Source organism: Scyliorhinus canicula, chromosome 13, assembly GCF_902713615.1.
Source record: "Scyliorhinus canicula chromosome 13, sScyCan1.1, whole genome shotgun sequence".
NCBI lineage: Eukaryota > Metazoa > Chordata > Chondrichthyes > Carcharhiniformes > Scyliorhinidae > Scyliorhinus > Scyliorhinus canicula.
Window position 1 is genome coordinate 95,071,943 of NC_052158.1, and position 273,673 is coordinate 95,345,615.

Consider the following 273,673-nt stretch of genomic DNA (forward strand, 5'->3'; position numbering starts at 1 on the left):
GAAAAATGCCGGCTTGGCACTTAGCGTTGGCACCCTGGCAGTGCCCCTGCCAGCTGGCAGTGCCACCTGGGTACCTTGGCTCACCTCCTGCCTTCTGTCTTTCCCCGCTTAACGTATTATGGCGGCAAAGGTGGAATGAGGGCTATACCACAATGAGTAATCATGTTTCTTGCTGTTCTGACCAATATTTATCCCTTAACCAAATGCAAAATATCTTTTGTCTCACTGATATTCTGAGTGGGTTTGCAAATTAATTGTCATGTTTTCTTACAAGGACTGCCATGCATGCGCTTTAAGAAGTGAGTCATTGGTTGGGAAATGCTTTGGGGTTATATTCTGTTTCGCGAATGCTTTTTTGCTAGATTAATCCTATACATTTTATAATTTGTAGCGCTAAATATTATTGTAGTGCCTTTGAAATTTGTTAATTTGTAGCTATTAATTATTTATCCGGCCCTTCAAAAACGAAGCTGCAACTAATTGAATTAATCTGTGGTTGAATACATTTGCGTTAATGTTTTCCTCAGCTCAGGTAAATACCACTTAACACTGTTAATTACGTTCTAAAAATATACCAGATTGCATTAAAATCATATTTTTATACTACTTTATAAAACCACAGTATTTTACAAGAAGATAGGATAGTTCCAAATGCTACACGTTATTTCCTTTTTAGGCCTGCTCTACAAATAACAGATCTGGTTCAAATTTCTCAAACGTGATGAACACCTTGAAGGTGGCTTGGTAAAATGGTTTAGAAAGCATATGGGTTACTTGATATATAGAGGAATAGAATGTGAAAAAAACAAAGAGATCATACTAGAGCTTTATGAATCACGAGTTAGGTCGCACCTGAAGTATTGTGGAAAATATTTCACAGCTACCTTCAGAAAAGACTTTAGAAAGGGATATGAAAAGCCCTGAGCAGAGTAAACACGGCCGCAACATGCGCCAGGCTCAGCCTGATCCAGTTCAAGGTCGTGCACCGGGCCCACATGATGGTGGCCTGGATGAGCAGATTCTTCGGGCTGGAGGACAAGTGTGCTGGATGCGCCGGAGGGCCGGCTAAACATGTACACATGTTCTGGTTGTGCCCTCAGGGGGTATTGGCAGGGATTTGCAGATGTCATGTCCCGGGTATTGAAAACAGGGGTGGTAATGAGCCCGGAGGTGGCAATCATTGGGGTTTCGGAGGACCCGGGAGTCCAGGAAGACAGAGAGGCCGACGTTCTGGCCTTTGCTTCCCTGGTAGCCCGGCGACGAATACTGTTAGCATGGAGGGACTCAAAGCACCCGAGGGCTGAGGTATGGCTATCGGACATGGCGAGCTTTCTTGGCCTAGAGAAAGTCAAGTTCATCTTGAGAGGTTCACTACTAGTGTTCGCCTGAAGGTGGCAGCCATTTATCGACTTCTGCGCAGAGGAGTAAGCGTCAGCTTACTGGGGAGGGGGGGGGGGCAGGGGGGAGTAGAGTAGGGGGATATTGAGGCAGGTCCGTGTGTGAACAGAGCCGTGGTTTGCACTAGGTTTAATTTGTAATTTGTGCCTTGACTTCTTATTTTTGTACTGTAAAATGTCACTTTTTATATATGCCTAAAATACCTCAATAAAATTGTTTGGTAAAAAAACAGAAAGGGATACAAAAATCTTAGAAGAGATTTACCAGCTGTGGCACTAACAATTGTACACAAAGACCCGAGTGCAGTACAAGAGAGGCTTTATTACAGTGAGATGCTATTCCTCCGGCGGCAGCTGTAGAATGGCATCTCAGTGAAACTTACAAATATTTATACTGCTCCCTGTGGGCGGAGCTAGCCGGAGTAACCTGTAATACAGGTATGGCCATACATCCCCCTACTGCAAGCACACATATATACAGTGGTTAGATCACCACATTCACCCCCTGTAAAAATGAGTCCGGCGGGGGTGACGTGGAACTATAATACATAAAGCAATCTATTTACAAAAGGGCAAAACAAAAGAAAACCAAGAGTCCATCAGGAAATCCGGTCACAGGTTGAGTCGGATCGGTGGTCGAACGTTCCGTTGCGAGCGACGTAGCTGTGGTGGCGACGTCTGCACAGGCGGCGTTGGTGATGTTGGTGCAGGTGCTGGCGGTGTTGGTGCTGGCCAGTGGCGGGATGACTCCGGGAGCGAGCCGGAATCTGCCATGTCCTCCAGTGTGGGCAGGGGAACGAGGGATGGACCTGGTGGGGACGAATACGGGGGCGCCGGGGAAAAGGAGGGTGGCGCAGGTGGGGGAAGGGCGTGGGCGTGGTATCGGCACCCGAGGGAGCCAGGTCCCAGACCGAGACTGTGTCCTGGCGGCCATCGTGAAACTCTACGTAGGCATACTGGGGGTTCGCGTGGAGCAGGTGTACCTTGTCCACCAGGGGTTCCGCCTTCTGGTGCCTGACATGCCTACGAAGAAGGACTGGGCCTGGTGCCGTGAGCCAAGTCGGGAGCGACACCCTGGATGTAGACTTGCTAGGGAAGGCAGAAACACGTTCATGGGGTGTGTTGTCAGTCGCGGTGCACAGCAGTGACCGAATGGAATGGAGCGCGTCAGGGAGGACCTGCTGCCAGCGAGCGGCTGGGAGGTTCCTGGACCGTAGGGCCAGCTGGACGGCCCTCCATACCGTCCCGTTCTCCCTCTCTACCTGCCCGTTTCCCCGGGGGTTGTAGCTGGTCGTCCTGCTGAAGGCGATACCCCTGCTGAGCAGGAACTGACGCAGCTCATCACTTATGAATGAGGATCCCCTGTCACTGTGGATATAGTCGGGGAAACCGAACAGAGCGAATATGGAATCAAGGGCCTTGATGACAGTGGCAGACGTCATATCCGGGTATGGGATGGCAAATGGGAACCTAGAGAATTCATCGACCACACTGAGGAAGTACGTGTTCCAGTCGGTGGAGGGGAGGGGCCCTTTGAAATCCACGCTGAGGCGTTCAAAGGGGCAGGACGCTTTCACCAGGCACGCGCGATCTGGCCGGTAGAAGTGCGACTTGCTCTCCGCACAGACCTGGCAGTCTCTGGTGACTGTCCGTACTTCCTCAACGGAGTAGGGCAGATTGCGGGCTTTGACTAGGTGGTACAACCGAGTGACCCCCGGATGGCAAAGGCTCTCATGCAAGGCGTGGAGCTGGTTCACTTGGGCGCTGGCACATGTACCTCGGGAGAGGGCGTCTGGGGGCTCGTTGAGCTTGCCGGAGCGATACAAGATCTCGTAATTGTAGGTGGAGAGCTCGTTTCTCCACCGCAAGATTTTATCGTTTTTGATCTTGCCCCACTGCTACCGACATGAAGGCTACCGACCGTTGGTCAGTGAGGAGAGTGAATCTCCTGCCGACCAGGTAATGCCTCCAGTGCCGCACAGCTTCAACGATTGCCTAGGCCTCCTTTTCAACAGAGGACTGTCGGATTTCGGAGGCATGGAGGGTCAGGGAGTAGAATGCCACGGGTTTTGCCGGCCTGGTTTAGAGTGGCGGCAAGGGCGACATCTGAAGCGTCGCTCTCTACTTGGAAGGTCAGTGACTCGTCTATTGCGTGCATCCCGGCCTTGGCTATGTCTGAGTGGATACGATCGAAGGCTTGTCGTGCCTCGGCCCTGAGGGGAAATTGTGTGGAGTGGATCAGTGGGCGGGCCTTGTCCGCGTATTGTGGGACCCACTGGGTGTAGTAAGAAAAGAACCCCAGGCATTGTCTGAGAGCCTTGGGGCAGTGGGGGAAGGGGAAGCTCCATGAGGGGGCGCATGCGGTCGGGATCGGGCCCCAGTAGTCCGTTTTGGAAGTGCGTTTTTAGCACAGACCGCTTGGCCACCCTCGGCTGCCGAGGGTGGCCAAGCGGTCTGTGCTAAAAACGCACTTCCCCTTGTTATAGGTGAGGTTGAGGAGCGATGCGGTGTGGAGAAATTTGGCAAGGTTGAAGATGGCGGCGCCCATGGTGCGCACATGGCGGGGGCAGCGCCCACTGATTGCACGTGGGGTCGGGGGCAGTGGACGGCAGGGCCCATTGTGCGATCGGCTGAGGTGAGGGGGGAGGTTTCGGGCGCGATAGCGGCAACCGTTCAGGACTGGCACAGCGCTGCAAAGTGGCCTTTCTTGCCACAAGCTTTGCAGGTCGCGGTGCGGGTCGGGCAGCGCTAGTGGGGGTGCTTCTGCTGACCGCAGAAGTAGCAGCGGGGACCCCCAGGGTGCGCGGTGCGGCGAGCAGCACAGGCGTAGTGCGCGGGGGCTGCTGTCGGGGGGGGGGCGGTTGCAGGGTCCACGAGGGGTAGGACGGGTGGGCCAAGTGGCTAGTGGGGTAGGATCGCGCATTACGGGAAGTGGCTGTCATTGATAGCGCGAGAGTCTTTGTAGCCGCGAGATCGAGAGCGGCCCCTTCCAGCAGTCGTTGCCGGATGGGGTCCGATGCAATACCCGTAACAAATGCATCCCGCATGAGTAAATCAGAGTGTTCTGTGGCCGAGACGGCCTGGCAGTCGCAGTCTCGTACTAGAGGTATAAGGGCCCTCCAAAAGTCCTCAATCGACTCACCCGGTTGTTGGATGCGAGTAGAGAGTAGATGTCTCGCAAACAGGGTGTTCGCCGACTGTGCGTAGTTCTCTTTGAGCAGTTCCATGGCCCAGGCGTAGTTAGGCGCATCTTGAATGAGCGGAAACTCACTGGAGCGGAGTCTTGAGTAAAGAAGCTGTCGTTTCTGAGCCTCCGAAGGTGGATGGTCCGCTGAAGAGATGCAGCCCTCGAAAACTGCAAGCCAGTGAATGAAGTCTTTCCTGGCATGGGGCGACTGCGGATCCAGCTGCAGGCGGTCAGGTTTAATCCTGATGTCCATGGTGTAAGGAAAATCTCACTGTAATAAATTGTGGCGCTAACAATTGTACACAAAGACTCGAGTGCAGTACAAGAGAGAGACTTTATTACAGTGAGATGCTATTCCTCCGGCGGCAGCTGTAGAATGGCATCTCAGTGAAACTTACAAATATTTATACTGCTCCCTGTGGGCGGAGCTAGCCGCCAGGGGCTTACCGGAGAAACCTGTAATACAGGTACGGCCATACATCCCCCTACTGCAAGCACACATATATACAGTGGTTAGATCACCACACCAGCATGACAATGACCAAGGATAAGGGACTTCAGTTATGAGAATAGGTTGGGAAATTTAGGACTGTTCTCCTTGGAACAGAGAAGGTTAAGAGGTGATCTAATTGTGGTTTTAAAAATGTGAGGCTTTGATTGAGTAGATAAACAAAACAAGAATCTCTCTGTGATGTGGTGTGGTCTGTTATAGAACTAGAGATCATGGTTTAAACATTTTTGGTAAAAAAATCTGGAAGGGACATAATGAGAAATGTTTTCAGACAGTTGTTGAGTTCTGGAACATTCCACCTGAAAGGTAGGTGAAAGCAGTTGGCATAAATAATTTTAAAAGTGAGTCATAGAGGTACTTGAGGATAATGAACTTACATGGCTTTGGACAAAAACGCAGTGATGTGGGACTAAGAACAACTGTGATTTCTCAGTGCCAGCACAATAGGCCAAATGGCTTCCTTCTGTGCTGTAAGCTTCTGTAGGCCATATTTTAATGTAGATGACAGGAGTCTCGCACAGTGTGGCTGATGTGGGTAATGTACTTACCCAAGGATCCAGATTGCGGAGGGACCCAGAAAACAGGTGAATAATCAAGGGCTGGGGGCTCCTTGAATGGGGGAGGGTGAGTCACTGTAAGGGCAGGGGGGAGTGACTCTCAGTGGGTTACCTCCTTTCCAGATGCCAGTGTGATGATGTGCATAAGGCAAGTTTGTACATAATGCCATGCAAGACCTCCGACCATCAGATGGCAGTGCAAACCCATCACGTGACCCTACGGTTTGGGAGTTGGGAGTTGGTTGTGCTGGAGGATAGATGTATTTTGCAGTAGTTACACAATAGTTGATGAGTGTTAGTAGTTTATTATTGTATTTATCCTTGTTATCTTATCACGCAGTTATTAAACTAAATGTTCTGAAATTCATCATTCACTTCAGCCAGTCTACAGAACATGACAGCCAGGTCCCTCAATTAGATACTGAGTGCCTTTGAATGAAGGACCCCCCATGGACACTCGAAAACAGTGCCCTGTCAGGTTTTGTTTTTCAGGCTTCCCACATGGTGAGACCCTGGCTCACCATTGGCCGAATGCTATTGGTGGCAGGATGGACATTAATTGTTTACTTAAAGGGTCTCAATTGGCAACAGGATGGGATGGCCATCCATGGTCCTTCCCGCCACGGACTTAATCGGAGCAGAGGCTGAATGTCAGCAGGGTCCACTCTTCCACCATCATCAAATTTGCCACACGGAGGGCACCAAATTCTGCCCTATGATTCTAAACCCTATCAGTATATGTTATTTTACAAAATAAATTTATGTTTAGAATGGCAAATAAAGCTAAAGAACAACAGACAAAGTTATATATTTTGTCCCTTTTCAAATGAACAATTTGGCTGGTATTTCCTGAGGGTCATATCCGATCCCACACCTACTGCCACAAGAGAAGAGCTTGTGTGCTTTTAACATAGAGAAAGTTAATAGCATCAAATGAGACATGGATTGCCTCCAGCTGTCTGTCCATCTGGTCTTCAAGCTGTTGAAGCTCAATGGCCAAGAAGCCATCAAGCTACCATTCATTATTAATATATGGTTGATCACAGTGATGGTGCTCCTTGGGCAGGGGTGGGAACAGCAGAATAAAATGTATAAACTGTTTTAATATTCATATACTGATTTTAGGTGGGGAATAGTATACGGACGCACGGGTGAACTGTGTTTTATTCTGCTCTACTTGGGAATCAATATGTTTATTACAACTTGCGAATGTATTTCTTGATGTACATGATCCCGTTTTGCACCATAAGTGACCAGAGGAGATGAGAGCATGGATTGAAGAATTGGGCCCAAAGTTCAGCATATCTGATTCAGGTCACCTATTTTTCTTGTGATTAGTTTGAATAACCAAAAATGTTGGAAACCAGGTGTGCTGTCCAGTTCTCTAATAAATGCCAAGAATCTCACCTCAAAAACCTTAAGTTCCTCGTAAAGCTCCAATAAATGAATTTTAAACAAATTACAGTGTTCTGATTTACGGCTTTATTCAGAAAGCCTTTCACAAGTATACCAAAAGGGTTTCTTTAATTTCAATCTTTCTTGAGTTCCCAATTTGCAGAAGCTTTCCACACGGAAAGTATAGTAAACCTCACTTTTTTGTGGTGCCTTTAAACTTTTCTGAATACAGTGGTTAATCATAGAATCCCTATAGTACAGAAGGAATCGTTCGGCCCATCAAGTCTGCACTAGCCCCCTGAAAATGCGCCCTACCTATGCCCAGTCCCCCACCCTATCCCCGTAACTCCACCTAAGCTGCACTGAGGGGTACTTTTAGCATGGCCAATCTACCTAACTTTGGACTGTGGGAGGAAGCCAGAGGAAACCCACACAGACATGGGGGGAAAATGCAAATGTCGCACAGTCAAGGCCGGAATTGAACCTGGGTCCCTGGCGCTGTGAGGCAGCTGTGCTAACCATTGTGCTGGTTGATTATATGATCCAGTGTATTGGTAGCACTGGCAATGTGTCATTTGATGGGTGTATTATCGAGCAAGTTAGCTGTATGTCTGTTTCTCACCTGATGTGCACAGTGTGCCATTCTATGGGAAAGCCATGATATAAAACCTGGGGACATTTTCACTTTCCCCTCGCTGATGCTTTTCATTCAGACTTTTCTAAAATTATGTTAATCAACTTAAAGTACTTTTGGAACATAGAAATTGCTAAACAATGCAAAACCAAGGTCCATATAATTCACATATTATCATCCTGAAAGTCACATGATACAACAATAATGGAGATGTTGACTAAGAATATAAATCAATCTACAACAGACCCGGTCATGAGGTGGGTAGCTTTGGGAACCAGTGGTTAAATGTTACCAATTCCTTCCAAACATGTTACAACTACCATATCTCATGTCTCAAGTTCCGCAGAGCGGAGAATTGGCACCATCAGTGCCGGCGTGGTTGGCATGGCACAGATTGGGGGCCACTGTACGCAGCCGGCCCGCCGATTCTCGGGCCGGGATGGGAAGAGCGGCCGTCGTGAAAGCGTTGAGTCCCGCCGGCGGGACCTCGGCGTGGAAGGGTCGGGGGGGGGGGGGGGGGGGGGGGCCTGTGGGGGGGGGGGTGGGTCTGACCCCGGGGTGGGCCTCCGATGTGACCTGGCCCGCGATCGGGACCCACCAATCGGCGGGCCGGCCTCTCTGGATGGGGCCTCCTTTCCTATGCGCCAGCCCCTGTAGTCCTGTGCCATGTGCATCGGGGTTGGCGCGTGGAAGGAAGCCAGTGCACATGAGCGTGTTGGTGCCGGCGCCACTGCGCATGCGCTGGTCCCGCGGCACCCAGTTCGTGCCGGGATCAGCAGCTGGAGTGGCGTGAACCGCTCCATTGTCATGGTGGCCCCATGTAGGGACCAGAATTAGTCATCGGGTCGGCCTGTTTACGCCGTCGTAAAACGCGACAGCGTTTACGATGGCGTGGACACTCTGCCACGGGATTAGAGAATACCGCCCCTTCTATCCCAAAGTATTATTTTCTGAAAGTAATCTATCTAATCTTCATTGGAATGGATTAAAATCTGCTTCTACTAACTTCCACTGTTCTATAGATTGAGCAGTCATTTGCAGAGATTATGGGAGAAATTTTAATCGTAAATTGCACATAGGCTTGAACTTTATCAGGGTTGTTAAAATTAAAGCTGTCAATGCGTCTGGAAGTGAGGTCAATGCATTAACTCAGGTTGGACCTGGGATGAGGAGCATAATGACTATCAGGAGCAGTAGAAGAGAACAGTATATATTGTGTAGCCCCATTATGTATTCTCATGTACTTTCTTGAATTCTGTTCAATTCCCTTTCTTCCAATGTACTGAATGATCTGTTGAGCTGCTTGCAGAAAAATACTTTTCACTGTACCTCGGTACACGTGACAATAAACAAATCCAAATCCAAATCCAAATCCAACAGCAGAGAGCAGAGTACCAGACGGGCGAAACTCAGAGTTGGCATTACTCAAGTATAGAGACAAAGGCCCAAATTCCTTAACAATTCTTCCAAGGAAAAAGGTGCTGAACACATCATCTTTGGACAAATCCAATGAAGAGGAGGAGTAAGCGGAGGGTAAAGATTGTAATCCCGGGACTTTAGTGGGAGCATGTGAGGAGAGGCCACTCACTGGGTAGCTCCAAACAGGATCCATGTTTTTATGGCCTTATCTTCCCGATTGTCCGGGAGATTTTTTGCAGGAAAGCATTCTGGATCAATATTACAGGGTTCCCACATTAAACACATGCCAAAAGGAAAAGGAAACAAAAAATTCACAGAAGGATTTGGAGACTTTGTGCCGTTCGTCAGCAGAGAAAATGGCGACGGCAACATTGTCGATGCATGCCGCCCTGAAAACAGGGGTCATGCTCTTGAGTGTGCTCGCTAAGGAGTTTGACACGCACTTAGACAAACAATGGAAGTTGGTGTTAGAGAGTCTATGAAAGTTGATTGAGGAAGCATTGGGCCCTATCTGGGTGAAACTTGATAAGAGTGCCAAGGCAGTACAGAAGCATGGCGAGGTGCTAGAGGGTGTGGAGAAGGCATTGACAAGGCAAAGTGAGCAGCTTGCATTGTTAGAAGCCGAAATGGCAGTGGTGGCCAATGAGAATAAGAAATGAAGGCTAAGGCTGATGATTTTGAAAGTCAGTAAAGAAGGCAGAACCTCACAGTTGTGACATTGCCAGAGCGGGTGGGGAGCCCGAATCCGATGGACTATCTATCGCAGATGTTTGGGAAGGTGATGGGAGGGGGTAGCCTCGCACCCCTCCATAGCTGGTCAGGGCCCAATGGACAAGTCGACAGAAGCCTTGACTAACTGAGCCACCTCGAGCGATCATTATTCTACTTCACAACTTCAGGGAGAAGGAGAGTGTCTTGAAGTGGGCCACAGAATACCGTGACTTGAAGTGGGAAAGAAACCTTGTGAAGATTTACCAGGGCGTGGGGGCGGAGTTTAATAAGGTTAAGGCCGTTTCGTATAAGAAAGCAGTTCGGTTCGGGATGGTGTACCCGGCAAGGTTGAGGGTCACATATGAGTCTAAGGTCTACTACTTTGAGGCACTGGAGGAAGTGAGCCCCTTCATTAAAAATAATGGACTTGGGTGTAGTTTAATGTGTTGTATGAGATCTTTAATAGATATGGGTTGGGAAGGGTTGGGATATCCTGCATATAGTTGTTATTTGATGATAAATTTGTTTTTCTGTTTGTGGGGTTGATGGGGGATTTTTATGATGGGAACTGTACTATGAGGAATGTTTTATCCCCAAGGTGGGCAATGTCATTATCGTTTTCTTTGTCCGGCGGGGGGGGAAGTGTGGAGTGGGGGACTGCCCGACTGCCCCACTATCAATAAACAGGGCAAGCGAACCAGTGAGATGGGGGGTGAGGATGTGCAGCCATTGAACTGGTTTGGTCAGGATCGGCAGGCTAGTCTCTGTGTTGGGGCTTGAGGGGAGGGGTTTTGGATCTTGGGTTTGGTTTTAGTTTGTGTATTTGGGTGGGGTGTTGTGTAGAAATGGGGGGAGGGGTAGCATAAGTAGCCGAGAGAGGGTTTTGTGATTTTGTGTATCCACCATCGATGAACTATTAGGTTTAATAGGAATGACTCGGACTCTTCTTCCACACAGCGGGAGGCCCTTAAGCCAGTTGTAAAAGGGGAGGTAATCTCCTATAATGCTAATTCAGATAGGACCATGAGAGAGGAACAGCAGCGACTGTCAAGACATGCCAAGGACAGATTGACTGTGCTGGGATGTGCTAATGTAACAGGCACACACATGTGTAAATTTACTGTGATAGACAAGAGCATGCATCCTCGCTGTTTTAAAGGAGTGAATACCTTACTAGTCCATTATTAAGCAAACATGAGGGCATGGGTCACTCGGGACATCTTTTCTGATTGGTTTCGCAAACATTTTGTACCAGCAACTCGCGCCCACTGCAGGGAAGCTGGACTGGATGACGACGGCAAGATTTTGTTATTCCTTGACAACTGTTCTGCACATTCCCCAGCTGAATTTCTCGTCAGGAACAATGTTGATGCCATCTACTTTTCCCAAAATGTGACTTCATTAATTCAGCCATGTGACCAAGGTATCCTTAAATCAATGAAGAATAAATATAAAGACTTATTTTTCTTGAACAGAATGTTGGCAGCAGTGAACAGAGGCGTGGGTGTGGAAGGTTTCCAAAAGGAGTTTAACATGAAGGATGCCATCTGTGCCACTGCTAATGCATGGAACACCACAGATAAAGACACCCTTGTGCATGCCTGGCACAACCTGTGGCCTACGACTATGTTCAATGATGATGATGAATAAAGTGATGAGTTTCACGGGTTCCGTATGACAGGTGAGAAAAGGATGATATTGGACCTCCTTACATATGCAAAAGGATCACCCTCAGAAGCCATCAATAAGCTGGAGGAAATGGACATTGAAGAGGTTCTCAACTGATGAGACCATTAATTCACAAGACACGTGATTGGAAGTGAATAGTGGTTTTAATAGTCTTACAACTGAACCTGCCTGCGACGAGATGAACTGGCAGCAGGCTCACAACCGCAGATCTTTATACTTCCGGTTAGTGGGAGGAGCCATGGGCGGAGCCATGGGCGGAACCCAGCACAAACTCCTCATCTCCCCCTATGGGCAGAGCCGCGCAACGGCTCGTATACAGAGCCCACAAGGACACAATACATATGATACAACACAGTGTGAATTACTAGGTTTATAATTCACCACATAAAAATTGATAATGAGGCTCCAGTTGATCATTCAATGACTGATGGGTGAAATAGCTGAAATGGTTCTGAATCAAGGTGATCATGATGATAGCAGTGAAGATGAAGATGACATTGTTAACACAGTGGAAAAAATGCCCATGGATGTCAGGGTGAAAATGTGTAATGGACTTATTGAAGGACTAGAACAGCGTGCATTCATAATGGAATAAAAAATCATGTCAGTTTATAGAATCAAAGAGAGACTGCTACGACAAAAAATATTGTTAAAGATGCAGACAGCACTAGGAAAGACTTCTTCGACAAAAAGCATTGTTTTTTGGTGCGTACAAAACATGTGTTTCACATTGGTGTCTTCTAATCAGAAAGAAAGATTTGCATTTATAATGCATTTTGTACTATCCCAGGATCTTCCAAAGTGTTTACAACTAACCAAATAATTTTTACAGTGTTTTCACCGTTGTCATGTTGGAAAGCATCAGCAAGATGATTTGTGTGATTGTGTGGCCCCTTTAAGAGGGCGGGTCTTGTGGCCGATGGGGCCCATGTGCCTGGCTTGGGGTCAGTTTATAAATTTTTGCGTTTCATTTTAAGAGGCTTTTATGAATGTGTCAGAATGGAACATAAAGATGGCATTGATTATTGTCTGGAACAAGAAATTAGCTTTCATAAGAACAGGAACAGGCCGTTTTGCCCCCTCGAAAATAATATTCCAAAATCCGACACACGACACACACTCGGCCCCAAGCGTTTTGGATAAAGAATGCTCAACCTGTACATTTCATGTGATTCTACTGAACAACAGAAATGAACAATGTAATATTTTGTCCAATGCCCCCCCCCCCCCCCCCCCCCCCGTGAAAACATTCATTGAACTACTTCTGCTCTTCATATTCCCACCTCTCTTACATGCAACCCTCACGGCTTCAGCAAGGATAGAACCAGGTAGCTTACATCTTTGCTCTGACTGTAGAGGTGCTCTTGGCCATTGTCTTCTGGGTTTTGGAACCTGTGAGGACATGCCTGCCTGCAAATGTGCAGGTGGAAATTCTTTTTTTTAAAAATCTTTTTATTCGCATTTTCTAAATTTATTAACAGTTGTGTACATTGTTGGCCGTGTTTATTTACTGTCTTTTCTTTCCCTTAATTTCCCCTATTTACATTCTGCCAGCCTCTGGCTCGCTGTGAGGTCCCTCCTGCACCCCCGCCCCTCCCCCCAGCCCGCCCCTCCTTTCCCCCTCCCCCCACCCTCCCTTGTGTCCCCTCCTTGGTTTCAGGAGGGATTGATTCCCGCCCGTTCCCCCCTTTCTTTTCTTCCTCCCATCAACTTATGCTGTGGTTCCCCTGTGCTTGCCGGGGGGGGGGGGGGGGGGGGGGGGGGGAAGGTTGCCCCCTCCCTCCCAAGTTGTCTCTTTTGTGTCCCTCCAGCCATTTCTCCTCTTACCCCTCTCCATCCTCCCCCTGGATGCGCGTTCCTGTGGTTCCCCCACTGTCTTTATTTTTCTTTTTCCTCTCCCTTTTCTTTCTAACTTTCTCATTTCTCCTTATTTGTTGTTGTTGGCCTTGAACAGGTTCTGGAACAGGCCAGCAAACTGCCCCATGCATTTAGGAAGCCTTCCTCCAACCCTCGGATGGCATACTTAACCTTCTCCAGGTGGAGAAATTCCGAAAGGTCATGTGTTATGCTTCTTCATGTAGCATAAGCTGCTTCCTTGATGTATGCTCTGACAAAGGAAGGTTCAGACTTGGAGATAGGTTTAACACATTTATTGAACAGTTAACAATTCTCCTACTTGAGCTCGACTCTCCTGCTAATCTTACTATAGTACCTCAATCTAACTAACCAGTTTGCTCGAAACCACGCGGTTGTTGTGATGCTTCTGATCTGCCCCTGTCCTCTCTAAGTGTCGCCTGTGGAAAGAAAAAGAGTATGTGTGCCCTGTCCTTTTATATGGGTTGCCCCCTTATGGTAGTGTCACCTCTGGGTGTCTTGACTGCCCATTGGTCGTGTCCTAGTCTATGTGTTCAATAGCTGTATGTCTGCATGTCATGATGTCTCTGGTGCTCCCTCTAGTGTTTACTTAGTTGTAGTGTATTTACATTAACCCTTTGTGTATTTACAGTGATGCATATCACCACAGGTCAGCGAGCCAGTCTGCAGCTGTGGGTGGTGTTGCTGATTGCCAGCCGAGCAGGATTCTCCGGCGTGCGATTAGGGAAGCAAAAGCCAGGCCGTTGGCCCCCTTCCCCATGTGTAATTCTGACTGCTCCAATATCCGAAGATTGCCACAATCGGGCATGGCTTCACCCTCACTCCCACAAACTTGGACATTGCCTCGGAGAAGGCTGTCCAGAGCCCAGCAAGTTTGGGACAAGCCCAGAACATGTGGGTGTGGTTGGCCGGGCCCCTCTGGCACCGTTCACATTTGTCCTTCACCTCCGGGAAGATCCTGCTCATTCAGGTTCTGGTCAGGTGCGCTCTGTGCACCACTTTGAGCTGCATGAGGCTGAGCCTTGCGTAAGAGGAGGTGGAGTTGGCCCTGCTCAGTGCTTCGCTCCAGAGTCCCCACCCCACTTCTGTCCCCAGTTTGTCCTCCCATTTCCATCTGGCTTCGTCCAGTGTTGCTCGGGCCCTGTCCAGTAGCTGTCCATACATTTTCCCACAGAGTTTTTTATTGTCTGTGTTTATCAGGTCCTCTAATAGTGTGGTCTCTGGGGCCCTGGGGTACCCTACTGTCTCTTTGCAGAGGAAGTGCTTTATTTGCAGGTGTCTCATTTCCTGTCCAGTCGGCAGTTCCCATTCCTCCGTCATTCCTCGGCAAGTGTTGCCAGTCTGTGCCCTACGTAAAAGTCCCTAACTGTCCGTGAGCCCCCGTCCCATCTCCATTTCCTGAAGATGGTATCTAGCATGGCTGGGGGGAATTTGTGATCGCCGCAGTTGGGAGCCACGGGGGACATCCCCCCCCCCACCCCCCCCCCCCCCCCCCCCCATGTCAGCCCGAAGTGCTGCCTTAATTGGACCCACGTTTTCAATGTGGCTGCTACCACTGGGCTTGATGTGTATTTTGCAGAGGGGGATGGGAGTGCTACTGTAGCCAAGGTCGTCTCCTTGCAGGAGGCCTCCTCCATCTGCATCCACTGAGTTGGGTTCGTATACCCATCCCCTCTTTTCGCCGTTGCTGCCCAGTGTTAGCACTGCAGGTTTGGTAATGCCAAGCCACATTTGATTTCCCTCCTTTACAGTGTCAGGTTCTCTCAGGTTCTCTCCCCCCCCCCCCCCCCCCCCCCCCCCCCCCCCCCCCAAACACACACACACACAAGCGGCATGATTAAGCTATCTACGTTTTGGAAAAGGGCTTCGGGGATGAAGATCGATATGGATCTAAAGAGGAAGAGGAACCTCGGCAGCACGTTCACCTTTTAAAAAATAAATTTAGAGTACCCAATTAATTTTCTCCAATTTAGCGTGGCCGATCCACCTACCCTGCACGTCTTTGAGTTGTGGGGGTGAAACCCACGCACACACGGGGAGGATGTGCAAACTCCACACGGACAGTGACCCAGGGCCAGGATCGAACCTGGGACCTCGGCGTCGTGAGGCAGCAGTGCTCCTCACTGCGCCACCGGGCAACACGTTCATCTTGATCATCCGCACTCTCTCTACTAGGGAGAGTGGGAGTGCGCCCCATCTCTGTCGGTCCTTTTTAACTTCCTCCACCAGGCTGGTCAGGTTCCACTTGTGGACCTGTGGTGCAGGGGGAAATACTACCATCAGGACACAAGGTAGCCTGTCAGATACTGAGGGATGGGAAATTGGTGTGAATTTGTAGCACTTTGATTAGAGCTCCCACTTCCATGACTGTTTTCACCATCCTTCCACTCATCAGCCAACCAGGCTTCACTCTTACCTCCCTGCTGGAGTGAAGCTTGTATCAGATCAATGATCTGGTGTAAGGCCTAGGTTAGTAGGTTGTCTGTAACTCTATTTAAGGTGTCAGACATGTTGGAATACAGAGTGTGCAAACTTGATAGTCATGATGGATGTTCCACAGAGTAATCCAATCTATCTGTGGAAGAAACCACCCTTACAATGTCCCGCAACATCAATATATTTATGCTGGAGCTGGACTCCTCCATTCTTTCTGCAATTGTAATCATGTACATGGAAGATCTGCAAGTACATCACAGATTTGCTGCTGCCCCGCAATGGTACATCCTTTTCATCATTGGCCCTCGAGATACAACATCTGTATCCGGCTGAGTAGGGCTTGGACAGTGCTACACGCTCTGACACTTCACATCTACCCCTATCACTTGTCTCGTGAACATTAAATTCCAACTAACTAGGCCCATCCAAGTGCGAGCATCGGCACTGGTTCTTGGTAAACATGACTCCTATGACAGTGCACGCTCAGTGGGAATCAGCTCCTTTGCTGGTTCATTGCCTGGGATGTCCATTGCTGTATGTGTGAGGACCTCGACAGACAGAAAACAAGCAAATTTGCACTGACATAATAAGAATGTTACGGTTCAGCATATTTAATTTGCTGCTGAAAACAAGTCAACATGACTTGAGTGTTGTAAGGCAGGTGGGTTGTTGATATTTAAAGTCTGTCACTGGGTATCTGCAAAGCCCCAACCTATCTATACTCGATGGTCAGAGATGCTGTGACACCATTAATCTCCAGCATTTTGTCCTCTGCAGCTGTCAACTGCGCAATCTGTGCCAGCAGACGCCTAGTCCTCTGCCTCTCCCTTGTGTTTTTGCGTCCTCTTCTCTCGCAATTGGAAAAAGCAAACCTATGGGTAACTGCAATGGCATATGTTCATCCAATTGTGAGGGTGAATATCAGGAAGAATTGCATTAGGATCAAATTGCACATAAAGAGAAGAATGAGTGTGCTTGCAAGGTAGGTGGATTTGAGGAGTGGGATGGAGTAGACGTTACAAGACAGAGAGTTGGGGAGGGGGTGCAGCTGACGTGTGCAATAGGATGTAGGTGAATATACAACTATACTCGCCTTCCTGAGCTGGTTTGATCAGTAAAGGTCTTCTTGCTTCCTCCTGACCTCCTCAGTCACTTCATGCCTACACGCAGCAGCATGCTCATTGTTAGCGAGGATTTTCACTCTTGCCTACTCTTCGATGCACACGTCATGGTATCAAGGGATGCATCATTAAACTTTGATGCACCCATTGCTATCTGGAATCCATTGCATAACTTTTCTGCGACTCCTAACTCCTCCAGACTTGGATTAGCCCTTTAAATATTACCTCACTGGGTCTGCACCATGTCCACTGCACATTATAAACCTGAATGTAATATTATACTGAGTTGACCCTGTTGAAATGCCACTGACTGACACATTAACATTCCTGAACTTCTTGTTCAATAACGAGCTCTCCCACAGTTAATCTGCCTCTGAGTTATTATCAGGGCCAATATTTCTGCAGATCAGTTTTGAATTTGCCCTCTTTAAGCTTAGGCTGAGTTTTTTGATTCTGCAGTTGACAAGGTGAAACAAGGTGATATATATTATCAAATCCTTTTAAAATCCGTCGAACAGCAACCATGTCACATTTTGTTCCATTGAGAGCAAGCTGAATTTAAATGTACTCACCTCATAATCCCCTTGATCTTCTCAATCTTTCAGGCTGCTCGCTTCTGTATCCTTTCAATAGCTGCAATATTCTTTTTGCACTGTGGGGAGCAAAACTACACAATATTCTAAGTGTGGTTGCACAGATAATTTATGAAGTGACAGGTTGACCTTACTATTTTGGCTCAATATTGACCTTTTAACATATCATATCAGGTGATTTACTTCAGTCATTGCCACAAAACATTGTTGCAATAGCTTCAACACATTGCCCAGATCATTTTAATTTCCTCTGCACAATATGAAGAAAGAATAACGGGCGGGATTCTCTGATCCTGAGGCAAAGCGTTGACACCGTCGCGTTTCCCGACGGCGTCAACATGGCCTCAGGATCAGCAATTCTGGCCCCTACAGGGGGCCAGCACGGCACTGGAGCGACCGACGCCGCTCCAGCTACTGATCCCGGCGTCAACTGGGCGCCGGGGGGTCCGTGCATGCGCAGTGGTACCAGCGCCAACGTGCGCATGTGCAGTGGCTCCCTTCTCCGCGCCAGCCCCGACGCAACATGGCGTCGGGCTCCAGGGGCCGGCGCGGAAGAAAGGAGCCCCCCCAGCCCGAGAGGCCAGCCCGCCGTTCGGTGGACCAGACCCAGTCCCCACAGGCCGCCCCCGGAGCCTTCCATGCCGAGGTCCTGCCAGCTAAGAGCAGGTTAGAATGGCGCCGGCGGGTCTCGGGTTTTTTGTTACGGCCGCTCAACCCCCGACCATCGCTGCGTCGATCGCGCCGGCGCCAATGGCACCGATGCTCCGCTCTGTGGAGAGTTGCGTCCCGGCATCGGGACGGCGTGGCGCGTTTCGCGCCGGTCGTGGTGATTCTCCAGCCCGGCCCGGCCCCGGGCTGAGAGAATCCCACCCAAGATGCTTAATGATTACCCTGGGACAGTTTTACAATAAATGAGAAGGTTTATTTATTGGCCTGTAATTCCCAAGCTACTAGGGGGCAGAGCAGGTTCGCGGGTGACACCAAGGTTGCTGGAGTGGCAGATAGTGTTGAGGATTGTCAGAGGATACGGCAGGATATAGATAGGTTGGAGACTTGGAAATGGGAAGTGGAGTTGGGAGGGGAGATCAATTGGGGAGTATGGAGTGAGGCATGGAGTAGGGTAAATGGGACCGCTTGTGCAAGGATGAGCCTGATACAGTTTAAGATGCTGCACAGGCTGCATGTGACCCGGGCAAGAATGAGTGGGTTCTTTCAGGGGGTAGCAGATGAGTGTGAGAGGTGTGCGGGTCCAGCGATATTTGGGGTTTCAGAGAAGCCGGAGCTTATGGAGAGGAGGAAGGCCAATGTCTTGTCCTTCTCCTCTCTGATTGCACGGTGAAAGATTTTGCAGGAGTGGCGGTCGGCATCGCCACCAGAGATAGCGGCTTGGTTGGTTGACCTGTATGACTTCCTGCGATTAGAGAAGATGAAGTAGGAGTTAAGGGGCTCTTCAGGGGGTTTGAGGAAAGGTGGGGGAAAGGAGGGGCAGCAGGGTAGCATGGTGGTTAGCATAAATGCTTCACAGCTCCAGGGTCCCAGGTTCGATTCCCGGCTGGGTCACTGTCTGTGTGGAGTCTGCACGTCCTCCCCCTGTGTGCGTGGGTTTCCTCCGGGTGCTCCGGTTTCCTCCCACAGTCCAAAGATGTGCGGGTTAGGTGGATTGGCCAGGCTAAATTGCCCGTAGTGTCCTAATAAAAGTAAGGTTAAGGGGGGGGGTACAGGGTGGATACGTGGGTTTGAGTAGGGTGATCATGGCTCGGCACAACATTGAGGGCCGAAGGGCCTGTTCTGTGCTGTACTGTTCTATGTTCTATGTTCTATGTTTGTGACCATGTTTGGGGGGATGTTTGTGACCGTGTTTGAGGGGCTGTTCGTCACGCGGGAGTGGGGGGGATGAAAAAGGGGAAAAATCTGAGCAGACTGTATAGTGGATTGTTGCGAAGTATAAATCCAGGGTTGTTTAATCGCTGTAATCGCTTTTTGATAGGTCTAACATAGAAGGGAAATATACAGTCAATGGTAAAACTCTTGGGAATACAGAAAGCCAGAGAGATCTGGGCATGCAGGTCCACAGATCGTTGAACATGGGGTCAGTTTCAGGGGCCAGCCACGCCAGGAAGTAGGTCCCGGGAGGGGGAGGGGGGGGGGGGGGGGGGGGGGGGGGGGGGGAGAGGCCGGCCCGCTGATCGGTGGGCCCCGATCACAGGCCAGACACCATCAGAGGCCCCCCCGGTGAAGGAGCCCCCCCCCCCACAGGATGCCCCCGACCGTTACCGCAGAGTTCCCGCTGGCAGCGACCAGTGGTGAACGGCGCTGGCGGGACTCTGTCATGTCGGAGCGGCCGCTCGGCCCATTCGGGCCGAAGAATCGGCGGCTCTGCTGATTCCAGTGGCCTGCGGCCGGCGCGCGCCAAATGCGCCGGCGCAAATGGCACCGATTCTCCGCACCTCGGAGAATCGCGCGCCGGGGTCAGGCGTCGTGGCGCGGTTGTGGCGATTCTCCAGCCCGGCACGGGGCTCGGAGAATCACCCCCAAAATCCAACAGTGGGTGTCCGAGGGTTGGGGAGCCCCTTATTCAAAGGCACTCATTGGCTGATCAAGATACATAAGAACTAGGAGCAGGAGTAGTCAATTCAGCCCCTCAAGCCCACTCCGCCATTCAATACGATCATGGTTGATCTATCTGGGCCGCAACTCCATTTTCTGCCCATTCTCCATATTCCTTCAACCCATTACCAATTAAAATTCTTGGGCGGCATGGTAGTGCAATGGTTAGCACTGCTGCCTCACGGTGCCGAGGTCCCAGGTTCGATCCCGGCCTGGGTCACTGCCCTTGTGAGGGAAGCTTGGAACCTGCCTCCGGACAAAGATTGTACCTGCAGGTACCGAAGTCCGTTCCCATCCGGTAACTCAAGCACTTCCTCTAATCCCGCCAGGCTCGGAAAACTCTCTTCAATGAAGAGATCACCAAATCTCTTAATCCTTGCCCACTGCCACCTCCTAAAACCCCGGTCCAGCCATCCCGGAACAAAACGGTGGTTGTCACAGATTGGTGACCACACCGACACCCCCTCCAGTCTCATGTGCTGCCTCCATTGCCCCCACACCCTCAGGGCTGCCACTACCACTGGGCTTGTGGAGTACCGAGCCGGCAAGAACGACAGCCTCCAAACTTGTACCCTTGCAGGATGCTGCCTCCACTCGCTCCCATACCGACTCCCTCCTACCCAATTCCTAACCATTGATAGGTTGGCCGCCCAGTAATAATTGATAAAATTCGGAAGGGCCAAGCCCCCCATCCCGTGCCACTGTTCCAAAAGGACCTTCCTCACCCTCGGGGCCTTACCACCCCATACAAAACCCAAGATCACCGTGTTCATCTTCCTGAAAAATGCCTCAGGGATAAAAATTGGATAAAGATATTGAAACACAAATAGCAATCTCGGGAGGACTGTCATTTTCACAGTCTGTATCCTCCCTGCCAATGACAGCGGGAGCGTGTCCCACCTATGGAAGGCCCCTTTCATTTGCTCAACTGCTCTGCCTAAATTTAACTTATAGAGCTGACCCCAATCCCTTGCCACCTGAATCCCCAGGTACCGAAAACTCCCTGTCACCAACTTAAACGGTAACTCCCTCGGTCTCCTCTTCTGCCCCCGTGCCTGAATGGCGGACACCTCACTCTTACCCATGTTTAAATTGTAGCCCGTGAAATGACCAAATTCCTCCAATATCTCCATGATCCCAGCAACCCCCACCCCCACACACAACGGATCTGTTATGTAAAGGAGCAAGTCGTACGCGTAGAGTGAAGCTCTGTGCTCCCCCCCCCCCCCCCTCACTATCCCTTGATGTTCGATGACCTAAGCGCTATTGCCAAGGGCTCTATGGCCAGGGCAAATACTAGTGGGGAGAGTGGACACCCCTGTCTTCTCCCCCAACACAGACTAAAATATTCTGACCAGACCTGATTGGTCCTTACATTTGCCACCGGTGCGTGATATAACAGCCGGACCCAGTCAAGAAATCCCTGCCCGAACCCAAACCTTCCCAGGACATCCCACAGTCACTTCCACTCTACCCGATCAAAGGCCTTTACTGCGTGCATGGCTACCACGACCTCGACCTCGCGCCCCTCCGTTGGCATCATTATCACATTTATGAGCCGTCTAATGTTGGACGTCAGGCGACATCCCTTCACAAACCCCGTCTGGTCCTCCCCTAGCACCTCGGGGCACAATCCTCCATGTGCATGGCCAAGATCTTTGCCAGTAATTTCACATACATTTAAAAGGGAGATCGGCCTATACGATTCACAGTTCTCCGGATCCTTACCCGCTTCAGAATAATGGAAATCGATGCCTGCGATAACGTTTGGGGGGGGGGGGGGGGGGGCACTCCCAGCTCCATCGACTTATTAAAAGCCTTTACCAGGAGCGGCCCTAGCAGCTCCGAAAAGTTTTTGTAGAACTCAACCAGGTATCGATCAGGTCCCGGAGCCTTGCTCGATTGCATCGCCCCTGAACCGTCTATAATCTCCCCAAGCCTAATTGGGCCTCCCAAGCCTTCCACCAACTCCTCTCCTATCCTCGGGAACTCCAGCTCCCCCCAAGAATCACATGATGCCCTCCTCCTCGGCTCGGGATTCGGATTTGCATAGTCTACTATAAAATTCCCAAAACACATCATTCACCCCTGCCGGATCCACAACCACCTTCCGCCCTGTATCCTTTACTTCCCAATTTCTCTATTGAGATGAGTTCTCCCCTGATAACCGCTTTCAGTGCCTCCCACACTACCCCTGCCGAGATCTCACCCACGTCATTGATCCTTATGTATCCCCGAATGGCCTCCCTCACCCGCTCACACACCTCATCCTCCACTAGCAGCCCTACATCTGACCTCTATTGTGGCTGCTGGGCCTTTCCTTTGCTCACGCAGTTCTACCCAGTGTGGGGCCTGTTCTGACAGCACAATTGCTGAATATTCAGTATCCACCACCTCAGCCAGCAGCCTTTTGTTCAACACAAAGAAAGCTATCCAGGAATACACCTTATGCACGTGGGAGTAGAATGAAAACTCCTTATTCCCTGGCCTCCCAAATCTCCACGGGTCCACCCCTCCCATGTACTCCATACACCCGTAGCTCTTTTGCCATAGCTGAGACCCTTCCGGACCTGGGACTCGACCGGTCCAGTCTCGGATCCAGGACCGTGTTAAAGTCTCCCCCATAATCAGTTGATGTGAATCCAGGTCCAGGATCGTTCCTTGCACCCTCCTAACGAACTCGGCATCGCCCCAGTTTGGGGCGTATATATTCACCAATACCACAACCATTCCCTCCAGCTTCCCAGTAATCATGATGAATCCATCCCCCAGATCCACCTCTATCCTCCCCACCTCAAATGCCACCCTTTTATTGACCAGGATTGAAGTTTGCACATTCTCCCCGTGTCTGCGTGGGTCTCACCCCCACAACCCAAAGATGTGCAGGGTTGGTGGATTGGCCATGTTAAGTTGTCCCTTAATTGAAAAAAAAGAGTTGGGCACTCTAAGTTTTAAAAAAATGTCTATCTCCTTAAATTTACTCAATGTCCTGGCATCCACCGCACTCTGGGGCAGTGAATCCCACAGATTCACGACTGTTTGAGAGGAGTAATTTCTCTTCATCACTGTTTTAAATCTGTTGCCCCTATACTAAAACTATGACCTCTCCATTTAGATTGTCCCACAAGAGTTAGCATCCGTTCCATGTTTATTGATACCTTGTATCATCTTATACACCTCAATTAGATCTCCTGTCATTATTCTAAACCCATATAGGCCTAAACTGCTCAATCTCTCTTCATAGGACAGACCCTTCATCTCTGGAATCAATCTGCTAAACCTCTGAACTGCCTCTAATGCCACTACACCCTCCTTAAATAAGGGGACCAAAACTGTAGACAGTACTCCAGGTGCAGTCTCACCAATATCATGTATAGTTGCAGCAACACTTCCCTACTTTTATATTCTATTCCTTTAGCTACAAATGTCAAAATTTGATTTGCCTTCCTTATTACCCGCTGCACCTATATACTCTGCGAATCAGCTCACCCAGCTCCCTCTGCACTGAAGCATTCTGAAGTTTCTCTCCATTCGGATAATAAGTTGTCTTTCCATTTTTCCAAGCAAAGTGGGTAACCTCACACTCATCCACGTTAAACTCCATCTGCCAAATTTTGGCCACTCACCTAATATATCTATTTGTAAATTTCTTATTTCTTACTTCCTCATTGCAACTTACTAGCCCACCTATTTTAGTGTCATCTGGCACTGTCATTGAGAAAGGGGGAGGGGGGGGGAGGGGAGGTCTCCTAAGGGCCATCTCCCTGCCCTTTCTTCTGACACCCCGTGTCTAGGCAGAGTCCCCCTCCCCATGACCCTCAGAACGCCCTCAATCATTTTTGACCTTTGACCCTTGACGATCCCAGGCCTCCCCCGGTGTACATTACTGGTAGCAGCCCCCCACCCCCTACCTGGTGGTGCTGATGGGCAATGGAGTGCTGCCAGTAGGAGCGTGTTTTTCTGCCCCTGGGGTCCTAAATCCCCAGGAAGTCCTGACTCTGGCCAGTTAAATGCCTGATGGACACTTTATTCCAGTGGGCTTACTCCAATGGGGGTGACGTGGAATCCTGCTAGTTTTGAAGTTGGTGGGTGAGACCCTCATCATGAACAAATAGTCGGAGACCAATAGAGAGAAAGAATAAAGAATGGCAAACAAGCAGAGAAACATTTACAGGAAGACAAAGACTAATTGTCAAAAAACACAACCATTTAGAAAGAAAAGCACATTTCTGTGATGGCTCAGTGAATGTATCCAATGAGTAGCTGTAATAAAACCACAAAAATCTCAGTAACAATTTATTGGTTACGCACCGTTAGCTAATGTTAGTGAGCTAAAATTAACCTGAAAATCTTCAGACAAACAAAGGGAAATTGACTAAGGTTCCAGCTCCTAATTACTATTCAGTCAGTACGTCTGTGCATATATATGCATGTGTGCATCATGCAAAGACATCTTTGAGATCCCCACAGGGTTCTCCTGATATGTTGCCTTAACTTTATGCCTTAACCTTGCCTTAACAGATAGGTTAAAAACCCTAGAGAAGCAGCATTAATTGCCTTTTTCGGCCATTTAAGCTGTTTATCAGGAATTCCACTGATATTTCACCAGATGACTCCAAGATTCCAGCCATCATTGTCAAAGCTCACAAACAAATATTAGCTGCTCGGTGTGGTGTCAAAAGGTGTCCTCTTGGAAATCTGAGAGCCAGTACAGTCAGTAGGATATAGAAGTGAAAAGTTCGATTAGAATGCATCCCCCTCCAAACCACACCCCATAGTCCCACAAGGCAGCATCTAAACCAGGCCATGTAGAAACAAAGATCAAATGAGATCAATTCACTTTGACAATTCGCTTTGAGAAGCAGTGGGAAATTATATGATAACAAACATAACTAACTGAAGATATGTTTACATGACAGTTACTGATAGCTGTAGTTTGAATTGACAGCAGAATCATGTTGAGCATGTTTACTTGTCCCGTTTGAGAACGTATGTGCAGAGCAAATACGTGCCTATGAAAAACTCTCTCCAGGCATTCAGACTTGTAAATGTTTAGAGAGCTGAGATGTGAAGTTTGTCACTGTTCTAGGTAGTTAATTGAGATAAAATAGGCTGGACAGCACCCAGAAAATCCAACCAATCCCCTTAACATATATATGCCAGACTTGACAATATGCTAAATTTACACTCCATCCAGTGACAAACCAAAGCAATCTGATTGATACTCTGTGGTCTGGATTTTTCTCACCGTCTTTTGACTGGTAGCCGCTGAATAAAGAAATATTATTGGAAATTCTGCTCATCCTAAATAATGCCACGTTTGCTTCTTTTTTTATTTTCTGGTGGACTGGACCAGTGTCAGTGGAAGTGCTTGCCTTAAATTGGTGGACAATTCATTTGACTATTGATTGGTGAGGTGTAGATACAAATTTATACTTGGAGCAAACAATGCTTGGTTTAAATGGGTCTCCAGGGTTACTCGGCAACGGTAAGCATCCTGACAACATTCCACATAAAAGTAAGTTTATTTTAAACGTTTTTAAAAATATTTTCTATTTCAATTAGAAGCTCTTCTTTCTTATGTCCGGGGGAAGAGGAGAACTTTTGGAGGGATGTTAGGCAAGTCAAAATGCATAAGGTAACTAAGCCCTCTGCACTAGCTAGTTGTCACACAATAGCAACAACTGACAAGGGTAAAAAGAAGTTACGCTTGCAGATATGTAAGGCCAGATTTTGCCTTCCAGACAAAAGGCAAATCTATGATGGATAGCTGAAAATACAAACAGAAGGACCATAAATTTAAATTTTCTAGCAAATTGTGTAGAAAAGCTGGTGGGTGGTGACCCAACATGTGCTGAAAGTTGTAGTGATCCTCGCTTGAGTATGTACATAAGGGGCTGATGGGAAATGGAAGCACCACCAGGGGAAGCACCACCAGGGGGCAGCACGGGGACATATAAGAGTGACACCGAAGGCCCGCTCCCTTCACTTGGTGGAGAGACGGTGAGGAGGACAGGGACGGAACTAAAGCTCAGGGCTGTTAGTGTGGTCTCTTTCACGATCTCTATTTTCACGTCTATCTCTTTCTGTGTGACCCCGCCTATCAAAGGAAGCATCTCTGTTTTGGTCTCGTTCGTATCGATCTCTTGCTGTCGCTCCTGGAGTCAATCCTGCTGTCATTCCTGGAGTCAGAAGTAACGGAAAAGGGGAGCCGTGGAACAACAAGAAGCACTCAATTTGATACGCACAGCACGAGCAACAGTTACCATGAAAGCTGGGATACAAGAAGTGGATACACAGATAGAGATCGATACGAACCATATGGAGGTGGAGATGCTGAAGGATCAGCAGAAGACGCTGTTAGAAAAAGTGGAAGAACAGTGCGCCGACAGAATCTGAGAATGGTCGGTCTCCCCGAAGGGGCTGAGGGGCTGATGCGGACGCTTTTGTGGTAAATATTTTCCAGAAGCTTCTGGGGAGGGGGCATTCCCTGGCCGCTGGAGGTGGACAGGGCGTACAGGGCGATGGCGAAGAAGCCACGGCCAGGGGACCCCCCAAGGGCGATGGTGGTTCGGTTCCACAGATTTCTGGATAAAGAGTGTGTCCTCCAGTGGGCCAAACGTACCAGGAGCTGCAAGTGGGACAATAGTATACTGCGTGTCTATCAGTACCTGAGTGTGGAGGTGGCCAGAAGGAGGGTAGACTTCAGGCAAGTGAAGGAGATCGTGTTTAAGAGGAAAGTGAAATTTGGGCTCCTCTACCTGGTGTGCCTCTGGGTCACCCATGAGGACCAGCACCACTACTTTGAATCGTCTGAAGAGGCGATGGACTTTGCCAAGAAGAAGGGTCTGGCGCAGAACTGAGGACTTTTTCGGACTTAAGCGGCAGCGTCTTTCTTTTTTTTTCTTTTTTGAACGATATATATATGGTTTGATTGTTGTCCTTTCTTTTTTGTTTGTCTTTGAAGTTTGGATGAAGACGGGGGAGTAAAAGATATTCGGTCGTTGTTGGGCTTTTTTGGTGTTTTGATGGGGGTAGTTGGTGGGGGCTTTCAATGTTTCATTTCTTATTACTTTAATTTGTACTGTTGAGGGGTGTGCTGTGGGGGTCTCTGTCTGTCTTGGGCTGTCTCCTATGGTAATTAGGAGATTATTCGGTCTTGGTTTGATGAGGGAAGTGGTTTCGATGGGCGGGGGGGGGGGGGGGGGAGTACAGAACAATAGGTGGGGGACTGTGGCACCGGTGGCGAGTGTCACCAGGCTAGCCCATGGAAGCACAATGGGGGGGGGTGTATACTGGTTCAATACAGGGCAGAGGTTGGGCTATAGAGTGATGTTGCTGGGGGGGAGCTATTCTGCTGACGAGGGAGGCACTTGGGTCTGGGGATGGAGAGGAGGTCGGGGGTGGGGGCTGCTGGAGGCAGGCAGTTGGCGGCGTGACGCGTGGGCAGGGAGCAGGACCAGAAAGGGGGATGGCTGATCGGCGGTGGGGGGGTGGGGTGGGGGGGGGGGGGGGGGGGCGCAGTGCCCCCCAACCAGGCTGATCATCTGGAATGTTAGAGGGCTGAATGGGCCTGTCAAGAGGGCCCGTGTGTTCACGCATCTGAGGGCTCTGAAAGCGGACGTGGTGATGTTGCAAGAGACGAACCTGAAAGTGGTGGATCAAGTTAGGCTGAGGAAGGGTTGGGTCAGTCAGGTCTTCCATTCTGGGGGGGGGGGGGGGGGCCTTTATGCCATGGTGACCGGTAAGCTGGAAGAGAGGAAGGTGGTATTGGTTAATGTCTATGTGCCAAACTGGGACGATGTTGATTTCATTAGGAGGGTACTGGGGAAGGTACTGGATCTGGACTTGCACAAACTGGTGATGGGAGGGTATTTTAATACGGTTATTGACCCCGGCCTAGACCGGTCGTGCTTGAGAACGGGGAAGGTGCCAGCAATGGCAAAGGAGTTGATGGGGTTCATGGAACAGATGGAGGGATGGACCCATGGAGGTTTAGACAGCTGACGACGAAGGGGTTTTCTTTCTACTCACATGTACACAGAGTGTATTCCCAGATCGACTTTTTCATTTCGAGTAGGGATCTGCTGGCGGGGGTGGTGGACACGGGGTACTCGGCCATCATTATTTGGGCCATGCCCCACCCCTATCCTAGTGGGTGGTGGGGACGGGGGTGGCTTGGGAGCGGATGGAAGCGGCCTCATGCAGGGGCACCAGCTTAGGGGCGCTGATAACGGCACCACTGCAGTTCCCGCCAGCGGGATATTCCTCCAGTCCCGTGGTGGTGGCGGCCCTGAGAATCTGGGGTCAGTGGAGGAGATTTGTTGGTGCAGTGAGGGCGTCGGTTTGATCCCTAATTTGTAACAATCATCGGTTCACTCCGGGGAGTTTAGATGGGGTTTTCGGGAATGGCAAAGTCTGGGGATTGAGAAGATGGGGGACCTGTTTCTGGAAGGGAGCTTTCTAGCTTAAGGGCGCTGGAGAAGTTCAGGCTGACAGCAGAGAATGATTTTAGATATCTATAGGTGCGGGACTTTCTGCGTAGGCAGGAACTATCTTTCCCACTCCTGCCACGAAGAGGGATTCAAGATAGGGTAGTGTCTAGGGGATGGGTGGGGGAGGGGAGCATCTCGGACATCTACGAAGAATTAATGGGGACGGAGGAGACGCATACAGAGGAGCTGAAGCGTAAGTAGGAGGTGGAACTGGGGGGTGAGATGGAGGACGGCCTATGGGCGGAGGCGCTGAGCAGGGTCAACGCGACTGTTACATGCGCAAGGCTCAGCTTGATCCAGGTTAAGGTGGTGCACTGGGCGCACATGACAGCAACCTGGATGAGTAGATTTTTTTGGGGTGGAAGACAAGTGTGTCAGATGTGCGGGTGGACCAGCAAACCATATCCATATGTTCTGGGCATGCCCAAAACTTAGGGGATATTGGCAGATGTTAGCGGACGTCATGTCCAGGGTATTGATGACAGGGGTGGAAATGAGTCCAGGGGTAGCGATCTTTGGGGTGTTGGAGGACCCGGGTGTTCAGGAAGAGGGAGAGGCAGATGTTCTGGCCTTTTCCTCCTTGGTAGCCCGGAGACGGATACTACTGGCTTGGTGGGAGTCTAGGCCTCCGAAGTCAGAGGCCTGGTTAACCGACATGGCGAGCTTTCTCGGCCTGGGAAAGATCAAGTTCTCCTTGAGAGGGTCGGTGTCAGTGTTCACCCGGAGGTGGCAACTATTAATCGACTTCTTTCCGGGGAATTCATCATCAGCAGTGGGGGGGGGGGGGGGGGGGGGGGGCCTAGGGTAGTATAGAGTAGGTGGTTAAATAGGCGGGCTTTGGAGGGATGGATGTTGGCGGCCGTTCTTTGATTACTGTTCTTTGTACTCTATTGTTTTTTGTACTGTGGTTGTTTGTTATGCCAGAAATACCTAATTAAAAATTGTTTGTTAAAAAAAAGTGGGGACAGGGGGCAGCCCTGTCTTGTTCCTCCCTGTAGCTGGAAGTATTCAGAGCTGGTGGTGTTAGTTCGGACGTTCATTTTGAGAGCGTTGTACAGGCGCCTCACCCAGACGGTGAACCCCGCTCCGAGCCCAAACCGTTCCAGTACCTCGAGGAGGTATTTCCATTCCACTCTGTCGCCAGCCTTTTCTGCGTCCAGGGAGATGATCACCTCTGGTATTCTCTCCCTGGAGGCGGTCATTATTATGTTCAGCAGCCACCTGATGTTCTCTGTGAGCTGCCTACCCTTGACAAAGCCCGTTTGGTCCTCTGCGACCACCTCTGGTACGCAGCCCTCCAGCCTTTTGGCCAGGACCTTTGTGAGTATTTACGCATCCACGTTCAGCAGTGAAATGGGTCTGTATGATCCACATTCCGTGAGGTCTTTATCTTTTTGGGTATCAGTGAGATTGTGGCCTGCGCTGGCGTGGGGGCAGGGTGCCCCCTGCCAGTGAGTCCGCGAACATGTCCCTTAAGTCTGGGGCCAGGACTGGTGCAAACTTTCTGTAGAAGCCCCGCCGGGAACCCGTCGGGTCCCGGTGCCTTCCCCGCCTGCATGGAGCTGATGCTCTCCATGATTTCTCCCAGGTCTATTGGTGCGTCCAGCTCCCCCCATCTGTCTTCCCCCACCACTGGTAGTTCCAGTCTGTCTGGGAACTGTTTCATTTCCGCATCCCCATTGGGGGGCTCGGAGGTGGACAGTCTCCGGTAGAAGGTCTCAAATGCCCGATTGACTTCCATTGGTTCTGTTACCAGTCTGTCTCTGCTAACCTGCGCTATTTCCCGCCTGGCTGCCTGCTTTCTCAGCTGGTGAGCCAATAGGCGACCAGCCTTGTCTCCGTGTTCGTAGAAGGTCCCTCGTGTCTGTCGGAGTTGGTTCACTGCTTTCCTGGTGGATAGCAGGTTAAAGTCCATTTGCAGCTTTTTCCTCTCCGCCAGCAGCTCTACAGTCGGGGCCTCGGAGTATTTTCTATCGACTTCCAGGATGGAGTGCACTAGCTGTTGCCTGGCCACCCTCTCTTCCCTATCTCTGCTAGCCTTGTAGGCTGTGAAATCTCCTCTAATCACGGCCTTCAGTGCCTCCCAAAACGTGGAGGGTGAGCCCACTCCATTTTGGTTGTTACTAACGTATTCGCCTATGGCCTGCGATTTATTTGGCAGAATGCCTTGTTGGCCAGGAGGTCTGTGTCCAGCCTCCACGTGGAGTGCTGGGCCCAACCTGTCTCCAACCTCACATTCATATAGTATGGAGCGTGGTTGTGGTAGTCACCACTGTTGTATATATATCGCATATGAGGTGTATTACGGTAAGGCTCCTGTACTACAGGTACAGGGGTAGATACCTGCCTGCCCAGTGGGTGGAGTATAAATGTGTGGGCTCTCCGAGCTGCAGCCATTTCGGCAGCAGCTACGGGAGGCTACACATCTCTGCTTAATAAAGCCTCAATTAGGGCAGCACGGTAGCACAGTGGGTTAGCCCTGCTGCCTCACGGCGCCGAGGTCCCAGGTTCGATCCCGGCTCTGGGTCACTGTCCGTGTGGAGTTTGCACATTCTCCTCGTGTTTGCGTGGGTTTCGCCCCCACAACCCAAAAATGTGCAGGCTAGGTGGATTGGCCATGCTAAATTTCCCCTTAATTGGAAAAAATGAATTGGGTACTCTGAAATAAAATAAAGCCTCAATTACACTCTAATCTCGTCTCGCCATAATTGATAGTGCATCAATTTATTACACAGACATTTTACAATGATGGATCTCCGCATCAGGCATGATCGCCTGCAGCTGCAGCCTCAAGCAGACAACGCCAAGTCGGCCTTTGCACATTGGCTAGCTTGCTTTGAAGCATAAATCGGATCTGCGACAGAACCACACTCAGAGGCACAGAAGCTCCAGATCCTGTATATGCGGCTGAGCTCCGATATCTTTCCCCTCATCTGGGACGCGCCTACCTACGCTGAGGCCATGGCGCTACTGAAGGAGAACTACACTCAGCAAACCAATAAAATCTACGCCAGGCACCTCCTGTCCACGCGGCATCAACTCCCCCGTGAGTCTGTGGAAGATTTCTGGCGTGCCCTGCATGCCCTGGCGAGGGACTGCGATTGCCAGGCCGTTTCTGGCGTTGAACATTCTGAACTCCTAATTAGGGATGCTTTCGTTACGGGCATAGGGACGGCGTACATCTGCCAGCGCCTCTGAGAAGGGGCTACCCTCGACTTTCGCAATTTCATTCACAGTCGCTTCCCGCAATGTACAGGCGTACGCCCCCCCCGACCGCAAGGCCCCCCTCCTCCTGGACATCATGGACCCCACCAGCGAACACCCCATCATGGACCCCACCAGCGACCGCCCCCAGCCAACCCCATGCCTGCGCCGCACGGCAGCCAACCAACCCTGGGGGACCCAAGTGCTACTTCTACGGACAAACACCCAAGGCAGCGCTGCCCGCATTGAGCACGCTCTGCAAGGCCTGCGGGAAGACAGGACATTTTGTTGCTGTGTGCCAGGCCCTCTCGATCTCCGCTGTAACCAGACCCATTGTCCCTGCACCCACCACGTGCGACCCGTGGGCGCCGCCATCTTCCTCGCCTCAGACCTCGTGCAGCCCGTGGGCGCCGCCATCATGCTCGCCTCAGACCTCATGCAGCTCGTGGGTGCCGCCATCTTTCTTGCCTCAGGACACGTGCGGCCCGTGGGCGCCGCCATCTTTGTAATAATGGTTTACTTCCTGCCCGGCGGGGAATTGAACCCCGGTCTCCCGCGTGACAGGCGGGGATACTGACCACTATACTACTGAGGAAGTGGCTGGGCGCCGCCATCTTTAATGCCGCCCGCCACGTGCGCCCCATGGCCCCGCCATCTTCCCCGTCTCAGGACCCCTGCTCTTCGGGCACCTCATCGGGCCGCTCATCGCCTGCAACCGCCGTCGACCAGCCAGGGGCCTTCCAACACCAGCTGCGTCTCGCCTCCATCACGATCGACCAGTCCCGACCGCACAACCTCACGACCGGGTCGACGACAGTGAAGCTCGATGGACACAGGACATCATACCTTCTGGACTCCGGGAGCACTGAGAGCTTCATCCACCCCGATGCAGTGAGGCGCTGCTCCTCACGGTACACCCCATTAACCAGAAAATCTCACTGGCCTCCAGATCCCACTCCGTGGCAATCCAGGGGTACTGCACCGCCACCCTCACCATCCAGGGCGTAGAGTTCAGTGGCTTCCGGCTGTACGTCCTCCCCAATCTCTGCGCTGCCCTGCTACTCGGCCTGGACTTCCAGTGCAACCTCCAGAGTCTAACCCTGAAATTAGGCGGCCCCTACCACCCCTTACTGTCTGCAGTCTCACGACCCTTAAGGTCGACCTGCCTTCTCTGTTTGCAAACTTCACCCCGTATTGCAAACCCGTCACCACCAGGAGCAGATGGTACAGCGCCCAGGACAGGACCTTCATCAGGTCTGAGGTCCAGCAGCTGCTACGGGAAGGTATTATCGAGGCCAGCAACAGCCCCTGGAGAGCCCAAGTGGTAGTTGTGAAAACTGGGGAGAAAAACTGGATGGTCATTGACTGCAGTCAGACCATCAATTGGTACACGCAGCTCGACGCATACCCCCTCCCACGCTTATCTGATATGGTCAATCAGATTGCACAATACCGGGTCTTCTCGACAGTAGACCTGAAATCTGCCTACCTCCAGCTCCCCATTCGCAAGGCGGACCGCCACTACACCGCGTTTGAAGCGGACGGCCGCCTTTACCACTTCCTTAGGATTCCCTTCGGCGTCACTAACGGGGTCTCGGTCTTCCAACGGGAGATGGACCGAATGTTTTTTAAAAAATAAATTTAGAGTGCCCAATTCATTTTTTCCAATTAAGGGGCAATTTAGCGTGGCCAATCCACCTATCCTGCACATCTTTGGGTTGTGGGGGCGAAACCCACGTAAACACGGGGAGAATGTGCAAACTCCACACGGACAGTGACCCAGGGCCGAAATTCGAACCCAGGTCCTCAGCGCCGTAGGCAGCAATGCTAGATGGACCGAATGGTTGACCGGCACAGACTGCGGGCCACCTTCCCGTACCTGGATAGCGTCACCATCTGCGGGCACGACCCTAATCTTTCCAAATTCCTCCACACCGCCAAACTCCTCAACCTAACATACAACAAGGAGAAGTGCGTGTTCAGCACCAACCGCTTAGCCATCCTCGGCTATGTGGTTCAAAATGGAGTTCGAGGGCCCGACCCCGATCGCATGCGTCCCCTCACGTAACTCCCCCTTCCCTACTGCCCCAAGGCCCTCAAACGATGCCTGGGGTTCTCGCACTACGCCCAGTGGGTCCCTAACTATGCGGACAAGGCCCGCCCACTTATTCACTCCACCGTTTTCCCACTGATGGCTCAGGCTCACCAGGCCTTCAACCGTATCAAGGCCGACATCGCCAAGGCTGCGATGCATGCGGTCGACGAGACGCTCCCCTTCCAAGTCGAGAGCGATGCATCAGACGTTGCTCTGGCCGCCACCCTCAACCAGGCAGGCAGGCCCGTGGCATTCTTTTCACGCACCCTCCATGCCTCTGAAATTCAGCACTCCTCTGTTGAGAAGGGGCCAAGCCATCGTTGAAGCTGTGCGGCATTTGTAGGCATTACCTGGCCGGCAGGAGATTCACTCTCCTCACTGGCCAATGGTCGGTTGCCTTCATGTTCAACAACACGCAGCGGGGCAAGATCAAAAATGATAAGATCTTGAGGTGGAGGATCGAGCTCTCCACCTACAATTACGAGATTTTGTATTGCCCCGGTAAGCTCAACGAGCCCTCTGATGCACTATCCCGAGGTACATGTGCCAGCGCGCAAGTGGACCGACTCCGGACCCTGCACGACGATCTCTGTCACCCAGGAGTCACCCGGTTTTTTCACTTCATAAAGGCCTGCAATCTGCCCTACTCCATCGAGGAGGTCTGGGCTCTCACCAGCGACTGCCAGGTCTGCGCGGAGTGTAAACCGCACTTCTACCAGCCAGACCGAGCGCACCTGGTGAAGGCCCCTTTGAATGCCTCAGCTTGGATTTCAAAGGGCCCCTCCCCTCAATCGACCAAAACATGTACTTTCTTAACGTGGTCGACAAATACTCCAGATTCCCCTTCGTCGTCCCATGCCCCGATATGACGTCTGCCACCGTCATCAAAGCCCTCAACACCATCTTCGCTCTGTTCGGTTTCCCCACCTACATCCACAGCGACCGGGGATCCTCATTCATGAATGATGGGCTGCGCCAGTCCCTGCTCAACAGGGGCATTGCCTCAAACAGGACGACCGGCTACAAACCCCGGGGAAACGGGCAGGTGGAGCGGGAGAATGGGACGGTCTGCAAGGCCATCCAGCTGGCCCTACGGTCCAGGAATCTCTCAGCCTCCCACTGGCAGGAGGTCCTCCCTGACACCCTTCACTCCATTCAGTCGCTCCTGAGTACTGCAACTAACAAACTCCCCATTTATGTCTCCTTGCCTTCCCCAGGAATTCCACCTCCGGGGTTTCGCTCCCAACGTGGCTGGCAGCTCCAGGACCCGTTCTCCACCGCAAGCATGTGCGTCTCCACAAGGCAGACCCGTTGGTCGAGAGGGTACAGTTGCTCCATGCAAACCCGCAGTACGCCTACATGCCTTACCCCAACGGCTATGAAGACACAATCTTCCTCAGGGACCTGGCGCCAGCCAAGTCCCCGTTCCCCCCCCCGGCACCACCCTTCCTCCCTCCAGCGCACCTCACCACTGCTCCCGCTCCAGGATGATCCGTCCTCCTCTTGGTCCCACCCGGGGATGAAGATGAGGTTGACACACTCCCGGAGTCACCGGCGACTGAACCGCTACCGGGACTGCGGCGCTCGCAACGAAGGATCAAGGTGTCCGATCGTCTGAATTTGTAAACTTTTCCTAATGTGTTAACATATGCATTTAAATAGTCTTCCACCACCCCCACTGGACATTTTTTTTAACAGGGGGTGAATGTGGTAGTCACCACTGTTGTATATATCACATATGTGGTGTATTAAAGTAAGGCTCCTGTACTACAGGTACGTGGGTAGATCCCTGCCTGCTGGCTCCGCCCAGTAGGTGGAGTATAAATGTGTGGGCTCTCCGAGCTGCAGCCATTTCAGCAGCAGCTGCGGGAGGCTACACATCTCTGCTTAATAAAGCCTCGATTACTCTCTACTCTCATCTCACCACTGCTCCCGCTCCAGGATGATAGTACATCAGTGGTCGGAGGTAACGATCGCGGAGTATTCCGTTCCCATGATCCCTGGAAGCATCGATTGCCCCATTGCAAAGAAGTCAATACGGGTGTTTACCTTGTGCACCTGCGAAAAGAACAAGAACTCCTTTTCTCCCGGGTGCAGGAACCTCCATGGGCCTATTGCCCCCCCATCTGTTCCATGAAGGCTCCTAGCTCCCTCGCCATGCCAGACTTCTTCCCCGTTCTGGGGTTTGATCGGTCGGTCAATGGGTCCAGCATGCACTTAAAGTCACCCTCCATAATCAGTCGGTGTCTGTCAAGGTCAGGGGTTTCTGCCATGGTCTTCTTTATGAATTCTGTGTCGTCCCAGTTGGGAGTGTACACATTTACCAGTACGACCGGTGCCCCTTCCAGGACACCGCTGACCATGTTGTACCGTCACCCTGGGGCCGTAACTGTCTTGGTTTCCGTAAACCTCATCCTTTTGCTAATTAATATTGCTACCTCCCTAGCCCCCAGAGCATGAGTGATATGTTTGTCCCACCCACCCCTTACTTACCAGCAGTCGGTCCTTCTCCCTCAGGTGCGTCTCTTGTAGGTAGATTATGTCGGCTTTTAGGCTTCTTATGTGGGCAAAGACTCTGGACCTTTTCACTGGGCCGTTGAATCCCCTTACATTCCAGGTAACAATCCTGGTGGGGCGGGGTTTTCTGAACCCCTGGTCCTGCGGGATCACCCATACTTACCCAGTGGACACGCCCCTGCACTTCGGGGTTTCCCTTTGTTAGGGGGCCATCCAAAATGGTCAGGGTCGCCGCTCTCACCATCGGGTCTGGTCCCAGCGCTCCGGGGTTTCCCTTTGTCCAGGGGGAACCCACCATGGCCGGCAGCTGTGTGTACGCCACGGAGGTATGCCCCTGCCTCTGGGGTCTCCCTTCGCCCTGATGCCATCCAGAGTGGCTGCTTGCAGTGCCATCTTGGTTCCTCGCCCTGCTCCGTGCCCGCCGATGTCTGTGCCTGTACTGCTTCTCTATCTCACCCTTCTCTTTGATTCTCTTTGTTCTGCGCTCTCCCCCTGATTCCTTCCCCCCCCCAGACCCCGTCCCGCTGTTCCCCCCCCGTGTTCTCTCCCCCTTCTATCCTCCCCCACCTCCTTGTGCCAGGTGCTCCCTCTCCCCTGAGAGGCGTGCCATGGCCCTTCTTCCTTCCTGCCCTCCCGTGCTGGCCCTCCTTGCTCGTATGGTGGCTCTACTCCCATTATTCGCCCAGCTCTGGCCTTATTTAACCTTCCTCCTGCAGTCCCTTGTCTCGCTCCCCTGTCCACTTTTCTCACCCTCATTTCCCTTGCTTGCCCCACTCCTTCCCCCATCGCATTGAAAGAGGAGACAAGCCCGGGAACGAGGCAGCACAGTCCCGCACAAAACACAAAACACAGTTCATGATCTTCATGATTTTCCCTTCCTTTTCCACCCCCGTGGCTTTCATAGCGGTCGCGGCTGCTCCCCCCCCCAGTTTGTTCGCTCTAACGAACTCGTCAGCCTCCCCCAGGGTGTTGAAATAGAGCTTTCCCCATTAATCTTACCCAGAGTTTGGCCGGGAATAATATTCCAAATTTCATCTTGATTTTGCCTTGTTGTACTCAGCCCTTCTTTTGGCTAGTTCCACCCCAATGTCCTGATACACCCTTATGTTCTTCCTTTTCCTCGTGCTCAATCTCGTTTGCCGGGCACACTTTACAATTTTCTCCAGGTCTTGGAACCGGTGCAGCCTTCCGATAATCGCTCTGGGCTGCTCCCTGGCATTGGGCCTGGGTTGGAGTGACCTGTGCGCCCTTTCTATTTCTGGGGGGGTTTGGAAATCCTTCCCTTCCCACTAGCTTGCCCAGCATTTTGGAGATGTAGCCTGTTGGAGCTCTGCCCTCTATCCCCTCTGGCAGGCCCACTGGTCTAACGTTCTGCCATCTGGACCTGTTTTCCTGGTCCTCCACTTTCTCTCTTGGGCTCCCTGGGACGTTACCGACCTTTTCACCTCAGTTTCCAGAGCTATCATCCTGTCGCTCTGGTCCGAGGCAGCCCTCTCCAACTCCTGAATTGGTTTCTCCTGCACATCCACCTTCCTTACCAGGCCTTCGATGGTTTGCTGCATTTTATCCGTTGTCTCCACCAGCATCTCCTTCATCATTGTGCGGAGCTCTGTACTGATTGCCTCCTTTATGGCGTTTAGCTCCATTTTCAGTACCCTTCTCCATTCCTCCCCCTGTGCGGGGTGGGGGGGGGAGCGTGGGTGGTCACCGTGTCCTGTTTCTGTTCCGCTGTTTGGCTCGCCAGCTTATTAGCTTCCTGGTTCGCCTGAACCTCGGCCCCTACTTGTGGGGTTGTCTGCCTGCGCAGCCTCAGCTCCTGCCCTTTCCCTTCACCTTCACTGCTGATCCTTCTTACATCTCGCTGTCCCCCCGATTTTGTATTATTTGCAGCCATATTTCTGTTATGTGCCTTTCTACTTTTGCTGGATTTTGGTGGGAAGATTGTTTTTTTAAATGTTTTTAAAAAAATAAACAAATCAAAGATCTTTTTTTTAAAAAACATTTATTTTCCCCAAATTTTCATGAGAGGAGAGCAAAAAAAATGTTTTATCCTCTCTGTGGTCTTTGAGTCCTCCGACCTTCAGGCTGTTTCTTGGGGAACAAAGTCGCGATCCCTACTCCTCCTCCACGTGCAGCCTCTCTGCTGAACCCACCGGGACCAGTCTCTCCTCTCTTGTCCTTTTAACTCTTCGGCTCCGTGGAACGGAGATTCAGCGCTTGGGCAGGGCCGACTTCAGGAACGTTTAATGTAAAAAAAAACCCCCGGGGAACCGACCGATAAAGACCGCGATTGCGTGGACCAGCGGGAGCCTCTTTAGTGCGGCTGCTCCGCTCGCAAATGTCACCGGAAGTCGCAAATTGCTAAAATTAAAGCAAAATGCTGTAGTTGTTTGAAATCTGAAATGAAAACAGTGTGGTGAATGAGATTCACACGGTATTATAGTTACCAATGTCACTCTGTTCCAAGTATATATATCAATATTGTAAGTGCCCTACCTGACCACCAGGGGGAGTAGCTCTGGGAGTACTCGAGAGTTTGTACTGGGCTCCCCCCTTGGCTTCGCCCAGAACTCCTCCCCCGGCGCTGCTGTATAAAGATCCGTGCCACAGAGTCAGCCAGCCAGTTCACCGAAAGTTCAACGGCTAACAGGCTGGCTCTGTTGTAAGTATATTAAAACCGCTATTCTAATCCGACAAGCACGTGTCCGTAGAATTGATGGTTCCATCAATTTAATATTCTTACAAAACAGTCGAAGTAAATCATGGAGCAGCCCTCAAGCCCGGACGCCTAGAACTCGACCCGCAGGATGCAGAGGCTAAGGAAATTTTTTCCCACTGGCTGAGCTGTTTTAAGGCATACCTGGCAGAAGCCAGCACCGCCGGAACAACGGTGGAACAAAAACTCAGCCTACTGCACGCGAGGGTAAGCCACAGAATCTCCACACAGCTAAACCCGGCCAGTTCTTACACCGCAGCACTGGCGATATTGGACAAAATGTACGTTAGGCCCATTAACGAGGTTTATGCACACCACGTATTTACGACTCGCCGTCAGCGGCCTACAGAAACGCTAGCCGAGTTTGTAAGGGAATTGAACAATCTTTCCAATGACTGTAATTATCAAGCCGTTACCGCGGCTGAACATAGGGAGCTTGCTGTGCGGGACGCTTTCGTAGCGGGCCTTAGGTCTAACTATGTGCGCCAAAGACTGCTAGAAAAGGGGGCCCAGGACTTAGATACTACTGTGGAGGCTGCTACCACTATGGAAGTCTCCTTCCGCAGCCTCACCTCGTTTCCCGCGGACCCCGCGACCTCATCGTGGACCCCCGACCAACAATCCCACCAGGCCTGTGCTGCACAGCCCCAGCTACCGCGCTGCCAAAGCCAGTTCCTCTGCTGCCCCAGCCAGCTACTCAGCTGCTCCAGCCAGCTACTCAGCTGCCCCAGCCTGCCATTTCTGTGGCCAAAGCCAGCACCCGCGGCAGCACTGCCCAGCCCGATCCGCGACCTGCAGCAGCTGTGGGAAGAAAGGCCACTATGCCAGAGTGTGCCTCGCGAAAAGGGCCCCAGTTTCTAACTCCCCAGTAGAGAGAACAAATCGCTCCCAACACCAGCGGGCCCGGAAACTCTGCGGCCTACGCCCCGACTCCGCCCCCTCCCGCCACGTGCGATCCATGGGGGCCGCCATCTTGGCAAACCCCCCACCATGCGGCCAGCCACGTGCGACTCATGGGAGCCGCCATCTTGGACGCCATCTTCCTCGCCGCTCACCACGTGCGATCCACGGGCCCCATCTGCATCTCCATGCTCAGATAGCTCATCAGAAGACTACGACTTCCCCGGGCACTCATCACGCGGCCCGCAACTCAGCGCAGCGATCCTGCATCAAGCTCGCCAGAACGTACCGGCATCTACTCGACCGGAAGCCCACTCGGAAGACTACGACTTTCCCGGGCACTCATCATGCGGCCCGCTACTCAACGCGGTCACCCTAGATCAATCCCGCCCCAAGCACCTATGAAGTTCGATGGCGGAGGTCCAGATCAACGGGTACAGCACGCCATGCCTCTTTGACTCCGGGAACACCGAGAGCTTCATACACCCAGAGCTGGTAAGATGCTGTTCGCTTCCTATTTTTCCTGTGAGCCAAACTATCGCCCTCGCTTCGGGCTCCCACTCAGTCCAAATCCAAGGACGCACCGTCGCTACGCTCACAATTCGAAGCGCTAATTATTCAAAATTTAAACTTTATGTCCTGCCCGACCTCTGCGCGTCACTCTTATTCGGCCTGGATTTCCAGTGCAACCTCAAGAGCCTCACCCTCAGGTTCGGCGGGCCCCTGCCCCCACTCACTATCTGCAGCCTAGCTATGCTGCGCATCCCCCCCCCCCCCCCCTCCTCTCTTCGCCAATCTCACTCCAGATTGCAAACCAGTAGCTACTCGCAGCAGGCGATACAGCCTACAGGATAGGGTCTTTATCCAATCGGAGGTCCGAAGGCTGCTCAGTGAGGGGATCATAGAGGCCAGTAATAGTCCTGGAGAGCTCAGGTGGTGGTCGTCAAGACCGGGGAAATATTTTGCATAGTCGTCCATTATAGCCAGACCATAAATCGCTTTATGCTCCTAGACGCGTATCCCCTCCCCAGAATTGCAGACATGGTTAACTAGATCGCCCAATATCGGCTATTTTCCACGGTGGATCTGAAGTCTGCATACCACCAGCTCCCAATCCGCCCGGAGGGCTGCCACTACACGGCATTCGAGGCTGATGGCCGCCTCTTCCATTTCCTCCGGGTTCCCTTCGGCGTCACTAACGGGGCTTCGGTGTTCCAATGAGCAATGGACCGAATGGTAGACCAATACGGGCTGCAGGCCACGTTTCCGTATCTGGACAATGTTACCATCTGCGGCTATGACCAGCAGGACCACAACGCCAACCTCCACCGTTTTCTCCAAACAGCACAGAAATTAAACCTCATTTATAACAAGGAGAAATGCGTTTTCCGCACAAACAGACTGGCCATCCTCGGCTACGTCATGGAGAACGGAGTCCTGGGCCCAGACCCGGACCGCATGCGCCCCCTCTTAGAACTCCCCCTCCCTCATTGCTCCAAGGCCCTCAAACGGTGCTTGGGGTTCTTTTCATACCACGCCCAGTGGGTCCCTCAATATGCGGACAAAGCCCGCCCACTCTTTAAGGCCACACGATTTCCCCTGTCTGCTGAGGCGCGCCAGGCCTTCAGCTGCATCAAGGAGGACATCGCCAAAGCAGCCATGCGGGCGGTGGATGAATCCATTCCCTTTCAGGTTGAGAGCGACGCCTCAGAGGTAGCTCTAGCAGCCACTTTAAATCAGGCAGGGAGGCCCGTTGCATTTTTCTCCCGTACCCTCTCCGCTTCAGAACTCCGACACTCCTCTGTCGAGAATGAAGCACAAGCCATCGTGGAGGATGTTCGTCACTGGAGGCACTACCTCGCAGGTAGGAGGTTCACCCTCATCACCGACCAACGATCGTTTGCCTTTATGTTTGACAACTCGCAAAGGGGCAAAATAAAAAATTATAAAATCCTTTGGTGGAGGATCGAACTCTCCACCTATAGTTACGATATTAAATATCGACCGGGAAAGCTCAACGAGCCCTCAGATGCCCTATCCCGCGGGACATGCGCCAGCGCGCAGATCAGCCGTCTGAAAGCCATCCACGTTGACCACTGCCATCCAGGGGTCACCCGGCTCGCCCACTACATCAGAGCCCGAAACCTGCCTTTCTCCAACGAGGAGGTAAAAGCCGTCACCAGGGACTGCCCGATCTGTGCAGAGTGCAAACCGCACTTCTACAGACCAGACAGGGCCCACCTGGTCAAGGCTTCTAGGCCCTTTGAACGCCTTGCGATCGATTTCAAAGGGCCACTCCCCTCCACTAACAAGAACACTTATTTCCTCAACATCATCGATGAGTTCTCCCGATTCCCTTTTGCCATTCCGTGCCCCGACATGACCTCCCACACAGTCATTAGGGCCCTGCATAGTGTCTTCACCCTGTTCGGTTTCCCCAGCTACGTGCACAGCGACCGGGGTTCGTCCTTTATGAGCGACGAGTTGCGTCAGTACCTGCTCGACAAGGGCATTGCCTCGAGCAGGACTACCAGCTACAACCCCAGGGGGAGCGGGCAGGTGGAGAGGGAGAACGCGACGGTCTGAAAGACCGTCCTACTGACCCTCCGGCCTTGAAAACTCCAAGTCTCCCAATGGCAACAAGTCCTCCCAGACGCGCTCCACACAATTAGATCCCTCCTCTGTACAGCGACAAATCCATCCCCTCACAAGCAGCTCTTCATTTTTTCTAGGGGCACTACCACGGGGGTCTCACTAACGGCGTGGCTGAGGACACCAGGCCCGGTCCTCCTGAGGAAGCACGTCAGGGGGCACAAAACTGACCCCCTTGTTGAAAAGGTGCGCCTCCTCCATTCCAACCCCAGTACGCATTTGTGGAGTTCCCGGACGGTCACCAGGACACAGTATCCCTTCAGGACCTGGCACCTGCTGGATCCAGCCTCCCCCACCCCCACTGAGGAACACCCCTTACCCCGTTCCCTATGCTGCCGCCCCCTTGCGCCCCCGATTCCGTAAGCTCGCCCCACCGGTTCCACGCGCCAGCACCAGCCCGCCCCCAGTCTCCGGTCGAGCCAGAGGTGTATGAAGTTTGGACGAGACCCGCCCCGGAGTCTGCCATCGTACCACAGCTCTCAACACCCACCCATCCACCGCAAGAGGCTGCAACCCCGGTGCTCCGCAGATCGAAACGAACAATTCGTCCACCGGACAGACTAACTCTGTGAGCCACCACCCCCGCCGGACTCGATTTTTTTCACAGGGGGTGAATGTGGTGAATGAGATTCACACGGTATTATAGTTCCCAATGTCACTCTGTTCCAAGTATATATATGTATCAATATTGTAAGTGCAGTTGCACTACCTGAGTACTCGTGAGTTTGTACTGGGCTCCCCCCTTGGCTCCGCCCAGAACTCCTCCCCCTGGAGCTACTGTATAAAGATCCGTGCCACAGCCAGTTCACCGAAAGTTCAACGGCTAACAGGCTGGCTCTGTGTAAGTATATTAAAACTGCTATTCTAATCCTACAAGCACATGTCCGTAGAATTGATGGTTCCATCAAACAGCAAGTTCCAGAAAAGGTCAGCAGGTCTGGCAGCATCTGTGAAGAGAGAAAAACACAGTCCATACGTCCTCTTCAGAGTTGAAGAGAGTTGGACATGTGATAGGTTTTTATACTATTGAAGAGAGGGGGTGGATCAAAATAAGTCAGGGATAAATGGGTGCGCAGGAACGATTTGACAAAGTCCAAAACTCGCATTCACAGCAAACTTCCTCCTTCCTCAGCAACTGTCACCGTCTCTGACTTAGCTCACATGGATTCCAACCAAAGTTCCATCCCTCCATTCCAAAGTTGTATCCACCCAGGATTGAAGCTATCTTTGGGACATAGAATATTCCTCGGACTGCAGTTCATTGGCCGCATCCTGAATTTTACACTCAGTGCCAAGCGCCCCCAACATAATCTCTCTCCCCACAGCAGCAGCGACCCAGCCTATCTCAAAGCTGTCCTTGTCCCCAGTTCCAGTTGTCTCTTCTGACCCCTGACCAGGAAACATTTTTCTCTTTCTTTCAGGAGTTAAGGAACACAAGCTCCAATAACATATTGATATCAATGCCCATCCAGGTCCTTCCACCCCTTCCTGTCCCACTGATCCCATCTCTCTTTTGATCCCAGCTCTTGCCATGTATTCACTATACCCTCTGACCTCCTGCTCTCTGATGCTGAACATTCTGTACTCAGGAAAGGACTCAGTCGCCTCCCCTTATGCAGTCACCTCAAAGAGTTTTGAGCTTGGCATGATGTTGGACTCTTCTGTCGCCTTTGTTTCCTTGTCTACTTCTTTCAGAGCTTGGGTACAATGGGAAATATTTGACGAATTTTCCCCAGCTATCACCCTAAATATCTCGATAAGTATCCCACATAAAGCTGCAGGCTTCTAAATCAACAGAGAACTTGACTTAACTGGAAATGTGAATCAAAAAAAATTAATAAATATTCAACATTTTAAAAAAGTTATGAAAAAGTATTTTAAGGGGCTTGTTCATTTTTATGGCTGTACGGTTTGTGACCAACAGTTAAACAGGATCACCCAGATGTGATTTAAGAAGATGGCAGATGACTTCACCGGAGCAATGTAAATTAACCTTCTATTGCACTTAAAAGAAATGTTTCAATCTTTATTCAGTTTGCTTTCCAATTGATTGGATAAAGAGCTGGAGAAAAAAATCTTCAAGGCAATGGGGAAAGCATGGGGGAGCTGGATTAGCTGAATTGCTGACAGCCAACATGGACTTGAGGGGCCAAATGGCCTCTCATCTGCTCAGTAGTCATTCTATTACTGTCAGTCATCATAAATCAAATTTGATGTTATACAAAACTTTTGGGAGACACTCGAGCCAACGTGTTTGACCGCAGCTTGTTCTTGATTCAGGCAGTGCATTGTATGAATGAAGCTTCAAGAGTTTGTCATCTGACCACAACCCAGATGAGAATAGTTTGTGCTGAAGATAAAATTTAAATGTAAGCCGTAGCCCCTTGAAAGCTAATGTTTGTTTAAACTACTTTGCTTTATCCCTATTTGCACATGTAAGGAGTTTCGGATTAGTTACCACTGACATGAACAGCATAGCTTTCTCTTTCTTATTTGTTTGTATATTTTCTGGTGATTGACTGATTGACACTGACCAATGTCAACAATGTATTCTCCTGAAAAATTGAATAAACATAGAACCCTTTGACATTTGACTTAGCAAACCATTGTGCTGCCTGCAGACACAAGGGGAAATATAAATTGAGAACCATTTCACAACAAGAAGCAACCCTTATGAATTCTCAAGTCTTTTAGGTGCTCAGATAAATTTGGTGGGACCGTGTCATACAGCCCAGTGAGGGTCTCACAAAAGAATATACCCTGCTGCATTCTAAATAATATTGCAATAAAAGAAGGCTTGCTCCTTCCGGCGATTTTGATGTTATTATCATCTGGCAGATGTGGGCTGTTGCGGTTGGGGTGGGGTGGGGGGTGCCTGGAGACGAAAGTAGGCTGTTATTGAGGCAGCCGGGTTAAAAGGCTCCCCTCCCTTTGCTGAAACATCAGCCCAGTTCTGGAGGTGAATATGAGGCTCCCTTTACCCTGACCCCCTCTAAAAGTCAAAATGTAGTGGACAGAACATAAGAATTTCACCAGCATTTTTCTGAGCAAGGACCAGGTGATGTGTATGACATATTAGCTCTGCCCCTGAAGGTGAGCAGAGGTAATGCTTCCACAAGTTAGTGGCCGGAATTCTCCGACCATTCACTGATTCTCTGGTCCTGCCAGCAGCACACCACCACCTGCTGGAGTATGCAATGGCTTCAATGGGAAATCCCATTGACAATGTTGGGAGCAGAGAATCCTGTCGCCAGTGAACTGTAATCCACCTCCTGCCACTGAGAACATGTGGCTGGGAGACTAGAGAATCCCGTGTGTTTGTCTGTGAATGCACAGATTTTAATGAAACAGCTTCACAGATAGGTGTGGCTCAAGGAAGAAGAGATTAGTGTTTGCCAAAGATCCAGATCCTGAAATTTTAAAAAGGATCTGTTAGCATTGGGAGACTTGCAAGGCAAAATTATGTTTTTATTTCAGCAATTTATTGTAAACAATGATACCAAATACACGTTTGCATGAGCAAATTTGGACATCTTAATGGTAAATGTCCCCGATTTGGATCATTTTCTGGATTTCTCTTGTGATTTTTATAAATTTATTAATTTAAAGGGCCCAATTCTTTTATTTTTACAATTAAGGGGCAATTTAGCGTGGCCATCTTTGGGTTGTGGGGGTGAGACCCATGCAGACAAGGGGAGAATGTCAACCTCTACACGGACAGTGACCCGGGACCGGGATCAAACCCGAGTCCTCGGCGCCATGAGACAGCAGTCATTTTCTGGATCCTAAGATTATTTATATATAGTTAATAATGTTTATTTTACATAGTATGGCAGAAGTATGCACTCTGCCCTCTTGTGAAATATTGATTTAGCAATTAAATGAGCAATATGTGATTATTCAGACACTGATTCAATGGAAAATGGGTCAATCTGTGCATCTGGACACCAGGGGCTGGATTCTCCCCTACCCGGTGAGGCGGGGGGTCCCGGCGGGATGGAGTGGCGTGAACCACTCCGGCACGGGCGCCCCAAAGGTGCGGAATCCTCGGCACTTTTAGGGGCCAAGCCCTCACCTTGTGGGCCTAGACCCGTGCCGGAGTGGTTGCTGTCCCATCCTGCCGGCTGGCGGGAAAGGCCTTTGGCGCCATGCCAGCCGGGGCTGAAGGGACTTCGCCGGCCGGCGGATGTCCGCGCATGCGCGGGAGCGTCAGCGACTGCTGATGTCATCCCTGCGCATGCGTAGGGGAGGGGATCACTCCCGCATCGGCCATCACGGAGGCTATGGCCGACGCGGAAGGAAAAGAGTGCCCCCACGGCACAGGCCCGCCCGTGGAACGGTGGGCCCCAATCGCGGGCCAGGCCACCATGGGGGCACCCCCTGGGGCCAGATTACCCCACTCCCCCGGACCCACCAGGACCCTGGAGCCCGCCCGCACCGCCTGGTCCCGCCGGTAAGGGAGGTGGTTTGATTCACGCCGGCGGGACCGGCATTACAGCAGCGGGACTTTGGCCCATTGCAGGCCGGGAGAATCGCTGGCGGGCGCAATTCCCACCCTCGCTGAATCTCCAGTGCCAGAGAATTTGGCGGCCAGCGGGGGCGGGATTACCGCCGCCCCCTGGCGATTCTATGACCCGGCCCGGGGGGCGGGGGGGTGGGGGGGGGGGGGGGGGGGGGGGGGGGGAGGAGAGAGGGGGTTGGAGAATCCAGCCCCATATTCTAGCTAAACTGAATTTGTTTGGTGGGAATAGTACTCTTGCATCCAAGCTCACACTCCCAAGATCTAAACTAAAGTATATGTTGCAGCCTAGGAATACAATCCTAGATTGCCTCAGCTATATGGCCTTTCTGATGAGGTAGAGTTTGTGGTTCATTCTTAGACACTACAAAGATGCGATCCAACTGACTATTGATCATTTGCTAGCTGCAGGCAAAGGGACAGGTAAACACATGGGAAACATGCTTTGTGTTTTACAATGGACCGATTACAATTATATCAAGTTCAACAGAACTAAAATAAAAGCTGTTGTGTTACAGAGCAATATCTTGGGCCAACGTTTTCAATTGTTCAATGAACCTAGACACTCAACCAGATCCCAGACTTACATGGTAGCACCTACATCAAACAGCAAACCAGGGACACGATTGTGAGTGTGCTAATCCATTAGGAGGGCCCTTGAGAAAATACATGATGTACCAGCATGCACAGAAATTGATTCTTTCAAAGCTGTAAATTTATAAAAAAGGCATGACTGTGGGTTAATGTTATCCAGAAGATTTTCTATATTTATCTCCATTGCTCCCAATACTATGGACACCAGTCGGCAGTGGGGCCCACTCCAATTTTAAAGGCTCTTTTTTTCTGGTAATAAGCTGCCTCAGGGTAACTGGTCTGTTTGGAAACAGCTGACTTTTTTCAAAGCTTTTTCATGGAGCAACTGGTATTCCAATGTTGTGGTATTATTTCACCGCACATGGTGGTGTAATCCAGTAAACCTAGGCTTTGGAGACGTGTGCTCAAATCCCACCACCACAGGAGCTGGTGAAATTTAAATTCCATTAATTAATAATCGGGGATTTAAATTCTAGACCAGGAAGCTATGCTGGATTGATGTAAAATCCCAGCTGGTTTAGCTCACAAGGCTAAATCGCTGGCTTATAAAGCAGACCAAGCAGGCCAGCAGCACGGTTCAATTCCCGTACCAGCCTCCCCGGACAGGCGCCGGAATGTGGCGACTAGGGGCTTTTCACAGTAACTTCGTTGAAGCCTACTCGTGACAATAAGCGATTTTCATTTTTCATTTTCATGTCCTTTAGGGCATTTGTTAGCCTTCCTTTTGGCTCGACACAGCAATGAGGTTGATTCTTTACTGCCCTCTGAAATGCAACCACTCAGTTGAACCAAACGGCACACCAGATGGGCCACAGTGGTTCACCACGATTAGAGATGGGCAACAAATGCCAGCCTTGCTGGCTGTGCCACATCCCATGAAAGACTGAAAAAAAACCCCACACCAAGCAGACATCTCAATGAAATGTCCCTCATCCCAGGAAGCAGGATGGGAAAAGAGGCTGGAAATTCTGCTCTGCCACTGTTAGAGCAGCAGATCTGGATACACATGGAGAAGTGAAGGATGAAAAGGGTGCAGAACAAGAATGAAGGAGTGAGAGGAAAGAGAGAGCGAGAGAGATACTTGAACAAACTCCATGATTGTCCTGCAGTCACTAGGAATCAAAGATTTATCTTCTAGACGCTGTTGCAAGCAAGCCAGGAGAAAAATGATCGGGCCATGAAAAGTTATGCGTTTCTGTTTTCTTTGGCCTCTTATACCTATTAGTTTGAAAAGTACTTCCGATAAATTAAAAAGGGGCAGAATGGTGGCGCAGTGGTAGTACTGCAGCCTTTTGGCGCTGAGGTCCCAGGTTAGATCCTGGTTCTGAGTCATTGACCATGTGCAGTTTGCACATTCTCCCCGTATTTGCGTGGGTTTCGCCCCCACAACCCAAAAAGATGTGCAGGGTAGGTGGACTGGCCATGCTAAATTGCCCCTTAATTGGAAAAAATAAATTGGGTACTCTAAATTTGTTTTAAAAAATAAATAAACAAAATAAATGTGGACCTCAGAATTTATAATGATGTTGCACGCAATACAAGATAGATTTAAAAAGGCTGAGTCAAAAATCGATCAATTGTGGAACAAAGCGCGTGGTCCCTTTCCAATTGGTGAGGGAGGGTAATGCACCATGAGGATAGATCAGCAATCGTGTTCCACAGAAAGAAAACATGAGGAAAGAGGACCAATAAATCCACCTTTGGTCAGTAATTCAGGGAAGCACGAATTTCAGGTACTTTGTGCAAAGTGATGCGAGGAATTGTTGCGGTTGACATTTGGTGCCATCTTCAATTACTCTTTAACTCCTCAAATAGTCTCTGCCACATGAAGGATTCATTCAACTCAGAAATACAAATCAATATTTGTATTTTATTGTTTGCACAACACAGCTGCTTGCCCACATTTTCAGTAGTTTGACACTTTCAGATGTCCATCATCACAGTGATTTACATATAGTTAGTATTTATACATAATCGTTTCACCAGTTCTATCTAGCCACTAACTTTAGTAATGTAATTAATGTCCTGGAATCATGTACTGTACAATCTAGGCATACAAAGAATGATACTTTGTCGCTCAGAACGTAACTAAGACAGTATGGTTTATTTACATCCAAAACACCCTGTCAGGTTCATTACTTGCAGTCTGTACTGTCTCCTAGAGACAAATAAAGAGCCATGCCGGTCTTCAGAACCTAAAACAAGAAATGATTGTATATTTTAACCATGTTTATCCGAGACTCCATGTTCAGATTCATTAAACAAAAGTAAGTATTAAACAATAAATAAAATAGGATTTAAAATAAGGCAACAATAGAAACAAAACTGGAACCAGTAGTTAAAAATACACAAAGACCTAAACCGTTCTCATGTTCAGAAAGTTTTAGGATTTGGATATTATAGTTTCAGACTTGGAAATACACGAATACACTTGATGATGTTAAACTTATTCTCTGTGTATATTTTCTTCCCCAAATTCGATTAATGTATAATGTTCTAAATCTGAGTGTTTTGAATTAAGACAGAATTTTAAAAATTGGTCTGCTGGTAACACATTTCACAGTGGCAATAAACAGGGAAAATAACAATGCATTGTTACAATTTTGAATCTGTCCTATTTGCGTGCCCTTTATATTCATACTATATGGCACAAGTTTGTGTGAAGCCCAAATCCCATCTTATCATAGAGATGCGTGAAGTACTGATGGGTGTTCAATATGAGTTGGTATGTATTTATCCTCTGTTGGCCAGGAAGCAGTTTAAAAAGACATAGGGAAAACTTTGATTTTTACTGCCTAAGCATTATTTGGATGAAGCGCAGAAAAAAAGAGCAGGACAGGTGGGCTGGGGGGGGGGGGGGGGGGGGGGAAGAGGGTTTGCTGGAATGCATGCCCATAACACAACACCCCAGTTCTCTTTAAAAGAATGAAAAACCTCACAACCTCTGTTACGTTCATGCAACCCTTTTTTCCTCATCCCTACACTCTGTCCAAGTAATGCTCATTGCACAGGTGGTGAAGACAAATCTCCATGCCATATATTGTGTGACAAGGTCTGATTGCAATAAAGAATTCGGCACATACTAGTCAGAAAGAAATGGCAGAAAACATTTATTTTTTCAAGTTGATTCAATCTGATTTATGAAATTGTGGAAAGGTTTGAGTCTGTGCAGGCTGAAATATAAAAATGAACGCATAAGTACCCTATTAATCAGATACTGTACCACTCATATGATACATTGTGAACATGTCCATAGGTTCTGCGTTCAAACATGTAATAATGTGAATACAATGCACTATGCAAATAGTGAAATTGGTTATATATTAATTAAGTACCATTTGCTATCTTCACGGATTAAGGAAAATCACTCAGACATTACTCATATCCAAGTATTATCATACAGACTTGTGCACCAACAGTCACAGTCTACACTTGAAGTAGGGAGTAGCACAAATACACATAATTCAGAAGATGTTGACACTAATGAGGATGCCAAAAGACAGGGGACTGTCAGCGGGATCCTCCATTTTGCCGGCAGCGCACTCACACCAGCAGATTGCCTGACAGCATGGGGGTGCCCACAATGGGAAGCCCCATTGGCCAGTTGCCGGGATGGAGAATCCTGCCCAGGGTAAAGGTATTGCCACTCAGGAGGAGGTAAACAGCAACTCAACGAACAAAGGACAATCAAAGGTACAGCACAGGAACAGGCCCATCAGCCCTCCAAGCCTACGCCAACCATGCCGCCAGTCTAACTTAGTATTGGCAGTGATACTGAGGTCCCAACTGATTTTCGGCCTAGCATGTTGTCGTTTCTACTGAGGTTTCTTGAGACTAAGTCGAAAGTGGGTCTGCTTTCATCTGGAGCAGCAGAAATATTGGGTGTGATTTTAACTCAGTCAAACCCACCCACTCACAAAGTTAAAATTGGGCTCAAAGAGTCAATTTTACGTGGGGACACAGGTTTAAGGTACAAAGTTTAGAGGAGATGTGTGAGGGAAGTTTTTTCCACATAAGGTAGTCGCTGTCTGGAACTTACTGCCAGAGGAGGTGGTGGAAGCAGGTACAATAGTGACATTTAAGGAGCGTCTTGACAAATACATGAATAACATGGGAATAGAGGAATACGGACCCTGGAAGTGTAGGCAGTTTTAGGTTAGACTGGCGGCATGGTTGACATAGGCTTGGAGGGCTGAAGGGCCTGTTCCTGTGCTGTACCTTTGATTGTCCTTTGATTGTTGAGTTGCTGTTTACCTCCTTCTGAGTGGCAATAGAATGTGGTTTGGTAGTGGGAGCAGAATGACCAATATATGGATTTTCAACAGTAACTCTCATGAGTGAGGTCATGGATCAATAGTTGCTTGTACTGCAACCTGCCTCCTGAGGAACTCCTGCAGCGATAACTTGGGACAATGATTGTCTTTCAACAACCACAATCATCTTCTTTTGTGCTTTGTGTGACTCCAACCAGTGGAGGTTTTCCTCCTGATTTCCATTGATTTCAGTTTTGCTCAGGCTCCTTAATGCCACAGTCCCATGCCTTGATGTCAAGGGCAGTCAGTCTCACCATACATTTTGAGTTCAGACCAAGGCTGTAATGAGGTCAGGAGCTGAGTTGTTCTGATGGAACCCAAACTGAGCTTCAGCAGGTTATTGTTGTGTAAGTGCTGCTTGATAGCACTGACAACGACACCTTGAATGATAATCGAGAGTCGACTGATGGGGCAGTAATTGGCAGGGTTGGATTTGTCCTGCTTTATTTTGGACAGGACATACCTGGGAAATTTTCCACATTGTTGTGTATTTGCGTGTTGTATTGGAATAGCTTGGCTCGGGGCTCAATTAATTTTGCAGCACTATTGCCAGAATGTTGTCAGGGCCCAAAGCTTTTGCAGTATCCAATGTCTTCAGCCCAGCCCCAGAATTTAGGAATTTGGAAAGGACAGTTTGGGGTTCTGCTCTATTCTGTACTTAGATCGGAGTGGTGCCTCAGGAGTTTCCAGACATTCTTGTTCATAACCATCATTTACATCAGATCTGATTAAAGGTAAAATAATAAACTTTAAAATAGTCTTTGTAGGCACAGAACATTGCTCATTTGTTACCTTTATGGGGCGACACGGTGGCACAGTGGTGATCACTACTCTACCTCACAGTGCCAGGGACCCGGGTTCAATTCTGGCCTTGGGTCATTATCTGCGTGGGGTTTGCACCTTTTTCCTGTGTCTGCGTGGGCTTCCTCCGTGTGCTCTGGTTTCCTCTCACAGTCCAAGGATGTGCGGGTGAGGTGGATTGGCCATGATAAATTGTCCCATAGGGTCCAGGGATGTGCAGATTAGGTTACGGGGTAGGGCGGCATGAATTTAGGAGTGGACATGAGTAGACTGCTCATTCTGGGTGCAGACTCGATGGGCCAAATGGCTTCCTTCTGCACTGTGGGGATTCTATGTCTACTTTTCACACCTGTCCCTGAACAAAGGTATGTCAGACACAAAGGTTTCTTAATTAACAACACCACACTTTTAGAAGGCTTCCAATATCGTATGTTGGAACTCCTGCATTCATCTAAGAATTATGGACAGATTTAAAATTGACTTTTTTCAGGAAATGTCAGAAATCACTCATGCGATTGGATCTAATCCAGGCAAAACGTTTTGCAATAGTGTACCATGGACAACATATCGTTAATTTTATTTTGTTAATCTGAGTGAATGAGTCAGTGGGCAAAGTTGACAAGTCTAGTAGTCATACAGCTGGTATCGGTGGGGCCCTGGTAGAGAAATCATTTTACTTTAAATAATGGCTTTCAAATGTTATACATTCTCCAAGCTGATAAATTAAGCTAATGTTGCACCTGTTTTGTTGATGTAAATTTAACAATTACTATATATATTCACTTTGGGTCTTGCAGTGTGTCAACAGACTAAGGTGTATATTTTTGATGAAAAAGTAGTAAAGAACATAAAGCAATTGTTCCATATTCATGTCTACCTTTTCGCTAAAATCAGGAGATGAAGGAAAATGTTGTCCTACCATTTCTATTTGTCTTAGTGGTATAAAGATATTTCATTTAATTGGGTTCTAAACATAATCCTATTAAGACTGGAAAATTGCTACTGTTGATAGCAGAACAGTATTCTGTGTTCAATCATACAATCTTAGCACAATTTCTGTTCAGCCTGAACTTTTAAAAAATAGTTTTGAACACATTAAATTCACACTGAGATGATTTTTATGGCAAAACAATAGCTGACTGGATCACCATGTAATTTAATACAATATTTGTATTCATTTTTTGCAATGTTTGATGCTTTCCGTAAGATACAAGACATTAAGCACTCAGAGGGCACTTGTTTACCCTTTCTCTTCTCCCTTTACTATGAGTATACACCCACATACCGTCCCATTCAAAATGTGACTACCGTATTACTTTAACAGGACAATTCATGTTCTTATGAGGTAGCAGAAAACTGAGCAGTTCCCTCTTGTTATAAACCGGTATAGTAATTAGACTTTTAAATTTGTACTGTATCTTTATTCACTCTGAATTAGATGCCCCAGTTCTAGATTTATGTTTGCTTTTTCTTTATTGAATGTATACGATTGTGATGTAATGATCAATCAACTATATATGATAAAGAAATATTTTTAAAATTGGGATATGTACTCTATGAACCAGTGAGAAATGAAAAGAATGTCAACTAAATTGTTCTCTATTCTTGATGCATTGAACTGTTATATCATTAACTTTGAAATTTTCATGCTCTAAAGTTATCATTAACTCAGCATGCCAAGTTTGATATTTGTTCAGTGTCTGTTAGGTTGTTTTTTTTAGCACTGTATTTGATTCATGTGGAATATAAATCCTTTACGGGGAATTGGCTCCCTGAAGTTGCTGAGCAAATCCTTAGGCACAACACGGACTGCCTAGATGTGACATTGAACCAGAGATTTGATGCATAATAGAGGTCCCATTAACCCCAGCAGTAAAAACAAAATCCTGGCCTGTTTTTTCATTGACTGGTTAACCAGTTCTATCTGGGTTGTTAAATGGAGTGCTCCATAAAACCTTGTTGCCACCAGGAAGAGAGGAAGAGAATTCTATCACAAAAGCCCATGAACACAATGCCATAAACTCTTCCTGGAAGACCTACATAATAGCTCAGAAAATTTGGAAAGCAGCCGATTTGATTACTTGCTTCATCCTGCTTTTCATAACAATCTTGTTAGCATTGCCATATTGAAAAGACTCCTGAAAATCTTGCCACGTTGTCAAACCTGCCAATCAAAAGCAGAGTTATGATTGACTGACAATGATCTTGAGAGTTATCCTGAGAAACAGATCTCTATATTAAAATATGGGGGGTAGTATGACAGATCAAGCATACTTTATTAATGCCATTTCAAAATATCTGTTGTGTCAATATAACCAGAGCACATGTGTGGGAGTAACTTTATTTTGGGTGATAGTGCAGAAAGGGCAATGGCGGGTCTGCCGCAAGTTATGCATCTCTCCCAATTTAATTTGTATTGGCACTACAGTCAAAATGGACTCGAGAACATAGCTTGAATTTGGTGGACTATATAATTACGGGATTCGTTGGAAGAATTTCTACAGGCTGTCTTACAAGCCGTCGTTGACCTCTGTCAGCTGATCACAGAGCAGCAATGATGAAGGCCACAGAGAAATTATTAAGTTATACCACCCTGTTATCCTATCTAAAGAAAGAAATCTGGGGGTTATGGTGTGTGTGGCATGGAAGAGCTAAAAAGAAGAGCAAATCTTAAACCACTAAATATGTGTCACATGTCAACTGCCCATGTGTTATGTGCCTAAGAATTTATGCTACAAACTATGGAGATACATCTATTCTCCTTTATCATGCAGTTTGTTAAAAGAAGTGCCCTTTTGTCAGGGTTAGTTAGATTTATTCAGCTTTTTTAATTCACAGTTACTCAATGAATGGCTGCTCAGTAGCTGTTCTACTGATTATATAAACCACTGAATCAGCATCAGTGTTCCTGAATGTTAATTCGTTTTTGCTTTATTGCTTAAATTGGCTATTCTCTATAAAACTGAAGATCACAATTAGTTTAGCATTGTAGCATAAGATTTGCACTGTGCATTGTATTATATATAATAGAAATATTATAAGAAGAGACTTGAAAATGATTATAGATAAAAAGAGTGATTTTTAACCGTAGCCTGTTAAAATGAATATGCGGCTACTTGGTTTGTTCAATTCTACAAGCCGTCTAGCACTGACCATTTGGATGTGAATATTATGACCTTTACTATTATTATCACACACATTGCTAAAATTTGCACAGCATTACTTAAAGAACCTTGCCCTCATGTGCTCAATGCCATTCACTGGTCTTCAGTCTTACTGTTGTTTCTGAATTTTACCACCATTACAGTTATGTTATCAGGACATCCTCTGTAAAAAGATTGCAGAACAATGCTCTTTGCACCAAAGTGTGGCTCATCAAGACGTTCTTTGATGAATCTCACTGCTTCTTCATTGCTGAAAGCATCCCACAGACCATCTGAAGCCAGGATCATGAACTGCGGCTGTAGTTTATCCAGGTCAAAAGACAGGATATCAGGGTCAGAAATGACGACATTGAGGTTTTTGAGAGGGTAATCTCCTAGCGAACGAGACATTGCCAGAATTCCTTGGACCCTCCATGAACCATTGAAACTTATGAAACCACCTATAAGACAAAAAGCATCTATATACTTAAAACGTAAGTGTTTATATTATTATAAGGTGTTCCATTGCAGTAATAGAAACTAATTTGTAAATTTTCTGATTGTATTATGGTTTCTTGTGATCAGTATGGATCCAAATCTAATATTGGTCCATGGGAGCTATGTAATATCATGACCCAAACAAGTTTCAGGATACAATTAAGCTCTTTTATTTCAAATGTAGTTATACTTTATAAATGATTACAGAGTACCCAATTCTTTTTTTTTCCAATTAAGGGGCAATTTAGCGTGGCCAATCCACCTACCCTGCACATCTTTTTGGGTTGTGGGGGTGAGACCCACGCAGACACGGAGAGAATGTGCAAACTCCACACGGACAGTGACCTGGGGCCTGGATCGAACCCCGGGTCCTCGGCGCCGTGAGGCAGCAGTGCTAACCACAATGTCGCCCGTAATTGATTACTGTTATTTAATTACATATTAGGTATTTGTGGAGAGCTGTAATAGTTGTCATCTGTGTTTAGGAACATAGGAACAGGTGGAGGTCATTTAGCCCTTCACGCCTGTTCGGCCGTTCAATGACCACTGGCTGACTTGTGAACTAACTCTATTTATCCACCTTTGCCTCATATCTCTTAATATCTTTGGTTAACAAAAATCTGTCAATCTCAGAACTAAAATTAACAACTAATCTAGCATCAATTACCATTTGAAGAATTGAATTCCAAACTTCTACAAAACTTTCTATGTAGAAGCATTCTCTAATTTCACTCCTGAGATGCACCTTTGCCCCTATCTGGGCAACCAGTGGAAATAGTTTCTCTCTATTAGTTCCCCTTAATGTCTTGAAAACTTTGATCAAATCACTCCTTATCCTTATAAATTCCAAGGAATGGTCCAGAATATGATATTGATTGATGAGACCCTGTTAAAAATCAAACCAATTAGAAGAATGTATCTATGATGAAGGGCATTTTGTGGTCATTTAGTTTCCACACAGCAGCAGTTCACCACAAAGGGCCGTCAATTCACTCATTTCTCATAAAATAATGATGGATAAAGTATTGAACACACAAGCCAAATTTATATAGAATGTATATTTTCTTACAGGCAACAAGTGCAGAACTCATTGAGACAAAAATGCATAACCAGCCATGTTGGTTAAGGTAGAAAAATCACCATGCAATGCCCACGTTTCAAACAGGCATAGGCTAATTGCACATCCGAAAGACATGGGTTTATCACTTGTTTGAGGCCCTCCCTGCAAAATTTGTTTGCTCAGGTCTGCCTGCAGCCTATGAGCTGGTCCTTAAAGGGACAGTAAAGGGAGTGTCTGTTCGATTGCAATTGTAGAAAAAAAATACAGCCTCGAAACAGGCCTTTAAGCCCATCATGCTCTTTGAAAGAACTGTCTCACTAGTCCAACTCACCTCTCTCCTCCCCATTGCCCCTTTCAATTTTGGGTTCTGGTCACCACACTATAGGAAAGATGTGATTGCACAAGAGGATGCAGAGGAGATTCACCTGGATGTTATTTGGGACGGAGTATTTTAGCTATGAAGAGAGGCTGGATAAGCTTGGGTTGTTTTCTTTGGAGCAGAGAAGGCTGAGAGGGAACCTGACTGAGCTGAATAAGATTATATGAGGCATGGACAGTGGTTAGCGCTGCTGCCTCACAGCACCAAGGACACGGGTTCAATTCTGGCCTTGTCTGTGTGGAGTTCGCCCTTTCTCCTCCCATGTCTGTGTGAGTTTACTTCGGGCGCTCCGGTTTCCTCCCACAGTCCAAAGATATGCAGATTAGGTGGATTGGCCACGATAAATTGCCCTTAGTGTCCAAAGATGTGCAGTTTGGGTGGGGTTATGGGAATAGGGCGGGGGAGTGGAGCCTGAGTGAAGTGCCCTTTTAGAGGGTCAATGCAAACTCAACGGGCAGAATGGTCTCCTTCTGCACTGTAGGGATTATATATATATATATTTATCCAATTGTCGTTTGGAAGTTATTGTTGCATCAGTTTCTTTCAGTAGTTCAGGCAGTGTATTTCAATTCATAACAACAGACTGTTTAAAAGAATGTCTCCTCATCATGTCTCTGCTTCCTTTACATTATTAAATTTTTGTCCTCTGGATTTCGGCCCTTCTGCCACCCTTTATGGTCTTGAATATCTCTATTACATCTTCCTTTAAAGGACAGGAACCTAAGCTTCTCTAGTCTCTCCATGTAACTGAAGTCCCACATCTGTGGTACCATCCTGGTTAATCCATACATTCCCCCAAGAATGTTCCTGCTTTTGTACTTATTCTCTGTTTATGTTTATTACTAGACTCCTCAACTTGACATGCCATATTGAATAACAGTAATATTTTAAGATATAATGACCTAAATTTATGCCCCCCCCCCCCCCCCCCCCCCCCTGCCCCCCTCATGGCCCTCCTATTGACACTATTAACTTCCCCCTTGATTGTCACGGGCAGCACGGTAGCACAAGTGGATAGCACTGTGGCTTCACAGCGCCAGGGTCCCAGGTTCGATTACCCGCTGGGTCACTGTCTGTGCGGAGTCTGCACGTTCTCCGTGTCTGCGAGGGTTTCCTCCGGGTGCTCCGGTTTCCTCCCACAGTCCAAAGACGTGCAGGTTAGGTGGATTGGCCGTGATAAATTGCCCTTAGTGACCAAAAAGGTTAGGAGGGGTTATTGGGTTACGGGGATCGGGTGGAACTGAGGGCTTCAGTGGGTCGGTGCAGACTCGATGGGCCTAATGGCCTCCTTCTGCACTGTATGTTCTATGTTCAATGTCATAGTAACCTCTCCCTCCGTCACTATCTCCTCCCTTGGCTTTGATTGTTCCCCTTCCTGATCTCTCTCCTTCACTTTTTAAAAAAAAAGAATTTAAATAAACTTAGAGTACCCAATTCATTTTTTCCAATTAAGGGGCAATTTAGCGTGGCCAATCCACCTAGCCTGCACACCTTTTGGGTTGTGGGGGCGAAACCCACGCAAACACGGGGAGAATGTGCAAACTCCACACAGACAGTGACCCAGAGCCGGGATTGAACCTGGGACCTCGGCGCTGTGAGGCTGCAGAGCTAACCCACTGCGCCACCGTGCTGCCCCTCTCTCCTTCACTTGACTGAGGGTCATTTCAGACATCAGAGTAGCCCAATCTTCAATTGCACTTGTGGTGAATTGTCTGTTACTGTTTATAACTTGCCACTCAATGGCCAATATCAGTTGTGACAACGTCTCACCATTCAGGAGCAGGAACTGAATTAAGGCACATCAAACGGCCAACAGGACTGATACACAAATGTCCAAATCAACGGCATCAGGGATAATGATAAAATTACATCCTATGGTATTTGATACTGATTTTAGCTTTTTCAGAAATACAAGACTTATAAGATTCTTTTTCACATTACCTGCTCGTTTTATCCTTTTTCTTTCCTTCAACTGATAGGGTTTGTGATCATGTGAAAGGGGAACTGCATTTCCCTCTTTGTCACACAGTACACCACGAGAATCTCCAACATTTGCAACTGTTAACTCTTTGTCTGACAGTAGTGCAATTAGACAAGTTGTGCCTGTAAACAAAATACAGATATTATTGTCAGAAGTAAAGAAATGAAGCAAACCGAGCAGTTTTGATATTACAGATTTCTGCATGGGGGTTTACTACCAGCAGTAATAATGTTAGCTGCATCACCAGCCAATTCTCTAGTGAGGAATATAAAACATTTAAACAATTTTGAAATACTTTCCAATGATTGTGTGACCTTAACAATCCATTACAGCATGGTGGCGCAGTGGTTGGCACTGCTGCCTCACAGCGACAGGAACCCGGGTTTGATTCCGAGTTCGGGTGACTGAGGGGAGTTTGTACATTCTCCCCGGGTCTACATGCGTTTCCTCTGGATGCCCCAGTTTCCTCCCTCAGTCAAAAGATGTACAGGTTAGGTGGACTGGCCATTCTAAATTGCCCCTTGGTGTTCAAAAATTAGGTGGAGTTATGGGATAGAGCAGGGGATTGGGCCTAGGGAGGGGGCCCTTTTGGAGGGTTGGTGCAGACTTGATGGGCCACACGGCCTCTTGCTCCACTGTATGACTCTAAGCTGTGAACGGTGCTTGTTGTATGTTATGCCACTGAGTCAGGGAACATTGTGCATCAAATACACAATTCTCTTATGGAGGTGCTGCTTCTCATACCCAACAGAACACTTCAGGCTATGCTATAATTATAGGAAGGAATTGATGTAACCTTTACTCGGGGAATTTGATTTATGTATTCTGTACTGTAGCATAAACTATACAAAGTACTCCCGAAGGCTTAAATTTAATTAATACTAACATATGCTTGACTGCTTAATTTCAGTCTTTATGAAACAACACTTTGATGAACAAATATCAATTAGCAACATTTTTTCCACGACGGACAGCCTCTCCGACGGGGCACAAATAGTGGAACTGTCTGGAAATCTAAGACCCTCCCCCAAACATGATACTCCCATTTCTTAATGGGCGGGGTGCATTTCATACATGCACATTTTACAGAGACAGCTGGCAATTTAAATCATCAGCTGCCTCCACTCTGGTCAGATTTTGGTAGCCCAGGAGTGTGGAACCCAGTGTGTGCAAAGCAGACCTGGTGAGAGCAAGTCTGAACTTGGCATATTTCTTTGGTCAGGTACTTTGAATAGATTGGATACCCCTGACCCCTGTTGAATTTGCTTTGACATTTTGTTCTCAGCTCCAGAGTGGCACAAAACAAATTCCAACTTTCTTGCCTTAACCCAAGGGAACAGGAGGGTGGGGATCCTGGTGTACACGGCAATCATTTTTGCCACAACTGACTCATGCATACAGGTGCTAGGAATAACTTTTTGATGTAGAAGGGGCATAGTACTTTGTGTGAAGGAACACAGAAGATGGACATAGCACCCTTGAATTTACAAGCCATAGAAGTTAATCACCATGAACAACTAGAGGCGAGAAGTTCAGGAGGAAGAGGCTGCTGCCCTCGCACCAGGAACGAGGAGAAGCCAGGCAATCAGGTAATAATCTGTGGGAAGGGTGCTTACGACATCCTACCTCAACCTGATGGAAAACCAGTGTCAAAGGCAACAGAGGTTAAGCTGTGAAATGATGACAAATGTATGAACTAAGAGCAGGTGTAGGGAATTCAGCCCCTCAAACCAGCTCCACCATTCAATATGATCATGGCTGATCTCATCCCAACCTCATCTCCACCTTACTGCCCACTCTCAATAATCCTTCATCCCACTACTAATTAAAAACCTATCTCTTAAATTTATTTAGTGTTCCAGCGTCCACTGCACTCTGCGGTAGAGAATTCCACAGATTCACGACCCTTTGAGTGAAGTGGGGGGGGGGGGGGGGGGGGGGGTGGGGGCATCCACTTTACGCCTACCCTGTCAATCCCCTTTAGAATCTTATACACCTCAATTAGATCTCTCATTCTTCTAAATTCCAGCGAGTAGAGGACTAAACTGCTCAAGCTCTTTTCATAAGATGAGCTCTTTATCCCTGGAATCGATCTAGTGAACCTTCTCTGTACTGCCTCTAATGCATTTACATCCTTCCAGAAGGGGACAAAAATGTGCACAGTCCCTCAGATGTGGTCTCATCAATGCCCTACCCAGTTGCAACAGCACCTCCCGATTTTTATACTCTACTCCATTAGCAATGAATGCCAAAATTCCATTTGCCTTCCTCATTACCTGCTGCACCTGCGTACTAATTTTCTGTGATCCATGCATGAGAACACTCAGATCCTTCTGCACCAAAGAATTTAGAAGTTTCTCCCCATTTAGATAATAAGTTGCCTTCTTATTCCTCTGACCAAAATGGATAACCTCATACTTATCCAAGTTAAATTCCACCTCCCAAATTTTGGCCCACTCACCTAATCTTTCGAGATCCATTTGTAAATTTCTTATTTCCTCAGTGCAACTTCCTTTCTCACCTATTTTGATATCCTCTGCAAATTTGGCTGCATCACTGCATCCAAGTCATTAATATAGATGGTAAACAGTTGGGACTGGCGGACCAAACCATGTGGGATATCTCATTTCCAGCTTTTCAACCAAGAAAAGACCTACTTAACCCCACTCTCTGCTTTCTGTTGGTCAGCCAATCCTCCACCCAAGCTAATATATTACCCCCAACACTGTGGAATCTTACCTTGCGTGCTAACCTTTTGTCCGGCACCTTATCAAATACTCCGGATACAATTCATTTACAGGACCCCGACTATCCACAATGAATATTACATCTTCAAAGATCTCCAACAAACTATTCAAACACGATTTATTCTTCATAAAACCATGTTGACTCTCATAGTTGCGTTTTGTCTTTCCAAATGTCCCATTATTACTTCCTTAATAATGGATTCCAACAGTTTCCCAATGATAGATGTTAAACTAACTGCTCTGTAGTTTCTTACGTTCTGCCTTTCTCTCTTTTTGAACAGGGGTATTATAGCAGCTTTTTTCAAACCCCTTGAAACCTTTCCAGAATCCAGGGAGTTTTGGAATATTATAACCAATGCCTCCACTATCTCTGCTGCCACTTACTTTAAGACCTTAGGATGTAGGCTATCAGACGGTGGGGACTTGTCTGCCTTTAATCCCAAGAGTTTGCTCAGTACTTTTTCCCTAGTGATGGTGGTTGTTTTAAGCTCCTCCTTTTCAATAACCTCTGTATTTCCTGTTATTATTGGGATGATTTTAATGTTCTCTACCATGAAAGCCAATGCAAAATATTGATTGAATGTCTCTGCCATTTCTGTGTTCCCCATTATTAACTGCCCAGTCTCGTTCAAGGGACCAAAGTTGACGTTAACCACTTTCTTCCCTTTATAGAATCTTTTTGCTATCATATTTTCATATTTTGCATTATATTTCTTTCTTAGTTTACCTTTTCGTTTTTTATTACTTTTTTAGTAATCTTCTGTTGGTCTTTAAAAGTTTCCCAATCCGGTAGCCTGCCGCTGACCTTTGCGTTATGCATGGCTTAGTTTTTGCCTTTATGTTATCTTCAACTTCCTTGCTAAGATATGGATGCATTTTTCCCTCTTAAAATATTTCTTCCTCTCCGGAATATATTTTAGTTGGGAGGAATTGAATATCTCCTTAAATATCCGCCACTGTTCATCAACTGTCCTACATTTTAGTCTTTCTGCCCAGTCCACTCGGGTCAAATCTCATGCCTATGTAATTACCATGGTTTAGCATCAGAACACTGGTGTGGGAATAAAGTTTATTGCCCGCAAACTGAGTTTGAAATTAAAGCATGCAATGATCACTCCTCCCTAGTACACAATATTACATCCAAAACAGCCTCTTCCCTGGTTGGTTTGGCAATATATTGTTCCAACAAACAATCTCTAATATACTCTATAAACTCTCCCTCAAGGCTACCCTTGCTAGTTTGATTAATCTAATCTATATACATATTCAAATCATCCATGATTATTGCCATACCTTTCATTCAATCCCGCAGTATTTCCTGGTTTATACTGTGGAGCTATTATTAGGGGATCTATAGATTACTCGCACCATGGACTTCTTTCCCTTACTATTTCTTATTTATACCCAGACCGATTCTACATCTTGATCTTCAGTGCCAATATCATTGCTCCCTCCAGCACAGATCCCTTCTTTTACCACCAAAAATACACCACTTCCTTTTCCTTTCTGCCCATCCTTCCAAAACAGTCAGTACCCTTGAATTTTCAACTCCTAGACTTGGTGTCCTTGTAACCATGTCTCCACAATCGCCACCAAATCAAACCTGGTTGTCTCTATTAGCATGTTAACTCAACTAATTTTATTCTCAATGCTACGTGCATCCAGATACATCAGGGTTGGATTCTCCGATTTCCGACTAAGTGTTTTTAAAAATAAATTTAGAGTACCTAATTAACTTTTTCCAATTAAGGGGCAATTTAGTGTGGCCAATTCACCTACCCTGCACATCTTTGAGTTGCGGGGGCGAAACCCATCCAAACACGGGGAGAATGTGCAAACTCCACACGGACAGTGACCCAGAGCCAGGATCGAACCTGGGACCTCGGCGCTGTGAGACAACAGTGCTGCCCCTCCAGACTAGGTGCTGACGCCAGCATGGGAACAGTGGTGTTTTACGGCAGAATAAATGGTGCAACAGCTGCACCGATTCCGGGACCGTTGGGGGGCTAGCAGCTGCGCCGGGTAAAGCTCCCGGCTCCCACACCAAAAACGGCTGGAGAATGGCCGGGTCCGTGGCCGCACATGCGCATGGCGACGGCTGTGCCGTGCAACATGGCACCGGCTGGGCGCGGAACCGGCCTGCCGAACAATGACCCCCAGTAGCCCCCCTCGCCATCCCCGGACCACCCCACACCAGTCCCCCCAACCCTTGCTGAAGCCCCCTGGCCACCGGCAGCCCCCCCCCCCCCCCCCCCCCCGATTGTGGCAGTGCTGAACACATTTGCAACCGCATGCGGGGTCGACGGAAAAAAATAGCAAAGTGTCATGTGAGAGTACCTTTAAGAAATGGATGTTTTTATAGACTAACTGTAGTGGGTGTAACTTTAAGAAATGGGTGTTTATTACTGCATTGATGTCAGAGAGTGGGTGGAGCTGGGCTGTCTGTCAGTTTTTTACTTTTGCTTTAGGCTTTTTGCCACAGGGTGGGTTTGGTTTCATTTTAATTTTGGAGAAGCTGCAATCACAGCGGGATGTGTGTGAATCTCTGCAAGCTTATGAGTGTCCATTTGCTGATTTCAACGTGGTAACTGTTCTCAACAGTGAAGTTAAGCCTGATGTCTTTTTGTAAAAAGGTGTTTTTAAGTCTTATGGATGTTAAAAGAAAAGCTTAAAGGATGACTTAGTATTGTAGTCTTTGGGGGTTGTATTTGAATTAATGGTTGCTAAGATGTTCACTGTATGTATTAAAAAGGTTAATGTGAGTTCATAGAATAAACATTGTTTTGCTTTAAAAAATACTTTTCCATTTCTGCTGTACCACACCTGTAGAGTGGGCTATGTGCTCCCCATACCACAATCTATTAAAAGTTGTGGGTCAGGTGAACTCGATGATACACTTTGGGATTCTCTAAACCCTGGCCCATAACAAATGTGTTCTGCCCCGTCAAGAACTCAGCCCATCGGGGGCGGAGCATCGAGAGATGCGGCAACGCCTTTCCAACGGCATGTGGCGCGCAACGTGATGATGCCATTTCGGAGGGGGCGGAAACTCAAAAACCAGCATTGGAAGGGATTCTCCGCCCGATCGCCGATTACGATATCGGCGTCGGTGAATGGAGAATCCTGCCCAAAGCCTTTAATCGTGTCCTATCATTAATTTTCCTTACTCTTGTACGTCTCCCTGGTGTCATATGATATTCACATGCTCTGGCCCCATCTTTCTTGATCTGGTAACAATTAGCCTCATCATTAACCTGTAATCCTACCTTCTCCTTACACTTCGATTTTTAAAATTTCCATACAATCTAACCCACCCCCCACTTTTTAAAGCCATATCTACAACCTTACTTATTCAATTTGCAGAGGAATCACAGAGTAATACAGTGTAGAAGAGGCCCGTCGGCCCATCGACTCTTCGCCGATGTATGAAAGACATCTGACCTGCCTACCTAATGTCATTTGCAAGAACTTGCCCCATAGCCTTGAATGTGATAATGTGCCAAGTACTCATCCAAGTACATTTTAAAGGATGTGAGGCAACCTGCCTCTACCTCCCTACCAGGCAGTGCATTCCAGACCATCGCCATCCTCTGGGTCAAAAACCTTTTCTCAAGGGCGGCACACGGCACAGTGGTTAGCACTGCTGCCTACGGCGTCCCGGGTTCGAATCCCGGTTCTGGGTTACTAATCTTGTGGAGTTTGCACATTCTCCTTGTGTCTGGGTGGGTTTCACCCCCACAAACCAAGGATGTGCAGGTTAGGTGGATTGGCCACGCTAAATTGCCCCTTAATTGTAAAAATAAATAATTGGGTACTATTATGGGCCGGGGTTTAGAGAACACCAAAGTATATCATGGAGTTCACCTGACCCACAATCTTTAATAGATTTTGGATATGGGGAGCACAATTTACAGGTGTGATGCAACAGAAATCTAAAGTATTTTTAAACAAAACAATGTTTATTCTATGAATCCAGTTAACATTTTATAAACACACAGTAAACATCTTATCAACTACCAACACTGATACCCCCTGGAAAGATACAATACAGTATAGGCAACCCTCAGTAGCTTTCCTAACAACATCCACAAGTCAAAGACCCTTTTTAACAAGGACAGTAGGTTTGCATTCCTTAGAAACAGGTATTACTTTGAAATCATCACCTGATCTGGAGACATTCTTTAGCATGCAGAGAGAGGCCAATGTACACCTCCCTGGTTTGAATGCAGCTCTCCAACTGAGAACGAAACTAAAACTCAGAGCCAAAAACAGCTTCCAGCTCAACACGAAAGTAAAAAGCAGAGCCAGTGCCAAGCTCCACCGACATAATGACATCACTGCAGCCACTTCAGAAGACAAACATTTCTTAAAGTGACATTCCCATGACAGGTACTCTAAATTTAAACAAAAAGTTTTTGCTCAAATCCTTCATAAATCTGCTGTCCCTTACCTTGAACTTGTGTCCCCTCGTAACTGACCCTTCAACTAAGGTCAACAGCTGCACCGTATCCATATCCCTCATAACCTTGTACACCTCGATCAGGTCGCCTCTCAGTTTTCTCTGCCCCAGCAAAAATAACCCAAGCCTGTTCCATCCCCAGGCAACATTCTGGTGAATCGTCTCTGCACCCCCTCCAGCGCAATCACCTCCTTCTATAATGTGGCGACTGTTGTGTTATGTAATTTGGAATAACACAAGCTGCCATTTGATGCAGTTTTGAGTAAAAGATGCTCCAGACTTTGAAGTGAGTTCAATGTGTTTTACTGAACTATTAGCGCAGTTTTCAATGAGTTTGATTCTCTGCTAATCTAAATGTAGTAACTCAGTCTAACTGAACCAGCCTTGCTCTAAGCCACGTGCTGGGATGCTATGCTGAGGATACACCCTGTCTCACTCTGTAGATGTTGGTCTGTGGAAATAGGCGGGGTGTGAGGGCCTCATCCCTTTTATAGTGAGATACCACCCCTGAGTGTCCTGATTTATTTGTTCCACAAGCCAGAACTCTGTGAACTGTTTGTCAAAACAAAAGTCTTACACCGTATTGGTGATTCACTGCAAAATGACGCCAAACGTGTACAGCATAGTGAGTAATTAAATATTTGACTGATGAGCAACATATTTGTCAAATGTTAATTTGGTTATATATTGCAGCTTCAAAATTCTGGCAATGGTTCATGGCACATTATCACTCTACTTAATCAAATTTCTGTATTGTATTCCTTTTGATCTATCTCCATAATTGGTGCCTGTCTGATCTGAATGTTGTTTGGTAGTGGTAATGCTATTTATACCAGCAGTCCTCCTTTAAGTCCTAAAGCTGTGATCTTGGAAAGAAAAAGGTTTTGCATTTACATAGCACCTTTCATGACCTCAGGAAGCGCCAAAGTGCTTTACTAATGAAGCACTTTGACGCGTAGTCACTGTTGTGGGAAATGCAGCAGGAATTTGTGTCATTGTAGTCTTCATGAGAACAATGTGACAGTGACCAGTGCCCCATGTCAGGTGCACTTGTGACAACATTTAAAAAAATATATTTATTTACACACACTTCTCTCAACTGTTGTTTTAAACTATTGGTACTGTACGTTATTTCAAAAATGCACAAAGATGTTCTTTGAAACACTGGCAATCATAATCTGTTGGAAAGATTGATGATGGCAGGGAGATTAATCATGAGAGAAATGATTAAAGCTGGACTGTAATGAAGAAATGGGATTGTGATGCATGTAGGCACAGCCTTAAGTTATTCTGTAGAAAGCAACCATGAGAAATGGTTTGATGGGTTTGGTGCATCATCTGGTCTGAGTGAGGGAAACATTGCCAGTACAACATATGTGACAATATCGTTGTTAAAATATCATCGGCCCTATTTCAGGATTCTTGATTTAAAGGCATGTTAGGCAAGTTTCCAGTGAAGATCAAATGAGTTTACTGCTGAGTTGATTATCTCTCGTCTTTGACTTCACGAGAGATATTGCTGATGGTCACGTCTACCGTTCAGAATTTGCAACTCTCTCAAAACTGCCACTTGTGCTATGTCTTGCTCCCAATTATTCGTTTTTGTGTCAACTATTATTGGCTCCTCATCCCATAATGGATCAATTTCAAATTCTCTGTCATGCTTGGAGACCCCTCCATTACCACAGCCCATACTATCTCAGAAACCTCCTTTAGCACTCTGTTTCAGCATGGATCCTTCAGTGATCATCGGCTTCTGGTGGATGCATTACTGGCAGTTGTCATCACTCCTGGTGGTGCTATCAGTAATGGACAGTTGTTGGCCACCAGCGGGGGGGGAGGGGGGGGATTCTTGGAGTACATTCTGGGGAAGGACTGCCATTGGCCACTTAAGTGTCTGAACTACTGGTGGCCTTCCCCAATGGGGGCTCTTAAGAGCTCTCTGGTGATATATCTGGCGCCTAGAATAAATTGCGCCGTGTGTAGAACCTCTCTGAAAGTGCAGATCTTTTACATAGAAGTGAAATGTTGAGGTATAACTGCAGCAACTTTAATATTCAGAGAATGTATACAGAGGCATTGTTTAATCTTGGTGATGCTCTCCATGGCCTTATAGGAGATTGGCAACCGAACCAGCTCCCTTTCGTGTTGTTGATAGTAAGTTCAAGGACTACATGAACACTGCAATGAATTTACTGTGAAAATCCCCAAGTCGCCACATTCCGGCGCCTGTTTGGGTACAGAGGGAAAATTCAGAATGTCCAATTCACCTAACAAGCACGTCTTTCAGAACTTGTGGGAGGGAACCGGAACACCCGGCGGAAACCCATGCAGACACGGGGAGAACGTGCAGACTCCGCACAGACAGTTACTCAAGCGGGAATCGAACCTGGGACCCTGGCGGCGTGAAGCTAACCACTGTGCTGCCGTGCTGTGGTAGACCTTCTCCACTCTGTCCACCAGTGATCTGGCCAACATTTATTCCTCAATCAACACCACCAAAACAGATTAACTCAACAGTGAAGGAATGGCCCTCATTTTACAATGCTGACAACTGCCCACAGGGTTTTTGCAGTCTTGTCAGCTGAGATTTCCTCTAATCTGGTGTCTATTTCATCGTGACACTCTACTGGGCTATGAGGCGTCCCTTAGGAGAGGAAAAAGTAACAAGGCTCTTCAACCAATCAAATTAAAGAATTCTCACTGACAAGTGCTAAGGGTCCAGTCTAAGCCAGGAGATATAAATTAAATTTATACGATGTACAGAAAACAGGATTAAGGAAGAGCTTTTGAAAAGCTTGGGTGGGATTCTCCAATCCCGGGGCGCCCTGAATGCATTCCCCAGCCCCGATCGGAATGCCATGCTCCCATCCCGCCCCCCCACTGGCAGCGTGAACGAAGTCCACGATGCATACTGGCAGGGGAGGATGTGAATAAATGCAAATGGGTCTTGATAACCCATTTACATCTATCTAGTGGGCCTGGAACCCCATGCTTCAGCCTCCTGCGATTCTCTAGTCCCCACGGCCGGGTGTCATGTGGGCTCAGCTCACTTGTTACATGGAACATACAGTGCAAAAGGAGGCCATTCGGCCCATCGAGTCTGCACCGACCCACCCAAGCCCTCACTTCCACCCTATCGCCGCAACTCAGCAACTCCTCCCAACCTTTTTTGGTCACTAAGGGCAATTTATCATGGCCAATCCACCTAACCTGCACGTCTTTGGACTGTGGGAGGAAACCGGAGCACCCGGAGAAAACCCACGCAGACACGGGGAGAACGTGCAGACTCCACACAGACAGTGACCCAGCAGGGAATCGAACCTGGGACCCTGGCACTGTGAAGCCACAGTGCTAATCACTTGTGCTACCGTGCTGCCCACACTTGTGGTCTTGTGAGACTTTTGGTCTCAGCACTTATGAACATGACATTGTGGACCTAGTGGTGGGCCAAGGAGCCCATGTAATAGGGGGACCCCCCACAGGGACCCCTGCCTAAAGGAACCCTCTCCATTGAGCATCCATACACAGACACCCCCCTCACCCACAAACACAGACCCCCCTCCCCACAGAAAAGGGACCCCTGTCTGGAAGCTAGAGCCATCCAGACAGGGGCATTGGGAAGCGCTATAGTTGTAATACGTACCTTGCTACGCCACGTGTCCATTCCTCGAAGTAAAGCAGCTGTGCCTGCCTCTAGTTCTCACAGATCCATTAGCTGCAAGCTATTCATAGCTTTCAATAGTGGTCTGTGATTGACAGCGTGTAAAAACCACCTGCAGCTTTGATCCATTCCTATCCTTTCACACTCCAGTGGCCTAAGTGGTGAAACCCCAATGTTTGTAAACATTGACCACATCAAAGGGAGGTAAGTACAGTGAAATCACATGCTTGAGTGATTAGAATGTAATCATAGAACCCTGACAGTACAGAAACAGGCTATTCGGCCCATCAACCCTTTGAAAAATCACCCCACTCTCGTCCTATCCCCTACCTAGTAACCTCATCCTGACAGGCAGTTTAGCTTGTCCAATCTAACTAACCTGCATATCTTTGGACTGTGGGAGGAAACAGCACCTGGAGGAAACCGAAGCAGACACGGGGAGAAAGTGCAAACTCCACACAGTCACCCAAGGTCGGAATTGAACCCGGGTCCTTGGTGCTGTGAGGCAGAAGTGCTAACCACTGTGCCATATTTAGTGCTTGGAATGCGTTTAAACTGGCATGGCATGGAATACAGATTTGCATCCTGTTTTACCACCACAAGAGGATGGTAAAACTGATGCAATGAGCTCCGGCAGGAGAACACAGGGTGGGGTCCTCCATTACCCGACGCACCGCCGGTTTGACGCTGGTTTTCGAGTGTCCGCCCCCTCAGAAATGGCACCATGGCATTGCGCACTGCATGCCACAGAAATGGGGTTGGTGCGTCATCGGAAGGCCCCCCGCGATGCTCCGCCCCTGAAGGGCCGAGCTCCCGAACGCACGTTGACGTGCGGTTCGAGCGGTCGGGAACCCGACGTGGTGGCTGTGGACTGCGCAGAGCCGCCACACTCGGCCGGGAGCCGTGCTGCTGGTCGCGGGGAGGGGGGGGGGGGGGCTTCTGTGAGGGCCGGGAGGACTGGTGGCCGGGGGTTCCCTGTGGGGTTGCATTTGGCAGGGCGGGTCCACGTGCGGCCGGCGCCATGTTGTATGGTGCGGCTACTGCAGCCATGAACCTGGCCATTCTCCGGCCATTTTTGGCATCGGGAACTTCACCTGGCACTGCTGCTAGCTCCTCACCGGTCCAGGAATTGATGAGGGTTCAGCACCAATTTTGGCGTCGTAAAACGGCACGTAGCCAAATGGAGAATCACGAACCTTAATTCCAATGTATTTTTAATTTACTGCTGAGATAAATAAGATGCCACATTTGAAAATTAACTACTTCAGGACCAGAGAGGTTGTTCATAAGTAATTATTACTAATTGTGTTGGCCGCATTTCCCACATTACAGCAATTACCACAGTCCCAGAGTTCTTCATTAGCTATGAATTCTTTTTGGGACATCCTGGGTGATGAAAAGAGCTATATAAATGTAAAATCTAGAATTTATTTTAGATCCAGCATTAGCAAACATTCCTTGCCCTGCTTCCAATGCTACTCCTCCAATCATAAGGAGATACCTCACTATAATTAATTTTGCTTGAACTTGCACATTCAAGACTTGCTGTTATCCATTAAATACTTGTCCTCTTGCATCTTCCTTTCACCATGTGCACTATGTGTTGATTGACTGATCAGCATTAAACTTGATTGCGCACAAGTTTCTTCTGCATCAAAATTGAGTAAATTAGGTGAAGGTTGACAATTAAGCAACGTCTCCCAGGTGATATTGGAAAACTGATATAAGAAATCTGGTGGCATAGTCCTGTTTATTTCTGTTTTGCATGCCAGTAAGTACTATTAGGCAAGATGGCAGTACATTCTGCAAGATCCTGACATTAGGGCAGCACGGTAGCATAGTGGTTAGCACAATTGCTTCACAGCTCCAGGGTCACAGGTTCGATTCCGGCTTGGGTCACTGTCTGTGCGGAGTCTGCACATCCTCCCCGTGTGTGCGTGGGTTTCCTCCGGGTGCTCCGGTTTCCTCCCACAGTCCAAAGATGTGCAGGTTAGTGGATTGGCCATGCTAAATTTCCCTTAGTGTTCAAAATTGCCCTTGTGTTGGGTGGGGTTACTGGGTAATGGGGATAGGGTGGAGGTGTTGATCTTGGGTAGGGTGCTCTTTCCAAGAGCCGGTGCAGACTCGATGGGCTGAATGGCCTCCTTCTGCACTGTAAATTCTATGATCTATAATAGGAGCTGGTTTAGCAAAGTGGGCTAAACAGCTGGCTTGTAATGAAGAACAAGGCCAGCAGCACGGGTTCAATTCCTGTACCGGCCTCCCCGATCAGGCGCCGGGATTTGGCGACTAGCGGCTTTTCACAGTAACTTCATTGAAGCCTACTTGTGACAATAGGAGATTATTATTAATAGTGCTTCCCTGAATTGGAATGCAATGAAAAGTGTTAGTTTTACAGGGACAGATGGTGGTGTAACAGTCATGTTACTAGAGAAGTAATCCAGAGTTCCAGGTTAATGCTCTGTGACACAAGTTCAAATTCACCATGACAGTCGGGGGAATTTAAATGCAATTAATAAAACCTGCAATTGAAAGCTAGCATCAGTAATGTCATAGAATTTACAGTGCAGGAGGCCATTCGGCCCATTGAGTCTGCACTGGCCCTCGGAAAGAGCATCCTACTTAATCCCATGACTCCACCCTATCCCCGTAACCAGTAACCCCACATAACCTTTTGGACACTAAGGGGTAATTTAGCATAGCAAATCCACCTAACCTGCAGATATTTGGACTGTGGGAGGAAACCAGAGCACCCGGAAAGAAACCCACGCAAACACTGGGAGGAAGTGCAAACACCACCCAAGGCTGGAATTAAACCCGGGACCCTGGAGCTGTGAGGCAGCAGTGCTAGCCACTGTGCCTCCCATAACGGTGGACCCGGGGCGGTTTGGGAAGTCTAGGGTGAAGGAGTTTTCATACTTCTCCCATGTGCACCGGGTGTATTCCCGGATTGGTTTTTTCGCGGTGGTGTTGCTGGTGGGAGTGGCCGACTCGGAGTACTCCACAATTCTGGTTTCTGACCACGCGCCGCATTGTGTAAATTTGTGGGTAGTTCAGGGGGAGGCCCAACGGCTGCAGTGGAGGCTGGGCGTGGGGCTGTTGGTGGATGAGGGAGTGGGTGAGGGCTAGCATTTGAGGCTATGTGGAGTTGAATAATGTGGGCAAAGCCACAGCCACCACATTGTGTAAGGTACCCAAGGCTGTAGTTAGGGAGAAGTTTATTTCGATTCGGGCATAGGGGGAGAAGGTGGAACAGTAGGAGAGGGCAAAGCTGGTATATACGGGTCTGAGTTACTCAGTGGCCCCGGACGAGGGATTGCTGAAGGAGAGGCAGAGGCTCCAGATGGAGTTTGGGTTAGTGTCTATGGGGAAGGTGGTGGGGCAGTTGCAGAGGGCCAGAGACACAGTGTATGAGTACGGGGAGAAGGCGAGTTGGATGCTGGTGCATCAGTTGTGGAAGCAAACAGCACAAGGGAGATTGGTAGGGTGAGGGACGAGAGGGGTTAGGTGGTGATGGGCCCAGGAGGGGGTGAACAGGGCATTTGAGGCCTTTTATAGGAGGCTGTATGAGTCAGAGCCCCTGACTGGGGAAGAGGGGATGTGGCGGTTCTTGGATGGATTAGAGTTTCCCAAGATAGAGGAGGGGCAGGTTCAGGGCTTGGAGGCCACAGTTGGGTTGAGGGAGGTGATGGATACATGGGTGCGATGCAGGCAGGGAAGGCCGCTGGGTCGGACGGGTTCCCAGTAGAGTTTTATAAAACGTTTGGGGCGCAGCTTGGGCCACTGGTGGTGAGGACATAAAATGAGACAAGGAAGAGGGAGGATCGTCTCCCCAAACTGTTGCAGACTTCCATCTCCCTGATTTTAAAGAAGGATAAGGACCTGGAATAATATGGGTCGTATAGCCCGATATCACTTCTGAATGTTGATGACAAACTGCTGGTGAGGGTACTGGCATGGTGGATTGGGGACGGTGTGCCGGAGGTGATGGGGAGGACCAGATGGGATTTGTGAAGGCAAGGCAGTTGTCGGTGAATGTGCTGAGGTTAGTTAACGTGATTATAAAAGTCTCGGAGGGCAGCAAGCATAAGTAGTGGTGGCGATGAACACGGAGAAGGCTTTTAATCAGGTGGAGTGGGCGTATTTGTTTGAGGTGCTGAGCGGTTTGGGTTTGGGCAGAGACTTGTGGATTGGGTCTGGGTTCTATACAAGGTGCTGGTGGCGAGTGTGTGGACAAATCGAGTGAGTTTGGGTACTTTGGGCTATACCGTGGGACATGACAGGGGTGTCCACTCTCCCTCTTGGCAACAGAGCCGTGGGCAATGGCACTGAGGGCATTGAGGGATTGGAGAGGGATTGAGCAGGGGGTGCTGAGCATAGGGTTTCACTATGTGGATGATTTATGATAAATCTCAGACCCGATGGGCAGCATTGGGGGTATTATGGAGGTGTGGAGAGATTCTTCTCGTATTATGCCCAGTGGATCCCTCAATATGCGGACCAAGCCCGCCCACTATTTAAGGCTACACTCTTCCCTCTATCGGATGAGGCTCGTCAGGCCTTCACTCGGAGGACATCGCCAAAGCGGCCATGTGGGCGGTGGATGAATCCGTCCCTTTTCAGGTAGAGAGCGATGCCTCAGAGGTCGCTCTCGCAGCCACTCTGAATCAGGCAGGGAAGCCAGTCGTCTTTTTCTCCCGAACCCTCTCCGCTTCGGAACTTCGACACTCCTCGGCCGAAAAGGAAGCACAAGCCATTGTGGAGGCTATTCGCCACTGGAGGCACTACCTCGCAGGTAGAAGGTTCACCCTCATCACCGACCAAAGATCGGTTGCCTTCATGTTTGACAACTCTCAAAAGGGCAAATTTAAAAATGATAAAATCCTGAGGTGGAGGATCGAACTCTCCACCTACAAATACGATGTTATGTATCGACCAGGGTAGCTCAACGAGCCCCCAGATGCCCTGTCCCACGGTACGTGCGCCAGCGCGCAAAACGACCGCCTGAAAGCCATCCACAATGACCTCTGCCACCCGGGGGTCACCGGCTCGCCCACTACGTCAAAGCCCGAAATCTGCCTTTCACCACTGAGGAGGTAAAAGCCATCACCAGGGATTGCCCGATCTGTGCGGAGTGCAAACCGCACTTCTATAGACCAGACAGGGCCCACCTGGTCAATGCTTCTCGGCCCTTTGAACGCCTTGCTATCGATTTCAAAGGGCCACTCCCCTCGACTAATCGTAATGTGTACTTCCTGAATGTCATCGACAAATTCTCCCGCTTCCCCTTTGTTATCCCGTGCCCCGATATGACCTACCACACAGTCATTTGGGCCGGCATAGCATCTTCACCCTGTTTGGTTTCCCCAGCTACGTACACAGCGACAGGGGTTCGTCCTTCATGAGCAACGAGCTGCGTCAGTGCCTGCTCGACAAGGGCATCGCCTCGAGCAGGACTACCAGCTACAACCCCAGGGGGAACGGGCAGGTGGAGAGGGAGAATGCGACAGTCTGGAAGACTGTCCTACTGACCCTCCGGTCCAGGAAGCTCCCGCCCTCCCTGACGCGCTCCATGCTATTAGGTCCCTCCTATGTACGGCCACCAACCAGACCCCTCACGAGCGGCTCTTCGTTTTTCCCAGGGGCACTACCACAGGGGCTTCGCTCCCAGCATGGTTGAAGACACCGGGCCCAGTACTCCTCCGGAAGCACGTCAGGGCACACAAAACTGACCCGCTCATAGAAAGAGTGCTCCTACTCCACTCAAACCCCCAATACGCCTTCATAGAGTACCCTGATGGCCGTCAGGACACTGTATCCCTCCGGGACCTAGCGCCTGCAGGATCTAATCCCACCACTACCACCGCCGAGGTACCCCTCACACTACACCCCACCCAACTCGCCTCGCCCCACGCCCCCGCACCTACCGGGTCGCTACACATGTTCCGCGCATCCGCGCCCACAAGCTTCCAGCGCTCCCCGTCACCAGTCGAACCAGTTGGGTACGAAGCTCGGACAGAATCACCCCCAGAGTCCGCCATCGTACCCCAACCAACCGTTATCGTCCAGCCACCGGAAGAGGCTGCAACTCCGGTGCTCCGCCGATCACAAAGGACAACTCGGCCACCGGACAGACTCAATTTGTAGACCCATCACCCCCGACGGACTTGATTTTTTTCACAGGGGGTGAATGTGGTGAATTATAAGCCTCAGTAATTCACACTGTATTGTACCACATGTATTGAGCCTGTACTCTGTACCGGATTGTGTGTAATCGCGCGGCTCTGCCCATAGGGGGAGATGAGGAGTTTGTACTGGGCTCCACCCTTGGCTCCGCCCATGGCTCCTCCCCCAACCGGATGTATAAAGATCAGTGCTGTGAGCCTGCTGCCAGTTCATCTCGAGTTCATCCCGTCACAGGCAGGCTCTGTTGTAAGACGATTAAAACCACTGTTCACTTCTAACCTCGTGTCACGTGAATTGATGGTCTCATCAGGAGATATTGCTGGAATTTGGACGGTTTTTGGGATATAAATTGAACATGGGAAAGAGTGAGGTGTTCCTGATCAATGTCAAAGGTCTAGAAAGGAGATTACGGAAGATGTTGTTTAGGGTGGTGGGGATGAGCTTCTGGTACCTAGATATTCAAGTGGCACAGAGCTGGGCCCAGCTGCTTAAATTGAACTTGGCTCGATTGTTGGAGGGGATTAAAGGTGGACTTTAAGACCTGGGATGTTTTTTCTGCCACTGGCTAGGCGGGTGATGACAGTGAAAATGACAGTGCTGCCTAGTTTTCTGTTTGTGTTCAGAACCTCTCTATCTTTGTCCCCAAGTCTTTTTTTTCAGGAAAGTCAATGGGCTGCTCTTCTGTGGGCAGGAAGGCCCTGCGGGTGCAGTGGACGTTTTAGAACAAGGGCGAGGGGGAGGGGTGAGGGTGGTGGTGATGCTGGCGTTGCCGAATTTGATAAATTATTATTGGGCGGCGAATATTGCAATGGTGAGGAAGTGGGAGGCGAGGTCGGTCTGGGGGCGGATGAAGGCGATGTTAGGTAGGGGAGTGGGTTTGAGGGCATTGTTGGTGTTGCCTTTGCAGTTTTCTGTCAGCCCAGAGGTGGTGTCGGCTTTAAACGTATGGGGGCAATGTAGGCAGCATTTTGGGCTGGAGGGTATGTCACTGTGGGCACCGATTTGCGACAACCATAGGTTTGTGCCGGCGGGGCTGGACGTGAGATATCCGGGGTGGCGGCAGGTGGGGATTGAGTATTTCGGGGATTTGTTTATTGGGGGCAAAGTCCCAGGGCTGGAGGAGTTGGAGGATGAGCTGCTCAAGAGGAACAGATTTAGGTATCTGCAAGTGAGGGATTTCGCGAGGAGAGAGGTGCCGTCTCCGGTGTTGCAAGACAAGCTGTTGTCGGAGGGTAGCACTATTATTATGCGCGAACGTTTTAAAGCATATTTTTGGGGGTGGAGTGTGAGAAACTCTCACTTGACAATCATCTGGGAGGATGCTGAGGAGACATCAACAAATATTCACTTGGCTTCAGAGCCCAGTTATCTTCTGTGCTTGAAAAGGAACGGGCGCGATTCTCCGCTGCCCACGACGGGTCGGAGAATAGCGGGAGGGCCTTCCCGACAATTTTCACGGCCTCCCGCTATTCTTCCCCCCCTCCGGCCGCCCCCCGACACGAATCGCTGCTCGCCGTTTTTTACGGCGAACAGCGATTCTCCGCAGGCCGATGGGCCGAATACCGCGGAGTTTACGGATGTTTTCCCGAACGCGAAAACGTTCGTGAAAACGGCCGCAAAGTGCCCGTCCCAGACAACCATGGCACCGATTGGCACGGCCGCACCATGGCCGTGCCAAGGGTGGCATGGGCCTGCGATCGGTGGGCACCGATCGCGGGCAGCGGGTCCAATACCCGCGCACTATTTGTTCTTCCGCCGCCCCGCAGGATCAGTCCGCGGGGCGGCTGAGGGGCATGACGGCCCGCGCATACGTGGGTTTGACGCGTCTGCATGATGACGTCATCCGCGCATGCGCGGATTGGAGCCGTCCAACCCGCGCATGTGTGGCTGACGTGATCGTGCGCGTCAGCCGTCGTGACGCTTGGCGCGCGGACTTAGCAACGGTCGCTAAGGCCGCGATGCTGTGCTTCACGGGGCCACGCTGCTAGCCCCGCCCGGGGGGGAGAATCAGGTCCCGAGGGGGCGCGGATGCTGCCGTGAAACACGGCCAGTTTCGCGGCAGCCTTTACGACTCGTCGCATTTGCGAAGAATCGCGCCCTTTGTGTTAATGAGACTATTGTAAATGAAGATGTCTTTTGTAATCTGTGCTAATCCTAAAATCTGTGTGTAATTGTTTTTTTTTTTTTATAAATGTTTTTATTCAGTTTTCATATTTTATATTGAACAAATTACAAATTGTTAGGAGAGAAAAAGAACAAAAAAAAAAAAAAAAAAAAAAAAAAAAAAAAAAACAACAAACAAACACGCAAAAATTAACATACATATTTACAGGTAAGCATCTTCGTAGTAGTAACTGCGCCCGCCCCCCCCCCCCCCCCCCCCAACATGTTTATTTAGTTTGGTTTTGGGCCTTAGCTAGCCATCGAACCCCCGTACCGAACCTGTAGCCCCTCCCGCTACCTTCCCCCGACTATTCTTCCTCTTGTACATTGGCCACAAATAGGTCCCGGAACAGTTGCATGAATGGCTCCCACGTTCTGTGGAAGCCGTCGTCCGACCCTCGGATGGCAAATTTGATTTTCTCCATTTGGAGAGATTCCGAGAGGTCGGACAGCCAGTCCGCAGCTCTGGGCGGTGCTGCTGACCGCCAGCCAAACAGGATTCTACGGCGGGCGATCAGGGAGGCAAAGGCAAGGGCGTCCGCCCTCCTCCCCAGGAATAGATCTGGCTGTTCTGAAACCCCGAAGACCGCCACTATCGGGCATGGCTCCACCCTCACTCCCACCACTTTGGACATAACCTCGAAGAAGGCTGTCCAGTACTCCACGAGTCTGGGGCAAGACCAGAACATATGGGCGTGGTTGGCCGGGCCTCTTTGGCACCGTTCACATCTGTCTTCCACCTCCGGGAAGAACCTACTCATACGGGTTCTTGTTAAGTGGGCTCTATGTACCACTTTTAGTTGCGTCAGGCTGAGCCTTGCGCACGTGGAGGTGGAGTTGACCCTATGCAGTGCTTCGCTCCAGAGTCCCCACCCTATCTCCATCCCCAGGTCGTCCTCCCATTTCCTTCTTGTTGCGTCCAGTACGGTGTCGTCCCTATCTACCAGTCGGTCATACATGTCACTACAGTTCCCTTTCTCTAGGATACTTGCGTCCAGTAGGTCTTCCAGTAGTGTCTGTCGTGGCGGTTGTGGGTACGTCCTTGTCTCCTTTCGTAGGAAGTTTTTGAGCTGCAGGTACCGTAGCTCGTTCCCCCCAGCTAGCTGAAACTTCTCTGTCAGTTCGTCCAGTGTTGCGATCCTGTCGTCCGTGTATAGGTCCCTGACTGTCAGTGTCCCCCCGTCCTGCCTCCACCTTTTGAAGGTGGCGTCAGTCAGTGCTGGTGTGAACCTATGGTTGTTGCAGATGGGAGCCCTGTTCGACATTTTGGTCAGGCCAAGTTGCTGCCGCAGTTGGTTCCAGGATTGGAGGGTGGCTGTCACCACTGGGCTGCTGGAGTGTTTTTTGGGTGGGGATGGGAGTGCTGCCGTGGCGAGGGCCCGGAGGGAGGTTCCCATGCAGGAGGCCTCCTCCGCACGCACCCACTCAGCCTCTGGCTCCTGGATCCATCCCCTTACTCGCTCGGCTGTTGCTGCCCAGTGGTAGAATTGTAGATTCGGGAGGGCTAGCCCTCCCCTGGTTTTTGTTTTTTGTAAGACCTTCTTTGGGATCCTAGCATTTTTACCCCCCCATACGAACGCCATGATGTGTGTAATTGTTAAACTAAGGGGGGAATAAAAGGTGTATAGTATCATAATCCAATTTTTTTCATGTTTAATAATTTTTTTTTTCTTGGTAAAAGTAATAAACTAATTAGCGTTCCTGTGACTCTGTTCTTCCATGTTTTATTTTTAAAAATAAAAGTTACGGGCCGGGATTCTCCGTTGGCCGACGCCGGAATCGAGAAACGCACGCGAGACTAAATTCGTGGCCGGCGCCGGGCACCTGCCGGAATGCCATGCTCTGGTGTCAATGCATTCTACTCCGCATGTACAGTAAACGCTGTTGGCATATCATTCACGGGCCTAACCCGATATTCTCTGGGGTTCGCGTTGCTCTGCTTCCGCCAGGAGGGATTACAAATGGCGGGTATCAATACGGTTTTAAAATCGGGAAACAGGCGTCATGGCAGCTGAGGGAAATAGAGGAGGTAGGACATGTTCCCAGAGGCGAGGCCCTGGGCTGTCGGTCCTGCCGCTGGTATGATTGGCTGGGCAGGGAGGCGACGGGTCGGTGACCAGCGAATGTGGGGCTGTGTGGTCGCGTGACCCCCGTCTTGAAACCGGAGTGTCCAGGCACAGACTGCCATTGCTGTGAGTTGCAAGGAAGCCATCTTGCCCATCAGTGACCACCCACCGTGACATGTGGCTGCGTAGAGTGACACCGGTCATTTGGGTGCCACCACCCCACCACCGCCGGCGCATTCCACCCCCACAACCGAGCGCCCCACACCGCTTGCAGGCGGGGCATCACAAGGCCCATCTAAGGACAATGCCTATGGATGGCAATGGACGGGGGCTCCTGAGGGTACGGCTGCAATGGGTAGGGCCAGCCATCGGTACCCCTGCGGCAGGGGCAGATGCCGGGGCCTGAGGCCCTTGTGAAGCCGGCACAGACGGTGCCAGCGGTGTGATGCGGTTGGCATAGTGTCAGGGGGAATGGATGGAGGTGGAGGGAGGGATGGGACATGCGGAGGCAGGGGCTGCAGTGCAGGCCGGGACCAGCGTGCAGCCCGTTGAACCTAGTTTGGCCCCATTCTTTTAAAAAAATATATAATGATATTTATTAGTGTTACAAGTAGGCTTGCATTAACACTGTGAAAATCCCCATGTCCACTAATGCTCCCGCTGATTTTCTCCCCTTGTACTTAATAATAGTAATCTTTATTAATATCACTGCTCCCCCTCTGCAGCCAGCCCAGCCTTTCCCTTGCACCCTTCTGAAAGAGCATTGAGGCAGGTTGGAACTGTTTTGCACAGGTGTTTATTTTGCAAATAACATGTGAACATCACTATAAAGGTTGAGCCCTTGTTATCTTACGTTTTGCACCCATGCCAATTTAACTGGTGTCTATCTTTCTGACCTCACGGGCCCTAACCCTCCGTCTAGATGGATCCTCAGACTATACATCAGGAGTGGAGGTGGTCTGCTGTGAATCGTGCCCTGTAGCATGGGTCCCCTTTGGCAGCCGCCCTCTGGTGATTTGGCTATGCTAAATTGCTCCTTAGTGTCTAAAGGTTAGGTAGGGTTACTGGGATGGAGAGGGGGCCTAGGTGTGGTACTCTTTCAGATGGTCAGTGCAGACTTGATGGGCCGAATGACCTCTTTCTGCAGTGTAGAGATTCTATGGAGCGACCAGGCCTGGATGGGCCTGGCAGTTGCTTTGGTGCCCCAGGTAGTGTGGTGCCACGCTGTTCTGTGCGCTGTTCCGGCACCTCACCTGCGATGGCCCCCGGGCTATTCTGTGGGACGGGTGGTGCGATCAGAGCGAACATCTGGGACTCCCCCGCCAGTCCTGGAGGCCCGTTCTCATCTCGACCAGGGTCTCCATGCTCTCTCTAACTTGCCATATTGTAATGTTTTCAAATTTCTGGATTCATAGTTCACAGACAAAACAAAATAACAGACTGGTGACTCCATGGCAAACTGAGAGGAAGAATGCAGAATTCTGCAGAGCGGATTGATAAGTGGTAGGTGGCATTCAAGGCACAGAAATGTGAACAGTACATTATGGGAAAAAGATCAATGAAAGGAATCCACCTGTCGGGAAGCAGTTAGTGAAACAGGAGAGTTATCAGTGGGTGAAGCACTGAATATCGCCGGTGTATGAATGAGGATGTGGGATTAAAAAAGAATGAAATTATGTTTCCATGGAGAAATAATTACCCCTAGTTGAGAAGTTTAAAGTCCCAGATCTATAGGCCCGTTTCTTCAAAAGAGATGTGATGATGGTGCCTCATGTCTAAAATGGGAAGCTCACAATATTGCAATTTTGTTCATTTCAAACTAAAAAAATAATTTGCAGTAGACTTAAATAGGACCGTTGGTTTAATTAGACTTGAGCGGGATGCTATGGATTATGAAGGGATAGAGTTTATTAAAGTACAAATAAGTCACAGGATAGAGTTTCTGTTTGTTTCCACATGTTATTTTAGTACAGTCTGGGTGAATCTGTTGAACCAGCCTAAGATTTGGGGGAATTTTAAATGTAAGTGACATATAACCAAAACCAGCATTCATGTTTTCTGCATACTATACACTTGTTCGAGATTCAATTCAGTTGAATCATCCATGCTCCACCTTTTACAATTGTGCAAGATTCAATTCAATTGATTCATTCATACCCCGCCTTTTACACTGGTTCAATATTGCAATACCCCCCCACAAGGCCCAGATGAATACCCTAATTGATCTCCCTATGGGACTCATGGATTATAAGCTTTCCTGCTAGTGGACGGAGGCCTGCCCAGTTGGGGTTCATAATTATCTTGCATTAAGGCCGGCCCAGGCAGGGACCAGTATGTTGGTAGTTCCATAGAACCAAAGAAATTTTACAGCACGGAAGAAAGCCATTCAGCCCATTTTTGCCCATGCCAACCCGAGTACACCCAGGTGCCATTTCTAACCCCACCTTCTTGACCTGCAGTTTACAGCACTTAAGGTGCAGATCCAGGTGCTTTTCAAAAAGAGTTTAGGGTCTCTGCCTCCACCACCAACTCGGGCAGCAAATTCTTGAGTCCCACTACCCTCTGAATAAAAACGTCCTTCCTCATGTCCCCTCTACACCTTCTGCAACTTATCTTGAATCTACGTCCCCTGGTTCTAGAATTCTCCACCAAGGGAACCAATTTTATCCTTCCACTCTATCTCTTCCCCTCAACGCAGCCATCCAATCGTGCCCACTGTGTGTGTATTTACTGCCATAGGGCAGATTGTTTGTTCTTGAATAAACCAGCATTCACCCGACTTGGCCTCCTGGACCTTTATAAAGATTCAAATCAGTTGATTCATCCATGCCCCACCTTTTACATCGGTTCAATAAGCCTCTTTAAATTGCACTTATTTTCTTAGGTCCACAAAAAATATTTAGTTTACAACAAATTGACCAACCTGCACCAGTAAAACCAATCAATGGTTGAATTTAGTTCTCTTTTAAAACATTTTTAGTGATTTTAATCAGGTTATTTGGGGTGAAATAAGTTCCAGAGTTTTTGTTTACATAGAATTTACAGTGCAGAAGGAGGCCATTCGGCCCATCGAGTCTGCACCGGCTCTTGGAAAGAGCACCCTACCCCCTACCCAAGGTCAACACCTCCACCCTATCCCCATAACTCAGTAACCCCACCCAACACTAAGGGCAATTTTGGACACTAAGGGCAATTTATCATGGCCAATCCACCTAACCCGCACATCTTTGGACTATGGGAGGAAACCGGAGCACCCGGAGGAAACCCACGCACACACGGGGAGGATGTGCAGACTCCGCACAGACAGTGACCCAAGCCGGAATCGAACCTGGGACCCTGGAGCTGTGAAGCGATTGTGCTATCCACAATGCTACCGTGCTGCCCTAAACTAGTTTGTCATTTAGTTATGGGTAATAGTCAAATAATTGAAGTGTGCCAACCCAACCCAACCCAATGTTTAATGCTGAATTCTGGGACACGGACACATCCTATGACTTGGTCTTAGTTAGCATCACACTGGCATTTGGTAAGCGAAAAGAACCACATGGCCCCAAGATGGTGATGCAATACTTCAAGGTTAAACAGTGTTGTCTGGGACACTCATCGCCACCCCCCCTCCCCCCCAGCCAGCCAACGCCATGGGTGGCCACCCCTCTTCTCTGCCCCCACCAATGGTGGCCCATCACGACTGAGGCTGGCCTCCAGGGGGCTCCCCCACCCCCCTCAGAGCACCAGGCCTATAATTGGGTTCAACTTCTCTGGACATCAGTTTGCAATCATTAAATTCAAAAGTCTATTGTGCAAAGAAAAACAGGGGACAGTACGGTAGCATGGTGGTTAGCATAAATGCTTCACAGCTCCAGGGTCCCAGATTCGATACCCGGCTGGGTCACTGTCTGTGCGCAGTCTGCACGTCCTCCCCGTGTGTGCGTGGGTTTCCTCCGGGTGCTCCGGTTTCCTCCCACAGTCCAAAGATGTGCGGGTTAGGTGGATTGGCCATGCTAAATTGCCCGTAGTGTAAGGTTAATGGGGGGATTGTTGGGTTACGGGTATGGGGTGGATACGTGGGTTTGAGTAGGGTGATCATTGCTCGGCACAACATCGAGGGCCGAAGGGCCTGTTCTGTGCTGTACTGTTCTATGTTCTAGGTGTTAGAACATGCAGCCTTGTGTCTTATATTGTTGCAGTATGTTTTTAAAAGAAGCAGTTTATTTTCCTTCACATTACGTAACCATCTTTGGTTTTGTAAGTTTAGAATTATGTCTAGTAATTCGACAGTTGCTTTTATTATTTAGTAATGTGACATGGTTATATTTTTAAATGAATCTCACTGCCGTAACTATTGCACATCAATCGCATCAATCACTTTCAAGCACTCATCTTCTATGTATTTTATATAGACTTTATGTGACAGTTCTGTAACTTTGTAATTTTTGTAAGGCTATGCATCACTATTTTTTTTAGGAAGTAGGTACATCTGTAAGATTATTTAATATACTCTCTCGTTAAACATTATTAATATCCAGAAAGCAGATTCTTTCTCACAAAACTAAACAATAAGTAAAGTATCAATTGTGTAACACAGCCAGCATTTTATCTGCATCCATTCAAATAACTTGAGCAGAAAGTGAATAATGGTGAATATAGGGATACAGACCCCGAAGGTGCAGAAGGAGATAGTTTAGACAAGCATCGTGATCGGGGTAGACTTGGAGGGCCAAAGTGACCCAAGCTGGGAATCAAACCTGGGACCCTGGAGCTGAGAAGCATTTGTGCCAACCACTGTGCTACCGTGCTGTCCTATTACAATGGGAAATCCCATTGACTGCAGTGGGGAGATAGAATCCCACCACCAATGAACGGCCAAGAAACATGTGGCTGGTGGACCAGAGAGAACCCTGCCCACCATGGCAAACCAGCATGCAATACTGATACTTATAGATCAATTACACATCTGGAATGATGCGTCAGGTGTTACTGGACATTATGTGCTCCCTTACCTCAAATAAGCAGACATTAAAACCATCCTAAGGCCCCCAGTATCATAGAAAGAATTTGTAAAGTTTAATGAAACAACAAAAACAACTATAATGTGAAGAGGGGGTCCCACAAATAATTGACACCTTGATGGGCCAATCAGGTGATCATAGGAATTACATCAGTAGATGACCATCGCCCTCTTGAAACCAATCATAAACTGATCATGCAACACCTGGACGAATCTGTGCCTGAACAAATGCCATATGTACCAATCAGGAATCAGTAACATTATTTATCATGCACAGGGGTTGTGAGTTGGGTACAGTTAGAAATCACCAACTTGAGCTGCGAGGTGCATGTTGAATTTGAAACTGGAGAGCAGGCAGATGAGAGGAAGAGAAGATTCCATGTTGCCTTGTGCTCGAGGCTGAGACGGCAACAGGAACCGTGTGCCGCTGGTTTTCGGGTATTTTCTTTGATTTTTTTAAAGGGTGGATATCAAGAATCTGTGCTTGGCTCTTCCATTGGTGCCGAGGGATCTGGGATCCGAGGAGAAAGGGTTGCGGCAGGTCAATGGTGTCTTTGGTGCTGCTAGAAGTTGAGGAAATGTACGTTTGAGCACATGGCATGTACAATTTACCCTGATTTCTCATAGTAATTGCAGGCTGACACAGAGTGGGGGGGGGGGGGGGGGGGGGGGGGTGCACCATTTTATCATGAGTGAAATTCGTCATTTGGAAAACTAAGGACTGGATTTTCCATTCCTGAGACTAAGTGCTGACACCAATGCAGGATTTGTGTACTTCCACGACAGCAAAACTAGCGCCACACATGGACCGATTCAGCAACTGTAAAAAGGCTGAGCACCAGCCCCACGTGGAACACAATCGATTCCAATGAGAAACGGTGCGGGATTCGCCGGGTTCGCAATTGACACTCAGGAGGCTGACAAGCTCGGGCAGCAGGGTAGCATGGTGGTTAGCATAAATGCTTCACAGCTCCAGGGTCCCAGGTTCGATTCCCGGCTGGGTCACTGTCTGTGTGGAGTCTGCACGTCCTCCCCGTGTGTGCGTGGGTTTCCTCCGGGTGCTCCGGTTTCCTCCCACAGTCCAAAGTTGTGCGGGTTAGGTGGATTGGCCATGCTAAATTGCCCGTAGTGTCCTAATAGTAAGGTTAAGGGGGGGGAGTTGTTGGGTTGCGGGTATGGGGTGGATGCGTGGGTTTGAGTGGGGTGATCATTGCTCGGCACAACATCGAGGGCCGAAGGGCCTGTTCTGTGCTGTACTGTTCTATGTTCTAAGCTGCAGTCACAGATACACACTTCACTTCCCCCACACACCATCCCAACGAACAAGATGGTAGCGAGGAGAGCAGCTCCACGATTTACGGGCACCGGGCTGGTGACCCTCCTGGATACCATGGAGGAGAGGCGAATGACCCTGTACCCCGGCCAGGAAGAGGGCTGCCCAGCAACATCGTCTGGATTGACCAGCTGTGCAAGAAAAAAATTGCACCACATGTCGGCACCCATAATGGCCGCCATGGCCGATTGACCTAGTCATTGAGACCACCAGTTACCCACCCCCTGGGCTGCATGCGTTGGACTGTCTAACGCGCATAACCGCCGGGAGCATGAGAAAACTGGAGGGGGATCGCTGAACCTGCAGCTCCTCACTGCGGCTGAGCAGAGGGCCCTGGACGTGGTCGGCAGCCCAGAAGAAAGTGAGGTCGCCAGAGTAGAGATCGGCGATGGGCGAGGAATTGAGGCCCTGCTAAGTTGCAGTTCCCTGTGACATGTGTGCCAAACTGCATCTCCCCCACAACACCACCCCATCCTCTCCCCCGCCCCGATCATGTGTCCATGTGCCTTGCAGGACCTGCTGGTGATGAGGTGGGTCCATCCGATGTCCCCCCAGCCAGTGCCACAGCCAGAGCCATGGGTGCCCGGCAATGATGAGGAGACCGGCACGGCCGCAAGCCGTGGACCTGAAACCCAAGACACCCAGGAGTTCGTCCAGGGATGACACTGATTTCCAGTCACTGTTGTCTCCAACACCTTCCACCATCCCAGTGACATTCACCTCGGTTGGGCACTTTAATGAAAAGGCTCTTGGGACACAAGCTGGTGGGCACTACACAGCTGCTCTGGTACATCAAGTACCTCAGGTGGAGGTAGGAACTCCCATGGGTGCAGATAGTCGGAGGGCGGGCCGACCACAGGAACTAGCTGCCATCCAGATAGGTTTTGGGCTTCTGGAACGGACAGTGCCATCGACTGTGTAGCAGTCGCAGAGCCAGGGACTACACGAGGGGTTGTCAGCGAGCATCCAGCACCTTGCAGGTGTAGGAGTCCAACCCCGTGCAGGGACAGGAGGTCCACGCTGACCATGCGTGCCAACCAGGCCAACGCACAGGTGGCATCCGCAGCAGAGGCATTGGGGCAATGGTTTTGGCTATGGATCAACATGTCCAAGTCCCGGGGCATTCCGTGCAGGTGCTGGCCGAGGCCCAGGACAGGGTTGCCACCTCACAGGTGACTATGTCCCAGAGCCACCTGGACATTGAAGCAGCGCTGCTGAGCATGGCCCAGGGGCTGCTGAGCATGGCCCAGGCGCTGCTGAGCATGGCCCAGGGGCTGCTGAGCATGGCCCAGGTGCTGCTGAGCATGGCCCAGGGGCTGCTGAGCATGGCCCAGGCGCTGGCCGACATGGCCCAGGTGCTGCTGAGCATGGCCCAGGTGCTGCTGAGCATGGCCCAGGGGCTGCTGAGCATGGCCCAGGTGCTGCTGAGCATGGCCCAGGTGCTGCTGAGCATGGCCCAGGGGCTGCTGAGCATGGCCCAGGGGCTGCTGAGCATGGCCCAGGGGCTGGCCGACATGGCTCAGGGGCTGCTGAGCATGGCCCAGGGGCTGCTGAGCATGGCCCAGGGGCTGGCCGACATGGCTCAGGGGCTGCTGAGCATGGCCCAGGTGCTGCTGAGCATGGCCCAGGGGCTGGCCGACATGGCCCAGGTGCTGCTGAGCATGGCCCAGGGGCTGCTGAGCATGGCCCAGGGGCTGCTGAGCATGGCCCAGGTGCTGCTGAGCATGGCCCAGGGGCTGCTGAGCATGGCCCAGGGGCTGCTGAGCATGGCCCAGGTGCTGCTGAGCATGGCCCAGGTGCTGCTGAGCATGGCCCAGGGGCTGCTGAGCATGGCCCAGGGGCTGCTGAGCATGGCCCAGGTGCTGCTGAGCATGGCCCAGGTGCTGCTGAGCATGGCCCAGGCGCTGCTGAGCATGGCCCAGGGGCTGGCCGACATGGCCCAGGTGCTGCTGAGCATGGCCCAGGCGCTGGCCGACATGGCCCAGGTGCTGCTGAGCATGGCCCAGGTGCTGCTGAGCATGGCCCAGGTGCTGGCCGACATGGCCCAGGTGCTGCTGAGCATGGCCCAGGGGCTGCTGAGCATGGCCCAGGGGCTGGCCGACATGGCCCAGGTGCTGCTGAGCATGGCCCAGGCGCTGGCCGACATGGCGCAGACACCGAGGCGCAGACATTTGTGAAACCAAGTCAGTTCCCATAGGCATACGTGGGAGCTGTTCCCAGGCAACAGGCCAGTATATCATCCCTTCCTGAGAGGCTGCACGCACTTCCCGGAAGACGTGGAGGCTGAGGAACCACCTCTACCGCTACACTGTGTCACGGACCCCAGGACCACGCCCACCCACACCCCACTGAGATGGAGCTTAACAGAGGGCCGTGCTCTCTATCATCGGCCACCGCACATTCATGGCAATCTGCATCATGTCACTGGAACTCAAGGACATAGGAGCCTGGCTAGCCATCTATACTGGTGATCAAGGACATCCCCATGTGCCCGTGGTGTATGCCTAACATTGGTGATAGTGCGCGGCAATGGGCCGAGCCTATTGGGGTGCAATTGGCTACGACATCTGTTGCTGGATTGGCAACGCTTTTGCCAGATGTACCCCCACGGGCCAGAAGGGGAAAATTTCCGTTGTTTTTTTCCGAAGGCCTCGGGACATTAAAGGGATCAGTGGCCACAATTAGTATGGAGGAGAACGCCCAGCCCAGGTATTTCCGCACCTGCCCCATGCCATACGCACTTCGCCTTCAGGTCGACCAGGAGTTGGACCGGTTGGAGCAGTTGGGCATTATCCGCCCCATCCATTTCTCGGATTGGGCTGGGGCAATGGTCCTTGGTGTGACTATATGGCGATTGTAAGCTGTCAACTGAGTGTCCTGTATCGACCAATACCCAGTTACCCAGTCCCATGGATTGAAGACCTTTGCACCTGGCTCAGAGGGAAGAAGTCATTGATGGAGTTGGACATGCGTACAGCTGCTACTCAACCCAGAGCACTAAAAAATCAACACCCATTGGGGTCTATACAAATTCATCTGTTTGCTGTTTGGAGTCTCCAACTCCAGCTCCAACATACTGATTTGCATATCTAACTGCAGCGCATTACATTGCTAATAAGCAAATCGTTTAGAAGAGCTGGGCTGCCAATTACGACATAGTAGCTACTCAAGTACAGCCATATTATCATGACTTGCAATTTAACTGAGAGCCCCTGGGCGGGATTCTCGGAAATGGAGGCAGAGTGTCCGTGCCGTCGTGAACGACGGCGTGAAACGGGCGCGGGCACGACCGATTCAGGCCCCCATAGGGGGCCAGCACGGCGCTGGAGCACTTCACGCCACTCCAGCCTCCCTTTCCTGCTCCAACTGGGTGCCGCGCCAACCCGCGCATGCGCTGGCCCCGACACAACATGTCGCGGGGGTTCAGGGAACGGCCGCTCAACAAAATAGGGCCGGGGCTGGAGAGGCCGGCCCACCGATCGGTGGGCCCCGATCGCGGACCAGACCCCAACGGAGGCCTCTCTCTCCCCCCCCCCTCCCCCCGGTGAAGGAGCCCCCCTCCCCCCCCACACAGGCAGCCCCCCGACCCTGCGCGCAGAGTTACCGCAGAGTTACACTGACAGTCCTGCGCCACCTTCTGGCGTGTCATGGAGAATATAATTTGTGGATTGCCACGAGTGGCCGTTTACCTGGATTGGGTCCTCATCACCGGAATCTCATACAGGGAGCACATGGGGCAGCACGGTGGCCTAGTGGTTAGCACAACCGCCTCACGGCGCTGAGGTCCCAGGTTCGATCCCAGCTCTGGGTCACTGTCCGTGTGGAGTTTGCACATTCTCCCCGTGTCTGCGTGGGTTTCGCCCCCACAACCCAAAAATGTGCAGAGTAGGTGGATTGGCCACGCTAAATTGCCCCTTAATAGAAAAAAATAATTGGGTAATCTAAATTTAAAAAAAAAATAAAAAAATACAGGGAGCACATGGAGAACATCACCGAAGTCCTCGAACGGTTTGCTCGAGCTGGGGTCCTCCTCCGGAGAGAGAAGTGTGTCTTTCATACGCCTGAGGTCACGTATTTGGGCGACTGGGTAGACTGCATGGGCCTCCATCTGGTGGAGGACCAGGTGCAAGCGATCCATCAGGCCCCCATCCCTCCCCACCCCATGTAGCTCCGCTCTTTCCTAGGTCTGGTGAACTATTATAGAAAATTAATTCCCCGGTTGGCTATGTTGCTCAACCTGCTCCAACAACTGCTGAAGAAGGGACAGCATTGTGACTGGGGTCCCTTACACCAGACGGTTTTCCAAGATGTCAGACGGTGCTTCATCGGCCGAGGTACTTACCCACTTCGACCCATCCAAACCATTGCTTGTCATATGTGGTGCCTCACTGCATGGCGAGCTGGCACACTGCATGCCCGATAGCTCGGAGCGGCCAATCGCTTTTGTAGACGCCGAACAAAACTATGCGCAGGTGGAAAAGAAAGATTTGGTCGTCGTATTTGGGGTGCAAAATTTCCAACAGTATGTTTATGGGCGCACGTCCACGATATACACGGACCACAGCCCTTTCTGGGGTTATTTAAAGAAGACTGAGTGATCCCCCCAATCGCGTCTGCCCAGGTCCAGCGATGGGCGCTGCTGCTCACCATTTACGAATATATGCTGGAACATCGTCCGGGCACAAGGATTCCGCATGCAGACACGTTAAGCCAACTGCCTCTGTCCACAAAGCCACCGGCACCCGATGCAGCCACGGAGGTGATAGCTGCCCTCCACTTCTCAGACACCCTGCCGGTGATGGCGGACCGCATTAAGGAATGGACCTAGACAGACCCAAAATTGTCACGCGTCCAACTCATGGTCCAGTACGGGACCCAGCACAGGGCCCTGCCGGATGACCTGAAGGCCTACACCTCGAAGCTGACAGAGATGATCGTCGATGACGGCGTCCTCTTGTGGGGGACGTGGGTGGTCATACACAAGCAGGTCTTTATTGGTCAACCTGCACAACAGACATCCAGGGGTGGCCTAAATGATAAAGCTGGCCCGCAGTTATATTTGGTGGCTCGGGTTAGACTCCGAGATTGCAAAGTTGGCTCACAACTGCGCTCCGTGCCAAGAACATCAAAAAGGCCCACCGGCAACCTTTGGGAGTGGCGAGAAACCATGGTCGCGGGTCCATATATACGTTTCTGGTCTGTTCCAGAGGGGCCATGTTCCTCATACTCGTGGATGCCAACTCTAAGTGGCTGAAGGTACACTGGGTTCCAACTGCAACCACACGAAGCGCTGTGGACAGACTACGGGGCATCTACAGTATGCACAGATTGCCTGAGGTCCTGGTGTCTGACAACGGAACGGCGATCACCAACGTGGCTTCAAACGGCATCTGGCATGTACCACCCGGCATCAAATAGGTTGGCTGAATGAAAAAGATGCCCGCAGTATTCTGGGAGATGCAGTTGGTGCATTTCCATGTTTAGTTACCGCACAATGCCGTATACCACAACCGGGATCGCGCCAGCGGAATTGCCCATGGGGTGACGGCTCAGGACACGTCTCTGTCTAGTCTTGTCTCTAGACTAGTAGTCCCCACCGATGTTGGGGTGCGGGTCTGTCAGCGGCAGGACCGCTGCAGAAGGGACTCGCGTTGGGGCCCAGAGACCCGCACCTTTGAAACAGTGACGCGGTCTGCGTATACAATTTTGGGACGGGACCCGCAGGGATCCCTGGCGTGGTCGTCTGCGCAATAGGGCCAGTGTTCTACATGGTCCAGGCCCAGGGAAATGAAGCACACCACCCCCTGGACCACATGCGTCAATGGGGCCAAAAGCAGCCGGGCAACAGCCAGAGACCCCGCTACGGATCCGGACACCAACCCCCGTGTCGCCTAGAGGGATCCCCGAGGCCCCAACAGGTCAGACCCCCGTCTCACTGTACCCGCCGGCCGACAGGAAGCCGATATAGCTGCGGCGCCCGCAGGTCCCTCCAGAGATGATGACAGTGACGCTGGATCAGACAGGGACACTGGGTCTCCAGACGACCACGCACTGACGCCGATAACACCAACAACCTCACCCGGCTGAACAGCCCAACCTCATTGCTCTGCGTGAAAATTACATTGTGGTGTGCTACGCATCTCCTTGACCGGCTGTGCAGCATTTGGACCCCCGGCCTCTGCCCATGCCATCGAGGGATCTGCCGCCAGAAGACATGGACATTTCTTTATATAAATTTAGAGTACCCAATTTTTGTTTTCCCAATTAAGGGGCAATTTAGCATGGCCAATCCACCTAACCAGCACATCTTTGGGATGTGAGGGTGAAACCCACACAGACATTCGCCCTGAATGTGCAAACTCCACACAGACAGTGACCCAGGTCCGGGATTCAAACCCGGGTCCTCAGCAGCGTAATCCCAGTGCTAACCACTGCGCCACCGTGCTGCCCGACATGCACATTTCTCCTGACTTGGTGGCCGGGGTTGTTCCGACCCCAAAGGGGCTTGCACCTGCATTGTATCAGATTCACCTACAAATATTTTAAATTTATTGACAACTCAATACAAAAGAATTAGCAACATTCTAAAAAGTCATGAAAATCAGTAATATGCTAATAGCATTTACAACTTACCAGAAAACAAAATACCAGCTCTCAGGCCAGCACACACACACCGCACCAGCCCCAAAGGTATCCCGACACCGGCAGAAAGGCGCCCAACCGAGCAGCACAGACCACCGGGAAATGACATGCCGGTGCAGGGCAAGGTGCAGAGGGAGAGAACACCCCCTCCCCTCCCAAGAGGAGGCACAGTCAGAGAGAGATCGAAACAAGAACAACCACAAGAAACCCAACAAACAATTAAGTACAAGGCAAACCTGCCAGCACACGCTCCCCCCCCCCCATTCCTCCGACTCCAACAACAGCCCCACATTGGTGGAGAGGTGTCCGTAAGCAGCACAATCGACCAGAAAAGGAAAAGCAGCGCACAGTTTAGGAGAGAGAGAGAGAGAACACCCCTCCCCCTCACCCCAGTGCACTGAAACAATTGCCGCAACTGGCGACCACCCAGCCGCAAGGCACAAAACAACCCACACCAAAATAACAACAAAAAACTAATAACTGTACAATTCCCCCAACAACAAAACAAAATCAACATCAGTACGAGCAGTACACATAGTCAATTGGACCACCACGCTGCTGCTTTCACAGTTCCGACATCCGGTCTCCGAAAGCCATCCGGTCCAAAACTGCAAAAGTGAGTCCGTTCTCCTCCCCTTGACTGCAGGCCAACCAAATTCCGCCCCGTGCTCCACTCCCAGCCGATAAGCAGAAAGGCAGCCGCTAACAAGTACGAGTCCTCGGCGTGGCAACTGCAGGCAGTCCAGCTCTCTCCTCTCCCTCCCCTGCAAGCAACTGGCAGCAGCAACAGGCTCCTCTTCCCCTCCATCAACCGATCATAGTAGAGTTCTCCCTTGCTGTAGTCCAGGCTTCAAAGTCCGAAAAAGGCATACAGAATAACAGGCCAGGTCCAGAAGCAGGGTTACAGCCAGCAGCAGCAGGAGCCAAGAGACTGATTCCCCTCTCACACCTCAGAGTATGAGCTCCCCAGGTGGTCAGGGGCGCAGCTGCCTCCCAATTGCAGAGGATATAAACTCTGGCCGGAGAGCAATTTTCCCCTCAGGAAGAGAACCCTGAGAGGAAGTGGAGAGTGAGAGAGTATTGTATTGAGTAGCAGAATTAACCTAGTTTATTGCGTCTGGCTTTGTGTGGAATCCTTACCTTCAGCCACACCAAAACTCTATTCCACTGTGTGTCCCTAAAGTTAAACCGAGGACATATGGCAAGAATGAAAAAACTAAATGAGTGGTCATATAGAAAGACAAATTGTACTTGAGCAAAATTGTTTTTTATTAAAATAATGTAATTCTTATATAAACAGATATATACATAAATATGAGCACGCAAGGGGGGTAGGGTAGACAAGTGAATGGGGTTTCTGATCATTCTTCAGTGAAATTTGTTCTATAAAATGAACACACTTTGGCAACACAGAGTTCGGAGTTCACTTCTGTATGTACTTGCAAGTTTTAGGATTTGGACGACGGCACAAGAAATAAATAGTCTTATGAAGGGATTAGGCAGAAGTCTTAGCTACTGAGTAATAGTGTCGATACGTGGGTAAGCAAATTGCTGTTCAGTGCCTTTATTTGGTATAGTAACTTTTATGTGTTAAGTCTGAAATTACACTCCAATTCTGAGTAGCAGGTTGTGACTTTAAACCTTCTCCATGGCCTTGGTTGAGATTTGAATGCAGCACAGAGAGGCACTAAATTAAGATGCAAGGCTAAATTTTAATGTGCCGCAAGGCATGGATTTGGGAGCTGGCGGCGTTATCATTAAGGACACTAACAGTAGGTTAGGCAGCCAGCTCCAACCTATTGATTTGCATATCTAACTGCAGCGCATTACATTGCTAATAAGCAAATCGTTTAGAAGAGCTGGGCTGCCAATTACGACATAGTAGCTACTCAAGTACAGCCATATTATCATAACTAAGAGCCCCTGGGCGGGATTCTCGGAAAAGGAGGCACAGTGTCCGTGCCGTCGTGAACGACGGCGTGAAACGGGTGCGGGCACGACCGATTCAGGCCCCCACAGGGGGCCAGCACAGCGCTGGAGCACTTCACGCCACTCCAGCCTCCCTTCCCTGCTCCAACTGGGCACCACGCCTACCCGCGCATGCGCCAGGGACTTCCTCAACGCGCTGGCCCCGACGTAACATGGAGCGGGTGTTCAGGGACCGGCCACGTAACAAAATAGGGCCGGGGCTGGTGAGGCCGGCCCGCCGATCGGTGAGCCCGATCGCGGTGAAGGAGGGCCCCCCACAGGCAGCACCCCGACCCTGCGTGCAGAGTTACCACCGGCTGCGAGCAGGTGTGGACGGTGCCAGCGGACTCTGCCGTTTCCGCGCGGCCACTTGGCCCATCAAAGCTGGAGAATCGGCAGCTCGACCGCGACAGTGGCCTGTGACCGGCGCCGCGCCAAACACGCTGGCGCAATTGGCGGCGATTCTCCGCTCCTTGGAGAATCGCGTGCTGGCGTTGGGGCGACGTGGAGCGGTTGCGCCAATTCTCCGGCTCGGCGTGGGGCTCAGAGACTCCTGCCCCCTGTGTCTTAAACACCCAGTTCATGGTTCATAGTAATATTTTAGAGATAATATTTAGTTCTGGGGAGAATAAAATTTACTGTAAAAAATGGAATAAATGCAGCTTGAAGACTAATAACTTTAAAGGGTGCAGCAATGTTGACTGAAGGGGTTAACAGCCAGATAGATAAGATTATAAAACAGCAGGTGAGCTTACTGTGCGGGAGAATTGGAGACTGGGGCCAGGACTTTCCATCCCCGTTCTCATTGGGCAGATTCGAGAGTAGGAGTGAATATATTGTGTGAAATACAAAGTTGTGTTTTATGTTGGCGTGAAAGCATTATGTAACTTGCCAGGCAGGCACCGTGGTGAGCTGATTTGCTCACTGTGTGCTGCGTTGGCCTTTAAAACTGGCACCGGACCGAGTATCTGAGTTGATGGCAGGGCGGACGAATGAGAGGCCACCCCGCCAGCAATCCTTCATGGGAACCAAGACTTGATTTTTCACAGTTCTTCACATTGCATTGGTGGCTTCAATGCCGCTTTTCCCACCTGACATCACCTTTACCAATGTCTGGAAAAAGAAGTGTCTGCACCACTTGCAAAGAAATGCAGCTCAAAGAGTAGTTTTGTTTTGGGAGCTATAGCTACAAAGCGTTTTGAAACAATCTGTGAGTCCTGGATGGCTACATCATCATGGAGATGGGTGGAGCTGCAGAAAGATTTATGTTTTCAATTTATCTGTGTGTTTTCTGGGGGAGTGCGTGATCTGCGTCAGTGTGAAAGGCTATAACGAAAAGGTGCTGTTTTTAGCAGGCTCCAGGCAGCAAAAGCTGGATCCATGTATTTGGGCCTCAAGAGACATGCCAGGAGCTGCTTGTTAGCTCTGTGCAGTTAGGGCTCAGAGGAAATCATGGGATGTTGAGTAGGTGGCAGAAGATCACTGGCTCCATGCTGGAAAGGGTTAGGGCTCAGAAGAAGCCCTGGGAGCAATTTATAATTTAGTGTACCTGGGGAATTGGAACTTGATGAAATCCAGGGGCAGTGTCAGCTCAGTGAAGCTAGCTGTGAATTCCCTTTTCTTCCATGTACTGAATGATCTGTTGAGCTGTTTGCAGAAAAATACTTTTCACTGTACCTCGGTACACGTGACAATAAACAAATCCAATCCAATGTGGTTGAAGGAGGGGCAGGATTGGCAGCTCAACATTCCAGGATATAGAATCTACAGGTGAGACAAGGGATGGGGTAAAAGAGGAGGAGGCACTGCAATATTAGTTAAGGAGTCAGGTACTGTAGTAAAGAGCGATGACGATCTTGGAGCTTTGTGGGTAGAGCTTAAAGGGACTGCCACATTGCTGGGTGCTTATTATAGACCCCAATTGGCGGAGGTGTGTAAAAATTATAATTTTCCCAGGCTTGGGAAAGCAGCTGCATTTTTATGCATTTACAATGAATCCCTTTGGCTAGTTGACGTCAATGGCCTTGGATTCTCTAGCTGTTTGCAAATGTTAAAGTCTAGTTTAATGAAAGAAAACTAAAGTGTATGATCTGGATTAACCCTTAATGTGTCTCCAGCTACAGTTACACTGAATGTGTCTCCAGCTACAGTTACACTGAATGTGTCTCCAGCTACAGTTACACTGAATGTGTCTCCAGCTACAGTTACACTGAATGTGTCTCCAGCTACAGTTACACTGAATGTGTCTCCGACTACAGTTACACTGAATGTGTCTCCAGCTACAGTTACACTGAATGTGTCTCCAGCTACAGTTACACTGAATGTGTCTCCAGCTACAGTTACACTGAATGTGTCTCTAGCTACAGTTACACTGAATGTGTCTCCAGCTACAGTTACACTGAATGTGTCTCTAGCTACAGTTACACTGAATGTGTCTCCGACTACAGTTACACTGAATGTGTCTCCAACTAGTTACACTGAATGTGTCTCTAGCTACAGTTACACTGAATGTGTCTCTAGCTACAGTTACACTGAATGTGTCTCCAGCTACAGTTACGCTGAATGTGTCTCCAGCTACAGTTACACTGAATGTATCTCCAGCTACAGTTACACTGAATGTGTCTCCAGCTACAGTTACACTGAATGTGTCTCCAGCTACAGTTACACTGAATGTGTCTCCAGCTACAGTTACACTGAATGTGTCTCCAGCTACAGTTACACTGAATGTATCTCCAGCTACAGTTACACTGAATGTGTCTCCAGCTACAGTTACACTGAATGTGTCTCCAGCTACAGTTACACTGAATGTGTCTCCAGCTACAGTTTCACTGAATGTGTCTCCAGCTACAGTTACACTGAATGTGTCTCCAGCTACAGTTACACTGAATGTGTCTCCAGCTACAGTTACACTGAATGTGTCTCCAGCTACAGTTACACTGAATGTATCTCTAGCTACAGTTACACTGAATGTGTCTCTAGCTACAGTTACACTGAATGTGTCTCCAGCTACAGTTACACTGAATGTGTCTCCAGCTACAGTTACACTGAATGTGTCTCTAGCTACAGTTACACTGAATGTGTCTCCAGCTACAGTTACACTGAATGTGTCTCCAGCTACAGTTACACTGAATGTGTCTCCAGCTACAGTTACACTGAATGTGTCTCCAGCTACAGTTACACTGAATGTGTCTCCAGCTACAGTTACACTGAATGTGTCTCCAGCTACAGTTACACTGAATGTGTCTCCGACTACAGTTACACTGAATGTGTCTCCAGCTACAGTTACACTGAATGTGTATTCAGATAGTTACACTGAATGTATCTCCAGCTACAGTTACACTGAATGTATCTCCAGCTACAGTTACACTGAATGTGTCTCCAACTAGTTACACTGAATGTGTCTCCAGCTACAGTTACACTGAATGTGTCTCCAGCTACAGTTACACTGAATGTATCTCCAGCTACAGTTACACTGAATGTGTCTCCAGCTACAGTTACACTGAATGTGTCTCCAGCTACAGTTACACTGAATGTGTCTCCAGCTACAGTTACACTGAATGTGTCTCCAGCTACAGTTACACTGAATGTATCTCCAGCTACAGTTACACTGAATGAGTTCTCATCTAATCCTCTTATATCTGACTGGAATAGTCAATTTCTATCAGGCTCCAACAAATTTAGCATTCTGCCAAAATGCTGTCAAACCCGAGATTGGCCAGTTTGTTGAAACACTTAGCAGTGTTTAAGCATGTGCTGTAAACAACCTCAATGCTATTATTAAGAAGAATTGATTACAATTTTAATGGGTAACTGAGTGGAATCACAAAGTGAGATCTCCAACTCACTGGTAAAAACATATCATCGTATTTAATAAAGACTTAGTGTCCCAATTAATAAAGGGGGTCGAATGTGATCCTCAAATCAGTCAAACCCTTGAATTCACATAGTGCAACAGGATTTGACTTATTAGGTCTTAAAAACCAGGAACACCAGTGACAGTTTAGAATGTTTCGTATCTGCAAAAATGACCAATCAAGTATTCATGGGCACTGGTAGTTGAATCTGTTTTATGTTTATTTTTGGTATTTTCCTCTTCAGCAGTATCTAATAAATTAAGATTTGGTTTGATATCACACATGAGATGGCACCAACCTAGAAAATGAACAATTAGTCTCCTTGAGAGGACAGGAACATCCATCGTGTATCTAATATGAATGTTTCAATGTTCCCTGAACAGATTTTCAGTGGTACAGTGGTGATCATGTGCAGCTGTTATCAGCAATGGAAAATTTATTCTTTGCATTGCAGCCCAAAGTAGACTTCAAACAGATTTATTTTCTTACTTATGCAATTTTGAAATCTGATTTTATGAATATGTTGACCTAAACATTGAGATAAGCCCACGGGCGCAATTCTCCGGCCTCATTACACTCTTGCTCTAGGGAAACAAGGTTGGTGAATAGCGGGAGAGGCCAACAATGAGAACTGCACCAGGCGCCACATAGTTTACGGTGCAACCGGCCCGCTCCCAGAGGCAAAATTGGGATCTCGCCGTAGCGTGGTGAGAAACCAGTTATCATCACTTAAGCCCAATTTCTATACAATTAACCAGAGCCGCCCCATATCCATCGAGTTCCTGTCATTCAGTGGCCTCCCCAGGAAGTACTCAATTAGTACTCCTTTTGAAAAACGTGGCAGAAGGGCTTCTGTTGGGAGCCGAGGAGACAAGCAGCCATCTTTGCTCACAGGCAAAGAGGCCGGGTGTGCTGGGATTGCCATCGGTGGGTGGTGAGGGACCCTCGGCTGCGGGACCCTCTGCAGGGGTGGGCCATCACAGGCGGGTGGGGAGGGGCATTGGAGGGCAACTGACCAGAAACCACTCGCGGCACATCATGCGAACCCCTAGATTGGGTTGCGGGGGCAATCCTTGTCCCTGCCTGTCTGGCCCAACAACCACCCATAACCCCCACCGACAGCTGAGGCTTCTGGCCTTGCGGCCGAAGGCTATTGCTGATAGGGAATTGCCAATCATGGTTAAGTGAGCACTTCACACATCCCAAGTGGATTCCCATTGGTGGGCGGGCCATGTAGCATGTGGGAGTCATTGCCTGGCATCCCAATCACACCCTGATGCCTGGACACAGTACCTGAACACCACGGGAGGCAACACCACGCACGCAACAGCCAACATCCGAATACTCAGGGGATGGGACACAGCTCTGGGGACATGTCCACGGCCGGAGGGTGGGTGAGTGCCACGGGGAGGGTTGGGGGATGCCTGGAGAGATGGGCAAAGGGTCCGGTCAGCCTGCATTGCGGAAGAAAATGACAGAGGCATCATAATGGTTGATCAAAAAGATGTTTAATGTGTTTTACGATCCTCCTGCCCCAGATGGTGCCGGCCCCCAAGCCCCCCTTCTCAACCTCTACCTACCCCCTCCCCTTCCCCCGGTACCCTCAGTGATGCTCAACGTGCTGTGCCATCCTAGCTATACTGCTACAGGGGATGAATTACTGCGCAATTAAACAATGAGGTTTGTGGTGGAGGCCAAAGATGATGGTTTCCTTCCTTTAATGTTTAACTAAAGGAAACTGCAGCTCATCCAAAGTAGGATATGAGACAAGGGCCGGAATTCTCCGGTCGTTGCGATTGGCTTTTCCTGCCTGCAGTGTACCGAGGCCTGCAGGGTTCCCGGCAGGGTTGGGTGGTCACAATGGTAAATCCCATTGACAAGCGGCAGGAAGCTAGAATCCCACCGCCAGCGAACAGCGCGCCGCCGAGAAACCGACGCGTCACCGAAAAACACGCGGCTGGGGAAGCGGAGAAATCTGCCCAAGAGGTCTCATACCATAAAGGCAGTAAATGGGTCGAGATAGGAGGCAGAAAGATAGAACTGAGTGTCACCAACATACACGTGGAAGCTGACACTGCGTTTGCAGAGGTTGTTGACTTGGGGCAGATCCCTGGGGTATTCAAGAGGTAATGGTCCCTGACAAAAATTGAATAAGTAAAAGTGGAACCAAGTGAGAGGAACCTCACTGTTAGAATCAGAGAAGACAGACATTGGAGGAAGATAATCTGGTAAAAGTTTCCATAGGGATGGCAGAGAATGAAGAAGGATATCGCACCATGATCACAGTCAAATGGTGATCATGTTTGACTTTGATGAGAACTATTTCAGCATTGTGGCAGGAAAAGCAACTTGATTAAAGAGATTCAAACGTGGACTGCGGAATTTGAAGGACAACAACATGTTTGGTGAGGAATAGCAGGCTGGAGAAGAAGCAGTTGAACAGCAAGGACAAAAGAAGGACATTCTTTTGTGAAGGACAGTGATGATGGCTTTTTTTCAAAATGAAGGTGTTATAGCAAAGGAGAAGGAACTTATGCTGTGAAGAAAAAGTTGGTGGTGGAGAAATAAGTTGTGATGTATCTTTGCTCTCAAGGATAATCCTGGACTAGTGGGTGGTTTTGACAGAGGAGATCAGAGGCCTGTTTTTGTTTGCTGTGGTCCAGGAGGAAAAGAGGGAATAGTGCACGGCCAGGAAAAAGAGCGGCTGCTGGAGACTGATAGGATAAGTAAGAGTGGAACCTGTTGGGACATGTAGCCATGCTGGCCACGCAAAATGGACACTGAGCCAAACTAAAATGGAAGGCTGCTGAGAAACAGACAGTTCAGCCAGAACAGCAGTCTGCAAAGAGCAGTTTGCATTCTGCAGCAGCAGAAACCAGTTTGGGCTCAGGTGAAAAGACCTTAGCTAGGTGCAAATGGCAAAACGCTTTGCATGCTAATGAGGCCATCAGACTTGAACACCCACACAATAGATACATTTGGTTCTGAATGGACACATTCCAATCAAGACCCAGACATCGAGGCACCAGAAACCTCCGAACAAAAGGACATAAGAAACGCCCCCTCCATCACGGAGACCCCCTCGCATTGGGGAATTAATCCAGTATCGATAAGAAATTGATCCAATAGGTAGAGCCCGCCCGAGAAGAGGGAAGGACAACGGAACCCCTATAAAAGATAGGGACCTCGTGTTGTCCGGTCTGTTAAACCCGTGCTCCGGCCCCGACTGACACCTGGTATCCTGACTCCAGCCGTTGAGCACCAGCCGCCGAAACCGTAAGTTCAACGCTCGCTACGCGATCCAAGCCCACTAGACTCCCAAGTACCAGAACGCTTGCTGAAGGCTGCAGACAAACCAGGACGAAGGCCTCGTTCTCTGACCTTGCCTGTTCCTGTTAGATAAGTATTCTGTTTGCTTATGTTTAGTTGTAGCTTAGTCTCTTAGTGTGTGCATGAGTATTTATTATTAACTGTATAATAAATATTGATCGTTTGAACTTGACTAATCGGTGTATCGTCTTTATTACTTTGAATTTGACCTTGGAATACTTGTGACGTTGCCTATACGGCAACTGGCGACTCCAGAGCTAAATAATTACATAGAACAGAGCCTAGCAGTGTTAAGCACACGTCGAACTCGGAGGCGTGTTAATACACTCCAATAAACGCGTTTTACGCCCATAGTAAAACGTGCAACATTTAGTGGCGACATCCGCCGGGACCCTGTTGTAAGTGGAAACACCACAGTGTCCAGGACCCTGAAATTTGAATTAGAACTCCAAATTGCAGAGAAAGAAAGAGATCACAAGTATTCAAGGTGTTCAAAATAATAAGCGAAATTCGGAAGTGTGTTTTAGTGCATGCGTACTAACAGGGCTGTAAGGTAAAACTGAAAGCTTTTTGTTGCGACAAACTTTCGGTAGTTTTGTAATCGGAAAATAGCGTAAGCCGTACCCTTTTCACGAAACACCACCCCAGCAACCCCCTGTTCCAAATTATAAAAAGAGAGTCAGAGGAAATGGCCATGCAGGCAATGGAACGTCTGATGGATCCAGCAAAGTTTGTGGTCGCAGCGACCAGCAGCAGTAGCAGAGTAGGCCAGTGTCCCACGTGGGAGCTGGAACTCCGCAAATATCTGCAGGGAAAGGGATGGCCCCTTTGGAAAGAGTTTTGTGCAAATGAGGAGACAGGTCCCGGAAGTATAGGTCATACTTGGTGGGAGAACCTCTCTCAAATACACAAAAAGAGTTTAGGTAAAGCACGCAAGCCGATGGCGATTGTGTCCTGCTTGGCACAGTTGCGAGGCGCAGAGGAGGTCATCAGGACGCTCCGGGCAGATTTAGAGGAAAGGAACCGAATGAGTAAGGTCGATGTCAGGGACATCGAGAAAGAAAACCTGGATCTTAAAGGGAAGTTGGCAGAGAAGGGTAGAGAGGTGGATGATGCCAAGAGGGCTCACCAGTCTTGTCTAGCTCATCTGAACAGTTCCCAGACCCAGTATGAGAAAGCCTATCAGGACGTGCAACGTGCCGTTCTGATAAGACAGGAATCGGAAAAGCAGGTAGAGGCATTGCAGAGGCAATGTTCCGATCTCAAAGCAGCTTTGAGAGCACTCCACGCTGCAACGACCGAACACAGACAAAGCACAGTTGACCACGCGAAATGCAGGAAACAGATTGCGGAACTGCAATCTCTGCTTTCGGTGCAGAATGGCTTCCAAAGCACCTTTGGAGCTCAGTTAGATGGGGAAAACGCCCCAGATTGGCAGGAATTAAGCGAGACAGCGCAGCGTTATGTTCAGGGAACATGTGCGCCCGCAGCTCAGCAGAAACGACAGGCACCCCAACCCCCCACAGCTCAGATCATAACCGCACCCATGAATCCCGTAACCACACAGAGGAAAGCCGAATCAGAAGGCGCCCCAGACATAACTTACACCACCCCTTTAACAGTAACCCAGCTAAGGGACGCTTGTGAAAAGATCACTCCGTTCCTCCCCACTGCAGACCCCCACCAGTTTTTCGCTAAAGTAAAACAGCAGGCTACCATGTACGGCCTGGATGAGAGAGAGCAGGTTAAGCTCACCGTGCTGAGCTTAGACCAGAGTGTAGTGGCAGCCCTCCCCGACCCACAGAACGTGGCAGGAGGCAGCCTAGAGGAGACGCACACTGCCATTTTAGATGCCATCGGGTACAATAGAGGTGACCCCGTAGAAGGCTTGAATAAGTGCAGGCAGAAGAGATCCGAACACCCCACAGCATTCGCAGGAAGGCTGTGGATTCATTTCAGCGCAGTTTTCGGACAGCTAGATAGAGCGCATTTAACCCGCGAAAACATGGTTAAGTGGACGCGCACAATTATCTCACACGCAACAGAAGCAGGACAGAGCGCTTGCAATAATTACGACCCCTCAGAAGAGGCCCATAACGAAAAATGGGTCCTGAAAAGATTGTCCCGCGCTTGGGAGCAATCGCTTCAGGCAAAAGGAAAAGTTAGATCCCCAGAAGAGGCTCAGGCTGCTGCAGATATCCAAGCAGTCAGAGAGCACCAGAAGCCCGCATGGGTAAATGAAGGCAAGAGCAGCCCTCAACAGAAAGGACAGGAATGCTATAACTGTGGACAGTTAGGGCATTGGGCAAAAGAGTGTAATGCACCCCAGCGATCTCAGAGAGGCCAGCAGACAGGCACTCTGAACCGCAACAAGGCTAAACCCATCCACAATGTAGCAGTACAGTCAGGACCCACCAATGTGGACGAGACGAACTGACGGTGTTCGGGCTCCCCCACTTGGGTCTGTGACACACTATGGGACTCATCAGGGAGGCCCGTAGTCACGGCAAAAGTCAAAGGGAAGCCCATAGAGTTACTGTGGGACACAGGAGGATCCCGCACTACCATTAACTCCACAACCACGGCACACGCAGACACGTGGCCGACCACCTCCACCATCACACTTAGCGGGTTCACCGGACACTCGCAGCAGGGACATATCACAGCACCCGTAGCGATCCAGCTAGGGAACATTTCCACAAGACACCCCGTAGTTTTAGTAAATCTTCCCCGGACAGCAGAGCACATCCTGGGGATAGATTTTATGAACGCTCATAGCTTGTCGTTCGACCCAGTGAACCAGTGTGTCTGGCGAATGGCGAGATCAGACAGAGCCCCAGCCACCCTCACAGTAGGAGACTACGCTAATCGGATTAGCGCAGTGGGAGAGTACTCATTCGACCTGACTACACTCCACACCGACAGACAAATTAAGGCCCTACTAAACAAACACAGGACAGCATTTGCAAGTCACCGTCATGACTGTGGCAGAATGACTGGACAAGTTCATGTCACCGGACAGGACCCCCGACCGCAAAAGCAGTATAGATTTCCCCTCGAGGCAGAGGTGGAAATAGAAAAGGTTATAGGCAGCTTGTTGGACCAAGGTGTACTGAGAACGGTAGCCTCCACCAACAATGCCCCTATTTGGCCAGTGAGGAAGCCCGATGGATCATGGCGTCTGACCATCGATTATCGGGAACTCAATAAAGTAACACCCGCAGTAGCCCCAACGGTAGCTACTAGTCCCGAGACCATGCTCAAGCAGGGTCTCAACGCCAAGTACTTCACGGTATTGGACATCAGTAATGGATTCTGGTCAATACCATTGGCAAAAGCGTGCCAATACAAATTCGCATTCACTTTCAAAACTCAGCAGTACACGTGGACATGCCTCCCACAAGGATTCCACAATTCACCCTCCATTTTCCACCGACAGCTGGCAAGTGGATTAGAAAAATTTTCCCGACCCGAATGTCTGGTACAGTATGTAGACGACCTACTACTGCAGACAGACACAAAGGCAGAGCACATTTCGCTTCTGGCCGAACTCCTAGAACTCTTAACTGAAATTGGCTGTAAAGTTAACCCGAAAAAGGCCCAAATATTGGAAAGTAAAGTGATGTATTTGGGATCAGTCATCACGCACGGCAAACGCGAGATCGAATTCAAAAGAATTGATTCGATTGTCAAATTGCCCCTTCCCCAGAATGTTTCAGCCCTCCGGTCGTTTTTAGGACTGGTTGGCTATTGTCGGAACCACATCGACGGATTCGCGACAAAAGCCGCCCCACTTTCAGACCTCCTTAAGAAAGGAGCCCCCTGGGAATGGCTTCCGCAGCATACAGGCGCTGTGGAAGAGTTGAAACGAGCCCTTAGTGCAGCACCCGCGCTGCTAGTCCCCGACCAACTTTCACCGTACGCAATCGAGGTAGCTAGCACAGATCTGACCCTCTCGGCCGTGTTGCTTCAGGAACGGCACGAGCAGCTAAGACCAGTGGCTTATGCCTCCCGACTGCTAGACCCGGTAGAACAAGGATTTTCAGCCTGTGAGAGGCACCTCCTTGCTGTCTTCTGGGCAGTGCAGTATTTCTCATACATCACCGGACTCAACCCCATCACCATTCTAACCGAACACACACCCACACAGCTACTACTAGACGGTCGACTGAAGGACGGTTCAGTTAGCCAGATTAGGGCAGCTAGGTGGACCCTACTTTTACAAGGACGGGACATTACTGTAAAACGGACACGCACACACACATACTTAGCAGACAACCTCCAATACCCCGGACAGCCCCATGACTGTGAAATTGTAGCTCCCCTGCATAACACAGGACCCTTTTTAGCAAAAACACCCCCCAGGAAGATAGGGAACCCGAAACAAAGCCCCCAGCCCACAGACACGTGTGGACCCTTGAGGATTTATGTAGACGGTTCCTCCACAGTTTTAAATGGTGAGCGTATCACAGGATGCGGCATCTATGTAGAGGACGCGCAGGGGCGCGCTCTCGAAGAGATAGCTCTTAAGTTACCAGGTCACTTAGGCGCGCAGGCAGCAGAGCTAGCAGCCATAGCGTACATAGTGGACCACCCCGATTCTTTCCCCAGCCCAGCAGACATATATTCGGACAGCTTATATGTCTGTAACAGTTTAACCGATTTTCTGCCCCTGTGGAGGACACGAGGTTTTGTCTCCGCAGACGGAAAACCCCTTCCATCAGCCCCTTTACTCCAGCATATCCTAGAGAAAGCGAAGGACAGGACCTTCGGCATAATAAAAGTAAGAAGCCACCATAGGTCATCACCCCCTGGGAATGTAAAGGCCGACGCATTGGCTAAGGCAGGTTCCAGGAGAGGACACTTATGGACCCCCCCAGCTAGCGCACCAGCTAGCGCCCCTGTGAGCGCAGTCCAAGTCTCACAGACTGATATTAAAGACCTCGTGGCAGCACAAAAACAGGACGGAGACCTCAGGGAGGTTTTCAAGGGAAACTTTGTGCCTGCTTACGAGCACTTTAAACACGCACTGACCACACATGAGGGTGTGATCATTAAGGACCGACTTTATGTGGTCCCACAGCAGGACAGGAATCAGATGATTGCCTTGTTCCATGACGGACACGGGCATCAGGGAATTGATGCAACAACGAGGCACCTCAGGCAACTCTGTTGGTGGCCTAATCTCAGGAATGATGTAACGCACTACATAGAGAATTGCCTGATTTGTGCTCAGAATAACCCGGAGAGGTATTCTAAGAAGGCACAACTTCAGCATACTCGCCCAGTTAACGGCCCTTGGACAAACCTCCAGATCGATTTTATAGGTCCATTGCCCCCTTGTAGGAATGGCTATAAATACGTTCTGGTGGTGATAGATACCTTTACCAAATGGGTAGAGGCATTTCCCTCACGAACAAACACAGCTAAGACAGCTGCAAAGATCCTGACCCACCACATCTTCACGAGATGGGGTTTACCCCGAAGTATCGATTCGGACCAGGGATCTCACTTTACAGGACGGGTCATGAGGAACGTCCTGACAATATTCGGAATCAAACAGAACTTCCACATTGCGTATCATCCACAGTCCAGCGGGATTGTGGAGCGCATGAATCGGACCCTAAAAACTACCCTTAGGAAAATGGTTCAACAGAACAATTCCACATGGGATTCAGTGCTCCCATTTGCACTTATGTTCATAAGGAACACTGTCTCCACATCGACAGGATACACACCACACACACTCATGACCGGACGCCCTATGAAAGGTACAGAATTCCTTTTAGGACTGGACATGACAAGCCCCGAAGTGACGGCCCTCACACATGAAAAGGCAGTTAAAGAACTAGTTGAGACTGTGAGGTCTGCACAGATCGCAGCCGCAGTCCAGCTAGGGAAACGCCGACAGCAACGTACTGCCTGTTTCAATAAGACCGTACACACCACAGAATTCCAGGTTGGGCAACAGGTAATGTTATCTGTTTATAACCCCAGCAGTTTTTTGGCTCCAAAATATTCCGGTCCCTACTCAATTTCGGACAAAATTAGCCCCTCCGTTTACAGGATCAAATATCCTAATGGGAAGACCGCGTGGTTCCATATAAACCAGTTAAAGGCTTATGGAACACAGGCCAACCATGCTCACCATGTCCTGCTGGATGCAGCAGAACACTTCACCCCGCCCACCAGAGACACTTTTCCACCATCCCCCTCACAGACCAGTTCATCAACGGACTCGCCCACGACTCCGCCCACAGACCACTACAGACCACGCCCCGACACGCCCACAAGCTGCCACAGCAGAGACAGTAGGACAGACACTGACTCTGAAGACAGCGACACCACACAGCCATACAGCCCACACTGCACCAACTACGACCCCGACTCCAGTGACCCCATGGAAGTCACCCACCTCAAACATCCAGAACCACCACCCGACCCCGACTACCCCGACAACACACTCGACGCTACACAATGGCACAGGGACAATTCCTACAGACTTGTCCGCAATGACGAGAGTGACCCCCGGTCACACAACTCCAAAATAGCATGCCTGATCCACACAAGGGTGTGGGATCCGGGAGAGCAGGACGACACGGTGTCTGACTCCCGACACGGCAACCCCTTTGTGACCCTGTTCACAGAGGCAGAATCAAAGTGAGGTGTCCAGATGATGTAAGATAGGAATCGTTTGAGGGAAACGATGTCCTTTCTGATGGAACCTGCACGTATGTTTGTCTTCGTTTTATGTTTGTTTGTTTTCAGGAATGTAAATGTTTCAGCTGGAGGATGGACATCTTCTTTTCAGCTGAAAAGATTGTGACCACCTCACATACACGTTAGCTTGTCTGCCGAAACTTTTGAGAACTTCGGTTTGATTGGAGATCTTTTCCAAAGTTGTAAGGCCACACGCCAAATAGCTTGTCCGCAGATATTTCTGAGAACTTCAGTTGTATCCTCTGGTGAACCGACACGGTTCACGACTTGTTCCCTGTTTTCAGAACGGAGCATCTTGGCTCCATTGTTTTTTAGGTGCCCCTCTATTCGGCGAAATAGAGGCTGCAAGTCATGGTAAACACATTCGTACCCGTTTTTTCCAGGTTACTCAGGCAGTGGACAAACGGCACTGAGGACCCGCCCTGTCTGAGAACCAACCCTTGGTCAGCCAAGCTCGGGTACGGCACAGCACGCCCTACCCGGGGATCCCATCCAACTCGTACCCGTAGCGGCCCATACGCAACTCATTCGGATGTTTATTTCCAAGTTTGTTTTCATTTTAGGTTAGGTAGCCCTTCGGCCACCATCCCACATGCTATTTACATCCGGGAACATTCGGATGGTAAATCAGCAAAGCCTGCGAGACGGCTCGCAGAAGGAAGGATTGTTAGGTGTATGCTGGTCTTTAAATTCGCTTTTTGAAAAAAAAAATGAGGGGAGTCACAGGGTGTGACTTAGCCAGTCATTTTAAAGGGTCAATTGGGTTTTGAAAGACAGATGCACTAACAAGTAAAGGTCTTAAACTGTGTATTGACAGATACTGTGCTTGATCCCAAAGGTTTCAAAGGACGAGGCAGAGGTCGAAGCCAGGATTGTCAATACCGGAGGAAGAAGGAAGAGAAAGAAGAAGAACAGCAAAATGATGGAAGCCCACTTATTACTATTTAATGTCATATGTATATGTGTGGAAACAAGACACGTTTCCCCCACAACCCCCACCGTAAATGTTAGTACAGCAAACCCCCAGTGCTCAGCTCTGATCAGCGAGGTTCAGACCTGGTGTACTAAATTCATGACGTGGTACTCCATGTCCTACATAATCGAATCACTGTTGGTGATTGCGATCCTCATCATCCTAGTGCAGACCCTCAGGTTGAGGAAATGGAAGAGGAGAGCCTCTCGTTCCAGCACCTCACCCATCTATAGAGTGCAATCCCCCATCTTCGGATTCCACCAAACCCCTCAACCCCTCACTGATTACAACACTCTGTAAATAAAAATTCAGCCATGTATTATATTGTTCCATACTCGACTGCCGAGTTGGGAAGTGTGATGTTGTGGTGTGAATGGTTAAGATTTTAGAGTGATTAAATGTTTAAGTTAAGGTTAAGGTTAATAGTGATAGGTAGAGGTTCCCAATTGTAGTAATGCATGTCCCTTTTTGACATAGGGCCAAGTAGAAATGTTAGTTAAAAAAATTTTTTCTCTTCTTCCCATAGTTTAGAACAGAGTAGAACAGGAACTGGCAAGAGGTCAGAACACAAGGAGGCAAAGTACATAGGTGATCCTTCACAATAGTATGATTGTGAGGATCACAAGGAGGGAATGTAGCCATGCTGGCCACGCAAAATGGACACTGAGCCAAACTAAAATGGAAGGCTGCTGAGAAACAGACAGTTCAGCCAGAACAGCAGTCTGCAAAGAGCAGTTTGCATTCTGCAGCAGCAGAAACCAGTTTGGGCTCAGGTGAAAAGACCTTAGCTAGGTGCAAATGGCAAAACGCTTTGCATGCTAATGAGGCCATCAGACTTGAACACCCACACAATAGATACATTTGGTTCTGAATGGACACATTCCAATCAAGACCCAGACATCGAGGCACCAGAAACCTCCGAACAAAAGGACATAAGAAACGCCCCCTCCATCACGGAGACCCCCTCGCATTGGGGAATTAATCCAGTATCGATAAGAAATTGATCCAATAGGTAGAGCCCGCCCGAGAAGAGGGAAGGACAACGGAACCCCTATAAAAGATAGGGACCTCGTGTTGTCCGGTCTGTTAAACCCGTGCTCCGGCCCCGACTGACACCTGGTATCCTGACTCCAGCCGTTGAGCACCAGCCGCCGAAACCGTAAGTTCAACGCTCGCTACGCGATCCAAGCCCACTAGACTCCCAAGTACCAGAACGCTTGCTGAAGGCTGCAGACAAAACCAGGACGAAGGCCTCGTTCTCTGACCTTGCCTGTTCCTGTTAGATAAGTATTCTGTTTGCTTATGTTTAGTTGTAGCTTAGTCTCTTAGTGTGTGCATGAGTATTTATTATTAACTGTATAATAAATATTGATCGTTTGAACTTGACTAATCGGTGTATCGTCTTTATTACTTTGAATTTGACCTTGGAATACTTGTGACGTTGCCTATACGGCAACTGGCGACTCCAGAGCTAAATAATTACATAGAACAGAGCCTAGCAGTGTTAAGCACACGTCGAACTCGGAGGCGTGTTAATACACTCCAATAAACGCGTTTTACGCCCATAGTAAAACGTGCAACAGACAACAGGGGTGTTAGAGGAGTGTGGTTTGACTAATTCCATCAAAGATTGCAATGTGCTGAGGAGAGTAAATGCACCATACTCACACTCACAAAGGCAGTCATTGGTTTAGTTGGATAGGTCGCTTAGATACTTTGGCAGAGAAAGAAAAGTGATTGGACAGATTTACAAAGGTCATTGGAGGAAATGTATGCATTTGGAAGGCGATAATAAATTCAGGGGTTTACCATATATCCAGGTTGAAGGAAAGAAAGTAGGTTGCTGTTTAGAAAACTTCAGAAATTCTAAAAGTGTCCTTTTTCAATTTCTCTGGACTTCTGAGTTTGCCAAGGCACACGCCAGCCGAGGACAAAGAGGGACTCTCTGCTCGGCTGCACAGTAAAAACAGCTGCATGGGATAATGCACCGGCTGCAACATGGTCCTCTTTATGTTTTATCTAATGACGATCTTTTAGTTTTAAGTCACTTAGCCAATTTATTATGATGTTCGAAAATTACAATCATATGGAACCAAATACAATAAAATGTAATGAGCAAGGGGACCAGAAGGGGCAATGAACAGCACAGACTGCTCGGGATCGAAAACCTCAGACAATTGACAGGGAAGACCGCAAGCTGCTTAATGAAATCCAAGTCTGTTAACTACAGAAGCAAAAACATGCATTGTTCTATTCTCATTATTGATTTTATCATACATCGTATCGTAATTGATGCTTAAAAATTTGTAACATTCAACTAAGGCAGCCGTAGGAGTAATGCAGTCACAATACTTCATCTGTTTGGCACTTTAACAGACTGAAATAGAGCATGCCTTTGTCTTAATAACTGCATTCTCATCTCTGAATCCTGCTCAGACTGAGCAGGTGGTAACAAATTCTGGCTTTGAATTCGGAGTTAACATCCAGGAGAATACATGCATTCAATGGATGTGGGTACATTATAGACTCCTTACAATGTTCTGCCTCCATTCCTGCTATTTTCTTCATTTACTTCAATATTTTATAAAATAGTGTTATCAAACAATATTTGCTAAAACAATAAAAATAAAAATCAGGAGAGGAGTAATGTCATTAAAAGTCATTAAAGTTCCTACACCTGGAAGATCAGAAAAGGTTTTATTCATGATTGGTTGAACAGAGTTGAACACAGAGCAGCCTTTCTTTGGTTCTCAAAGCCAAATAGGCAAAGCTTCCAAGTATTCAGGTTGTGGGGGTAGTGAGGGAAATAAAGGAGAATAAGGGGCCTCGCTTTTATCTTTGTGTGTGTGGGAGTGTGGTGTGGGAGTGGTCTCCCTTTATGTTCATAGTTCTCACTTTTGGGCAGGGTGTTCTGCTTTTTGTATATAAATATATCAGGAGGCCTGAGATGGTAACTCCTAAAGAAGCTTATTTCGGCAATCAAAATAAAGGCCCCAATGCAGCTAACAGCCAGGGTCCCAAGCTGGACTACTGCTCTTGCCAGTCCCAGTCCTGGCCGGCTATCATGAGGTAATTTTTACAATGGGCCTCCTCCCAAGAGCAGGGCATCCATGTTCCACGAGTTCCATGGGGAGATCAATTGGGGTGTCCCTGTGGGTTGCATGAGGGTTTCATATCCCTCCCCTACTCCCAAAATCCAAAGGTCTCCCGGTTGTAGAGGGGGGTCACCTTCACTGTTCTGCCCATAGCTGTGCTTCTTGAAACTGTTGGGGCCGGGTTGGGGAGTGGGGCGGGGAGGCATGTATTGTGTCAGTGAGTGTCTTTTTCACATTAAAGGCTGAAGGGGCCCTGTCGGAGGTCCGTCTCTGACTGCAATGTCCTCCGAGAGTATTGAGGATTCCAGGTCCTGCTGGCCTGGGCTCAGGTCCCTAGTTGGAAGTCCACCTTAGTTCAAAGATGGCAGACGGTGGGGGCGTGGGAGCAAGTGACTGATTAATTCGGCCTGGTTCGCTCTGGGCAGTCTCGCTGCCTTTTGACGTAATCCATGGGCTTTCACATGGTTCATTCTCCAGTCGTATAGAAGATTGGCCCCATTCTCTCCACTATGGTCCCTGGAATCCACTGGATGATGTCCCTGAATTTTTGAACGTGGACTGCGTCCCCAGGTTTATAGCCTCTGCCACATATTCAATGATAATGTTAGCTCTTCTGGAGGTCCTGCTTCTTTTCCACCTTCTTGCCACGGTTCTGGAACATCAAACTTCGGCGGGTCCGGAGGTGACAGCCCATCAGCAGCTCTGTTGACTTCGGTTGTAGCATAATAATAATAATCTTTATTGTCACAAGTAGACTTACATTGCAATGAAGTTACTGTTACTAGTCGCCACATTCCAGCGCCTGTTCGGCTACACTGAGGGAGAATTCAGGCTGTCCATATTATCCAACAAGCACGTCTTTCGGGACTAGTGGGAGGAAACCGGAGCACCCAGAGGAAACCTACGCAGATACAGAGAGAAAGTGCAGACTCCACACAGACTCCATTGGTGGCCATTTTTGGGGTATCATACTTGCTGGTACTGCAGACCAGACTGGTAAGATGGATGTCCTCGCCTTTGCCTTGTTAATAGCCCGGAAGCGAGTTCTCCTTGGGTGGAGGCTCCTACTATGTCCAGGGCCTCAGCCTGTTTGGGTGACCTCATGGAATTTTTACATTTGGAGAAAGCCAAGTCCACCATTAGGGGCTCGGTAGAGGGGTTCTACCCGAGATGGAAGCCATTCATTTTCTTTTTTAAAGAGTTAGATACCGTCAGTTCTTGGGAGGGTTTTAGTTTATTGTTGGGGGGGTTAGATTTGGATGTGTTCTCATCTGTTGACTGTGTTCCTTTTATATTGTAAATTGTAGCATCCGTTTTAAATTATATTGTTATAAATGAAAAGGTTTTCAACAAAAATATTTTAAAACTTCTTGAGGTTCTTCACTGGTAAAGGGGATACCATTGTCAGTGCCAAGCACCTTTGGAATCCCGTGAGTGCTGAAGGACTGGCGCAACTTCTCCACGGTGACCCGCTAAGTGGTGGAAGACATTTTGCGTACGTCCATCCACTTGGAGTGGGCGTCGGTCAGGAGCAGAAACATTGACCCCAAGAAGAGCCCGGCGATATCTGCGTGCAAATGCACTCACGGGCATCTCGGCCACACCCACGGCTGGAGTAAGGCTGTTGGAGGGAGCATCTGGTGCTCCTGGTAAGCCACACATTGATGCACAATTAGTTCGATGTCACCATTGAGCCCTGGCCATCACACCTAACTCCAAGCGAGCATCTTCAATTTCAAAACCCTTGCATGTCCGCTATGCAAGGATCTTCAATTTCAAAACCCTTGCATGTCCGCTATGCAAGTCCTGAAAGATGGTTCGCTGATCTGTCTGCGGGATAACCACATAGGTTCCCCACAGGATGGTGCCATCCTCCATACTAACTTCCTACTGTTTTGTCATGTAGGCCTTCAGTTCCTCTGGCAGTTTACCCTGAAATCAGCCATGTAGGTTGACGTGGTGCAGTTTTGCCAATGCAGAATCTTTTTGGGTCCACATGTGGATTTCTGCGGCCATGACGGGTAATGTGTCCATAAAGTTTAATGCCAAAATGACTTTATCCACTACTAGCGGGTACAGGAGGCTTACAGGCAGCGAAAGTAGGCTAATAATAATAATCATCATTACAGTATTAGTGTTACAAGTAGGCTTACATTAACACTGCAATGAAGTTACTGTGAAAATCGACTGGTCGCCACACTCCGGCACCTGTGCGGGTACACAGAGGGAGAATTCAGAATGTCCAATTCACCTAACAAGAATGTCTTTCAGGACTTGTGGGAGGAAACCGGAGCACCCGGAGGAAACCCACGCAGACATGAGGAGAACATGCAGACTCCATTCAGACAGTGACCCAAAGAGCATGTGCGTGTGCCTGGATGATATTCAAATGTGTATTTATATGTCATCAACAGCAAAGCCCACTGTTGGATTGACGGTATCAATTTATCTTCCTTGAACAGGCCGAGTAAGGGCTTATGGTCCGTGGTTATCGAAAATTATGTCCGTAGGCGTACTGGTTGTGTTTGGTCCTTTGTACTTCATGAAGGAACTCACCAAACACTTCGACTTGTCCAAACCAGAATCTTTTATTTATTTACTTTTTTATAAATTTAGAGTACCCAATTATTTTTTTCCCAATTAAGGGGCAATTTAGCATGGCCAATTCACCCAATCTGCACATCTTTGGGTTGTGGGGGTGAAACCCACGCAGACACGGGGAGAATTTGCAAACTCAACACGGACAGTGACCCAGGGCCGGGATTCGAACCCCGGTCCTCAGCGCCGTAGTCCTAGTGCTAACCACTGCGCCACCGTGCTTCCCCAACTGAAAATCTTTTATTGAGTCTCGTGTGGTAAGATAGCAATCTGTTACAGAGCACGTTATCATGGAGTCTGCTAACTACTACTCTGAAACATGCACCTCGCACTGACCATTCACATGTACGTCCTAGTACCCTCTGAATCTTCTTCTGTGGATGCCGGATGTGTCTCCCTTTATATCCAAGTCACAGATCACATGACCTTGGTCTAGAGACCGCATGATGTGTCTGTACCACCACCTGCTGGTTGGAGGTCGCACACCATCCACCCATGATATAGCCCATAGGCAAATCACCACAGTACTGATAACATTTTTTAACTGCAAAAATCACAGCAGTCTTTCCTTTTCAATTTGCGCATAGCAGCGCTCTGTGTCGGCCAGGGTTCTGGATGCATAGACTATCAGTCATTCTGTCCCATAGATAGATAGAACAGTACAGCACAGAACAGGCCCTTTGGCCCTCGGTGTTGTGCCGAGCAATGATCACCCTACTCAAACCCACGTATCCACCCTATACCCGTAACCAAAAAACTCTGTAATCGATTCCCCCGGGTTTGCCTGGCTGTATTAAAGCAGTATCTCTGCATTATTACCGACGGCTTAGGGTTGTACTGATTCACTACAAGTTGCACGAGTTCGCTCAACGTGTTCGAGTCTGGGGCTGCCGGGTAGGTGAGGTTCTTGGTTACGAAGAGTGTCAGGGTCCTGCTGGAGTCAGGAGAATTACCTTTTGTTCGCCATCTCCAATGATACAAATTGCCTGGGTGAAATACCAGATCCGTTTGTTATAGTGGGCCCAATCTTCTACCTCTGTATAAAAGGTATGTAGCTTCTGAAAAGCACCATTTTGAAAGTCTTCCCAACCTCGTTCTCATGCCGGGGAATTCCGGAGTGGTCTGGAAGTCCAGGATTGCAGCTTGTCACCAGTTTTCCCCGTCACCAGTATAAAAGCTCAGGAGGCCCGAGAATGATGATCCAAAGGACGTTTGATTTGACAACAAAAGTAAAGGCCGCAACGCAGCTTAGAAGTCCCCAATCGGGACTACTGCTCTCGCCCGGCCCAGTCTGGGCTGGCTTTAATGAGCCAATTTGTTTTGCAAGTCCAAGTTGGGGGGCCTTCGCCCACGGGCGGTGGAGTTTGTATTCCACCAGATCCCCAAGGATATCAATCGGGATGTCCCTATGAGTCTCGTGAGAGTTTCACAGTATAGCTACAGTTACAGTACAGTATGGTCCCTATGTATGGAAGTTTGACTTTTTTAATATATGTGTTGATCATTTGTTTCTGTAAGAGTCTTACCGTTCATATGTAAGAGGGGCCACTTTTGGGGTTTTGCTTTTTGTATATGTAGAAATTTTGTATATTTACCACAGACATTATTTGGATATTGTTGAATAACTATTTGCGGTTCACTCACTGGTTTTACCACATATCCAGTCCTCGGTTCTAATCTCATCGACCACATGCATTTTAAATCTCACATTTAATCGTTCTAAAAAGCCTAAGAATACATCCACTGCAACTGAGATCTCAAACATTTGAGTCATAGAGCATCAAATCTACTTTAACTCCATGGGAATAGTTTTGAGACCAAACTACAAAGCTGAAATTAATCCTAAATGAAAAATGTAATTGGTTTTACCATCTAAATTATGAGGCAGGAAAACATACAAATGTGAGTAGGCTATTGAATCCCTTAAACCAATTCTGCTGTTCAATTAGTTCTTAGGCCATCAGTACCCCAATTCAACTGCTTCATATATGTCGAGCCCCCTCTCTCCGTCTGTGAGAAAATCCGGAGAGAAGTGAAAAACGTGATTTTCTCCAGCGTGATTGGCTTTCGGGATCTTCCCTTCCCACCCCTCTGCTGGACTAGTGTGAATTGTGCTGTGGGAGTCTAGGAGCCTCATGTTAATACATTACCATGTCATCAGTGAGCACTCTCTCCGGAATTCCAAAGGTATCCCCCTGGGGGGTGCAGAATTAAGCATAGCCCCTTTGGGTGGTGGGTGATCTGCTGACGGGGAGGGGGTGATCTGCCGATAATAACTGCTGAATGTGGCCCAGGTGCCTTTCAGCTGCTGCGCTGGTCTGGCGCCCTTTAAAGAAAGTGTCCTGATTGTTTGTAGCCGGTCCCCGCCTTGCCAGAGTGATGGCATTAACTGTGCCCATTCACTTCTGTTTTCTAAGTACTGCAACATTTCCAATAGCACAGCGGGTAGCACTGTTGCTTCACAGCTCCAGGGTCCCAGGTTCGATTCCCGGCTTGGGTCACTGTATGTGTGGAGTCTGCATGTTCTGCCTGGGTTTCCTCCGGGGGCTCCGGTTTCTTCCCACAAGTCCCGAAAGACGTGCTGTTAGGTAATTTGGACATCCTGAATTCTCCTTCTGTGTACCCGAACAACCGCCGGAATGTGGTGACTCGGGGATTTTCACAGTAACTTCATTGCAGTGTTAATGAAGTAAGCTTACTTGTGACAATAAAGATGATTAAAAATTATTAAATTAAGATTTCATGAGAAATCATACTGACACTCCGTTCTTCTCACAGGGACTAACACTTCGCCATTTTTTGGTAAGATTCTGCCGCTCGATTCCTCTCTTTTTTATCATTCCCTTTTTGTATCATTCTGCTGAATCTTTGCTGGATCTGCTCCAAAACCAATGGCTTTAAAAATAATGTTATCATATCCAAATTGGTCTGCAATTCCAGTGAAATGCAGAAGAAGTAAGTACCTAATGTGTTTTATGGCAGGATTATGGCAAATTGGTTTGCCAGCCTTCTTAAGACTGAACCGTTGAACTTCAAGTTCCATTCTCTGATTGGTGTAAAGTACTTTGTTAAATCCTGATGTTGTAAAAGGCGCTGTATGCATGAAAGTTCCTTGCTCTTTTTATTAACAGAGGCAGCTTGCTGGTTCTGGTAAGGGAAGCGGATGGGAAAGGGGTCAGCAAGATATGCTGGCTCTGAGGCCGTCTGTGATCTTCAGGAGAGCCAGATCTTCAGGAGAGCCAGACAGGGGAAGGGAATTTGGAGTGAGATGAGCAATTACTAGCAACTGCCTGTGCTTTCAATCTGGAATTGGCCAGGGCAACCCTGTTCCTTTTGGCTTCATATGAAGGTAAATCAAAACAATTATGGCTTAGCTTTCTTGTGGCCTCTGTTCGTCCCTTTCAGGGCCAACTGTATGACTGCTGAATGCCTGAACAAACTGATTGTATCAATGTATGCTGCAGCCAATCATGGTACAATCTGGCAAAGGGGCTTAAACAGGCATCAACTCTCACAGTTGCAGATGCTATGGGCCGAGCACCAGTCTCAGGTGCGCTGACTGCAGCTCTAACCATTACGATGGGCAACAAACCTGTGACAAGGAATGTGAAATTCCCTTTCGTGTGGATGGCGAGGAAGCATCAGACTGAGCTCTTTTCATGATTTTCCCAGTTGGATGATTAGTGAACAAAACTCAAACTGCCATAAATTCACATTCAGCAACTGTGGAATCAGACCATAACAAGAAGTCCACATCATAAACAAAGTAAAAGAATAATCAGTCAGAAGTTAATAGTCATTCAATGTGTATGTTTGGGATTTTAGGGAACTGAGGCCATCCAGCGCAAGTGTCTGCAGCCGATGTTATATTGCACTAGTGCTGTTCAGGCCAAGAGCCATTTGTCGTGCAAATTAATCCAATGTGATGAATATTAGGTTCACTTTGTGGTTCACGGGTCTGTGCACAAATGACATTGAGTATTACCTTTAGCGTTTGTAACGTACATAGTCACACTGATTAGGTCTGTTAAGATATTTTGTGATAATACAGCTTTCCAGAGCATGTATTGTAAACAAAATAATGTTTTTACTGACAGTAATGTGCAAAAAAAACACATCAAATGATTAACGTGTGCCCGAAGGTTGTTGGAAATTTACCGGTGACACTTACCTGCCTCATCATAGGCGGCCGAGAGTTTTTCAAGCACTTTACGGTCTATTGCAAGAATCTGCTGTTCCAGGATTGATTGATGTGATAACACACTATTTTCCTTATCTTTTTCGTAGTCTTGTAGTTGTTGCTTCAGAGCCTCGGGCAAGTGTATCTTCACATATTCCGCAGCAGACTGCACAGAGAAAGGTAATAGTGCTCAAAGGAATGTCAACCAAATATTTATGACAGTTACGTTACAGAATATAGGAACATATATATTGTAGGAATTCAGCAATTCTAATCACTGTTGTGACTATTTATGTGACATTGCTGGCTGTCAATTATACACCGATGTGTTTTGAATGAAAAATTAATTTCTTTCCCAATTTACACAGAAGTGAATATAGTAATAATCCGTATTAGTGTCACAAGTAGGCTGACATTAACACACTACTTTTTCTTTGATACCCCATCCTACCATTTGATTACTATTAGGGGGTCTGTGTGCCACTCCTCCAAGTGACTGTCTGCCATTATCATTCCTCATCTCTACCCAAACCGCTTCTACGTCCTGTTTTCCTGAACTTGGGTCATCCCTTTCTATTGTGCTACTGTCATCTTTAATTAACAGAACCCCTCTCCACTTTTTTCCTACCTTCCCGTCCTTCCTAAATGCCATATTCCTTTCAATTTTTCATCTTGCAGCCATATCTCTGCAACTGCTATTGGAATGTACTTGTTTATCTCCATCTGCACTAACAGTTCAGCTGTTTTGTTTCGAATACTAAATGTATTCAGATATGGGGCCTTAGGTTTTGTCCTTTTATTATATTTGTAACCCCATGCCTTATCTGTTGATTTACTCTTAGATTTGTACTCTCTGGGGGCAGCACGGTGGTGCAGTGGTTAGCACAGCCGCTTCATGGTGCCAAGGTCCCAGGTTCCATCCCGGCTCTAGGTCCCTGTCCTTGTGGAGTTCTGACATTCTCCCCATGTTTGCGTGGGTTTCGCCCCCACAACCCAAAGATGTGCAGGGTAGGTGGATTGGCCACGCTAAATTGCCCCTTAATTGGAAAAAAAATGAATTGGGCACTCTAAATTTATTTTTTTAAATGATCTGCACTCTCTGTCTGTTCCTGTCATGGTCTGTTGATTGTTTACTATCCTAGTTGTGAAGTGATAGTCTATTTGATGTTGTTTATGATTTTAGAGGTAAAAATGATTCCAGCAGCAGAACTGTGGGGCTGGTTTAGCACACTGGGCTGAATCGCTGGCTTTGACAGCAGACCCAGGCAGGCCAGCAGCACGGTTGAATTCCCGTATAAGCCTCCCCGAACAGGCGCCGGAATGTGAAGACTAGGGGCTTTTCACAGTAACTTCATTTGAAGCCTACTTGTGACAATAAGTGACTATCATTCCATTTTCATTTTTTCATTTTCATATTTGTGCAGTATTGGAGCAGTTAGCTGCATTTTGTCAGGTTTCTTGCTTTTTGTGGCGAAGTAACCCCACGAGAGAGAAAAGATGAAACAGCATCAAAGCGGCATTTCTAAATGTATTGATAAAAGCCAGTTAAAAGATGACAAGAGTGACACCACATGGGATTTCATACAAACGCAATCCTATTCACTCAACCCTGCTTCCAAAGCACCAGAATTACAGTAGGACATTATCCGAATTGTCCTGAATATTTCAATAAGTTGCAATATATATTTTCTATTCTCTGTAATATAAATGCACAGTACGCAAGAGACACATTTTAAATTAGCTTCATAGCTGTGGGCTTTTGACGCGATTACTTTGGAATTCAATAGATCAATTTTGCATTTTTCATGATTTATCCTTCGTAGCAGCTTCAGGAGCTGCTATCTATCCACAGCATCCTTTGCCCAGGGGGAGTAGTTATTGTAATTCCTCCTCAGGTGGCAGGTGCCATGTATGCCACAGAGAAAGGTGCTTTATGTCTGTCTTTCCTCTCCTGAACTAACAATTTAGTGGTCATAAGTTTCCAACGACCCTGCAAAATCCGAGAACATTCTTCACCTCCATGGCTGAACATTAAACTGTCTGGGGAATGTAAGATTGAAACTCAAACCTGTAGTGTGTGACTGCCAGGAACTGAACTCAACTCAGTGTAATTCCAAATTGCCAGTGGCATTTTTAGAGGTAACTGAATTTGCCTATTAGTTGCAACAGGTACAAGCAATATTGAACCATCTGTGTCTAAGTATGTTTTTTTCAAAAAATTCCAACTAAGGGGGAATTTAGCGTGGCCAATCCACCTAGCCTGCACATCTTGTGGTTGCGGGGGTGAGACTCACGCAGACACGGGGAGAATGTGCAAGCTCCACAGGGACAGTGACCCAACGCCAGGATTGAACCCGGGTCCTTGGCGCCGTGAGGCAGCAGTGCTAACCACTGCACCACCGTGCCACCCCTAGTATGTTTTTCAGCACTGAATGTCAGCTAGTGGCAAAAATATATACTACAATTGAGCAGCAAGAGGCTAGTACAATGTGAAAAGCAATTGTGCATTCTTGTGCATGATTGATAGCAAACGGCTAATTTCACTGCCTTATCAAACATATATATTGAACTATTTTAAAAGGATTTTTTTTTAAGCAAGGAAAGACTGATTTAAGATTACTGCTATAATTGTGGCACTGTAAGTTTTTAAAATATTTTTTTAATATAAATTTAGAGTACCCAATTCCTTTTTTCCAATTAAGGGGCAATTTAGCGTGGCCAATCCACCTACCCTACACATCTTCGGGTTGTGGGGGTGAAACCCACGCAAACACAGGGAGAATGTGCAAACTCCACACAGACAGTGACCCAAAGCCAGGATCGAATCTGGGACCTCGGCGCCGTGAGGCTGCAGGCCTAACCCACTGCGCCACAGTGCTGCCCATGGCATTGTAAGTTAACCAGTTTCGGAAAGCTCCGATGTGACAAACCACAGCATCCTTCCATGGAATGTCACAATTGATGGTGTTAAGATCAACGTCAAAGGATTTACTGAAAACTGTATAGGATGTCACATTTGCAATTCTATAAGGCTAACTGTCAAGTGGAGACAGGAAATCTCCTCGAACATGAAAGGTGTATTTCCTATTTCATCAATCATGGAATCCCTGCATTGCAGAAGGAGGCCATTTGGCCCAGTGAGTCTGCAGTGGCCCTCCCAAAGAACTTCCTACCTCGGCCCACTCCCCAACCCTATCCCGGCAACCCCATCTAATCTGCACATCTTTGGACACTAAGGGGCAATTTAGCATGGCTAATCACCTAGCCTGCATATCTTTGGACTGCGGGAGGAAACCAGAGCACCCGGAGAAAACCAAGCAGACACGGAGAGACTATGCAAACTTCACACAGTCACCCAAGGCCGGAATTGAACCCAGGTCCCTAACCACTAACCACTGTGCCGCCCCTGGAGGATTATCAAGATAGAGAATGAGTCATTCAGAAGCTGATGCTGGAACATTATAGGCCAGAGACAATAGCCACAGTCGGTTCAAACATCAGCTAAACAAACACCTTCTGAAATCATTATGGTGGGGGTGGGGGGGATCATGTGACTGGAATAACCATCTCTTCTTTTGAATATAGCATGCAAACTGTTAAAAGAGAAGCCTGGAAAAATTGGCAGTGGAACACAGCCTCTCTCTTCTCTCCCAAGTTAAGAACCTATCTCTATTCCAGCACAGAGATACAACATTTTTCATCGAAAAGAAACTCAGGTGGAAAAATCGTCAACCACTGGAAAAGACAGATCACATTTTAAAAATAAATAGTCTCTGGCAATTGCAGTTTTACATGGGCTTCAATTCCTGAAATCTCAAGACTGCTGTGGAGAAAGGTCTACGGCAGCCAAGGACACAGTGAACTCTTAATTTATTTTTACTTTTCAGGATTGAACTTAATTTGGCCATTGATGCGCGATCAATGAACACAGAAACGAAGGAGTAGTCCTAATCGAAGGCAAGTGTGCCCAGTAGCAGGAGTACAGGAATGATCTGGCTGCTGGGACACACGGGTTCTTATACCCCGCCTCGTAGGTGGAGCTACCTTCCTCTCGACCAATGAGAAGACAACACTTTGGGCCAATGGGCAGCGAGCCTTCTACCGCAATAGCAGCTCACACTCCCAGGTACCATAATACCCCTAGTCATACTACCACAGCCATGAAAGTAAATCCAGTACTACTTGTAAATTTTGCATGCTGATGTGTCTGTGTGTGTAGGTTGCAAAGGTCAAGACTGGGGTTTACCTTTTCAAATGTTTTTGATATCTAGCTGAGTGGGGTTTTAACTGATGTAAAATTAACCCCTTTTGTTCTAAACTCAATAAAGCCTGCCAGACTAGGTGCTTTGCAATCAGCAGCCAAATAGTTAAGAACAGACAGTGCGTAAATACTTTCATCCTTCTAAACTCACAAAAAACCCTGTTATGGCCAGACCTGCAGTAGTAAGGTAGGTGAACCATTTTTACCCCACCTTAAGCGGCCGTGACACCAAAAATAACTGGGGCGGGATTCTCCGTTTCTGAGACTAAGCGTTAACGGCAAAGCAGAATTTGTGGACATTCACGACAGAAATACTTCCGCCACACCTGGACCGATTCCGCTATTGCTAAGGGGCTAGCACAAGGGCCACGTGGAACACAATCGATTCTAATGAGAAACGGTGCCGGATTCACCAGTTTCATGATTGATACTCAAAAGGCTGATAAGTTGCAGCCGCAGATACACACTGCGCTCCCCACGCACACCATCCCAGCCAACAAGATGGCAGCAAGGATTACCAATGCCGAGCTACAGACTCTCTTGGACGTGGTGAAGGAGTGGTGGATGATCTTGTACCCCGGCGCAGGAAGGAGGCTGCCAGCTGCCGCTGTGCCTGGGCGTCTGTGGCAGAGGCCGTGAGCGCCGTGGGCAACACTGTTCGGATGGGCCAGCAGTGCCGGAAAAAACAGCACAACCTCCTCAAGGCAGCCAGGGTGAGTAAGCAGCATTGTGCCCCTGGCAGTAACCCTTGTCCCACTCTACCGACCCCCTCCCACCAGGAGGGCATCCTGCACCACATACTGGTACCCATACCAGCCGCCATGGCTGGATGCCCTGGCCACTGAAGTCACCAGCTACCCACCCCCTGGGCTGCATGCGCCGGACTGTTTAATACAGTTGTTTTCTGTTACATCCCTCCAGGAGAAGGCCGCGCACAACTTCTGGGAGCGGGTGAAGGCAGGAGGAGAACCGCTGGATCTGCGGCCCCTCATCATGGCCGAGCAGAGGGCCCTGGACGTAGTCGGCGGACCAGAGGAACGGGAGGTTGCTGAGGTGGAGCTCAGCTGCGGGCGAGGAAGTGAGACCCCGCTTAGTTGCGGTTCCCTGTGACAGGGGTGCCAACCCCCTCATCACCACCCTCAACCCCATAACACTCCCCCCACTCCCACCCGACCCCCGGTCTAAGCATGCTTCTTGCCTTGTGACTTGCAAAACCTGCTGGTGATGGGACGGGTCAAACTGCCGTCCCCTGCCCCCAGCCAGTGCCACAGCCCGTCCCCCCCTCATGAGCCTGGCAGTGACGCTGAGAGCATCTTGGACTCTAGCCCTCCACCTGAGACCCAGGAGACGCTGCATCATGGGTCAGAAGATGACAGTGATTCTCCGTCACAGCCGTCTCCAACACCCCCCGCCATCCTAGGAACTCTCACCGCGATTGGCAAAGTTAATGAAGAGGCTTCAGAGACACGACCTGGTGCTCACCACGCAGCAGGTGGAGGCAGGAGCACCTGAGGGGGCGGACGGTTGAAGGGCAGGCCGACCCCAAGAACTAGCTGCCGTCCAGACAGGTCTCGAGCTTCTGGAACAAACAGTCCCATCAATCATGGAGATGCAGCCGAAGAGCCAGAGACTACCTGAGGGGTTGTCGGTGAGCATCCAGTACCTGCAGGCACAGTTGGAAGAGTCCAACTGCTTGCAGGAGCAGGGGGTGGTGCCGACAATGCGTGCCACCCAGGCCAACACCGCACAGATGGCGTCCGCGGTGGAGGCATTGGGCAATGGTTTTGGCTATGGATCAACATGTCCAAGGCCTGGGAAATTCTGAGCAGGTGCTGACCAAGGCCCAGGACAGGGTTGCCGCCTCACAGGTGACCATTTCCCAGAGCCACCTGGACATTGTAGCAGTGCTGCTGAGCATGGCCCAGGCGCTGGCCGACATGGCGCAGATACCGAGGGAGATGACCCAGTCCCAGAGGGAGATGGCGCAGTCACCGGCTGATATCTTTTTTCAACATTTGGAGTACCCAATTCAATTTTTCCAATTAAGGGGCAATTTAGCGTGGCCAATCCACCTACCCTGCACCTCTTTGGGTTGTGGGAACGAAACCCACGCAAACACGGGGAGAATGTGCAAACTCCACACGGAGAGTCACCCAGAGCTGGGATCAAACCTGGGACCTTGGCGCCGTGAGGCAGCAGGGCTAACCCACTGTGCTGCCATGTCACCGGCTGATATGACACAAACCCAGAAGGCGATGGCACAGTTGCGGCATGATGTCTCCCAGTACCAGATGGAGATGGTCCACTCCATGTGCTCCGTAGCCGGGATCGTGCGGACCCACGTTGAGATCAGAGCGGTCCTCCAGTACAGGCAGCGCCAGGTGGCGGGGGAGTCTCAGGGGATATCTCCCCTCACACCTCCATCCTATAGAGTAGACCCGGGGCCATCGGACACCCCAAGGGAGGAGGAGGTGAAGGGACCTGTGACGGTGACTACTGCAGGGGAGGTGTCATGTCCTGCCAACCCTCACTCTTCCCCGCATCCTCCTTGTTGGACAAGGCCTGGCGTTCCTCCCCCTCCCCCAACACATCTCCCTCTGCAGTGCGATGTTGTGGAGGACGCAGCAGGCCGCCACAATGTGAATGATCCTCTCAGCATCATTGTGGAGCTCCCATACGGTCGGTGTCCCTTTGCAGCCACCACGCTGGTTTCACGGTTTTTAAAAGCACAAGTGAACTTCCCGTCGGAAACTCGGCCCGTCGGAGGCGGAGAATTGCGGAGGCCCTGGAGAATACCGGGTCAGGCCCACAAATGACATGCAAACAGTGTTTCCTGTACATGCGTTCCGGAACATATTTGTGCCGCTGTCGAGGTGGCGGAGAATTGCAATTTGACATCAAATCAGCGCCCGCTGCTATTTTGGCATCGGAACCTATTCTCCTCTCAATTGCCTTTCCCGATTTTGGCATCGGCCAACGGAGAATCCCGCCACTGATGTTAAATCAGTAAAAGCAATTAGCGCTTAACTATAATGTTTTCACAATTTTCCGTATCTTGGTTTAAATATACTTTAAATCCTTTAATGTTAGCTGTTGAATACAATGAGTTGCTCAAACATGTTTATTTGGTGCTTTAACTGTAGGCTGGTTTGTGGTTAGCACTGCTGCGTACAGCGCTGAGGACCCGGGTTCGATCCCGATTCCGGGTCACCGTCCGCGTGGAGTTTACACATTCTTCCCGTGCTTGCGTGGGTTTCACCCCCATGAACCAAAGATGTGCAGGTCAGGTGAATTGGCCGTGCTAAATTGCCCCTTAATTGGAAAATAAATAATTGGGTATTCTAAATTTTTTAAAAAACTGTAGGCTGGTTTGAGCCAGGTTAATTAAGTAGGAAGTAAACGCTGTGATTAACTTTTAAGTAGGTTGAGCTATTCACAGTTTTTTGATTGGCTATCATCATATAAGAAAGTCGAAATTTGAACTCAGCAAGATGCCAAAATGCTATCGACATTTGCCTTAGACGAAGTGCAGTTGAACAGGAGCTGTTTTGCTATAAGGAAGAAATTAAGTTTTTAAAAATAAATTTAGAGTGCCCAATTATTTTTTTTCCAATTAAGGGGCTATTTAGTGTGGCCAATCCACCTAATCTGCATCTCTTTGGGTTGTAGGGGTGAGACTCAGGGAGAAGTAATAAATGCAGTTGAATTCTTGCCAGGCTTTGTTGCTTGGAGGAATGCAAGATAACATTGTATACATTTTCAAGTTAAACACATGATTGAGCTGTCGGGTGGTATATGGGCCCCATGGATCCTCAGTGTACTCAGGTGCAGCACATGTACACTAAAGCCCAACTTTTCGCACCAACTGTGTAAAGTCTGGAAATATCCTGACTCCGCAAACCCAAATCGCTAGATTTTTGCACCATGGAGGCGGGTACATACCTGCCACCTCCAGAAAAAGGAGCTCCCATGTGCCAAGCAGGCTGCCAAATGCCAAGGTGGGCTGTTTAAGAGGCCCACATTTGTGCTCTGTAACTTTGTCTTTGTTGTAATCAAAACAGTAAACCAAAACAGTAGACCTCGCTCCTAACACTTCTCATGCCCATCCATGCCAACTCAAGCTAACTGATGCTCTTGTGCCCACTCTTGAACACATGCCCCAAAGGCCCCTTATAGACCCTATTCCAATTTGGTGCCAACCCATAATTCAACCACCCATTCATCACCATAATCCCTTATGAACACTATGAAAACTTAGTGCCAATGTATGCCAACCTATGCCCCCATCCACATACCCTCCATGACAACTCATCCAGTATCCACCATGGGCAGACTTCAAGAACCATGTGGAGATGAAATAAGATAAAGTTCTAAGTACCTATTAAAGACTTCGCTATATATGAAAAACTCACACTGATAAAAGTCCATTCAATACATTTAAATTCCTTCAAGTACTTTATCGCTTGTAAAAACAAAAATTTATATTCATAGCTCCACTTCAAAGATAGCCAAATCCTTTTCTAACCATTTGAATTTGTCAATCAAGTTGTGTGCTTACAGGACTCTTCATTATGAATTGGGTACAGTCCTGCAGTAATAATGCTATAATGTTAGCCCTCAAGCTTAAGTCAACGAACAGCCATAGAAATTGCAAGCACCGATTGTTTTTTTTGACAGAGCATGCTGTATTTTATTCAAAAGTCATTCAGCAGGGGATTTAAATAACTTGACAGCTCAACATTTCACACTTTATCCACCTTTTCTGCATATTCATGTCGACTCTTAAAAATTCCAAAGAACTCAGGTAGGTTCAGACTCGTTCCTCAAATTTGTAAATTCCCCTCTGCTGGGTGAATGCCATGTCATTTGGTGTGAGGCTGAGTCTGATCCAGCTCAAAGGTAGTGTTTAAGGTGCACCTCACCAAGGCCAGAATGAGTTGTTTCTTTGAGGGGTTGAGGATAGATAGGAACACTGTTCGAGATGGCCTGCGAACCACAAGCACATGTTCTGCTCCTGTCCCAAGCTTTGTGGGTTTCTGGGTCTCTTTTATCAACACTATATCGGCAATCCTAAATATGGAGTTTGGAGCCCTATCCATTAGTGGCTATATTTGGGGTAACGGATTGGCCGGAGCTGCGGACAGGGGCAGATGCATTCACCTTGATGGTTTCTTGGAGGAGAATCCTTCTGAGTTGGAGGCTGACGATGCCACCTAGCACCTTGGTGTGGCTGGGTGACTTGATGGAGTTTCTGCACCTTGAGAAGGTCAGATATACCGTGAGGGGGTCAACTGCAGGATTTTACCATAGATGGCAACTGTTCATATTGTACTTTAAAGAATTGGTCACTGTCAGCTGTAGGGGTGGGGGAGGAAGGGACGTGGGTTTACTAAGTTACTGTTCTTATTATTTGGAATACTGTTGCTGTTTGTAACTTTTGTACTTTTTGTATTTTGGGGCATAAAATGATGACAGTTTAAACATTGTAAATCACATAAGAAGTGTTCCAGAAACCTAGGTGGAAACATTGTTTCTGAGTGAAGACATAATGTACTTTTAAATGTGCCACTGCATCCGTTAATCGCACAAGTGTGAAACACCTCCTTTTCCTGGTTCTCACTCTTAAATGGTGTGTGACAGATACGGGGATGGGACTTCTGGACTCAGGGCTCCAGTGCCGTTTTGCCTCAGATGTGAAGCTCTTCCATCTCCGTGAAAATTTGGGCCTAGTGGTTGAACAATTTAAAGCAAATGATCTCTGTGCTTGAACAACAATGGGCTATTCCAAAGCAAAAAAAAGATGGGGCAGCACGGTAGCATAGTGGTTAACACTATGGCTTCACAGCGCCAGGGTCCCAGGTTCGATTCCCACTTGGGTGACTGTCTGTGCGGAGTCTGCACGTTCTCCCAGTGTCTGCGTGGGTTTCCTCCGGGTGCTCCGGTTTCCTCCCACAGTCCAAAGATGTGCAGGTTAGGTGGATTGGCCATGCTAAATTGCCCTTAGGTCAGATGGGTTGCTGGGTTACGGGGAGAGGGTGAAGGTGTGGGTTTAAGTAGAGTGCTCTTTTAAAGAGCCGGTGCAGACTCGATGGGCCAAATGGCCTCCTTCTGCACTGTAGATTCTATGATAAAAATTATCACCAAAAGTGGTCACCCAAGAGGCATTTCAGACATGGTAATGTGTGGAAAAACAGAAATGTCTGACTACCTGCTGGGACAGCAAAATGGGATAGGATCCACTGATACATTTGTTCGTACTGTAGAAGGTTTGAATATAAATAATTAGTGTTACTTAATAAAAGTAATAGAGGAAGCGGTTACTGATAAACTTTTAACATTATGATGGTAACATTAAATACCACATAGCCATTTTAACCTCACAAGAGTGTCTTATTGTCCTGATCAATAATCTCTCGAAGGTGCACGGCCTTCTCACGTAAATCATGAACAAGTAAGCCCCTTTAGGTTACATAATGGGGTGGTGCAAAAACAATTAAGGGGCATTTAATGAATCAACTACACACAAAAAATAGGGTAGATTGACAATGACAACAGGACATAGATAAAATTTGCATGTATTATAAAGAAATCATTTTGAATATTTAGAAATGAAGGTACTTGTAAACTAACTGATAAATAATCAATTACTGGTTTGAGGGAATAATAAGTCAGCAATATTTTGCCTTAGGAAAAGTGTTTTTGTAAAAATTCAAATGAAGATTGCACCTATTTGAAAACAACTCATAAAAACAGTGAGTACACTAAATCAGAGCAGGACTTTTTCATGTTGTACAAAAATCTAACCTTGTAGAGACCAGGATGAACATCAATCCAAAATGAATCTTTTATGAGTTACCATATGGGCTATTTTAATTTGTGACTCAGTTTTAGTGAACTGTTAGATTTTGTGATTAATTCTTTGGCTCATTGCCAATGACCTTCACGCAGCATTCATGCTTGGCAACTTAGATACTGATAGTATTTTGCACATTTTAGTTTTTAAATATCAATTTGTTCATATGTACCATATGGCACTGTGGAAGAATCTTATTCTCATCGCAAAGCGTTACAGATATTCTCTCGTGCTTTTAATAAGGTTAAAATTGATGATCCTGTAACTAGAAATATGGGGCGCGATTCTCCGCTCCCACGCAGGGTGGGAGAATCACGGGAGGGCCGCTCTGGCACCCCCCGCGATTCTCCCACCCCCTCCCAAAATGGCGTGTCGCAACTCGGAGAATCGCAGGCCGCCGTTTTTCACGGCGACCCGTGATTCTCCAACCCGGATGGGCCGAGCGGCCTGCCATTCCCGACCGGTTCACGCCGGCAGCAACCACACCTGGTTGTCGGGCCGGCGTCTCAAAGGGACGCACTCTTTCCCCTCCGCCGCCCCGCAAGATCAAGCCGCCACGTCTTGCGGGGCAGCGGAGGGGAAGACGGCAACCGCGCATGCGCGGGTTTGAGCCATCAGCCGTCGTGACGACAGCCGCGCATGCGCAGGTTGGAGCCGGCCAACCCGCGCATGCGCGGCTGATGTCATTAGGCGCGCTTGCCGCGTCATTCTTGGCGCACCGGGCCTTGACGCAGCGAGATTTACGGCAGGGCCCTCCTAGCCCCCCGGGGGGGAGAATAGGGGGCAAGGAGCGGCCTCCTACGCCGTCGTGAACCTCTCCGGGTTTCACGACGGTGTCAGGCCTTGCAGAGTATTCTGTCCATGGTTTTGCCATTTAGTGTGTCACTCCCTTGAACTCCAGTACAGTTAAATTAGATGTCAATTCACAGATTATAAACCAGCCTAATTCTGGGTACTGTGAAAAGCCCCTAGTCGCTACATTCCGGCACCTGTTCGGGGAGGCCGGTACGGGAATTGAGCCCGCACTGCTGGCCTTGTTCTGCATTACAAGCCAGCTGTTTAGCCCATTGTGCTAAACCCTTATCGGGAGAATCCCCCCGCGATTCTCCGCACCTCGACGGGACAAGTGCCCACCGGGTTTGGCCGAGTCTCACCAGCGTGGGTTACGTATGGTCCCACCCGGCGGGACCTCAGAGCTCTGGCTGTGGGTGCCGTCCTGGTCAGAGGGATCCGACTCCGGGGGGGGGGGGGGGCCTCCACGGTGGGCATGCCCATGATCGGGGCCTACTGATCAACGGGCTAGCTAATTCTGGTGGAGGCCTATGCTCCTCCGTGCCGGACCTGCGCCGTTCGTGTCGTGTATGCGCAGACCCGCACCGGCCGTGGCACGCCTGCTTTCAAGCGCCGGAGCAGCGGACACCACTCTGGCACCGTACTAGCCCCCTAGGAAGGGGTGAATGCCTGGGCCCGGAGTCCCGTTGACGCTGGAGTCGCGTGCGCCGGTTTTGACGCCGGCATCAACACTTGGCCGAGATTTCAGAGAATCCCGGCCCTAGAATCTTCGCACATCTGAAAAGCCTGAAGGCCGATGTAATCTTCATTCAAAAGACACAGCTAAAGGAGAAGGACCAACTGAGGATAAGGAAGGGATCGATAGGACAGATGTAGCAAAGGTGCTATGGGACGAGAGCTCGGGGGTGGCTATATTGTTCAATAAGAGGATGGTGGGGGAGGGGGGGGGGGTGGGAGGAGAGAGAGAGAGAGAGAGAGAGAGAGAGAGAGAGAGAGAGAGAGAGAGAGAGAGAGAGTCTTCAAATGCGTACAGGAGGCATGGACGGACAAATCCAGCCCTAAATCAATAAAACATTTGGGCGTGGCGAGGAAACTGAACATCTTTATGGAACAGATGTGAGGGGGATGACCCATGCAGGTTCACACACCCGAGGGAGAGGGAGTTCTCCTTTTACTCTCAAATATTGCTATAATAATCTCTCCACATCACATCAGCCTCTCCACACCACATCTCCACACCACAGCACCTCAGCCTCCCCGGACAGGCGCCGGAATGTGGCGACTAGGGGCTTTTCACAGTAACTTCATTGAAGCCTACTCGTGACAATAAGCGATTTTCATTTTCATTTCATTTTCATGAATGTGAGGTTGGAGGTGGGTCGAGCCCAGGTTCCCCATGGAGGATTTCTGTGAGAAAATGTCACAGGCCATCGAGGGATACGTAACCTGCAATCAGAATAGGGAATCTCACCCTCCACATTCTAGCAGGCACTGAAGGCAGTGATAAGGGGGGAAATAATCACATATAAGGCTCTTAGGGACAGAAAGAGAGGGCGGCTAGGCAGTAATTAGTCAATGCCGTATTGGAGGTGGACTAGCGATACTCCATAGCCCCAACTGTGGAACTACTGGCGGAAAGGAAAAAGTTACAAATGGAGTTTGACCTGCTCTCCACTTGGAAAGCACTGAACCAGTTCCACCAGACAACCTTCTACAAACATGGAGACAGGGCCAGCTGCCTGCTGTCTCACCAGCTGAGGAAGCAGGCAGCCATGAGGGAAATCGCGCAGGTAAAAGATAAGAACAATGGACTAGCCACGGCTCCAAACAGGATCATTGAGGCATTCGCAACCTACACCTAGGCTGTACACCTAGGGACATCTGGAGGGGGAGTGAAGATGAAACAGTTCCTCAATGGACTGGATAGACAACAGGGGCTGGAGACACCACAAGCACTGGGAGAGGTCATGGAGAGCCACGCAGTCGGGGAAGGAATTGGTCCGGACGGATTATCAGTTAGACTTTATTAGACTTCTATACGTTTCGTGCCAGCTGTGGCCCCGCACCTGTGACAGATGTTCAATGACTCGCTATCGAGAGGGACCCTGCCGCCCATGCTGGCAGAGGCCTCGCTACCACTGATCCCTAAAAAGGGAGGAGGTGCGGTGACCGAAGTAAACGAAGAAGGTGAAAGGGGGGGGGGGATAGGATCTAAGTAGGGGGAGGAGACGACACAACCCAGAACTCAGGGGAAATAGGGCAAGAGGCCAAAAGAGCACAGAAGAGGGGAGGACAGCCCAGGAAGGATAGCCAAAACAACAACAACGAGAAGGGTATACCAGTGGGACCACAAGCCTACCCCTGGCATTTGCTAATATCAGGGAGCCACACGTAAATATTAGAGCAGAGAAGCCGGGTAACGGACCACCGGGGCCTAAAACAGGTCCCTAAGCCTGTACATATGTTCTCCGGCTATTTGCAACAAAATACCTTAACTCAGTTTGCACTATATTTTGTACTATACATTCTCAATAGACCCCTTGTTATTTATATTTGCTTCTTGTAAGTTTAAAAACTAATGTAACAGTGCTGCTCCCAGCCAAATGTAAATAACCAATAGAAAATAACGTTAAAAAGTGTTGGGGGGGGGGGGGGGGGGGGGGGGGGGGGGTGTGGAGCGGGGAGAAGGGTAAAGGGAGGGGTTAGGTTATGGGAGGGAGTAGGCTATGTTTTGGGGATTTATGTTTGTACTACTGTATATTATGTAAAATGAAAATTTGAATAAAAATATCTTTTAAAAATATTAATTCACTCTCACCATTAGAATTTCTGGCAGTAGCTTCTGATAGCGGCCATGAATTATGTAGCATGTATTCATATTACAGGTTTATACCGTGAGAATTGTAGAGTTGAGGAAATTGTCCAAAGAGACAATTGAAATTTCTCTGCTTTTCAGATAACTCAAAATTCAATTTAGTTTTAACACCAGGAATGTACAACTCTGATAACAATTCTCAAACATGAATGTCATTTTGGAAAGTTAAAAACCAGGTGCTAAATATGTGAACAAGACAAAAGCATTAGGGGTAGCAGCACATTATAAATCATTGGCAGTTCTTGTTGGAAACTCCTACTCTGTTATTCATCATTTTGTGTTGCCAGTCTTTTCTCTTACACTTGCTTATGGAGTGCAAATTTTCATTCCTTTTTTGTTACGTTAACACAGGATTAATGGATCCTTTAAAATTCAGGAAGAGGAACTTGTGGAATGATTGTCAAGATAGTTTGAGATATTATAGCCTGAATTTGGTACCCAAAAATGAAGAATGACAGGTGGAACCTTCAAGAAGACAGAAATACCTGCCAATGATTTGCTGAAGAATCCTGCAGCCTCTTAATAAAGTTGAAAGTGTTAATATACATAGCTCTTGGTTTTCAAACACCCAGATCATTCAGGGATCTCTCAGAGGTGTATCCTAATTCCAACCACCATCAACTGGTTCATCCATGAACTTTCCTCTGTCATAAGGTCAGAATTGTAAACGTTTGCCGATGATTGTAGTGACCGGTAATGAACAGTCCTTGCTAGTGTAGTAGAATCTAGAAAATATCCAGTCTTGGGCTGTAAGTGGCTAGTAACCTTCACATGGGTAAGAGAAAGAGTTTAACCACTTTCCATCCACACTGAATAGCATGATCACTATCAAAATCTTAGATACAAGTGACCAGAAACTGGACCAGCCAAGTAAACACTGTGACTATAAGAGCAGATAAGAGGTTGGGTGTTCTGCTTTGATTGACTGATAACTTAACTCCCGAAAGCTTTCCCATCACTGGCAAGGCACAAGCCTGAAGTAGGTGTACCATTTGCCTAGATGAGTGCAGTTCCAGCAGCAATCAAGAAACTAAACACCATTCAGGACGAAGCAGTCTGCTTAATTGGTATGTCTTCCACAACCTTAAACATTTACTCCCCCAATCACCAGTGCACTGTTGCAGCAGTGTGCATCACCTACAGGATGCACCACAGCAACTTGCCAAATCTTCATTAACAGGACCTCCTAAACCTGCTTGTTACCTCTACCACCCAGAGGGATAAGGATAGCAGGCACAAGGGAATACAACCCCTTCTAAGTTTCCCTCCAGGCCACATTTCATCCAGACTTGAAATATTTATCACCAATCCTTCATCGTTGCCAATGTTCAGGAACTCTCTACCTATCAGCACTTTTGAGTATTTTCACTGCATGGACCACAGCAGTTCCTCACCACCAACTTCTCAAAGGCAACTAGGGTTGGGCAATAAATCCTGGCCTTGCCAGTGATGCGCACATTCTGTGATTAATAAATAAAAAGAAGTCAGTCGCCAAAACTCGTAAAAGCTCATTAATAACTTCAAAAAATTGACACACAGTTTCAGGAAAGCAGAATAGAACTGAAAAACAGCCAGATTCTCCAACTGCAATAACAAAGTAACCAAATAAATATATTATTACTCTTTATTACATTGTGGGGGGGGGGCAACCGATTCCTCCCCGTGTACCTACCGCTATTCCCGGAGAATTGCGGGAGGGCCCCTAAACATGGTTCACAACAAGCAACAAACGGAGCACGGTGTTTGGGGCCCACGGCACAGGACTCAATCAGGTTCAGGCCCTCACGGGATAAGGTAGAGGTGTGGGCTTAGGTAGGGTGCTCTTTCCAAGGGTCAGTGCAGACTCGATGGGCCGCATTGCCTCCTTCTGCACTGTAAATTCTATGGTATTCTCTCAGAACGCCTTGTCGATGAGGAGGGCTGTATCCAGCCTCCATGGAGGTACTGGGCCTGGCCCGTCTCCAAACTCACAACCAGGTAGTGTGATGCATGGTCGGAGATTACTATTGCAGAGTATTCCACCCCTACCACCCCTGGAAGCACCGATTTACCCACTACAAAGAAGTCGATGTGGGAGTATACTTTGTGGACTTGGAAGAAGAATTAGAACTCCTTCTGCCTCGGATGATTAAATCTCTACGGGTCCACCCCTCTTATCTGCTCCAACTAAGGCGTTCAGTTTCTTTGCCATCGCTGGTGGTTTCCCTGATTTCAGTCTGGATTATTCCATCCTTGGGTCATATACACGATGGGCAGGATTCTCCAATAATGGGGCTATGTCCCCATGCCGGCGTGAAAACCGGCGCCAACAGCCCCCGAAAGTGAGGAATTCTCTCCTTTCTAGGGGGCTAGGTTGCCGCCAGAGTGGTCCCTGCAGCTCCAGCTGGAGCGGAACGGCCGGCGCGAGTCCGCGATTGCGCGGAACAGCCGGCATATTTCCGCGCATGCGCGTGAGTTCCCTTCACCGCGCCGGCCCACAGGCAATATGCAGGAGCCCGACAGGTCCCGTCGTGCGGCAGGTGAGTAAACCATGCCGGTGGGACTCGGCCATACACGTCAGCCACTCGGCCCATTGTGGCTCGGAGAATCCACGGGGGGGGGGGGGGGGGGGGGGGGGGCGCTGTGAACGGCCTCCGACCGGCGTGGCAGCGATCCCGCATGCGCCCGAAAAATGGTGCCGGGGAATGGGGAAGCCCGCGTCGGGGCGCGATGCCCCCCCTCCCCTACCCCGGGGATTCTCCGCCCCGCAGCCATTGAAGTCATTCCCCCCGTCCACCCGCATGCTGGGTTGGTGGTAGTCTAGGTTGAAGATTCTGCCACGGTCTTTTTGATGGAGTCTGCGTCATCCCAGTTCGGGGCACATATATTCACAAGCACCAATGATGCCCCTTTCAGGACACTGCTGACCATCACATACCGTTCCCCCAGGTCTGTCATCATATTCTTCGCTGTTCTCCTAATCTTCCACCTACCCTTGAACGTTCTCTGGGTTGTTACCAACCTTGCAAGCTCTGCCTCTAGCAAGACGATACAATCGCTCTGGTCAGTGGCCGTTTTTCCAGTTTTCGCAGTTGCCTACTGGTTTTCAAGACTCCACTCCGTTCTTTCCAGCGCCTCTTTGAAAGGGGCCAAGGCAATTTCTATGGCTGACCTCATGGCCATGAGGTCCATTTCAATGGAGCCCCTGAGTTTTTAGAGTACTCTTGAAAGGAGCTCCATTCACTGCTCTCTCAGTGGGTTTGCTGGCGTTCGTACTGCCGATCCCACTCGGTCCGCAATGCTCTATTCTGCTTGGCTCCACAAGTCTAAAGTCTGGATCTTCCTCTCCTGGCTTTTGCTCTTACTAATTTTCCAGCTCTTTGGCTGGTTTGGAGGCATTTCCTCAAGTGGTTGTTAGTTTAGGGTGAGGGTGGATGTTTTTTTTTATTTTGGTATCCGATTTCCGGGTTAAAAGGGACTCATTTGAAGTTTCCAAGGGGAGAGCCACCTTTAGTTTGACTGTTCAGCGCATCGCCACCACCGGAAGTCCATGTATTCCTATTATGAGATTCTGATTCTGATAATAATGTAAAACGAGTTCTGAGGGGTTTGGGTAGAATGCATGCCCAAAGCCCAGAAATCCTGGGTCGGGTCCTCCCATTTCAGGCTAAGACAATAAATTGTGATCTCTGAATTACCAAGCTGCGCCATGAGCATTATCTTACATCTACTATTTAAAAAGCCATTGCAAAAATTGAATTGGAAAATGTCAAGCCCAGGACAAGAATGAGGAAATTACAAATGGTAACGCCATATTTTGTTTCAAAGTTCACACAAAAGCTTCTATGATGGTGGTGGTATATTATGTGGCTTTGCCAGTAATAACTCCAGAGGGACCCGGTACTGAGGAAAATATCTAATTACATTTGGATAATCAAGGCCACTGTGGAATTCAAGCATCCCTTTCTTAAGGATAAACCATAAAAAACAGGACCAAGATGTACCAGCCGATTTGTTTTTCTGCTTCACCATGGACAACACAGATGTTAAAACTCAATGTGGGTTAGTCGAATATGAAAGGGATTTCATTAACCCTTCATTGTATGATGGTGGATACTCAGGCCAACACAAAATCCTTGGCTGTCTGAAATCCCCAGGGTGTGAGAAGCTACAAGACATGTTTACCTACTTGGGGGCCGGTTTAGCTCAGGTGGCTAGACAGCTGGTTTAATATGCAAAGCAAGGCCAGCAGCATGGGGTCAATTCCCGTACCAGCTGAGGTTATTCATGAAGGCCCCCCTTCTCAACCTTGGCCTTCGCTTGAGGTGATATCCTCAGTTAAATCACCACCAGTCAGCTCTACTTCAAAGGGGAAAGCAGCCTCTGGTCATCTGGGACTATGGCGGCTATACCGTGCCTGCTTAACACCCCATTTTTCATAGAATATACAGTGCAGAAGGAGGCCATTCGGCCCATCGAGTCTGCACCGGCTCTTGGAAAGAGCACCCTACCCAAGGTCAACTCCTCCACCCTATCCCCATAACCCAGTAACCCCACCCAACACTAAGGGCAATTTTGGACACTAAGGGTAATTTTTCATGGCCAATCCACCTAACCTGCACATCTTTGGACTGTGGGAGGAAACCGGAGCACCCGGAGGAAACGCACGCACACACGGGGAGGATGTGCAGACTCCGCACAGACAGTGACCCAAGCCGGAATCGAACCTGGGACCCTGGAGCTGTGAAGCAAATATGCTATCCACAATGCTACCGTGCTGCCCATTTTATTTTGAAACTTGTACCAGGTCACATGGGTAAGGCAGCTAAGTTTGTTGCCTGCTTTTAAAAATAATAGCATTAGCTGTTCAGGTTAGAAACATCATGACAGATACCATCAGAAACACCACTGAACCAGTTGCATACCAACTACACAGCCAAGACAATGGCAGGAATTCTCCGGTTGCTGTGAGTCCCTTTTCCCACCAGCAGTGCACGCCTGCCCGTGGATTTCCTGATGGCTTGGGATGGTTATAATGGGAAATTCCATTGACAAGAGGTGGGAAGATAGAATCCCACCACCAGCGAACAGCGCACTGCTGAGAAACACACCACTGGGCGACTGCAGAATCTAACCCAATGTACAGCTATATCTTGAAAGTGGGAGAAGATCTCTTCCCCTAATATGTTCTAACCTCAAGTTCACCTGAGAGCTGAACTCCTTGCAATTCAGCCACACAAAGTCTCATAGCTTACTGAGAATCCTCTGGTTTTACAAGACCTCCAGCTTAAATGAAAACTGAAAATGAAAATCGCTTATTGTCACGAGTAGGCGTCAATGAAGTTACTGTGAAAAGCCCCTAGTCACCACATTCCGGCGCCTGTCCGGGGAGGCTGGAACGGGAATCGAACCGTGCTGCTGGCTTGCTTGGTCTGCTTTAAAAGCCAGCGATTTAGCCCAGTGAGCTAAACCAGCCCCAATTCATCAGTTCAGTTCATCTAAGAAACTACAGGTAAGCAATTGAAAAGGCTGAATTAATTCCAGATTCTTTTTCAACTAATCTTTCTGTACGTGATAGTGCATCTGAGATGTCACATTTTAAACCTCCGGGACAAACGTGTAATAATAAATAATTTTCTTTATTTTAAAATTCACGAAAAACATGTTGCTGGAAATCATTTGAATCGGAACAAATTACTCTTGGGTAAGAAAATGCACTAACCTCACACATAGAAACACTTTGATTTGGAAAACTATAAAACATACACATTCTGTCCCTGACAAACATGTTTAAGATGGATACACAGAGGTAGTAACGTCCAGATTTATTGATGCTTCAATTACTCCTGGATGCATTCAGGTGCAGGAACAAAATACATGTCACCCACAAGGGAAGGACGAAACCTGCTGTTCACCATGAAACTGTGATTGGAGGTGATCTTGGAATTAGTCCAGGACACAGTTTAATAACTAAATAAGGTCAGGAAAAGTGAGTACTGTTGTAGATTCACAAACATCTTGTGGTACAATTACCACACACCCCAACCCTGTCTTGCAAGTGTATTCCATTATATCATTTCTAGCACTTATTTAAGTTGCACCACCTGTCCTTCAGTATCGGTGTACTTCCTTTTATCCCTCTGTGTTCATCCCCTGCTGTCATTCAGTTCAATTTTTTGTCATGAGAATGTTGCTTTAAGAAACGTTTGGCTGGCACTATTTATTATGCACTTTCAAGAACTGGATAACATCGAACATTAGTTGGGGGGGATGGGTGGGTGGGTGTATATTAAAGATGGCTATGGGTAATCCCTGATTCCTTTTTTGTCATTTGTTTATGTTAACATGCGGGCTGATGTTTGGGGGTTAGTGGGAGGATGTGATCGTTGTTATTGTTATGGGGTTTGATATATTTGTTGTTGATTATTGTTTGTTGTTGGTGGGTGTAAATTCGGGAGTAAAATTGTGAAAAAGGAGGAGAATAAAACTATTTATAAAAAAAAGAAATGGTTGGCTGCTCATATTACTGCAGTGATGTCAGAGCTGGGCTGTCTGTCAGCTTTTTACTTTCGTTTTACGCTGTTTGCCGCAGAGTGTGTTTTAGTTTTGTTTTTAGTGTTGGAGCTGAAGCCAGACAGAGCAGAGTGTACTGTTGATCTCTCTGCCATGAAAAGACTATCGCTTGATCATTTGGTGAATTCAGAATTATAAATGTTCTCAGTAGTGAATGTAAACCTAATGTGCTTCTGTTAAACGGTGTTACTTTTGTCTTCTCGATGTTGTTTGGAAAGTTATTAAGGATTACTTAGTGTTCTATTCTTTGAGGGTTGTATTTGAATTGATGGTTGCTAAGATGTTCACTGAATGTTTTAAAAAGGCTAACTTGAATTCATAGAATAAACATTATTTTGCTTTAAAAAATACTTTTCAATTTCTGCTGTACCACACCTGTACGCAGTGTGCTCCACAATCTAGTAAAAGTTGTGGGTCAGGTGAACTCCATGATACACTTTGGGGTTCTCTAAACCCTGGCCCATAACACTTTATATAATATACTGCATCCACTGGGCGAATACCTGGTCTTTTCTGGTAGAATTTCTACAGTGCAGAAGGAGGTAATTCGGCCCATAAAGTCTGCAGCCACCCTCTGAAAGAGTACCCTACCTCGGCCCCCCAACCTTATCCCCGCAACCCCACCTAACCTGCACATCTTTGGAAACTAGGGGCAATTTTAGCACGGCCAATCCACCTAACCTGCAAATCTTTGGACTGTCGGTGGAAACCCACACTGACACAGGGAGAACGTGCAAACTCCACACAGACAGTAACTCAAGGCCGGACTTGAACAGAGGTCCCTGGCGCTTGAGGCAGCAGTGCTAATCGCAGTGCCATCGTGCACATTCACTGGCTGAAATTTTCTAGCCGTTCCCGCCAGCGGGATCCTCCGGTCCTGCCGATGCTGAACTCCTGCCACGGGTTTCCCAGTGGTGGAGAGGGTGCATTCAATGGGAAACCCACTTGACAGCAGCGAGACCAGAAGATCCCGCCACTTGCCATAGGCGGGCCGCCTCTGTCACTGTGAAACTCGTCACGGCAGGGGTGGTGGGGGGGGGGGGGGGAGAGTATGTGGAAATTTCTCCCAAAGACTCAGATCTTTTTTGAGTCCCGGAAGGCTAATTGCTTGCAATTAACTTTTAAAATGGGTTGCAGATGTGAGACTCATTCCCAATTAGTTACCTTGCGGCACGTAGTTAGAATTTTCATTTTGCGGTGGGATATGGAAGGTTTATTTATAATAAATTAGCAGAAGCTTTGTTTCATAGATTCCAAGTTAAAAGATTTACAAATACCCACAAGGGCTTGCACACAGCCTAAATTTTACACATCTTCATATGTTATTTATTTCACACATGCATAGGATCAACACGGTTATTGTGCCTTTTCACTTATAGGATAAGTATGCTTGTGACATCTCAGTATCAAATAGCTTGAATTTGCCCTTTTATCCTAAACTTAAAAACCAAGTTTTCTTATTTTTAAAAAATAAATTTGGAGTAGCCAATTAATTTTTTTCCAATTAAGGGGCAATTTAGCAGAGCCAATCCACCTGCCCTGCACATCTTTGACTTGTGGGGGCGAAACCCATGCAAACACGGGGAGAATGTGCAAACTCCACACGGACAGTGACCCAGAGCTGGGATCAAACCTGGGACCTCAGCGCTGTGAAGCAGCAGTGCTAACCACTGCGCCACCGTGCTACCCTCAAGTTTTCTAATTACAGACTTTGAAGTAATTTCCTTGATTGCATTGCAGCAAAACAGTGGGATCTTTGTATTAATTCAGTTCAAATACTTTTACAATGCCAAAAAATAAACGTTGATAATGGTAACTTGTTAGCGTTAGAAAACAGAGAGTCTTTGTGAAGTATGATACGGGGCAAGTAATCTAGCTGTCATCCACTCCGGTAACTTCTTTGCTGACCAATTTTTCACCAAAAGCATCACTAGCCACATTGCAAGTAGCTCATGCGATACAAGTATCTGTACTAAATGAATATAATGGTAACATGGATCAGTAGCTTTGGCACTTGAGAATCTGAGAAAGACTTTGATTTCAAGACTATTGTATTGTTATACTGCTGCTAAAAACTGTCAAATCATGCTGCTAAAAAGTCATCCAGGCCTCCTCTACACTGTCACAAAATGTTTTTCTCCAGTTTATATCATTGGAATTCAGGAGTGCCAAGTATGTATTAGTATATTGAAAATACTAATAACAGAGGTTGAGATCACAAAATGGTTACAGAAGGAGGCCACTCAGCTCATCGTGTCTGCACCAACTCTCCAAATGAGCAATTCGCTTAGTGCCATTCCCCTGTAATGCAGTGAATTCTCCTTTTGGGATAACAGTCTAATTCCCTATTGAATGCTTCAGTTGAACCTGTGTCCACCACATTCCCACAGGGCATAATTTTATGGCCCCTTCGTGGCAGAGGTGGGGTGCAAAATACGCAAGCCATTCAAAACTCCATTGATTTGGGTGGGAATGAAAGATCCTGCCGGTGGGAGGGGCTGTAAAATTCTGCCTAGACAGTGCATTCCAGACTTGTTGCGTGAAAAAGCTTTTCCTCGGGTCCCTGCTGGTTTAGCACACTGGGCTAAATCGCTGGCTTTTAAAGCAGACCAAGGCAGGCCAGCAGCACGGTTCAATTCCCGTACCAGCCTCCCCGAACAGGCGCCGGAATGTGGCAACTAGGGGCTTTTCACAGTAACTTCATTTGAAGCCTACTCGTGACATTAAGCGATTTTATTTCATGTTGCTTCCTTTCCCAATTACTTGAAATCTGTGTCCACTGGTTCTCCGTCCTTTCATGAGTGGGGACAATTCCTTCCTATCTACTTTGTCCAGACTCATCATGATTTTAAATACCTTCCTCTCACTCTTCCTTTCTCCAAGGAAAACATTTCTAAATTCTCCAATCTATCTTCATAACTGGAGGTCCTCATTGATGGAACCTTTTCTGTACCCTCTCCAATGCCTTCATGTCCTTGCTAAAGTGCAGTTCCCAGAACTGGACACAATACTCCAACTGAGGCCATAAGACATAGGAGCATAATTAGGCCACTCAGCCAATCAAGTTTGCACCACCATGCAATCATGGCTGATATTTTTCTCATCCCCATTCTCCTGCCTTTTCCCCATAACCACTGATCCTCTTATTGATCAAGAACCTATCTATCTCTGTCTTAAAGACACTCAATAATTTGGCCTCCACAGCCCTCTGCAGCAAAGAGTTCCACAGATTCACCACCCTCTGGCTGAAGAAATTCTTCCTCATCACTGTTTTGAAGGATATGAGATTGTTTCCTCTGCTTCTAGTTTTTCCTACAATTGGAAACATCCTCTCCACATCCACTCTATCCAGGCCTCACATTATCCTGTAAGTTTCAATAAGATCCCGCTTCATCCTTCTCACCTCCAACGAGTACAGACCCAGATTCCACAACCGTTCCTCATACGACAAGCTCTTCATTCCAGGGATCATTCCTGTGAACCTCCTCAGGACCCTTTCAAAGGCCAGCACGTCCTTCCTTAGATACAGGGCTCAAAACTGCTCACAATACTCCTAATGAGGTCTGACCAGAGCCTTATAAAGCCTCAGAAGTACGTCGCTGGTCTTGTATTCTAGCCCTCTCGACATGAATACTAACATTGCATTTGCCTTCCTAACTGCCGAATGAACCTGCATGTTAATCTTAAGAGAATCATGAACAAGGGCCGGGATTCTCGCCTACCCGGCTGGGCGGGGGGTCCCGGCGTACCGGAGTGGCGAGAATTCTCCGCACCTTTAGGGGCTAGGCCCACGCCGGATTGGCCCCTGCTCCGCCGACCGGCGGCAACGGCCTTTGGCGCCCCGCCGACCCGCCTCGGGGCTGGCGGAAAGGCCTTCGCCAGTCGGCGTGAGTCCGCGCATGCACCGGAGCGTCAGTGGCCGCTGACGTCACGACCGGCGCATCCGCGGTGGAGGGGGTCTCTTCCGCATCCGCCATGGTGGAGGCCGTGGCGGCGGCGGAAGAAAAAGAGTGCCCCCACGGCACAGGCCCGCACGCCGATCGGTCAGATCGCCCCGCGCCCTCCCAGGACCCCGGGGCCCACTTGCATCGCCTGCTCCCGCCGGCACCAGAGGTGGTTTAAACCACGTCGGCGGGAGAGGCCTGACACCGGCGGGACTTCGGCCCATCGCGGGCCGGAGAATCGCCGCGGGGGACCCGACGACCGGCACGGCGTGATTCCCGCCCCCGCCGATTCCCGGGTGGCGGAGAATTCCGGCCACGGCGGGATTTACGAAGGGGCGGGATTTACGAAGGCCCGGGCGCTTCCCCAACCCTGCGGGGGGTCGGAGAATTCTGCCCAAGGACTCCCAAATCCCTTTGTGCTTCGGATTTCATAAGCTTCTTCCCCTTTAGAAAATAGTCTAAGCCTCCATTTCTCCTTCCAAAGTGCATAACCTCACACTTTTCCACATTGTATTCCATCTACCAATTCTTTGCCCACTCTCCGAGCTGTCCAAGTCCTTCTGCAGCCCTCCTGTTTCCTCAATACTACCTGCCCCTCTACAGATCTTTGTATCATTTGCAAACCTAGCAACAGTGCCTTCAGTTCCTTCTCTAGATCATTAATGTATTGTTTTATAGTAGTTCAACAGAACCTCCTACTCTTGTAATCGGTGCCCCTGTTGATAAGTCCAGGACACTGTATTCTCTTTTAACTATTCTTGCAATCTGTTCAGCCAACTTCAATGACTTATGCAATTTCTACTCTCACTTCCCTCAGTATTCTTGGATGCATTTCATCCAGTCCTGTGCCATATTCACTTTAAGTACAGACAACCCATGCAATACCACCTCCTTATCAATTGTTAAGTATTCTAGTGTCTGAATTACCTCTTCTTTTTCATTAAGTGCAGGCCATAATGTATAGCATCGTAATGTGTAGATATCCCATTTCATTAAATGCAACAATATATTTTAAGTATGAAACTTGTCAAAAAAAGTTACATTAATTCAGTAAATTGAAAGAGTTTTGCTCCAAAAGCCACGCGTTAATGGTGGAAAGGAAGAAGATAAGGTAGCCTCAGCTGCAACATCAGGTCAATGTTCCTTGCTTTATGCAATAGCTTTGACATTAGATTTGTACACACAGGGTGATTTGCCATCAAAACTAGTAAAGTTGATGGGGGAGATATGGGGCGGAATTCTCCGCTACCCACGCGGCATGGGAGAATCGCGGGAGGGCACCCCGACATTTTTTATGCCCCCCGCGATTCTCCCCCACCCCGCTCGGAAAAATAGCCGCTCGCCATTTTACACGGCGAACGGCGATTCTCCAAGCCCGATGGGCCGAGCCGACGGCCCTTCACGCCCGTTTCAACACGGCAGCAACCACACCTGGTCGCTGTATTCGTGAAACGGGCGCCAGATGCCCGTTTGGGGCATCTAGGGGCCCGATTGGGATGGGAGCACCACGACTGTGCTCGGGAGGGGACAGGCCCGCGATCGGTGCCCACCGATCGTCGGGCCAGCGTCCAAAACGGACGCACTCTTTCCCCTCCGCCGCCCGGCAAGATCAAGCCGCCACGTCATGCCGGGCAGCTGAGGAGAAAGATGGCCACCGCGCATGCGCGGGTTCATGCTGTCTGCGCGATGAAGTCATCAGCGCATGCGCAGGTTGGAACCGGCAACCCGCGCATGCGCGGATGACTTCACAAATGCGCCGGACGCGCGTCATTCTCGGCGCGACGAGGTCACTGCCGAGAAAGATGGAGGCCCGTTTCTAGCCCCCCGGGTGGGGGTGAATTAGGTGCGGGGAGCGGGCCCCGAGGCCGTCGTGAACCTCGGCCGGGTTCACGACGGCCTTCACGAATTCGGCCCCCTGCGGAGAATTCCGCCCATGGTTTATTTGGGCTTTCAGAAGGCTTTCGACAAAGTCTCACTTCAGAGATTATTGTGTAAATGCACATGGGATTGGGGGTAGTGTACTGAGATGGATAGAAAACTGGTTGTCGGGTTTGCACTGCTGCCTCATGGTCCCCAACCCAAAACATTTTTGTGCAACTTGTTTATTTCTTAACAAGCTTGAATTGTACCACGCTGCGGTCCCTACTATATCTTTAATGCAACATTTAATCAATTAAGAGTAACAGGACAAAGGAGTTACACATATTATGGAAATCCTCTGTTTACAACAATTCATATTTATATCGGGCCTCTAATGTAATTAAACATCTCAAGGTGCTTCATAGGAATGTTATAAAGGCCTCACAGTGCCGAGGACCCAGGTTCGATCCCGGCTCCAGGTCACTGTCCGTGTGGAGTTTGCATTCTCCCCATGTCTGCATGGGTCTCACCCCTACAACCCAAAAGATGTGCAGAGTAGGTCGATTAGCCATGCTAAATTGCCCGTTAACTGGAAAAAAAAATTGGATACTCTAAATTTGCAAAAAAAAAAAGATACATTTATAAATAAATAGATATAGCTCTTGGGGTTAAAGGGATATGAGAGAAAGCGGGAACAGGTGGATGATCAGCCATGATCATATGAATGGCCGAAGGACCGAATGGCCTACTCCTGTTCCTATTTTCTATGTTTCTATGTGTGTATGGACCTATGTCAAATTGTCCACAAAGTTTAACCTTCTGATAGTCATTTGACTGCTGCCTGGAACTCTATGTGAAGGTCTCCGAATTTGGACAGTTCTGCAATAGTTACCCAGGAAATATTACACATTTAAACCTGGTCTAATACCCGGTTAATGCCAGAACTGACTTGGGTGGCACATGGCACAGTGGTTAGCACTGCTGCCTACAGCGCTGAGGACCAGGGTTCGAATCCCGGCCCTGGGTCACTGTCCGTGCGGAGTTTGCACATTCTCGTCGTGTCTCCGTAGGTTTCACTCCCACAACCCAAAGATGTGGACATTAGGTGGATTGACTATGCTAAATTACCCCTTAATTGGAAAAAAGAATAATTAAGTACTCTAAAAAAAATTTTAAAATGCCAGATCTGACTTAACCCAATCAATCCCCCACCAACTACACAACTGACCACATTTGTCAACCACACAACCCCATCCAACTATCCCTCAACCTGACCCGACTACCTCCCTAACCTGATAACCCTGACCATCCAACTACCCAAACCTGAGCCAACTGCCCCAACTTACTGACAACCTGCCTGACCCACCTAACCACCTCATCCAACTACCCACCCTACACACCTTCCCACTCAGCCACATACCACCTCACCCACTTATCCATATCACCCACTCAACTATTCACCCGCCTACTCACCTCACTCGCTTGACCATTCTACTCACTTACTCATTCATCCATTCACATTCAAGAACTGGATATTTATACTTACCATACGGCAGCTAGTACTTTAAGAGGGGGGATGTCCCGTTAGCCCCCCCACCCCCCTACCCACACTACCCTGCCCTGTTGGAGATCCCTGATGGACGCTGCGCTGAGCATTTCTTTGACAGCTGGGATTGGAATATCCTGCAAGCAATGTGGGGGAATCTTCAAATGCAGCGGCAGTCCACTTATCATTGCCACTACTCGGAAGATCTGGGTCTAAGAAATTTTCTTTTAATTTCTTGAAGGAATTCTTGTGAGTGTTCCAAAATCTCTATTATCTTTTATTTAAACAATCTATTAATCCTTTTCTGTATTGGTACCAGAATTATAATATTGCCCTTCAATATATTAGCAATTCAGATGGATTCCGTTAAGCCAGGAAAAATTCACTCACAGAGTGACAATTGTCATATTTGTCACACTAAATAAATACAATTACTCTTTATATAACAGAATAAGATATTTGAATCATTTCTCTGTTCAAGAAGATCACAGAGACTCCTTTGGTGTTTCTTTCTCAATGACACAAACCAGGAATATGGCATTACCATCATTCTGGGAAAAGGGAATGAGATACAGAGAGAACATTTGATCCTGAAAAGCATAAAATTCATTTACAGAAGCTGCCAAGGCAAGGCTAATGCTCACCTGCTGTTATGCAGTGGTGCATGAGGCACTTGCAGTATTCAATTTTTTTCTTTTCCCAAATCTCGAGAAAAAATTGCAATAATTCTGACAAAACAATCACCTATCACCTGAAACCAAACTCGCCTTGTAAGTGGAGATTGGCCTGTGCCTTTGAATGATCTGCAACATGGAAAAGAGCAGAGTATAAATGCTCTCAGTCATGCAGGACTACAGTTTTTGACAGGCTCTTACATGCCTTTTGTGCGATGCAGTAAGATTAACTCTTATACTTTGGTGAATGTGTAATTGTGGTTGTTTGAAAAGGTCACCATGCAACAGTTGAACCATTGTGCAATGTAAAAAAATTATGATTCTACAAACCCACAGCTATACACATGGACAAAATTTCAAACTACAAAAAGGAACCCGACCAAATGATCTGCATTTTTATTGTGCTGAGATACCACTCCACTAGAGATCAAAGATAAAAAATGAATTTTTACAATAGTATAATTATAGCTTCATGAATTGTGGGAGGAAAATGTATGAGGAAATTTGTAGAGATCAGGTAGATGATCGTCATGGAACAGAGAGGTGTGGAATATAATTCATGGAGGATATTGTGGATGAGATTTTGACACATGCAAAACTCATCAATTTGCACTGAGTTAAGGTCTGGCCTCGATAATAATAATCTTTATTATTGCCACAAGTAGGCATACATTAACACTGCAATGAAGTTACTGTGAAAACTCGCCACACTCCGGCGCCTGTTCAGGTACACAGAGGGGGAATTCAGAATGTCAATTCACCTAACAAGCACGTCTTTCGGGACTTGTGGGAGGAAACCAGAGCACCCGGAGGAAACCCACGGTGACATGTGGAAAACATGTAGACTCCACATAGACAAGCCGGGAATCAAACCTGGGACCCTGACGCTGCGAAGTAACCATGGTAACCACTGTGCTACCGTGCCTTCTGTCAATATCCAAGATTACATTAGGTATGTCGATGAAGGAAAAGGGGGATAAGGTGTTATGGAAACAAAGTGGGTAAATCTAATCAGGACTATGTACCTTCAGGTGGAGGGTAAAGGCTGAAAGGAACTGATTGGGCCAAGTGGAGTGTTTCTTCCATGTATTCTTTTGTTTCTATGTAGTTGAAAAATTATTGTTCAAGGAGATTTTAATGATCAAACCATTCATTGGAACAGAGAGGGAGCTTGTGCAGGATACCTTCCTCAAGGAGCAATGCCCATGTGGAACTACTGGACCCTGGCAGTACCAATATACGTCAGACAGATGAGTTAAATGTGAATGAAAACCTTAGGACTAGTGACCACAATCTAATACTTAAGGCTCAAATAGAAAGACAAAACACCAAACGCGCTACCCCCAACGATCCAAACAAAGGCATTTCCACTCCACTTCCATCAATATCACAGTGACAATGCAAGAGCATCTCTGGGGAGAGTAGCACGGTAACACAGTGGTTAGCACTTTGCTTCACAGCGCCAGGGACCCAGATTCGATTCCTGGCTTGCGTCACGGAGTCTACACGTTCTCCCAGTGTCTGCGTGCAATTCCTCCGGTGCTCCGGTTTCCTCCCAAAAGACATGCTTGTTAGGTGAATTGGACATTCTGAATTCTCCCTCAGTGTACCCGCCGTAGTGTGGCGACTAAGGGATCTTCACAATAACTTAATTGGAGTGTTAATGTAAGCCCACTTGTGACACTAATAAGAATTATTATTCTATATGATCACTTAAGAACCGTTTAGGCAAGATGTTCAAGAAAATGGGGATAAAGAGAAATTAATATAGGGAAGGCACATGGGATTAGGACCACAACTCGGGGAAGATAAGCACCACAAATAATAATAATGATAATCTTTATTAATGTCACAAGTAGGCTTACATTAACACTGCAATGAAGTTGCTGTGAAAATCCCCTAGTAGCCACATTCCAGCGCCTGTTCAGGTAGACTGATCGGTGAATAGGACATTCTGAATTTTCTAACAAGCACGTCTTTCGGGTCTTGTGGGTGTCAGTCTGGCAGTGCCAATGTGCTGGAAGCCAATCTACCCTGGTGTCTCCAATGGCCTGGAAGAACCCCCACAGGTGCCATTATGCCTGGTCCATGTTTGTGTGAACCAGTACTAAATAGCGTCCAGTTGAGGTCTTTCGTGCCTGGAGCCCGGGAGAATGCGACAAGCGCATATATATTTATTTTACATTTGGATCCCCAATTCTTTTCCCCCCCTCCAATTAAGGGGCAATTTAACATGGCCAATTCACCTACCCTACATATCTTTTTGGGTTGTGGGGGTGAGACCCACGCAGACACGCAGAGAATGTGCAAACCCTACACGGACAGTGACCCAGGGCCGGGATCGAATCTGGGTCCTCGGCAGCGTGGGTAGCAGTGCTAACCACTGTGCCGCTGTGTTGGCCTCCAATCACATATTTAAAGGAGCCTTATTGCTCCTTTGCTACAGTGATGTCTTGTGAGTGTCGGTTGAATCTTGCGGGATGTCTCAAGCGTAGCAAATCTCGTGATAGCCCTCTCGCGAGATTCAATGGCCTCGATGCGACACCAAGTCGGGCATGATGAAGCCGCTAATTCCCACCCTTTATTATAAGAACAGTTCTTACATGTGCATTCATATAAGGGACACATTTGTATTCGCTGGCAGATATATAAAGTCTCCTGCAATTACTGAACTGGCAACATAACAAGGGCACATTTTATCCTAGTTATCCATCATTTATCACTGCCCTAGGCCACTGGCATCCACTGCAGTCATGAAGAAATTATGAACATTTGTAGCCTTCAGTGTTGTTTACAACATGGTGTGCTTAGATAGTGGATCAAATTCCAAAAGCTTTCCTTTAATTATGAGCTGTCCATATTCCCATTTCCTTTCTTAACACACTTGAGGTGACCGTCAACATTTAGTGACAATGTTATTCTCTCAGGTCAGTCTCAGACGCGGGTTCCTTGCAGACCCTGGAATCTACTCAAAGGAAAGTCAGAAGCGGAAAGGATGACATTGGAATCCTGACCCAACATTATTTTCCAGGGCGTTCCCACCCTGCACACACTGGAATCCACCTCCAGAATGAGTAAATTTAGGCTGTTCCTCTTTCCACAGGTGTTGCCAGGCCTGCTGAACGTTTCCAACTAAATGATGAGAAAAGAAGCACGTGGAAAAAAATACAGTTGGTACCTTAAGACTGAGGGTCTGGCTGAACTCTTAAATCTGCATGCCATTCTTTAGCTCTCAGATGTTTTATGTAATATGAATTAAAAAAAAACAGGGGGCCAGCACGGCTCTGGAATGCTTCACGCATCTCCAGCTGCCGAAACGGGCGCCAGCACGGCCGGCGCGGTTCCGCGCATGCGCACCACGGCTGGTGCGGGTCACGCATGCATTTGAGTTGCCTTCTCCGCATTGCGGAGGAACATTGGCCCCACCCGGGATTAGCTCGCCCGCTGATCGATAGGCCCCGATCGCAGGCCTGGCCACCGTGGAGGTCCCCCCCCCCCCACCCCGGAGTCGGATCCCACCTCCCCTACACCAGGAAGGCCCCCGCAGCCAGAACGCCGAGGTCCCGCCGGATAGGTCCACACGCGAACAACGCTGGAGGAACATGGCGGGCATTTGGCCCATCGAGCACAGAATCGGCGGTTGGGGGGGGGGGGTCGCATTGAACTGTCCCCAACTGGCGCCGCGGCGACTGTGCCGGCACCATTGGCGGCAATTCTCCGGTCAGCGGAGAATCGGCAGACCGACCCTCGGACCGGCGTTGCAGGATTCGCGCTTCCCCGCCGATTCTCCAATCCGGCGCGGGGTCAGATAATCCCGCCCCATGATTTTATTATATAATATGGTTGACAAACAATATAGGAACTTTACGCAAAGCAAGAAAATAGCAAAGACGATTAAGCCTTGTCCCTGTTTCAACTTCACACGTTTGGTGGTCTAAGGGCAGGCTGGTCAATACGAGCCGGGACTTTCCATTACCGCCTGCTGTGGAAACTGTTGTGGGCTGGAACGGAAAATTTGGAGAGGCAGCCAAAAGTCCGATGACTTTCGTTGGAACCGGAAAAACCCACTGTGGACGGGACAGGAAAATCCCCGCCCTTGTGACTAGTTTTAGAGGTGGGAATTGGCAAAAGGTCTCCTTGCACAATTTCCTTTGCCAGCTCCACTTCCCTGCTCCCAGAAATTGGACACTTTTCAATATGAAAATCTAGGCTTTATGCCCATAATCATTCATTTCTGACACCCAAAATTTTTCATCTCAGTGAATGTCATGGCCAGCAACACGTCCTTTCTAAAATGTGGCACAACATAACCAAACTTAAGTGATGGGATTTCTGCGAAGGCCACCCTCAATCTTGAAAAATTACTCTTTCCCAACCAAAACTTGAGATTCTTTTTGATTAGAATTCTCACTATGAAGTCTACATTTGACACTCAGAATTTCAGTGGTATCAACGAGAAAAAAACAAATATTTTATGACAGTGATACAGGAGCCTTTTTAGCAGTACATATAAATATATATAGAAAATAGAAGTAGGAGGAGGTCATTCGGCCTTTTGAGCCTGCTCTGCCATTCATTATGATCATGGCTGATCATCAAATTCAATTGCCTGATATCGACTCCGCCCCTCCGACATATCCCTTGATCCCTTTACTCCCAAGAGCTACATCTAATTTCTTCTTGAAATCACTCAACGTTTTGGTCTCAACTAATTTCTGTGGTAGTGACTTCCACAGATTCACCGCTCTCTGGGTGAAGTAATTTCTCCTCACCTCTGTCCTAAAGGTTTATCCCTTATCCTCAAACTATGATCCCTAGTTCTGGACTCTCCCACCCTCTGGAACATTCTTTCTGAATCTAACCTGCCTATTCCTGATAGAATCTTATACGATTCTATGAAATTCCCGCTCACTCTTCTGAACTCCAATGAATAGTCTCTCCTTCCATGACAGTCCTGCCATCCCAGGAGTCAGCCTAGTAAACATTCGATGCACTGCCTCCACAGCAAGAACATCCTTCCTCTGATAGGGACACCAAAACTTCCCCCAATATTCCAGGTCTCACCAAGGCCCTATACAATTGCAGTAAAACATCCCCGTTCCTATATCTAAATCCTCTCACTGTGAAGGCCAACATGCCATTTGTCTTCTTTACTGCCTGCCGTACTTACGCGCTTACTTTCATCGACTGATGCACAAGGACACCAAGAAATCGCTGAGTATCCACCTCTCTCAATTTACACCCATTCAAATAATAATCTGCCTTCCTATTTTTGCTACCGAAGTGGATAACCTCACATTTATCTACATTATATCTGCCATGCATATGTTCACTCACTCAGCCTGTCCAAATCATGTTGAAGCATCTCTGCATCACCCTCACAGCTCATCCTCCCACCCAACTTTTTATCATCTGGAACCGTTAAGCTAGGACTTCCATCCTTTAGTTGGGAGGTAATTCTGTCTCAGAGAGCTGCCAGCCACTCAGATTGGGTGGCAGCGCTCTAGTCCCTACAGCACCAGATACTGCAGTGGACAGGACTTACAGTTGAAAACTGGTGCCAATATCTATATTCTGAGGTTATTACATGAAAATAAAATGACTCACTTTATGCGTGGCATTGAAAAATCTGATAGCTAGCACGCTTGGTATCATTCAGCTTTAGAAATGCACTTTCCACACCAATGAATCAGATTATTTGGTTGTGCTTTGCCTTCCAAGTCAATTAATTTAATGGCACAGCTATAATATTTTGGAAGGAACCTGGCCAACAAACACAAGGAGTTTCTGAATATGCTTTTGGCTGTGAGGCAAATACACTAACCCATGGTGTCCACTGTCACCAGATTCCACATGGGCAACCTAATACATCAGCCCATACACACCTCTTAGCCTTAACTGGCAAGTTGTGTGGTAAAGGTCCAATTTAATTTATGGTCCACTTCCATGCCAAATGGGAAATGGTAATATAATTCTGCGAGGCGCAGGCTAAAAGGCAAAGCAGATTTATTCTCCACCACAAATAAAGCTGCAGCATACAAATGTCCCACCCGGGACCATCGGGAACTGTCAGTCTGGGTTTGGCGGTCGATATTTAAAGCCCTGCTGGTGAGCCGCAGCAAGGCGGGCCTCCACCCGCTCAACATGGCAACTCATATTCTACGAAGCCCACAGAGAGATCAATCAGCACGGTAGCATTGTGGATAGCACAATCGCTTCACAGCTCCAGGGTCCCAGGTTCGATTCCGGCTTGGGTCACTGTCTGTGCGGAGTCTGCACATCCTCCCCGTGTGTGCGTGGGTTTCCTCCGGGTGCTCCGGTTTCCTCCCACAGTCCAAAGATGTGCAAGTTAGGTGGATTGGACATGATAAATTGCCCTTAGTGTCCAAAATTGCCCTTAGTGTTGGGTGGGGTTACTGGGTTATGGGGATAGGGTGGAGGTGTTAACCTTGGGTGGGGTGCTCTTTCCAAGAGCTGGTGCAGACTCGATGGGCCGAATGCCCTCCTTCTGCACTGTAAATTCTATGATCATGAGGGTTATAACAGGTAATAATCGTCAACAGGCACGGTGGCACAGTAGTTAGCACTGCTGCGTCACAGCATCAGGGACCCAGTTCTCCTCCGACCTTGGGTAACTGTGTGGAGTTTGCACATTCTCCCCGTATCTGCGTGGGTTTGCTCCGGAAGCTCCAGTTACCTCCCAACGTCCAAATATGTGCAGGTTTGGTGGATTGCCGATGCGAAATTGCTCCTTAATATCCAAAGATTAGGTGGCATTATGGGGATAGGGCGAAGGAGTGGGTGTGGGTAAGGTGCTCTTTCATAGGGTCACTGCAGACTCAATATGCTGAATAGCCTCCTTCTGCACTGTATGGATTCTATGATTCTCAGAACATTTGCCAAAGTGTAAGTTCCAGCTCTTGAATACTAGCTACTAGAATATGGTGGATATATTCTGCCTCTCAATCATGGCTTTAATTCATATGGACTAGACCCGTCTAAAAAAAAATTGTGGTCCCTGACACCTTTTCGAGTCATAAGCTACTTGGCTTTTCAAATATCTTAGCATTACCTTCTATCAAATTAAGCTCCAACACGCTGCACAGAAGTATGTGATACTTATTTCCCTTCCTCTTCTGGAGTTCTCTGCCTGAAGCCAGGTCCTTGGTGATTATCTGCCAAACCAAGGCAAAGTAACTTCACTTTTTAATGTAGGGCAAGAATGCAAACCCCGAGTCCACCTCGATCAGAACAGGAATTGGATCCCATTCGATTGGTGTTAATCTGATCCACATGCTAGCCATTTAGCAAACAGAGCTAAGCAGCCCCCCTTTACTTCCCTTGAGTCCAGAACATAGAACATAGAGTGCAGAAAGAGGTCATTCGGCCCATTGAGTCTGCTCCAACCCACTTAATTCCTCACTTCCATCCTATCCCCGTAACTCAAATAACACCTTCTAACCTTTTTGGACACTAAGGACAATTTAGCATGGCCAATCCACCTAATTTGCACGTCTTTGGACTGTGGGAGGAAACCGGAGCACCTGGAGGAAACCCACGCGAACACGGGGAGAACGTTCAGACTCCGCACAGACAGTGACCCAGCGGGGAATCGAACCTGGGACCCTGGAGCTGTGAAGCCACAGTGCTATCCACTTGTGCTACCGTGCTGCCCACAAATACATAGCTTCCCCTCTTTTTTTAAAATATAAATTTAGAGTGCCCAATTAATTTTTTCCAATTAAGGGGCAATTTAGCGTGGCCAATCCACCTAGCCTGCACATCTTTGGGTTGTGGGGGAGAAACCCACACAAACATGGGGAGAATGTGCAAACTCCACAGGGACAGCGACCCAGAGCCGGGATTGTACCTGGGACCTCGGCGCCGTGAAGCAGCAATGCTAACCACTGCGCCACCATGCTGCCCAGCAATATTAACAATGTCTATATGTTCTGGGATGACAGCATCACTCCCTGGTCTCACACCTCCTGTACTTCCCTAGTCTACATTAATTTGCACTTGATGTATACACGTTGGTCCACTGGATTTAAAGTGTCTTCGTTAAACTCCCGCACAAAGTGCTTTGCACAGCCGAACTTGCCTAGAAACAGTGACTGAACTTCTAATACGCATTTCCCTGACTTGCATTTGAGTAACATTTTCCCATCTTACTGGTCACGTGTGTGAAACTAGTAAGCTTACAGTTTACTCCTCACAGAGGAGCTGAAGTTTTAGTATATCCATATGGTGGACCAGCACTAATGTGGATGATTAGTTATTGTGACTGTGGGATCATTCCTTTCCACCACCGTATCTGAACTAAAGGTCCAGTAATTTATTGTGCGTCACTGGTGAGCATGATCAACCACCCATTTGGAGTATGGCTTATACTTTGAGGGTTTTAGCCCTGCAGGTCAGTTGAAGTATAGCTGCTACTTGTTTGATGGTGAAGGAAATAGGTTAGCTCTGGTTGCTCTTTGCAATAGTGAACACTGTTGCTCCTGGCCTTGCAGCTCTGTAATGTTCCAGGACTGGCAGCCAAAACATGGGCTAAATATATCATTACCATTTATAGTACTACTAGCTGTTCTAACAATCACAGCGTCACAGGCTGTATTCAAACAGTTTCAAGCAATGAATGTTATTTTGATGCTATTGGTGAACCATGGAAAGGCTCCTTCATGTAATTATAAATACATGCAAATATTAAGATCAATCTCCCCCTTAAAAATCAAATACTTGAAAAGAATTTGGACCAAATCACAATATTTGTTTTGATTAAGCCTCTTTCAGATTTGTTGTCATTGAGTATGTTTGTGACTACTGACAATCTCATCACTTAGGAGAGTTCAGGAAGGTTAACAGGGTGGAAGTTGAATTTTTAAAAAATGTTTATTCCTTTCTCAGTGTTACAAAGCCAATGAGCAGAATGGACAGGGAAAGCTTAATCCATCTCCTTGCTTGCTCCAAAAACCAAACCACACTCAAACCAAAGTCAATTCAATTCATGGTCCCTCACAAAAGGGACGTCCTGGGCCCGTTTCAAGGAAAACTATTCAAAGTCTGGCAATGGGCACGTTTGGCAGGGTGTTTCATGACAGCTGCGTTGGCCTGTATTCAGAGAACAGAAAGAAGAAAGAAAATCGCTTATTGTCACAAGTAGGCTTCAAATGAAGTTACTGTGAAAAGCCCCTAATCACCACATTCCGGTGCCTATTCGGGGAGGCTGGTACGGGAATTGAACCGTGCTGCTGGCCTGCCTTGGTCTGCTTAGTGCCAAAAATGAGCTCCTCGCCATTACTGGCTGTCTCTGGAGCTCACACTAGCTGCCCCTCCATCTCATGGAGCATGGAGTCCTCCAGGGCTTATGGGCATCATGGAGCTCAAGGCCAAACAAGGGCCTTCCACCAAGGAGACAACGACAGTATCAATTCTTTCCAAATCCCCCCGAAGGGCGGTGGGCAGAAGCGGGTGGCACAGCGATGTCAGTGATGCCAGGAAGGCGACTGGGGCTCTTCGGCTCCCGGACCACCAGAGGAGGCAGGAATATCCAGAGGCCACCAATAGCATCAAAGGCCACAGTGCACAGAAAGCAGGCTGCCTCCACCTCTGATGTGTCTCTTGGGGCACACCTCGACATTAAGATCAAGAAGAGTGAGGAGCACTGAGTGGTTACAGGGGGTTGGGGGAATCTTTATAATGGGCCTTCCTCCATCGCTCAATGATAACACGGGTGGCAGCATGGACCTCATTATAACGGGTCTCCGCCTCGGTCTCGGTGGAATCCTTGTCCCCCACGAGCCAACACGTCATCCTGTGGTCCTCAAAGACAGCAGGAATCTCTGAATGCCCCAGGATGTAGCTGTAATGCACACTCCCTGGGTAGCGTGCACACACATGCATGATTCGGAGGTGGTGGTGGCACATGATCTGAACATTCAGGGAGTGGAACCCCTTCCTGTTAATATAGGGCACTCCCTGATGGCCCGGTGCTCACATTGCAAAATATGAGTCATCGATCCCTGCCAATCCTGCAGCCCAGACATTTTGGTGGGCCTGGTCCAGGTCAAAGGTGATGCAGTCGGATGCCCAGGCATATAGAGCATCTGTAACTTCCCGGATGCACCTATGGACTATAGATTGGGATGTGCCACACAGGTCCCTGCTCGAGCACTGGAATGGCCCACTGGCTTAAAGGTTCAGGGCTGCATTGACCTTCACGTCGCTGGGAGTGGGTGTCCCCATCATCCACAGGGTGGCAAGTTCGTGAGGACGTAGCACAGGTGCCGTACATAACAATTATTGTTCTTCTGCAGCACATGGTGCCTGTCATCTAATTGAACGACTGACAACGCCTGTACACCTTGGGCTGTTGCTGGTCTCCACTTCTGGGCCCTTCCTCAGCCTTATGGGCTGCCATGTCTTCAGGATGTGCATGGGGTTCATCATTCTAGGCTATGACAACGGGATATTGCAATGATTTGTCAAGATGCCTTTTGAACGCTGTTAATATTTCTGCTTCCATAACCTCCCCTGGCAACATGTTCCAGGCAATCACCACCCTCTGTGCAAAAAACCTGCCTCGCACATGTCCTCTAAACTTTGCTCCACAGACCTTAAACCTATCCCCCCTGGTGACTGACAGATCCCTCCACCCCGGGCAAGTGTGCCTGCCCATCCACCCTATCCATGCTCCTCATAATCTTGTAAAACCCTGTCAGGTCACCCAGGTTAGTTGCATACTGCTGGAAGATCACTCGTAGTCATAGTGAAAGAAGTAGGGGTCTCTAGCCATAAAAAGAGTAAGGTGGCGCCATTCACCACAATCCAATCTTGCTTTTAAAAAAAATTTAGTGTACCTAATTCTTTTTTTTTCCAATTAATGGGCAATTTAGCGTGGCCAACCACCTAAACTACACATCTTTGGGTTGTGGGGGCGAAACACGGGGAGAATGTGCCAACTCCACACAGACAGTGACCCAGAGCCAGGATCGAACCTGGGACCTCAGCTTCGTGAGGCAGCAGTGCTAACCCACTGCGCCACCGTGCTGCCGCTTTTTTTAAACAGAGTCTGGTTCAGATGAGGTTCTCATCATATCTTTGAGACACAGAATATCTGCTGGATTCCAGATGATGGAAGGTTCCATTCTAACAAGAACTGGGAGAGACACTTTCGCAAATGTAGATAGCAGCAGTTTCAAATTTGCAAATTGGAGCCAATATTCATACTGAGGCTATTTCATGAAAATAAGCTGCATATTCTTATATATGGCCTCGAAAACTCACGAATAATCTGATCCAGCTACCATAGAACTGTACCCAATGTGTCCGTTTTGCTTTAGAAAAGCATGTCTCACTTTCCCGTGGGCTTTGGGACCCCTACGTCGGGGCCCAGTGTGAGTACTGAGCCTGCATTTGCTACCAGGAAGGGAGGAATAAATATTCCAAGAAGTGGCCTCCTATTTGCTGCCTTCAAGCTCTTGATGCTGCTGGCCCAATCAGAGGGCATGTATCTCGAGAGCCATGGTGGGCCCACTGGCAGAAGGCATTTTCTAAGATGCCACATGAAAGGTTATTGCAGAAAAGAGAAGCTTGTGTTACAGGGGGTAACGTAATGGCAATGGATAGAAGTTTGCCTGGCTAACAGGAAGCAAAGAGTAGGCATAAATTGGTCTTTTTCAGGTTGGCAAGATCTAATGAGTGGTGTGCCACAGGGATCAGTTTGGGATAACAACTGTTTACAATTTATATAAATGATTTTGATGAAGGGAGGTTGCCAAATTTGCTGATGACACAAAGATAGGTCAGAAAATATGCTGTGAAGATGATTTAAGGAGGCAATGGGACATAGATGTGTTAGGTGAGTGGGCAAATATCTGGCCAAGGAGTGCAATGGTGATTCAATGGAAACACTTCTAAGTGCAACTTTGTGCGTGTTTGATTTTCCTTGCCGGCCATGTTGGCATGATCATGGCCCATATTCAACAGCACTTTGATGCCACAAATGAGCTCCCATGAGCTTCTCGCCATTACTGGCTGTCTCACCGTTAGATTTGCCAGACTCACACCTCAGCTCCTCACCTCTAATAAAGGGGAGGTGCTTTTAAACGCTCCCTCACAACTTACTCCGAGTCAACATACAAGCATGGCAGCGCGCAGACCTGCTCCTCGTTTTGGCAATACCGACCTGGCCAGGCTTCTCGACGCCGTGGATGATAGACGGGGCAGCCTGTCTCCCCGAGTGGGTCGAAGGATCAGCTGCAGGGTCAGCCATGCCGCCTGGGAGGCAGTGGCTGTCAGTTTGGGCAGCGACTAGAAGGACTGCCGCCCAGGAAAGCCAACAACCTCCAATGCGCTGCAAGGATAAGTTACCATCTCTCTCCTGGCATCAGTTCCACCTGCCACCCCTCCAATCCCCCGCTCAACAGATCACTGGCTGACACCTTGCACCCTCCCCACATCCTCGTCCTTGTTCCTTAGTAACACTTGGCACCCACCAGCACAACCCCTTTATATCCAGGTGCAGTGCCCACACATGCCACCTGCTATAGACCCCCTTGACCTATTAAGCGTGCGGCTCACAATATCCTCCCCGCAGGGGAAGATAGCCCAAAACAAGTGGTAAAGGGCCAAGATGGGGGGGTGGAGTACCATAGATCCGAGTCCTCATCCCCTATGAGGAACAGGCATTGGAGATCGCAGGGTTGACCGAGGAGACAGCAATCACCAACAGCGAGGTTGGACTGCGCCGTATAGGTGTGAATCCGCTGCCTCTTCACCCAGATAACCTCTCTTAAGTGAGTTGTTCATGTCAGACAAAATAATCCTTCCCTCTCATTGACCGCATGTACATTGTCTTGCAGAATCTGGTGAGGCCAGACCATTCGGATCATTTCCCCCGCCCACCACCAAGAGACCACCTCAGAAGAGAACTCCGAGCAGACCACCATAGAGGCATCACAGCTAACACACCCACAGTTCACCAGCGCAGAGACACACACCTTGGTGTTGACATGAGTGGACAGGCTTCTGGGGCACAATCTAGTGAGTACCACACAGTTGCTGAAGCACATCAAGTGAAGGCAGGAACATCCAAGGGAGGTGGCAGTCGGAGGTCTGCTGAATCACAGGACTCAGCTGGTTCCAGACAGAAGCCCAGCCTCTGGGCAACATTCTCTCAGATCTGATGCAAATGATAGGCCAGAACCGTGACATTCAGGAGGGGATGTCAGGTACATTCCAGCAACTGCATAGCCAATTGGAGGAATCCCAAAGGCCTCAGGTGCAGCAGATGGTGCTGACAACATGTGATACCGACACTGCCAGGGTGGCAACCGCAGTGGAGCACGACATCCACATTTTGAGTGGTGGTGCCCAAGGCGTGGCTCAGTCTGTGATTACCATGGCTGAGGGCCTCGACATCGTGCCCCTGTCGCTGAGGGACCTGTCCCAGACGCAAGCTGACCTTACCAAGGCACTCCAGAGCATGGCTTAGTCACTGAAGACCATCGCTGAGAGCATCAACACTGTGGTGCAAACAATGGGCAGTCGCCAGGGCTGGCAGAGCCAGAGCTCACTCCAGCTGCCCCTCTGTTTTATGTAGACCCCAGGGTCCTACGGGCAATGTCAGGGAGGAGGAAGCTGAATAACCGGAGAGGTCTCTGTTTCCTTATTTGACAGGGAAAATCATTTATTTTATTATCCGGGACAACAGGTAGTAGCATGACAAGAGCACTACAATAGAGCCTGGTAAGAGTGTCAAGGATCATGCGTGTGGGCTGCATAATTCAGCCCTATAAAGAAGCCAAGATGATGAGATAGCAAGATACACTTAGAAAGTGATCACTTAATTTTCCTTCTCAGCCTTCAAAACGTTCCTGTGGAGGAAGGGGTCCAAAGATTCTCAATTACTATTATGTAGACATTGCAGTCAATTTCTCATAACATCATCTCTAAATGGAGTTGATCCTGTTGGTTTTTCATTGTGATTGCAAAGTTCTGGTGACAAGAAATAGAATTGGGTTAATGATTTTAAAGTTACTAAATTGTCAGTGATTCTGAAAAGTGGCATGCAAGAAATTGCCACTACAGAAATAACACAGCAAAAAAATGAATGTGCTTTTTAGGCTATCAGCAATATCAATGAATCAGTACGGTAAGCATTAAATAAAAATGCTGAAAGAGCACATGAAAAATGAAATGAAATGAAAATCGCTTATTGTCACGAGTAGGCTTCAATGAAGTTACTGTGAAAAGCCCCTAGTCGCCACATTCCGGTGCCTGTCCGGGGAGGCTGGTACGGGAATCGAACCGTGCTGCTGGCCTGCTTTAAAAGCCAGCGATTTAGCCTGGTGAGCGAAACCAGCCCCTATTTACAGGATTTATTTACACATTATTTATAGGATAGATTCTTCTCGTGTATACGACTGTTGTTTCTCAGGAGACACTCCAGCCATCTTAGATTGTAAAAAGTATATTCATCACGATCAGATTGTTTTCTAAGGAATGGTCTGAAAATCCATATTCAAGTTTTTTTAACCCAGACTCGTGACGGCAGAACTGTCACATGAATGTTAATTTGAAGATACCAAGAAAAGGGCCAACTGGTAGCGCTAACCACTGCGCCACCGTGCCACCACAGTCTCACCTGACCTAACCTTTTGGACACTTAAGGGATGAGGAAGCTGCATCGTGACGACTGGAAGGTATTTTTTGAGTTAATTGTGTTTCCAATTGGAGCTGCTATGTCCGCAGCAGGAACAGCGGTGAAAACGAGAGAAACCTGAGATTAAGGAGCTTATCTTAAATTGGAACTGTGTGTAAAAATCATTGGGAATGAAGGGAAACAACCAAAGAGACTCCAAAGTATTTGTAAGATATTTTGTGCCTTATGCGGTAGCAGCATAATTGTGGAGGGACAGGGTATGTTTTTTTTTTCAGTAACGAAACCATCAAGTATCAAGAGCCACTGTATTAGTGTCTTCAAAAGGAATAATTAATTTTGTTTTATACAGAGAGCAGTACATACTCTTGTAATTTTAACTAGCTTTGTTCTGTTTATTTTTAATTTTCTTTACCAGGAAAACAACCCATATTTTCCCAAAATAACATCTCTATGTCCTAGAGTTCTGTGAGAGACGTTACGACACCCTGGGTTAGGGTGCGGTCAATTCCAGCCCCCCTTGACCCATTGATGCAACACAATTGAATGAGCAAATAATTTATAGAAAAATACCCAAAGTCTTTGGCCATTGACTGCCCACTAATTACAGTCACCAGGTTTGTAAATTACACACAATTATATTTTCGTAATACCAAGAACTATAATGAAATATGCAGCAAATACAATTGACGAACTATCATCTAATTCCTAATGCCCCTCCACCCAACTTAAACTTGCTCCCACCCTCTACATACAAGATAAACAAACACAGAAGGGAAAAGAGGGGTGGAAAATAACCAAAATCAAAAGTCTTTGTTTCCAATGGTTGCCTTTAAGCACACCCTTCTTCAAAGTAAGATTTCAGGTCGAGGTCTCTGTTTGCAGCCAGTAATGGTTTCCACAGTAGATTCATTCATTCAGGTTCCCTGTAGGTTCAGGAGGGCATTTCTGGAGAGAGGGAGAGATATCAAGAGCAGGCACTCACAGCTCCTTCTTTCTCAGCATCCAAGACCCAACTGCTTTCCTTGGGAAGCTGAAAATCACCACCGGTTACCGGGCAGAATACGGCTCGTGTTGCGTGGGTTTCGTCCCCACAACCCAAAAGTGTGCAGGGTAGGTGGATAGGCTATGCTAAATTGCCCCTTAATTGGAAAAAATGAATTGGGCATTTTAAATTTAAAGAAAGGGAAAAGAGGGGTGGAAAATAACTAAAATCAAAAGTCTTTGTTTCCAATGGTTGCCTTTAAGCACTCACAGCTCCTTCTTTCTCAGCATCCAAGACCCAACTTCATTGGCCACCAGCCAACCAATCAAACTGAGACCAACCCCATCGCTCAGGTGCCACAAAGTCTGAGTTCTCCTGTTTGAACGCTAGCACCAAATACCATGTTGCAACTTCTTGAATTCCTCATTCTCTCTGCTGTTTGACTTAAAGATATATGTTCATTAAGCATCCATGGGTCAAAATGACAACAGCAAAAAATTTTTTTTTTTTTAATAAATTTAGATTACCCAATTATTTTTTCCAATTAAGGGGCAATTTAGCGTGGCCAATCCACCTACTCTGCACATTTTTGGGTTGTGGGGGCGAAACCCACGTAGACACGGGGAGAATGTGCAAACTCCACACGGACAATGACCCAGAGCCGGGATCGAACCTGGGACCTCGTGGGGCGGTTGTGCTAACCACTAGGCCACCATGCTGCCCTTCAACAGCAAAAATAAAGAAAGGGCAAATGAGGGAATCATCAGGAAGGATTACTTACAGAGACTATACAGAATATTTTTGGAAGCGCGAACAAGATTTATGAAGAAATTAAGGAACAGTGCAAAGATTTGGAACAGTGCAAAATTGTACCCCATATTTCAAAAAAAGGTGGCGAATCAGACACACCCAAGTATAGACTCATTATTGTTACTTCCATTCCTTGTAAAATATGTATTTATCTAATTTTTAAAATTTAGAGTACCCAATTCATCTTTTCCAAGGGGCAATTTAGTGTGTTCAATCCACCGAGCCTGCACATTTTTAGGTTGTGGAGGCGAAACCCACGCAAACACAAAGAGGATGTGCAAACTTCACATGGACAGTGACCCAGAGCCAGGATCTAACCTGGGACCTTGGCGCCATGAGGCCGCAGTGCTAACCCACTGCGCCACTGTGCTGCCCTGTAAAATAATTATTTGTATAATAATTCCAGTAAACGCAGTAAATGTGGATTTAGAAGATGGAGATCCCACTGGTCTAACCTGCTTGATATCTTTGATGACGTGGCTTGTGTGGATTGCAGAAAGCCTTATGATATGGTGAACCGAGACTTCCAAAGGGAATTTGATAAAGTTCCACATTAATGGTTATTAAGCAAACTGGAATTTCAGGCATGGTAGCCTGCTTGGGTCACTGTTTGTGTGGAGTCTGCACATTCTCCCCATGTCTGCTTGGGTTTCCTATGGGAAAAAGCACACCTATAACATCCCTTACAATAGACGAGAGCAGTCCCGTATCATGTAAATGTCTAGAAGATAGTGATTATCTGGTGGCCTAATGCCAAGGTGCTAATCATTTTATTTACAGCTTATCTAAGGAGTTTGAGAACAGAGAAACCTAATGCATTACCTTCCCTGACTTCAGAGTATTGCTTCTGTTTTTGATGGGCAATTCTGTTGCTGTTAATTTCCTAGTAAGTCACAAATTACAAAGGAACAAAATCCAAATGCAGTACGACTGAAAACATACAGCACCAGTGAATGCACAAATGGAAAATCCAGGATTGTTATCTTATGCAATGCATTGCCAGGATTTTGTTACTCTTGATATAATTATGCTGGCAATTACGTGGTGAAGATATACTTGCTATACACAGATATACATTTGGTGGACTAGGAAGGATGGCACAGATAGACATCCAAGACTTGTGAAACGTGTTAATTGTGTTAGAATTCTCAGATCGCTTATCAACATGAATGACAAATATGAGTCAGCTAACCAATATGGAAGGGGAACAAAATCAGAAAATGCTCGAAATACCTAGTAGTTCAGAACTATTCTTTACAGAAAGTCAGGCATGAAGGATTCACCTGGACCATAACCGTTATACACTATGCAAGCTTTTAATTACAGAGATACGCTAACAAGTATGCATCTCCTAATCTAATCACTACAGTGTCGGTCTGCTCCTATATAAACACACCTCTTTCGAAGCTGCTCCTAAATATGCCTCTTTTGTATCTGCTCCTGTAGGAACACAAGTGAATTCTCTGTTTGTTTTAATAAATATTTTAATTAAAATGTCCTATATTAACAATTTAACAGTTAGATACATTTTTTAAATAATTTTTTTCCAATTAAGGGGCAATTTGGTGTGGCCAATCCACCTAGCCTGCACATCTTTGGGTTGTGGGGGCGAAACCCACGCAAACACTGGGAGAATGTGCAAACTCCACACAGACAGTGACCCAGAGGCGGGATCGAACCTGGGACCTGGGCGCCGTGAGGCTGCAGCGTTAACCCACTGCGCCACCGTGCTGCCCTAACAGTTAGACAAATAAAACACATAATATTTACAGAATGAGACGGTACTTATGTACAGTTTAAGTGTATCTGTTTCATTAACCCTCCCCCTCCTTTTCCTATTGTTAATCGTGTTCCATCTTGGCCCCTTCTTCCACTATATTCTTTGTTCATTTTGTGACTGTTGGCGTTGCCCCTCTGGTTTTGCTAAGGAGCTCTTTTAAGGAAAAGAGCTAAACGGGGGAGGGGGGTGGGGTGCAGAGAGGCCTCTCTGCCCTCCCCCCCCCCCCCCCCCACCACTACTCCCCACTCCCCCACTTAGGTCTTTTCCCCAATCTCTTCATACTTCTCTGGGTTCCTTCCTTGCCGCTGGCCCTCCCCCTATCTGTTCTGAGTGAACTTGTTTGTGCTCATTAGTTCCCTCCTACCCCCACCCTCCCTATCCGCTATTGGCCTTGAACAGGTCTTGGAACAGGCTGATGAATAGCCTCCACACATTGTGGAAGCCCTTGTTCGGATGGCGTATTTGATCTTCTCCAGGTGGAAAAATTCCGCCAGGTCCGCCAGCCAGTTCGCAGCTGTGGGTGATGCTGCCGATCGCCAGCTGAGCAGGATTCTCCAGCGTGCAATTAAGGAAGCAAGGCATTGGCCCTCCTCCCTATATGTAGTTCTGGCTGGTCCGACACCCCGAAGACTACCACTCTCGGGCATGGCTCTACCCTCACCCCCACAACCTTGGACATTGCGTCAAAGAAGGCTGTCCAGAACTGGACAAGTCTGGGGCATGTGTAGAACATGTGGGTGTGGTTGACTAGGCCTCCCTGGCACCATTCACATTTATCCTCCACCTCGGGGAAGAACCTGCTCATTCGGTTTCTGCACTCCTTGTGGTGCCATCTTGTTCCCTCACCTTACCTGCTGAAGCCAACCTGAGGCCCATCCCTTTCTTCTTCTCGTATTCCCCTTGCCTTCCCTCTCCCACCCCATGCCCCCTCCCCCCCCCCCCCACCGTGTTTCCCTCCCCATCTCCCCCCTTATGTTCTCCATCCCTGTCCCTGTGGTTCCCCCCCCAACGCCCACCTCCGCCAGGTGTTCCCTCTCTGCCGGGAGGTACGCCGCGGCCCCCCTTGCTATCATACTTCCTGCGTTAGCTTTCCCTGCCAGTGTGGTGCCCCCCTCCTGGGGCTGATCTTACCTCTGTCCCATGCCCACTAACTATCCGTTCCCTCTGTCTATGCCTCACCCCCATCCTGCTTTCCGCTAGCCTCGCCCTTCCCTGTGAACCGAGTTTTGCCATCAAAGCGAGGCAGTACAGTCCCATGCAAATATAGTCTGGGTCCATCATAGTTCTTTTCCCCTCTATTCTCCTTTGCTTCGCCTTCAGCCAGCATTGCCTTGCCAGCCCCTTGTCCAGACCGTTCACCCGAACAAACTAGTTTGTCTCTTATTCGTTCCTTATTTTGCAATGTGACCCAGAGCCTGACTGGGAACAGCATTCAAAATCTCACTTCATTCTTGTATAGGGCCGATTTCGTCTTGTTGAACTCGGCCCTGTGTTTTGCCAAGTCCGCTGCAATGTCCTGATCGAATCCGGATTCGATGTCCTTCCCAGCTGCTCGCCTTCGTCTGTCTCGCCCACCACAGGGTCCTCTCACGATCCTGTTTCGCGATTATCGCCCATGGTCGTTCCTCTGCGTTGGGCTTCGGCTGAAGCGATAGAACATAGAACATACAGTGCAGAAGGCCATTCGGCCCATCGAGTCTGCACCGACCTACTTAAGCTCTCACTTCCACCCTATCCCCATAACCCAATAATCCCTCCTAACCTTTTGGACACGAAGGGCAATTTAGCATGGCCAACCCACTTAACCTACATCTTTGGACTGTGGGAGGAAACCCGACAGGTTGAGGAAGCTGTCCTTCCCAACTAGGTTGCCCAGCATTTGGGCCACATAGCCCGTCGGGTCCCTGCCCTCTATCCCCTCTGGCAGACCCACGATCCGGATATTCTGGCGCCAGGACCTATTCTCCTGGTGCTCGACTTTCCTCTTCAAGCTCCCCTGGGTCACCACAATCCGGTCACTCTAGTCCGTTGAGGCCTTCTCCAGCTGTCTTCCCCTGAGCCTCCACCTTCTTCATCGATCCACCAGTCCATCGATCGCTGTCTGTTTGGCAAGCAACGCCTCCGTCAATGCCACCTGTATTTCCATCTTTATTGCCTCCCTCATCACGGTCAGTTCCTTTGCCAGGAATGCCTTCCATCCCCAGGTCTATGGTGGAGGCCATTCCTCAGGTCGTCGGTCTCCCTCTCTCTGGGGTGGCCGGGAACCCTTCACCTTGTGGGTCTGCCGACTCGTCTACCCGCTGTGCGTGGCCTTTTCCTCCGCTCCTGCCATCTCTGCGGCCTTTCGAGCACCCGTTTGCTGGCATGATGGTTCAGTTCTTTCCCTTTCTTAATTATGGATGAGATGCTACCAAATATTCAGGCTAATTTCGACTGAAAGTGCCTATTTGGCTATGTTCTGGAGGAGAGCCACCTGATGTGCACCTGCTCAGCACATCACCATCACCGGAAGTCAAGTGGATCCTCAGTTAAGGCCCACCACCTGAATGGAATTAAATATTCAACTACTTGCAACATATATCTGCTTCATGGTTCATGTTAATATTTGAGAGAGGTAATTTTAGTTCTGAGAAGACTGTTGTTGTGAAGGTAAGATAACTAGAATGCTGGGTTTTGGAGATCGCCTGAAAACCTAAACGAAAAGGGAAGTTCAGAAAGTTCTCATGTTTGCTTAATAGAGTCAGAATAGGAGTTATAAAACAGCAGCTGGGCTTATTTAACTGGAGAAGACCTGATGTCGACATTGGTACAAAGAAGTACAGTCCACAAAGATGTTTTATTTTGGGAGCTGGAGCTCAATTGGTTTAAAAGTATTCAGAGAACCTTGAAAGGCTACATCATCATGGAGATGGGAGGAGCTGAAGATGGTTCTCTGTTTCAATTTATCTGCATCTTTGGTTTCAATTTATCTGTGTGTTGCTGGGAGAGGATGGGGGTTGGTTGCATTTTGGGCTTCAAGTGGTTTGCAGCTCCCAGGGAAGCCCTGAGAGATGCAGGCAGACTCCAGACAAGGGCTCAGGGAAGTCCTGGGGAGCTGAGAAGGTGGCAGAACACCACTGATTCTGTGCCAGACAGTTAGGGCTCAGAAGAAGACTTGGGAACCATTTATAGCTTGGTGTAGTTGAGCGTCTGGAGCTCGGAGAAACCCAGGGCAGTGCCGACTTAGTGAAGCTAGCAGTTGACTTTGAAGTGCTGTAAACACAATGGGTGGGATTCTCCGTCCTGTCGCACCAGTTTTCTGGTGCGGCACGACCCTGCCGGCGGCGGGATTCTCCATCTCGCCAGCGGCCAATGGGGTTTCCAATTGTGGGCAGCCACACACCGTCGGAAAATCTCCGGCCGTGGGTGCGCTGCCAGCGCAACAGGGAATCCCGACAGCGGAGAATCCAGCCCAATGTTTACAAACATTAACCACTTCAAAGAGAGTTAAGTGCATTCCAATCACTCCCTTTTATGCTTGTGTGATTTTGAAGTGCTCAGCTGGTCAGCCTATTCAGGGGGTCTCTGATGGTGGATTCACCCTGTTTAGGGGTCCCAGGGAGGGATCTCCCTATTTGCGGGTCTCTGGGGGATGGTGGGTGGGTCTGGTGGGGGGATCTTGCATTGTGGGAAGGGTGGGAGGCCCTCAGATGGACATTGGGGCAACTCCCTGAAGGCCCACCAAATTGAAGCATCAATTGTAATATCCACAGGAATTACTTTGCTCTGACATTAAGAAAGTCTTGAGGCCAAGGCAACAATTATCAATGGCATTACTTAATTTATTATCTCCAATAATAATCTCATAACATGGTCTTCAATGTGCCTATTCTTTAAAGCTTATCGCATCACTTGGTAACACACATAACCACCAAGAACCAAATGATCACACATCAAAAAGATGTAAATGGATCTCAATGGGGAAGACATGATATAAGAAACATATATAGGACTTCTTAGTGAAAATGCAGAGAAAGTCAGCCATCGACCCATTTAGATGATTGCCTCAGCATCTCAGCATTCAACTACTTCTCGAAATATTTCAGAGACCCATGTGGTGAGGTCTTATATCACTTATATCAGAATTTATTTACAGAAATACACATGAGAAACATGCACCTCCCAACCCAAACAATCTCTTCCTATATATAGGGGCACAAATTACCCCTCCCCCACCACCTCCTCCTCACTTAGTACAGGTCATCAGCATATAATTAAATACAATTAATATCCAATTAACAGATCTCCTTCACTCTTTCAACAACAGTTTCAAAACAAAGAAAATCAGAGATCTTCATATTCTGTGCAAAGCATTATTTTATGAGGGGTCCCTCCCCTACGACCCCCTTTGTACGTGTATTTCAATTTGTAAAACAATCTAACTGTTGATGACATGCAGTCCACCTATTTGATTTTAGAAATGTTCTTTCTCTCCAAAGTTTGTTTCAAGCCAGCGGTCAAACTAAATTTTTTTCTCAATCATGCTTTTCATGGTATATGTTATCCCACAATGAATGATTATCAACATTATACTGAATAACATACCGGGGGCGATTCTCCAATATGGAGCCCAAGTGTTTGCGCCATCGTGAACACCGTTGCGTTTCACGACAGCGCAGACCGGGCCCGGGTACAACCGATTCTGGCCTCCACAGGGGGCCAGCACGGCGCTGGAGCGGTTCACGCTGCTCCAGCCTCCTTTCACGGCACCAAATGGGCACTGCGCTAACCCGCGCATGCACAGTTGGGCCGCGCCAACCTGCGCATGCACGGGGGACTTCTCTAGCGACCTGGCCCCGTCTCAACATGGAGTCGGTGTTCAGGGGCTGGCCGCGGCAGAAAGTAGGCCCGGGTTTGGGGAGGAGAGGCCGGCCCGCCAATCGGTGTGCCCCGATAGTGGGCAATCGGAGGGCCCCCCCGGTGAAGGAGCCCCCCTCCCCCCATCCACAGGCCACCCCCCCCCCCCCGATCTTTCGCCCAGAGTTCTCACCGGCAGCGACCAGGGGTGAATTGGCGCGGCCGCTCGGTCCATCCGGACCAGAGAATTGGCTGCCCCGCCGATTCCAGCGGTCCGCGGCAAATTTGCCGGCACAAATGGCCCCGATTCTCCGCACCTCGGAGAATCGCGCACCGGCGTCGAGGCGCGGTTGCGGTGATTCTCTGGCCCGGAGCGGATCGGTAAATCGCCCCCACTATCTTCAGTGCAAAATCCCACTTAAAATAGTTGACAAGTAGAATTCCACATCCACTGCCTCCAGAAGAGCCTGTATTTCAGCAGTCAACAATCCTTTTTAATTTCTTAGCTTCAAAAGCCAAAGGACAACATTTCTAATTATCACCCAAAAGAAGTGTAATGAAACAAGCTGCACTGGAATACCCAACAGGAAGATTAGCATGTGACAGATTACTAAAAATGACTGGCTTCATGCACTTTGGGTCACCCAAGGAGGGGAATTAAGTATGCGTTCATCCAGATTTAACTTTCTTAATGTTCTATTAGCCCTTAAAACATTCTCTATTTTAGGGTATTCAATTGTAATATTTAACTTCAATAGATCAAACCTACCATTTGATTCAGTCTGAGTGCTCAACCAATTGGATTGGCCAATCAAGCTCCCTAATTGTTCTCTCTCTTCTGTGATGGCCTGGGGTGGAACTAACACTCTCGAAATGGGATTGTTGACCCAAACGTTATTTCAGACCTACTTTGCTTAATATGTAAACCAATATATTTCAAATCCCACAATTCTGAATCACAATTTTAAATTCTTCTCAATTAGTAACACATTTCCCAAAGTTTCACAGCACCACCTCATTAGAAATTATTGACATGAAGATGCCTGGAAGTATTTTTTTAAAAATGGGACCAATAAAAAGTATGGGATCTGCTTTCAGTTGAACACAACCTATTTTCAGCGAAAATTATCTCATTGAAAATTACCGAACCCTGGCAGCATCATTCAAGCCTTAAACACAATTGTGTAATTTCTGTAGCTTTCCTTCTGCACTGACTGCGTCTTTGGGCAGTTTCAGAAACACTTCTCTCTGAAAAGCACTGCCCTTCAGAAAAGCGGCTTTTATGACGATTGGCCTACACTTCCACGAGTCTGTGGCCACAAGAGCCAAAAAAATATTTTAATGGTTATTTTTCGCACTGTGTGAGAGCCCACCCTAATATTGCCACCACCTAATCGTTCGTCAAAACCCCCTAGCACGTAGCCTCTCAGGGTTATGAGTTCCATCAGGAAGGACATTTTCAATTCAAATTCACCGGTGTGACAAGGCTGTTGACCCTTGTACAGTGCCAGAAAAAACTCCAAACTCTCACCAACTATTTAACTTTTCCTGTTTTGCCTCTCAGTTTGTCCTCACGTTCACTGGCACCTGTCAAAATATCACAATTATGAGAACTTCTGCTTCTCGATCCATTACGAGACTGTTCTATGGCCTTTATTTCATTGTCTAACCTATTCAAGCTATGCCCTCTACTTCCACTTTTCTGTCTACCTGCAATACTACTTGTAAGAAAAAAGGGAATTTTGTCAGTGAATTCCCTGCAATATATTTGGGTGACATAACTGTTAAGTTTGAGTAACTGCCAGCGTGCACAAACTGAGAGCTGTAGGCGTGAGGCTTACCGCAATGCTAAATGTGTGAAGGTGAGATGAATTATATGCATTGTAGGGCTGAATATGATTACTAGAGACTGTTAGCAGGTAGGTCATGGGGAGACAGAGAATTGAGCAGCAGATGAGGCTAATGGTACAGTCGGTAGGATATGCCCTTTTGTAGCTTGAACTCACAATCCTTGTCAACGTGCGTCAGATCGTTAATCTTCCTGCAATGGATCTATGTTATTGGAGGTACAATCCTGGCACTCACCTCTGTTGTTACTCTTGAGCCTATGTTTCGAGGATCTCCTGCCCCACTGTGGCTACAGAATGTCTTCTCTCCACATTTCACACTAAGACCTCCGTGCATTGTCCAAAATCCTTGGCAGTCATTCTCTTGCATGTCCAGCCATTGCTCAATCTTTCACAACACAATTAGTTAACAAAGGACCCCCACTACTTATTCGAGCCAGAATGCACCTTCCTTTTAAAAGCTGCAAGCTGCCTTTAGTTACACTGGACAATTGCAATATTAGATTCCCTGCTGATCCATACATGCTGGCCAGTGAACAGTGGAGGTACTCTGGCTGCAGGAGTAAACATAAAGTAAAGAACAGGGTGTAGGTCTGTTGGATACAGCAATCTCCACCCCACTTTTTAGTGGTTAGCTAACTCAACAACTAGTGTTTATAAAACATTAATATGCAAATAATTCAAATCTGGTTAAAACATTCAATAATTATCATGAAGAATTAACACAAAGAGCAACAGCACAAATTAATATAATAACTGGATTGAATAAAACAGCCCTAAATTTCCACAGGGACTTTCTGATCTCCTTCTGCTGTAATTTTGGTGTTCAGCAGAATGAATGTAGAAATGGTAGAAGTGGTTGTCAATAACCATTCTTTCACACTGTTTCCTGTAAATGCCAACAATTTTCCATCGTGGAAGAATTCAAACAAAATGCTTCATCTGTTAAAAAATTATTATTTTTTCTCCCTATTTCTCACAGCCAGTGATGCACCATCAATCAAACGCGAGACGAGTTGCTGTACAAAAGTTAGGCTTTAATAAGCTAGAAGTTAGCCCTGCGGTCGACTACAGTAAATGGACGACCACCGGGCGTTCTGGGTATTTATACCTCGCCCTGGAGGCGGGGTTAACTCAGCCTCTCGACCAATCGGAGAGTCGTCACATGACTGGTCTCAACCAATCGGTCGAGAGGCACATGACCGACCAGGGCCAATGGTAAGCCAGTGTTCTGCACCAATGGCAGACAGCTATGCAAATCATACCACCACAGCCAGTCAGTGAAATAATTCTAGTTATCGACTAGAAATATAAGAGTTATTCCTAGACTACCGAGTTTTACTTCACTTTCTAGAAATTCTCGTTCCACTGGTGAATTTCCTGGGCTTGGTAAATTTTCGACCATTGCAACCTTTCTCGGCACTCGGCCCTGTCGGCGTGCCTTCTGGTTCAATCTGCCTGAAGACAGCCAATTCGGGACCCGCCTCTGGGGGCGGCACGGCGGTGCAGTGGTTAGCACTACTGCCTCATGGCACCGAGGACCCTGGTTCGATCCCGGCCCCGGGTCACCGTCCATGTGGAGTTTGCACGCTCTCCCAGTGTCTGCGTGGGTCTCACCCCCATAACCCAAAAATGTGCAGGGCAGGTTTATTGGCCACGCTATATTGCCTCTTAATTGGAAAAAAATTGGGTACATTAAACTTATATAAGAAAATGAGCCTGCCTCCTGGATCTCGGTCCAATTAGGGACAGTGGACGATCGATTCAATGCGCCCCATTGCAATGATGGCTGGCAGCCTTCACTGTGTCTGCAGCGAGAGTCTTGCTGAGGGGAATGCAGCAGGAGAATGAGGGACACAGTGGAGGTATGGAAAGTATGAAAGGTGCAACATTTTTCCTTATTAGTTCATGCGGCGGCGCTGGCTGGGCCAGCATTTATTGTCCATTCCTGAGTAAATTTAACCACATTGCTGTAGATCTGGAATCACATATAGGATGACAGATTTCCTTCCCTAAAAGACTAGATGGGTTTTTGCGACAATCGACAATAGTTTCATGGTCATCATATGACTTGTAATTCCGGATTTCACCATCAGCCATGGTGGGATTTGAACCTGGTTCTCAGAGCATTACCCTGGGTCTCAGGGTTACTAGTCCAGTGACAATACCACTACGCCAATGTGTCACCCCAGCACTTAAGAGACACCCGACTTGCTCCATCCGGCACAATCTGGGTCATGCCCTTGCTGGGTATGATCCAGATCAGCATATGGCTCATTTAAACACCCGGATGCTGCATGAACCCTGGAGTCAACGGTGGTGCCTGGGGGACCTCATCAGGGTTGTCACAAATGTGACTGGTTGTCACAAATGTGGACCAGACCGAATGGCAGCTCGGAAGGTCTCGCAGGCTATTAGAGACTGCCAGGTAGTTGGGGACAAGGCAAGGCAAAGTAATACCCCAACACCCGGCATCTTGGTATTGTCAGCTTGGCACCCAGCCAGCTCAACACTGATTGATCCCTGAGGAATGAACCTGTGAATGGCTATCACTTATTTTGTTTATTTTGCTGGTTTAAATTCTTGAGCAATGCTTGATAGGTATCTGTCTGTCACCATTAACTGACACATTCTCCATTGCAATGCCTCTCAGTCTTCAGTTGCCAACTAATCAGCACTCTCGTCTTATACAGTGTAAAGATATTGTTTCCGCTGATGTCGGTATTCTTGCAATTGTCAAAAGTGAGTGCATGATGAAAAGCTTTGACAAAATGTATTTTTTCAGCAATACACAAGTTCTGTGATACCAAATGACTGAAGGGCTAATTTCTTCGGTGTCCCTGGCTGGAATTTGTCACTGCTTTTTGGGAAAGCCCATTGCATTAAGTGCAAACCAGGCATGTAACTAGACAGCGTTGGGCCATCCTCAGGATCACGGGCCTGGGATAGAGTCCCACCCGCTGAGTGCTGCTGGCTTGTCAGAGGCGCCGCCAGGGAGGTGTTGGCTGCTGTTGTAATGCATCACCTGAGACCCAGGATTGCTAAGGGATCAGGCCACAGGTGAATGATGGAGGAAGGCTGATTGTGGGGTGGAAATCGCAGTAGGTTCCCTCCCCCCACCCCACTCAACCCCGATGCCATGTTCTTCAATCCGACACTGAATGGCTTTCAGCGACTGACTCTGCCTGGAAGCCCTTCAATAAAGTTTGCTTTCTGGTCTTCTCGCAGGGTGAAACCTGCTAACTGCTGGGTAAATAACAGTGACCAGGGATGAGTCATTGTCTCAATTGATGTTGGCCGGGGAAAGCCTCTATGAGCCTTCCTGCCACAAACATAATGAGGGTAGGGAGGGTAAGGCAGCAGGGTTCCCGCCCGCCACCCTCCTGCCTGATTAAATACCCCCGCCAGCGTCAAACTTGCCAAGGGAGAGGACATTAAATTGCAACCCATATATGGAGATCTGATCATACCGTTGTACACTGAATCCAAGTTCTGTTGAGGCTAAACAGTGAATCTCCCAGCATTGGTAGCCCCTGCCCTGAATCTGCCCCCTTTCCTGTAACTTAACAAGACAAATAGTTGGTGCTGCTTGTCGAAAATGGCCTTTTAATGACAGGACCTGGCTTCAAATCCAGCTCAGTCTGAAGAGATAAAAATCTCTCCTGATTATTGCCATAATACATCAAATGTGCTCAGTCAGTCTGAACGCAATTAATAATTAACCTAGCTAACTGCACAAAACTCCTATAATTTAGTGAGGTGACAGCATTTCTATGGAGAAAAGTGAAAAAGGGCTTCAGTGGCCGAGTTTTCTCAGGTAGGGCTGAGAATCATTGTTGAGACTCTGTGCATATGGGGAGCTTCCGTCTGACACTGAAGGCACTATAAAGACACAGGGGCATTTAGTGACTAATGTTGAATGCACAAAATGAGCAAATGTCACATTCCCAAGCACTATCATTTATCACCTGGACGAACATAACATTCACAAAGTGTTCCATACATGTTTTCTGCGGGTAATTTTGTGTCAGTGTAGGTTGCATGGCAAGTGAGTAGGGCTGGGGTTAAAAGTAGAGAAACTCACAGCATGTCTTCGACCTGCCAATTTCCACATTTAACTGCAGCATGTTAGGTTGTGTGTGCGCAGCCCCCTCAGGAGGCGGATCATTAATTTTAGTCAGATTTTACAGGTAAGTGGCAAAGCAATTACATTCAGTGCTGACCTTGAAGAAGGCCTCACTGTGAGATCTAGCGATCTCTGTGGCGAGAACCGTACCTCATTCAACGTGCAATTCATTGTGGCGTTGCTGATGGCGAATCTCAGTATCGAGCTGCAGTGATGGAGCAGTCCAAACAGTCAATCACAGAAAAGAATTCTCAGAGACAGCAAATCAGGAACTAAAAAGCATTGCTAACCAAATCACTTCTTAAAAATTTGGGAGAGTGAAATAAAGATTGGGACATACGACACACTACACGAGAGCAGTGAATGACAGATGAAAGAATTCCTGCATTAACCTGCACTAGACTAAATCCTGGAGTTGTGGTCAGATTCAAAAGGTACGTGGTGGTGAATGCCCACTGTCAAAAGTCCCTGCAAATCCCACAATTATAGTGATATTAATATGGCAATTGCAGTTGAACTGTGGATTTACAGCTTTCCCAGTCTGAACATAGAACAGAGAATATACAGTGCAGAAGGAGGCCATTCGGGCCATCGAGTCTGCACTGACCCACTTAAGCCCTCACTTCCTCCCTATCCCCGTAACCCAATAACCCCTCCTAACCTTTTTGGACACCAAGGGCAATTTAGCATGGCCAATCCACCTACCCTGCCCGTCTTTGGACTGTGGGAGGAAACCGGAGGACCCGGAGGAAATCCACGCAGACACGGGGAGAACGTGCAGACTCTTGTGTCCCAGCAGGGAATCGAACCTGGGACCCTGGTGCTGTGAAACCACGGTGCTAGCCACTTGTGCTACCAAGCGGGGGAACGTGCTGCCTGGAAGTCACTCCTGAAATCAAAGCCAGAACACAGCAGCAACTGAAGTAATGAAAGGGTAATACATCAGTACGCTACTGAAGCCCTACAGCTGCTTCCTTAGCTGCTTGTGTGAAAGATTTGTTCTAGCAGTTGTGCTGAGAAGTTACTTTCGCATCTTTAGAGATTAGTTTGATGAGGTAAGAGATTATTTTGACAACTTCTCTGTGTTTGGAGCTCTGGGTCAGAAATCTCCACCTGTTCCAATTTACTTTACCCGCCGGCAGCACCCCCCCCCCCCCCCCCCCCCCCCCCCCCGGCTCATGGGTTTCCTGGCGATGTGGGGTGGTTTCAATCTGACAGCCGATTGACAAGGGACCGAATGACGCACCGCCGGGGGATACACAAGGGTGGGGAACCGGAGTTTCTTGCCCCTGCTCTATTATTCAGAGGGTGGATATCAGAATAAAACAGCAAGGACCCTCTTTAGAGAACTTGTAGGAGGAGGTGAAGTAACTTTGTGATCGGGCCAAGGTGCCAGCAGCAGCGCACGTTGCTGGTCAAGGTGGCCTCATTATTATGAGCTCAGATTCTACCAGCCAAGCCCTCTAACAGCCTAAATATAAAAGCCAAATTTCCCACCTGCTTCCCCAAATGCAAGCCTGCCCTGCAAACCATCAAAAATCCCTTTCACAGTGCCCTCCCCCGCATTGCTCAGCATCAACTCATGTCTTACCATTCACCACAAGTAGGCCACTTTCCAGGCATGAACCAAGAATTGGCATTATGAGGATGTGGTGGAAACAAATAATAATTATGGGGCTCAAAAATAAAACAAACTTAATAATCTAACATTATGGGACACATCGGCATCTGTGGAGAAAGGTATGAGTTACTTCAACTTGGATCAGTTGTGATGATAGATCATTTACTTGATAACTCTTTCACTTTCCGCCGATGCTGCCTGATTATTTCTAGCATGTTCTATTAGTGTTTCAGAATCCCAGCATCCACAGTGATTTGCTTTTCGCATTGTGCGCCACATCTGTATGCATTCCCTTGTGCAGCTACACATTTTCACTCTCTCTTCCTCGACCTTCAACGTGCTGCAGCCCCACGTCTTCAGCAGAGGGTGGAGGCAGGTTGGTCAGATCGCTGTACTGACTGCTCCTGGCCGATGCCTTCCAGGTTTTGGAGCAGTAGTGAGCTGCTCCAAAGTAGCTCCTTCATTAAAATATTTTTATTCAATATTTTCCATTTACAATAAAATTTCAAACATCACCCACAGCAGATGTTACCCAAAACCAGCATAATTAAAACCCAACCAACCATACACACCTCATCCACAAAAAGAGAGCAGCACCCCCCCCCCCCCCCCCCCCCCCCCCCCGCGCCACCTAACCCTCTCCCCTCCCCAGCCCTCAGATTCTTTGGGTGAGCGAAAACTCTTGACCTTTTCATTGGGTCCCCCAATCCCTTTACGTTCTCCCCTCACCGGCGGGGCGGGCAGCACAGTAGCACAAGTGGATAGCACTGTGGTTTCACAGTGCCAGGGTCCCAGGTTCAATTCCCCGCTGGGTCACTGTCTGTGCGGAGTCTGCACGTTCTCCCCGTGTGTGCGTGGGTTTCCTCCAGGTGCTCCGGTTGCCTCCCACAGTCCAAAGACGTGCAGGCTAGGTGGATTGGCCATGCTAAATTGCCCTTAGTGTCCAAAAAGATTAGGAGGGGTTATTGGGTTACGGGGATAGGGTGGAAGTAAGGGCTTAATGTGGGTCGGCGCAGACTCGATGGGCCGAATGGCCTCCTTCTGCACTGTATGTTCTATGTTCCGGCGCCGAGGAGTGGCGTGAACCACTTTGGCGTCCTCCGCACCTTCAGGGGCTAGGCCGACGCCAGCAGGGTTGGTGCCAACCGGTGCTGGTGGGTCTGGCACCGCGCCAAAGGGCCTCTGCCGGCCGGCGCGCGTTTGCGCATGCCTGGGAGCGCCAGCGTGTACTTGCGTCATCCCAGCGCATGCGCAGGGGGGTTCTTCTCCGCGCCGGCCATGACGGACCGTTACAGCGGCTGGCACGGAGGGAAAGAGTGCCGCCACAGCACAGGCCCGACTCGGATCAGTGGGCCCCGATCGCAGGCCAGGCCACCGTGGGTGACCCCCCAGGGCCAGATCCCCCCCCCCGGGACGACTCTGCAGGCTGCCTGCAGAGCCAGGTTCCGCCATTACGGACCTGGCTGGATTTATGCCGGCGGGATCGGTCGAAAACGGGCGGCCACTCGGCCCATTGCAGAGCTGAGAATCGCTGGGGGAGGCGCTGCCAACAGCCCGACCGGCGCGACGTGATTCTCGCCTCCGCTGAAAAATTGGCGCCGGAGAATCCAACAGCCAGCGTTTGGGCGGGATTCACGCTGCCCCCGGTGATTCTCCGGCCCGGCGGGGGGGTCAGAGAATCCTGCCCAATATTCCCTTCTTACCAAACCCAAACAAAACAAAATTCAAGGCTCATTCATTCACAAATAAAATGTCCAATGGGCCGCAGCCCCTCCCCCCACCTCACTCCCATTCACTAGCTAATAATGTACTGATAGTGAGGTGGCACCTATCCAGGAGAAACAAATACCCCTACTCGTCCCGACTGCGAAAAGTAAAACAAAATTCAACACCCTTGCAAAGAGCAAAATCCCACCGGGAGCCATATATTTCCAAAAATAATATCTTAAACAACACCCCTCAGAACCCCATCCCCCACCATACAACTTATGTGAAACATTCCCATCCCATCGGCGCCAGCGCCAGTTTGCGAGTCTCTACCCCCTCCAAACCGACATTACCATTACGCAATGCCATTGGCGCCTCATCGGCCAGCCCACTGGCGATGTTCACCGATGGGCCAAGTTCCCAATAGCGCGGGACATGTGCATACAAATCGTGAAGCCAGCGCTGGCCGGAGGGGCTTCTGCAAAGTCTTGGGGGACTGGTGGGGACTGCCCAGTGGGTGGCCTGTGGGGTCACAGATGGCAGGTCGGGTCTACACACAGTCGCCAACCGTGCGCATGCGTGGCCCGGGACCCAGCCATTCTCTGGCCGTTTTCGGCATGGAAGGCAGGGGTTTTCGTCAGCGCCGGTGCTAGCCAGTCACCGTAACGGAATCGGTGAGGGTTTCGTGCCAATTCTTTTCACGTAAACCTCCCGTGGATTCTCTGCTCGAGCGGCACTTAGCCGCAGGAATGGAGAATTCCGCCCACTGACTCTGACCACCAATAGGTGTCTTTTATGTTGAAACAAACTTTAATTGAAACACATTAATATAGCCTGCCCTTAACAAATCCCGTCTGGTCCTCCCCAACCACATCCGGAACGCAGTCTTCTATCCTTGAGGACAAGAGTTTGGCCAACAGTTTGGCGTCAATATTTGGTAAGGTCTGTAGGACCCGCATAGCTCCGGGTCCTTCTCCTGCTTCAAGGTCAGTGAGATCATGGCCTGTGACATCTTGGGGGCAGCCCCCCTCTCTCTCTTGCCTCATTAAATATCCTCATCAGCAGTGACCCCAGCATCCCAGAGAACTTTTTATCAAACTCCACTGGGTAGCCGTCGGGTCCCGGGGTTTTACCCGACTGCATGATCTTCAGCCCTTCTGCTATTTCTTCAATCCCTATCGGGGCACCCAGCCCTTCTACCAATCCATCATCCACTTTTGGGAACTCCAGCTCTCCCAGAAATTGCCACATTCCTTCCGGCCCAGCTGAGGGTTCCGACTCAAAAAGCCTGCCATAAAACTCTTTGAACGCCCTGTTAACCCCTGCTGAATCTCTGATCAAGTTCCCGCCTCTGTCCTTCACTTTCCTAATCTCCCTGGCTGCCTCCCTCTTTCTGAGCTGCTGCGCAAGCATTCTGCTGGCCTTCTCTCCATAACCAGCTAGCTTGGTGGCACCTGCCCATGGCGCCAAACATTTTCCCGCCTATTGTTCCCCCCCTCCCCCGCTCGGACACACATATGCAAAAGAAGACATTCCCAGCCCAGTTAAGAGGGAAACAAAAAGAACACAAAAACCCATGTCGAAAATTCACACCTCCATCCCCTACCAGTACAAATGGAAACTTTAACTTCCAAAAATACGCAGCAGCTCCAGGAAAAATACAGAAGACATAATAAATATAGTGCAAACGCAAAAGTATTTTTAACGTGAACACTGCAGCAAAGTTCAATCACCTCAGTCCCTTGACAGCCCTTTCCTTTTGGCAAAGTCCATCGCTTCCTCGGGTGACTCAAAATAGAAGTGTTGCTCCACAGAGGTGGCCCAAAGACGGGCCGGATAAAGCAGTCCAAACTTCACCTTCTTCTTGAAGAGGGTCGACTTTACTTGGTTAAATCCCGCTCTTCTCCTGGCCACGTCCGCGCTCAGGACTTGGTAAATGCGCAGGTTGCTGTTCTCCCACTTCCAGCTCCGTGTCTGCTTGTACCACCGTAGAACACGCTCCTTATCCAGGAACCTGTGTAATCTCACCACCATCGCCCTTGGGGAGGGGGTGGGGGGGAATTTCCTACACGCGGTTTCTTGGCTAGTGTTCTGTGCGCCCTGTCCACCTCCAATGGTTGGGTGAACGCCCCATCCCCATTAGCTTCTCGAGCATACCCACTATATATGCCCATGTATCCGCTTCAGACCCCTCCGGGAGACCAACGATCCTCAAGTTCTGCCGGCGGGACCTATTCTCAAGGTCCTCCACCTTCTCCCGGTGAGGACTTTACTGCTGGTCTCTCAGCATCTCCATCTCCACCTCCACTTTCTGGATCGCCCAATCTTGAGCATCCAATCTTTGTTCCAGCCAAGCAATCAATTCCCTAATCGGGTCCAAGCATTCCTGTTTTTGCTTGGCGAAGCCCTCCTGTATGAACTGCATCAGCTGCTCCGTCGACCGCTGGGTCGTCGTGCCAGAACTCCGCTCCTCCGCCATGCTTTTCTCCGCTGCAGCTTCAACCCAAGCCTTTTCTATTCGCCTATTTCTTCCTTTGCGAGTATTCCTGGTCCGCCTATCCATGCACTGGTGTGGGACTCCTCCTCACAGTCGCTTCCACTGTTGATTTTTCAAATAAGAGCCGAGAAAAAAAAAATCGGGGAAAAGGTCCAAAGTTCCATCCTGAGTGGGAGCCACCAAATGTGCGACTTACTTCTTCATGGCCGCCACCGGACGTTCATAAATTTCTCCTTTTCGTCTAACAAAATACGCTGCCAAAAATTTAGAATGTTTTTTTTTAAATTAGCCCATCCTTAAAGTTACAAAGCTAATGTGTGGAGTGGACAGGGCAAATCCTTAATCCATCTCATTGCTTGCTCCAAAAATCAATTCCAATGCAAATTGAAGCCAATTCATGGTCTCCACAAGACAGACATACTAGATCCAAGCTGACAAGAAAAGGCATTGCCCCTCATTTTGGGCTTGATCTGACGCTGGATCTTAACCAAAAGGCCGAGAAGCGATGTAAAAATCTATAATGCTGAACAGCCAGTAATCAAATTACATCACAAAACTACCTTATTCTAGTTCACTATTGTAAATGTTCACAGATTTTAAACTGATGCACAATCCCCAGTGCATTATCATCTGCTCTGATGGTTTCGTTCATTCTGTTAATGAAGGGCTAAAAGCTGAGGAAAAGCAATTCCAGTAGGAGACAACCTATCTTAATTGCTGACAAAAATTATAAAGTTTCTTTGTAGCCAAGTATGGGGGTCATCCCTAAGCAGTTATTAATTAATTGGAATTGTATTATTGTACTGAGTTATTTGTGTATTCTGCAAAAATTGGCTTTCTGCGATTTTTGTGCTGCGTTCAAGGTGATGATTTGAACTTGAACACTAAAGCTGTCGTTTTTCAGAAATTCGCTAATAAGAGTTTAAATCAGGACTTCTTTGTACGAGAGTAGACCCCATAATTCAAATTGCATTAAGACATTCAGGACAGAATAATATGAACACATCATTCATCAGTTCATGAACTTATTATGTTGCAACGTATATGTGGTATTTTTAAAAGAGAAGCTTGCAAACCACAAATTTGCAAAACAAACATGGGGCTGGATTCTCTGTTCCTGAGGCTGTGCTGATGCCAATGGAGGATCCATGATGTTTCACGACGGGAAAATTGGTGCAAAACCCTCACCAATTCTGCTAGCACCGGCGCCGTGTGAAACACCCGCGGAACACAGTCGGAGAATTGCCGGAACCTGTGCTGCACATGCTGACAGGCTGCAGCCACGCGTACACCCACCCCCCCCCCACACACACCGATTGCACCTGAAAACATGGCGCCGTCGCATACCCACCCACCATGACCCAGCTGGCAGAGGTATTCACAGACATCTTTAACCTGTCCCTACTCCACTCTGAGGTCCCCACCTGCTTCAAGAAGACCACCATCATACCCCGCGGTACCAAAGAAGAACCAGGCAACGTGCCTCAATGACTACCGCCTGGTAGCCCTGACGTCAGTTGTAATGAAGTGCTTCGAGAGGCTGATCATGAAACTCATCACCTCCATACTCCCGGAATGCTTTGACCCACTTCAATTCGCATACCGTCGCAACAGGTCCACATCAGACGCCATTTTCCTGGCCCTACACTCATCCCTAGAGCATCTCGAAAACAAGGACTCCTACATCAGACTCCTATTTATTGACTACAGCTCCCCCTTCAACACCATAATTCCAGCCAAGCTCATAACAAAGCTCCAAAACCTAGGACTTGGCTCCCCACTCTGCAACTGGATCCTTGATTTTCTGACCAACAGACCACAATCAGTAAGAATGAACACCAACACCTCCTCCACAATAGTCCTCAATACCGGTGCCCCGCAAGGCTGCGTACTTAGCCCCCTACTCTACTCCCTGTACACACACGACTGCGTGGCAAAACTTGGTTCCAACTCCATCTACAAGTTTGCTGACGATACGACCATAGTGGGCCGGATCTCAAATAACGATGAGTCAGAATACAGGAGGGAGATAGAGAACCTAGTGGAGTGGTGTAACGACAACAATCTCTCCCTCAATGCCAGCAAAACTAAAGAGCTGGTCATCGACTTCAGGAAGCAAAGTACTGTACACACCCCTGTCAGCATCAACAGGGCCGAGGTGGAGATGGTTAGCAGTTTCAAATTCCTAGGGGTGCACATCACCAAAAATCTGTCCTGGTCCACTCACGTCAACGCTATCACCAAGAAAGCACAACAGCGCCTATACTTCCTGAGGAAACGAAGGAAATTCGGCATGTCCACATTAACCCTTACCAACTTTTACAGATGCACTATAGAAAGCATCCTATTGGGCTGCATCACAGCCTGGTATGGCAACTGCTCGGCCCAGGACCGCAAGGAACTTCAGAGGGTCGTGAATACCGCCCAGTCCATCACACAAACCTGCCTCCCATCCATGGACTCCATCTACACCTCCCGCTGCCGGGGGAAAGCGGGCAGCATAATCAAGGATCCCTCCCACCCGGCTTACTCACTTTTCCAACTTCTTCCATCGGGCAGGAGATTCAGAAGTCTGAGAACACGCACGAACAGACTCAAAAACAGCTTCTTCCCCACTGTCACCAGACTCCTAAATGACCCTCTTATTTATTGACTGACCTCATTAACACTACACCCTGTGTGCTTCATCCGATGCCAATGCTTATGTCGTTACATTATATATCTTGCGTTGCCCTATTATGTATTTTCTTGAATTGTGTTTAATTCCCTTTTCTTCCATGTACTGAATGATCTGTTGAGCTGCTTGCAGAAAAATACTTTTCACTGTACCTCGGTACACGTGACAATAAACAAATCCAATCCAATAGCCAACCTCCTGGTCAACCCCTACCACTACCCTCAGCCCTGGCAGAAGCCCCCTGGCCAGCGGCACGGATCTTGGCCGAGTGTGGCGGCACTGGACATTGTCCGCATGCCAGGCTCCCGACCGCTGGGACCACGTGTGGCCCACGCTGTCGGGAGCTCGGCCCATCAGAGGCGGTGCATCACGGGTGGGCTGGCTGATGATGTACCTACGGCGTTGCGACTGCGCGCGACCTATGATGCCGATTTGGAGAGGGCAGAGCATCACAACCTGGCGTCAAACCGGCGCCTGCCTCGAATTCGGCGTTGGGAGACATTTTCAGCCCTTTCAGCTTTCCCGATTTCAGCGACGGTCTACGGAAAATCCCACCCATGATCTTTATTGGAAAGGTGTTGTCTCTACAGACTTCTAGAACAGACCGACTGTTAGCCCGTCCAAACTGCCAATGTCATCAGTACATCACGTGATCAAATTCTTTATGTCACTCTGTTCCAACTGGGAACAAACATGAATGTACAATAGCATCGAAGTAAGTAAGTGATATCTGGTTTGTGGAGGAGTTATAATCTAATCTGGAATGCTGTGAACATTTTTGGTCCTCTTATCTAAGGAAAGATATACTGTTATTGGAGGCAGTCCAGAAAAGGTTCACTCGGCTGATCCGGAGTATGGACTTTTTCATATGAGGAGAAGCTGTGTAGGTTGGGTCTGTACTCACTGGAGTTTAGAATAAAGAGAGCCAACCTTAATGAGACATATAGGATTTTCAGGGGGCTTGACAAAGGAGATGCCGAGATGTTGTTTCCCCTTGTGGGAGAATGTCGGACCAGAGGGCATAATCTCAAGAGGGTGGTGAATCAGTTGAATTCTTTACTGCAGAGGGCTATAGGGTCATTAGGTATGTTCAAGGCTGAGATATATATTTAATCCGTCAGAGAATTAAGGGTTATGAGGATAAGGCGGGAAAGTGAAGCTGAGGATAATCATATCAGATGAGTCATGATCTCATTGAATGATGGAGCAGACTCGATGAGCCAAATGGCTTACTTCTGCTCCTATGTCTTATAACTTGCCTGACTTCAATGGATCTTCAGTAAAAAAAGTGTGAATCCTACGTGAGATTTTCCCAATTTCGGTCAGAGTCCATACATCATGCATTCTGCCAGGAATGGAGAGGATATGGCTCGAGTAGCATGGTGATGCACATATTCGAATCCCAACCACAAATGCCACCATTTTGGAAAGTAAAATGACATTTGCATTCCCCAAAGGAAATTCCACTATAAGGCAGGCCTGTCTCCGGGCGGCGAGGTCTGTTTGAGGTGCAAAGACTAGCCAAAACTTACAGTGCTGCTTGCAGCAGAAAATTACACACTCACTACCATTCCTATATAAACATACAGACAACACTTTTCCCTTTTTATTGGTAAACTCTGCTGAATACTGATGCTTAATTTGGTGCATTCAGATGTTCATAGTTGTTTATGTGTGAGAGTCTGTCAAAACTGACAGAGGGGAAAATCCTCACGGAGGGTATTGGAATATAGAGTATTGAGGACACAAACAAATAAAAAATGTTCTTCTTTGTTGAATTATCCCTGGGACTTTTTGGATGGATTTTTTTTTAATCGATTTGCAAAGGCAGTTTTGGGCAATAGCAGGGGGTTAAATCTCCTAAATTTGACATTTGGTCCAGATGACAAAATCTTCCATGTTTCACTGAATGCAAGCGGGGAACCCATTGGATCTGTTGACTAAGTACAACATTCTGGATTTCCCAGCCATGACAATTGTTCCCGGAACTGTCAGAAACTCGCCAGTGTCATTGAGGCAACTGCAGTGGGCAGCGTTTTCCAGTGAAACTAAGGCTCTCATTGTATAAGACCATAAAACATAGGAGCAGAATTAGGCCACTCGGCCGATCGAGTCTGCTCCGCCATTCAATCATGGCTGATATTTTCTCATCCCCATTCTCCTGCCTTCTCCCCATAACCCCTGATCCCCTTATTTTAAAAAAATTTTTTAGAGTATCCAATTATTTTTCCCAATTACGGGGCAATTTAGCGTGGCCAATCCACCTACTCTGCACATTTTTGGGTTGTGGGGGTGAAACCCACGCAGACACAGGGAGAATGTGCAAAATCCACACGGACAGTGACCCAGGGCCGGGATTGGAACCTTGCTAACCACTGCGCCACCGTGCTGCCCTTTGATCCCCTTATTAATCAAGAACCTATTTATCTCTGTCTTAAAGACATTCAGTGATTTGGCCTCCACAACCCTCTGCGGCAAAGAGTTTCACAGATTCACCACCCTCTGGCTGAAGAAATTCCTCATCTGTTTTAAAGGATCGTCCCTTTAGTCTGATATGGTGTACTCTGGTTCTAATTTTTAGTGGAAATTAACAAGTGGAAACATCCTCTCCACGTCCACTCTGTCCAGGCCTCACAATATCCTGTAGGTTTCAATAAGATCCCCCCTCATCCTTCTAAACTCCAACGAGTACAGGCCCAGAGTCCTCAACCATTCTTCATACGACAAGTTCTTCATTCCAGGGATCATTCTTGTGAACCTCCTCTGGACCCTTTCCAAGGCCAGCACATTTTTCCTGAGATACGGGGCCCAAAACAGCTCACAATACTTCAAATGGTTCCTGACCAGAGCCATTGTTGACATCGGCCTGGATCTAGACCTCCTTTCCTGTGGAGCAGTTAGCATGCATTACCAATGGTTAACAAGTTACCTGTCACTGGAGGGCCATCAACCCTCTCCCTGTCTTGGGTTCCTCTGTCTTGCCCAGTTGGGTTCTCTTTCTCTTGCAAGGAAGGAGAACAGAGAGGTGCAAGTGTTCAATGTGGCTTATGTGGAGAGGAGGGAAGAGTATCATTTGTGAGACTTTGGTCCTTGTGCAGGGAAACAGAGTGAGAGTGAGTGTGTGTTGGCTGCTCAGATGGGAATATATGAGGCAGCTGGAGACAGAGGAATGTGTAGAACTTCAAGGTGCGTTTTCCTGAGGAGGGCTGTGTTGCGAAAGTCAGAGTGTGGGACTTGACACCTCAAAGTGTTACGCCTCCCAACTTTCCTCTTTAGGTCCTAGATCATCTTGTTGCAGAGGGATGGAAGGACCACACCTATTACTACCTTCCTCGGCCACTACCAGCCATGCCTGCTTGGTTGAAGAGACTGTCCTCTTCCTCCAGTCCTTGGAGAACTCAACTCAGTGCAGGCCTTCAGATTCTGCTGCAGCAGGACTGCCAGGTAAGAGTGAGAGACCTGGGGAGCAGTATTCCCGGGTTTCCTCTCTATTCCTCTGGTTGCTGCAGCCTCAGAAATCCAAGTGCTGATGGGGTCTTGTAACACATACTGATTAAATGTCCCTTTACTTCACATAATTTATTTGATAGAACGAACATTCCAACCTGTTCACCCCCGCTATATGGCCAGGCAACCTGGATGTGGAATGATGATAGAATGGCTCCGGGAGAGAGTCTTGGTAAAGTTTGCTCATTCTCTGCTTCAGGTTCCTGACCTACGAATGTTCAGGTATTAGGTTGATAAAATTTAGCCTTATATTGCTGACCGAAATCCACACAGAGTTGCAGTTAGGTAGTGTGAGAATTTAACTTTTACTGGAATAAAGTTTCCATGATAATCTGTACAATATTTATCTCTCAGAGATGGAGTGAGACATGATGTGTTTCTGCAAATCCTTGCTATGAACGGTTTGATTGTTCATGTTATACTGGATGGGGGTTTTACCAGCGGGTAATTCAGAACATTTGGCAGAGACAAATAAAGCAAGTTATCCGATTAAATTCCAACCATTCTGCCTGATTGATGTCCTGGGGAAATGGTTTTGATTGACAGCTGTGGGTGGCGCGAAAAAAAGAGTCAGTTAACCTAAAGCTTGAGGGAGGTTAGTGTAGATCTGCAAGGAGTATCTATGTTGTTTTTTTTGACATTTTGAGCAGAATAATAATATTTGCAATGACTGTTAATATACTGGGCCATGCCTGCTCAGTACTGCTACAACTCCAAGTTCAGGAAGATACTACAATCCAAGCTGCAAGCACCACCTGTCACCTTCTATTTTTTTAAATGTGTAATTACAGATGTGCTTAGCTGGGTTAAGTGGGAAAGAATTTGAAAGCAGAAGCAGTGGCAGCCATTTGATATTTCTGAGTACTTACTGAGACAGGACAGATAGGTTTCAGCTTTTGGAACTTTTCCATCACAACCTGTTGAAAATAGAACCAACCAGTTATGTCAACTGGTCATGAAAGCTATTTAACTATTGAGTAAATGGATTTTAGTCTGTGCACCAAAATAAATACTTTATAAAATTACCTTGTTTTTAACTACAAATCATGATAAGAGGCATAATGGTTTTGTTTACAGAATGAGAAACTATAGTTCACAATTCAAGGTCAGCCCTGAGTTTGTTTTTCTCTTGACAGATCGCCAATGTAGAAGAATTTCAACAGTAAAAATGTCGAGTCTAAATTAAAACTAAAATACCTTGGGTTGGATTCTCCGTTGCCCGATGACGATATCGTAACCGGTGATCAAGCGGAGGATGGGCTCTGATGCCCAAATCGGGGCCAGTGCCGGTTTAATGCCGGTCAGCCATGCTCCAAACCCTCCGAAATGGCGTCATCGCATCGGGCACCATTGCAACAGCGTTGGCACGTCATCAGCAGGCCTTCCCACGATGCTCCGCTCCCAATGGGCCGAGTTCCCGACCAACCGGGACATGTGTGGTTTCAGCGGCTGGGAACCCGGCGTGGCAGCTGCGGGCTGTGTCCAGTGCCGCCAAACTTGGCCAGGATCAGTGCTGCTGACTGGAGGGGCTTCCGCAAGTGCGAGGGGGGAGGGGGGGGAGAAGGGGGGAGGGGGGAGGGGAGGGGAGGGGGGAGAGGGGGGGGGGGAGATCAGGGGGTGGCCTGTGGTGTCGCGGATGGCGGGTCGGGTCCATGCATGGCCGGCGCCATGTTGTACGGCGAGACCGCTGCCGGTTGTCAGCCTTGCGCACCCGCGGCCAGGGACACAGCCATTCTCCAGCCGTTTTCGCCGCGGGATCTGGGAGTTTCCCCTGATGCCGCTGCTAGCTCCTCACCGATCCCGGAATCAGCGCCGGTTCAGCGCCGTAAAATGCCCGCAAAATCTCCGTTTCGAGCCGGCACTTAGCTGCTGAAACAGAGAATCCAGCCCCTTATCTACTTCGAGCATTTTTTTTTAAAAAATGGTTTTCACTTGAATAATTCATTGGCTGTTCTTTCTGGAAGGAAGATATTGAAATGGAATAAGGGTTCCTTTTGGGTTATATATAATAGTTCTGTTAGTTTATTTTTGTTACCATTGCTCTTTAACTCTCAAAGCATCCTCATTTTAATTTTACATGTACCTATTTCCAGCAACACTGCAACCTGAGATTTCTTCGTGAATAAATAATATATTTAGTTGGTCAGCTGGGCCTCAGTTGGTAGCATTCTTGCCTTCCAGGATCAAATGCCGCTACAAGCCCAGAGGATTCTTCAGTGTGCATTATGGGAGTGCAGAACTCTCAGGGGTGCCACCTTTCAAATGAGACGTTAAACTGAGTTCCTATTTACCTCCTCGTTTGGATGTAGAAGAACCCATGGCACAATTTCAAAGAAAAGCAGGGGATTTATCCCCGCTGTCCTAGCCAGTGTTACCATTCAATCAACATCATAAACACACAGGTGATCTGGGCATTGCTGGTTGTGGGAGCTTACTGTGCACAGATTGGCTGCCCCGCATCCTACATTATAACAGTGACTACATTTCAATGGCTGTAATGCATTTTGGGATGCATAGTGGTCTTGAAAGATACTGTGGCCGGAATTTGACTAAATGGGAACAAAGTGCCATAAGTGAGTGTATTTAACGACGTGTTTCCCGACGGTCACAGCATCGAAAACACAACACTATAAAATGGCACCCGGGTTAGATAGGGGGCCTCAGCAGGGAAGGGGCGGCCGAGGCCACACATAGCCCCGTTTTGTGCACCGAGTGGCTCCACTCGCTGCAACTCCTCAGTGTAGTGAGGGATTGGGACGCCACTTCAGGGATAAACAGGACAACCAGCTATGAATGATCGGATTTAGTATCAGAGACCTAGGAGCAGGAAGGCGTTAATGGCAAAGGAATGGCGTTTGTGGTGGGAACCAAAGACAATGGATTTTCCAGCCCATTTTCCGGCAACAGGTGTGGCTCGCTGTTGGTTGCCGGAAAGATCTTCCGGTCCCGTCGCCATTTACGCCGTTTTGTGTGGCTCGCCCATCCGACCACCAGGGAACTGACCACTGGGGGGTCACTTTCAGTGGGACCAGAAAATCCTGCCGGCAGAAAGGGACGGAAAATCCTTCCCAATGGCTTTATTCTTCCAAAAGGTTGGTTGGAAGAAATTTTTGCTCATCCAAGGCTGCTGCTGGATAAGTAGTGTGACATAGCGGACGCAGTCGAATGAGTGAGAGAGATGGCGGTGAGGTAGAACTAGGTGTTACCAACATGAAAGTCAAATCTGAAGTCACATTATGAATGCTAATGCGGTGGGGCAGCATGTAGTTGAGAAATTGGATGGACCAAGGACGATACTTGGGGACGGTTACTGTGGACGTCATGACTCTCTGGCAGGATAGATAAGAAGAAAAGCAAATGAGGACATTCCTTCACAGCTGGATGACGTTGAAGGGTTAAAGGCAACGGTGTGGTTAACTGTGCTTAATATTGTAGCCCAGGCAAGAAGAATCACCTAGAACATAATTTGGATTTTGATAAGGGCTGTTTCAGTCCTTTGGCAAGGATAGAAACCAGAATGGAGGGCTCAAGTATGGAGTAATGGGAAAGATGGACAGGGATTTGGGAAGTGACAACAAATCCAAGGACTTTGCAGAGGAAAGTGCAGGTTGAAGATGAGGTGATAGTTTGCAATGACAGTGGAATCAAGGGTGAACTTTTAAAAGGAATGATGCTGGAAAATGTGAAGGAGATGGAGGCCGTAGCTTAGGAGAGAGGACAGTTAACAATTTCAGCTAACCTGGGGCAGGGAATGGAAGTTGGGCGATCAGCACTTTGATGGGAAGAGGGTTGAGGGAGTAAGAGGTCACTCTCATGGACAAAATGAGATTGGAGAGGGCATGAGGAAAAGTAAGAGATAAACTACGATGTGTGTTCAGGATGAGCACAGGAGAGTACCTCAGGGGCTGTTTGGCTTGGTCATAGATCCCTTTGAAGCATTTTGAATGTGTTTTTAAAGATTATTGCCAGCAGACATGTTTAAGCTGCTTTCCTGCTGTAGGCTTAGCGTGGGTGTGCCTGGTCAAGTGCACTTAATTTACAACAGGAGAGATAAATATAAAATTGCCAAGTATAGCTGCAAGCTGTAAAGTCCGAAAAAAATTGTTAACTGAAAGGTGACAAATGCTGTTCAGTGAATATTTAAGATTTTTAACATGGAACGGTTTAAACTGTTCAAATGTCAACAAAAATTGATTTTTTTTTCTGCTCAAGCATCACGTCACAAAAAGACCTGGAAAGATGTATCGGGGAAGGGAGGGAAAAAGCAGAAGCTGCGGAACAGATGGTCGCAAACTTCGTGACAAAGAAGTAAAGAACTCGTCACGTATATTATTGGAGGTATGGGTGCAGGAAGCAAGGCGAGTGATTCCAGATGCTATATAGTAGAGAAGGGAAGCCAGAAGTTATCTTTGCAACATCAACAGAACTGAAATCAATATGATAAAAATTAAGGTTCATTATTATAAGATTTTCAACAACTTCATGATTTTGATGTGAAATATTCGCTGCAACACTTTTCCAAAAGTTATCTATTCAATCATTCATGTGATTCACTTAAAACTGATCATGATGAAGGTAAAAAAGTTGCATCACTGAATTGAAGATGCTTATTATGCTCACTGTGTTTTCTCCAACTCTACTGTCAAATTTCTAGTCTCAAACGCCAGGAAAACAGATTCTGATCAGCACTTTGAGCATTACAGCCGCAAAGGAAACAGATGGTTTGTGTTAATTTCACACTATGTAAACAATTAGCGACACTTGATGATGTTACGCAAGGAAAATGTTCAGGTTAGTCCTTGAACCCAAGACTTCCACTACTTGCAGGTTCCACTACTCCCCAGGTTCACTAATTGTAAGATTTCAACACATACAGAGTTGGGCTGTGAAATCATCTAATATTTCAGTGGTAATACTACGGTGATATCGGAATCAAATATATTGCTGCCACATATGTATGCTAGTAAAATACAGACTGCATTGGTATCTGAACTAAAGTAAGTTCTATACACTGCACTGTCTCTTCTCATCTTTATTCTATCTTCCTTTCTTTTTACAATATTTACCATTTTATTCCAAGAGAATTGCAAAACATGTGTTCTGGTTTTGATTATTAATCTTTGCATCAAAGGTGGGAGGCTAACCTGTCTCTGGCCATTGTTACGTCTTCCCAGGTCTTGATGTGAAGCTTGAGCTGAAAAATCCATTTTCACTGACATTTAAACTTACATGCTAAAAATTTAATTTATTCACTTCATTTCCTAGAGTAGCACATTTCAGTTAACTAACTTCATTCAGACTTTACAGTTTGCAGCTAGACATGGCATTTTATATTTAACTCTCTGTTGTAAGGTCAAGTGCACATGACCAGGCACACCTAAGCAAGCTTACAACAGGTAAGCAGTTTAAACATGCAAAAAAACTAATTAAAGATACATTAATCAAAGGGATCTGCATTCCTTGCAGCAGGAATTAACTGGTGATTGATACAAAGCTCCATAAAAAAGAAAGGTATTGCAACCCAATTGCCTTGGAAACCTTGCATTTCTAGCAAAGTATGGGGGAGTAGCTCTAAGAAATGTCCTGTAAATAATTAAATTTGCTTATAATGCAAAAGATAGGTCGGAAAATAAGTTGTCAAAGGAATAAGATAGGTTTAGGGGCGTCAGCACAAGTAAAAGGCAGAAAATGTGAACTTGCTCAGTTTGGTAGGAAGGATAGAAAGACGGTGTAATATTTAAATAGAGAGACACTACAGAACTCTTCTGGTACAGAGGGGTCTAGGTGTCCTGATACATGAATCACAAAATGCTCGTATGCTCTTCCAGCAAGTGGCTAGGAAGGCAAATGGAATGTTGGCATCTCCTGCATGGGGAATTAAGTATAAAAGTCGGGAAGTATTGCTGCAACTGTAGAGGTCCTTTGTTAGACCACACCTAGCGTACTGTTGTACAGTTTTTAGTCTCTGCTTGATAAAGAATATAATTGCATTTTAAGCAGCTCAGAGAAGATTCACTCAATTGATTCGTGGAATGAAATGGTTATCTTGTGAGGAAAGATCGAGCAGATTGGACCTATGCCCATTTTCTAAAACTTATTAAGGAACGTTCTAAAGGTCTAATTGAACATCATAATTAATTGATTTCAATGGAGGACAAACGTAAACCAAAAACTGGCAGTGTTCAAAACAAAGCAATGGTTTAATAAACTACAGCTTTAAGGGCATTTTACAATTTTTTGTTAAAAGAAAAGCCCTCCCCCAGAGTTTAAGAATATGATTCATCCCACTTTTGGGCTATGACCAATAACGCTTGTATAATGTGAAAAAACAATTGCCTTCTCTGGGGTTATTCTGGTCTGTGGGCTGATGTTATAATCTACAATTTTATGCAAATCAATCAGAACCTATTTTCGTTTCAGCTGTTATTCCTGGGTAATTTGTGTAACACGATGATTCAGTTGTTCAATTATCTTTGTCCACTGACTTTCTATCAATTGATTTTGCCTTTTTTCCCCCTCAAATATTACAAAAACAAGTTAAGAAATACCGAGAGCAATGTGAACTGCAAAACACATTGTAGCATCAAAAGGCCATACGGCACAAGGAAAAATTCAATGCAAAGACCATCAACGGTTACAGAAGAATGTATTCAGTGCTTGGGTTGCGAACCTGAGTGAGACGTACTCGTGATAGCATGTTGGGAACTGAATGAAGTCGCAGGAGGACGCAGGGTAGGGAGGTTGTTGGGGAAGACAAGTGATGAGAAGTGAGACTGCTTTGAGTGTAGTTCCCTTTTGCCATCATTCCTCTCCTGGGCCAACCCTATCACTCCTCTCACTCTGTTGCAGATTATCTTAAAGAGCAGTAACATGTTGCAAGGCCACTGATAAGACATGTAGTTATGGCGAAGGGGGCAGACATGTTACCCAATATTTGAATGATTGTGGTCAAGGCCTACATGAACTCCTACATGGATTCATTTGAGAGATGGTCTTGAAGTTCCAGGCAGGCCGTCAATCTCACAGTTTACCAGCACCAACAATCCACTAATGTTTGAGTTGGACTCATCCATCCTCCCTTCTATTGGAATGTGTGTGCGTGGCGCACTTGCCAGTGTCAAAATGTTGCTGAGGCACTTCTATCATTCTCCTTATCAGCCATCTCCGGGTCTCAACATCTGCCTCCAGCTGAGCAAAGCTTGGTGAGGATTGCGCCTCCCTCAACAAAACCTCTCTGCAGTTACCCCTGCCACCAGTGTCTACTCAGGCACGAGTGAATTGTGAATCACCAAGTGAAAATGGCACTAACTGTCAAAATGAACACATCGTAGTGTGAGCATTTGCAATGATGCATGGCTGTAAACCAGGGGCTGGTTTAGCTCACAAAGCTAAATCGCAGGCTTTGAAAGCAGACCAAGCAGGCCAGTAGCACGGTTTGATTCCCGTACCAGCCTCCCCGGACAGGCGCCGGAATGTGGCGACTAGGGGCTTTTCACAGTAACTTCATTGAAGCCTACTCGTGGCAATAAGCAATTTTCATTTTCATTTTCATGTCCAGTGATAGTGCATCCTCAGAAAGAATTAAGTTCACTTATAAATTGTCCTCATGCATCTCCAGCAATACTTGTCCTACATGTGAAAGCCCTGGAAGACAAAAGGCACGGATATTAATTATTCATGCAGTGACATTCTTGACAGTCACCATACTCAGCCACCTCATAGTTCAGTCATTGATGAAATAATATAAGTACGCATGTCCGAGTAAATTTAATGCAGTCACCAGCCAGTAGTCTCTTCATCTGCAGTTGAGAGGCACTCAAATTTGCTACTCACCTCTAGGGCATCCAGCGAACTGATGCATCACATTTCACAACGACTGGAGTGCGTGGCAATAGTGGGTGGATACACGAGGAGGTAAGAAAGTTCATAAAGTGAAGGAAGGGTGCTGCTGAAACTGAAATGGGTGTGAGAAGTGATGTAATGGAGTACGCTTGGCAGGGTAGAATAAGAGAAAGTGGCAATTGGGACATGGGATGTACATGGATCAGCAAATGTACTCGCATTTTCTGACCCTGTTTGGTCGCTAAACCACTTCCTCCTACATCCAATGTTCCTGTTGATCACCTCTTCAGCCACCTCCAACCATGCACTTTTGGTGACATTTTCAGGTTTCTTCTTCCCATTGATGGGGGAAGGTATGCTGCCCAGACTACTTCTGACTGCACCCAGCAGTAATTCAAGGGAAGCATCAATGAATCTGGATGCTGCCACATGCTCTTAGTGAATCCATCCTGAACACTTTCTTGCTGCTCCAAATTCCATTGGTGCTTTAAATCGTAGATTGTGGATCACATTATGTGGGTGTCTATCATCTCCATTGCATAGCTTGGAGACACGAAACACGGAACAAAAATGCACAAGTTTAATGAAGTTAAAATGAGAGAATTCAACCCACTAACTTTATTTCCACGTTTCGCACATTCAATCTCCTATCCAGCTAATATCAAGACTGATGTTTTGGGTTCACATTGCTTACACTTCATAATTTAGCCCCACTTGAAACTTTACTGGTCAATTATCTGAATTTTTTGTAATCTTTCATTTCACCTTTTAATTCTTTTTGTTTACCATTGAGCTCTTCTCAGGTGGTTTTTGATTTGATCAACATGCCAGCTATGTCAACAATTTTCCTTCCCAACTACAGAATACAACTGACATTAATCATCAGAATATAACTGATGTGAATCATAGGGCTATGACACTTCCATTGATTGCGACCGATGGTGACCATGCTTAAGTTGTTGTAGTGATGTTGGGTGAGGGATACATTTCAAAGCTCGAAAGCAAATTGAAAAGGACCAATATGCCAAAAGATTATCGCATCTTTATCTTTTTGATGCAACTGACCTTGTCTTGCCCAGGAAATCACAGTGGTCTTAGGTGAGGTGGGTTAGTTAGAAGGTCGTGGGTTCAAGTTCCATACCAAAGGAGCACAAAATCTAGGCATATACTCCAATACAGCACTAAAGGAGTTCTGGACTTTCAGAGGTGCCATCTTCATTTTTGCTCTCAGGTGGATGTGAAAAGATCCAATTGTGTACTATTTCGAAGGGCAGGGGAGTTTCCACCTGGCCAATATTTATCCCTGAACCAACAATGCTAAAACTGAACATCTGGTTACATTCACATTGCTGTTACTGGAGAGTGCTTTGGATATCCTGAGGTTGTGTAAAGCATTATTATAAATTCAAGCCCTTTCTTTGTTCTTTAGAATATTCAGCCTAAGACTTTTATTGAAATTTGTATCTCAAGGCAGGAAATAACAATTACGTGTTATTTGAAATGCCAGGAGTGTACGATGCTAAAGTGGTTACCTTGAAATTTCAGTAGTCTGAAAAGTGAAAAAAGTCTGCTTTATCATTTTTGTATTCTAAATAGCGCAGAATGTCATCTCCTCACGACTGTTCAAAAGATAATTGAAGCCTCACAATATCAGGTTGGCAGAAAATCATTTAGAACAGAACTGGTTTAACATAAACAATTTCACATATCAACACACAAGGCTCTGCAGTATCAGATGGCTGGAAAGCAATACGGAAAAATGCTTTTCATCATAGTTTGTACATTGGCAAAGGGACATTAATTTCTGCCTCTGCAGGTACACAACAGGCCTTATTTAAAAACACACTAGTGAGCCAAAACTTTGCACTTCTACGTATGAAATTATCCTCAGTTGCAGTAGACTGTCGAGCCGGCAATTCCTAGATTTCTGATAAGTTGCGACTGGCATGAATTTGGAACATTTTTAGGAATGTAAAACGCCATTCTACCGATCCAGGAAGAGGCATGTAACAGAGATATAAAACACAATAGTCATTAATTCTCCAGGCTGCCTGGTGGATATGATCACTGACAAGAAGGCAGCCTCTGGGTTTGTCAGAACATAATGAGAAAGACAAAGGGTCTGGTCACTCTTGACAATGTTGGAGCAGAGGCCCCTTTCAGAGCAAACCAGATCAGAGTGAATTATGAGCAGGTGATGCTGATTGAAGCTTACGCTTAAGAACTGAATTTTCTGCAGTTGTGTAGGCGTCTCATAGATTTCACAGTGCAGGAGGCCATTCGGCCCATCAAGTGCACAGGCTCTTGGAACGAGCATCCTACTCAAGCCCACACCTCCACCCTATCCCCATAACCCCACCCAACACTAATGGCAATCTTGGGACACTAAGGACAATTTAGCATGGCCAATCCACCTAATCTGCACATCTTTGGACTGCGGGAGGAAACTGGAGCAGCCGGAGGAAACCCACACACTCATAGGGAGAACGTTCAGACTCCGCACAGAGAGTGACCCAAGCTGGGAATCGAACCTGGGACCTTGGAGCTGTGAAGCAATTGGGCTAACCACTATGGTACCGTGCTGCCCTGAAGGAGAGGAGCCAGAAGGGAAGAGTGGAAACCAGCTAAACCGCACTATCCGAATAAACCAGCTGTGAGTCACCAGAATGGCTTCTGTTGCCTAATTTTATAGATATCCACCTGTAAGCTCATTAATTTTCATCTCCATGAACTCCATCAATTTGAACCACCTATATTGGCAAGTAAGCAAAGGACAAAGGAATATGTATTTACTTTCCAAATCTTACAATTCTTAAAATAGACTTAAAAATTTGCATTGATATCGTTCCTTTCCGATCCTCAAAGGAATTGCTTTTTAAATATAGCCATTGTTGTCTTCTAGGTAGGCATAACAGCCAATTTTTGTTTTAAATATATTTTATTACAAACATGTATTGGAACAGGTTACAGCGAATAAACACCCCGGGAAACATGCTTCCCAACAATCAACTATACAGCCTGTACAGATTTCCTCCCCCCAGCAACAAAAAGCCCCTCAAACACAGTCACAAACATCCTCCACCTTTTCTTAAAACCCCCTGAAGAGCCCCTCAACTCATACTTTATGTTCTCTAATCGCAGGAAGTCGTACAGGTCACCCAACCAACCCACTACCCCCCCGGTGGCGATGCCGATCGCCACTCCAGCAAGATTCGCCGCCGTGCAATCAGAGAGGCGAAGGCCAAGACATCGGCCTTCCTCATCTCCATGAGCTCCGGCTTCTCTGAAACCCCAAATATCGCCACCAAAGGGCCTGGGTCCACCTCCTCCTCCACTATCCTGGCTAAAACCGTGAACACTCCTGCCCAGAATCTTCCAAATTTTTTGCAATCCCAAAACGTGTGCATGTGATTTGCTGGCCCCCGCCCACACCTCTCACACTCATCTGCTACCCACTGAAAGAACCCACTCATTCTCGCCCGAGTCATATGCACCCTGTGCATCACCTTAAACTGTACCAGGCTCATCTTTGCACAAGGGGAGGTCCTGTTTATCCTACGCAGTGCCTCACTCCATACTCCCCAATTAATCTCCCCTCCCAACTCACGCTTCCCATTTTTCCTTGATCTTCATCACCCGCTCGCCTCCCTGCTCCACCAGCCAGTTGCATATATACCCAATTCTTCCCCCTCCTTCCAAAACTGGAAGTAGCAGTCGCTCCAGCAGTGTGAATCGTGGCAACCTAAGGAACCCCTTCCAGACCTTTCATGCAATGTCCCTAACCTGCAGATACCTGAACTCACTCCCCCCTCAGCAGCTCTACCCTCTCCCTTAGCTCCTCCAGACTGGTGAACCCTTCCTCCAAATACAGATCCCTCACCTTGACCAGCCCACTTCCCTCCATCTCCTGTATACGCTATCCAGGATGGTAAATGGCCTATTGTCATTTTCAGGTTGCTTCCACTCTGATTATGTCAAGCAGAGCTAGTAGAAAATTGAGATTAAAGTATAGGAATGATAAAAATCCATGACATAACTTCGGAGTCCCAAGGTCCTGATAACAATTGACAATGGACAAGTACACTTAAGATAAAACTGTTTCAGTTCAACTAATTTCCAATACAATCAATTTTGCTTGGTTTCCATGGCAACCAATCTCCTATTCTCCGTTTTTACACTTAGCAAGGGAATAAAGCTTCTATTTGAACTCTAGCTATTTCAAACTGTATGGCATAGAAACAGAGATTTCTGTATTTGTCACAGTTGTCACACGAGGAAGGAGAGTAAGGTGGGGGGGGAGGCGAGGTTGGGCAGGGGGCTGTTGGAGAACGATGTAGGTCTTCCAGATCCTTTTTTTTAGCCATATTGTATTGATTTAATCAGCACAAAAATCGGCGTACAATTTGAATTGGATGGATGCTACAGAAATTAATAGCTAAGACTTGGCAGGCAAAACTATAATGAAGCAAAACAACAAGCTGCCTTTAAAGAGGAGATGGTTCTGGTATTGTCAAGATACATTCCTACGATGGGGAAAGGTAGGGCACGCAAAGCCAGACCTTGCTGGATGTTGAAACAGATAGGGTGTAAGGTGAAGCAGAAAATAAAACAAAGAGGGCAAATGACAGATGTTAAGATAATAATATGTGAGAGCCGAGGAGGGTGAAAAAGGGGGGAAATCTGTACAGACTGTATAGTATTTTTTTAATAAATTTAGATTACCCAATTCATTTTTTCTAATTAAGGGACAATTTAGTGTGGCCAATCCACCTGGCCTGCACATCTTTGGGTTGTGGGGGTGAAACCCACGCAAACACGGGGAGAATGTGCAAACTCCACGCGGACAGTGACCCAGGTCCGGGATCGAACCTGGGACCTCAGCGCCGTGAAGCTGCAGGGCTAACCCACTGTGCCACCGTGCTGCCCTACAGACTGTATAGTTGATTGTTGGGAAGTCTGTTTCCCGGGGTGTATATTTGCTGTAATCTGTTTTGATACATGTTTGTTTGTACTGAAATACAGTCAAAAGAAATAAGCAGGAACCAAACTGAACGTAGAAAGGTCATAGAGGATATGAAATAGGATAGAGAGGCGAAGATAAGAGTTCAAAAAGAGATTGGCAGCTTGCATAAAAGGGAACCAAGTCTTCCATAAACATATAAAGAGTTGAAGACTCGTAAAATCAGGAGTATAGCTAATTGGGTACCAAAAAGGTTATGATTCATTACACCATCTGTGACACAATATCTCAATGAAAGCTTACTTTCAACTAAAACTGCATAAAATTCCTTGGTCCAGAAACTTAAATTAAAAACAAAACAAAAATTGTGTGTATTCAGCCATAGGATCATAATACTGAAGATCATAGACATGGGGCTGGATTCTACGATAATGAGGCTATTTCCCCATTCCGGCGTGGGAATGGTGGGGTTTATGACCGTAAATTCAGTGTAAAATGGCCGCCAATCCTCTGTTTGGCTGAGGGCTAGCAGCCGAGCAGCGTAGAGCACCTGGCTCTAGCTGCCGATACGGCCCGGAGAATTACCGGGTCAGTGGCCGCGCAGGCGCAAGGCAGCGGCCGCGCCATGCAACATAGCGCCGGCCACTCATGGACCCAGCCTGCGAGTTGTCCTCCCCCTTTGGCCGGCTCGCAAGCCCCGGACCACCCCCCAACAGTGCCCCCAGCCCCTGGCAAAGCCCCCTGTCCGTGGATCGGTCCTCCACCGACTGTGGCGGTGCTGGACTGAGTCCGCAGGCCCCATGCCGAGTTCCCAACAGATGATACCATAATTAAGTGCATTGTGATAAACCCCGACTTATTTTGTTGAAGATGTTCAATGAAATACTTTTTCAATTCTATCATGGCAAAGAATGGGTTAAAAACCAGCTTTATTCATAGAAAATGCTCAACTTATCTTAATCAGAATCAGACTGTGTTCAGAGCCCAAGGAAGGCATTGAGATATGGGGAGGTAGTGGCATAGCGGTATGGTCACTGAACCCATATTCCAGAGACCCCGGTTCGAAACCCACCATGGCAGATGGTGAAAATAGAACTGAATAAAAATCTGGAATTTAAAGTCCAATGATGATCATGAAACCATTGGTCAATTGCCGTCTGGTTCACTTATTGGCCTTTAGCGAAGAAAATCTGCTGTCTCTATCTGGTCTGGCCTACATATGAACCCAGAGCCAAGCAATGTGGTTGACACTTAAATGCCCCCCCAAGCCCAATTAGGGATGAGTAATTGTAGTAATCTAGGAGAATCAAAGATGCAGGTTTAACTAATTTTGTTTTAAACTCAAAAGTAAAGCCGCACTTGCGGCATACAACGTAAGTGTCCCAGCCCGGGATTAACAGGACTCTCAGCCCGCGACAGTATTTAAAGGGCTTTATAATGAGTCCTAGCTGGACGGGCCTCCACCTGTTACTAAGTGATCCCCTGTGGTCCTCGTGAGGGTTATGATGTTAATAATTGCTGGCCAGCCAGCGAGCCCACATCCCATGAAAGAATAAAAAGAAATCCAAATACAAAAATGTTATAGCACTGGTTCAGATATATATATTTTTAAAATAAATTTACAGTACCCAATTATTTTTTCCAATTAAGGGGCAATTTAGTGTGGCCAATCCACCTAACCGGCACATCTTTGGGTTGTGGAGGTGAACCCCACACAAACACGGGGAGAATGTGCAAACTCCACACGGACAGTGACCCAGAGCCGGGATCGAACCTGGGACCTCAGCGCCGTGAGGCAGCAGGGCTAACCCTCTGCGCCACCGTGCTGCTAGTTCAGGTATATATTTTATTGGTTCCTCTTTTGGAATTAACAACCAAAATTTGCTTGAATCCAGCACCTTCAGTATTTTGCAGCTAGTTTTGTTCAAATTGAAGAATGCAACTAAAGCTTTGACAGGAATATTGCCGTACAGCTTCCATGGGCACTTACATTAGTAAATGATGTAAATTATAGTGCAGCACAGCAATTGTGGTTTTCTACTTTGGTGAAGAATTAATAAAGCTCAATAACAGTCACTGTCCATATGAAGTTTGCACATTCTCCCGGTGTCAGCGTGTGTTTCACCCCCACAACCTAAAGATGTTCAGGGTAGATGAATTGGCCACGCTAAATTGCCCCTTAATTTAAAAAAAAAGAATTGGGTACTTTAAATTTATAAGAAAAAAAGTAAAGCTCAATAACTATTGTAAAATCTACAATGCCTAGTTATTGCTCACTTATTATCTTACTATTTGATTGTTCAAAGTAAAAGTCTAATGAAGCGTCATTTTTATTGCCAAGGCGGGATGGCGGCACAGTGGTTAGCACTGCTGCCTGACAGCGCCGAAGACACAGGTTCGATCCTGGCCCCGGGTCACTGTCCATGTGGAGTTTGCACATTCTCCCCGTGTCTGCGTGGGTCTCACCCCACAACCCAAAAGGATGTGCAGGGTAGGTGGATTGGCCACACTAAATTGCCTCTTTATTGGAAATAAATAATTGGGTGCTCTTAAGTTTATTTTTCAAAAATGTTTGTTGCCACAAGAGCACATGATAAAACCAGTAGGGTGACGTGGGTTCTCTGTTTTAACCCCATAAAAAATACCGATTTACTGGAAAATTTCAGCAGTTGGGCTCTCCTGAGGGAAAAAAAAACTAAAACGCAGCCTGGTAAGACCAACTCGATTTTTCCAAGGGAAAAGCTGATTTAGGTAGTGATCTGCGATTACAGTCACTAAAACTAAATTTAAAAATGAGGTTTTGCCAAATGATTAATGGAACGGTGGGGGGGTGGGGGGAATTATTACAAGACACTATATGTGAGAAAATTGGAAAGTGCTATATAAATTCTGATACTTCAATGCAGTAGTGAGGGGCTGATGCACTATCAGAGGCAATGGGTGAGATTTTCCTGGATACTGGCAAAGGTCTATGTTGGGCTGAAACACGCCTCTTTCACTGCCTTATAGGCCAGGATTTTAAAAATAAATTTCAAGGGATGGGTTCCATGACGTATTACTAGCAGGATAGCCCTCTGGTTTGCTCGCCCCGCAAGTGACTTGGAAACACCATAATTGGAGCGCCATTTTTAAAAAACGCCCCAGCACGCAGCGACCAAACCAGTTAACCTTGGAAACCCCCCCCCCCCCCCCCCCCCCGGCATTCCCGAGCAGTATCCGGGCATGACTGCCTTATCCCCGAGTGTTACACTCACCCGAGCTCCACTGGGTGTCCAGCTCACCAGGGGCACGCCTTCAGAGACCTGTTGGGTTTCATGATGTTGTGCCATCAGCCGGTGTGGATGGATTTTTTGACGGGAACGGGGGGCAGGATGGTTCCAGTGTCTGGGCCTGATAAACACATGTATGCATTCAAGTGTGTTTTCTGACTTTGACCATCGGGCAGTGCACCGTCATTGATGGGGGGGGGGGGGAACAATCACGTCACACGTTCACGCCAACATAAAACCTGACTTTGCACTTCGCTTGGTATTTTCCACCCCCGCGTCGTACCCACACAATGTGAATGGGACCGGAGAATCCCAGCTAACAGGCGCAATTCAGCAGACTGAGGTTCAAGTTCATTTTTGGGCACATTTGGCGGGTTGATTCTCCAGCGGCTGCAGGAGAATCATCCTGCTATTCAATGGCATTTTGCTGCTTTTTTGGCCTCAGGGGGTTTCTCTCTGCCGTGACCACACTCAGAACTTGGCATCAGGAACGGCTGTTCACAGATCGGTACGAAATTTTGAGCGGCAGTCCCGATCTCCTCCCCCCCACCCCCGCCAACCTTTCAGGTCTTGCTTTCTTGCAGCCCCTCCCCTCACCTCCAAGGCACTTGGGAAACCCCCTCAACCCGCCTCCAGTTGGAAAGGCATCCCCAGGCCCGACCCCTGGTAGTGCCAACCTGGTACCCTGGCACTGTCACCATGGCAGTGCCAGGATGCCCTGGTGGCACTGCCAGGCTGGCAATGCCAATGTGTCCAGGCGCCAGGGGTAGTGCCAGGGTATTACCCTGCCCTGTCCCCAACCACCCAGGGATCTCGGATGCAGGGCCGGCCCAAGGCACCGGCAACTCGGGCAGTCGCCCGGGGCGCCATGTGTTAGGGGGCGCCAGAGACTCGGGTCCCGCACATGCGCAGTTGGGCCGGTGCCAACCAGCGCATGTGCAGTGGCTGCCCTCCCCCAGGGCGGCCCCCTCCGCCCGCCCCCCCCCTTCCGTCCGCCCTCGGGCCCGCCCCCCCTGCCGCCGCCGCCGCCTCGGCCCCCCCCCCCCCCCCGCCGCCTCGGTCCCACCCCCGCGCCGCCTCGGCCCTGCCCCCCCTCCCCCCGCCTCGGCCCCACCCCCCTCCCCCCGCCTCGGCCCCGCCCCCCCCCCTCGGCCCCGCCCCCCCCTCGGCCCCCCCCCCCCCGAAGGGCGCCGAAGTTCAGCTTGCCCGGGGCGCCAGCAACCCTAGGGCCGGCGCTGCTCGGATGCCATATGAGAGCCCCTGAGGTGCCATCACTCCTGGTACATGTTTGTGTGAATCAGTACTACAGGACACCCTGGCGAGGTCTCGCATTGCATGGTCATTGACTCCCAGACACTGGGTGAATCCAGCATCCAGGTATTTAAATGAGAGGAATTGCTCATTTAAATATGCAGATCTGGATCTCACCCGCTGAGGAAGAGGTCCAGATAGCACCGGGTGGAGCAAGGTGGGTGACTTGCGATCAGCCTGGCGTGGAGCCCGATTTGGGGCTCTCCCAGAATTCACCCTCCGCGCCCGGATCCACACCAACGCGATCGGTGAATCGAGCCCAATTTTGAGGTGAAGGCCCTGCAAAAGACTTTGGCCAGCCAAAAGTTTGAGAGGTACTATACAAGTGAAAATTCATTTAATCTTTAATTCTTTCTACAAAACAATTATGAAGAATGTGTTTACAGTTTGCTATACATAACACATGGCGTGAATAGCCTCCTAATTGTTTTCCATGTGAAAAGTATTTTGCTGAATATATTTGCATGAAGGTAACGTCTTTTTTCCGAATGTTTACAGTTCAATGCCTAATCGGAATACACAAAAGATTTTTTGCAGGCTGCACCATTATAAATTATTTCTATATTATAAGAATCATAACATGCTGATACATGGAAACATTGAACCTTAGCAGTTAATAGATAGTGGGAACTTTGACGAGACATGCTCTGAAATAACTGATGATCTAAATAGATTCCAGGACAGATCGATATCTAATCTGTCGACGAAACCCAGGATGTGGGTCTCTGCTTTCTGAAACATTTACTTTCGAATAGGATGGAAAGCTGAGTAAGCATGGTTTGACTCTAATAAGTAATCAGCTGAGTCCTGGAACTGTGCTATTTTGCATCAGTAGATAATGCTGCAATTTTGGAGTCTCTGTATATCTTCTAGTGGTGCAGCCATATGTCTTTATCTTGCTTCCTTTTACTTTGATTATAACACTATTGTAGGCAGAAAGTATCAATGGTTCAATGAAGTTTACTCTTTTGTCAGATTATACTAAGGATTCTAATGGTAGATGCTCATAGATAAAGATATGTGAAAACCATATATTCCAGATGCTAATATTTCTGGTACTGTAAGAATATTAAAAATATCATTGGAAAGTAATTGGTCCAAGTCAAACAGTGCAATTTATAACTTATGATAATGTAGTTATTTCTAGATTTTGCGGCGAGGAGGGCAAGGCAAAGTATTTGCAGAAGCTTTACCATAAGAAGATTAATTTCATTGGGCACATTCAATGATGGAAGGAATAGGCTTGATTGGTTAGTTACATTCATATTGTCATTTTCCAAATTACAACACTGATAAAGTATTCTGGGAGTCACTTCACCTTGTTGAACTGCCCCCTTAAAATAAAACATATGCTTGTGGCAAAACCCCACACAATTCTGACAATATCAATCTCCATCAATCAAATCACAGGGTAAATAAGAAGTTCCACTGCCATTTGCAAATTACATTTTCTTCTCAGAGTCATTTGTCCAACCGACTGTCATAATATTTACACCAGTGTTTGTAATAAAGCAAACTACACTTTCACCTACATCAATGGGTCGTCAATGCATTAACAGTATCTGCAACATGTTGAAGACCATGTTAAATGTTGCAGGAATCACCGGAACACCTTTATTGCATGTAAATCAGGTACAATAAATTATTACTAAGGAAATCTAATCTCTAAGATCTAATACATAAGAACATAAGAGCATTTGCAGTAGTTACACACTGTATAAAAATGCACAATTTTGTTTTTAAGCCTTTTTTTATAACAAGCGTGCAGAAGGAAGCCATTCGGCCCATCGCGCCTATACCGACCCTCTGAAAAAGCACCACGCCCCCATTTTATCCCCATAAACCAGTAACCCCACCTAACCTTTTTTGGACACTAAGGGGCACTTTAGCGTGGCCAATCCACATAACCTGCACATCATTTTTGCCTTCTAGATCTTTATTGCAATAACTAATCAAATTAATTAAAAATGATGTTGACAACTCCATTATTCCGATTAAGCTGATTAATATAATTCTATCCCTAGGGTCTTAATTTAAAAAAAGATGATAGCAACAACATTTTAGACAAATATATTGCAAGCAAGTTAAGGTCTCTCCACCATTTACCCAGGAATAAGGTAGCATCAGAAATTGGACAATGTGGCTGTGGCTCTGGTTCTCATGTACAGCTACAATGGAGGGGGGAAAAATGCCATTACTGTACCATGTAGTATTCGCCATCATAGCATGGTAATGCCTCTATTACAGCATTATTACAGCATAACCGCAACACGTTTTACCATTTTAATTGAATCCAAGACCCCAATATTAACTTTAACATTGCAGACACGATTGAATATGTAATTTTGTCTTACATTGTAGCTTCTGTTTGAACAGGAGTTGTATGATATGTTTACAAATGGTTAAAACTAATTACAGGGCAATTATAAAAACAATCTCCACCCAACAACATAGAAACATAAAATAGAGGTGAAGGTGGAGGTCATTCAGCCCTTTGAGGCTGCTCTGCGATTATGATGACCACCGATCATCCAACTCATAGCCTGTCCCGCCATCCCCCATATCCTTTGATCACTTTCGCACCGGGAGATATATTTAACTCCCCTTTGAAAACATACAGGGCGGGATTCTCCGACCCCAATCGCCGCTGTCAGCGCCGCTCCCCCCTGGCGATTCTCCGGGCCCCCAATGAGCCGCGCGGCCGTCTGTTTTTGGCTGGTCCCGCTGGCGTGAATCACTCAAGTCACGCATGGCGGGACCTGGCAGGGACCCAGGCCCGCGATCCGGGCCCACCAATCTGTGGGTGGGCTAGTTCCGTGGGGGCACTCCTTTTTTCTACACTGGCCCTGTAGGGCTCCTCCATGACGGCGCGGAGAAGAGAGCCCCCCATGTATGCCTGCCCGCGGCCTGCCTGCCCGCGCATGCGCGAACTCGCGCCGTCCATTTGGAGCGGCGCCAATCCCTCCGGTGTCCACCTAGCTGCCGAAAGTGCGGAGCATTCCACACTTTCGGGGGATGTTGACACCGGAGTGGTTGGCGCCGGTTCTTCTGCCGGCGTGGGGACTTAGTCCCCAGAAGGGATAATCCCGGCCACAATGTTTTGGCCGTAACTACTTTCTGTGGTAGTGAATTCCACAGACTCACCACTCACTGAATGAAGAAATTTCTTCTCATCTCTGTCCTAAATGGTCTACCCCGTATCCTCAGACTGTGACCCCTAGTTTTGGACTCCCCCACCATTGGAAACAAATTTCCTGTATCTAGTCTAGGGGCCTCACGGTAGCATGGTGGGGGGCCTCACGGTAGCATGGTGGGGGGCCTCACGGTAGCATGGTGGGGGGCCTCACGGTAGCATGGTGGTTAGCATCAATGCTTCACAGCTCCAGGGTCCCAGGTTCGATTCCCGGCTGGGTCACTGTCTGTGTGGAGTCTGCACGTCCTCCCTGTGTGTGCGTGGGTTTCCTCCGGGTGCTCCGGTTTCCTCCCACAGTCCAAAGATGTGCGGGTTAGGTGGATTGGCCATGCTAAATTGCCCGTAGTGTAAGGTTAATGGGGGGATTGTTGGGTTACGGGTATATGGGTTACGTGGGTTTAAGTAGGGTGATCATTGCTCGGCACAACCTCGAGGGCTGAAGGGCCTGTTCTGTGCTGTACTGTTCTATGTCTATGTAGTCCTGTTGGAATTTTATAAGTTAATGTGAGATTCCCTATTCTTCTGAACTCCACAAATATAATCCTAATCGACTCAATTTTGTCTCATATGTCAGTCCCACCATCCCAGGAATCAGCCTTGGAGACCTTTTCTGCATTCCGTCTCAAGCAAGAACATCCTTCCTCAGATAAGGAGACCAAAACTGCACACAATATTCCAGGTGTGGTCTCACTAAGGCCCTGCATAATTGCAGCAAGACACTCCTGCTCCTGTATTCCATCCTCTCATTTTGAAGGCCAACATACCATTTGCCTTCTTTACTGCCTGCTGCACCTGCATGCTTACCTTTAGTGACTGTGCAACGAGGTCACCCAGGTCTCGTTGCACCTTTCTCTCTCTCAATTTATCGTCATTCCGATAATAACGTTTTTGCTACCAAAGTGAATATCCTCACATTTATCCACATTATAGTGAATCTGCCGTGCATTTGCCCGCTCACTCAGCTTGTCCAAATCACATTGAAGCATCTCTGCATCCTCCTCACAGCTCACCTTCCCACCCTGCTTTGTATCATCTGCAAATTTGGAGAAATTATATTTTGTTCCCTCATCTAAATAATTTATATTGTGAATAGTTGGGGTCCTGGCATTGATCCCTGTGGTCCACAACAACTGAAAGCAACTTATATTTATATCGTGCTGATCACATAATAGGACTGCTCATGATGCTTCACAGCGCATAACAAAACAAAATATGACAAAGAGTCACATAAAGAGATATTAGGTCAGGTGACCAAAGATTTGGTCAACGGTGTAAGGAGTGTCTTTTTTTTAAATTTAGAGTGTCCAATTATTTTTTCCAATTGAGGGGCAATTTAGTGTGGCCAATCCACCTATCCTGCACATCTTTTGGGTTGTGGGGGTGAACCCACGCAGACACGGGGAGAACGTGCAAACTCCACATGGGCAGTGGCCAGGATTCGAACACGGGTCCTCAGCGCCGTATGCAGCAATGCTAACCACTGTGCCACCGTGCTGCCCCTAGGAGTGTCTTAAAGGAGGAAGCCGATAGTTTACTGCAGTACTATTCTGTTCATTCGAGCATGAAGTTTACCAACATAGTATGATGTCAACTATAACCTTTAGTCCTTTCACAAGTACATGCCTAAGTATAGCTTTGAGTCCCGGGCTGTCAGTATTCCCTCAACCTACATTTTTAGCTCGGTGTAATTTTCCTTTGGGTCAATGGCCTCCTTCTGCACTGTAAATTCTATGATTTGACATTTTCACAGAAGGAATGTGCACTTGATAGTATGATAACGCCATGCATAAAAATGCATCAAAGTATTAAAAGGAACATGATAATGTTCTCAACACTTCCCATGCAGACTGTTATTAAATAGTTTCTCAGGCAGCACAGTGGTGCAGTGGTTAGCATTGCTGCCTCACGGCACCAAGGTCCCAGGTTCGATCCCGGCTCCTAGTCACTGTCCGTGTGGAGTTTGCACATTCTCCCGGTGTTTGCGTGGGTTTTGCGCGTTTCCCCCCCCCCCCCCCCCCCCCCCCCCCGTCCCGCCCCCACACACACACACAACCCAAATGTACAGGTTAGGTGGATTGGCCACACTAAATTGCCCCTTAATTGAAAAAATGAATTGGGCACTCTAAATTCTTTTTTAATTAAATAGTTTCTAATAAGCTGAACCAACAGCAGATAGGGATGGGCAATGATTATCACAGAGAACAAGCCTGTAGCAGTCAGCTCTAGATACTATTTTAAAATATTTTCAATGAGGCAGAATATAAAGTAATGTTTATAACAGCTGCTGAAAATAAATCAACTGTATCGTAGTGTTATTTTTATGGCTACGTCTCGTAGCCTTTTGAAGGAATCAATGAAAAAATCTCCAACACAAGCATTATATTCTTATCCAACAGCTCTCACTGTCACAGGTTTTATGCTTCAATTGATGGGAGTACTGCATTTATGTTTGCTGCAGCTGCAATTTTCTCATTTTTTGCATATACCATTTTTAGGTCTTTACCTAATTTCCTTCTAGGATCTCCCCATGCGGTAGGCCATTCCCAAGAGGACATTTTGATAGAAAGCTATATTGTAGCCTCTTCAAATGCCACCCTGTAACTAAATACTTACATGTGCATTTGAATACTAATTGGTGACACAGCATCCAACATGCCTCCTTCAAAGCACCTTACCTCCAGTTGATGCAATTCCAATGGCCTGACCTATGGTCTCTATCTACTGCGCGAGGAAACAGATGCAAACCTGTATCTTTCCATTTAGCATTAGGACAGAAACTGATTAGTCCATTGCATCACATTAAACCTCAGTTTTTTCATTTAATACAGTACTCTCTTTTAGTCATGCTTAGTGTTGATTGTAAACATACGCTTCTGGCATAATAAGATTATTTTTCTCAAGGACATTCAGAATGTTCGCAATTAAGTTTTAAGGTAAGTGACAACGCATCTTACATGACAAGAATAAAAATGTTGCCGACATAAATGCAGTGACTACACTTCAAATTAAGTCATTTCCTGCTAAATGAATGGCACAAATAAATAAACAAAGTTGTGGATTTTCATATGAACTATGACGATGTGCCATCCCATTATTGGTCTAAATATATCTATATTTTGGTGGTGCTGGTGATGGTAATGTTAGTGACAAGTCATTCAGAAACCTGGACAAATGCTCCAGACACAAGTTCAAATCCCACCACAACCGCTGGGAGAATTTGAATTCAATTAATAAATCGGGAGTAAAATGCATGTCTCGGTAATGATTAACACAAGATTACTGGATTGTCATAAAAAACTCATCTTGTTCACTAATGTCCTTCAGGGGAGGAAATCAGGGGAGGTGCTTTGAAGGAGGTATGTCGGATGCTGTGTCACCAATTAGTATTCAAATGCACATCTACCCATTCTGGACTACACAACTCCAAACACACACACACACAAATGTCTTTGACTCTTAATTGCCCTCTTAAATGGGTAGCAAGCTGCTCAGTTGTGGGTGGCTCAACATCACCTGTTCAAGGGAACTAAAGATAGGCAATAAACATTAGTCCTGCCAGCAATTCTGACATCCCAAAAACACATTTTTAAATATGTGAATAGTTACCAAATTGCCACATCCTATTTTACAAATGGTGTTCCTTATTGGAACCTTTCCACTTATTACAACAAACTAGCTGGTTTTCATCAAACTCTGGTGTTAGACAAATCAGATTATGCAAAAATAACTTGTCTGTCTGTCTTCACACATGGATATAAAATATATATTTATGGCACGAATCAAACAGGGGAGCTCTCCTGGTAGCCGAGTCAATATTTGTCTCAGCCAACATCACTTAAATTATATGGTCATTAATCCCATTGGCATTTGTTGTATTTTGCTTTTGTGCACACTAACTATCATGTTGCCCCACATTACAACAGTGACTCCTCTTCAAAAAGCGCTTTGGATTTCCTGATATCATTTTAATAACACAATTTATTTCCTTTCCTTCTTCATGAAAAACACAAGGGGCAGCATGGTGGCGCAGTGGTTAGCACTGCTGGCTCATGGCGCCGAGGTCCCAGGTTCGATCCCGGCTCTGGGTCACTGTCTGTGTGGAGTTTGCACATTCTCCCTGTGTTTGCGTGGGTTCTGCCCCAAGAACCCTAAGATGTGCAGGGTAGGTAGACTGGCCACGCTAAATTGCCCCTTAATTGGAAAAAATGAATTGGGTACTCTAAATTTTGAAAAACACACAGAAGAAAGGTCACATTGATATATGATCAGTTCAACTGATTTTACTTTTGCCTACAGATCAAAAACTCTTGAATAGCTAAACTCGTCTGGTAGTTAACAGTAATAGCCCCATCCACTGCCAAGGTACAGGGGACTGTTGGATATACCATTCTTCTGGATGGGATTTGAAGCTATGATCACCTATCCTTTCCCACTGCAGCAAACATTCCTGAGCACTAATTGCAAAGTTAATTTGGAGTATTGCTCCTTTATGAATTAAGGCCAAATAAACCAATTTATACCCTGCAGAAACAGGAATGACGAGAAGTAGGAAATTCAGTCCTTCGAGCTTGCTCCATCATTCAATCAGATCATGGCTGATCTCTTCCTGGTCTCAATTCCATCTCCTTACCTTTTCCCCATATCCCTTTAACCCATTTTTTAAACCAGAAATATGTCTATCTCCTTCTTGAAACGACTTCATGATTCAGACTCCCCCGCACTATGGGACACCAAGTTCTGCAAATTCACCACCTCTGCGAGAAGTAATTCCTCCTCATCACAGTTTTAAATCTACCACCTCTCAACCTATATCTGTGACCTCTCTAATTGGATTGCTCCACAGGGGAAACAGTTGGTCAATGTTACTTCATCAATTCCTTTCAGTATTTTATATATCTGAATCAGATCTTTTCTCCTTCTTCTAAATTCAGTGAGAATAAGCCCAAACTATTTAATCTCTCCTCATATGTACGTTCAATGTACCATGTCAAACATTTGTGCTAAAGTAAATATTTCAATTATGAGTAAATACTAACTAAAAGTATAGAGGTTGACAGCCGATTTGAAGCCTACACTTCAGAATATGATGACAGCATTATAAACCCAGAAAAAGGGCAGCACGGTGGATCAGTGGGTTAGCCCTGCAGTCTCACGGCGCTGAGGTTCCAGGTTCGATCCCGGCTCTGGATCACTGTCCGTGTGGAGTTTGCACATTCTCCCCGTGTTTGCGTGGGTTTCGCCCCCACAACACAAAGATGTGCAGGGTAGGTGGATTGAACACGCTAAATTGCCCCTTAATTGGAAAAAAATTAATTGGGTACTCTAAATTTAAAAAAATAAATAAAAATAAACCCAGAAAAATGTGTCCTTGATTGACTTGACATACATTTCAAAATGAATGCGCTTCTGCTCTTATTCCACATTTAGTTAAGCTTTCCACTAACACAAAACTCATAGCATGAGCCGAAGTTACTTTGGGGCAGGTTCTGGGTGGTGTAACGTCCCACATGGAACATACGGGGTGGGAATGCTTGTCTATCCCATTATCCTTACGGAGTACGAGCTCTCCTGCCAGGGGTGGGGCATCCCAATGTGGGGTCCACAATGTCAGTGTTGAATGAGTGTACTGCCCCGGCATTGTATTGACAACTGTGACACAACAAGTGATTTTGCCTTGATTAGCCAATGACAGAGAGTGATCACAAAGCTGGAGGAGGCAGTTTGTTATTGCAGGTTAGGGTCAGAGGGCACCTTCACCGTGAGACATCCTTTCAACAACTTTACAGTTGAATTAAAAAATAGCCATAGCTAGCAGACCTCCATCGTGGCGGGGACGTACCGGTGGCCAGGTTTGGGGCGGCGTTGGTGGTGGGGGTGTTGGTTCGACCTAATACCTGCTTGGAGTGCTGGCCTCCTGGTCCTCCTCCAGTTAGCTGCTGTGCTATCTGTGCCAGGGAGGGGCCCGCAGGACAACTAGAATTTTCCAGTTGGCTTCTGATCCATGGCCTTAGTTGCACTTTTAAAAAAATATTTCTTTATTCTCCTCATTTTTCACATTTTCTCCCAAATTTACACCCACCAACAATAAACAATAATCAGTAACAAATATGTCAATCCCCATATCAATAACAACGATCCCATCCTCCCACCAAACCCCAAACATTATCCCGCATGTTTACATAAACAAATAACAAAAAAGAATCAGGATACACCCATGGTCACCTAAACAGACACCCTCCCACCCACCCCCCAACTAATGTTCGATGTTATCCAGTTCTTGAAAGTGCATGATGAATAACGCCCATGAATTGTAGAACCCCTCCATCCTTCCCCTCAGTTCAAACTTAACCTTCTCAAGAGTCAAGAATTCCAACAGGTCCCCCTACCACGCCAGGGCACAGGCTGGAGAGGTTACTCTCCATCGCATCAGGATCCGCCTTCGGGCGATCAACGAGGCGAAGGTTACAACATCTGCCTCCAACCCTGGCTGGGACACCCCGAATATGGCCACCCGGGGGCCTGGGTCCAGTTTCACATGCACTTTAGAAATTACCCTAAAAACTTCCTTCCAGTAATCCTCTAGCTTTGGACGGGACCAAAACATATGAACGTGATTAGCGCGCGCCCCCCCCCCCCCTCCCCAGCAATGTTCACACACATCTTCTGCTCCTTCAAAGAATCGGCTCATCCTCGCCCTCGTGAGGTGTGCTCTGTATACCACCTTCAGCTGTATCAGCCCCAACCTCGCACACGAGATGGAGGCATTCACTCTCCGGATCACCTCACACCAGAATTCCTCCTCCATATCCTCTCCCAACTCTTCCTCCCACTTTGCTTTGATCCCTTCCAGTGGTGTCTTCTCTTACAAAATAGCTACGCAAACCACTGACACTACCCCTTCTCCAGTCCCCCTGTCGTCAGCACCTCCTCCAGCAAAGTGGAGGCCGGCTCCTCCGGGAAGTTCCGCATCTACTTTCTGGCAAAATCTCAAACCTGCATGTATTTAAACAATTCCCCCTGCTCCAGCCCATACTTCGCTTCCAGCCCCTTCAGCCCTGAAAACCAACCCCTAAGAAACAAATCTTTTAGTGTCTTAATCCCCTTCTCCTCCCATTTCCGAAAATTTCCATCCCACCTCCCTGGCTCAAATCTGTGGTACCCCCGAATCGGCATTTCCTCTGACCCTGCCCTCAACCCGAATTGTTGGCGAAACCGCCTCCAAATTCTCAATGAAGATATTATTACCGGACTCCCTGAGTACTTCCCCGGGGCTATCGGGAGCGGCGCTTTTGCTAGTGCTTTCAATCCCGGCCCCCTGCACAAACTCTCCTCCATTCTGACCCACTGGGTAACAACCCCTCTGACCCAGCTCCGCACCTTCTCCACATTTGCCGGCCAGTAGTAATACATCAGGTTCGGAAGACCCAAACCCCCTGCCCGCCTTCCCCTCTGTAGTAGCACTTTTCTAACTCTGGCCACCTTCCCTCCCCACATGAACGAGGTAATCCTTCCCTCAATCTCTCTGAAAAAAGCCTTTGGCAGGAAAATCGGCAGGCATTGAAAAATAAACAAAAACCGCGGCAACACGTTCATTTTAATCGCCTGTAGCCGACCCGCCAGTGACCAAGGGAGACCATACCACCTTGCCAGATCAGCTTTCACTCCCCCCACCAAATTATAAATGTTGTACCTGCGGAGCCCCCCCCCCCCCCCCCCCCAACCACTCCCGAGCCACCTGCACCCCCAGGTCGGCCTTAGTTGCACTTTTAATTCACTTAATAAACAATCCATTATTTCCCTTCCGACTTGGCCTCCAGGAAAATGACTCCGGGATAGGATGGTGCTGGCAAAATCAGCATGCCAGCCACTGCCACAAAATTATGTGGCCGCCAGTCTCTGTTTCCACCCTCCTGTTGGAGCTAAAATTCTCCGTTACGTTTCAAATTCATTTTGTCAGCTGGGTAATAAGATAATTAATTAAGGATAACTAATACAGAAAATGTCAAAACATGCAATATTTGTAAGTATATTTCAATTATTTAAAAAGGTAACATATTGAAAGAAGTGCTAAATTTCTCAGTTTTATTAGTCAAAATAATAGCTCTTCGCAAGGTGGCTCTTCTGCCAAAAAACAGACATTTCTACTGATATTTTTACTAAAACACTAACACTATGGCCGAGATCTACTGGCTGCGTTGTGCCTCAACAGCAGCGCAGCCGGTAGATGCCGGAAGACTCCGCTTCCAGGATCTACCCGGCTTGCGATGTCTCGAGGGAATCTAGTGATCTAACCAGAGAGTGCAATCTAATCCCCTCGCTTTCGCGATCTCGGGCATTCACCGTTCAGTGTTGGTCTCCACAAACGGAGACCAGATGGAAAGCCACTCGTGGGAGTCTCCCAAGGGATCGGAGATTCCCAGGTGCTTGCCCTCTGGGCAAGGTTGCACTGTGACACTGCTGGTACCACCTGGGCACTGCCAACCAAGGTACCCAGGTGGCAGTGCCAGGCTGGCAGTGCCAAACTGGCATTTCTCACCTGACAGGAATCTGGCCTTGGGGTGCCCTATGTAGGTGCAGGGGGTGGGGAGGGGGAGAAGACCCACCTGCCGCTTGGGTGGGGGTTCAGGGTTTGCATTGGCCGGTCAAGAAATCGTCACGCCGTTTAAAAATAGTGTCTCGATCTCTCACTGCACGAAGAAATTCCGGCAAGCGGAGTTCCTCAGTACAGAAAACGGGTCTAAGTGCGGCCTAACCGTACATTGCTCGCTGAGGGCCCCAATCTATCAAAAGGCCGTTTGATAGCGTGGTGATTCTCGATGCTCCGAACACCGGGAAACCCGGCTAATCGTGCGCACTGTAGGACTCTGTTCCCATTCGAGTAGATCGCACCCTTTACCAAAGGCCATTTCAAATCTTGGGAGAGTGCAATTCTGACTTCCTATTTGTAATTTAAGTTTCCATTCATTACAATGTATTTCAGCTGCATCTTTGTTTTTGCAGTCTTTATTATTTAACTAGGCACAAACCGCTCATCATGGTCAAGCATATCAATGAATATTCCCAGTTTGTAAAAATGGTTGATGGTGACATGATCCTGTGGTGCATAAATGATTGATATGTTCACATAAAAAGTTCGAGGGGAGGAAATTTCATGTAATTACCCAATTTTATACTTTAGATTTGCTATGATAATATTACTGCACATTTAAAAACTCTACATAAAGAAATGGATGAAACAGTGAGTTTGTATATTATACTTTCACCTCTTGGGCCTGAATTTGAAGGCAACCTAGATTGACAACCTGTTAGGAACACAACAGCAACTTAACAAAGATATACCAAGATGATTCATAGATGTGGAATCAGACAAAAATTGACATAGAGGCAAAGAGATATCAGAAGGTATCATAAGCATAAAAATAAATTTGTTTTAATCAGGTTCTTAAAGAAAAACAGGGTGCTGAGTTGGAGAGACTTAGAGATGGAATTCCAGGGCCTAGGACCTGAATGGCTGAAGGCATAATAGCTAATGATTAGGGGGTGGGTTGCGCTGACGGCAAAGAAAGTAGGGCCGCATATGAGTAGAGTTGTTGAAGGAATGCAGGACGTTTTAGAGATGGAGAATATTACAGAAATGGGGAGGGTAAAACTATAAAGGGGGTTAAACAAGAAGGTGGTAATTTTAAATTGGAGGCATTGTAGGGACTGGGAGATAAAATAAGTCAACTCGCAGTTGCATTTTGGATGAGCCGAAGCCAAGTGCAAATTGTGATTTTTCACTTGAGCGCTATTCCTCGCCAGATCGCAATCTCGCTGCCGGCAGTGGGGAAGAAGAGATCCTTAAGGAACTCCACAGGTAATGTTGCAGTGGCAGGAAGAGAAGCCATTACTGGAAAGGTTCTAGGGGATACTGGAGGCAGACCCACTCAGTTTGACAACGGAAAGAATTTGGAGATAGATGGCGTGGTGGATCACGTCAAAGGCAGCAGAGAGATCAAGAAGGATGAGATGGGATATAGGAACATAGAACATACAGTGCAGAAGGAGGCCATTCGGCCCATCGAGTCTGCACCGACTCACTTAAGCCCTCACTTCCACCCTATCCCCGTAACCCAATAACGCCATCTAACCTTTTTTGGACACGAGGGGCAATTTAGCATGGCCAATCCACCTAACCTGTACGTCTTTGGACTGTGGAAGGAAACCAGAGCACCCGGAGGAAACCCACGCAAACAGGGAGAGAACATGCAGACTCCGCACAGACAGTGACTCAGCGGGGAATCGAACCTGGGACCCTGGTGCTGTAAAGCCACAGTGCTATCCACTTTTGCTACCGTGCTGCCCGTGAATAGCGCAGCACAGTAACAGAGGGTGTGTCTGATGATTTTGACTGGAACCATTCCAGTACTGTGGCAGGAACAAAAATCTGATTGATGAGATTCAAATATGAAGCTGCAGGAAAGGTGGGATTTGGGAAGTAACAGCAATCTGAATAAAATGATGGCACTCCACTGGTAAATAACCAGTTAAATTCCTGAAAACTTCTCCCTGCTAAATATGGAACTATTTTGGACAGTTTCCCAGTGCAATACATATTTCAGTTTCCTTGTCTGTTAGTTTGCCCATGATAATATTTGGTTAATTCTGTAGGTTCTCTTGGTAGTGCACAGTGAATATTTAGACGATAGTAAGCTATCACCATTACTATTCTAGGTAGATAACCATATTTTTGATTTTGAGACATTAATACAAGGAAACGGGCACTAGGAAACGCAAAACTGCTTTGCCTCGAGAGCGTGGGAACCTAAGAGAACATTTAAGCAGACTCTGAATGACCAAGTAATATATTTTCAACCGTGAACTTTGAGCAAGCAACCTGAAAATTTGTGTTTCAACAGCAATATTTAGTAAACATCTTTGAAATCTTCACACAACGTCCCGACATTTAAATTATAATTGCAGACTGTGGCCAAAATCTTACGTCCTTGTTCGTGGCTGGGATTTTCCGGTGCCACTGAGCGTGAATGGAGTTTTGGTTGGAATGCCAAATTTTCCATTCTTGCTCGCGACGGGTCCCACCATAGACGAGACCGAGAATCCGGTCTTGAATCAATAAATTGCATCAAATTTGGCGTGTTCCAACGACAATGTCGACATTGCGTAGAGTCTCTCAGTTTGAACAAAATAAATCAAAACATTTCATCTGTATAAAAATCAATATGTATATTTTTTCCTGCCTCATTGCATATGGTAAGTAGAACAGTATTCTGCTGTTTTTGAGTTATTTGTCCTTTTTCCATCATGCTTTTTCTGTTCCTGTATCTCTTATGCCTTAGTAAGTCTTTTGGTCTGCCTTTTTTGGCTCACCAGATTTTTATCCTTGGTCCCTTCCGCTAGAAGAACTGATGCGATAGCATAGTTTGATATAGATGTGAAGTCTGAGTTTGGAGATTGGGATGTGTACTCCATGTTAAATGGACCCAAACCAGATCAAGTACAAAATCTCACACACAAAATTGTTTCCTTGATAGTAGGTTTATTCACAAGATGCAGCCTTACAGATCTCTGCCTCCTAATTACTACCCATTGTGCCCCAGCTGACTGTCTTTATACTCTGAAGAGAAATTTTTAAAAAGTCAGTAAATTGAACAAAAATGACAGAGGATGACAGCTCCTGCTGCGGCACTAACAAAAATCAAAACGTCAAACTGATCAAACTAAAATGTCATTCACAAAGGTGATGATGCACTCCAGCCCCTGGCCGTGATGTCTCTCTTCATATTCACTGGATTAGAACAAATTACATCAATAAATTAAATAGAAATAACTAGGGGATGACAGTCCCTGGTGCGGCACTGTAACAGAACTCAAAATGTCAAAGGAAACTTAGCTAATCAAACTAAAATATAATTCCCAGGGTGATGATGCACCCCTGCCCCTGCAGCATCCAGCAGAATGCAGTGACTCTCTTATACTCTTTGTAATATAAACCAAAAACAAATTAAACAAACATGAGGGGATGACAGCTCCTCGTGGGACACTGTAACTAAAGAGCGGCATGGTAGCACAGTGGTTAGCACGGTTGCTTCACAGAGCCAGGGTCCCAGGTTCGATTCCCGGGTTGGGTCACTGTCTGTGCGGAGTCTGTACGTTCCCCTGTGACTGCGTGGTTTCCTCCGGGTGCTCCGGTTTCCTCCCACAAGTCCTGGAAGACTTTCTGTTAGGTGAATTGGACATTCTGAATTTTCCCTCCGTGTAACCGAGCAGGTGCCGGAATGTGGCGACTAGGGGATTTTCACAGTAACCTCATTGTAGTGTTAATGTAAGCCTACTTGTGACTCTACAAAGATTATTATTATTAAAGAAAAATTGCAAAGGAAACTTAACTAAAATAAAATATCATTACTGGAGGTGATGATGCATCCGAGCCCCTGTAGTGTCCACCAACTGCGATGACTCTCTTTACACGTGATCAAATCCTTAATCAAACAATACCCGTTGCCTGTGTATCTTTAACAGCATAAATGAACAAAACAAAAATAACTTTATGACCCACCTAATAAACAAAATATATAACAAAAATGGTTCTACATAAACTTTCAGCATGACACACAATGGCTGCCCTTTAATGGAAAAAAAAAGAATCCTGTTTTGAGCATGTACGACAGGGTGTTTCTCAGAATCCACAGCACCGAGAACGACCCCACTAATAAATGGGACTTTGTTCTTTTTTGGCCTCGGGAGGGAAAGCCCAGCAAAGCCGCACTTACCTCACTTCCTCCACTGCCGAGCTCAGCTCATCAATGTAGAAATAGACCAGGGGTCATTTGTAAATACGTCCCGATCTCTGGATCCCTCACCAAGGCCTCTGGACCCGCCTAACCTACCTCTTATGGGATCCTCAAGCTCTCCCCTCATCCCACCTCTTAAGGGAGGTGCCTTGCCAGTCTGGCAGTGCCACGTGGGCAACCTGGCACTGCCATGGTGGTACTACCAAGGTGCCTGGTTGACAGTGGGCGTGCCAGGTTACAACCCTGCCTAGAGCCTGACCACCTTGGGCTTCCAATAGCCTGGGAGACCCCCCCAACCGGTGCTGTTATGCCTGGTCCACATTTGTGTGGACGTGCTAAACAGTGCCCAGTTGAGGCCTTGCTGGGGAGGCCGTTAGTTCCCGGAGCTGGGATAACCCAGCGCTGACAAATTTAAATGAGCCTATGGCAGAAGGCTGTGGAGGCCAAATCCCGGAGTGTCTTTAAAACAGAGATAGATAGGTTCTTGATTAATAAGGGGATCAGGGGTTATGGGGAGAAGGCAGGAGAATGGCGATGAGAAAAATATCAGCCATGATTGAATGGCGGAGCAGACTCGATGAACCGAGTAGCCTAATTCTGCTCCTATGTCTTATGGTCTAATCTGTATCTCACCCCGCGAGGGCGAGATCCAGGTGTCGGCCTCTGGTTAGATCCCATTAGATCTCTTGAGGCCTCTCGTGAGATCTAATGGCCTTGTTGCATCACCGATTCAGGTGAAACAAGGTTGTTTGATTATGCTCAATGTCCTTCTTATCAATTTATCTTCTAATTTGTTTGTAGTCACCAAACATCTTGATGCTCAGGGCTTCTACGTCTGTTCTTGATCATCATCCTGAACACTTAGGTAATGTTTGAATTGACAGTGGCTTTCCCTGCTCACCCTACAACCACCACACACACACTGAGAAAAGGGAAAGAAAATATTAATAAAATAAAAGGATAAGGATCTTTGATTCAAAGGGATAACTTCCAGTCAATGTCTTTCTGAAGTTCAGGCTTTCGGTTTGATATTTCCTTTCTTCCAGATTTGATATGATCTTCTTAGGCAAAGTTGTCTACCTTCCCTGCAGACTCAATCATTTCAGTTCACAGCAGAGGATATGCGAGACACTCACTGCTTTCAAAATAGGTCAATTCTTTTACTTCAGCCCCTGAAGAGCAACAAGCTGTTGGTCTCTTAAAAAATCTTCAGCTTCCTCCTACATGGAGCGGAGAGAGAACACAGCTCCTTTCAGCTCTTGAAGTCTAATCGATTCTGGAAGGTTCTTTCTTGAAAAGGTGCTCTACATCACTGACTCACCATTGAAGAAAGAAGGTAGACCTCTGAAAATTAAGATAGATCTCCAAAGATTTGCAGATTAGGCGGATTGGCCATGCTAAATTGCCCCTTATTGTCCAAACTAAATTGCCCATTAATGTCCAAAGATGTGTAGGTTAGGTTACAGGGATAGGGTGGGGAAGTGAGCCTAGGTAGAATGCTCTTTTGTAGGGTCGATGCAGACTCGACAAGCTGAATGGCCTCTTTCTGCAATGTAGGGATTCTATGATCTCCTGGGATATTGTGCGGCCGGAATACGGACCCCCTCCAGATCACCTAATCTGGAAGGTCCATGTTTGGATGCTCCTTGACCTATTGCTGTGGTGTTTCAGATCCAGAGTTGTGCGCGGTTTCCATCCTGAACTTCGGAGGCAGCCCCAGGCATTGTTTAGATGAGTCTCAACATCTGCATGCCACGTTGTTCCAAACGTATTTCAGGCCACCATGTTTTCCTGCTGGCACCTCGAAAAATCTGGTGTGGGGGCTTAGGCCTTAATTTGCGTCCCATCAAGGGGATGTTACCCCCTACACATGAGCTCTTATTTTGCATGGGAAACTTTGATATGGCGCCTCATTCAATGTCTCTGGAAAACCAAGGACAGCATATCCTCAGTTCCCATTTATCCATGTTGTTCTTTCCTCAAAAACTCCAATAGATTACTCAAACATGATTTCCCTTTCACAAAACCATTGACTCTGCCTGATTGCATTGAGATTTTCTCAATGCCCTGGTGTAACTTCCTCAGTAATATTCTAAGATCATTGGCCTGTAGTTTCCTGCTTTCTGTCTCCCTCCTTTCTTGAATGGAGGAGTAACATTCGCTATTTCCCAATCTGATGGGACTCTTCCAGAGTCTGGGGAATATTGGAAAATTAAAACCAATGCATCTACCATTTTAGCAGTCACTTCTTTTAAAACCCCAGGATGATGTTCATCAGGGCCTGAGGACGTGTCAGTTTTTAGTTCTAACACGTTTCTCAGTGTCTTTTCCCTGGTGATTGTATTTGTTTTAAGTTCCTCCCTCCTTTTCACCTCCTGATTCACATGTATTTCTCGGATGTTATTTGTATCCTCTACAGTGAAGACAGATGTACAAAATCTCTTCAGTTCATCCATCATTTCCTTTCGTCCATTATTAATTCTCCAGACTCTCTCTCTAGAGGACCAATGCTGATGTTACTTTATTCCTTTTTAAATACCTATGGAATCTCTGACTATCTTTAAAAAAATATATTTCTAGCTAGTTTTCTCGTACTTTAATTTCTTTCTCCTTATTAGTGCTTTGGTCCTTCTTTGCTTTTCTTTATATTCTGCTTGATCTTGGTGGCACGGTGACTCTGCTTCCTCACGGCGCTGAGGACCCGGGTTCGATCCCGGCTCTGGGTCACTGTCCCTGTGGAGTTTGCACATTCTCCCTGTGTTTGCGTGGGTTTCACCCCCACAACCCAAAGATGTGCAGGGTAGGTGGATTGGCCACGCTAGATTGCCCCTTCATTGGAAAAAAAAAAATTAGGTACTCTAAATTTCCTTAGTTAACCAAGGATTCTGCATCTTTCCCTTTTCTTTCTCACTGAGATCTCTGCTGACCCATCCCTTAACCTAACTTCCACTTTAGCCAACCAGGAAATCAGGTTAAGGGACAGGTCAGTAAAGATTCAGAACTTGCTGCTTAGCGCCTCCTCAACCCTTATCCATCTCCAAAGGCCAGTCATCTGTTACTATATTCCTGCTCTTTGGAATTCTCTTACTAAACCAATTTATCTTACTACTTCACTCCCTGCAGAAAGAAAGGAACTTAGGAACAAGAGCAGATAATTTAGCACCTTGAGCCTGTTTCACAATTCCATTGGAACATAACTGTTCTGGATCATAAATTAAGTCTACTCATGTTGGCTCCGTAATCCTTAATGCACTTGCCTAATAAAAATCTATCATTCTCAGTTTTGCAATTTGAGACTCAGCCTCAACAGCTTTACAGATGGAAAGATTTTGGTCGCAACTGAACTAAATGGGAACAAAATCCCCTAGCAAGCGTGTTTAGCGGCATACTTCCCAGCGCCGAGAAATACAACACTAAATAACGTCACTCGGGTCAGATCTGGGGCCTGACCCGAGTGACCCGAGGCTGCACATTGCCCCGTGTTCTGCACTGTGGAGTTCCAATAGGGAATCGGGTACCGGGTTCAACTCTTTCGGTGCAACAATTCATGCCGTAAATTAGAAGGATACACGTACACACACGTGTGTTCGGCCACCGGAATGGGACAAAGTACGGATGTCAGAGCTTTTTGAATTTCGCATAAGGGATACTCAAACCCGTATATTCAAATAATTTTTTATTTAGGTACGCAACCCATCTTCATCTTTTAACTCTTAATTTCAGAGAAATCTGGTGAAATTACTTCATACAACCTTCATGAAAATATACACCTGCTGAGATGCAGTCCCCAGAAGGGAGTACAAAGATTTGTAATTTGCTCCCAATAATGAGCAACTTGGTCCTAACTCAATATGTCAAGTTTTAATTGTCGCTGGCAAAATGTTTCCTCTGTACACAATTCATCAACCCCCATGAGTGGTGGGAGAGGGTTTTGCAAGTTAAAAATGTAAAAACAGGGAAGCATCCCCAACCCGCCAAGGGAATGTCTGCTATCATTTTCCAAGTTTACTCATGGTAAAATAATTTCTCTCTGAATTCTGGAATCATTGTTCTAACCTTCCAGGGCTTTTAAGGTTTCCATCTCATTTTTTCATCAAAATCATTGTATTTGGTTTGTTTATCTCTGGCAGATTAATTGCTTATGTCATCCTTTATGAATACTTGAATGTAATAGTTAACAATATTTACTGGACACGATCTACCAGCCGCATTGCGCCCGAATATGAGCACGACGCGGCCAGCAGATCCTGGAAGAGGATTCCCGACAGCCTACGCGCCTCATGAGATCTACCTAGGTCACACCAGGCGTCGCGATCAGGATCCCAAATCCAATGGGCGCGACCAAGCCTCTCACACCCATGTAGGTTTGAAACTCACTTAGGTATGATCTAACCGGCTCCTAGCGTCTACTGGCCTCCCCAGAGAGGTCCAAGTTGGGTGCCATTCACAGCCCGGGGATCTCCCACTCCATCGGAGGCCTCTGGGTGGTCAGGGACAGGACGGCCCCGGGCCCTTCCCCTTGAATGCAAGCACCTTGGCACTGCCAGGCTGGTACCCTGGCACTGCCAAGGTGCCCAGTTGGCACTGCAAAGCTCGCAGGAGCACTGCCGGGGTGCCCAGGTGGCACAGGGCCTGAGAGTGGCCATTTCAATGAAAGGAGGGTGAAGGGGAGTACGAAGGATGGGGGTGTACAGGGCAGGTTATGAGGGGCCTTCGGAAGGTTAGGGGAGTGAAGGTTGTGAGCCCGAAAGGGAGAGGGGGTCCTTAAAAGGGGGTGTTCTTCCTGTCACGTGGCAGGGATAGGGGGGGGGGCTGGCTTGCCCAACCTCTGTGGGTACTATTGGGCTGCCAACGCAGCGATGGTGCGTAGGTGGGTAATGGACGAGGAGGGGGCAGCATGGAAGAGGATGGAGGCGGCGTCTTGTGTGGGCACGAGCTTGGAGGCGCTAGTAACGGCGCCGTTGCCGCTCCCTCCAACGAGGTATACCACGAGCCCAGTGGTGGCGGCTACCCTCAAAATTTGGGGGCAATGGAGACAGCACAGGGGAGAGGTGGGGGGCTCGATTGAGGCTCCGATACGGGGGAACCATCGGTTTCTCCCAGGGAGCATTGATGGCGGATTTCTGGGCTGGCACAGGGCAGGGGTTAGGAGACTGAGGGACCTGTTTGTGGATGGGAGGTTCGCGAGCTTGGGGGAGTTAGAGGGGAAGTTTGGGCTCCCCCAGGGGAACATGTTTCGGTACATGCAGGTTAAGGCGTTTGCCAGGTGGCAGATGGAGGGGTTCCCCTTGTTGCCCCCACGTGGGGTACGGGACAGGGTGCTCTCGCGGGTGTGGGCTGGAGGAGGGAGGATTTCGGACATATACCGGGTAATGCAGGAGGTAGACGAGACCTCGGTGGAGGAACTGAAGGGTAAATGGGAAGAGGAGCTGGGTGAGGAGATTGAGGAGGGGACTTGGGCGGATGCCCTGGAGAGAGTGAATTCCTCCTCTTCCTGTGCGAGGCTTAGCCTCATACAGTTCAAGGTACTGCATAGGGCCCACATGACTGGGTCGAGGATGAGTAGGTTTTTCAGGGGCGAGGACAGGTGTGCTAGGTGCTCGGGGAGCCCAGCGAACCACGCCCATATGTTTCGGGCGTGCCCAGCGTTGGGGGAGTTTTGGAAGGGGGTAGCAAGGACGGTGTCGAGGGTGGTGGGATCCAGGGTCGAGCCAGGCTGGGGACTCGCAATTTTTGGGGTGGCAGTGGAGCCGGGTGCAGGAGGCGATAGAGGCCGGTGTTCTGGCCTTTGCGTTCCTAGTAGCCCGGCGGAGGATCTTGCTCCAATGGAAGGATGCGAGGCCCCCAAGCGTGGAGGCCTGGATCAATGATATGGCGGGGTTCATTAAATTGGAGAGGGTGAAATTTGCCCTGAGATGATCAGTACAAGGGTTTTTCAGGCGGTGGCAGCCTTTCCCGGACTTCCTGGCGGAACGGTAGGGAAATAGGCCGACAGCAGCAGAAACGGGGGGGGGGGGGGGGGTTTGGATTGGGGGGAGGGAGAACTGTGTACATGGGTCTGTGGCGGGTGCTATCTCTTTCCCTTTTGTTGTTTGGGTGATCTTTTGTTTGAAGTTGCTCTTGAAGTTGGGGCGGTATTGGTCTTGGGGTGTTACCGCGGTTGTTTGTTAATAGAGTTAAGATGTTTATATTTTGTAAAAATTTCAATAAAAATTTTTTTTTTAAAATAAAAGGGGTGTTCAGCGACCCCACAGTAGGAGGCCCTCAGTTGGGAGGAGGAGTGTGTGTGGTAATGCCCATGTGTGTTGGGGGGGGGGGGGGTTACATTGCCAATGGGTGGGTGGTGTGGGGACCCACAAGCCAACTTAGTGATCAGGACGCCCTTTCAAAGTGGTGGCCCGATCTCGAAGGAGCCAGTCTGGCCAGCGTGTTCAGCTCTGCAGTGATGAAAATAATTCGAAGTGTGTGCTTGACTGGGGAGAAACTTGCCAGGGCCCAAAAAAGTGTGGTTAGATAGCGGTGGAGTACTCTGACAGAGCCAGCAAACCCCGCCACAAATTACACTCGGAAACATTTCCATTATATCACGCCCACTATTTTTGGACATCTCCGGTTTTAAGTCTTTATACTGTGGTAGATATTGGCTGGCCCCGTATTGTTTTGGGTGGGAAGATTTTATTTGAAACCATAGTGATAGCCTCAACAGCTAGTTTTCACTATGGTTATGCTTCGCCCCTTAGATCACAAACGTTTCCAAATTTTACACTCATCCATTGAACACCTAACATTTTAAAAGATTGCTAGAAGTCATTTATCCTCTTTGTTCATTTTCATTCTCATGCAGCCAATTTTTGTATGTGGCATCTTTTTTCAGAAACAATTTCACCATGGTTAGTGTTCATGTTAGAAAGAAATGGTTTTATATTGCAGCTTTTCACGTCACTAAAATGTCTCAATTAGCTATTGTTTTTTTTTCTAAAAATTTAGATTACCCAATTATTTTTTCTATTAAGGGGCAATTTAGCGTGGCCAATCCACCTACCCTGCACATTTTTGGGTTCTGGGGGCGAAACCCACGCAGACACGGGGAGAATGTACAAACTCCACACGGACAGTGACCCAGAGCCGGGATCGAACCTGGGACCTCAGCGCCGTGAGGCGGTTATGCTAACCACTAGGCCACCGTACTGCCCCTTCAATTAGCTATTGTTACACACACACACACACACACACACAGACATAACAAATATTCATCATTAGAATGTCTTGTAAATGGCTGAATGTCCACTACAACACCCGGGGAACTCAGTTCTCCTGTGCAAAATACGTTGGAACCTTTAATGTCCATTTACACCAACTTAACAGGAGGCAGAGCAATATCTTAAATTTGGCATCTTGAGAAACACATCTTGAAGAGCCAGCATAGATTCTATGCCCATTTCTTGATGTGGGATTCACATCTACAGTCTTCCTGGGCAATATGCTGCTAAATAAGTCTGAACTATCCATAGTTTCTGCTTTAAATTGGAGGCAGGGTAATTGCCAAACTTGTGGTTGAAACTTCCCAGGCAATTCTGTGCAGTCCTTGACTTCCAACATATCTTCCAAGATAGCTCTGCAAGACGACCTTCCAGAGAACAGAAGATCTGGCTTATCTTTCTTGTTTGACTAACTTTATAATGTTTAAAGGTTTTCCTCTGTCAAGCAATTGTAAATGATCTTCTCAAAAAACATAACTTCTGGTCATAGAATAACAAATGTAAAAATAAACAACCACAAACAAAAAATTATAATTATAAATCCTACCATCTTCTAAATCCTGCTGGAGATTTTACGTGGGGGTGACAAACAAAGGGAATTAGCCTTATACTCGAGGCACCACCTTCATCTATTATTAAATACTTGCTGGTTGTCAGAATACAGACGATCAACATGGGTTGTAAAGTACACCAATTGGTATTTAATTTCAAAGCAGCAAATGGAATGAAATATACAGTATGTGCGCAGATTAAAGTTTGCAACCAAATTCCTTTCATAGGAGAGTTATCAGCCAGCACACTTGCACCCTAAGGGACATTTAATTTGCAATCAAATGTTAAATTAACATTAATTCCAGAAGGAGCAGGGCACAGGTGATTGATAATGTATATCTGATTTAGTAATCCGAACACATTTTGCTCTGGGTAAAGGGCACGGCTGCTTGTAGAACTGTGAAATGCAAGGTCTCATATGACGAACTCACTTGCTGAAGTTAAAGAATTGTTCCACTTGTCTATTAAACCAGCTCACTCTCAGTTTTGAGCGCCTCTCCCGCAACCAATGTGAACAGCTTTTTGTCTACTGCCAACTTCACAAACCCTCGTGATGATGAACCAAAAGGCGCACCAGTCTTCATAAAATGGTTCCACATGGATACTTTTACACCAGCTGTGGTTAAACATCCACATCAGAGAGACTTTGAAGGTCGAGATCAAGAGTGCCACATTTTCCCATTTACGTCCTGCGACATATGCCCTTATTTCTAGGTTCGCAGCAGACTGAATATGACAAGTGTAACATAATGGGATATGTTTTACAATGATTAGCAGTACAAAAATAATCTAAATTCGAGAGAGAATCTCAAATAAGCAAACAATAAACTCCATAATAATCTATAATAACTGATGCCTGTGCAGAAAAGGTCTAAAATGATAAAATACTAATCGCGATAAGCCCAAGTCCTTAGCTTCAGCATAATTAACATTTGAAAAGGTCGCCGTAGCTTTTTCAGACAGGATTTGTTGATTTTGTCTACATGTGTAAAAATGGTGTGTAACGTAGATCGCAGACTGTGGATACTACCTTTGAAACCATAGTAACACAATGATTCATTTGTGAATAGTATCTCTGGTTGCTACGACGAGGTCTGAGTATGTGATCACTGAATAGTGTCTTCAGATTCATGTTAGTCACATTATACTGCACGACACAAAGGCGCATAAGGACAATGTGTGATCACCAATATTTCAAATCAAAGACCACATTATTGTTGTACACTTTGAATTTGTCTTTGCCCATACAATTGCATTTCGAATTTGGTGCCGCAAATGTAGCTCCTGCCTTTGGACACTTGAAACAATCAACTAATAGCCACAGTTGTTCCTGCTCAATAGAAAGGCCATTAAATAGATATAAAGAAAATATGTGCACACTTCTTTATGAAAAATGAACTCTCGAATGACAACTACCTCTCAGGGAGTCCAACATGCATGTGTTTTAAAATATCACCTCAGAAGCTGTTTGTTAATTTGATGTGCTATATAGATCAGTGTGAATTGCCTATTATGTATATGACAGTGGCATAAAAAAATGTGAGCCCATCACTGCTCACCTTATTCGCTGAGCAGTTCACTCTAAACCTAATATTGTATTTTTTCACCCCTCAAACAAGCTGGGAACCACAGGTTTCTTTCTATCCCGCCCAGTACCTTCATAATTTTAAATATCTCTATTAATTCATCTGTTCTAATAAAAACCACACCAAATTTTCACGTCTGCCAGCAGAATCCCAATAAATCTATGCTGTGCTTCCTCTATTGCCCAACATCCTTTCTAATTGGGCTGCGCGTGTAAAAGTGATGGCATTAGTTAAGAACAGGGTCGACCATAGGAATATCATCTCCCACCCACCAAATATGTACCTCAAATCATGCTCTGACAGCAGCATGTGGCGCAGTGGTTAGCACTGGGATTTTGGCGATGGGGACCCGGGTATGAATCCCAGCCCTGGACCAATATCCATGTGGAGTTTGCACATTCTCTCTGTGTCTGCGTGGGTTTCACCGCCACAACCCAAAGATGTGCAGGTTAGATGGATTGGCCATGCTAAATTGCCCTTAATTGGAAAAAAAATAATTGGGTACTCTAAATTTTTTTTTTTTAAATCATGCTCTGACAATGCTTTAAGTAATTTACGTTTTGACAAAAAGTACAAATGGTGCAACATCTGCGCAGAGACCAACATCATCAATAAAGATATGGCGAGTGATCAGACAGTAGAGGCTTCGGATTCGGTCTCCCTTGAAAACAATGGTCTACACACAACAGGATTTGCATTCTCCTGCAAGGACATCACACCTCTGCCGCTGATGTAATTCCAAACCAGCATGGGCTGTGGTCACCTGGATCAGACTGTTCACCATATTGTGAATAAATGTGGCCGATAATAGCTTGCTGCAGAATTCAAGGCAATCCACTTAACAACACAGAACTGTGACTTGGCTGTCCAACTTGGACCCATACTTTTAAACCTACGAGATTCATATGCATGAAGAAAAATATCCTTGCTATAGTGTGGAATTCAAAACCACACATCGTATTTCCCAACTGTGTTCTTACTAAGATTGTATATAGATTTACCATTACATGTTATATTCTGTATCATTTGATACAAGACTCAGTATTTCCAAGTCATTTGACCTTATATTCCAGCCACCCCCCCTCCAGTTAAGGCAATTTAGCATGGCCAATCCACCTACCCTGTACATCATTGGATTGTGGGGGTTTGTGAGGGTGAGACCCACGCAAACACAGGGAGAATTAGCAAACTCCCCACGGACAGTGATTCAGGTCCTCAGCGCTGCGAGGCAGCATTGCTAACCACTGCGTCACCATGCCGCCCCATGGTTATTTTTTTTGACCACAATATATTACCTTATTACCTTATCCTTCAAGATGGTAGTGGTCGTGGGTTTGGAAGGTGCTACCTAAGGGCCTTTCGTGTGTTCCTGTAGTACATCTTGTAAATGATACACACGGCTGCAACTGTGTGTCGGTGGTGGAGGGAATGAATGTTTGTGGAAGGGGTGCCAATCCAATGGGCTGCTTTGTCCTGGATGTTGAGCTTCTGGAGTGCTGTTGGAGCTGCACTCATCCAGGCAAATGGAGAGTATCCCTTTACACTCCTAACTTGTGCCCTGTCATTGTTGGACAGCCTTTGGGGAGTCAGGAGGGGGAGTTACTCACTGCAGGATTCCCAGTCTCTAACCTGCTCTTGTGGCCACAGTATTTATATGACTAATCCAGTTCAGTTTCTGGTCAATGGTAACTCCCAGGATGTTAATGTTGAATGGGAGAGATTTATTATCCAAATATAGACTGGGATAGCCGTGGTGTAAAGGGCAATGGGGCAAGAGTTCCTAGGGGGTGTTCAGGAAAATTTTACTACAGCAATCTGTTTCCAGTCCAATGCAAATGCAGGCACTATTAGACCTGGTTCTTGGGAATGAGGTGGAACAAGTGGAGGAGAGGAACATTTGGGGGACCAGTGATCATTGCACCATAAAGTTTAGGATGACTATGGAAAAAGAAAAAAGGAACAAACCAGAGCAAGAATACTAACTGGAGGAAAATCAACTTCAATGCGGTAAGAACGGATCTGACCCCGGATAAATTGGAAATCAAAGGTTGACAGACAAAACAGCAATGGCTGCCTTTAAAGAGGTAGTTTGGGCATAGTTAAAGTATGTTCCTACATGGGGAAAAGGTAGGACAAAGTTTCTGGATGGCAAAGAATATAGGGATTAAGGTGAAAAAGAAAAAGTGTGTGCATGACAACTGTCAGGTGGATAGCAGAACCGAGAATCAGGCTGAATTATGGAAGCTTCAGACAGGAATTGAAAAAGCAAATAAGAGAAGCAAAGAGAGAGTATGAAAGAGACAACAGCTAATACAACTGAGAATCTAAAAGTCTTCTCAATAAATGGAGGCATAGGGCGGGTTAAGGACCAAAAAGGAAATTTACACATGGAGGCAAGGAGCATGGCTCAGGTAATAAGTTAACACTTTGCATCTGTCTTTACCAAGGAAGAAGTTGCTGTAAAAGAGGAGTTAATTCAGACATTTGAAGGTTTAAAAGTGATGGGAGGTGGGGGTTGGAGGACAGGGAGGGGGAGTATTGGATAGACTGTCTATGCTTAAAGTTAATAATAAGGCACCAGAGTCAAATGAGGTGCATCCAAAGATATTCAAGGAAGTGAAATTAGAAATAGAGGAGGCACTGGTCATATGTTTGAGCTTGCCTTAGACTCAAGGTTTAGGAGGACTGAATAGTTGCAAATGTCACACCCTTGATAAAAAAAAAAGAGTCTAATGTTAAGCCCAACATCTACAGGCCAGTCAGTTTAACCTCAGTAGTGGGAAAGCTCCTAGAAACAATAATTTGGCACAAAATTAATAGTTAATTAGGAAATGTGGATTAATGAAGGAAAGCCGGCATAGATTTGTTGAGGGCAAATAGTGTTTAATTAACTTTCTGAAATAAAAGGGACAGCAACAACATGGATACAAAATTGGTTGGGTGATAGAAACAGCCGTGGTTAATGGATGTTTTCGGACTGGACATAGGTTTCTAGAATTCCCCAGGGGTTGCAATTAGGACCCCTGCCTGGCCTGATATACATTAACAACATAAACCTTGCTCTAAAGGGCACAATTTCAAAATTTATGGATGATACAAAACTCAGAGGTACAGTTCTGTGAACCGTGGGGAGGATAGTGTAGAACTTCTAAAGGACACAGACAGTTTGGTGGAGTGGCAGATGAAAAATGAAGTGATTCACTTGCGCAAGAAGAACATAGCAAAAATACAAAATAAATAAAGAGTACAATTCTAAAGGGATGCAGGAAAATAGGGACCTGGGTGCATATGCGCATAATCCATTGACGGTGGAAGAACAGGTTGAGAGAGTGGTTAATAAAGCAGAGAGTAGGGGCAGCACAGTGGCACAGTGGTTAGCATTGCTGCCTCATGGCACCAAGAACCCGGGTTCAATCCTGGCCCGTGTGAAGTTTGCACATTCTCCCCGTGCATGCGTGTGTCTCACCCCCACAACTCAAAGATGTGCAGGGCAGGTGAATTGGCCATGCTAAATTCCCCCTTAATTCCAAAAAAGAATTGGGTACTCTAAAATTTATTTTTAAATATGTTTTTTAAATTGAAAAAAATAAAGCATAGAGTATCCTAGGTTTTATTTATTGGGACCAAGAATACAAAAGCAAGAAAGTTCTGTTAAACGTGCCTAAAACACTGATTTGGACTCAACTGGAGTGCTGTGCCCTGTTTTGGGGACAGTACTTTAGGAAAGATATGAAGGCACTAGAGAGTCTGCAGAAAGGATTTGTGGGGTACCAGGGATGAGAAACTTAAGTTATGTAGGTATACTGCAGAAATTGGGACTGTTTTTCTTGGAGAGGAAATTTGATAGATCTACTCAAAATCATGAGGAGTCTGTACTGGGTATATAAGGGGGGAGGGGGGGGGGACTGTTCCCATTAGTGGAAGGATGGGGAAACAAAAGGGCACAGATTCACAGTAATGTGAAAAAGAAGCAATGGCAACAGGAGGGAAAACTTTTTCAGGCAGCCAGCGGTTAGGATCTGGAATGTACTACCCGAGAATGTGAGCAAGACAAGTTCTAGCAAGGCACTCAAGAAAGAGGGAATGATCATCTGGAAAGGTTGAATATGCCAACAGCGGGGCTGTGGCACGAGCTGAAATGGTCCTTCAGAGAGCTAGCACTGATGCGACAGGCAGAATGATTGCAGCACAGGAAGAAGCCATTCTGTGACTAACTTTGGTTCCTTCCTAAAAGGTCGGCAGTATCCAGATCTATCAAATTATAACCCGGATGCAATATCCCACGTATAAGGAGTATAATGTAGAGAAATGAAATGACAATTTTAAATACAGGTTTAGCTACCATCCTTCTGAAACTGACATCGATGTGGATTTCTAATTCAAACATTTTACACTCACTCAGTCTTCCAACGCTTTCCTCCATATCTGTTTGAGCAATTACCTGGCAATCTTGGTTGTTAATAGCCTTATTTGAAAAGAGATGTCACAATTCTTCAAAAGCTTAAACTTCAAATCCAGGGTCCAGCAAATGCAGTTTAAAAAAAATATATATATACTATCATCTGCTTCATCACCAGTTGTTCAGGACCTTTTAAAGCTCTACTAAAGAGCAAAGTACTGAATGCTGGAAATGTGACATTTATGCTGAAAATAAGCAGTCTGCTGGCACCTGTGGAGAGAGAGAATTGTTAACGTTTCAGTTTGGACCAAAAGTCTGTTCCCATACCAGCCTCCCTAAACAGGCGCTGGAATGTGGCGATTAGGGGCTTTTCACAGTAACTTCATTTTGAAGCCGACTTGTGACAATAAGCGATTTTCATTTCAAGTCGCTGAAACGTGAACTCAAGTTTCTCTCCAGGGATGCTGACAGACCTGGTGAGTATTTCCAGCATTTTCTGTTCTTTATCATCTTCTAAAGCTGGCAGTGATCTTGGATTTTCCCCCTCCTTCTACATATATAGAGGTGGGAAGGACCGCGTCCCTAGCCGAGAAGGTCTCACTCAGATTGCTGTTGGTTTGACCTGGACTCACCTCTCCTCCATGCCCGTCAAAAATCCCGAAAATGGAAGGATGACTTTTGTTCACCAGATCAGTGAGGACGTCGAATCGATCTTCCATGTGATCCCGCCGGCCCTGGATGGAATACACAGCCACGTTGTTGCTCTTGTACTCCCAGGTTTTGGAGAACTCGGCTTCCAGGACGTCCAGCCCCCCGAACCGATCGTTCTGAATGATCTCCACCACTTTCCCCTTCATCATTTTCACCGCATTCTGGCTCGACTTCACGATGGTCTTCACCTCGTCCGTGTGGAAGAAATAACTCCAAAGAGCCAAGCTGATGCACAAGAGGAACAAAGTTTCCGGCCTCAGGAGAAAATAACGCATGATGCGGCCCAAGAGAGACAACAGAGTCATTGTATCTTCTATCATTTATTCTACCAACTTGGGAGAGAATCCAGCGATCAGTTCACCAGCATCCTCCGGAGCAGCGAGCTGCGCAGAGAAGGAAGGCAGCGTCTCCTGCGGCTTGCTGAAGCTGAGCTGGATCACCGACAGGCGGAACTCCCAGCGCTGGGGCAGAGAGACAGATGCAGGATTGCAGAGTGTGTGCCCGGGACAGCACAGCTCAGCTCACCTCACCTCCCTCCCTCCCTCCCTCCCTCCAACCCCAAACCCAAGCAAACACCGCTTCCTCCAGAGATCCCCCCCACCCCCTCCCCAACCTCTTTATCCCTGTTCCCGACAACACGATCTGCCGCATTCCCACTGCGGGAATACCCCATCCCAAAACACAGGGTAAACCCCCCTTCCCTCTCTCCCCCCTCCCCTCCCCAGCTGGTCCAAAACGGCTTGGATCGGGTTACTGTTCAAAACCAGTATCCCACCTCGGCAGGGGGCTGTGCGGCGCATCAGAGAGAACCCCTCCAGGAATCGCCATCCCGCCAATTCCTGCTGGCTGACTCCCCTCCTTGTGTTTGGTAGATTCTGCTTTGCAGCCTAGCCAGTGCATTTGAACGGGAGGAAGCAAGGATCAAAATTCAATCAGGGTGAGACATGCGCTGTCCCCGCTAGCGGCGAGTCTTCAGTGCTGGCTAATGGGGCACTTCTATTTATAGGAGCACCCATTGCACACTTCCAAACACTTGCTCTCTCCCAGTGTATGGTATCAGGGCGAAGGAGGAACATGAATTGCTTTTGATGTGACAAATCTGTAGGTTTGCACAGTAGAATAGGTAGCAAGCATGATTAGCTTTTCCACAATTCTAATACCGAGCAAATATTTTGGTGTCCAATGCCCAATTCTGGCTACTCTCCCAAAAATGTTTCACCGATATTGATTTGAAAGTATAATAATCTATATTTTAGGCATAGGATTTATTTACAAGTTGTGCGAACTTTCTACCCACTTTCAAACAATTATATATTGAGGGAACAGAGTTGGGTGATTTGCCATCAGAGTTGATCAGAAACAGAGGGAAATCAAGGGTCATGTGATGTGGGTGCTGGAGTGGTTACATCTTAGCGAGCTCTGGCTCTACTCGTCCTTTAATCCGTCATTTCATCCTGTGCACTTTTCAAACTTGCTTTTTCTTGGGCTGCATGGCTTGTGCTGTGTCCCTGGACATCCTGAGAAAGTAAGAAGTCTGACAACACCAGGTAGTCCCAACAGGTTTGTTTCAAATCACTAGCTCTTGGAGCACTGCTCCTTCCTCAGGTGAATGAAAAGGTGGGTTCCACAAACATATATATGGATGCGGTTTGGATCTGGAATGTACTACCCAAGAACGTAAGCAAGGCAAGTTCTAGCAAGCCCCTCAAAAAAGCTGGGTTTTATGGCTGGGGTTCCATGGTGTAATGGTGAGCACTCTGGACTCTAAATCCAGTGATATGAGTTCGAATCTCAGTGGAACCTTTCCTCTTTAAGGGCAGCACGGTAGCATAGTGGTTAGCACAATTGCTTCACACCTCCAGGGTCCCAGGTTCGATTCCCGGCTTGGGTCACTGTCTGTGCGTAGTCTGCCCGTTCTCCCCGTGTGTGTCTGGGTTTCCTCCGGGTGCTCTGTTTCCTCCAAAGATGTGCAGGCTAGGTGGATTGGCCATGCTAAATTGTCCTTGGTGTTCAAAATTGCCCTTAGTGTTGGGTGGGGTAACTGGGTTATGGCGATAGAGTGGAGGTGTGGGCTTGGGTAGGGTGCTCTCTCCAAGAGCCGGCGCAGACTCGATGGGCTGAATGGCCTCCTTCTGCACTGTAAAAAAAAACAATTCTATGAAAGAGGGAATGATCATCTGGAAAGGACGAGCATGCTGGGTTATGGGCTAACGGTGGGGACAGTGGCACATCACCCTGAGAAAGAGTTAAAATCCTTGTGTGTTTGTGACAGTGGAGTGAGCTGGGATGCGGCCCAGCTTTCAGTGGTGCAGTTACTGCTCTGTGGGCTCTAGTCTTGGTGTGCATCGAGATGATGGTCGTTATCGAAGATGTTGCCATTTTTTCCCAATTAAGGAGCAATTTAGTGTGGCCAATTCACCTACCCTGCACATCTTTTTTGGGTTGTCCGGATGAGACCCACGCAGACACGGGGAGAATGTGCAAACTCCACACAGAGTGACCCAGGGCTGGGATTGAACCCGGGTCCTCAGCGCTATGAGGCAGCAGTGCTAACCACTGCACTACCGTGCTGCCTCTTCAAAGATGTTGGCTTGACTGAGAACGGCCATCAAGGAGAGCAGTGGGGCGACTCAACCTCCAGGTCAGGGCTGAGAAGGGCGGGTAGGGAGCCATCAGACCCAAGAAAGAACAGAAGCCAGGCCAGGGCAGGTCAGATAAAGCCAACAGCTAGCCAGCCAGGATTACACAAGGTTGCTGAGGCTCGAGGCCTGGCTAAATGATTGAGAGGTTAGCAGTCATGAGGTTCAAGGGTCAGACAAGTACCAGCGTCTTGGTTTTCTAGGAGCAGCGGCCAGTGGGATGACTTGACCTGAGGCTAGGGCTGAAAGTGAGAGGGCTGGGTGGTAAGACAATGTCAGATAGCCAGTAGCAGGAGCCAGCCAGAAGTACATGTGGTCGTCGAGGTTCGGTCTCCTGAGTGAGAGGTGTGAGCAGTCGGGAGGTGCAAGGGCCAGGCAGGAGCAGGTGTCAAGGGTTTCGGGAACAACTGGGCTACTCAGCCAGAGGCCAGGGCTGAGTGGGCTGGGCGGAAACCGGATGGCTAGGGCCAGAGAACAGGCCAGGTCAGTTAGTCAACAGCAGCAGCCAGGCAGCCGTCGCTAGCACACCTGCGAGCTTGGGCAATCAAGGGGAGCAGCTGCAGGAGTGTCTTGATTCCCAGGCAATGGCTGAGGAGGGCAAGGAAGCCTGCTCTTCCTGAAAATTCATGTTTGTTGAAATCAAGACAGATCAGTCATTGTGAATCTGGCAGGCAAAATGCAGATAGCTGGAGGCGAGAAAGAGGACGAAGCTAGGCAAAAAGATAGTTTGGAACTTTACGTTTGAAGTATTGTGCAGTGCCCATTTGCACATTCATCTTCAACAACAACATCCACCAATGGTTTTTGTAACTTGTCTGATGACTTTGACCTGCCGATTTCTGGAGACCACACATTGCCTGAAAAACCTGAACAAGAAGACGTTGGCTCTGAAATGGGAGCCATGATATGGAGATGCCGGCGTTGGACTGGAAATCACCTGAGGAAGGAGCAGTGCTCCGAAAGCTAGTGATTTGAAACAAACCTGTTGGACTTTAACCGGGTGTTGTAAGACTTCTTTCTGAAATGGGAATGGAACTACAAGATTCTGCTCAAGCTCATTGTTCTGCAGCTGAAGTGAGGGAAGAAACCTACCCCGACGACATTCCTTATGGCCAAAATCTGTTCCACTGGGTATCGTGGAATACGTCGTAATAAATACACCAGAGAAAATTTGAGAGAAGAGTTTGAGGTTCGAGGCTGAAAGCAGTTCAGAAGTCTTCATGAGTCCCATTTTCTGAGGGTGAAGAGAAATAGCATGACGGAAAGGAGAAATTGGCTAATGTTTTTCCCCTGACCCGAGTAAAGGAAAACAATGATTTGTCGATGGGCACTCTAACTGGAGGAGTGTTGGAAGAGATATTGCTGATCATAAAACTTCCAAAGATCATATTAAGGCTGTTGTGCGTTCATTCAAAGATGTAAATTATCTGGAAGAACTGATTTTGCGTTATCGGTTCGGTTTGAAACTGCTGTCTTCCTTAGGGCTCCCTGTAAGAGGACATGATGAGTCATCAGTGTCAAGTCAAAGAGATAACCTTTTAGCCTGTTTTAATATCTCAGTAAATTTGACAAGCTTCTCAAAGAGAACACTTTGAAAAGTTATCAATATTGTGGCTCAGAGAAGACCAAACTTTTAACACATAGACTCCAGGATGACTTCATCAGTATAATGGCAGAACAGCTCAGGAACCAATTCACTAATGAAGTCAAAGATGCCAAATACTATGCCATAATAATTGATTCAACACCAGATGTGAGTTAAGTCGACGAATTACATCAATTTTAAGATATGTGACCAGCGATGGTGAAGTCACAGAGTGATTTCTCTGTTTTGTTCAGCTACAGTCTCACAGGTCTGACTGCCTGGAGACAACTGTTTTGGAAACTTTTGCAAATTTAAGTTTGGACATCAAAAATTGCCGTGGGCTGAGCTTTAATAGTGCTGCAAATATGGCAGGAAAATATCCAGGTCTGCAAGCAAGACTGAACAATGCAAACCCCTGGGCATATTCATCCCATGTTCCATTGCATCAGCGGAATAAGCTGCAATCATGCTTGGAGCAGACACATGAAAAATGTTTGATGGTCAAAAGAATTTGTGACAGGGCAGCATGGTGACACAGTGGTTAGCACACTGCCTCACGGTGCCAAGGATCCAGATTCGATCCCGGCCCCAGGTCACTATCCGTGTGGAGTTTGCACATTCTCCCCATGTCTGTGTGGTATCACCCCCGCAACAAAAAGATGGGCAGGGTAGGTGGATTGGACACACTAAATTGCCACTAAATTGGAAAAATTAAAACAGAGAATTTGTGACACCATGTGGTCCAGTCATTCAGATGCTGTTTTGGCTATGAGACTGAATTTTGTCAATATAAAGGAATGCTCATCAGACATAGCCACATCAAAATCAGAGAAATTGAGGAATTGAACAAATGAATGTGATATAAAATAGGATAATTAGAATAATGTAGAGGATAGAGCCGGTCTGATGGCAGTGAGTTAACAGACAAAGAACTAAGAAATTGAGCGAAGCATGGCCAGAAAGGGGGGAGGGGAGCCTCGTGCAGAGGATGGTGAAAAGAATGCTGGGTAACAAGAGGCCCAGGGTTGAGGAATGCAAAGTGAACCAATCAGGATATATGGCCAGGTCAGGAGGTGTATAGGATGACCTATGGGAATCTTGTATGTGAAACTTGATGCCATTTGAATGATATGTGCAGAGATCTCTTTGTCCTCGGCCTCACTTAGTTCTGGGAGCTTCAGGAGACTGTATGTGTTCTGAATCTCTATAGAGCTGGTCAGCCTTGCAAGTTGTTTAAAAATAAATAATACCATACCTACAGATCCCTCTCGAGTTTTATTGAGACCAGACTGATGGGTAAAGAACTTAATTTGTCAAAATCACGTGTGAAAGCTGAAGCAAAGTCCTTAGCACAGAAGTTTGAAAGGTACAATACTGCAGTTTTTACTGTTTTGTGGAACTGTTTACTTCAAATAATTAATGCCATCAGTAAATCGCTACGAAATGTTGAAACAACCTCATTGAATATTTTGTACACAATTGTTAGCCTCAGTTAGAGGTCTTGTCATGAAAGTTCAAAATGTCTGTACCTCAGTGGAAGCAGAGGCACTAACATTAACGAAGAATGCAGTTTCCTCTGATGATGAGAAACATACAAGACACAGGACATTATTTTTTGATGAATCTAGAGGTGCAGTAGTTAGCACAGCTGCCTCACGGGGCTGAGGTCCCAGGTTCGATCCCGGCTCTGGGTCACTGTCCGTGTGGAGTTTGCACATTCTCCCCGTGTCTGCGTGGGTTTCACCCCCACAATCCAAAGATGTGCAGGGTAGGTGGATTGGCCACGCTAAATTTTCCCTTAATTGGAAAAAATGAATTGGGTACTCTAAATTTATTTTTAAAAAGGAAAGAGAAGATCATCATCAAGACTGACAATGTTATTTGTGACACAATGATAGTGCAATTGCAAAGTAGAAGTAAATCTCTGAAGAACACTTACATTATTTCATATGCTTTTGGACAAAAGTTTGGATGAGAATGCTTGGAGCCCCTACAGTAAGAGGTTAATTGAATTCTACTGGGAAGACATACTGGGAAGTTAATAATGAACTCTGTGCTTCGAGATCACCAGCTGATTTGTACAGCCTTGTACATGATGGTTTGCAGACAACCTTTCCAAATGTGGAAACCATTCTGAAAATATTTTTAACAATACCTGTCAGAAATGCTTCTGGTGAACATTCTTTCTTTGCATTGAGAAGAGTGAAACATTATCTGGGACATATGATAAGTCAGGAACATGTGCCAAGTTCAGCAATGCTGATGATTGAAAATGCATCCTTACGAGATTATATCTACAATTATGTTATTGATGATTTTGTGAAGAAGTGCAGAGGAAAAGGTATCTAAATTTCCTTGGGTTGCAAAAAAATGGATATGAGACTTGGATTGGACACTCAAATTCATTGGTGTACTTGTTCCTGCACTGGATTTTTTCTGGCTCATTCTGTCCTCCACTGGTCTGTGATATGCATTTATGTCATCAACTGATTTCTCCATCCCATTGCTCATCAGCCAGCTCATGTTTGCTTACCTCAAGACACACAGATCGCAATATTGACAATCTCTACTGTCATGTTGACAACAGGTCAGCTTGGATTTCAAATAATCAGTTGCAAGCTTATTCACATACGTTAAAAAGCACTAAAGCAGTTAAGCATTGATTTTGTTTCTTTGGGTTTTGCATTGTGTGAGCCGAGGATGGGTGGGGTCAGGAGGGTATTAACATCATAGGTGGCAGGGCTCAATGTCATTGGGTGGGGCTTGACATTATTTGGGGTGCGGCTTGACACTATTTGGGGTGGGCCACCACATCGCCAGCGGGTGGGTCGTGATGTGAGGGCCCCACAAAGAGGGAGACCACAGGGTTCCAAAATGGTTAGTCTGACTCTGCCTGGTGATGTAGTCTCTTGCGTGTCGATTGGTGCTGGGCTCGGACAGTCCCGGTGTCTAGCTGTTATCGTGTTGTGAGGGGCATCCCAGCAGGCAAGCTTTTGTTTTCGTGACTCCCTGGTACATGGAAGCCTGGAGATGGGTTGGGTTCTGTGCCTTGGTGGATACCGCGTTATTCCCCCTGATGGGTGGGTCACCCTCTTGTTGATTGAGTGGCCTGTTCTCCTCTTCACGGGTGGATGTTGTCTTCTGATGGGATAGCTATGGGAGGTTCTTTTTTTTTGCTCTTCTTTTCTACCTCTGGAGGCCCTGAAGGCTTGATCATAGTCTGAACATGTTGTCATTGTTGCCACTCCTCTTTTCATAACTGTATGGAATGATTTTGATTCTGCCCTGGGTCTTTTCTTTTCTTTTTTGGGGGATGTATGTAACTCCCCTTGGATCTGGTGTTTCCATATTCTTTCTTTTATTTTTGCAAGGGTGGTTAAGATGAATCTGCTGTTGGAGCCTACTTGGATGCGCATGGTCTAGAATCTGAAAAGAGAAAGCTGTGATGGATCATTGATGCAGTTGGCACTTCTGGAGTTGAGTGGCATATACATTGGTGTGCACCCGATCATGGCGCGGGAAGTTTATTCTGATTTCCCGTGATAATTGCGCGGTTGTGTGGTGCGGGAGAGTGTTCACCACCTTGTCATGTTTTCATGATCCTATCCCATTTCTCTCTCGGTCTCTGCTAGGACGATATGAGAATCTAGTTCTGTCTAACTGTTTGAAGCAAAGCACAGCTCAGATTCAAACGTAAAGGAAAGTGTTCTTATTCATTTCTGATACAACACTAACGTTTGTATTTTTAAAAATAATCTTTATTGTCACAAGTAAGCTTACATTAACACTGCAATGAAGTTACTGTGAAAAGCCCCTAGTCACCACATTCCGGCGCCTGTTCGGGTACAGAGTGAGAATTCAGAATGTCGAATTCACTTAACAAGCACGTCTTTCGGAACTTGGGGATGGGGTGGGGAACCGGAGCACCCTGAGGAAACCCACGCAGACACAGGGAGAACGTGCAGATTCCGCATAGACAGTGATCAAAGTCGGGAATCGAATCTGGGACCCTGTTGCTGTGAAGCAACAGTGCTAACCACTGAGCTTGTCGTGATGTTCTTCTCCTGTGCTATTCTATGCTCATCCACGTTTAGCAGTTTTTTTTCACTTCTCTCCTTATTGCGATGTAATATTTTGTAACTTTGTTGTGCTATCTTATAAAATGTAAAATCTCAAGAAACATACTTGCAATATACTGCACGGGACCAATGGGGTGGGAATGTTTGACTTCCCCGTGCTTCTTGCGGAGTACGAGCTACCCCGTCTCAATTACTCAGAGTATTTAAGGTCGGCCAGGAAGGCACCAACAGGAAGGAACACGGTAAGGGTCTGCCAGGAAGTGTGGATGTATATATCATTTGTAAATAAATCTTCGTTCTCATTTTTATTTGGTCCTTATTAAAAGTCTTTTTAACTTTTATTAAAAAGAGCGGAAGCTGAGAATTTTGGTGATAATACAATTTCCTTAGAAAGGAGGTAGGTGGTTCTGAAGCCCAACTCAAACAAAGGAGTGATGTTACAGAACTGCAGGATTTTAAAGTAAGTAGATATGTAATAGTTTCTTGTGTTTACTGATCTGTGTGGTGCTTATAAAGCTGGAGTGAATAATCAGTCTTTGATGAGTTCATTTTGAAGAATGAATAGAAAAATAATTACTTCAATACACTCAATATGTTTAGGCCTAGTTAGCACCAATTATATGACCTTATAATCTACGGTGCTTTTTTAAAGTTTCTAATTAGAATGGAGGGATAGCTGCCATCTGTTGCCTGCAAGTTCTGCATCATGTAGAAGCTTCAGAATGTGTCCCCAGAGTCCACATATGCTCAAACTCACACCATGCATTTCGGAGCTTGAAATGCTGTTGAATTCACTCCAGAGTACTTGAGGTGGCTGAATGTTTTCTGGATCACGGTTTCTAGGAAATGAAAGGTAAACCAGAATTATTTTTTTTAAATAATTTTAAAATATCCAAATATTTTTTTTTCCAATTAAGGGGCAGCCCCTGAGTTGGTTGGTGGGCCCGTGTCGCCCGCCGCACTCAGTGTGGTGGAGGATTCGAGCCCGGAGGGTGACTGTCCGAAGGCTGTCAGCCGGCCAGTGTCGGGAGCGCAGGGTGCACGAGGCGCTCTGTAGCAGGGTGCGGGTCTCACTCGTGCCTGACACTGTCGCCCCTCACCCCCTCTGGGGAACTCACGGAATCTGGCACATCATAATTGAAGGTTCTTTTGTTTTTCTGCCTCCGTACATAGTTCAGGCAGTGCCCTATTTGCCCCCCCCCCCCCCCACTTTTCACCAACACTCCCTCCCTCCCTGTGGTGAATCACAGTAACGTAACTCACACTGTTATTACATATGATGTACTATGTCTGTGTAAGCTCGGCACACGAGCAGTTGCGCGGCTCTGCCCCTAGGGGGAGATGTACTGGGAGTGTACGGGAGTTTGTACTGGGCTCCACCCTTGGCTCCGCCCATGGTTCCTCCCACCAACTGGTTGTATAAAGCTCGACAGTCTGAGCCTGCCTGCCAGTTCATCTCGTCGCAGGCAGGCTCCGTTGTGAGATTATTATGTTTGTACCGTTTGGCCTTGTATATATTTTTTACTGTTTAAATAAAAAGATATGCCAATCCATCTACCTTGCACATCTTTGGGTTGTGGGGGTGAGACCCATGCAGACACAGGGAGACCAGAATAGCAAGTGTGTCCTCCTAAATCAGCTGGCCAAATGGCTGCTGTTCGGAGAGCATACACATTTATACTCCGCCTACTGGGCGGAGCCAGCAGGCAGGGATCTACCCCCAGACCTGTAGATCTTCACCAAGCCCACTTTGAAGCCCACTGGCCACACGTGGGGAATGCAGGGACAATAGCAGCGATTGAGCGGGCCTAGCACACTGTCGCGAAATGTCCCTTCTTGCCACAGGCTTTGCAGAGGGTGCTCCGCGCCGGGCAGTGCTGCCGGGGGTGTTTTGTCTGTCTGCAGAAGTAGCATTTGGTTCCCCGGGGGTTGGCTGGATGCCGCACAGCGCAAGCATGTGGTTGGCTGGGGGCGGTCGCTGATGGGGCCCATGATGCACGGTGGGGGTGGGCCGTGCGGTCGGGGGCATAAGCCTGTACGTTGCGTGAGACGACGGTGAGCGAGAGCGCTAGTTTCTTGGTCGCCGTGAGGTCAAGCGTGGCCCCTTCTAAGAGGCGCTGGCGGATGTAGTCAGACCCTATGCCCGTAACGAACGCGTCTCTCATTAGCAGGTTCGAACGTTCAGTGGCGGAAACGGCCTGGCAGTCACAGTCTCTTACTAGGGTGAGCAGAGCACCCCAGAAATCTTCCACAGACTCACCGGGAAGTTGGTGCCGCGTGGACAGGATGTGCCTGGCATAGATGTGTTGGTCTGCTGAGCGTAATTCTCCTTCAGTAGTGCCATGGCCTCTGCGTAGGTAGGCGCGTCCCGGATGAGGGGAAAGACGTTGGAGCTCAGCCACGTGTACAGAATCTGGAGCTTCTGTGCTTCTGAGATTGGGTCTATTGCAGACCCGATGTATGCTCCAAAGCAAGCTAGCCAATGTTCGAAGTCATTTTTGGCGTTGTCTGCTTGAGGATGCAGCTGCAGGCGATCCGGCTTGATGCGGAGGTCCATCTCTGAAAAATCTCTGTGTAATAAATTGATGCACTATCAATTATGACAAGACGAGAGTAGAGAGTAATCGAGGCTTTATTACACTGAGATGTGTGGCCTCCTACAGCAGCTGACGAAATGGCTGCTGTTCGGAGAGCACACATATTTATACTCCGCCTACTGGGCGGAGCCAGCAAGCAGGGATCTATCCCCGTACCTGTAGTACAGGGGCCTTACCTTAATAATATATACATTGTAATACAACAGTGGTGACTACCACATGTTCCCCGTAGATATAGTTAACATTTGAAGAGAAAATCTAAATCCTAGTTCACTAAAGAAAGAGTGCTGTAAGATTCCATGGTTTAAAACAAATTACTTTTGATAAACAAAAATCAAGTAAAGCAAACATCACAAATCAACACTGTCTTAGGAAATCACGTATACTTTACACTGAAAGTCACAACAAAATACAACCAATACATTGCAGCCTAAAATCCTGAACTGAACCTCCCCTTTTTCCACTATGACTTCCTCCCAGAAGGTCTTTGGCCTCTCCGTGGCGGAGGTCGGCATCGGGGAACTAAGTGAGTTCCTGCTGAGTTGTGGTGTCCCTATGGTACGCATGCACCACCACCACCGCCTCCCCACCCCAACACCCCACTACACCATCCCTCCACTACCCCCACCCGCACCCCATTCCTCCACATTGCCCCTCCACCACCTCCATATGTCATGTCTTGAAGGATCACCTGGAGACAAGGCATGCCCACCTGATGGCTCCCGCCCTGGCACAGGACACCTTCATTGACGAGGCCACAGGACACCTCGATCGAAAAGGCAGGACTGGACAGCGACGTAGGCCCCCAAACGTCAGTGCGCGACACCCCGGATCACCAGTCTGGGCACGACATCACTGCTGTCTCCAACACCCTACACCATCCCAGAGACACTCACCTTGGTTGGGCATTATAGTGAAGAGGCTCCTGGGGCATTATCTGGTTGCACCATATGCAACGGTACATCAGGTGAAGATAGGAACCAACGAGAGGGCGGATGGTCAGATGGTGGCCCGTCCCCAGGGCTGTCATCCAGATGGGTTTCAGGCTTCTGAAAAGGGTGGTCCCATCGATGCTGGAGATACAGACACAGAACCAGAGTACACATGAGGGGGTGTCAGCAACCATCCAGCACCTGCAAGTGCAGTTAGAGGGGTCCAACAGCCTGCAGGGGCAGGAGGTGGTGCCGACCATGCGTGCTACCCACGCCAACACTGAACGGATGGTGTCTGCAGTAGAGGGCTTGGGGTGAAGATATTGGCCATAGGTCAAGATGTCCAAGGCCTGGGATACTCTGTGCAAGCAGTGGCCGAGTCACAGGCAGCCATGTACCAGAGCCACCTGGACATTGCAGTGGCGCTCTAGAGCTTGGCCCAGTCACAACAGTCATTGTTGCGGGCGTCAATGGTATTGCCCATGCGCTGCTGACCTGAGCCAGTCCCAGAGGGACATGTCACAGTCCCAAAGGGAGGTGGCCCAGTCCCTGTGCTCCATGGCTCTGAGCATTGAGACCCTGATTGAGACGAGAGTGGGCCTCCAGGACTGACAGTGCCAGGTGGAGGGGGAGCCTCCAGAGCTCGTTCTGGCTTGACCGTCAAACCAAGGAGTAGCCTAGGGGCCATCAGGCACCCCGAGGGAGGAGGAGGTGATGGGGCCCATGCCAGTGACCCCTGCAGTGGAAGTGTCGGAACACCAGTGTGTCTCAGACACCGCGCCCCCCCCCCTCCCCCCATCTCTGGCACATCGATGGGCAGCAGGCAGAACAGGGTGTCACCATGTCACCTGGGACACCCAAGAGACTGACGGGCCCATCCAGGTCTGGTCATTCAAGGACAGCCACCAAAGGTTAACCAGGTCGCAGGTTGAGAATCACAGCAGGTCGCCTCCACCTTGATGTGTTGCCTGGGGAACCACTTAACGGGGTGTTGGGCACGTGAAAATAAAGTTGCCATAGTCCCAGATGACCAGAGGCTGATTTCCACTTTTATGGGAGATCTGACTGTTGGTGATTTAACCTGAGGATCAGCACAGCTCAAGCGAGGGTCAAGGTTGAGAAGGCGGGCCTCCATAAATAACCTCAAGGCAAAAAAGTTAGACTCCAGTTAAGTTGGCATGCGTGAAGGGGCAGTACGGTGACACGGTGGTTAGCACTGCTGCCTCACAGTGCCGAGGACCTGGGTTCGAATCCCGGCTCTGGGTCACTGTCCGTGTGGAGTTTGCACATTCTCCCCGTGTCTGCGTGGGTTTCACCCCCACAACCCAAAGATGTGCAGGGTAGGTGAATTGGCCACGCTAAATTTACCCCTTAATTGGAAAACTAATTGTATACTTTAAATTAATTTTTTTTTAAAGAAGTTGCTACGGATGCAGCACATAGGATAGTGATAGGGGCTAAGAAACAAGCCTGTAGAAACATGTTCACCTGTTCAAAATAAACACCTGTTCACAAACGTTCCAACCTGCCTCAGTGCTCTGACAGTGTGAGGGATGGGATGGCTGCATCGGGGGCGCTGGGGGAGGGGGGGATGGGCAGCCATTGGAGATGGGTAGGGGCCAGGGCTCCCAGGTTGGCCACCGCACATCACCCTATTACCACCCCAAGGGTTCGACGGACGGTGTGATAGAATGACCAGCTTGCATGCAGGGATCACCCAGACGGCTGGTGGAAAGTGCTACCATGGGCAGGAGTCAGACGTTCCCAAATGATGCGGAGCACCAGAGCCCATCGCAGAGCAGGTCATCATCATCCCCCATCACATGGACCAGACCCATTGTTACTGCCAACCCAGGGCCCACACCATGTAGTGAGGCAGGTAGGAATCACGGAAGAGGGTGCAGGTGCGGGAGGGAGGGTTCCTGGTGCATGGAGGCTAGATATGGGAAGGGATGGTCGCCCCGGGAGGAGGGGGAGGGGGGTGCTGGCACACACGCTGTGTGACCTCCTGTGGCTACCGGGGCCGCGTGTCCTGGCCCTCCTCTGCATCCTCCTTGTCAGACGAAGCCTGGCAGGCATTCTCCCTCCTCCAGCACGTTGCCCCTTTGCTGCACGATTTTGTGGAGGAGGCAGCAGACCATTATGATGTGGGAGACTCTCCTAGCGCTACACTGGAGGGTCCCTCCAGAGCGGTACAGGCACCCTGGAACACTGGAGCGGGTGGGGGACCCATATGGCTGGTGTCGCTCTGTGTAACCACGGGCCACGGTCAGTGGGATATGCAGCCAGATAGCCGCGGCAATGGCGGTCTGTGTCTAAACACCCAGTCCCGGGGGGACATCGGCTGTCTCCCACAGCAGCCACGGTGCCAGTGTCCTGACTTTAAATACAAGTGAACCTCGCTATCAGTAATTCCTCCTGGTGGGGTGGCACGGCGGTGCAGTGGTTAGCACTGCTGCCCCATGGCGCCGAGGACCCGGGTTCAATCCCAGCCTTGGGTCACTGTCCGTGTGGAGATTGCACATTCTCCCCGTGTCTGCGTTGGTCTCACCCTCACAACCCAAAGATGTGCAGAGTAGGTGGATTGGCCATGCTAAATTGTCCCTTAATTGGAATAAAAGAATTGTGTACTCTAAATTTATTTTAAAAAAGCAATTCCTCCTGGTGGAGATGTAGCATTTCGGGAATCCCACAGAATACAGGGTGGACCCGTTAATGATATGCCAAAGGTGTTTAGTGTACGTGCGACATAGAATGCATTCACGCCGCTGTCGGGCACTGGAGCATGGCATTCCGTTAGGCACCCATTGATTTTTAGCTGATGCTCGATTCTCCGCCCGATCATGTTTCGCGATTCTGGCATAGTTGGACAGAGAATCCCACTCAAGGTTTTACACAACATTAAACATGAATTTTTAAAAAGGGCTGACAGATGATTAAAAGGAACAGTAGTATTGATGTGTGGGGTGAGGGTGAATTGAGAATCCTGAGACTGGAATGAGATAGAGTGAATGAGTGTAAGTATGGGCAGCACGGTAGCATGGTGGTTAGCATAAATGCTTCACAGCTCCAGGGTCCCAGGTTTGATTCCCGGCTGGGTCACTGTCTGTGTGGAGTCTGCACGTCTTCCCCGTGTGTGCGTGGGTTTCCTCCGGGTGCTCCGGTTTCCTCCCACAGTCCAAAGATGTGCAGGTTAGGTGGATTGGCCAGGCTAAATTGCCCGTAGTGTCCTAAAAAGTAAGGTTGGGGGGGGGGTTGTTTGGTTACGCATATCGGGTGGATACGTGGGTTTGAGTAGGGTGATCATTGCTCGGCACAACATTGAAGGCCGGAGGGCCTGTTCTGTGCTGTACTGTTCTATGTTCTACTGTTCTATGTGTGTGTGTCTTTCTCTCCTCTCTTGCCTCTCTCATACACACATTCTTCCTCCCCCTACACACACTCCCCAAACACATACATGCACACACAAAGACTTGTCCTTTGCACACTCTCCCATATTCCTCCCTTCCCTCTGACACATGTGTGGTGAATGTAACTCCGTAATTCACACTATTGTATATACATGAGACCATGCATTTGTAAGCGCAGTTGTGTTGCCCGACCACTAGGGGGAGTAGCGCTGGGAATGCTTAGGAGTTTGTACAGGGCTCCACCCTTGGCTCCGCCCACGACTCCTCCCCTGGACTGCTGTGTAAATACCAATGCTCAGAGCCAGTCGTTCAGTTCATCGAGAGTTCAACGCAGAACAGGCTGGCTCTGTTGTAAGTAGATTAAAACCACTGTTCATATCTTAAAGCACGTGTCTAGTGAATTGATGGTTCCATCAATTTAATCTACTTAAGAAACAGTCAGGATCAATCATGGAATCAGCCCTCAATCCTGAGCGACTGGAACTCGACCCGCAGGATGCAGAGGCAAAATAAATTTTTTCTCATTGGCTGCGGTGTTTTAAAGCCTACCTGGCGGAAGCAAGCACAGCCGAAACAACGGAGGAGCAGAAAATGAGCCTACTGCATGCGAGGGTGAGCCACAGAATCTCTACTCAACTAAACTGTGCCGGTTCGTATACTGAAGCCCTAGTGCTACCTGTCAAAATATATGTGAGGCCTGTTAATGAAGTCTATGCACGACACGTGTTCACTACTCGCCGCCAGCGGCCTACGGAATCGCTCACAGAATTCCTGAGAGAGCTTAAAACTTTATCTAGTGACTGTAATTACCAGGCGGTTACCGCGGCAGAACATAGAGAACTTTCTGTACGCGATGCCTTTGTTGCGGGCCTTAGGTCAAATTACGTGCACCAGCGACTGCTGGAAAAGGAGGCCCTAAATCTTGAAGCGACTGTTGAACTTGCTACCACTATGGAGGTCTCCTTCCGCAGCCTCACCTCGTTCCCCGCGGACCCCGCGACCCCGTCATGGGCCCCCAACCAGCGACTCCCCCAGGCCTGCGCTGCGTGGCCGCCCAGCCACAATGCTGCCCCAAGCCTGGCACTTTTGCGGCCAGGATTAGCACTCGCGGCAGTACTGCCCGGCCCGCATCGCGACCTGCAGCAGCTGCGGGTGAAAAGGACACTATGCCAGAGTGTATCTGGCGAAGAAAGCCCCAGCCTCTAACCCTCCCACTGCTCAAAGCACTCGTTCCCTGAATTCACAGGTCCACAGGCCCCAAAATGCTGCAGCCTGTATGCCGACTCCGCCCCCACCCGACATGTGCGACTCATGGGGGCAGCCATCTTGGCAATCCTCCTCCATGCGGCCGGCCATGTGCTACTCATGGGGGCAGCCATCTTGGCAATCCTCCTCCATGCGGCCGGCCATGTGCGACTCATGGGGACGGCCATCTTGGGATCCATCCCCTTCAAACTCTGAAACTCAGCTCGACGACTACGAACTCAGAGGGCAGTCATCACGGGGCCACTCCAGCACAGCTGATCGAGCCACCGACTACCCGCAACCCAGCGCAGTCACTCCGGACCAATCGCGCCCGAAGCATCTGCGAAATTCGATGACAGAGGTCCAAATCAACAGCACGCCATGCCTTTTCGACTCCGGGAGTACTGAGAGCTTCATACACCCAGATCTGGTAAGACGCTGTTCGCTCCCCTTTTTGCCCGTGCGGCAAACTATCTCTCTCGCTTCAGGTTCCCACTCTGTCCAGATCCAGGGGCGCACCGCCGCGACACTCACAATCCGAGGCACTAGCTATGCAAAATTTCAACTCTACGTCTTGCCCGAACTCTGCGCGTCACTCTTATTAGGCCTAGATTATCAATGTAACCTTAAGAGCCTCACCCTCAGCTTCGGCGGTCCCCTGTGCCCACTCACTATCTGCAGCCTCGCCACGCTGCGAATCTCCCCCCCTCCCCTCTTTGCCAATCTTACACAGGACTGTAGACCCGTAGCCACCAGCAGCAGGCGGTACAGCCTGCAGGATAGGGTGTTCATCAGATCGGAGGTCTGAAGGCTTCTCAGTGAGGGGATCATAGAGGCCAGCAACGGTCCCTGGAGAGCTCAGGTGGTGGTCGTGAAGACCGGGGAAAAATTCCGTATGGTTGTCGACTATAGTCAGACCATAAATAGATTTACGCTCCTTGACGTGTATCCCCTCCCCAGGATTGCAGACATGGTAAACCAGATCGCCCAGTATCGGCTCTTTTCCACGGTGGATCTGAAGTCTGCACACTACCAGCTCCCAATCCGCCCGGAGGACCGCCACTACATGGCATTCGAGGCCGATGGCCGCTTCTTCCATTTCCTCCGGGTCCCCTTCGGCGTCACTAATGGGGTTTCGGTGTTCCAATGAGCAATGGACTGAATGGTGGACCAGTACGGGCTGCGGGCCACGTTTCCGTACTTGGACAATGTCACCATCTGCGGCTATGACCAGCAGGACCACGACGCCAACCTCTACCGTTTTCACCAGATGGCTCAGAAATTAAACCTCACTTATAACAAGGAGAAATGCGTTTTCCACACAATCAGACTAGTCATCCTCGGCTATGTCGTGGAAAACGGAGTCCTGGGCCCAGACCCGGACCATACATGCCCCCTCTTAGAACTCCCCCTCCCTCATTGTCCCAAGGCCCTCAAACGGTGCTTGGGTTTCTTTCCCTACTTTGCCCAGTGGCTCCCTCAATATGCGGACAAAGCCCGCCCACTCTTTAAGGCCACACTATTTCCCCTGTCAGCTGAGGCGCGCCAGGCCTTCAACTGCATCAAGGAGGACATCGCCAAGGCGGCCATGCGGGCGGTGGATGAATCCACTCCATTTCAGGTTGAGAGCCATGCCTCAGAGGTAGCTCTAGCAGCCACCTTAAATCAGGCAGGGAGGCCAGTTGCATTTTTCTCCCGTACCCTCTCCGCTTCAGAACTCCAACACTCCTCGGTCGAAAAAGAAGCACAAGCCATTGTGGAGGCTATCCGTCACTGGAGGCACTACCTCGCAGGTAGGAGGTTCACCCTCATCACCGACCAATGATCGGTTGCCTTTATGTTTGACAACTTGCAAAGGGGCAAAATAAAAATCGATAAAATCCTGCGGTGGAGGATCGAACTCTCCACCAATAGCTACGATATTAAGTATCGACCGGGGAAGCTCAACGAGCCCCCAGATGCCCTATCCCGCGGGACATGCGCCAGCGCGCAGATCGACCGCCTGAAAGTCATCCACAACGACCTCTGCCACCCGGGGGTCACCCGGCTCGCCAACTACATCAAAGCCCGAAATATGCCTTTCTCCACTGAGGAGGTAAAAGCCGTCACCAGAGACTGCCCGATATGTGCGGAGTGCAAACCGCACTTCTATAGACTAGACAGGGCCCACTTGGAAAGGCTTCTAAGCCCTTTGAACGCCTCGCGATCGATTTCAAAGGGCCACTCCCCTCAACTAACAGGAACGTTTACTTCTTAAACGTCATAGATGAGTTCTCCCGCTTCCCATTTGCTATCCCGTGCCCTGATATGACCTCCCACAGTCATTAGGGCCCTGCATAGTATCTTCACCCTGTTTGGTTTCCCTAGCTACGTGCACAGCGACCGGGCTTCGTCCTTCATTTTAAAAAAAAATTTTGAGTAGCCAATTCATTTTTTTCCAATTAAGGGGAAATTTAGCGTGGCCAATCCACCTAGCCTGCACATCTTTGGGTTGTGGGGACTAAACCCACGCAAACACGGGGAGAATGTGCAAATTCCACACGGACAGTGACCCAGAGCCAGGATCGAACCTGGGACCTCGGCGCCGTGAGGCTGCAGGGCTAACCCACTGCGCCACCGTGCTGCCCCAAGGGGATTCGTCCTTCATGAGCGACAAACTGCATTAGTACCTGCTCAACAAGGGCATCGCCTCGAGCAGCACTACCAGATACAACCCAAGGGGGAACGGGCAGGTGGAGAAGGAGAACGCGACGGTCTAGAAGACCATCCTACTGACCCTCCGGTCCAGGAATCTCCAAGTCTCCCATTGGCAGGAAGTCCTCCCAGACGCGCTCCACGCTATTAGGTCCCTCTTAAGCACAGCGACCAATCAGACCCCTCATGAGAGGCTCTTAATTTTTTCCAGGGGCACTACCACGGGGGTCTCACTCCCGGCATGGCTGAAGACATCGGGCCCTGTACTCCTGAGGAAGCACGTCAGGGTGCACAAAATCGACCCCTTGTTGAGACGGTGCGCCTGCTTCCCTCCAAACCCCAGTACGCCTTTGTCGAGTTCCCCCGACGGCCGTCAGGACACCGTATCCCTCCGGGACCTTGCACCCGCCTGGTCCAGCATCCCCTCTATCACTACAGATGCACTCCTCACCCTACATCCCATCCTACCGCCCCCTCGGGCTCCCGAGCCCACTAGATCGCTGCACCGGTTCCGCACAACCCAGCCTCCTCCTCGCGCTCCCGAGCCCACTGAGCCCACTAGCTCGCTCCACCTGTTCCACGTGCCCGCACTGGCTAACCCCCAGCACCCTCAGTCCCCAGTCGAACCAGACGGGTATGGAGCTCGGACGAGATCTTCCCTGGAGTCCGCCATCGTACCCCAACCCACAACACCCATCCAACCACCGCAAGAGGCTGCAACCCCGGTGCTCCGCAGATCGCAGCGGACAGTCCGACCACCGGACAGACTCAATTTATGAACCACCACCCCCGCCGGACTTGATTTTTTTGTAGCGGGTGAATGTGGTAAATGTAACTCCGTAATTCACACTGTATTGTATATACATGAGACCATGCATTTGTAAGCGCAGTTCCCCGACCACTAGGGGGAGTAGCGCTGGGAATGCTTAGGAGTTTGTACAGGGCTCCATCTTTGGCTCCGCCCATGACTCCTCTCCCTGGACTGCTGTATAAATACCAATGCTCAGAGCCAGTCGTTCAGTTCATCGAGAGTTCAACGCGGAACAGGCTGGCTCTGTTGTAAGTAGATTAAAACCACTGTTCATATCTTAAAGCACGTGTCTAGTGAATTGATGGTTCCATCAACATGCATACACTCTCCCCTCTTTCACACTTACATTACACCGACATCACTCTCCAACACACACTCTATCTCTCACACTCATACTCCCTTCTTTCACACTCTCACACAGAACACAGATACACATACATTTCCCCACCATCTCACAAACACTCCCCAGAAATACACAAACACTCACACCTCACCGAGGCCCACTCTCCCTCACCTCTTGTTCCGAGGTCTGCTGTCTCCCTCCTCTCGTTCCAAGGTCTGCTCACTCCCTCTCACTTGCTATGCCACCTGCTCCCCCCCCCCCCCCCCGACTCATTTCGAGATATGCTTTCCCTCTTCTTCCCACTCCGCGGCCTGCTCACCCCCTCTCTCACTCAAGACCTGCTCCCCTTTCCCTCACTCCAAGGCCTACATTCCCCTTCTCTCTTGCTCAGAGGCCGGCTCTCCCCATCTCACTTCAATGCCTGATCTCCCTCTCCCTGTTGCTCCGATGCCTGCACTTCCCCTCCCTCTCCATCCAGGGCCCGCTCCCTTTTGCTCTGTGCCTATTCTCTCCCTCGCTCTGATGTCTGCTCCCCCCCTCCCCTCCCCTTTCCCATGCCATGGGGTCTGCTCTCGCTTCTGGCCGTGGAACTTAAATTTTTTTTTTTTAAAGAGTACCCAATTATTTTTTCCCAATTAAGGGGCAATTTGTGGCAGCACGTTGGAGCAGTGGGTTAGCCCTGCAGCCTCACGGCACCGAGATCCCAGGTTTGATCCCGGCTCTGGGTCATTGGGCAAACTCCACATGGACATTCTACCCGTGGTTTGCGTGGGTTTCGCCCCCACAACCCAAAGATGTGCAGGGTAGGTGGATTGGCCATGCTAAATTGCCCCTTAATTGGAGAAAAATGAATTGGGTACACTAAATTTATTTTTAAAAATGAAGGGGCAATTTAGCATGGCCAATCCACCTACCCTGCACATTTTTTTGGGTTGTGAGGGTGAAACCCACGCAGACATGGGGAGAATATGCAAACTCCACACGGACAGTGACCCGGGGCCAGGATTGAACCCAGGTCTTTGGCGCAGTGAGGCAGCTGTGCTAGCGACTGTGCCACCCTTATGGCCTTGAAACGTGTTGGATTAAATGTAGAATAAAATTGTTTCCATCTGAAATTCATCATAAGAAGGTGTTATGAGTAATTTTTAAAATAAATTTAGAGTACCCAATTCCTCTTTTCCCAATTAAGGGCAATTTTGCATGGCCAATTGACGTACCCTGCACATCTTTGGGTTGTGAGGGTGAGACCCATGCAGACATGAGGAGAATATGCAAACACCACACGGACAGTGACCCGGATCCTCGGCGCCATGAGGCAGCAGTGCTAACCATTGTGCTAACCGCCCTTAATGGTGTTATGAGTAAGAATAAAATTTCATCTACAAACCATCTTCACTGAACTTTTCTTATAAATTAAAGTGCAGTCGTTCAAATGCAGATTAATAAAGCTTTGGCGTGTCATCCTTTGCTAAATGCAAAGATTCCTGGGCTTGAAATTAACTCTAATACCTACTTCTGAGCTCTTGACGTACCATTCTCCAGTTGTGACCTTCTGACACACAATTGAACATAGAACTTACAGTGCAGAAGGAGGCCATTTGGCCCATCGAGTCTGCACCGGCTCTTGGAAAGAGCACCCTACCCAAGTTCAACACCTCCACCCTATCCCAATAACCCCACCCAACACCAAGAGCAATTTTGGACACTCGGGGCAATTTATCATGGCCAATCCACCTAACCCGCACATCTTTGGACTGTGGGAGGAAACCGGAGCACCCGGAGGAAACCCACGCACACACGGGGAGGATGTGCAGACTCCGCACAGACAGTGACCCAAGCCGGAATCGAACCTGGGAGCCTGGAGCTGTGAAGCCATTGTGCTATCCACAATGCTACCATGCTGCCTTTTTTTTTCTAGAAAAAAGCTCCATGAAAATGGGGTCTGGCTGTGTGAAAACCTCATCCACAAATAGTGCTTTCGCTTGTCGAGGTTTAGGAGTTCAAAGGTTAATCTGGCCATGTGACAAACTCAACAGGAACAGCTTCTGAAGTGCTTCTTCAACATCATCAATAACTTGTACTTATAAAGCACCTTCAACATAATGAAATGTCCCAGGGCTCTTCACAGACACATTATCAAACAAAAGTATCATATGCACTCTACATAAGGAGATGTTAGGTCAGATGACTTAAAGCTTGGTAAAGTGGGTCTTAAAGGAGGAACACAAGATAAAGAGGGTATTCCAGAACTTGGCCCCAGGCAATTGAAGGCACAGCCACCAATGGTGGAGCAATTAAAAATAGGGATTCACAAGAGGCAGGGATTAGGGGAGCACAGATGTCTTGGAGCGTTGTGCGGCTGGAGGAGATTAGAGAGATAGGGAAGGGCGATGCCATGGAGGGATTTGAACACAAGGAGAACATTTTAAAAACAAGCTATTGCTTGACCGGGAACCCATGTAGTTCAGCAGGAACAGGGGTGATAGGGCAACGAGACTTGCTGTGAGTTAAGATACAGACATTTTGGATGACTTCAAACTTAGGTAGGATGTGGGAGGCCAGCCATAAGTCTTTTGGAATGGGGAGTCTTGAGGTAATAAAGGCATGAATGGGGGTTTCAGCTGCAAATAGCAGAGACAGGAGTAAAGCTGGGCAATGTTACTCAGGTGGTAATAGGCAGTCTTTGTGATGGCACAAATAATGAGCTTACCAGCTCATTTTGAGATGAAATGTGACACCAAGTTGCGAACAGATTGTTTAATTTCAGACCGTTGCCATGGAGAGGTATGAAGTTGGTAGCTAGGGAATTGAGTTTGGAGCAGTTTGAAAACAAAAGCTTCACTCATCTCAATATTTAATTGGATGAAATTTCTGCTTATCCAAGACTAGATGTCAGATAGCAGGCTGATTATTTAGCAAAAATGGAAGAGTTGAGCGAGGTGTGAAGCCTCCATTGCTCAAAAGATTACTGTCAGCAGTCCCTGATATGCAGATTTAACAGGCCAAATGGCCTCCTTCTGATCTGTAGGGATTCTACAGAAATGTTAGTATCTATTGTCGGCTTCTTTGAGGCTTGCGTTTAAGACCATGGTTTGAAATTCTGCCTCTCTTAAACATATGAATACTGTGGTGAACGTATTGCAGTAACCATTCGCCATGTATGTAACTGTACCACTCTGTTGCCCATGAGGGCTCCACCTATAGACCATTGTAAGGTATTACCTATGATGTATCATATTGGTGCCTTTGTGGGCTCCGCCCCTGGCTCCTCCCCTTGAGGGGAGGTATAAAGAGCAGTAGCCCTGTAGTCGCAGGCAGGCACTGTTTAGTCAACTAAAGCCACAGTTTACATCTACTCTTTGTTTTGCGTGAATTGATGGTCGCATCAATTTAATCGACTACAACACCACTATGGAATCTGCTCCCAAACCTGACCGACTGGAATTTGACCCACAGGCCGCGGAGGCCAAAGGGATTTTTTTCGCACTGGCTCCGCTGTTTCAAGGCCTACCTCGCCGCCTCCTCCTCGCCTTCCGTCTCTGACGATCAGAAGTTGAGCCTCCTCCATGCCCGGGTGAGCCATCGAATCTCTGTACAACTAGAGGAAGCTTCCACCTATGCAGATGCCCTCGCGATGCTGAAGCGCCTATACGTAAGACCTGTGAATGAGGTGTACGTGCGGCATCTCCTCACTACTCGCCGCCAACGCCCCGGGAATCGCTGGAGGAGTACCTGTGCGACCTCTAAATCCTTGCACAAAGTTGCAACTACCAGACTGTTACGGCCACCCAACATATGGACCTCGCAGTCTGGGACGCCTATGTGGCTGGAGTCAGGTCCAAGGACAGCGCCTACTTGAGTAGGGTGCCCTGGACCTGAAAGAGACAGTACAGCTAGCCTCCTCCCTAGAAGTAGCATTCCAAAGCCTCAACGCGTTCCCGTCGGATCACGCGACCCCTCATGGACCCCCGACCAAAGAATACCCCAGGCCTGTGCTGCGCGGCTGCCGGCCCAACACGGGGGTCTACCCTGCTATTTCTGAGCCCAGAATCAGCACCCCGGGCAGCGCTGCCCAGCCCGGAACGCGAACTGCAGCGATGGCGGGAAAAAAGGACATTTTGCTAAAGTTTGCCTGGCAAGGACCAAACCCTCATCATCGCAGGCCCGACCCTCAGACACACAGGCCCACATATCCCGCAGTGTAGCAGCTTGCCTGCCGGCTCCGCCCCCGGACGCGTCATCGGCCTTGTGCTGTCCGTGGGGGCAGCCATCTCCAAGCCCGCACAACAGGTGCGACTCATGGGGGCCGCCATCTTGGCCATCCTCGCCCATGCGGCCCGCCACGTGCGACTCGTGGGGGCCACAACCTTGGCCGCCATCTGCAACAGAGGGGGACAGCCATCTTGGGACCACCCCAGCACATTCGTCCACGCCGGCTACCCACAACTCAACGCGGTCACCCTGGACCAGTCACGACCCAAACACCTCCGGAGCTCCATGATGACCGTCCGGGTAAATGGACATGAAACACCTTGCCTGTTCGACTCCGGGAGCACGGAGAGCTTTATTCATTCAGAAATGGTAAGACGCTGCTCGCTCCCAATCTTCCAGGCACACCAAACCATCTCCCTCGCTTCTGGGTCGCACTCAGTGCGGATCCAGGGGTTCACTACCGCAACCCTAGCAATACAGGGTGCCAAGTACGCCGATTTTAAGCTATATGTACTCCCCGATCTCTGCACTCCTCTCCTGGGACTGGGTTTCCAGTGTAAACTCAAGAGCCTAACTCTGAAATTAGATGGACCCCTACCCCCACTCCCTGTATGTAGCCTCGCGACACTAAAAGTCAACCCTCCCCTGCTCTTCGCAAATCTCACCGCCGACTGTAAGCACGTCGCCAACGGAAGCAGGCGGTATAGCATTCAGGACAGGACTTCTTTCAGGTTCGAGGTCCAATGACTCTTGCGGGAGGGGATCATTGAGGCCAGCAATAGCCCCTGGAGAGCTCAGCTGGTGGTCGTCAGGACCGGGGAAAAGAACCGCATGGTTGCAGATTACAGCCAAACTATAAACCGGTACACGCACCTTGATGTGTACCCCCTTCCCCGGATCGCAGACATGGTTAACCAGATCGCACACTACCGAGTGTTCTCCACGGTGGATCTGAAGTCTGCGTACCACCAGCTCCCAATCCGCCCGGAGGACCGCCACTACACGGCCTTTGAGGCAGACGGCTGCCTCTTCCACTTCCTCCGGGTCCCCTTCGGCGTCACAAACGGGGTCTCGGTCTTTCAAAGAACCATGGACCGAATGGTGGACCAGTACGGGCTGCGGGCCACATTTCCATACTTGGACAACGTCACCATCTGTGGCCATGATCAGCAGGACCATGATGCCAACCTCCAGAGATTTCTCCAAACCGCCCAAACCCTTAACCTCACTTACGTCGAGGAAAACAGGGTTCTAGGACCCGTCCCCGACCGTATGCGCCCCTTCCTGCAACACCCCCTTCCCCACTGTCCCAAGGCCCTGAAAAGGTGCCTCGGGTTTGATGCGACCATCAATTCATTCAAAGACATGAGTGAAGTAAACTGTGGCTTTAATCGACTTACAACTGAGCCTGCCTGCGACTAACTGAACTGAAGGCGGGCTCGTAAGACCGCAGCACTTTATACTTCCTGCTGGGGGTGGAGCCAAGGGCGGAGCCCTGTACATGCTCCTCATCTCCCCCTGTGGGCAGAGCCGCGCAACGGCTCACAGATGGAGCCCACAGGGACACAGTAATATACAGTGTGGATTTATATGTTATACATTCACCTCCTGTTAAAGATCAGTCCGACAGGGATGACGGATCTATAAGTTCAGTCGGATCCGGCGCTCAATCGTAGCGTTGGGAACCGACGGAGCCTGGAGTTGCAGCCGTTTCCGATGGCTGTGGATAGATGTTCGGTGCAATCGGAGGGTGGACTCCGGGGGTGGTTCTTCCAGAGCTTCGTTCCTGCGGACCGGTGGACGGGTGAAAGGGGGCGCAGGAAGCCTGTAGGTGCAGGGGCGCAGGAGGGTTGGTGGGGTGTAGGTGGGGACCCTCGGCGGTAGTGGTAGTAGTATTGTAGATCCTGCAGGAGGGAACAGTGTCCTGTCGGCCATCGGGGTGTTTCGCAATGCGTAGTGGGGGCTTGGATACAGGAGTAGGACCCTCTCTACCAGTGGGTCTGTTTCATGTGTTCCAGACATGCTTCCGAAGGAGGACAGGGCTCGGTGTCCTCACCAGGATGGAAGCGAGGCCCCCGTGGAGTGCCCCTAGGGAAGACAATAATCGCTCGTGAAGAGTCTGATTTGTGGCCGTACACAGGAGGGACCGAATTGCATGGAGCGCGTCGGGGAGACCTCCTGCCAGTGGGAGGTCGGGGGATTCCTGGACCGGAGGTCAGTAGGACGGTCTTCCAGACCATCGCGTTCTCCCTCTCCACCTGCCCGTTCCCCCCTGGGTTGTAGCTGGTAGTCCTGCTAGAGGGCGATGCCCTTGCCGAGCAGGTACTGATGCAGCTCGTCGCTCATGAAGGACGAACCCCTGTCACTGTGGACGTCCGCTGGGGAAACCGAACAGGTGAAGACACTATGCAAGGCTCTGATGACTGTATGAGAGGTCATATCGGGGCATGGGGATGCAAACGGGAAGAAAGATAATTCATTCTTTATATTGAGAAAATAGATGTTACGGTTGGTCGAGGGCAGGGGCCCTTTGAAATCAATACTCAGTCGTTCAAGGGCCGGGATGCCTTTACCAGGTGGGCCTTGTCTGGTCTATAGAAGTGTGGTTTACACTCTGCGCAGATCGGGCAATTACGGTGACAGCTTTAACCTCCTCGGTGGTGAAAGGCAGTGAGATACCCTCAATTACGGCACAGGAGAGAAGATAGGTAATTCAAAGGCTTTAATCATCTGAGAACTGAACAGCAGCCGAGAAGTGTGCTCATTACATGCTGCCGAGTGAGCCTCATCTTATATACCGTTTGCCTGGGGGTGGAGCCAGATGCGGAGTCCCCCAGGGTTCCAAGCCCGGTCTTAAAGGGCCAATGCATTAAAAGGTAAGGTACCGTTACAGCAGCTACTGATACCATTCATCACAGGCAGATTGCGGGCCTTGATGTAGTGGGCGAGCTGGGTGACCCCCGGGTGGCAGAGGTCATTGTAGATAGCCTGTAGACGGTCGTCTTGCGCGCTGGCGCATGTGCCGCGGAACAGGGCATCTGGGGGCTCGTTGAGCTTCCCCGGACGGTATACGATATCATAATTATTAGGTGGAGAGTTCGATCCTCCACCGCAAGATTGTCATTTTTTATTTTGCCCCGCTGCGAGTTATCAAACATAAAGGCAACCGATCTCTGGTCGGTGATGAGTGTAAACCTCCTACCAGCTAGGTGGTGCCTCCAGTGCCGTACGGCTTCCACAATGGCTTGGGCTTCCTTTTCGACTGAGGAGTGTCGAAGTTCCGAAGCGGAGAGGGTCCAGGAAAAGAACGCTACTGGCCTCCCTGCCTGGTTCAGAATGGCAGCGAGAGCGACCTCGGAGGCGTCGCTCTCCACCTGAAATGGGATGGATTCATCCATCGCCCGCATGGAAGCTTTGGCGATGTCCTCCTTGATGCAGTTGAAGGCCTGGTGGGCCTCGGCTGACAGTGGGAAGAGTGTAGCCTTAAATAGTGGGCGGGCTTTGTCCGCATACTGGGGGACCCACTGGGCGTAGTTTGAGAAAAATCCGAGGCACCTCTTGAGGCCCCTGGAACAGTGAGGGAGATGAAAGAACTAGTTTTACCGTGTCCTCCAGGTCCTGGGCCCCTTTCTCGAGGAGACACTGCCGCACATAATTGGATCGGACCCCTGCAACATACACGTCTCGGACGGTGAGTTCCATGTGCTGGGAGGCTGTCACGGCCTGGAAGTTACATTCTCGTGCTAGAGCTTTAAGGTCGCGCAGGTAGTCTTCTAGCGAATCTTACAACGGAGCCTGCCAGCGACTAACTGAACTGAAGGCGGGCTCGTAAAACCGCAGCACTTTATACTTCCTGCTGGGGGTGGAGCCAAGGGCGGAGCCCTGTACATGCTCCTCATCTCCCCCTGTGAGCAGAGCCATGCAACGGCTCACAGATGGAGCCCACAGGGACACAGTAATATACAGTGTGGATTTATACGTTATACATTCACCACAGGGTTCTTTTCCTATTACGCCCAGTGGGTCCTCAACTATGCGGACAAAGGTGCCCACTAATCAAGGTCACCACCTTCCCACTGGCGGCCGAGGCCCGCCAGGCCTTCAGCTGCATCAAGGCGGACATCGCCAAAGCCGCAATGTGCGTGGTGGACGAGTCCGTCCCCTTTCAGGTGGAGAGTGACGTATCAGAGGTCGCCCTCACCGCTACCCTGATTCAGGCTGGCAGGCCAGTAGCATTTTTTTCACGCACCCTTACCGCCTCTGAAATTTGACACTCCTCGGTCGAGAAAGAAGCCCAAGCCATTGTGGAAGCCGTGCGGCACTGGTAGGAGGTTTACCCTCGTCACCGACCAACGATTGGTAGCCTTCATGTTCGATAATACGCAGCAGGGCAAAATCAAGAATGATAAGATCTTGAGGTGGAGGATCGAACTCTCCACCTATAATTACCATATAGTATATCATCCTGGGAAGCTCAATGAGCCCCCAGATGCCCTGTCCCGTGGCACATGCGCCAGAGTACAAGATGACTGACTCCGGACTATCCACGATGACCTCTGCCACCCGGGGGATCACCCGGCTTCTCCACTACATCAAGGCCCGCAACCTGCCCTACTCCATTGAGGAGGTCAGAGCCATGACCAGGGACTGCCCGGAGTGCAAGCCGCATTTCTATCGACCGGATAAGGTCCACCTGGTAAAGGCATCCCGGCCCTTTGAGCGCCTCAGTATCGATTTCAAAGGGCCCCTCCCCTCCACCAACTGCAACACATATTTCTTCAACATCATTGACGAATTTTCCCGCTTCCCCTTTGCAATCCCCTGCCCCGACATGACCGCTGCTTCCGTCATTAAAGCCCGACATAGTGTCTTCACCCTGTTTGGTTTCTCCACGCACGTTCAGTGACCGGGGTTCGTCATTCATGAGCGACAAACTGCGTCAGTACCTGCTCGGTAAGGGCATCGCCTCGAGCAGGACTACCAGTTATAGCCCTGGGGAAACGGGCAGGTGGAGAAGGAGAATGCGACGGTCTGGATGGCCATCCTTCTGGCCTTGCGGTCTAGGAATCTCCCGGTTTTCCACTGGCAGGAGGTCCTCCCCGACGCACTCCACTCTATTAGGTCCCTCCTTTGTACGGCCACAATCGAGACCCCTCATGACCGCCTGTTTTCCCCAGGAGATCAAACGAGACCCCTCATGACCGCCTGTTTTCCCCAAGAGATCCACCTCCTGGGGCCTCACTTCCATCTTGGCTGAAGACACCGGGGCCTGTCCTACTCCGTAAACACATCAGGAGCCATAAGTCCGACCCCCTGGTTGAAAGGGTCTAGCTCCTTCACACCAACCCCCAGTACGCATATGTAGAACACCGACGGCCTACAGGATACGGTTTCCCTCCGGGACCTAGCGCCCGCAGGTTCCACTACCACCGCAACTTACCCCGCCCAACCTACACTGACCAGCGCCCCCACACCCCCTCCACCGACCCAGAGGAACGAAGCTCCAGAAGACACGATCCCGGAGTCCGGTGACTTCACTACCCATGCCCGCACAGATGAGTTTGACACCCAGGCCAGCTGCGATACCAGAGCTTCGGCGATCACAGCGCACAATCCGGGCGCCAGACAGGCTGAACTTGTGAACCCTTCACCCCCGCCGGACTTCATTTTTTTTTTTTTTTTTAAAACAGGGGCTGAATGTGGTGAACGTATTGCAGTAACCATTCACCATGTATGTAACTGTACCATGCTGTTGCCAATGAGGGCTCCACCTATGGACTATTGTAAGGTATTACCTGTGATGTATCATATTGGTGCCTTTGTGGGCTCCGCCCCTTGAGAGCACTGTCGGCGGCTCTCAGTAGCAGAACAGTTGCAGGCAAGCACTGTTCTAGTCGATTAAAGGCAGAGTTTACATCTACATTCTGTTTCGTGTGAATTGATGGTCGCATCAATTACGTAGAATGAAAGAGGTTGGTTCATTATTTAAACAAAAAAAGTTGGATGATTATTGTAGTAATCCACAGGAGGCAGGAGTTCCGTCACCACACCAATATTTATTTACAATAACGATATTACAGGAGCAGCTACAAACAGTGCTGCTAGCAGTCCAGTCAACTTAAGACTGCTCACAAAGCCTACACAGGTGATTATATGGGCCCCCTCAATGAGCTATCATTGAGGGAGCTCATACTCCAATTGGCCAACCAATAAAGCCAATTGGAGTTCATTTCCCCCCCCCCCCCTCCCCCCCAAGGTCCGAGGAATTCCTGCCAGCTGGCATTCCTCTGAGCTTCTTCCTGCTCCTCATGTCTGGGTCTGTCACCTCTGTGTCGTCCGCCGGGTCATTCTCCGAAGTGGGCGGGGTGTACCTTATAGGTGCCCGTCTTTTCCTCGACGACCTCCTTGGAAGTGGAAGTTGTTCTTCCTCCTCCTCGGGGAAGGGTGTCGCGGCGGCCTCGTCAAGTGTCCATCTCCGACTCTGATGACTGGATGACGGGGTCTGGAGAAATTGCTCGGGGCTGGGGATCCTTTCTGTCTGGGATATCACAGCTGGAGGCGGTCCTGCTTCGCCTGCCTCCAGGTGTGGTTCCGCTGCCCTTATTTGGTCTAGGCGTTTCAGCACCTTACCTCCTATTGAAACCTCATAGGATATGGGCCCTGTTTGGGACTCTACCGTGCCTTTGACCCACGTTGATCCATTCCCATAATTCTTGACCCAAACCGGTGCCCCCACCTGGAAATGTCTCTGCTGCCGACTATTATCATGCCCCCTGCGTTGGGCCTCCTGTTGTTTCTCCACTTTCCCTGTTAAATTTGGGAAAAGGAGACTCAGCCTCGTTCGCAGCCACCTTCCCATTAAGAGTTCAGCTGGCGGTATGCCCGTTGTGGAATGCGGTGTGGTCCTGTAATCAAACAGCCAGTGGGAGAGCTTTGTGTCTATTGACGCTGCCGGCTGCTTCTTGAGTCCCGCTTTAAGTGTCTGGACCGCTCTCTCTGCCAGGCCGTTGGTCGCTGGATGGTAAGGGGCCGTTTTGATGTGAAGGACTCCGTTTTCCTTCAGGAATTTTCCAAATTCCACACTTGTGAATGCCGTTCCGTTGTCCGACACCAATACCTCCGGAAGTCCATGTGTTGCAAACGAGGCCCTGAGCTTTTCAATTGTTGATGCTGTGCTTGCCGTGTTTACCCGGTGGATGTCCAACCATTTGGAGTGGGCGTCCACTATCACCAAAAACATTGAGCCCATGAAAGGGCCGGCGTGGTCAATATGCAGGCGGGTCCATGGTCTACCTGGCCATTCCCACGGGTGCAATGGTGGCACTCTTTGCCCCTGTTGGCACTCCTGGCACCGACGTACCAAGGCTGCTATGTTTGTGTCCAAACCTGGTCACCAAACGTAGCTTCGAGCTAGCATCTTCATTTTAGATACCCCTGGGTGTCCGTGATGTAACTCAGTTAAGATTGCCTGACGGCCCTGAGCTGGGACGATTACCCGGGCTCCCCATAATAGGATACCGTCTTCTACGGTTATTTGGTCCCTTCTGCTCTACGGTTATTTGGTCCCTTCTGCTCCAGTATGGGTGCATCTGGGGCTCCACTGGTCTTTCCAGTTCCCCTGTTAGCAGTAAATGCTTCATCTTGGCTAAAACTGGGTCTTTTTGCGTCCACAACCGAATATGTTGTGCGTCTACTGGTTGGGTGTCCAAAAAATTTAGAGTCATTACTGTCTCCTCTACTTTTGGTATTTGCGGCGGAGTGTCCGGGAGGGGAAGTCTGCTCAAAGCATCTGCATGTGCTACTCGCGTTCCCGGTCTGTGCTCCAGAACGTATCTATACGCCGTCAGTAGCAACGCCCAAATTTGGATTCTAGCTGATGCAATCGGGGGTATTGACTTGTCTTCTTTTAATAACCCTAATAACGACTTATGGTCCGTCACTATGGTGAATTTCCGCCCGTACAGATACTGGTGAAATATTTACTGCGAATATCACCGCCAGTCCTTCCTTCTCGATTTGGGCGTACTTCCTCTCAGCCATCGCCACGGTGCTCGAAGCATAGGCTATTGGCCGTTCTTCCCCATTCCTACCTCTATGGGCTAAGACGGCTCCTACCCCGTAGGGGGATGCATCACAAGTGACCACCAACTCCTTCCTTGGGTCATAATGCTCTAGGACATTTTCGGATGACAGCTGTTCCTTAATGTCCCTAAATGCTCGGTTTTGGCGGGTGGACCATTTCCATTCTTGCCCCTTTTTTAGTAGCTGGTGGAGGGGTTCTAGGATGGATGCCCTATTTTCAATAAATTTTCCATAATAGGTTACCAACCCTAGAAATGATCGTAACTCCTGGACCGTGGTGGGAGCTGGGGCTTCTTTTATTGCCCTTACTCTGTCTTATAATGGTTGCAAGCCTGACTCGTCTACTTTATATTCCAGGTACGTCACTTGTGGGGCCAGAAAAACACTTTTTTCCCTTTTTAGCCGTACGCCTGACTTTGCGAAACGCCTGAGCACTTCCTCCAGGTTCCTTAAGTGTTCCCTGTTTGTCCTACCCGTGATTAAGACATCGTCCAAATAAATCGCCACCTGCGGTAGTCCCTGCAGAATATTTTCCATCGTACGCTGGAATATAGCGCAGGCTGATGACACTCCAAAAAGGTAGCCTAGTATAACGAAAAAGGCCCTTCAGGGTGTTGATCGTAGCGAACTTCTGGGAGCCCTTGTCCAGTTTTAACTGCAGGTAGGCGTGGCTCATGTCTAGTTTCGTGAACAAAAGCCCACCTGCCAATTTGGCATATAGGTTGTCTATTTTCAGGATTGGGTATTTGTCCAGCAGTGCGTATTTGTTTACTGTCTGTTTGAAATCTCCAGAGACGTATTGAGCCGTCTGGCTTCAAAATTGGTACCACCGGCGCAGCCCATTCCAAAAACTGTACTGGTCTGATAATGCCGTCGCGCCGTAACCTTTCTATTTCGTCATCTACTTTCTTCCTTAATGCAAAAGATACCGGCCTGGCCTTACAAAATTTCGGAAGGGCTTCTGGGTCCACGTGCAAAGTTGCTTTGGCGCCTATGATTTCCCCCAAACGTTCCTGGAAGACCTCCGGGTATTTTTGGAGTACTCCACTCAACTGCCCGCTTCCACTCTGGAAAATTTTCATCCAATACAATTTTAAGTCTTTCAGCCAGTTCCGTCCAATTAAGCTCGGTCTGGAGCCCTCTACTATCGTCAACGGTAATCTGAGCAATTGTTTCTCATATTCCACAGGTACACGAGTCGTGCCTAGAACTTCCAGGGGTTCCCCCGTGTAGGTTTTAAGTTTCGTCGATGATTTTGTTAGGGTTAGTGGCTGGAGTCCATCTTTGATTTTTCTAAATGCTGCCACTCCCATTACTGATACGGTGCACCCGTGTCTATTTCCATTATTGTCGGCCGCCCGTTCACCCGTGGGGTAATCCTAATGGGTTCTGCTTTCTTCGTTGTATTATTATATAATTGTTCCCCTTCGGAGGAGGATGGGGCGTCTAGGTTGTGTACTTCCCTGCGTCCCCACCTGCTATTCCTCTTTTGCCACCTCCTTCTAGGGTTTCTGTCGTTGTTACCCCACTCTGTCTGGTGCCAGAAACAGTCCTTCTCTGTTGGGGGAGCCTCAGCCGGTACTTCCCTCTGTCTCCAGTTAGTCCTGGCAGACTTGGGGGCAGTTCTGGGGTTTTCCTTTTTCCCTCTATTCCTCAGGTTTTTCCTGAGAGCGGCTATCTGGTAGCAGGACCCATTGTGGTAGTCCCTCTCACAGGTATCTACCTCCATTGGCGTGCCCTGTAGTTCCTGCGCCCCACTTGCTGCCTTTTCTAG

At 48.0% G+C, this 273,673-nt stretch overlaps 1 protein-coding gene across 1 annotated transcript; it reads right to left on the reverse strand.

Annotated features, from left to right (window-relative positions):
- Positions 1–54,038: 54,038 nt before the first annotated feature.
- On the reverse strand, positions 54,039–239,799 carry ppm1lb (protein phosphatase, Mg2+/Mn2+ dependent, 1Lb). Its single transcript, XM_038815230.1, has 4 exons — positions 239,192–239,799; positions 120,977–121,151; positions 59,960–60,121; positions 54,039–56,542 (listed from the first exon to the last, which is right to left on the reverse strand). The coding sequence occupies exons 1-4, from the start codon at positions 239,588–239,590 to the stop codon at positions 56,196–56,198; spliced, it is 1,083 nt and encodes a 360-aa protein (XP_038671158.1). The 5' UTR covers positions 239,591–239,799; the 3' UTR covers positions 54,039–56,195.
- Between the last annotated feature and the right edge of the window lie 33,874 nt (positions 239,800–273,673).

Bases quoted from the DNA above. Each gene is read 5' to 3' on its own strand.
- ppm1lb (XM_038815230.1), bottom strand. From the start codon at position 239,590: ATGATAGAAGATACAATGACTCTGTTGTCTCTCTTGGGCCGCATCATG. The intron at 121,152-239,191 runs GTGAGTCCAGGT...TTCTCTGTGCAG, and splicing joins TTGACGGGCATGGAGGAGAG to TCTGCTGCGGAATATGTGAA. The intron at 60,122-120,976 runs GTAAGTGTCACC...TTTTGTTTACAG, and splicing joins GGCCGCCTATGATGAGGCAG to GCACAACTTGTCTAATTGCA.